This window comes from Hippopotamus amphibius, chromosome X, assembly GCF_030028045.1.
Source record: "Hippopotamus amphibius kiboko isolate mHipAmp2 chromosome X, mHipAmp2.hap2, whole genome shotgun sequence".
In the NCBI taxonomy this organism is placed as follows: domain Eukaryota; kingdom Metazoa; phylum Chordata; class Mammalia; order Artiodactyla; family Hippopotamidae; genus Hippopotamus; species Hippopotamus amphibius.
In genome coordinates this window covers 83,942,439-84,230,796 of record NC_080203.1, presented here as the reverse complement: position 1 = coordinate 84,230,796, position 288,358 = coordinate 83,942,439, and the positions used below count along the sequence as shown (strand labels likewise).

The 288,358-nt window shown below is 38.9% G+C and overlaps 4 protein-coding genes across 4 annotated transcripts; 1 reads left to right on the top strand and 3 right to left on the bottom strand.

Moving 5' to 3' along the window:
- The first annotated feature begins 785 nt into the window (after positions 1-785).
- On the top strand, positions 786-1,535 carry SPIN4 (spindlin family member 4). The gene has a single exon (XM_057718897.1). The coding sequence runs from the start codon at positions 786-788 to the stop codon at positions 1,533-1,535; it is 750 nt and encodes a 249-aa protein (XP_057574880.1).
- An 88,166-nt stretch (positions 1,536-89,701) lies between these two features.
- On the bottom strand, positions 89,702-273,579 carry ARHGEF9 (Cdc42 guanine nucleotide exchange factor 9). The gene is made up of 10 exons (XM_057718669.1): positions 273,500-273,579; positions 244,920-245,099; positions 162,680-162,871; positions 155,388-155,567; positions 136,433-136,665; positions 129,871-130,000; positions 122,862-122,993; positions 112,803-113,046; positions 106,263-106,331; positions 89,702-89,943 (listed from the first exon to the last, which is right to left on the bottom strand). Exons 1-10 carry the CDS (start codon positions 273,506-273,508, stop codon positions 89,762-89,764), a joined length of 1,551 nt encoding a protein of 516 aa, XP_057574652.1. The 5' UTR covers positions 273,509-273,579; the 3' UTR covers positions 89,702-89,761.
- LOC130842027 (60S ribosomal protein L21-like) lies at positions 130,653-131,185 on the bottom strand. The gene has a single exon (XM_057718670.1). It carries the CDS (start codon positions 131,161-131,163, stop codon positions 130,681-130,683), a length of 483 nt encoding a protein of 160 aa, XP_057574653.1. The 5' UTR covers positions 131,164-131,185; the 3' UTR covers positions 130,653-130,680.
- Positions 273,580-273,616: 37 nt separating the features above from the next.
- Positions 273,617-273,880, bottom strand: LOC130842028 (uncharacterized). Its single transcript, XM_057718671.1, has one exon. It carries the CDS (start codon positions 273,865-273,867, stop codon positions 273,688-273,690), a length of 180 nt encoding a protein of 59 aa, XP_057574654.1. The 5' UTR covers positions 273,868-273,880; the 3' UTR covers positions 273,617-273,687.
- Positions 273,881-288,358: the final 14,478 nt, after the last annotated feature.

Genomic DNA, 288,358 nt, shown 5'->3' with positions numbered 1-288,358 from the left:
GAGGAGGCTGGCGGGTGACAGGCCGCCAGAGAAGAGTAGGGGAGCCGGCCAGTCTGGCTTGGGTTTGAGGGAAGCAGTCGCGGGGCGCGTGAGGAAATGAAAGAGTGAGCGCCTGTGACTGTGTAGACAGAACGCATTGCGCGCACTAACCCGCCCTGCTGCTGCTGGCGGAAAGGAAGGCGGAATGGCGGGGGCGGGGCTGAGGCTCAGGCGGGCTCTGTGGGGTCGGATTCCCGAAGCGGCAAAAACCCTGGCGCCAGAGCTAGGCCGAGCAGAGCAACATTGCTAAGCCGAGGCCGCGCGGACTTCTCAGAGACCCGCCGCAGCCCGCGACTTTGGCTCTGCAGCCATCGCTCTTATTCCATTCCTGTCCTCTCCTTCTCTGTCGCCGTTCCGCAGCCGCAGCACCATCGATAACAGCTAAGTGGTCAATTCGGGGGACCTAGAGGGTTGGGAGTCTGGGCGGGCGCAAGGCGCGGGCAGCACACACAAGCCCGCCATCTCCTGCAGCAACTGCCACTGCTGCAGATACCTCTCCCGGGCGAGAGAGAAGAATACTGTCCAGAGGCCCCCGCTGTCCTAGTGCCCACGGTCAGAGTTAGAGCGTTTCTGCCAAGCCTTGTTGAGAGCCTTGCCTTTGGGGAAGGGAGAAGGAGAACGGAAAAGACAGGATCTCTCTTTTTTCGGAGATCACGAAAAAAAGATATCATACTGGATAGTGCTGACTTTTTGTCAGCTTAATCTAGCAAGTGGCAACGTTGCCGAGCCTCCTTAAACCCAGAGCCATGTCGCCCCCAACAGTGCCTCCGATGGGGGTAGATGGCGTGTCCGCATATCTGATGAAGAAAAGGCACACCCACAGGAAGCAGCGGCGCAAGCCCACTTTTCTCACGCGTAGGAACATCGTGGGCTGCCGCATTCAACACGGCTGGAAGGAAGGCAACGAGCCCGTGGAGCAGTGGAAGGGCACCGTGCTTGAGCAGATTTCCGTGAAGCCCACTCTCTACATTATCAAATATGATGGCAAAGATAGTGTGTATGGATTAGAACTGCACCGAGATAAGAGAGTTTTGGCGCTAGAGATCCTTCCTGAGAGAGTGCCAACTCCTCGCATTGATTCGCGCCTGGCAGATTTCCTAATTGGCAAGGCAGTGGGTCATGTGTTTGAGGGTGAGCACGGTACAAAAGATGAATGGAAGGGCATGGTTCTGGCGCGAGCTCCCGTGATGGACACTTGGTTTTACATCACCTACGAGAAAGATCCAGTCCTTTATATGTACACGCTGCTGGATGACTACAAAGATGGTGACCTGCGCATCATTCCAGATTCCAACTACTATTTACCTACAGCAGAACGGGAGCCTGGAGAGGTTGTCGACAGCCTCGTGGGCAAGCAGGTGGAGCACGCCAAAGATGATGGGTCCAAGAGAACCGGCATTTTCATCCATCAAGTGGTGGCCAAGCCATCTGTCTACTTCATTAAGTTTGATGATGATATTCACATTTATGTCTATGGTTTGGTGAAAACCCCCTAAATTCATTGTGCTATTGCAAAGTTGTGGAACTATTAAATGTAAAATATGTCGTGTGAACGTTTGAGAACAGTTTTGCTGTCAGAGATTAAAGAATTTATTACTTACAGTGCCTCCAAATCTTACATTGACTAGTTCCACAGATTTGCCCCAAGTATACTTTGGTACTTTTGATATTGCCTTGTTCTGTAATCAAAAATTTAAATTGGGTACTAATAGAAAATTGAAAACGGTTTGTAAAATTTGAAACAATGGAAAACTAGATAAAGAAAAATAAATGGTGTACACACACTATATCCTTCCCTGCCCCAATTTCTTTGCCATACCAATTTTATTCTCCCCAGGTAACAAGTGTTAAGAACATAATGTATCCTCTTAAAGTTTGTTTCAGTCCTTTGTACAGAAACAGCAAGCCCCATTATTTCTTTGTAATTGCTTTTCTCCCTTGACATGTCCTTCTGATCAGTAGCTACAGATATCTTTCCCTCTCCTCCATGCCTCCCTCTTCCCTCTGTCTCCCTCTGGAATTTATTTTTGTATATAGTATAAGATAGATATCCAACTATACATTTTGTTCACATTGGATACCTGATTGTACCATCACATTTATTAAGTAAATCACCCATTTCCCCTCTCCCTCTATTTCTCCTTGTCTTCCTCCCTTTTCCTAACAGCTGGATACACAGTACATATTTATGTACCAAAATGGTACCATTTATGTACCATTCTATTACTGATGGTCTTTTAAGTTATTTTCTTTTTTTTTTCCACCATAGCACTGCTATAATACATACTGGTGCTTTTATTTCTATAAGGTAGTTTCCCAGAAATGGGACTGCTATGTAGGTAGATATTTAATTTTAAGAGATATTACAAAATTACCATCCAAAATGAAAGTGCTCATTTTCCAGCATCCTCTCCAGCACTCTTTAATGTTTGCAAACCTGAATGGCAAAAAATTACATAGTATTTTTTCTTTAATTGACAAAGTCAATGAGTTTTTTTATTTTTTTGTTATTTTTTTACTGTTTGGACTATTTTGTGATTTGCTGGTGTTTATCCTTTGCTCATCTATCTATTGAATCTTTGATCTTTTCCTTATAAATCTGTAAGAATTCTAACTATGCTTACTATGTGGTGCATAATAATCAGTTGTAGCCCATATGTTATGATTTTCTCCATTTTATCATTAATCTTGACTTTATTGATATCTTCTTTTTTTCCTTTACAGTTTTTTTTTTTTAATTTAGATAGATTCCTATCTCCTTTTTAGCTTTTTGGTTTCTTGATTTTTTCAGCTCAGTGTTCCCACCCCTAGTCACACAAAAATGTACCTACATTTTTTTCTAAAAATGTTTATTAATTTTAAGCTTTAACAGTTTGATCCATCAGAATTTATTTTTATATATGGTATAAGATAGAGGCCCAAATACACATTTTGTTCATATTGGATACCTGACTATGCTATTACATTTATTAAATAAATCACCCATTTTCACATTGTTTGAATTGTACTGGCTTGACCATAAGCTTCAGACTCTGGTAAAGCAAGTCCCCTCTCATTAGTCTTTTTTTTTTTTTTTTTTTTTGTCTTCTTTTGTGTAATTTGTCCTAGATATTCATTCTTTCATGTAAAAATTGGAAGCATTCTTTTCATGTTTAAAAAAATTGTGATGTCTTAGAATTGTATTACCTTTCTGCATTTCTATATAGGGGATTATTTTAATAATAATATGAATCATTAACACTCAAGGATTTGGGTACATCATTAAAATCTTGGTGTTGTTTTTGTAGCGTTCTTCATATAGGTCCATCACATCTGATTAAATTTATCCCTAAATATTTTTACAGTTTTTGTCATATTTTGACAGTTGGAATTGGATATTTTCCCTCATTTGTATTTTTGGCAATATAAACAAACAAGATTTTTTTTCCTTCTATTTTCAGCTTACTAAATCCTCTGAATTACACTGGGTTTTTAAAATAGAATGTTTTGGACTTTCTCTAGATATATTGTCATCTCACCTGCAAATAGAGATAATTTTATTTCTTATAATGTTTGTATTATTATTAGATGATCTAGATTCTCCAAAACAATGTTGAATAATGATTACGATGGACATGCCTGTCTGGTTCTTAATTTTCGTTGAAAGTGTCTTTGGTATTCCCTATTTATATGACATTTGCTGTTGGTTATTAGTAAATAGTCATTAACCATAAACATGTTTAGGGAGTTTCTTCTACTCCTGTTTTATATAGTGTTATTACTAAAAGTGGCTCCTGAATTTTATCAAATGTCGTTTCAGCATCTACTGATAAAATAGTATGATTTTTTTTTTCCTTTAATTTGTTGACATGATGAATTAGAGTGGTGGTATTTGATGTTGAACCAAATTTGTGTTTCTGGAATAAATCCTACTTGGTCATGGTGTAATAATCATTTGATACATTACTGGATATTATTTACCAATATTTTGTTTAGTATTATTGCATTTACATTCCACATTGAAATTGTATTTTCAAGTTTTGTTATTAAAATTGTGCTAGCTTTAAAAAATGAAATTGTGAGTTTCCAGTCATTTTTCTGTGTTCTGGAATAATTTAAATAGCATTAAAATTATTTGTTCTTTAAAAATTAGCTAGTAAAGAGCTGTAAAAACAGTCTAATCCTGGTGACAATTTTGATGGTAGATCTTTAATCATGTTTCTTATCTCTTCAATGGTAATTGGTTTATTCAAGCTTTCTATTAAAAAGGAATATGTATTCTCTGTGAAATATAAAATTTAAAATTTTTCTATTACCAAGCTTCTCGATTGTATTATTCAGATGCTTTATGTCCTTGTAAAACATTGTAATAAAATCATCATCTATAATTGTTTTAAATTCTCTTTGTATTTTATTTATTTTGAAAAATTAAAACATAATATGGAAAGCATGATAGATATAATAAACATATGTTTACCTTCACCCAAAATTAACAAATTTCAACATTTTGGCATATTTGCAAAATATATATTTCCTTCCTCTGTAGAGGCAGACACTATCTTGAATTTAGTGTGAATCTTGCCTATGCTTTACATATTTACTGAAACTATAACCATAGTTGATAATAGTATTGACTTTTGTGTTTTAAAAAAAAATTCAGCATGAGGAGTAAGCTCAAAATCATGTGAAATTTCTTTTAGTTTTTGTTTAAGGGATCTTCTTTTATTTTCAGTTGGGAAACGGATTGCAACAACAAAAATAACCAATAACGTTGACCTTAGAGTGAAAGTTGCTGTTCTACGTACTTTTACCACTCCTGACACTCAGGGGGCCTTGGCCCTAGCCACAGCACCGGTGATTGACTGAAAAAGACAAAATTTCAGCTCTCAAGGAGGTTTTATCCTGGCTGTAGTGAGGCTGATATCCACCACCCACCCCTGACCTCAAGACCAGAGATAGACCTTATATTTTCCCATGATAATATTGAAGTTATCCCACTTTCTGACACTCGGCATTAGGGCTGGCCCCAATCCCGACACTGTTTTAAGAGTTTGGGACATAGCAGTGGACAAAACAAAAAGCTTCCTTTAATGATGGTCTTTTATCTTTCAAATAAGCTTCAGGCCAATAACAAAGATATAAGGTGGGTATAAAACACTACAAATGAACATTAAAATGGTGTGATAAATATTAAAGGGTTGAAGGGTGAATATGTGCTATGTGACAAACTATATAGTTTGTCTTCAGACAACAACAAAAAATAAAACTGTACATTTTAGATATCTATTAATGCTTCCTAGTCCCTGCTCTCTTACTAGGCCCCAAGTCCTGAACCAAGCATTAATTTATTCTGTGATGACATTGAGCTTTTAACATACAGTAAGAGAGTGAGGCTCAGCCCTGGCCTAAAATCTGGAGATAGAACAGGGAACAATCTAAACAAATCCCTACTCTCTTAGAGCATATATCCTAATGGGAAGAGGAAGATAGTCACCACCACCTTTATACCCCTGGCCCTTAGGTCTTATATTATCTCATTGTGATTTAAAAATATCCCACAACTTTTTAGTCAGACAGAGCAAAGTTTCACTCTAGTTCTAATTCTGTTCTAGAGGTTAAGTATACAGCAGTGAGCAAAATATGGAACCATGTCTTAGAGGAAGATAGAAAAAAAAAATCAATCTAGAGTTCTGTGTTCACCAACTATGCCTTTACCCCCTAACTTTCTGGATTCCTCGACTAGAACCAAGTTTCAGACTATTCCATGATAATATTGATATCACACTTGCTTCCTTTGAGTCAGAGAGAGGCTCAACCTTAATCAGGCAGTGAACCAAACTGTCAAAGTCTCTATTCTATTGAAATGTACATTTATTCTATTGAGAAGAGGCAGACAGTCATCCCCTTCTTGGACTACCAGTCTAGGATCAGATCTTATATTGTTCCATGGTGACATCAGAGTTCTCTCATTTTCTGACACCAAATCAGAGGCAGGACCGCACAATGGTTATGACACTGCTTTAAGAGAAGGAAATAGCTAGAAACAAAATCTTTGCTCCCATAGTGCTTATAGGTTACATCATGCTTAAGTGAAGACAGAGTCCCATCTTCTTTCTCCCAACACACTTTATACATACATCAGGATGTGATGATTGCTTTGAAAAAATTAAAGCAAGGTAAGTAAAGTGACAGAGTGGGGTCCTGGGCATGCTATTATATATATACAAATAGAGAAGTCCTCTCAGAACAGATGACATTTGAGTACACAGCAGAAAAAAGTGGGGGTGCAAACCATGTTGCTGATGCCTTGAGATATAATGTACCTGGAGTTTTGTGGTAGCAGCCTAGTGTCGCCAGATTGGCAGTGAGCAAGGAGGAGAATGGAAGGAGACAAGATCAGAGTTTGTCAGGGACCAGATCCATGTACAATCTATGGGCCACTGTAAAGAATTTGGATTTTAATCTGAGAAAGATAGGAAGTCATGTTTTGAGCAAAAATATGACAGTTGTCCTGGTTTCACTCATTTACTAATCTGATTTAAAATACCTCCTTCATCAGCAAACAAGATCTCATTTGTGCTTGGTCTCCTTTGCCCCATTGGACCATGCATCTTTTTTTCTCTTTGACATCCCTGAAGAACCCACCACCTCGAATGTATCCATGCCCTGGCTCTGCCAGCTTGCTAACTTTGACTCCTGGCTTTCTTCAGATAAGGAGATTGAAGAGAGATGAAGTCAAAATGTGTATTCAAGCTTGCATACCTCCAGAATTCCACCAGATATTCTTGAATGATGTGGTGAAAACATCAGAGACTGGGACAAAGGATTCTGGCTGAGTGGTTGCAACAGCAATTCAGACAGAAATTTGTAAGCTAATAATTTTTAGAAATGAATGTTAAGGAGCATTGTGAATAGGAATTAATATTGTGGCTGATTAACCATGTAAGGAAAAACCTCCAGCATTACGATTTATCTGTGGAGATCAGAGTTAAGGTGTGGGGGTGGGCAAGATTTTGAGAGCATGTATTTAAAAGGAAAGAATACAGAATTAAAGGCTAAACTAGTAAATATGGGTGTGAAAAGGTCTTCATTTTTTTCTCTTTTAGACTGTATCTGAACTGGCTCAAAAGGCATGAATGAGATGTAAAAGGTCTATATTGTCCATTGTTTGGACAAAATGTTTTTTGTAAAGATAGAAAAAAATTACCAATAAATTGGCTATTTTACTGAACTAATTAATTCTGTTTCTAGATTTACTCATGACTGCTTAATCTATATTCAAGGTTTTTGAAAATGAAAAAAATTCATGTTTTCTTTCCTTCCCATATTTTCCACATCCATCCATCATTCCTTCATTAAGCATTCATATCATAAAGAATATAGGTTTGTTTTTAAAGACGTCTAAATAATTCCCGAAGAAAGCTACATACTTACATGTTTCTCACAAATCTGGCTTTCTGCTTCAGTTACTTTGATTAGTACTTGTTTACTTTATCTTTCATTTATTCATAGAATGAAAAAAAATGTGCAAGACATTTTTCTAGAGGCCATGTATGAATAACACAGTCTTTTATCCTTCAAGTAGCCCTCAGACCAATAAGGTGGGTATAAAACTCTAAAAAAATGTAAAAGGAATGTGATAAATATCATTAAATGGTTAGAGGGGTGCATATGTACCATGTGAATACAGATGTATTAGTGTATAGTCAGGGCTTTCCAGAGAAACAAAACCAATAAGATTTACTCATTCATTCATTCACTCATTCATTGTAGGAATTATCTTATGTGATTATAGAGGCCAAGAAGTCCCATGGATTCTTTCTTGGTTGTAGAAAGTTCAGATACAACAACTTATCCTTCATGTTAGAAGGAATATCTTCACTTGATACCTAGAAATTTCACTGAGGTAGAAGGCCCTTGAATTTTAGTTGGATTTGTTTCTCATCCTCTAACACACAAATGTCTTACTAATGAGTTTAGAGAAGTTGCTACTTCCTGATCACCAGGTCCAATCAGCATAATGTCACCAATGTAATGTGTGATATTTTGTGGAAGGAAAGGTGAACAAGATCCCTGTGAACAAAATTATGACATAGGGATGGAGAGTTGTTATGCCCGCTCAGGTAGGACAATGAAGGTGTATTGCTGGTCTTCTGAGCTGAAAGCAAACTACTTCTGGAGGACCATATAGAAAAGAACGGAGAAAAAATTAATTTATTAGATCGATAGCTGCATACCATGGTCAAGAATTATGTTAACTTGCTCAAACAATAAAACCTAGTGCACCAGCTTCAATTGGAGTCATCACCTGCCTAATCTTATGATAATCCACTAACATTCTTCAAGATCTGTCTTCTGCACAGAAGGATATCCAAATAGGATAATTGAATGGGCATATGTTGAGAATCACTCTCCTGCACATATCAAGCCCTTAATAAAGACACTAATCTTTGCAATCATTCTAGGAATGCATTATCCCTTTTAATTTACTAGTTTCTCAGGTAGAGGCAATTCTAATGGCCTCCACTTAGCCTTTCCCACCTTTATATACCTCACTCCACAGATCAGGAAACCTATGTGGGGACTCTGCCAATTGCTAAATATGTCTATTCTAATAATGCATTCTGGAACTGAAGTAGTAATCATGGGATGATTTCAGGAACGCACTAGACCCATTGTGATCTGAACTAAAACTCCATTGCTCACTTGAGCTCCATTAGCCCCTACTCTGATTGGGGGACCACAGTTATGTTTTGGGTCTTCTGGAATCACTGGCAGTTCATAGCTAGTGTCCAGTAGTCCCCAAAACATCTGATTATTTCCTTTATCTCAGTGTACAATTTCCCTTCTAAAGATCATAGGTCCCTTTTGGGAAGTCCCTTTAGGAAAGATTAACAATATAAATTTTCAGCAGTGTATTGGTATCCTTCTTTAAGGTGCCCCAGTCTCCCTTTAATTCAAGAGGACCTGGGTATATTAATTGGCTCATTCTGAGAACTGATTGAGGGCCTGTGACTCTGCTATTTTTGTTGTTGTCATTTTGTTTGTTTGTTTTAAAGCTCTTTATTAGAATATAATTGCTTTACACAGTTGTGCCAGTTTTTGAGGTACATCAAACTCAATCAGCTGCATTTATACATATATCCCCATATCCCCTCCCTCCTGAGACACCTTCCCAGCCTCCCTATCCTGGTCCTCTAAGTCTTCGCCCATCATCGAATTTATCTCCCTATGTTATGCAGCAACTTCCCACTAGCTATCTATTTTACAGTTGGTAGTGTATATATGTCAATGCTACTCTCTCACTTCGTCTCAGCTTCCACTATGCCCTGCCAACCCCGTGACCTCAAGTCTGTTCTTTACAACTGCATCTTTATACTTGCCCTGTCACTGGGTTCATCAGTACCTTTTTTTTAGATTCCATATGTATGAGTTAGCATACATATTTGTTTTTCCCTTTCTGGCTTACTTCGCTCTGTATGACAGACTCTAGATCTATCTACTTCATTACATATAGCTCCATTTCATTCCTTTTTATGGCTGAGTAATATTCCATTGTATATATGTGCCACATCTTCTTTATCCTTTCATCTGTCGATAGGCATTTAGGTTGCTTCCATGTCCTGGCTATTGTAAATAGTGTTGCAATGAACATTATGGTACATGTTTCATGTTAGATTATGGCTTTCTCTGGGTATATGCCGAGTAGTGGGATTGCTGCATCATATGGTAGCTCTATTTATATTTTTTTAAGGAAACTCCATACTGTTTTCCATAGTGGCTGTACCAGTTTACATTCTCACCAACAGTGCAAGAGGGTTCCCTTTTCTCCACACCCTCTCCAGCATTTACTGTTTGTAGATTTTCTGGTGATGCCCATCCTAACTGGTGTGAAGTTAAACCTCGTAGTTTTGACTTGCATTTCTCTAATGATTAATGATGTTGAGCAATTTTCATGTGTTTGTTGGCCATCTGTATGTCTTCTTTGGAGAAATGTCTATTTAGGTCTCCTGCCCATTTGTGGATTGGTTTATGTGATTTTTTTGGTATTAAGCTGCATGAGCTGCTTGTATATTTTGGAGATTAGTCCTTTGTCCATTGCTTTATTGGCAAGTAGTTTCTCCCATTCTGAGGGTTCTCTTCTTGTCTTGTGTATGGTTTCTTTTGCTCTGCGAAAGCTTTTAAGTTTCATTAGGTCCCATTTGTTTATTCTTGATTTTATTTCCATTATTCTAGGAGGTGGGTCAAAAATAATTTTGCTTTGATATATGTCATAGAGTGTTACTGCCTATGTTTTCCTCTAGGAGTTTTATACTGGCTGGCCTTAGATCTTTAAACCATCTTCAGTTTATTTTTGTGTATTAAGTTAGGAAGTATTCTAATTTCATTCTTTTACATGTTGCTGTCAAATTTTTCCAACACCACTTATTGAAGAGGCTGCCTTTTTTTCCATTGTATATCCTTGCCTCCTTTGTGAAAGATAATGTGCCCATATGTTCTTGGGTTTACCTCCGGGTTCTCTATTCTGTTCCATTGATCTTCCTTTCTGTTTTTGTGCCTGTACCATACTGTCTTGGTCACTGTGGCCTTGTAGTATAGTTTGAAATCAGGAAGCCAAATTGCACCAACTCCATCTTTCCTTCTCAAGATTGCTTTGGTTATTTGGGTTCTTTTGCGTTTCCATACAGACCATAAGATATCTTGTTCTAGTTCTGTGAAAAATGCCATTGGTAATTTGATAAGGATTGCGTTGAATGTGCAGATTGCTTTGGATAGTATCATCATTTTCACAATGTTGATTCTTCCAATCCAAGAAAATGGTATGTCTCTCCATCTGTTTGTATTGTCATTGATTTTTTTCATCACTATCTTATAGTTTTCTGCATACAGGTCTTTTGGCTTCTTAGGCAGGTTTATTCCTAGCTATTTTATTCTTTTTGTTGCAGTGGTAAATGGGAGAGTTTCTCTAATTTCTCTTTCTGCTTTTTCGTTGTTAGTGTATAGGCATGCAAGAGATTGCTGTGCATTAATTTTGAATCCTGCAACTTTACTATATTCATCAATTCGTGCAAGCAGTATTCTGAGAGAATCTTTAGGGTTTTCTATATATAATATCAGGTCATCTGCAAAGAGTGATAATTTTACATCTTCTTTTCCAATTTGGATTCCTTCTCTTTCATTTTCTTCTCTGATTGCTGTGGCTAAAACCTCCAAAACTATGTTGAATAATAATGATGAGAGTGGACACCCTTGTCTTGTTCCTGTTCTTAGAGGGAATTCTTTCAGTTTTTCACTATTCAGAATGATATTGGCTTTTGGTTTCTCATATATGGCTTTTATTATGTTGAAGTAATTTCCTTCTGTGCCCATTTTCTGGAGAGTTTTTATCATAAATGGATGTTGAATGTTGTCAAAAGCTCTTTCTGCATCTATTGAGATGATCATATGTTTTTTATCCTTCAAGTTGTTGATATGATGTATCACATTGATTGATTTGTGTGTACTGAAGAATCCTTGCATCCCAGGGATAAACCCCACTTGATCATGGTGTATGATCTTTTTTAATGTGCTATTGTATTCTGTTAGCTAGTATTTTGTTGAGCATTTTTGCATCTATATTTATCAGTGACTTTGGCCTGTGATTTTCTTTTTTTATGACATCTTTGCCTGGTTTTGGTATCAGGGTGATGGTGCCTTCATAGAATGAGTTTGGGAATATTCTTCCTTCTGCTATATTTTGGAAGAATTTGAGAATGATAGGTGTTAGCTCTTCTCTAAATGTTTGATAGAATTTGCCTGTGAAGCCATATCTGGCCCTGGGCTTTTCTTTGCTGGGAGATTTTTAATCACAGCCTCATTTTCTGTACTTGTGATTGGTCTGTTCCTATTTTCTATTTCTTCCTTGTTTAGCATTGGAAGATTGCATTTTTCTAAGAATTTATCCATTTCTTCTAGGTTATCCAATTTATTGGCATATAGTTGCTTGTGGTAGTCTCTCATGATCTTTTGTATTTCTGCAGTGCCAGTTATTACTTCTCCTTTTTCATTTCTAATTCTGTTGATGTGCATCTTCACCCTCTTCTTTCCTGGTGAGTCTGGTAATGGTGTATCAATTTTGTTTATCTTTCCAAAGAACCAGATTTTAGTTTCATTGATCTTTGCTATTGTTTCCTTCATTTCTTTTTCATTTATTTTTCATCTGGTCTTTATGATTTCTTTCCTTCTGCTCACTTTCGGGTTTCTTTGTCCTTCTTTCTCTAAATATTTTAGGTGTATGGTTAGGTTGTTTATTTGATATTTTTCTTGTTTCTTGAGGTAGGATTGTATTGCTATAAACTTCCCTCTTAGAACTGCTTTTGCTGCATCCCATAGGTTTTGGGTTATTGTGTTTTCATTGTTATTTGTTTCTAGATATTTTTTGATTTCCTCTTTGATTTCTTTAATGATTTCTTGGTTGTTTAATAGCATATTGTTTAGCCTCCATGTGGTTGTATTTTTTACAGTTTTTTTTTCTGTAATTGATATCTAGTCTCATGGTGTTGTGGTCAGAGAAGACACGTGATAGGATTTTAATTTTCTTGAATTTACTGAGGCTTGATTTGTGACCCAAGATGTGATCTATCCTGGAAAATGTTCCATGTGCACTTGAGAAGAAAGTGTATTTTGTAGTTTTTGGTTGGAATATCCTATAAATATCAATTAAGTTGAGATGGTCTAATGTGTCATTTAACGCTTGTGTGTCCTTTTTTATTTTCTGTTTGGATGATCTGTCCATTGATGTAAGTTGTGTGTTAAAGTCTCCTACTATTATTGTGTTAATGTCGATTTCCCCTTTTATGGCTGTTAGCATTTGCCTTATGTATTGAGGTGCTCCTATGTTGAGTGCATAGATATTTGCAATTGTTCTATGTGGTTCTTAGATGGATCCCTTGATCCTTATGTAGTGTCCTTCCTTGTTCCTTGTAATAGACTTTGCTTTAAGGTCAATTTTTCTCATATGAGTATTGCTACTCCAGATTTCTTTTTACTTCCATTTGCATGGAATATCTTTTTTCCATCCCTTTACTTTCAGTCTATATATGTCCCTTGGTCTGAGGTGGGTTTCTTGTAGGCAGCATATAGAAGGGTCTTGTTTTTGTATCCATTCAGCCAGTCTGTGTTTTTTGGTTGCAGCAATTAATCCATTTTCATTTAAGTTGATTATTGACATCTGTATTCCTATTACCATTTTCTTAATTTTTTTGTGTGTTTGTTTTTGTAGGTCTTTTCCTTCTCTTGTGTCTCCTGCTTAGAAAAGTTCCTTTAGCAATTGTTGTAAGCTTGGTTTGGTGGTGCTGAATTCCCTTAATTTTTCTTAGTCTGTAAAGCTTTTAATTCCTCTATTGAATCTGAATGAGATTATTGCTGGGTGTAATATTCTTGGCTTTAGGTTTTTCCCTTTCAGGACTTTCAGTATAACCTGCCATTCCCTCCTGGCCTGCAGAGTTCCTGCAGAAAGATCAGCTGTTATCCTTATGGGTTTTCCCTTATAAGTTGTTTATTGCTTTTATTTTGCTGCTTTTAATATTTTTTCTTTGTGTGTAATTTTCGTTAGTATATTTTCATGTATTTCTTCTTGAGTTTATTCTGTATGGGACCCTCTGGGCTTCTTGGACTTGATTAATAATTTCCATTCCCATGGTGGTGAAGTTTTCCACTATAACCTTTTCAAATATTTTCTCAGACCCTTTAGCATTTTCTTTTTCTTCTGGGACGCCTATGGTTTGAATGTTGGTGTGCTTAATGTTGTCACCAAGGTCTCTGAGACTGTCTTCCATTCTTTTTTTTTTTTTTTTTTTTTCCGGTGCTGGTTCTTTTTTTTTTTTTTTAAGAACTTTTATTGAGATACAGTTAATAGACAATAAACAGCATATATTTAGAGTGTACAATTTGGTGTCCCAATCTCCCAATTCATTCCCCCCAAACCCTCCCCACTTTCCCCACTTGGTGTGCATGTGTTTGTTCTCTACATCTGTGTCTCTATTTCTGCCTTCGATTTCCTCTTTTACAGTTGTTAGCATTTGCCTTATGTATTGAGGTGCTCCTATATTGGGTGCATATATATTTATAATTGTTATCTCCTCTTCTTGGATTGATCCCTTGATCTTTATGTAATGTCCTTTCTTGTCTCTTGTAACATTTTTTATTTTAAAGTCTATTTTATCTGATATGAGTATTTCTACTCCAGCTTTGTTTTGATTTTCATTTGCATGGAATATCTTTTTCCACCCCCTCACTTTCCATCTGTATGTGTGCCTAGGTCTGAAGTGGGTCTCTTGTAGACAGCATATATGTGGGTCTTCTTTTTGCATCGATTCAGCCAGTCTGTGTCTTTTGGTTGGTGCATTTAGTCCACTTACATTCAAGGCAATTGTTGATATGTATGTTCCTATTACCATTTTCTTAATTGTTTTGTTGTTGTTTTTGTAGGTCCTTTTCTTCTTTTATGTTTCCCACTTAGAGAAGTTCCTTTAGCATTTGTCGTAGGGCTGGTTTCATGCTGCTGAATTCTCTTAGCTGTTGCTTGTCTGTAAAGCTTTTGATTTCTCCGTCAAATCTGAATGAGACCCTTGCTGGCTAGAGTGTTCTTGGTTGTAGGTTCTTCCCGTACATCACTTTAAATATATCATGCCACTCCCTTCTGGCTTGCAGAGTTTCTGCTGAGAAATCAGCTGTTACCCTTATGGGAGTTCCCTTGTATGTTATTTGTTGTTTTTCCCTTGTGGCTTTTAATAACTTTTCTCTGTCTTTAATTTTTGTCAATTTGACTACTCTATGTCTTGGCATGTTTCTCCTTGGGTTTATCCTGCCTGGGACTCTCTGTGACTCCTGGACTTGGGTAGCTATTTCCTTCCCCATGGTAGGGAAGTTTTCAACTATAATCTCTTCCAATATTTTCTCGGGTCCTTTCTCTCTCTCATCTCCTTCTGGGATCCCTATAATGCGAATGTTGGTGCATTTAACATTGTCCCAGAGGTCTCTTAGGCTGTCTTCAGTTCTTTTCATTCTTTTTTCTTTATTCTTTTCTGCATCAGTGATTATCACCATTCTGTCTTCCAGCTCACTTATTCACCCTTCTGCCTCAGTTTATCTGCTATTGGTTCCTTCTAGTGTATTTTTCATTTCCGTTATTGTGTTGCATATCTCTGTTTATTTGCTCTTTGATTCTTCTAGGTCTTTGGTAAACATTTCGATCTTTGCATCCAGTTTTTTTTCAAAGTCCTGGATCATCTTCACTATCGTTATTCTGAATTCTTTTTCTGGAAGGGTGCCTATATCCTCTTCATTTAGTTGTTTTTCTGGGGCTTTTTCCTGTCCCTTCATCTGGTACAAAGTCCTCTGCTTTTTCATTTTCTCTATCTTTCTGTGGCTGTGGTTTTCAGTTCCACAAGACAAAATACTGCTGATACTGCTTGGTACTGCTGTCTGTCCTCTTGTGTCTTCCATTCTTTTTATTCTTTTTTCTCTTTCTTGCTCTGTGGCAGTTATTTCCCCCATTCTATCTTCCATCTCACTTATTCATTCTTCTGCCTCAGTTATTCTGCTTTTTCTACCCTCTGCCCCCTGTGGTGGGATTTGTCCATTGTCTTGAATAGGCTTCCTGGTGGGGGTTCTTGTGTCTGCTTTCCAGTGTGTGGCTCTGTGTCTTTTCTCTCTGATGAGCAGGGCCGTGTCAGGTGGTGTGTTTTAGGGTATCTGTGGGGTTAACATGGCTTTAGGTAGTCTGTGTGCTGGTGGGTGGGTTTGTGTTCCTGTCTTGTTTGTAATTTACTGTGAGGTGTCCAACACTGGTACTTGCAGCCATTTGCGCAAAGCTGAGTTTTAGACTCTGATACAGGGTTCTATGAGAGTTCTCTGCAGTTAATCTGCCCTGTGTCTGGGGACTCTCTAGTAGTCCAATATCCTGGATTCAGTGCTGCTTCTGCAGAGCCTCCTACTTGACTTCTGAGGGAGTAGTCCAGACTTCAGTGGTTGCTTTTCCCAGTAATATAGAGGTTTAAAGAAGACTGTCCAAGCCCCAGACTAATGGCAGTGTGTTGAGTCAAACAAATACTAAGTCAAGGAAACACAGACATATACAAGACACACAAGTACTGAATCCAATACATCATAAGGCACTAGAAAGACCTGACAGAAGAACCCCAGTATACCATCACACAATCAAAGTGAAAACCAACAGAAATTCGGAACCAAAAAAACCAATAAACAAACAAACAAACAAACAAAAGAAAACAAAACAAACAAACAAACAAAAAAGCAAACACATGCAAACACATATACAGGGAGATTTTGAAAGCTAGTATCAAATATAATAAAGAGCAAGAGTACCACCAGACAGACTGAAGATTCTCAGAATGAAATCAGACAATTATACTTAGAACTAAGGTAAAGACAAAAGCTAATAATAAAAACCAAAGCAGTGTGTCATCTGGAGAATAATGCAAGGAAACAGAGCAAACCAATAATATTGGTTATAAGTATATTAAGATAAAAGACACTAAAAAAGGATAGAAGACAGGGCAACAAAGAGTGTAGTGTGACTGGAAATATGAAAAGAAAAATAAAGAAATAGAAATGTATAAAAGATAGAGATGAAAAGAATGTAGGAGAGTTACAGTTACTACAAAAAGCTTAGCTAGAAATAGAAATATATAAAAAGGCTAAACATAAAAATAGAATTAAAAATATGTTATAAAACATGTAGATCCCTTAGGACTAAGATTGTAATTAATAAAAAAAAAATTAGAATAGACCCCAGAATGGACCAGATCAATAGAATTTATAATAATATTTCTGTTTCCTTGGGGTCTCAGGTGTAAGTGTCCTTCTACCCGCCTTGGGTTTTTTGTATTACTCTGCAACAAGTAGAGCTTCCTTTATTGTTCATCTGTAAGCACCGGTGTGTGGGGAGAGAGAGGGTACAATAGTGGCTCCTTCCCTTGGGAGTGAGCGAGCAGTGGTGCCCTGCCTGGGTCATGGTGACACCAGCGGCTCAGGCCGAGAGAGTGACTACAACTGCAGCTCCTCCACCCTGCTATGACTCCACAGGGGTGCCCTGCCTGGATCAAGGTGGCTCAGTCAGCCATGGTGGTGCCTGTTGCAGAGGGACACTGGTGGCTCAGGTGATAACAGAATATCTCCAGAGCTGGGCCACTCTGAGGACTCTTGGCTCTTGGCTGCAGGCACTCTAGGCCCGCCCCACCCAGAAGCCTTTGTTATCCCTGAGTGCATTAGCCAGACACAGAGGGGTCCTTCCTTTGTCCGTTGCAGGCACTGAGAGAGAGAGGCTACCCCCGTGGTTCCTCCCCCTTGCTTGTGAGTTATCAGTATTAAGCCACTGCCATGGCCGCCCAGTTTTTCGTGGTAGGCACTCTCCTCTGAGGTTTTATTCCCTCCTGTCCTTTCAGTTTGTCTCCCCACTTCCAACAATGTTTCTCACCCTGAACCAGTTCTTCACTTCCCATGTTCCAGCTCCCAGACCCCCTGTTCAGCTTTGAACCTATGTCTCAGTCTGGACACACTGAGCCATGGTGTGCAGCCTCTGTGTGTTTCCCGCTCTTTCCTGCCTGCCACAGATCAGCCACTTCACCCTCTTTGAACAGTCCCAAATGTCTTCCTTCTGACCCAGGGAAATTCCCCATTGGAGAAGGAGTTTCCTTGTCAGATAAGGGACATTTCCCCAAATTCGGCAATCTCCCCTCTGTTTCAGATCCCCCTGCCAAAGGGTATGGGACCTGTCCCTTTTCTTTCTTCTCCTCCTCTTTCTCCTTTATTTTTTTTCCCCTATGTCCTACCCAGTTATGTCAGGATCTGTCCTACCCAGTCCTTTCTGGTGTCCAAGGTCATTTGCTGATATTCAGCTGGTTCTCTGTGGGAATTATTGCATCTTTTGGTGTATTCCTGATGCATTTGTGGAGAGGAATATAGTCCATGTCCTTCTGCTTTGCCACCATCTTTCTTCTGCAGGGAAATTATTTTTAATGAGTATAGATTTTCAGTTGTACGAGATGAAAACTGTTATGGAGAGAATGATGGCAATAGTTTCACAGAGTTATGAATGTATTGAATACCACTGAACTGTATACCTAAAAGTAGTTAAGAAGATAAGCTTCATATTATGTATATTTTACCATAATAAAATAATGGAAAAATATATGAACCCTTCTTCACACACATAATCTGATTGTTATTCAGACATTTCTTAGTTTTTGGTAGATTATAAGGGTAGAAATCACTAACTACTTTTTAGTCACTGTTCATGTCCACAGTCTGGAAATAACAACACACATTTAGCCAGACCTGTAGTTTTCTTATAAACCCTTCCTAAACACTGAAAGTAACATTAAGGATATAACCCTTGAAAAAAAATTTGTTTTTCTATGACTTTTATGGCTGAGTAGTTAAACAAAATGTGTGTTTGGATAACACACATTTTCTTTCTTTAATTATATTTTATTGTTCTACCTTATAAGTGCTTTCATTTGTCATTTCCTATGAATTTTTTTTCAGTATAATTTAGTGCTAATTTTACTAAAAGTTTTCAGCAATGCATTTATTGCAAGAAAAGATCTCCCAAAGATCCAATGCCCGGCAGGTCTCCTGTGTTAGAGAAGACTAACAAAAAATTCAGGCACTGATTAACAACTTAGCTCTTGCTTTCTGTGTTACCATGTTGGACCTAGGTTTTTCCAGCAGAAACCCAGGTGTACCATGTCATCAAATCTTCAGAGTAGGCAGATCACGTTATGATCTCAAGGGTCATGAAAATGAAGAATAAGAGTAACAAATACAAGTCAGTAATTTGAAAAGAGATAAGGATTTTAAGCAAAATGTGTTTTAAAATACAAATTCCAGGGTGGGGGGGACTCGAGGGAGGGTGGGGGGGAGTTGAGGGAGGGAGGGAATATGGGGATATGTGTATAAAAATAGATGATTGAACTTGGTGTACCCCCCAAAAAATAATAAATTTTTAAAAAAAGAAAGAAAGAAAAAAAAAGAAAGAAAGAAAGTTGGATGGAAAAAAAAAAGCAAAAAGATCTTGAATAAACAAGTGAATGAATAAACACTTACATGTTAATTGACTACTTTACGTATGTATTAGTCATAATGATGAGGTTGTGCTGTGATAACAACCTATAAAACACTGTATCTCAAAACCACAATAGCTTATTTTCTGTTGGCACTGTGTTCCTTGTGATTTAGGTGAGAGCTCTGCTCCATGTCACCATCATGATCCAGACTGACAAACAGCAACCATCAGGAACAATTGTCAGTCTCCTTGGCAGAGTAAAATCAAAGAATGTGTTGAACTCTGCACTAGCTCTTAAAATGTCTGTCCTCTTGTAACACATATCACTTCTGTTCACATTTAATTGATCAGAACAAGTCTCATGACTACATCTAACTTCAAGTGGTCAAGAAATTCCCCACAAAGAGAATACCTTGACAGCTTTATTAAGTACTACTTTATATGGCAGTATTGTTCTAAGCAATTTGCATGTGTTACCTCACCTAGATGACACAGCAGTACAGGGAGGTAGATATTTTTTATGCCAATTATACAGATGAGGAAACTGAGGCAAAAACATTAAGTAACCAGTCTAAATTCACACAGATAGTATGTGGCGAAGCCAGGTTTGGGACCCAGGAATTATTGGGAAAAGTTTAGGTTCCAGAGCCAGGTATGAAATATAATATGTGAAGTAAAACAATTCGGCATTCGTGCCTTCCCTAATGGAATTCTTACTTTGGTTAAAGGATTCTATGAAATAATACCTCATTTTAATGTTGTGGTAAAAAACCCTTTTCAACTGCATTTGAAGTATATATAAACTATGGGAAAACAAAAAAAAATGGAGACAGAGAAATAAAAGTGTGCAACTTAGGAAAACAAAACTTTGAATGAGATCAGATATATCCCAATCTTTAGGGTTTTCAAAAACAATGTTCTAAAGGAGGTTTGATCCACTTGCTCCACTTTTCTACTCTACCATAAAAAGAAGACATTCCATTAACTTCTTCTGTACTTTCCCATTTTAACTACTTCCAATTTTTAGTGACAGCATACTACTATTAGAATGAAGATGGGTAGGTAGCACACATAGGGATGAGCTATACAGTTTTTCTGTTAAAACGATTTTTATTATGATGAATTTCTTAAATTTTCAAAGATTAAAAACCCATGAAAATATCAGGTTCACTCAGAAGTCATTTTTAGAACTCTATATTAAAACAGCACTACAAAATTAGTTCAAAAGGCATAAGATTATCCAGATATTTATCAAAATAATTATGATCCTATACCAACATCTTGATTAATGAATATAGTCAGGAAATGCTATACATAATAGCAACATTTTATGATTAATTGAAGGGTAAGCATAAACCCTTCTCCAGGAAAAAAAAAAACAACTTTTGATCGCAATGAAGAACACAATCATGTTTTGTTAATTTCTGAGCTTATCATATAAAGAGGATAACTGTATGTTCTAGTAGCATAATTTTGACGTCTCTGTTGAAAACATAATACTGAGCTGAGGCTAAGAGTTCTGGTATTTTATGATAGTTACAATGAATCTCTTCACTACCAGAACTTTGTAGATCAACAAATGTCTACCTTGTTCAGAAGACATCAACTTTTGGATGAAGAGAAACTAAAGAAAGTCTTTTTTATAATCTTTTGCAAAACTGGCTGTAAATTTGGGTCCAGAAACAATTTCAGATTATTCAAACATCTGGTTAGTTTGGTTATTGATATAAAAAAAATTACTACACAACGTGAATTATTTTTCAATGGTCTCATACCTAATTTTATTCAACAGATATTTTCCAAGTTTATACTTTGTACCTGGTACTGAGATTAGACACAAAATAGGTCCATGAATAGGCCTGTGGTACAGATATAGAGAACAAACTAGCAGTTGCCAGTGGGAAGAGGGGAGGGGGTGGTGTGGGGAAATACAGGAGTAGGGTATTAAGCTGTACAAACTGCTACGTATAAAATAAATAAGCTACAAGCATATATAGTATAACAGGGAATATAGCCAGTATTTTTATAATAACTATAAATTAAATACAACCTTTAAAAATTGCAAATCACTATGTTGTATATCTAAAGCTTATATCATATTGCACATCAACTATACCTCATAAAAATAATAATCAAAAATTATATAAAAAATAGACCTGTGGAAAATATGTGCTAGAACATACTAAGATGAGAACATCCTAAGATGAGAACATCATAAAATGTTACTCCTGACTTCAATGACCTTTAAATATAGTTTAGAAGACAAGCTGTATATGCATGAAATTAGGGGAAAATACAAGGGGGAGATTTAGTTCTCCCTCTATGGTGCTCAGTGTTAAGATTTTTATCCTGGTTGCATATTGTAAAAAATCAGATCATATTCCCATGTCATACTGAAGCAAAAATAAATCCTGGGGGAAAGAGGGCTCAATAATGAGGGTTCAGGCTTTTGATCTTTTTATAAAAAGAAAGTCAACATAATTCTGTGATTAAAATTAACATATTGATCCAATTAAAACAAGGCATGGCGTGGCAGAGAGTGCTAATTTCCTCCATTATTTTTTTAAGTTCTTTATTGGAATAAAATTGCTTTACACTGTTGTGCCATTTTTGCTGTACACCAAAGTGAATCAGCTCTATTTATACATATATACCCATATCCCCTCCCTCCCACAATTCCATCCCACCTCCCAATCTCAGGCCTCTAAGTCATCACCCATCATCGAGTTTATCTCCCTATGTTATGCAGCAGCTTCCCACTAGCTATCTATTTTAAATTTGGTAGTGTATATATGTCAATGTTACTCTCTCACTTCATCCAAGCTTTCCCTTCGCACACACCCCACTCTGTGTCCTCAAGTCATTTCTCTGCATCTGCATCTTTATTCTTGCCCTGTCACTGGGTTCATCAGTACCAGGTTTTTAGATTCCATATACATGTCTTAGCATGCAGTATTTGTTTTCCTCTTTCTTGCTTACTTCACTCTGCATGACAGTCTCTAGGTCCATTCACCTCACTACAAATAACTCAGTTTCATTCTTTTTTATGGCAGAGTAATATTCCATTGTATACATGTGCCTTCAACTGTCTAGGGGCATTTAGGTTGCTCCATGTGCTGGCTATTGTTAATAGTGCTGCAATGGATATTATAGCACATGTTTCTTTTTGCATTATGGTTTTCTCTGGGTATATGCCCAGGAGTGGGATTGTTGGGTTATATGGTAGTTCTATTTTTAGCTTTTTGAGGAACATCCATACTGTTTTCCATAGTGATTGTACCAATTTGCATTTCCACCAACAGTGCAGGAGGCTTCCTTTTTCTCAGCATCCTTTATAGCATTTATCCTTTTTAGGTTTTTTGATGATGCCGTTCTGACCAGAGTGAGGTGACACCTCATTGCGGCTTTGACTTGAGTTTTCTCATTATTAGTGATGTTGAGAATCTTTTCATGTGTTTGTTAGCCATCTGCATGTCTTCTTTGGAGAAATGTCTATTTAGGTCTTCTGCCCATTTGTGGATTGGATTACTTATTTTTTTGGCATTAAGCTACATAAGCTGCTTGTATACTTTAGAAATTAATCCTTTCTCTGTTGCTTCATCGCAAATATTTTCTCCCATTCTGAGGGTTGTCTTCTCTTGTTTATGATTTCTTTTGCTGTGCAAAAGCTTTGAAGTTTCATTAGGTCCCATGTGTTTATTCTTAATTTTACTTCCATTATTCTAGGAGGTGGGTCAAAAAGGATCTTGCTTTGATATATGTCATAGAGTGTTCTGCCTATGTTTTCCTCTAAGAGCTTTATTGTGTCTGACCTTACATTTAGGTCTTTAATCCATTTTGAGTTTATTTTTCTGTATGGTGTTAGGAAATGTTCTAATTTCATTCTTTTACATGGAGCTGTTCATTTTCCCAGCACCACTTATTGAAGAGGCTGTCTCTTTTCCATTGTACATTCTTGCCTCCTTTTTCAAAGATAAGTTGACCATATGTGCGTGGATTTACCTCTGGGTTCTCTATTCTGTTCCATTGATCTATATTTCTGTTTTTGTGCCAGTAGAATAGTCTTGATCTCTGCAGCATTGTAGTATAGTTTGAAGTCAGGGAGACTGATTCCTCTAGCTCTGTATTTCCTTCTCAGGATTGCTTTGGCTATTTGGTGTTTTTTTGTGTTTCTATACAAATCATAAAATTTCTTGTTCTAGTTCTGTGAAAAATGCCATTGGTAATTTGACAGGGATTGCATTGAATCTGAAAATTGCTATGGGTAATAGAGTCATTTTAACAATGTGATTATTCCAATCCAAGGACATGGTATGTCCCTCCATCTGTTTGTAAGGTCTTTGATTTCTTTCATCAATGTCTTATACTTTTCTGCATACTGGCCTTTTGCCTCCTTAGGCAGGTTTATTCCTAGGTATTTTATTCTTTGTGTTGCAATGGTCAATGGGAGAGTTTCCTTAATTTCTCTTTCTACTCTTTCATTGTTAGTATATAGGAATGCAAGAGATTTCTGTGCATTAATTTTGTATCCTTCTACATTGCTAAATTCATTGATTAGTGCTAGCAGTTTTCTGGTAGCTTCTTTAGGGTTTTCTATGTATAATATCAAGTCATCTGCAAAGAGTGACAATTTTACTTCTTATTTTCCAATTTGGATTCCATATATTTTGTTTACTTCTCTGATTGCTGCAGCTAAAACTTCCAAAACTATGTTGAATAATAGTGGTGAGAGTGGGCCCACTTGTCTTGTTCCTGTTCTTAGCAGAGGGAATGTTTTCAGTTTTTCACCATTTAGAATGATGTTGGCTCCTGGTTTGTCATATATGGCTTTTATTATGTTGAGGCAATTTCCTTCCATGCCCATTTTCCAGAGTCTTTTCATCATAAATTGATGCTGAATTTTGTCAAAAGCTTTATCTGCATCCATTGAGATTATCATATGGCTTTTAGCCTTCAATTTTTTAATATGATACATCACATTGATTGATTTGTTTATATTGAAGAATCCTTGTATTCCAGGGATAAACCCCAGTTGATCATGGTGTATGATCTTTTGAATGTGCTGTTGGATTCTGTTAGCTAGTATTTTGTTGAGGATTTTTGCATCTATATTCATTAATGATAGTAGCCTGTAATTGTCTTTTTTTGTGTGACATTTTTGCCTGGCCATGGGCTTTTGTTTTTTGGGGGATTTTTAATCACAGTTTCAATTTCAGAACTTGGGATTGCTCTGTTCATATATTCTATTTCTTCCTAGTTCAGTCTCAGAAGATTGTACTTTTCTAAGACTTTAAACATTTCTTCCAGGTCTTCCAATTTATTGGCATATAGTTGCTTGTGGCACTCTCTCATGATCTTTTCTCTTTCTGCGGTGTCAGTTGTCACTTCTCCTTTTTCATTTCTAATTCTGTTGATTTACATCTTCTCCCTGTTTTTTTCCTGGTGATTCTGGCTAATGGCTTATCAATGTTGTTTATCTTAAAGAACCAGATTTTGGTTTTATTAATCTTTACCATTATTTCCTTCATTTCTTTTCCATTTATTTCTGATCTGATCTTTATGATGTCTTTCCGTCTGCTCACATTGGGTTTCTTTTTGTTCTTCTTTCTCTTATTATTTTAGCTGTAAGGTTAGGTTGTTTATTGGAGACTTTTCTTGTTTCTTGAGGTAGGACTGTATTGCTATCAGATTCCCTCTTGGAACTGCTTTTGCTGCATGCCATCTGTTTTGGGTTGTTGTGTTTTCATTGTCATTTGTTTCTAGGTATTTTTTGATTTCCCCATTTGATTTCTTTGGGAATTTCTTGGTTGTTTAATCACCTATTGTTTAGTCTCCATATGTTTGTAATTTTTACAGTTTTTTTCTCATGTAATTGATATCTAGTCTCATGGTGTTGTGGTTGGAGAAGATGCTTGACATCATTTCAATTTATTTGAATTTACCGAGGCTTTACATGTGACCCAAGATTTAATCTATCCTGGAGAATTGTCTGTGTGCACTTGAGAAGAAAGTGTATTGTGTCGTTTTTGAATAAAATGTCCTATAAACAGCAATTAAGTCAAGTGGGTCTAATGTGTCATTTAAAGCTTATGTTTCCTTATTTATTTTCTGTTTTAATGGTCTGTCCATTGGTGTAAGTGGCATATTAAATTCTCCTACTACTTTTGTGTTACTGTCAATTTCCCATTTTATGGCTGTTAGCATTTGCCTTGTGTTTTGAGGTGCTCTTATGTTGGGTGCATAGTTTTTTACAATTGTTATATCTTCTTCTTGGATTGATCCTTTGATCATTATGTAATGTCCTTCCTTGTCTCTTGTGATAGTCTTTACTTGAAAGTTTAATTTGTCTGATATGAGTGTTGCTACTCCAGCTTTCTTTTGACTTCCATTTGCATGGAATATCTTTTGATACCCTTACGTTCCCTGTGTATGTGTCCCTAGGTCTGAAGTGGGTTTCTTGTAGACAGCATATATAAGGGTGTTGTTTTTGTATCCATTCATCCAGTCCCTGTATTTTTGTTGGAGTATTTACTCCATTTACATTTAAGGTGTTTATTGACATGTATGTTCCTATTATCATTTTCTTAAACGTTTTGGGTTTGTTTTTGTAGGTCCTTTCTTTCTCTTGTGTTTTTTGCCTAGATAACTTCCTTCAGCAGTTATTGTAAGGCTGGTTTCGTGGTGCTGAATTGTCTTAACTTTTGCTTGTCTGTAAAGCTTTTGATTTCTCCATCGAATCTGAATGAGATTCTTGCTGGGTAGAGTATTCTTGGCTGAAAATTTTTCTCTTTCAAGACTTTCAGTATATCCTGCCCCTCCCTTCTGGCCTGCAGAGTTTCTGCAGAAAGATCAGCTGTTATCCTTATGGGTTTTCCCTTATATGTTATTTATTGCTTTTCTCTTGCTGCTTTTAATATATTTTCTTTGTGTTTAATTTTCATCAGTTTGATTAATATGTGCCTCAGTGTATTTCTCCTTGGATTTATTCTGTATGGGACTCTCTGTGCTTCTTGGACTTGATTAACTATTTCCTTTGCCATGTTGGGGAAGTTTTCCACTATAACCTCTTCAAATATTTTCTCAGACCCATTCTTTTTTTCTTCTTCTTCTGGGATGCCTATGATTCAAATGTTTGTGTGCTTAATGTTGTCACCAAGTCTCTGAGACTGTCTTCCATTTTTTTTTAATTCTTTTTTTCTTTTTCCTGCTCTGTGGCAGTTATTTCCACTATTCTATCTTCCAGCTCACTTACTCATTTTTCTGCCTCAGTTATTCTGCCTTTTATACCATCTATAATATTTTTTATTTCAGTTATTGTGTTATTCATTACTTTTTGTTTGCTCTTTGATTTTTCTAGGTCCTTATTCAAAGTTTCTTTTGCTTTCTATATTTTTTTGAGATTTTGGGATCATATTTACTATCATTACTTTGAATTCTTTTTCAGGCAATTTGCCTTTTTCTTCTTCATTTATTTGGTCTTGTGGGTTTTTATGCTGCTTTGCCTGCAATGTTTTTCTTTGTTTTCTCATTTTGTCTAATTTATTGTATTTGCTCTCTCCTTTCCCAATTCTGCGTAGTAGTGATTCCTCTTGTTTTTGCTCTCTGCCCACTGTGCTGGGGTTGGTCCAGTTTCTTGAGTAGGCTTTCTGGTGGGAGGGTCTGGTGCCTCATTTCTGGTGTGTGGATCTGAGTCCTTTCCCTCTTATGAGCAAGGCCGTGGCAGGGGGTGTGTTTTAGGGTATCTGTGAGCTTAACATGGCTTTAGGTCTTCTGTGTGCTGATGCATGGTTTTGTGTTTCTGTCTTGTTTGTAGTTTAGTGTGAGGTATCCATCACTGACAGTTGCAGGCAGCTGGGCAAAGCCAGGTCTTTTGCTCTGCTAGAGTCCTCTCTGAGAAGTCTCTGTGGTTAATCTTCCCTGTGGTTGAGGCCTCTCTAGTGGTCTCACGTCCTGGACTTGGTTCTCCCTCCCCAGAGCCTCTGACTTGACTTTTGGTGGAGGAATCCAGACTCCTGAGGTCACTTGTACCAGCAATAAAGGGGATTAAAAAAGACTATCCACGCCCCAGACTAATGGCAAAAGGTTAAGCCAAACAAATACTAAATCAGGGAAAAGGTTAAGTCAAACAAATACTAAATCAGGGAAACTTACATCCACAAAAACACAAAATCCAAATGCAAAAGAACTTAAAGCACTAGAACAACCTGACAGAAGAACCCCAGAATGCATCAGGCAATCAAAGAGAAAACCAATAAAAATTCAAAACTAAACACACACACACACACACACAAACACCAAACCAGGGAAATTGTGAAAATGAGGATCAAATATAATGAAGAGCAAGAGAACAACCAGACAGACTAAAGATCCCCAAAAAGAAATTAAACAATTATAATTAGAACTAAGATAAAGACAAAACCTATTAACAAAAACAAAAGCAGTGTGTCATCTGAAGAACTAAGCAAGGAAAAGGAGCAGACCAATAGTATTGATTAAAAGCACAATAAGATAAAATAAACTAAAAAAGGGTAGAACACAGAACAACAGAAGAGTATAGTATGACTGGAAATATAAAAAGAAAAAATAAAAATGTATAAAAGATAAAGAATTGAAGAAGATAGGGGAGATAAACTCAGCATTACAAAAAAGCTGGCTAGAAATTGAAATATATAAAAAGGCTAAAAATAAAAATAGAAGTAAAAAATAGAATAAATGTATTATAAAATGTGAAGATCCCTTAGCACTAAGATCTTAATTAAAAAAAAAACAGGTGGAACTGAACACAGAATGAATCAGATCAATAGAATTAACAATAATAATTCTATCTCCTTGGGGTCTCAGACATAAATGTTCTTGTACCCGCCTTGGGCCTCAGGCCACCTTCACCTCCCCAAGAGGCCCTCTTCTGCCTCTGGGATGGAGCCTGGACTTGCTGTGGGTCCTATTGCATCCACTTAGGCTCTGATCTGACCCAATTCCTGTGTATGCTTGCTCCCACAATCCATGGCTGCCTAAGTTAGACCTTTTTCATTTGTGGGAATATTCATTGTTTACTCAGATATTCCAAAGACATAGGATCTAACTAGCTGATCACAGGGATCTAGTCTGCCGCATGTATATTTTATGGAAAGATTTTAGAAACTCTTCCTTAGTCCCCCTGTCCCTGGTGTTCCACTTTGGTTTTGTCCCTGCTTCTGTGTGTGGTCCTACTGCCAGAGTGAGATCCTGAGGCTGCCTTGGAGCTCTTTGGCTTTGCCTCAGTGAGGGTTTCCTTTACTGTTCATCGCAGATGAAGGTGTATGTGGAGAGAGGGGTTTTGATAGTGGCTATTCTCCCTGTATGTGACTCAACAGTAGTGCCCTGCTTGGATAATGGGAGCCCCAGGGGTGACACCAAATGTGCAGGTATTCTGGTGGCACAGGTATAGGAAATCTGGTCTTAGCGTGGTTCTTTACTTGTGCTCAGTTCAAGGTGCCTGATGGGCAGCACTTGGGGGCTTTTTGAGTTACTCTGTGACCAGCAAAGTTTCCTTTGTTTGTCTGTAGGTACTGGTGTGTGGGGAGAGAGAGGATACAATAGTTGCTCCTTCCCCTGGGTGTGAGTGAGCAGTAGCACCCTGCCAGGGTTGTGGGAGCCCTGGCAGTGTTGGTGGTGCCTATTGCAGAGGGAAGCCAGTAGCTAGGGTGTAAGCAGATTGTCTCCAGAGCTGGGCCACTCTGTGGACTTCTTCTGGCTCTCAGCCTCAGGCACACCAGGCCAGCCCCATCAGGGGGCTTTTTCTATCCTTTGTCGACTGCAAAAGACAGGCCCAGAGGGGACCTTCCTTTGTTCATTGCAGGTGTGGAGAGAGAGGCTACAACCATGACTCCTCCCCACTGCTTGTGAGTCAGCAGTAGTGAGCTGCCACCATGGCTGCCCAGCTTTCTGTGGCAGGCATTCTCTGCTGTGAATTTTTTCCCTCCTGTCCCCTCAGTCTATCTCCCCACAGCCAACAATGGTTCTCACCCTGAACCAGTTCTCCAGCCCCCAAGTTCCAGGTCCCAGACCCCTGTACAGCTGTAAACCCACATCTGAGTCCAGGACATGCAGGGCTGTGATACGGACCCTCTGTGTGTTTCTCACACTGTCCCATCTGCCACAGGTCTGCTGCTTCACCCTCTTTGGACAGTCCCAAATGCCTCCCTTCTGACCCAGTGAAATTCCTTGTTGGATATGGGGTTTCCCTGTCAGATAAGGGAGGTTTCCTCAAATTTGGCAATCTTTCCTCTGTTTCAGCTCCCTTTGCCCCAGGGTGTAGGACCCGTCCCTTTCCTTTCTTCTCCTTCGCTTTCTCCTTTTTCCCCCCTCGGTCCTTCCCAGTTATGTCAGAATTTTTGCAGTCCTTTCTGGTGTACAATGTCTTCTGCTGGTGTTCAGCCAACTTTCTATGGGAATTATTGCATCTTTTTATATATTCCTGTTGCATCTATGGAGAAGGATGCATTCGATGTCCTTCTACAACACTGCGATCTTTTTCCCTTCCTCCTCCACTACTTTCTATCTTCTCCTTTAACATAACCACAGTTCTCAGCAGAATACATTGTAGCATGATTAGAATACTACATTGTTCAAGCTTATTTGTTTGTTGTGGTTTCAGGACTAAGTTATAATTTTTTAAAAAGAAGGGTTTTATTATTTCTCCCCTATGTTAAATCACTCTGCCTAGAACACAGATGTGATGAATACAGACTAAGCAGCCATTTTTGACAATGAAAACAGGCTACACCTAAAGGATTATGGAGCAGGAAGCTGAATGGAAACTGGATGCCTACTCATTTTTTGGAAGAATGTGGACTGCCAATTGCCAGACCTTATTTTACATAAAAGGATAAAATTCTCTCTGTTTAAGCCACTATTAAATTGTGTTTTCTCTCCCACAACCTTGAATCTAATACTGACAGATACAGGCTTTCTTCACCTCATTAATACACATTGAATGGAACAGAAAAAGATTCATATTATGTTTAACATCTTGAAATAATTGCTTTATTTGTTTTCATTTTTATAGAACCAAAATTTTCACACACAAAAATGCATATAAATATCTTCTGTAATAATTAATTTATCTCATGATACAATGTATCACAAAAGAGTTTTTATAAATGCTACCCAGTTATAATTTTATTATTTGCAGTGAAGAATTACTAGCGAATTCCTTCTTCACAGTGAAATTCCTTAGGACCATATTAAATTTTGAGCACTGAGAATAAACGTTTTGTTTATACTATAGTTTTTAGTCAGCAACAGAGTGTCAGAAAATGTTACATTCTGACAATGTGCAGAGAAATAAGAAAGATATTGGAAGCGTACATACCAAAGGTTATGGAATGCAGCAAAAGCAGTACTAATATGGATGTTTATACTGCTAAACATCCATCCTATAAAAGAAAAAAGATCTTTAAAAAAATTAATTTTACACAAGATTTTAGAAAAAATAAATTAAACCTAAGAGTAGCAAGAGGAAGCAAATAACAAAGACTAGGGAAGACATAATTCAAAAAGGGGATAGAAAAAAAAAACTGAGTTGTTTTTCTTTGAAAAAGTAAACAAAATAAAACAACAACAACAACCTTATCTGGGCTAATTAGGAAGAGAAAGGACTCAAACAAAATCAGAAATTAAAGGGGACACATCACAACTATTAGCATATAACTAAAATATATCATAAGACATTAAACAATTATACACCAACAAATTAGATAACAAAAAATTGATAAATTTCTAGAAATATCCAACCTACCAAGACTGAATCATAAAGAAATAGAAAATCTGAACTGACCAATAATGACTAAGGAGATTTCATCAATAACAATAATAAAAAATCTTCCAATAAGTGAAAACCCAAGAACAGATGGCTTCATTGGTGAATTCTACCAAACATGTCAAGAACAAGATCACTAAAATGTTCTTTGACAGCACATCTTAGAATTAGGAAAACATTAATTGGGGAAGATACAGGAGCAATAATTTTTCTTCCACGAAGTTTGGTCATACAAGCAAAGATAGAAATAAATGTAGTAACTGAGTTTAGCAGTGTTCGAGTAATGTTTTAATAAATTAGAGGACCTGAACAAAATTTCCCCTTATGGGGTCAGTTCTCTCTCGGTGTTATATTTAAATCTCTTGAATCTGTGTTCTGAGAGAGTGGAGCATTTCTTTCATAATCATTAAGTCCAATACAACTCCTTCCAGGGGAAAAAGAAAATAAGTGTTAGCTGATATTATATTATAATAAAGAGATGATATTACTTCTATAAGGCAGTCTGTAATGTTCAGTTCATTAATTTTTGTTTTTTTTTTTTTACCTCCAAAAGCTTTATTGGAAATTTGTCCAGCTCTGGAATGGATAACTGGAGAAAAATTAAATTACAAAAGTGAGGATGTTCTATTAGCCTTCTGTACTCTCCTAAGGTAAGTGAAAGCTCTATGGGTGCTTTAAAGGCTGCAAACTCTGGAGAAACAGAGCTGCAGATCCATTTCAGCAAAATAAATTTCATATTACAACAGAAGAAGAAGAAGAGGGAAAGGGGAGGGAAGAGGGGAAGAGGAAACTACCTCAACAATCTATCTCAAACTTTTTCAAAAATTGAACAAAATGGAACATTTCCAAACTGATTTTATGAGGCCAGCATTAATCTGATAAAATGCCAGAAAAAATACACTATCACAAGCAAATTAAAAGAAAAAAAAGATGCCAACCATTTGCAACAACACAGATGGACTTGGCGGGTAATATGTTAAACGAAAAAAGTCAGACAGAGAAAGACAAATACTGTATGGTATCACATATGTGGAATATTAAAAAAAACCTAGTGAATATAACAAGAAATAAACAGATTCACAGATATAATGAACAAACAGGTGGTTCCCAGTGGGGAGAGGAAATAGATAGGTGTAGGTGCTTAAGAGGTACAAAATAGTGTGTATAAAAATAATCTACAGAATGTATTGTACAACATGGTGAATATAGCCACTATTTTGTAGTAACTATAAATGGAAAATAACCTTTAAAAATTGTGAATCACTATGTTGGACACCTGTAACTTAATGAACTATTGCGCATCAATATACCTCAATAAAAAATGGGGGAAAAAAACCTAGTTGTGAAAATCCCTAAGAAACATAGATAAAAATCGCTCAAAAATAAACTATCAAAACTAATTCAACAGCATATAAAAAGGCTTATACATCATGCCCAAGGCTTTTCTACCCCTGGAATGCAAGATTGCTTCAACATATGCAAATCAATTAATGTTATACAACAGTAACAGAAAAAAAAAAAGATTCAAAAAATCACATCATTATGTCATTTGATGCACAAAAAAACTTTTGGAAAATTGAATACCCTTTCATGATAAAACTTTCAACAAACTAGGTATAGAAGGGATGAATCTCAACACGTTAGAGGCCACATCCCAGAGTTATTATTATAATCAATGGCAAAAATCTAATCTTTTCTTTTAAGGTCAGGAAAAAGACATGTATGTTTATTCTCATCACTTCTATTCAACATAGTAGTGGGAGTCTTAGCTACAACAATTAAAGAAGGAAAAGAAATACATGACATACAAATTGGAAAGGGGGTAAAGCTATCTTTGTTTTTAGATGCCATGATATTATATGCAGAAAACCCTAAATACACCATGAAAAAGCTGTTACAACTAATAAATAGTGTAAAGTTGTCATATACAGAATCAACATACAAAAAATCAATTGTGTTTCTATACAATGCTTGAAAAGCAAGTCAAGGAAAAAACTCATTTGCAATAGCATCAAAAATATTTAGGAAGAGGTTGGGATCAAGATAGCAGAGCAATAGGAAACAGAGGTCACCACCCTCTACAGAAACATGGAAAATACATCTACAAGTGGAACAATTCACACAGAACAGCTACTGAGTTCCAACAGAAGACTTCAGATGCCTGAAAAGACAAGAAAAACTCCATGTAAACAGGTAGAAAAAAAGGTAAAAGAAAAAAAAAAGAAGTAGGATGGGGACTACCTCCTGGAGAGGGAGCTATAAAGAAGGAAAGGTTCTTGCACTTTGGGAAGGCTCCTCACCAGTGGAGAAATTAGACTGGATGGTGCAGAGTTTCAGAGTGTAAGAGGGGAGAGGAGAAATAGGTTTGTGGAAGGAAAAATGAAGAATAACCTGCACAAAGCGTCAGCACTGCAAACCTGCACTCTCCAACCTGAGACACTCCACTGTCAGCGAGGGTGGGGGTTGGGTGCTGAAACTCAGACTCCAAAGCTCAGTCCCAGGGAGACGACCAGGATTAGGTGCAGAAACAGCCTAAAGAGGTCAGTCTGTGGCAGCTGAGGGTGTACTAGGAAGAAGCCTGGGCCCTCCAGAGAGGCAAGGCACCATTATTGGAAGGCAGAGAAGGAGGGGTTGAGACCACCATAGGAATTTCTATCCCTGTAAGTGCTCCAAGGCAACAGGATACAGCCTACAGGGCACAAGTCTCCACCACCATCTTGGACTCCAGAGGCATGCACTGGTTGCCTCTTCCAGACCCATGGGCAGATACCAGCCTCTATCCCCACTGACCCGGAAGGGTGCAGACATCTTTCCCCACTAGGAATTCCAGCAGCAGGCTATAGGACTTGCCCCCACTGACCTGCAAGAGTGAGGACAGATCCAGACACTAGGATTTCCACCAGCAGGCTCCAGATCTACCCATGCTATCCCAGCACTACACAGATAATCCCCACCACTAGGAAATCAGTCAGCAGGTGTCAGGACCAGCACCTCCTAACCCAGGAGTGTACAGAAACCTCTTGCTACTATGAAATCTGCCAGTAGCTGCCAGAACCTGCACTGCTGTCCCAGGAGCATGCAGATAGCACTCCCTACCAGAAAATCTGCCAGTGGGTGCTGGGACCTACCCCAGTGTCCTGGGAGTGAAAGGAAACCTCTCACTACTAGAAATCCACCAGTGGGTGCTGGGACCTGTCCTGCTGTCCTGCAAAGGTGCAGAGAGCTACCACCAGTAGGAAATCTTCCCAGAGGAGGGGCTGAAACCACAGCTGTACACCAGGGGATGTGTGACTAAGGAATAAGAGCTGGAATCTCTCCTCACAGATGGACAAATTGTAGAATTGCACCTCTGCTGACAGCTTCCTAAATTTAGCACCTGCAAAACATCCAAAAGGACAAAAAGTGCACTTACAGCTGGGATAGCCTGGCTTTAGCAGCTGTGGGCTCTGTGGACATGTACACATGGGGGTTGGGCCAGATCAGAGTTCGAGTTGCCTCTATAGCTCCCACAGGTGCACAACTATTGCATGACTACTGCAGTCCTGGGACCTGACCTCAGTTGACCTGAGCCAGTGGCCTGGTGAAAACAGTTCAAAAGAGTCATCAGGCCCAATAACCTGCATAGCCACACTTAAGAGCAGTGCTAACAATAGTATACATTGTGAGCTCACATGAAGGGAGATAGGGGATACAAGAAAGCATGATCATAGGTGAATAGCTCCAGAAGAGAAATCAGTGGCTTCTCTCCCAGTGGGAGTGCTCCAGTCCCACCTATCTGATACCACAGATCAGAATCACAGCTAAGAAACAGATCTGGGTGCCTTGCTCCAGCAATTAGGGAGAAGATACTGCCTTTGGCAGGGCAGCGACAGCCACAGAGCAAAGGGGAGACCTGCTCAATATCTAGGGCAGGATCTGATCACCACAACACCAATCAAATCACCTATCAAGGGATAATGGCACAAGCCTCTAGATCAACCTCACCCACCAAGGGGAAGACACAAGAAGCAAGAGGAACTATAATCCTGCAACCTGTGGAAAGGAGACCATAAACTCAGTAAGTGTGACAATATAAGATGGCAAAGAAATATGATGCAGACCAAGGAGAAAGATAAAAGAATACAAGAACTACTAAATGAAGAGGAGATAAGCAATATATGTGAAAAAAAATAATTCAGAGTAATGATAGTAAAGATGATCCAAGATTTTGGAAAAAGAATGGAGGCATGGATGGAGAAGATACAAGAAAGTTTAACAAACACCTAGAGGAACTGAAGAACAAACAGAGATGAACAACACAATAGCTGAAATGAAAAATACACTAGAAAGAATTGATGGTAGAATAACTGAGGCAGAAGAATTGCTAAGTGAGCTGGAAGACAGAATGGTGGAAACCTTTGCTAAGAACAGAATAAAGAAAAAAAAGAAAAATAAATGAGGACAGTCTCAGAGACAGCTGGGACCACATGAAATGCACCAACATTCGAATTATAGGGGTCCCAAAAGAAGAAAGAAAAGAGAAAGGGCCTGAGAAAATATTTGAAGAGGTTACAGTCGAAAGCTTCCCTAACATGGGAAAGGAAAGAGTCACTCAAGTACAGAAAGCACAGAGAGTCCCATACAGGATAAACAGAAGGAGAAAGACACCAAGACACATGTTAATCAATGTAAGAAAAATTAAAGACAAAGAAAAAACTATGTAAAAACAACATGGGAGAGGAGACAGATTAAGATGACAGAGTAGAGAGAAGTGTGCTCACTCCCTCTTGCAAGAGCACCAAAATTACAATTAACTGCTGAACAATTATTGACAGAAAGACACTGGAACTTACCAAAGAAGGCACCCCACATTCAGAGACAAAGGAGAAGTTGCAATGAGATGGTGGGGGGGGCACAATCACGATAAAATCAAATCCCATAACTGCTGGGTGGGCAGCCTACAAACTGGACAACAGTTATACCACAGAAGTCCACCCGCTAAAGTGAGGGTTCTGAGCTCCACATCAGGCTTTCCAACCTGGGAGTCCAGCAACGGTAGGAGGAATCTCCAGAGAATCAGATTTTGAAAACCAGTGGGATTTGATTGCAGGACCTCCACAGGACTGGGGGAAACAGAGACTCCACTCTTGGGAGGCACACAAAAAGTGTGTGCACCAGGACCCAGGGAAAAGAAGCAGTGACCCCATAGGATACTGAACGAGACCTACCTGCTGGAATTGGAGGGGTGCTGCAGAGGTGGGAGGCAGCTGTGGGTCACCATGGGGACAGGGACACCAGTGGCAGGGGTTCTGGGAAGTGCTCATTGGTGTGAGCCCTCCCAGAGTCCACCATTAGAACCAGCAAAGAGCCTGTAAGCTCCAATGCTGGGTAGCCTCAGGCCAAAGAGGCAATAGGGTGGGAATGTAGCCCCACCCATTGATAGACAATCAGAAGGTTAAACTTTCACTGAGCTCTGCCCACCAAAGTGGATTAAAGTTTTACTGAGCTCCACCCACCCAGTCCAACCCAACACCAGTCCCTCCCATTAGAAAGTACAGTACAAGCCGCTTAGATAGCTTCCTCCACAAGAGAGAGGATAGCAGTGTCAGCAGTATTTTGTTCTGTGGAACTGAAAACCACAGCCAAAAAAAAAAAGAAAAGATAGAAAAAATGAAAAAGCAGAGGACTTTGTACCAGATGAAGGGACAAGATAAAACCCCAGAAAAACAACAAATGAAGAGGAGATAGGCACCCTTCCAGAAAAAGAATAATGATGGTGAAGATGATCCTGGATTTTGAAAAAAGACTGGATGCAAAGGTCAAAAAGATGCAAGAAAAGTTTATCAAAGACCTAGAAGAATTAAAGAACAAACAAACAGAGACAAGCAACACAATAACTGAAATGAACAATACACTAGAGGGAACCAATAGCAGATTAACTGAGGCAGAAGGGCGAATAAGTGACCTGGAAGACAGAATGGTGAAAATCATTGATGCAGAAAAGAATAAAGAAAAAAGAATGAAAAGAAATGAAGAGAGCATAAGAGACCTCTGGGACAATGTTAAATGTCCAACTTCACCTTATAGGCATCCCAGAAGGAGAAGAGAGAGAGAAAGGACCCAAGAAATATTGGAAGAGATTATAGTTGAAAATTTCCCTAACATGGGAAAAGAAATATCACAGGCAGGATAAACCCAAGGAGAAACAGGCCAAGACACCGTAGTCAAATTGACGAAAATTAAAGACAAAGAAAAAATATTAGAAGAAACAAGGGAAAAATGACAAATAACACACAATGGAACTCCCATAAGGTTAACAGCTGATTTCTCAGCAGCAACTCTGCAAGCCAGAAGGGAGTGGCATGATATATTTAAAGTGATGCTCGGGAAGAACCTACAACCAAGAACGCTCAACCCAGCAAGGATCTCATTCACATCTGATGGAGAAATCAAAGGCTTTACAAACAAGCAACAGATAAGAGAATTCAGCACCACCAAGCCAGCCTTACAACAAATGTTAGAGGTACTTCTCTAAGTGGGAAACCTAAGAGAAGAAAAGGAGCTACAAAAATAAAAACAAAAAAATTAATAAAATGGTTATAGGAACATCCATATTTATAACTATCTTGAATGTAAATGGACTAAATGCACCAACCAAAAGACACAGACTGGGTGAATGGAAACAAAAAAGAAAACCATATATGTGTGGTCTACAAGAGACCCACTTCAGCCCTAGGGATACAAACAGACTGAAAGTGAGGGGATGGAATCAGATATTCCATGCAAATTGAAATCAAAACAAAGCTGGAGTAGAAATACTCATATCAGATAAAATAGACTTCAAAATAACAAATGTTACAAGAGATGAGAGGATACTACGTAATGATCAAGGGATCAATCCAAGAAGAGGAGATAACAATTATAAATATATATGCACCCAATATAGGAGCACCTCAATACATAAGACAAATGCTAATAACTGTAAAAGAGGAAATCGACATTAATACAATAATACTGGGTGACTTCAACACTCCACTTACACCAATGGACAGATCATCCACACAGAAAATTAATAAGGAAACACAAGCTTTAAATGACACAATAAGCCAGCTAGATTTTATAGATATCTACAGGACAATATATGAAAAGCAGCAGATTACACATTCTTCTCAAGTGCACATGGAACATTCTCCAGGATAGATTGCATTTTATCACAAATCAAGCCTTGGTAAATGTAAGAAAATGGAAATCATATCAGGCATCTTTTCTGATCACAATGCTATGAATTAGAAATCAATTATAGGAAAAATACTGTAAAAAACACAAACACATGGAGGCTAAACAATATGCTACTAAATAACCAAGAGATCACTGAAGAAATCAAAGAGGAAATCAAAAATTACCTAGAGACAAATGACAATGAAAACACAATGATCCAAAACCTATGGGATGCAGCAAAAGGAGTTCTAAGAGGGAAGTTTATAGCAATAAAATCCTACCTCAAGAAACAAGAAAAATCCCAAATAAACAATCTAACATTACACTTAAAGAAACTAGAGAAAGAAGAGCAAGGAAAACCCAAAGTTAGTAGAAGGAGAGAAGTCATAAAGATCAGAGCAGAAAGAAATGAAATAGAAACAAAGAAAACAATAGCAAAAATCAATACAACTAAAAGCTGCTTCTTTGAGAAGATAAACAAAATTGATAAACCTCTAGCAAGACTCATCAAAAGGAGGGAGAGGACTCAATTTAGTAAAATCAGAAATGAAACAGGAGACATTACAATGGACAACACAAATAAAAAGCATCATAAGCGACTACTAAAAGCAACTATATGCCAATAAAATGGACAACTTGGAAGAAATGTACAAATTCTTAGAAAGGTATAACCTTCCAAAACTGAATCAGGAAGACATAGAAAATATGAACAGACCAACCACAAGTAATGAAATTGAAACTGTGATTAAAAATCTTCAAACCAACAAAAGTCCAGGACCAGATGGATTCAAAAGTGAATTTCATTGAACATTTAGAGAAGAGCTAACACCCATCCTTCTCAACTCTTCCAAAAAATTTCAGAACAAAGAACACTCCAAAACTCATTCTATGAGGCTACCATCACCCTGATACCAAAACCAGACAAAGATATTACAAAAAAAAGAAAATTACAGACGAACATCACTGATGAATTTAGGTGAAAAATCCTCAACAAAATACTAGCAAACAGAATCCAACAACACATTAAAGGGATTATACACCATGATCAAGTGGGGTTTATCCCTGGAATGGAAGGATTCTTCAATATATACAAATCAAACAATGTGATACACCATATTAATAAACTGAAGGAAAAAAACCACATGATCATCTCAATAGATACAGAAAAAGCTTTTGACAAAATTCAACACCCATTTATGATAAAAACTTTCTAGAAGGTGGGCATAGAGGGAAACTACCTCAACATGATAAAGGCCATATATGACAAACCCACAGCAAACATCATTCTCAATGGTGAAAACTTGAAAGCATTCCCTTTAAGATCAGGAACAAAACAAGGATGTCGACTCTCACCACTACTATTCAACATAGTTTTGGAAGTCCTTGCCACAGCAATCAGAGAAGAAAAAGAAACAAAAGAAATCCAAATTGGAAAAGAAGAAGTAAAACTGTCACTGTTCACAGATGACATGATACTATACATAGAAAATTCTAAACATGCCACCAGAAAACTACTTGAGCTAATCAATGAATTTGGTAATGTTTCAGGATTCAAAATCAGCACACAGAAATCTCTTGTACTTCTATACACTAACAATGATAGATCAGAAAGAGAAATTAGGGAAGGAATCCCATTCACCATTGCAGCAAAAGTAATAAAATACCTAGGAATAAACCTAACTAAGGAGGTAAAATACCTGTACTCAGAAAACTACAAGACACTAATGAAAGAAATCAAAGATGACACAAACAGATGGAGAGATATACCATGTTTTTGGATTGGAAGAATCAACATTGTGAAAATGTCTATACTACCCAAAGCAATCCACAGATTAAATGCAATTCCTATCAAATTACCAATGGCATTTTTTAGAGAACTAGAATTAAAAAAACCCTAAAATTGATATGGAGCCACAAAAGACCTCAAATAGCCAAAGCAGTCTTGAGGGAACAAAATGGAGCTGGAGGAATCAGACTCCCTGAATTCAGACTATATTACAAAGCTACATTAACCAAGACAGTGTGGTACTGGCACAAAAACAGAAATACAGATCAATGGAATAGGATAGAAAGCCCAGAGATAAACTACGGTCAGCTAATCTATGACAAAGAAGGCAAGGATATACAGTGTATAAAAGACAACCTCTTCAATAAATGGTGCTGGGAAAACTGGACAGCTACATGGAAAAGAAAGACATTAGAACACTCCCTAACATCATACACAAAAATAAACTCAAAATGGATAAAAGACCTAAATGTAAGGCCAGACACTATAAAACTTCTAGAGGAAAACATAGGAAGAGCACCCTTTGACATAAATCACAGCAGGATCTTTTTTGACCCACCTCCTAGAGTAATGGAAATAAAAACAAAAATAAATAAGTGGGACCTAATGAAGTTTGAAAGCATCTGCACAACAAAGGAAACTATAAGCAAGATGAAAGGCAACCCTCAGAATGGGAGAAAATATTTGCAAATGAATCAACTGACAAAGGATTAATCTCCAAAATATATAAACAGTTCATGCAGCTCAATTTCAAAATAACAACTGATCCAATCAAAAAAAGGGCAGACGACCTAAACAGGCAATTCACCAAAGAAAACATATGGATGGCCAAGAGCCACATGAAAAGCTACTCAACATCACTAATTATTAGAGAAATACAAATCAAAACTACAATGAGGTATCACCTCACACCGGTTAGATTGGGCATCATCAGAAAATCTACAAACAGTAAATGCTGGGGAGGGTGTAGCAGTAAGGGAATTCTCTTGCACTGTTGATGGGAATGTAAATTGTTACAGCCGCTATGGGGAACAGTATGGAGGTTCTTTGAAAAACTAAAAATAGAGTTAGCAAATGACCCAGCAATCCCACTACTGAGCATATACCCAGAGAATACCATAATGCAAAAAGACCCATGCACTCCAATGTTCATTGCAACACTGTGTACAATAGCCAGCACATGGAAGCAACCTAAACGTGCATCAACAGATGAATGGATAAGGAAGATATGGTACATATATACAATGGAATATTACTCAGCTGTAAAAAGAACGAAATTGGGACATTTGTAGAGACTTGGGTGGACTGTCATACAGAGAGAAGTGACTCAGAAAGAGAAAAACTAATATCCTATATTAACACATATATGCAGAATGTAGAAAAATTGTATGAATCAACCAGTTTGCAAGGCAGGAATAGAGATACAGATGTAGAGAACAAACATATGGGCACCAAATGGGGAAAACAGGGAGCACTGGGGTGGGATGAATTGGGAGATTGGGATTTCCATATACACATTACTAATAAGAAAAATATATCAAATTGTCCACTTTAAATATATGCAGCTTATTGTATGTCAATTGTGTCTCAATAAAAGTTCTTTTAAAAAATGGGAAAAGCAATAAAAAACATACAAGAAAATCCCCATAAGGTTATTAGCTGATTTTTCAGCAGAAACTCTGCAGGCCAGAAGGTAGTGGCAGGATATATTTAAAGTAATTAAAGGGTAAAACCTACAACCAGGAATACTCTATCCAGCAAGAATCTCATTCAGATTCAATGCAATCCGTATCAAATTACCAATGGCATTTTTTTACAGAACTAGAACAAAAAAAAATTAAATTTACATGGAAACACAAAAGACCCTGAATAGCCAGACCAATCCTGAGGAAGAAAAATGGAGCTGGAGGAATTAGACTGCCTGACTTCAAGCTATACTACAAAGCTGCAGTCATCAAAACAGTATGCTACTGGAACAAAAACAGAAATATATATCAATGGAACAGGATAGAAAAATGAAAAATAATCTCTCACACCTATGGTCAATTAATCTATGACAAAGGTGGAAAGAATATACAATGGAGAAAAGACAGTTGCTTCAATAAGTAGTGGGAATTAATCTATGACAAAGTGGAAACTAGACAGCTGCATATAAAATAATGAAATTAGAACCCTCTCTAACATCATATACAAAGTTAAACTTGGAATGGATCAAAGAGCTAAATGTAAGACTGGACACTATAAAACTCTTAGAGAAGAACATAGGCAGAACACTCTCTTACATAAATCACAAGAATATTTTTTGATCCACGTCCTAAAGTAATGAAAATAAAAACAAAATTAAACCAATGGGACCTAATTAAACTTAAAATCTTTTGCACAGCAAAGGAAACCATAAACAAAATAAAAAGACAGCCCACATAATGGGAGAAAACATTTGCAAATGTAATAACCACAAGGGATTAATATCCAAAATATACAAAAAGTACATGTAGCTCAATAGCACAAAATTTAATAACTCTATCCAAAAATGGGTGGAAAACCTAAATAGACATTTCTCCAAAGATGACTTACAGATGACCAAAAAGCACACGAAAAGATGTTCAACATCACTAATTATTAGAGAAATCAAAACAACAATGAGGTATCACCTCACACCAGTCAGAAAGGCCATCATCAAAAAGTCTACAAATAATATGTGCTGAGAGGGTTTGGAGAAAAGGGAATCCTCCTACACTGTTGGTGGAAATGTAAATTGGTACAGCCACTATGTAGAACACTATGGATGTTCCTTTAAAATCTAAATATAGAGTTACCATATGATCCTATAACCCCACTCTTGGGCAAATACCTAGAGAAAACCATAATTCAAAAAGATACATGCTCCCCAATGTTCATTACAGAACTATTTACGATAGTCAGGACTGGAAGCAACCTAAATGTCCATCAACAGAGGAAGTGATAAAGAAGATGTGGTACATATATACAATGGAATATTACTCAGCCACAGAAAAGAACAAAATAATGATATTTGCATGAATATAGATTGTCATACTTAGTGAAGTAAGTCAGATCCAGAGAAAGATCATATTATATCACTTATATGTGGAATAAAAAAAAAGGACACAAAAGAACTGATTTACAAAACAGAAGTAGAGTTGTGGATGTAGAAAACAAACTTATGCTTATGAGGGGTAAATGCCGGAGGGATAAATTGGACATTGGCAGTGACATATACACACTACTATATGTAAAATTGATAACTGATAAGAGCCTGCTGTATAGCACAAGGAACTCTACTCAATACTCTGTAATGTAGTATATGGGAAAAGAATTTTAAAAATGGAGATATATATAATATATGTATAACTGATTCACAGTGTTGTACACATGAAACTAATACAACATTGTAAATCAACTATACTCTGATTAAAATTTTTAAAAAATAAAAATAATATTTATGAATTAACTTCACCAAATAAATAAAAGACTTTTACATTGAAAACTACAACACATTGATTTAAAAAATTAATGAAGACATGGAAAGATAGAAAGATAATTTGGGTTTATAGATCGGGATACTTAATATTATTAAAAATGTCTATAATACCAAATGCAATTTATAGATGCAAAGCAATACCTACCAAAATTCCAAAGCCATTTTTCACAGAAATATAAAAAACAATCTTAACATTATAGGAACCACAAAAGAACTTAAATAGCCAAAGAAACCTTTAAAAATTAGAACAATAAAGCTGGAGACATCACACTTTTGATTTTAAAATATATTACAATTAATTAAAACTGTATGTTACTGGCCTAATATTGGACATATAGACCAATGGAACCAATAAAAAGCTCAGAAAGAAACCCACATAAATAAAATTATCTTTTTTTTTTTTTTTTTGGCCAAAGCTCCAAGAATACACAATGGGGAAAAATAGAATCTTCAACAAATTGTACTAGGAAAACTAAATATCTACATGCAAAAGAATGCAATTAGACTATTATTTTACACCATTACACAAAAAATAGCTCAAAATGGATTAAAGACTTAAATATAAGCAAGTCCTGAAACTAGAAAAAATCCCAGAAGAAAATAGAGGAAAAATATTTCATGACATTGGTGTAGGCAATAATAATTTTGCATATGATGCTAGAAGCACAGACAGCAAAATATGTATAACAAAGGGAGATCAATTCGATGATGGGTGGTGCTTTAGAGGGCCAGGACAGGGAGGGTGAGAGGGAGTCATGGGAGGGAGGGGATATGGGGATATATGTATAAATACAGCTGATTCACTTTGGTGTACCTCAAAAACTGGTACAAGAGTGTAAAGCAATTATATTCCAATAAAGAGCTTAAAAAAATAGACAAGTGGAATTACGTTGACTTGAAAAGCTTCAGCACTTCTCTGGTGGTCCAGTGGGTAAGACTCCACACTCACAATGCAGGGGGCCTGGGTTCAATTCCTGGTCAGGGAACTAGATCCCATACGCATAGTGCAACTAAGAAACCCACAGCTGCAACTATTAAGCTCACACAATGCAAACCAATATGCTGTGTGTGGCAACTAAAAGTGTCCTTACATGCAGCAACTAAACATGCCACAATGAAGATCCTTCATGCCACACCAACACCCAGTGCAGCAAAAATAAACAAATAAATAATTTAAAAAACTTCTGCACAGCAAGAGAAACAATAAACAGAGTTAAAAAGGCAGCCAATGAATTCGGAGAGAGTATTTGCAAACCATATATCTTACAATGATGAATATCCCAAATATATAAGGAATATCTAGAACTCAATAGCCAAAAAGAAATAACCTTTTAAAAAATGGGCAAAATGCTTGAATAGATATTTCTCCAAAGAAAACTTACAAATGGCCAACAGGTACATGAAAAGATGCACAATGCTAATAAACAAAGAAGTTAAAATCAAAAGCAGAGTTAGTTACTACCTCACACCAGTTAGTATGACAAACACTTTAAAATTACTATTATAAGAGAAAAAATAAATTTATACCCCCAATAATTAAAATTAGTATCATAACCATGTTCATTGCAGGATTATTCATATATCCACAGTATCCAAGATATGGAAACAAAGTAAATGTGCATTCACAGAAGAATGGATGAAGAAAATGTGGTATATACATACAATGGAATATTATCCACCCTTAAAAATGGATAAAATCCTGCCATATATGAAAACTTATATGAATCTGCAAGACATCATGCTAAGTGAAATAAATGAGTCACATAAGGAAAAGTACTGGATGATTCTAATTAGGTGAGTTAGCTAAAATAGTCAAATAGAGACAGAGAGTAGGATTCTGGTTTCCAGTGTCTGCAGGGACATGTAAATGAGTAATTAATCATCAATGTGTATAAAGTTTCCGTTACACTAGGTGAATAATGTCTAGAGATTTCTGTACAACATTGTCCCTATAGATAGTAATACTGTATTGTACACTTAAACTTTTTAAGAGGGCATGTCTCAAGTTGTGTTCTTACCACAATAAAATAAAGTTTTAAATCAGCAATAGGAAAGTAATATATGTGAATACATGGATTAGAATGCATACATAGAGTTTTGTCCTCTGAGGGAGCCTAAAGGTAATAAAACACCAGTAGAAACAAGCACATCTAGCACCCAGTTGTGAGTCTCTAAATACCATTTAACAATAAAAGGCAGAGCACCACTTGGAGAAATGGTTGATGCTGCAGATAAGGCAAGGAAAATAGATGATCCTGAAGCATCTTGTAATGTGAGATATTAAGCAATTTTCTCTAGAAAGTAAGAAAGGAAAGTAGGAAGGAAGAAAGGAATTTTAAAAGATACAGGAGCCAACACTTTAAAAGAACTTCCAATGGTCAAGCCAAAAACAATCCGAACAATAAAAGAAATGAAAATAATATTGAATTATAATTTAAATTATAAAATCAGTATCCATGAGTTCATACCGATATTAAAAACACTACTGAAAAAAATAAATCAGAGAAGAGGAACAGCTATTTCTTATTGAAGAATTCCAACTAATAAAGGAAGAGAAAATGAGAAAAAAATTAATCATCGTTTCAATACCCTAGTAAAAATTGCTGCAGGCAAGTTCCACAGATACTTCTAAATTTAGTGAGTAACTTTAAATCAACTATTATAAACATTTTCAAAGAGCTAGAGGAAACCACATCTCCAAAATTAAAGTGTTAGAATGATGTCTTACCAAATAGATAATATCAATAAAAAGATAAATATAAAAAAGAAAACAAAATATAAATTCTTCAGTTGAAAAGTACGGTAACTGAAGTGAAAAATTCACTAGAGGGGCTCGACAGCAGGTATGAGCAGGAAGAAAAAGGAATCAGTGAACACAAACTGTCACTTGAGATTATGTGTTCTCAGGAAGAGAAACAAAGTAGTATGAAGAAAAATGAATAGAGCCCCAGAGAGTTGCGAATACAATCAAGCACACTAAAGAATGCATAGTGGGAACCTGAATAAGATAGGAGAGTGTGAAAGAGGCAGAAAGAAGATTTGAAAAATATTGGCCAAAAGCTTGCCAACTATGATGAATAACATTAATCTATGCATCCATGAAGCTTAACAAATGGCAAGTAGGATAGTAGAGTCACACTTAGACCTATCATAATCAAATTACAAAAACACAAAGATAAGGAGTCATCTTGCATGCAGAAAAGAGAAAACTGACTTATACAGAGAATCTTCAATAAGATTAACAAATAATTATCAGCCCAAATAATGGAGCTCTGGAAGGTAGTATTCAAAGTGGTGAAAGAAAAAAAATGCCAATAAAGAAGTCTATAGTGTTGATTTTTGACAGTTTCTTTACAATGTGTTTTGGAGAAGGTCTTTTTGCATTGAGATGATAAAGTGTTCCATTAACTATGTTAAAGTCTATGAAGCTAACATGGACTCATATGTTAAAACCCTTCCCCAAGATTGGGTATTTCTCAGTTGATATTTCTTTGAAAAAGCTCTCTGACCCCTACTCTCTCTCTTCTCCTTCTGGTATAGCAATTATTCTTATACCTGTTTTTCTGAACAAAGATGATAGCTCTTGTATGTTTTCCTTACTTTTAAAAAATATTGTTTTCCCTCCCCTTTTAACTGAATAAATTTTTGTATTCCTATCCTTCAAGTCACACATTCGTTCTTCTATCTGGTCTACCCTGTAACCGATTCTCTCTATTGCATTTTTTAAAATCTCATACATTGAATTATTCAGCTCCAGAATTTTTTTTATATAATTTCAATCTCTTTGGTAAAGCACTCATTCTGTTCATTAATTTTATTCCTGAGCTTATTGAATTGTCTTTCTGAATTTTCTTGGAACTTGTTAAATTTCTACATGACTGTTATTTTGAAGTTTTTATTAATTAGATCACAATATTCTGATCTGTCAGTTTCATTGCTGGAGAAATATCAGTTTCTTTTTGTGATATCATGTTTCCTTGACTTTTCATACTTTGTAGGTATTCACTTCAGCTTTTGTATTTGAGAGAGCAGTAACCCCTTTAACTAAGGTTTTATGTCTTGTTTGGATTTTACAATTTTTTTTTATTTATTCATTTTTTATTTTTTGGGGGTACACCAGGTTCAATCATCTGTTTTTTGGTTTTTTTTATTTTATTTTTTTGGGGGGTACATCAGGTTCAATCATCTGTTTTTATACACATATCCCCGTATTCCCTCCCTTCCTTGACTCCCCACCCTCGAGTCCCCGCCACCCTCCCTGCCCCAGTCCTCTAAGGCATCTTCCATCCTCGAGTTGGACTCCCTTTGTTATACAACAACTTCCCACTGACTATTTTACAGTTGGTAGTATATATATGTCTATGCTACTCTCTCGCTTCATCTCAGTTTCCCTTTAACCCCCGCCCCCTCCCATACCTCGAGTTCTCCAGTCCATTCTCTGTATCTGCATCCTTGTTCTTGTCACTGAGTTCATCAGTACCATTTCTGGATTCCGTATATGTGAGTTAGCATACAATATTTGTCCTTCTCTTTCTGACTTACTTCACTCTGTATGACAGATTGTAGTTCTATCCACCACATTACATATAGCTCCATCTCATCCCTTTTTATAGCTGAGTAATATTCCATTGTATATATATGCCACATCTTCTGTATCCATTCATTTGTTGATGGGCATTTAGGTTGCTTCCATGTCCTGGCTATTGGAAATAGTGCTGCAATCAACATTATGGTACATGTTTCTTTTGGGATTATGGTTTTCTTTGGGTATATGCCCAGGAGAGGGATTACTGGATCATATGGAAGTTCTATTTGTAGTTTTTTAAGGAACCTCCAAATTGTTTTCCATAGTGGCTGTACCAACTTACAGTCCCACCAACACTGCAGGAGAGTTCCCTTTTCTCCACACCCTCTCCAACATTTGTGGTTTCCAGACTTTGTGATGATGGCCATTCTGATCAGTGTGAGGTGATACCTCATTGTGGCTTTGACTTGCATTTCTCTGATGATGAGTGATGTTGAGCATCTTTTCATGTGTTTGTTGGCCGTCTGTATGTCTTCTTTGGAGAAATGTCTATTTAGGTCTTCTACCCATTTGTGGATTAGGTTATTTGCTTTTTTGGTATGAAGCTTCATGAGCTGCTTGTATATTTTGGAGGTTAATCCTTTGTCCATTGTTTCATAGGCAATTATTTTTTCCCATTCTGAGGGTTGCCTTTTAGTCTTGTTTATGGTTTCTTTGGCTGTGCAAAAGCTTTTAAGTTTCATGAGGTCCCATTTGTTTATTCTTGATTTTATTTCCATGATTCTAGGAGGTGGGTCCAAAAGGATCTTGCTTTGATGGATGTCATAGAGTGTTCTGCCTATGATTTCCTCTAGGAGTTTTATAGTGTCTGGCCTTACATGTAGGTCTTTAATCCATTTTGAGCTTATTTTTGTGTATGGTGTTAGGAAGTGTTCTAATTTGATTCTTTGACATGTTGCTGTCCAGTTTTCCCAGCACCACTTACTGAAGAGGATGTCTTTTTTCCATTGTATACTCGTGCCTCCTTTGTCAAAGATAAGGTGCCCATATGTGCTTGGGCTTACTTCTGAGTTCTCTATTTTCTTCCATTGATCTTCCTTTCTATTTTTGTGCCAGTACCATACTGTCTTGATCACTATGGCCTTGTAGTATAATTTGAAGTCAGGAAGCCTGATTCCACCAACTCCATTTTTCCTTCTCAAGATTGCTTTGGCTATTCGGGGTCTTTTGTGTTTCCATACAAATCGTAAGATTTCTTGCTCTAGTTCTGTGAAAAATGCCATTGGTAACTTGATCGGGATTCCATTGAATCTGCTTTGGGTAGTACAGACATTTTCACGATGTTGATTCTTCCAATCCAGGAACATGGTATGTCTCTCCATCTGTTTGTGTCATCTTTGATTTCTTTCATCAATGTCTTAAAGTTTTCTGCATAGAGATCTTTTGCCTCCTTAGGCAGGTTTATTCCTAGGTATTTTATTCTTTTTGTTGCAATGGTGAATGGGAGAGTTTCCTTAATTTCTCTTTCTGCTCTTCCATTGTTAGTGTATAGGAATGCAAGAGATTTCTGTGCATTAATTTTGTATCCTGCTACTTTACTAAACTCATCAATTAGTGCTAGCAGTTTTCTGGTAGAGTCTTTAGGGTTTTCTATATATAATATCATGTCATCTGCAAAGAGTGACAATTTTACTTCTTTTCCAATTTGGATTCCTTTTATTTCTTTTTCTTCTCTGATTGCTGTGGCTAAAACTTCCAAAACTATGTTGAATAATAGTGGTGAGAGTGGACACCCTTGTCTTGTTCCTGTTCTTAGAGGGAATTCTTCCAGTTTTTCCCCATTGAGAACAATGTTGGCTTTTGGTTTCTCATATATGGCTTTTATTATGTTGAGGTAATTTCCTTCTATGCCCATTTTCTGGAGAGCTTTGATCATAAATGGATGTTGAACTTTGTCAAAAGCTTTTTCTGCATCTATTGAAATGATCATATGGTTTTTATCCTTCAAGTTGTTGATATGATGTATCATGTTGATTGATTTGCGTATATTGAAGAATCCTTGCATCCCAGGGATAAACCCCACCTGATCATGGTGCATGATTTTTTTAATGTGCTGTTGGAGTCTGTTAGCTAGTATTTTCTTGAGGATTTTTGCATCTCTATTCATCAGTGATATTGGTCTGTAGTTTTCTTTTTTTGTGCCATCTTTGCCTGGTTTTGGTATCAGGGTGATGGTGGCCTCGTAGAATGAGTTTAGGAGTGCTCCACCTTCTGCAATATTTTGGAAGAGTTTGAGAAGGATAGGTGTTAACTCTTCTCGAAATGTTTGATAGAATTCACCCGTGAACCCATCTGGTCCTGGGCTTTTGTGTGTTGGGAGATTTTTAATCACTGCCTCAATTTCCATACTTGTGATTGGTCTGTTCATGGTTTCTATTTCTTCCTGGTTCAGTCTTGGAAGATTGTATTTTTCTAAGAAGTTATCCATTTCTTCTTGGTTATCCAATTGATTGGCATATAGTTGCTTGTAGTAGTCTCTCATGATGTTTTGTATTTCTGAGGTGTCCTTTGTTCCTTCTCCTTTTTCATTTCTAATTCTGTTGATTTGCATCTTCTCCCTTTTCTTCTTCATGAGTCTGGCTAATGGTTTATCAATTTTGTTAATCTTCTCAAAGAACCAACTTTTAGTTTTATTTATTTTTCTTATGGTTTCTTTCCTTTCTTTTTCATTTATTTCTGCTCTGATCTTTATGATTTCTTTCCTTCTGCTCACTTTGGAGTTTCTTTGTTCTTCTTTCTCTAGTTGTTTTAGGTGTAAGGTTAGGTTGTTTATTCGATCATTTTCTTGTTTCTTAAGGTAGGACTGTATTGCTATAAACTTCCCTCTTAGAACTGCTTTTGCTGTGTCCCATAGGTTTTGGGTTGTTGTGTTTTCATTTTCATTTGTTTCTAGATATTTTTTGATTTCCTCTTTGATTTCTTTATTGATTCCTTGGTTGTTTAAGAGTGAATTGTTTAGCCTCCATGTGTTTGTATGTTTTGCAGTTTTTTTCCTGTAATTGATGTCTAGTCTCATGGCGTTGTGGTCTGAGAAGATGCTTGATATGATTTCAATTTTCTTGGATTTGCTGAGCTTTGATTTGTGACCCAAGATGTGATCTATCCTGGAAAATGTTCTGTGTGCACTTGAGAAGAAAGTGTAGTCTGTCGTTTATGGATGGAATGTCGTATAAATATCAATTAAGTTGAGATGGTCTAATGTGTCATTTAAAGCTTGTGTGTCTTTATTTATTTTCTGTTTGGATGATCTGTCCATTGATGTAAGTGGGGTGTTCAAGTCTCCCACTATTATTGTGTTACTGTCGATGTCCCCTTTTATAGCTGTTAGCATTTGCCTTATGTATTGAGGTGCTCCTATATTGGGGGCATAGATATTTACCATTGTGATATGTTCTTCTTGGATGGATCCCTTGATCATTATGTAGTGTCCCTCCTTGTCTCTTTTAATAGTCTTTACTTTAAAATCTAATTTGTCTGATATGAGTATTGCTCCTCCAGCTTTCTTTTGACTTCCATTTGCATGGAATATGTTTTTCCATCCCTTTACTTTCAGTCTATATGTATCCCTTGGTCTGAAGTGGGTTTCTTGTAGGCAGCATATAGAAGGGTCTTGTTTTTGTATCCATTCAGCCAGTCTGTGTCTTTTAGTTGGGGCATTTAATCCATTTACATTTAAAGTGATTATTGACATGTGTGTTCCAATTACCATTTTCTGAATTGTTTTGGGTTTGTGTTTGTAGGTGTTTTCCTTTTCTTGTGTGTCCTACTTAGAGAAGTTCCTTTAGCACTTGTTGTAAGGCTGGTTTGGTGGTGCTGAATTCTCTTAACTTTTGCTTGTCTGGAAAGCTTTTGATTTCTCCCTCAAATCTGAATGAGATTCTTGCTGGGTAGAGTATTCTTGGCTGTAGGTTTCTCTCTTTCAGGACTTTCAGTATATCCTGCCATTCCCTTCTGGCCTGCAGAGTTTCTGTAGGAAGGTCAGCTGTTATCCTTATGGGTTTTCCCTTATATGTTATCTGTTGCTTTTCTCTTGCTGCTTTTAATATTTTTTCTTTGTGTTTAGTTGTTGTTGGTTTGATTAATATGTGTCTTGGTGTATTTCTCCTTGGGTTTGCTCTGTATGGGACTCTCTGTGTTTCTTGGACTTGGTTAATTATTTCCTTTCCCATGTTGGGGAAGTTTTCCACTATAACCTCTTCAAATATTTTCTCAGACCCTTTCTTGTTTTCTTTTTCTTCTGGGATGCCTATAATTCGAATGTTGTTGTGCTTAATGTTATTACTGAGGTCTCTGAGACTGTCTTCTATTCTTTTTATTCTTTTTTCTTTTTCCTGCTCTGTGGCGTTTATTTCCCCCATTCTATCTCCCAACTCACTTATTCGTTCTTCTGCCTCAGTCATTCTGCTGGTTATAGCATCTAGAATATTTTTAATTTCAGTTATTTTGTTATCCATTGCTGTTTGTTTTTCTGAGTTCTTATGAACTGTTTCTTGTACTTTCTCTATTTTGTTATTGAGATTTTGTATCATTTTTACTATCATTACTCTAAATTCTTTTTCAGGCATTTTTCCTATAACCTCCTCATTTACTTAGTCTTGTGGGTTTTTTTCCTGCTCCTTTGCCTGCATGGTTTTTCTTTGTTTCCTCATGGTTGTCCAAACTTTTGGGGTTGCTTGTCCTGGCGATAGAGGTGTTTAGAGAAGACTGTGCAAGCCTCAGACTAATGTCCAAGTATTGGATTAAATGAAGATTAAGTCTAGGAAACACATACATGTATAAGACACACAATTACTGAATCCATTAGGACATCAGGCTCTAGAAAGACCTGACAGAACCCCAGTGTGCTTTCAGATATTCAAAGAGAAACCCAACAGAAATTGACAACTGAAACAGAACAAATCAGAGACAAAAGCAAAAGCAAACAAACAAACAAATAACACCTTACACATGCAAACATTAATCCAGGGAGATTTTGTAAGCTAGGATCAAATATAGAAAAGAGCCAGAGTACCACCAGAGAGAATGGAGATTCTCAGAATGTAATTAGACAACTGTACTAAGAACTAAGATAAAGACAAAAGCCTAATATTAAATACCAAGGTGGTGCATCATCTGGAGAATAGAGCAAGGAGTCTGAGGAGACGAATAGTGTTGCTTATAATTATGTTAAGATAAAATAAACTTATAAAGGCTGGAAGAAAGGGAACAGAAGAGCATAATGTGGTTGGAAATATGCAAATAAAAAGAAAGGAATAGAAATGTATAAAAGATAGGGATGAAAGGAAAGTATGAGAGATATATTGTCCATGCTACCAAAAACTTAGCTAGATATAGAAGTATATAAAAAGGCAAAAAAAATAAATAAAAAATATCATTAAATAATTATGTTATAAAACTTGTAGATCCCTTAGGACCAGGATCGTTTTTAATAAAGAAAAAAAAAAGAGAGAGAGAGAGAGAAAAGGAAAAAGAAAAAAAAATCCAGAACTGATCCCAGAATGGACCAGTTCAATAGGTATTGATACTACTATTTCTGTTTCCTTAGCGTCTCAGCTGTAAGTGTTCTCCTTGCCTTGGGTTTTTTTGCATTATTCTGTGACCAGCAGAAGTTCCTTTATTGTTCGTCTGTAAGCGTCGGTGTGTGGGGAGGGAGAGGGTACAATAGTGGCTCCTTCCCCTGGGAGTGAGTGAGCAGTGGCGCACTGTTGTTTCAGTCGGGCTTGGAGGTGCCTGTTGCAGGGGGACGCTGGTGGCTCAGGCGTAAACAGAAAGTCTTAGAGTTGGGCCTCTCTCCGGTTTTTTGTTGTTTTTGCTGTTGTTGTTGTTTTTTTTTTCCTCTCGGCAGCCTCCCTGCTGCTGGCATTGCAAGGGGTTTTAATCCAGCCCCACCCGAGTGCCTGAGGGTACTTGTTATCCCTGAGCACTTTAGGTGGCCCACAGGCATCTCTCCACTGCCTTTTGCCTAGGCGGCGAAAAAGAGAGAGGCTACGCGCATGAGCCTGCAGCCTCCAGCTGCCATCATGTCCGGGCAGCTCTCAGGGACGGGCACTCCTCTCCGGGGACCTCCTCCCTCCTGTCCTCTCGGTCCGTCACCCTACCAGCAACAATGTTTCTCACCCTGAACCAGCTCTCTGGTTCCCACGCTCCCGCTCCCGGACCCTCCGTTCAGCCGCGCGGATCGATGTCTTGGTCCGGGAATGCTGAGCTGCGCTGCGGACCCTCCGTATGTTTCTCACTCCCTCCCGTCTGCCACAGCTCCGCCGCTTCACCCTCTTTGAGCCCTTGTAGATGCCTCCCTACCGGCTATGTTGGGCTCCCCATGGTCCTTTCTGGTGTCCGAGGCCGTCTGCTGGTGTTCAGCTGGTTCTCTGTGGGAATTACTGCGTCCTTCCGTGCATTCCCAATGCATCTGTGGAGAGGGATGCACTCCACCTCCCTCTACTTTGCCGCCATCTTTTCTCCCCTGATGTGTTTTACATTGCATATTACCCAATTTCTTTCTGCAGCCTGATTTAGAGAAGCAAGAGCATTTGCTAAACAAAATCTTATGGGAACCTCCTGGTTCCTGGCCCTTTATTCAGATGAGTAACCATTGTCTGCATTTACTGCCTATCATCTCCCCCCACTTCTGGCTGTAAGCAGGAAGCATGTTAGGAGTCCGTGCCTCTGAGTACGGCCTGGGTGTTCTCCAGGTTTCTCGGCTCAGTTTCTAACCTGTTTAGGAAGATGCCAGGGTCTGCCTTCACTTCCCTTCCAGGGCAGAGTCAGTGCACTTTTTCTCCTGTGTGAGCCAACCTCCCAGCCAAGAAGCTGTCTTTCTCCTTGTCCTTGACAGTCCTCAGACCTTTCAGATCTGACTAAACTCCAGACTCTGACCTTGCTTGGTGCCAATTTCTCAAAATACAAATATATAAAGCAACTTGAAAATGTCACCCAACAGTGTTTTGAACAAGTCAAATTATATAACAGAACCAACTAAGAGATATAGTGTAATGGGGGAAAAATGTGTGATTTGCAGTCGGATAGCTTACCATTTACGAAATTGTATTTACCATACAGGTACCAATGTGCTAGTTACTGTGCTGGGTGTCTTACACATATCACCACCACAGCCTGTCAGAGAGATTTTCACACAGAAACTGGACCTTTGAGGACTGATGAACATGTCCAAGATACACAAGCGATTAAAGGGAAGCTGTGGGATTCAATTCCAGATACATCTTTCTGCTTGTGCTCCTTTGACCATACAACACTGCTTTTCAACAGTGAGTCTATATAAAAAGTGAATGTTTTGTTAAATAATACATTACCCTGGTATAGTGCTTTGAGGTTTATGAAGTGCTTTCATTTATATATAATTTGATTTATACAACAACTCTGTGAGGTAAGTATAACTAGCACTGTTTTACAATAAAGAAAACAGGCTCTGCAAGTTTGACATGATACAATTTGTAAATCTCATAAACAATATTCATAAACTTTAAAAAAGCCACAAGAACCCTGTAAGTGAAATATACTTGTATTGTTCACCCTACTAAGAGTAGGCACTGGGTACTGTTGGTTGCTGTGGCCAAAGTTTTATTTTATTTATTTATTTATTTATTTATTTATTTATTTATTTATTTTTATTGGAATATAATTGCTTTACACTCTTGTACCAGTTTTTGAGGTAAAACAAGGTCAGTCATGTGTATTTATACACATATCCCCGTATCCCCTCCCTCCTTCGACTCCCCCCCACCCTCCCCGTCCCAGTCCTCTGAGGCATCATCCATCATCTAGCGGAACTCCCTTTGTTATACAGCAAATTCCCACTGGCTATCTATTCTACTGTTGGTAGTATATATATATGTCTATGCTACTCTCTCACTTTGTCCCAGGTTCCCCTTCACTCCCCGACCCCCCAAACCTCAGATCACCAGTCCATTCTCTGCATCTGTGTCCTTATTCTTGTCTTGTCACTGGGTTCATCAGTACCATTTTTAGATTCCATATATATGAGTTAGCATACAATATTTGTCTTTCTCTTTCTGACTTACTTCACTCTGTATGACAGACTCTAGGTCTTTCTTCCTCATTACATATACCTCCATCTCATTCCTTTTAATAGCTGAGTAATATTCCATTGTATATATATATGCCATATCTTCTTTATCCATTCATTGTTGTTGGGCATTTAGGTTGCTTCCATGTCCTGCCTATTGTAAATAGTGCTGCAATAAACATTATGGTACATGTTTCTTTTTGGATTATGGTTTTCTCTGGGTATATGCCCAGGAGTGCGATTACTGGATCACATAAAAGTTCCATTTTTAGTTATTAAGGAATCTCCAAACTGTTTTCCATAGTGGCTATACCAACTTACATTCCCACCAACAGTGCAGGAGAGTTCCCTTTTCTCCACACCCTCTCCAACATTTGTTGTTTCCAGATTTTGTGATGATGGCCATTCTGATTGGTGTGAGGTGATACCTCATTGTGGCTTTGACTTGCATTTCTCTGCTAATTAGTGATGTTGAGCATATTTTCATATGTTTGTTGGCCATCTGTAGGTCTTTGGAGAAATGTTTATTGAGGTCTTCCACCCATTTGTGGATTGGGTTATTTACTTTTTTGGTATTAAGCTGCATGAGCTGCTTGTATATTTTGGAGATTAATCCTTTGTCCATTGTTTCACAGGCAACTATTTTTTTCCCATTTAGAGGGTTGCCTTCTTGTCTTGTTTATGGTTTCTTTCACTGTGCAAAAGCTTTTAAGTTTCATTAGGTCTCATCTGTTTATTCTTGATTTTATTTCCATGATTCTAGGAGGGGGTCAAAAAGGATCTTGCTTTGATGGATGTCCTAGAGTGTTCTGCCTTTGTTTTCCTCTAGGAGTTTTATAGTGTCAGGCCTTACATGTAGGTCTTTAATCCATTTGGAGTTTATTTTTGTGTATGGTGTTAGGAAGTGTTCTAATTTCATTCCCTTACACGTAGCTGTCCTATTTTCCCTACACCACTTATTGAAGAGGCTGTCTTTTTTCCACTCTATATTCTTGCCTCCTTTGTCAAAGATAAGATGCCCATATGTGTTTAGGTTTACCTCTGACTCCTCTGTTGTATTCCACTGATCTTCCTTTCCATTTCTGTGTCAGTACCATACTGTCTTGATCACTATGGCCTTGTAGTATAGTTTGAAGTCAGGAAGCCTGATTCCACCAAATCTGTTTTTCCTTCTGAAGATTGCTGTTGCTATTTGGGGTCTTTTGTGTTTCCATACAAATCGTAAGAATTCTTGCTCTAGTTCTGTGAAAAATGCCATTGGTAATTTGATTGGGATTGCATTGAATCTGTAAATTGCTTTGGGTAGTATAGTCATTTTCACGATGTTGATTCTTCCAATCCAGGAACATGGCATTTCCCTCCATCTGTTTGTGTCATCTTTGATTTCTTTCATCGGTGTCTTAACGTTTTCTGCATACAGATCTTTTGCCTCCGTAGGCACATTTATTCCTAGGTATTTTATTCTTTTCGTTGCAATGGTTCCTTAATTTCTCTTTCTGCTCTTCCGTTGTTAGTGTATAGGAATGCAAGAGATTTCTCTGCATTCATTTTGTATCCTGCTACTTTACTAAATTCATCAATTAGTGGCAGCAGTTTTCTGGTAGAATCTTTAGGGTTTTCTATGCATAATATCATGTTATCTGCAAAGAGTGACAATTTTACTTCTTCTTTTCCAGTTTGGATTCCTTTTATTTCTTTATCTTCTCTGATTGCTGTGGCTAACACTTTCAAAACTATGTTAAATAACAATGGTGTGAGTGGACACCCTTGTCTTGTTCCTGTTCTAAGAGGGAATTCTTTCAGTTTTTCCCCATTTAGAATGATGTTGGCTTTTGGTTTCTCATATACGGCTTTTATTATGTTGAGGTAATTTCCTTCTATACCCATTTTCTGGAGAGCTTTTATCATAAATGGATGTTGAATTTTGTCAAAAGCTTTTTCTGCATCTATTGAAATGATCATATGGTTTTTATCCTTCAATTTGTTGATATGATGTATCACGTTGATTGATTTGTGTTTATTGAAGAATCCTTGCATCCCAGGGATAAACACAACTTGATCATGGTCTATGATTGTTTTAATGTGTTGTTGGATTCTGTTAGCTAGTATTGTGTTGAGGATTTTTGCATCTATATTCATCAGTGATATTGGTCTGCAATTTTCTTTTTTTTTGTGACATCTTTGCCTGGTTTTGGTATCAGGGTGACGGTGGCCTCATAGAATGAATTTGGGAGTGTTCCTCCTTCTGCTATATTTTGGAAGAGCTTGAGAAGGATAGGTGTTAGTCTCCTCTAAATGTTTGATAGAATTTGTCCATGAATCCTTCTGGCCCTGGGCTTTTGATTGTTGGGAGATTTTTAATCACTCCTTCAATTTCCATATTTGTGATTGGTCTGTTCATCATTTCTATTTCTTCCTGGTTCAGTTTTGGAAGATCATAATTTTCTAAGAATTTATCCATTTCTACCAGGATATCCAATTTATTGACGTATACTTGCTTGTCATAGTCTCTCATATTCTTTTGTATTTCTGTGGTGTCTGTTGTTACTTCTCCCTTTTCATTTCTAATTCTGTTGATTTTCATCCTCCCCCTTTTTTTCTTGTGAGTCTGGCTAATGGTTTATCAATTTTGTTAATCTTCTCAAAGAACCAGCTTTTAGTTTTATTTATTTTTCTTATGGTTTCTTTCCTTTCTTTTTCATTTATTTCTGCTCTGATCTTTATGATTTCTTTCCTTCTGCTCACTTTGGGGTTTCTTTGTTCTTCTTTCTCTAATTGTTTTAGGGGTAAGGTTAGGTTGTTTATTTGATAATTTTCTTGTTTCTTAAGGTAGGACTGTATTGCTATAATCTTCCCTCTTAGAAATGCTTTTGCTGTGTCCCATAGGTTTTGGGTTGTTGTGTTTTCATTGTCATTTGTTTCTAGATATTTTTTGATTTCCTTTTTGATTTCTTTAATGATTTCTTGGTTGTTTAAGAGTGAATTGTTTAGCCTCCATGTGATTGTATTTTTTGCAGTTTTTTTCCTATAATTGATATCTAGTCCTATGGCATTGTGGTCTGAGAAAATGCTTGATATTATTTCAATTTTCTTGAATTTGCTGAGCTTTAAGTTGTGACCCATGATGTGATCTATCCTGGAAAATGTTCCGTGTGCACTTGAGAAGAAAGTGTATTCTGTCATTTTTGGATGCAATGTCCTATAAATATCAGTTCAGTCGAGATGGTCTAATATGTCATTTAAAGCTTGTGTGTCTTTATTTATTTTCTTTTAGCATGATCTGTCCATTGATGTAAGTGGAGTGTTCAAGTCTCCTACTATTATTGTGTTACTGTGGATGTCCCCTTTTATAGTTGTTAGCATTTGCCTTCTGTATCGAGGTGCTCCTATATTGGGGGCATAGATATTTACCATTGTGATATGTTCTTCTTGGATGGATCCCTTGATCATTATGTAGTGTCCTTCCTTGTCTCTTGTAATAGTCTTTACTTTAAAGTCTAATTTGTCTGATATGAGTATTGCTACTCCAGCTTTCTTTTGACTTCCATTTGCATGGAATATCTTTTTCCATCCCTTTCCTTTCAGTCTATATGTATCCCTTGGTCTGAAGTGGGTTTCTTGTAGGCAGCATATAGAAGGGTCTTGTTTTTGCCTCCATTCAGCCAGTCTGTGTCTTTTGCTTGGAGCATTTAATCCATTTACATTTAAGGTGATTATTGACATGTCTGTTCCAATTACCATTTTCTTCATTGTTTTGGGTTTGTATTTGTAGGTGTTTTCCTTTTCTTGTGTGTCCTACTTAGAGAAGTTCCTTTAGCACTTGTTGTAAGGCTGGTTTGGTGGTGCTGAATTCTCTTAACTTTTGCTTGTCTGGAAAGCTTTGGATTTCTCCCTCGAATCTGAATGAGATTCTTGCTGGGTAGAGTATTTTTGGCTGTAGGTTTTTCTCTTTCAGGACTTTCAATATATCCTGCCATTCCCTTCTGGCCTGCAGAGTTTCTGTAGGAAGGCCAGCTGTTATCCTTATGGGTTTTCCCTTATATGTTGTTTGTTGCTTTTCTCTTGCTGCTTTTAATATTTTTTCTTTGTGTTTAGTTGTTGTTTGTTTGATTAATATGTGCCTTGAAGTATTTCTCTTTGGTTTTATTCTGTATGGGACTCTCTGTGCTTCTTGGACTTGGTTATTTATTTCCTTTCCCATGTTGGGGAAGTTTTCCACTATAACCTCCTCAAATATTTTCTCAGACCTTTTCTTTTTTTCTCCTTCTTCTGGGGTGCCTATGATTCCAATGTTGGTATGCTTAATGTTATCACTGAGGTCTCTGAGACTGTCTTCCATTCTTTTTATTCTTTTTTTCCCTCTGCTGCTCTGTGGCAATTATTTTCCCCATTCTATCTTCCAACTCTCTTATTCGTCCTTCTGCCTCATTAATTTTGCTGGTTATAGCATCTAGAGTATTTTTAATTTTGTTTATTTTATTATCCATTGCTGTTTGTTCTTTAGTTCTTCTGAGTTCTTATTAACTGTTTCTTTTACTTTATTTTGTTATCGAGATTTTGTATCATTTTTACTATCATTACTCAATTCTTTTTCAGGCATTTTTCCTATTTTCTCTTCATTTATTTTGTCTTGTGGGGTTTTTCCTGCTCCTTTGCCTGCATGGTGTTTCTTTGTTTCCTCATGGTAGTCCAAACTTCTGGTGTTGCTTGCCCCAGTGATAAAGGGGTTTGTAGAAGACTGTCCAAGCCCCAGACTAATGTCCAAATGTTGGGTTAAGCAAATACTAAGTCTAGGAAACACATACATGTATAAGACACACAATTACTGAATCCATTAGGACATAAGGCTCTGAAAAGTCCTGACATAAGAACCACAGTCGGCTTTCAGATAGTCAAAGAGAAACCCAACAGAAATTGAAAACCAAAACAGAACAAAACAGAAACAAAAGCAAAAACAAACAAATAACACCTTACACTTACAAACACAAATCCTGGGAGATATGGAAAGCTAGGATCAAATATAAAAAAGAGCTAGAGTACCATCAGACAGAATGGAGATTCTCAGAATGAAATTAAACAATTGTACTAAAAACTAATATATAGACAGAAACCTAATATTAAATACCAAGGCAGTGTGTCATCTGGAGAATAGAGCAATGAGTCTGAGCAGATCGATAGTGTTGCTTATATGTTAAGATAAAATAAACTGAAAATGGATGGAAGACAAGGGAACAGAAGAGCATAGTTTGCCTGGAAATATTAAATAAGTGAAGGGAATAGAAATGTATAAAGGATAGAGATGAAAGGAAGGTAGGAGAGTTATATAGTCCATACTACCAAAAACTTAGCTAGAAATAGAAGTGTACAAAAAGGCTAAAAATAAAAATAGAATAAAAAATAGAGAAAAAATATGTTATAAAACTTGTAGATCTCTTAGGACTAAGTTCGTAATTAATAATAAAAAAACAAAACTAGAACTGATCCCAGAATGGACCAGTTCAATAGAATTGATACAATATTTCTGTTTCCTTAGAGTCTCAGCTGTAAGTGTCCTTCTACTCACCTTGGGTTTTTTGTATTATTCTGTGACCAGCAGAGCTTGCTTTATTGTTCATCTGTAAGTGTTGGTGTGTGGGGAGGGAGAGGGTACAATAGTGTCTCCTTCCCCTGGGAGCAAGTGAGCAGTGGCACACTGTCGTTTCAGTTGGGCTTGGAGGTGCCTGTTGCCAAGGGACACTGGTGGCTCAGATGTAAATAGAATGTCTCAGAGTTGGGCCTTTCTCCAGGCTTCTTTGTTCTTGGCAGCCTCCCTGCTTCTAGCATTCCAAGGGGTTTTAATCTAGCCCCGCCTGAGGGCCTGAGGGTCCCTGTTTTCCCTGAGTGCCTTATGTGGCCCACAAGAGTCCATCCACTGCCCACTGCAGGCACCAAAAGAGAGAGAGAGGCTATACCCATGGCTCCTTCCCCCTGCCCGTGAGCCTGCAGCATCCAGCTGCCATCATGGCCAGGCAGCTCTCAGGGGCAGTCACTCCTCACCGTGGACCTCTTCCCTCCTGTCCTCTCAGTCCATCACCTTACTGGCAACAATTTTTCTCACCCTGCATCAGCTCTCCAGTTCCCAAGCTCCCACTCCCGGACCCTCTGTTCAGCTGTGAATCAACCTTTCAATCCAGGAATGCTGAGCTGTGGTGTGGACCCTCCTTGTGTTTCTCACTCCCTCCCATCTGCCACAGCTCCGCCGCTTCACCCTCTTTGAGTCATTGTAGATGCCTCCCTACCAGTTATGCCAGGATCCTTGTGGTCCTTTCTGGTGTCCAAGGTCATCTGCTGGTGTTCAGTTGGTTCTCTGTGGGATTTATTGCATCTTTTGTTGTGTGCCCAATGCATCCATGGAGAGGGATGCATTCCACGTCCCTCTACTTTGCTGCCATCTTTTCCGATCCAAAATTTTATTAATACCACTGATTCCCCAAATGGAAACGCATATGACATTTAGTACACTTCCCAATTTGCACTGTATTAGCTTGGATAATATACTCTTTGTGTAATGTTTACTTTTCTACCTGATTACATACAGTACATTCCAAGGATGGACATATCAAATTATAAACTGTATATCTACCTCACAGGATTGTTTCACATTGGGCAACTAACAAACAAATCTCCATTTATATGTACTTTTTCCACAAATAAAATTGTTCTTTGCTCCAGTCTTCATTAAAATCTTAACGTTGATATGATTATAATGATAGCATATTGATGTACTTTAACTTGTTTTCAAATATCTCCCAAGCAAAAAGATGTATGCATTTTAATAATTGAATGTTCACTGATAGCTACTTTTTTTTTTTTCAGGTTTTGTGATGAAGGAACCTGTACAGATAAAGCCAATATACCATATGCCTGGGCAAGAAATTCTCCCCCAACCAGATTCCCCAAAGTTATAGCTGAGACATCTTGGATAGTCTTATATTAAGTGGCTTAGTTTTTGATTCAAAGTACTTTGTATTATGTGTTTTCTCAAAGACAGCTGTTGACAATATTCTATGCTACAATTTCATGCTAAAAACTACCCTTATTGAAGCTGTTTTTTAAGCCTTTATTGGAATATAATTGCTTTACTCAGTTATGCCAGTTTCTGCTGGACAGCAAAGTGAATCAGCTGTATTTATACAAATATCTCCATATTCCCTCCCTCCTGCAACTCCCTCCCACATTCCCTATCCCACCCCGCTAAGTCATCACCCATAATTGAGTTGATCTCCCTGTGTTATGCAGCAACTTCCCAGTATCTATCTATTTTACATTCGGTACTGTATATATGTCTATGCTACTCTCTCACTTTGTCCCAGCTTCCCCTTCCCCCCCGGCCGACGTCCTCAAGTCTGTTCCCTACATGTGCATCTTTATTCTTGCCTTGTCTCTGGGATCTTCAGTACCATTCTCTTAGTTTCCATATATATGAGTTAGCATATGGTATTTGTTTTTCTCTTTCTGGCTTACTTTCTTCTGTATGACAGATTCTAGGTCCATCCACCTCACCACAAATAACTCTATTTCATTCCTTTTTATGGCACCCTGATATTCCGTTGTATGTATGAGCCAAATTTTCTTTATTCATTCATCTGTTGATGGGCATTTAGGTTGCTTCCATGTCCTGACTTTTGTAAATAGTGCTTCAATGAACATTGTGGTACATGTTTCTTTTTGGGTTATGGTTTTCTTAGGGTATATGCCTAGGAGTGGGTTTGCTGGGTCATATGGTATTTCTATTTTTAGATTTATTAGGAACCTCCACACTGTTTTCCATAGTGGCTGTACCAATTTATATTCCCACCAATATTGCAGGAGCATTCCTTATTCTGAGCACCCTTTCTAGCATTTACTATGTCTAGATATTTTGATGATGGCCATTCTGACTAGTGTGAGGTGATACCTCACTGTGGTTTTGACTTGTGTTTCTCTAATGATTAGTGATGTTGAGTATCTTTTCATGTGTTTGTTGGCCATCTGTATGTCTTCTTTGGAGAAATGTCTATTTAGGTCTTCTGCCCATTTGTGGATTGGGTTATTTGCTTTTTTTGTATTAAGCTGCATGAGCTGCTTGTATATTTTGGAGATTAATCCTTTGACTGTTGCTTCGTTGGCAAGTAGTTTCTCCCATTCTGAGGATTTTCTTGTCTTGTGTATGGTTTATTTCGCTGTGCAAAATCTTTTAAGTTTCATTAGGTCCCATGTGGTTTTTTTTTTAAATTTTATTTCCATGATTCTAGGAGGTGGGTCAAAAAGGATCTTGCTTTGATGTATGTCATAGAATGTTCTGCCTATGTTTTCTGCTAAGAGTTTTACAGTGTGTGACCTTACATTTAGGTCTTTAATCCATTTTGAGTTGATTTTTGTGCATGGTTTTAGGAAGTATTCTAATTTCATTATGTTACATGTTGCTGTCAAATTTTCTCAGCATGACTTATTGAAGAGGCTGTCTTTTTTCCATTTGTATTCTTGTCTCCTTTGTCAAAGATAAGATGCCCATATGTGCATGGGTTTATCTCTGGGTTCTCTATTCTGTTCCTTAGATCTTCCTTTCTGTTTTTGTGCCAGTACCATACTGTCATGATCACTGTAGGCTTTAGTATAAGTTGAAGTCAGGAAGCCTGATTTCACCAACTCTGTCTTTCCTTCTCAAGATTGCTTTGGCTATTCAGCGTCTTTTGCATTTCCACACAAATCATAAAATTTCTTGTTCTAGTTCTGTGAAAAATGTCATTGGTAATTTGATAGGGATTGCATTAAATCTGTAAGCTGCTTTAGGTAGTATAGTCATTTTCACAACATTGATTCTTCCAATCCAAGAACATGTTATATCCCTCCATCTGCTTGTATCATCTTTGATTTCTTTCGTCAGTGTCTTATGTTTTTCTGTATACAGGCCTTTTGCCTTCTTAGGCAGGTTTATTTTCAGGTATTTTATTCTTCTTGTTGCAATGGCAAATGGGAGTGTTTCCTTAATTTCATTTTCTGCTCCTTTATTGTTAGTGTATAGGAATGCAAGAGATTTCTGTGCATTAATTTTGTATCCTGCTATGTTACTAAATTCATTGATTAGAGCTAGAAGTTTTCTGGTATGATCTTTACGGTTTTTATGTATAATATCATGTCATCTGTAAACAATGAAAATTTTAGTTTGTCTTTCCCAATTTGGATTACTTTTATTTCTTTTTCTTCTCTCATTTCTATGGCTAACACTTCTAAAACTATGAGGAATAATAGTGGTGAGAGTGGGCATCCTTGTCTTGTTCCTGTTCCTACAGGGAATGCTTTCAGTTTTACACAATTGAGAATGATGTTAGCTGTTGGCTTTTATTATGTTGAAATAATTTCCATCTATGCCCATTTTCTGGAGAGTTTTTATCAGAAATAGATGTTGAATTTTTCAAAAGTTTTTCTGCGTCTATTGAGAGGATCGTATGATTTTTATCCTTCAATATGTTAATATGTTGTATCACATTGATTGTTTTGCATATGTTGAAGAATCCTTTCATCCCAGCGATAAACCCCACTTGATCATGGTGTATGACCTTTTGACTGTGTTGTTGAATTCTGATCTCTAGTATTTTGTTGAGGATTTTTGCATCTATATTAATCAGTGATATTGGCCTGTAATTATCTTTTTTTTTTTTGACACATTTGCCTGGTTTTGTATTAGGGATATGGTGGCCTCATAGAATGAGTTAGGGAGTGTTCCCCCTTCTGCTCTATTTTGGAAGAGTTTGAGAAGGATAGGTGTTAGCTCTTTCCTAGATGTTTGATAGAATTTGCCTGTGAAGCCATCTGGCTCTAGGCTTTTTTTGGGGGGCAGATTTTGAATCACAGTCTCAATTTCTGTGCTTGTGATTTGTCTGTTCATATTTTCTATTTCTTCCTTGTTCAGTCTTGGAATATTGTACTTTTCTAAGAATTTATCCATTTCTTCCAGGTTATCCAGTTTATTGGCATATAGTTGCTTGTAGTAGTCTCTCATGCTCTTTTGTATTTCTGAGGTGTTTGTTGTTACTTCTCCTTTTTTATTACTAATTCTGTTGATTTGCATCATCTCCCTTCTTTTCTAGATGAGTCTGGCGAATGGTTTATCAATTTTGTTTATTTCTTGAAGAACGAGCTTTTAGCTTTATCGATCTTTGCTATTGTTTCCTTCATTTCTTTTTCATTTATTTCTGATCTGAACTTTATGATTCACCTTCCTTCTGCTCAATTTGGGGCCTTTTTGTTCTTCTTTCTCTAATTGTTTTAGATGTAAGGTTAGATTATTTGTGATATTCTTGTCTCTTGAGTTAGGATTTTATTGCTATAAACTTCCCTCTTAGAACTGCTTTTGCTGCATCCCATAGGTGTTGGGTTGTTGTGTTTTCATTGTCCTTTGCTTCTAAGTATTTTTTTTATTTCCTCTTTGATTTCTTCAGTGATTTCCTGGTTGTTTAATAATGTACTCTTTAGACTCCATGTGTTTGTATTTTTTACAGTTTTTGTTCTTTTAATTGATATCTAGTCTCATGGAGCTGTGGTCAGAGAAGATGCTTGATACAATTTCAATTCTCTGGAATATACTGATGCTTGATTTGTGACTCAAGATATGTTCTATCCTGGAGAATGTTCCGTGTGCACTTGCGAAGAAAGTGTATTCTGTCATTTTTGGATGCAATGTCCTATAAATATCAATTAAGTTGAGATGGTCTAATGTGTCATTTAAAGCTTGTGGGTCCTTATTTATTTGGTGTTTGGATGATCTGTCCATTTGTGTAAGTGGGGTCATAAAGTCTCCTATTATTATTGTGTTACTGTTGGTTTCTCCATTTATGGCTGTTAGCATTTGCCTTATGTATGGAGGTGCTCCTATGTTGGGTGCATAGATATTTACAATCATACTATCTCCTTCTTGGATTGATCCCTTCGTCACTATATAGTTCCTTCCTTGTCTCTTGTAATAGTCTTTAAGCAAAGACTATTAAAAGAGACAAGGAAGTTGCAGTATTCATATCATTGTGTTTGATATGAGTATTGCAACTCCAGCTTTCTTTTGACTTCCTTTTCCATGAAATACCTTTTCCATCCCCTTACTTTCATTCTATATGTGTCCCTAGGTCAGAACTGGGTTTCTTGTAGACAGTATATATAAGAGTCTTGTTTTTGTATCCATTCAGTCAGTCGGTATTTTTTGATTTGAACATTTAATCCATTTACATTTAAGGTAATTATTGATGTGTATGTTCCTATTAGCATTTTCTTGATTGTTTTGTGTGTGTCTGTGTGTGTGTGTGTGCACGCGTGTGTTTTGTTTGTTTGTTTTAACGTCTTTTCCTTCTCTTTTGTTTCCTGCCTAGAGAAGTTCTTTTAGCAATTGTGTTAAGGTTGGTTTGGTGATGCTGAAGTCTCTTAAATTTTGCTTGTCTGTAAAGCTTTTGTTTTCTCCGTCGAATCTGAATGAGATTTTTCCTAGGTTACTCTAGACTTGGTTGTAGTTTTTTCTCTTTCAAGAGTTAAAGTATATCCTGCCACTCCCTTCTGGCCTGCAATTTCTGCAGAAAGTTCAGCTGTTATCCTTATGTGTCTTCCCTTATGTGTTATTTGTTGCTTTTCTCTTGCTGCTTTTAATATTTTTCCTTTGTGTTTTATTTTCATTAGTTTTATTAATATGTGCCTCCGTGTGTTTCTCCTTGAGTTTATTCTGCATGGGTCTCTCTGTACTTCTTTGACTTGATTATTTCCTTTCCAATGTTGGGGAAGTTTTCCACTATAACCTCTTCAAATATTTTCTCAGACCCTTTTTTTTTTTCTTCTTCTATTGGGACACCTATTATTCAAATGTTGGTGCATGTAATGTTATCACCGAGGTCTCTGAGTCTGTCTTCCAATCTTTTTATTCTTTTTTTTCCTGCTTTGTGGCAGTTATTTCCACCATTCTATCTTCCAACTCAATTACTCATTCTTCTGCCTCAGTTATTCTGCTGGTTGTACCATCTAGAGTATTTTTAATTTCAGTTATTATGTTGTTCATTACTCTTTGTTTGCTGTTTAGTTTTTCTAGGCCCTTATTAAATGTTTCTTGTATTTTCTCTATTTTGTTTTTTGAGATTTTGGCTCATCTTTACTATCATTACTCTGAATTCTTTTTCAGGCAATTTGCCTATTTCCTCTTCATTTATTTGGTCTTGTGGGGTTTTATCTTGGTCCTTTACCTGCAAGGCTTTTCTTTGTTTTCTCATTTTGTCTAATTTAGAGTATTTGCTGTCTCCTTTCCCTATGCTTCCTAGCAGTAATTCCTCTTGTTTCTGTTGTCTGCCCCTGTGGTGGGGTTGGTCCAGTGTGTTGAGTAGGCTTCCTTATGGGAGGGTCTGGTGCCTGTTTTCTGGTGTGTGGATCTGAATCTTTTCCCTATGATGAGCAGGGCTGTGTTGGGTGGTGTGTTTTAGGGTATCTGTGAGGTTAATATGGCTTCAGGTAGTCTGTGTGCTGATGGGTGGGTTTGTGTTCCTGTCTTGTTTGTAGTTTGATGTGAGGTATCCAGCACTGACTGTTGCAGGCAGCTGGGCAAAGCTGGGTCTTAGACTCTGATAGAAGCCTCCATGAGAAATCTCTGTGGTTAATCTTCCCTGTGTCTGAGGACTCTCTAGTGGTCTAGTGGCCTGGACTCAGACCTCCCTCCTCAGAGCCTCTGACTTGACTTCTGGTCATGGAATCCAGACCCTGGATGTTGCTTGTCCTGGCAATAAAGGGGATTAAGAAAGACTGTCCAAGACCCAGACTAATGGTAAAAGGTTAAGTCAAGCAAATTAATACTGAATCAATGAAACATGTAATGTACATGCATGAAAAACACAAAAACAGAACTCTATGGCACATAAAGAACTAGAACAACTGGTCAGAAGAATCCCAGAATGCAATCAGACAATTAAAGAGACAACCAACAAAAATTCAAAGCAAAAGAAACAAAACAAACAACAACAACAACAACAACAACAAAAAAAAAACAGGGCAATTGTGGAAACGAGGACCAAATATAACAGGGACCAAATAGTAAGAGGGAGCAAATATAACAATATGAAGAGAACACCCAGATAGACTGAAGACCCCCAGAATGAAATCAAATAAGCATAATTAGAACTAAGGTAAAGACAAAACATAATAACAAAAACCAAAGCAGTGTGTCATCTGAAGAATAAAGCAAGGAAACAGGGCAGAGAAATATCATTAATTAAGATAAAATAAAATAAGAAGCGATAGAACACAGAGCAACAGAAGAGCATAGTGTGACTGGAAATATAATAAGGAAAAGAAAAACAAAATAGAAATCTATTAAAGATAACAAAGAAAAGAAGATAGGGGAGATAAACTCAACATTACAAAAAATCTAGCTAGAAATAGAAATAGAAATTTATAAAAAGCCTAAAAATAAAAATAAAATTAAAAATAGAAATAAAAATATTTTATAATATGTGAAGATCCCTTAGGACTAAGAGGTAGTAATAAAAAAGAAAAACTAGAACTGACCACAGAATGGATCAGATCAATAGAAATAATAATAATAATGCTATTTCCTTGGGGTCTCAGGTATAAGTGTCCTTGTACACACATCTCCCCAGGAGGCCCTCTTCTGTCTCTGGGTTGGGCTCTGTGTGTCCTATGGGGCCCACTTAGGCTCTGATCTGGCCCAGTTCCTGTGTGTGCTTGCTCCCTCAGTCCACAGCTGCCAGAGCTAGACCTTTTTCATTTGTGGGAACATTCATTGTCCTCTTAGATATTCCAAAGACATGGAATTTACCTTGCTGATCATGGGGATGTAGTCTGCAGCATATATATCTGACAGAAAGATTTTAGATCCTCTTCCTTAGCCCCCTGTCCCTGGTGTTCAGCTTTGGTTTTGTCCCTGCTTCTATGTATGGTCTAACCACCTGAGTCTGGGCCTGAGTCTGCCTTGGAGCACTCTGAGTCTGCCTCAGTGAGGGTTTCCTTTATTGTTCATCTGCAGATGCAGGTGTGTGGGGAGAGAGACGCTCTGACAGTGGCTCTTCTCCCTGTGTGTGACTCAACAGTAGCATCCTGTTTGGATTGCAGGAGCCCCAAGGATGCCCCTGAATGCACAGGTATGCTGGCGGTGGCGGGTATAAGAAATCCGTCCTTAGCGTGATTCTTTACTGGTGCCTGGCACAAGGCACCTGATGGGCAGCCCTTGGGGGCTTTTTATATTACTCTGGGATCAGCAATGCTTCCTTTATTGTTCATTTGTAGGCACCAGTGTGTGGGGAGAGAGAGAATACAATAGTGGCTCCTTCCCCTGCGTGTGAATCAGCAGTAGTGCCCTGCTTGGTTTGCGGGAGCCCTGGCAGCAGTGGTGCCAATTGCAGAGGGATGCCAGTGGACTCGGGTATAAGCAAAATGTCTCCAGAGATGTTCTTCTCTGTGGACTTCTTCTGGCACTCAGCAGCAGGCACACCAGGCCAGCCCTGCCAGGGGGCTTTTTCTATCCCTTTCCAACTGTGAAAGCCAGGCCCACACGGGGCCTCCCTTTGTTCCTTGCACGCACCAAAAGAGAGGCACCACCAGTGGCTCCTCCCTGCTGCTTGTGAGTCAACAGTAGTAAGCCACCACCATGGCTGCCCAGCTTTCTCTGCTAGGCATTCTCCACTGTGGATTCTTTCCTCCTGTCCCCTCAGTGCGTCTCCCCACAAGCAACAATGTTTCTCACCCTGAACCAGTTCTCCAGTTCCCACATTCCAGCTCCCAGAGGCCCTGTACAGCTGTGAACTCATGTCTCAGTCTGGGACATGCAGAGCTGTGGTACGGACACTCTGTGCTTCTCACTATTTCCCATCTACCACAGATTGGCCGCTTCATCCTCTTTGGAGAGTCCCAATTGTCTCCCTTATGACCCAATCAAATTCCCCATTGGAGTGGGGTTTCCCCATCAGATAAGGGGGGTTTCCTCAAATTTGGCAATCTCTCCTCTGTTTCAGCTCCCCCCACCTCAGGGTGTAGGACCCGTCCCTTTCCTTTCTTCTCCTCCTTTTTCTCCTCCCCCCTCCACCCGTTCTACCCAGTTATGTCAGGATCTTCGCAGTCCTTTCTGGTGTCCAAGGTCTTTTGCTGGTGTTCCACCGGTTTTCTGTGGGAATTATTGCATCTTTTGATGTATTCCTGATGCATCTGTGGAGAGAGGCACTCCACGTCCTTCTACTTTTCCACCATCTTTTTCCCATCCTGGATGTTTTTGTAGTTTTTTTTTTTTTTTTTTCCTCAATTTTGTCTATTCCTTTGTCGTTTAACTATTTTCTTTAGTGTTATGTTTTTGTTCCTTTCTCTCTAGTTTTTGTATATTTGTTGTAGGTTTTTTATTTGTGCTTACCATAAAGTTCATATATGTTGTTTTAAAGCTATATTTACTCTTTTGAACTTATAGTCATTTAAGTTCAAACACATTCTAAAAGCTGTATTTTTTTACTCCTCCCTAACTTTTGTGGTTTGCATATTTTACATCATTATATCTATCCCTTAACTGTTTATTTTAGTTACAGTTGCTTATACAATTTTGTCTTTTAACCTTCATACAATCTTATTTAAGTGGTTGATCCACAGCCTTTGTATGTATTTATTTTTTCCTGTGGAATTTTTGCTACAATTTTACCTGTAATTTCATATTGCTTATTATAGTATTTTTCACTTAAAGAGGACTCATTAACATTTCAGGTAAGGTTGCTTTAGCATTGATGAACACTTAGGTTTTGCTGGTATGAGAAGTTTTTTTATCTCTCCTTCAATTCTGAATGATAATCTTGCTGGGTAGAGTATCCTAGGTTTTAGGTTTTTCCCTTTCAGTGCTTTTAATGTAACACGACTGTCCCTTCTGGCTCGCAAAGTTTCTGCTGAAAAATCAGCTGATAGCCTTATGGAGGTTTTCTCATACATGCCTTTTCTTTTTTTCTCTTGCTGTCTTTAAAATATTCTCTATCTTTAATTTTGCCATTTTTATGATATATCTTTATTGGATCTCTTTGGGTTAAGCGTGTTTGGAACTTTCTGTACTTCCTGTATCTGGATAACTGTTTCCTTTTTCAGGTTCAGAAAGTTTTCAGCCATAATTTCTTCAAACACACTTTCTACACTTTTCTCCTTCTCTTCTCCTTCTGGGACCCCTATAGTGCAAATGTTAGTATGCTTGATATTGTCTCAGAGTTTCCTTAAACTATTCTAATTTAAAAAAAATTCTTTTTTGGTGTTCAGATTGTCTGATTCACTTCATTGTATCTTCCACATCGGTTATGCTTTCTTGTTTATCACCTCATCTGCTGCTATCCCTCTGGTGTATATTTTTCTTTTCAGTTATTGTATTGTTTAGCTCTGACTGGTTCTTTTTTTATATTTTCTAGATCTTTGTTAAAATTCTCACTGAGCTTATCTATTCTTTTCCCTAGTTTAGTTGGCATTCTTATTCCTATTGCTCTTTATCAGTCAACTTATTTATTTCTGCTTCATTAGGGTTTTTTTTTTTCCATTTTTTTTCTTGTTCCTTCACTTGAAACACATTCCTTTGTCTTCTCATTTTGTTTAATTTTCTCTATCTCATGAAATTAGGTAAAATCATTATTTATCCCACTCTTGAATATGTATTCTTGTGTAGAAGCATCCCTATGCAGTATGCACGTGCCCAGTGGCTTTGGTGAAAGGCTGGATCTGAAGTTGCCATGGCCCATGTTTTCCTCCAGGGTGTGCTGGCAGCCACTGCCTTAATAGGAGGTAGGGCTGGATTTGGAACGGCTAGTGCCAGAGCCAGATGCAAGGCAGACTTTCTTCTGTGCTAATTAGCCATCACCCCCCATCAGGGTTGTGATCTTGGTCCAAAGGGCTGGAGCAGGATCCCTGAGGAATTTGGGTTTCTTCTGGTTGAATGGCAGTCTCCTCCTTGTTTTGTGATATTGTTGGGGCCATAGGGCTTGGGGCTGCACCTGTACAGGTTTCACTTTTTCCCAGGTGTGCATGCCTTGGTTAGAGGCTGGATCAGGGCCAGAGAGATTGATGCTACTACACAGAACTGTCCCCACCCTCTTTGAAATGTACACAGGGATGCATGCTCTGAATATGGCAGTCTCCAATCTGGATCTAGTCTCGCACCCTTCAGAGACTGTGCAAGGATGTGTCCTCTGGCAATTGTGATCTAAACCCTTTAGCTAGTCTCACTCCCTTCCAAGTGTGTGCAGCAATGTGAGTGCTGGCAACGGCTGCCTCCACCCTAGTCACTGTCCAAGCCAGCTACATTCCATCTGTATGTGTACTGTCTCATTGGCAATGGAAGCCTCTGCCTTAGTGGGAGCACCACCAGGGCAAGAGGGCCTGGAGCAAGAGGCTGGTGCAGGCTGGGTGGTGGTGTGTGCTGGGGCGGTCCTGGAAGGCTAGCCAGAGCCCCAGGCAGTTTTCAATCTGCTGTCTCCATGCTATGACTGAGAATAAGCAAGTCTGTGTGTTAATTCTTTCAGGGTGGAGGGTCACTTTCTTACAGCTCTCTGATAAGCCCCACTTAAAACCAATCCCTTATACATGGCTTGAACATCTTCGTCTCCAGGGAGGATCCCCAAGCCTGTGATATCCTCCTCTTTGTGTCTCATGCTAAGAGGGCAAGTCCTGACCAGATTGCTTCTTCTCCCTTCCTATTAGACTCTGTGAGGATCTTTCTTTATAACCTTGGTTGTAGAAGAGCTATTATGCTAGTCCCCAGGTTGACTTCAGTGAGAGTTGTTCTACATGTAGTTGCAGTTTTGATGTGTTCATGGGGGGAGGTGAGCCCAGGATCCTCCTACTCTGCCATCTTGATCTCTTCATTGGTGTACTTAAACAATTGATATTTAAAAAAGGTTATTGATATAGTTGGATTAATTCTACATTCTTTATTGTTTTCTAATTGTTGCCTTTATACTTTGAACCTATGTATGTTTTCCCCTTGTTTTCTTCATCTTATGGTTTTAAACTGATCATTTTATATGATTCTATTTTTCTACTTTTTTAGCATATGTTATACTTATTTATTAAAAACTTTTCTTGGTGATTGCCATAGAGTTTGCATTGTATATTACACCTAATCCAAGTTCACTTTCAAATAACACTTTTACCACTTCATGTGTGTGTACCTTACAACACCAAATAATTCTAATTCCTCCCTCCTTTCCCTTTATCATTGCTGTCATTTGTTTCACTTATTACAAACATGCACAAGAACACATAAATATATTGTTGATATTATTTTTTTCAACAAACTGCTTCTGTTAGATCAATTAAGAATAAGAAAAATAAAAGTTTTTATTTTACCTTCACTTATTCTTTCTTTGGTTCCCTTTATGTATATGCAAGTTTCTGACATATTTTTTTTTCTTCTCTCTAAAGAATTTCTTTTAACATTATTTTGCAAGTCAGCTCTACTGGTAACAAATTATCTCAATTTTTTGTATGTCTGAAAAAGTATTTAATTTTCCTTCACTTTTGAAGACTAATTTCTCAGGGTAGAGAATTCTAGGTTGACAGTTTCTTTTTTCTCTCAACAATAAATAGTTACCTGCATTCTCTTTTTGCTTATATAGCCTCTGAGAATTTGGATGTGATTCTGATCTTTTTCATTTATACTTGAAGTGTTTTTTTTCTCCTGTAACTTCTTTCAGAATTTTTCTTTATCTTTGATTTTCTGTAACTTCAAACTGGTATGCCTCAGTGAAGTTTTTTGGTATTTATCCTAATTGATGTCCTCTGAGCTTCCTGAATTTGTGATTTGGTGTCTGGCATTAATTTCAGGGATTTTCAGTCATTATTATTTAAAATATTTCCTGTTTCTTTCTTTCTTCTCTTTCTGGTATTCCCATTGCAGGAATGTTGAATATTTCTTTCTTTCTTTTTTTTTTTTTAGTTTTCCAATAGTCCTTAAATGTTCTGTTTTCTTTTCTTTTCAGTCAGTGTTTTCTTTGCTTTTCAATTTTTGAGGATTCTATTGAATTATCTTCTATCTCAGAGATTCTTTCTTCAGTTGTATCCAGTCTACTAGCGAACCCATCAAGGCATTCTTCATTTTTGTTGCAGTTTTACTTATTTATTTTTAATCTCTAGCATGTCTTTTTTTGGTTTTTAGTATTTTCATCTCTCTGTTTACATTTACTATCTATTATTACACATAGTATACTTTACCACTAGAGCACTGAGCATATTTATCATTGTTGTTTTAAATTCCCAGACTGATAATTCCAACTTTCCTGCTATGCCCTGTCTTGATGCTTGCTCTCTTAAAATTGTGTATGTGTTTGGGGCAGGGTGAGGGGCAGGGGGAGTTGCCTTCATACATCTTATAATTTTTTCCTTAATAGCCAGACTTCTTGTACTGGGTAAAATGTAAAGAGGCCTTTGGTAAAGTGGTCTGAGATGTGAGGGTAGGGAAAATATTCTGTCATCCTAAAAGTAGGTGTTAGTTTTTTAGTGAGCCTACACCTATGCTTTTATACTGTTAAATTCACAAATATTTCTCAGGTTTTTTATTTCCCCTTAGTTGGGTCAGAATGGCTTAGAAGGGGCTGGAATTGGGTGTTTTCCTTCTTTCATGTGGAAAGCTACATTCAGCTATAGTTGGATACTTCCTTTCTCCCAGGTCAGTTAGGTTCTGATAGTACCTCAGCACATTAGGTTCTCATTAACTAATTTCCTCTGGTGGCAGGTTTTTTTTTTTTTTTTAAGAAGAACAGATTGTTCTGACATATTTCAAAATGGTTCCTTTTCCCTGTCCCCTACCATAAGCAAGATTGTATTTTTCTCCAATATTTACTGTTAGAAACTTTTTGAGTTCCTGGAGTTAAATCTCACTATTTTAAAGGACCCCCTATGATTTTTGTCCCAATCTAGTTTTCAGCTCTTAGAGTTGTCCACACTGGGCTTCCAGCAATTCATCAATTATAGTTCAGGTAATTGGTTTCCAAGTAGATTCTGCTCATGAGTCTCTGCTCAAGCAAATCGTGACTCCCTGTATTTTCCTCCAGTCTTGGGTACAGCAGTTTGGCCTGTGCTCTCCCCATTCTAATGGATCCAAGAAGTGTTGTTGATTTTTCAGTCTGTTCAGCTTTTTACTTGTTAGAATAGAGTGGTGACCTCTAAGCTACTTATATGAGGAACTGGAACCAGAAGTTTGATATATTTCCAGCCCCCCCCCACCAGGTTTCTTGAGGTATAATTGACAAATAAAATTTGTACAAATCAAGATAGTGACATAGTCTTCCTCACAAGAAGACCAACTAGCAACTATCCATAGAAAGGCACCAGAGTGAAAATCCTGGAACCCAAGGGTGAGGATGAAGCACACAGAGACTGAGAAGCACCACAGAGACTGAGAAAGACTGCTTTGGAAAGGTAAGAGGGGTGGCTACGCTCTGACCACATCACCTCCCCACCCCCAGGCCAGCGCAAAGTCATACCAAGAGGGTCCTCTTGAGCATATGGTTACTCCAGTGGGAAAAAAAGAGCCTAAAGTGGACATAGAGCTTTCCCAGCATTGTGGGTCACTTTTTAAGAGGCCCACTCATGTCTAACCTCACAGGGATGGAAGTAAAATTTTCAGGGCTTAACCACTGTAGATCAGATTGTGACAGAGATGTGGGTGGAGCTTACAGCAACCACCCCTCGCATGTTGGCAACCATGTCCCATGGATGCTGCTGGTTCCAGTCAGGTCTGTAGTTGGTAGGTCTGTTACCAAGGGTGTTTATGGGTTTGGCTTTCACTGTGTCCCTGATTGTGCTCCTGTTGGGTCTCCAGGTGGGCAGGACTTCCTTAGGACTACAGTAGAACAGGCCTAGAGGTGGGTCACAGGACTACTTCAGGAACTACAGTCAGTCCAAGGCCAGAGGGACGTGTTACCAGGCGCACAGAAGGGCATCTATTCTCATGGGTACCATGGCAGAAGTGGCTGACAGCAGGTCCATGGAAAAGTAGACTGGAGCCAAGTCTACAGCAGACAGATAATTTCACATTTGTAATGAGCCATTGTTTTTCCACCTCTGCACTTGTTGAGGGGATCAAAAGTTACCTAGAGCAGTGCTCAACTTTAACATTCACATAAATCTCCTGACTTGTTAATATGCATGTTTTGATTCAGTAGGTCTTGAGATGAGCCTTGAGATTCTGCATTTCTAACCATCTTCCAGATGATATTGATGCTGTTGGTCCACAGATCAACTTTTTATTAGCAATATTCTAGGACAATGGCCTTGAGCCCTGACCCTGATATTTAGAGGCTTCTCTATTAAATGCCCCAAAGTGGTCCTCAGTAGCTACAACATGAAGGTGGCTGCAGCAATCACTCATTATTCACCCAATAGATAATTGGCACACCAACAGCCTTACAGTCCCTTATTGTGCCTAGATCCTGTTGGAATTTGAGGGAATGGTAAGGTCTATAGGGCAGATTAGTCTAACCATTTTCCAGGAAGGTCCCACTTCACCTGCATTGGTTTGCCCATATCTCAGCTTTGTATGTTTTGTCCATCAATCCAACCCCATATGCCTACTATCTTTAAACAAATTCTCAAACTTCCTGGTTTGTTCTTTGTACCCTTCCTGGTTGTCCAGAACTGCTATAGACTATTTTAAATTTTACATTGTTTTTGTCATTTCAGTGAGATTTGTGAAGGATAGGAGAGAAAAATATATGGGGTCAGTTTGTCACCTTGGAGCAGAAGTCCTACTTTTGATTTCATTGTAATTGAAGTCTCCTCTCCCACCTGCTATTTGAGGCCTGATTTCTTCCAATATAATTTCATTTCTTTGTTAAAATGTAGCTAGCTCCTGTTCTGAGCCATTTTTAGGGGAAAAAACTTGAAAGCAGATAAAAATGAGGAAGGTTATAGGAGAAAGCCACTTCTCTTCATAAAAATCAATTCAGAATCTAATTTAATTACAGGTCTTGGCAAGGAAGTGGCTGCTTATCAAGTGGCTCAAGTGGCCCAAATCTATACCCCTGTTTTACTTTCCTTCCAGGGCATGTTTATTTCAATTCCCATTGTCATCACCATACCTGACCCCAGGGGGACATTGATACTCCTTGGATGTTCTGATCCAAGCATAGACAAAATCCTGTGCCTTGGTTTCCTCAATAAGTAGTAGTATCAATAGCAATAACAGTAAAGATAACAACAGTTGCTCTTTTTTACCCCTCTTATATAACAGGCACTGTGCTAGGAACTTGGGATGAATTATCTAATTAATTCTTAGTTATCTTGGAAGGTGGCTAATATTATTATCCCCATTTTGATGAAACTAAGGTACCAAGAGATTAAGTAACCTACTCAGGTAGCAATTGGCACTGCCAGAGTTAGAACCCAGGTCCCTGTGACTCCAGGGTCACAAACTTAATCATTTTGCTAAACTGAATATTAATATATCCCAGTTCAACTGTATGTAAATGTATTATTCACTCCTGAATTCCAGTTTGGGAGCTGACATCCTCCTCAGTGACTGAGGCCAGCCAAGGCCTCTACCTCCAGGAATAGAGGTTCTGTGACTCTAAGAGAAACAGTGGAAGGATCCCATTTGCCAAATGGTTTCAACTCAAATACTAGACATACCGGATAAAAATGTATCACCCTAAAAATATATACATGATATGGGACTTTGTGGGTGGCAGTCCTCCATTTTACATTCAAATCAACAGTTTTGTATACTTTGTTATTCTTAAAAGTCCATTTACTTCCAAAGAAGTAAAAACCATATTAAAGAACACCAAAATTCACACCAAACTCAGCTCTCAGTCTGTTGTATTCACTGGTTTGTAAGTTAACCATGACACTAAAATCTCTTTATGCACTGGTTGAATCATTTTTAATTAATATGAGAGCAGTAGGTTCTTTGCAGAAAAAAAATACCTCCATGTATCAAAATGTGGCATTCTTTCAAAGGAAGTGAATATCATGTTCAAGGCATCCGTTTTCTTTACAAAAAAAATAAAAATAAAAAAATATTTTGAGGGAGCTCTATTTTGAGGGAGCTCTTTTTCCCATAGTGACAACATGAAGATTTGAATAACTTCATCAAAGCAGGACTTCTCCTGATCAGCTAACCTCAAACCACTCAGAGAAGGCCATGATAAGTTTTCAAAATGGACCCATTTTTCCAGATATTTGAGTTTGCTTTGCATGAACAATCAGAGCCTCTGAGGTGATTTTATAGATCACATGAACCAGTAAACAGACTTTGCAGTGTGAATGTTATTCCCACACTGAAAAAGTTATCAATTTTTTTTTCTTGAGGAGTTTTGGAAGGAAATAAAATGAAGTAAATGTAACAGGAAAAAATTCATGATATATGGGTGATATATTTCTTGACACAAAGCTCCCAAACATTCTTTACCTTAAAAGGACACTGTAAAAATGCCATAATCATTTTTTAAATTGACTTAATTAGAAAAGACCAAATGTATATATAAAGGATAATGCATGGATCCATCAATTTGTTTTCCAAACAGAAAGCTTAGGCAGCCCTTTCTCCACCCTCCCATCTCTTCAGGGGACAAAATTAGTGGGGTGGTACCATGGACCCCTGCTGGCAGGGAAGACAACAGAGGGTTGATGGAGAGAAGGCTGGAAGCCAGGCAGAGGAAAGAGGAAGGCCATTGTCATTTATCTGAGAAAATTCTTTCATATAGGCATGGGGGTGGGGGCAGTGAAACAGGGGTTTCTCCTTAAGGCAAATTTAGAGAGCTGTGTTGGAGAATTCTTCAGTAGCGTAGGAGAAGGAAAGTATTGCATTAAGGTCCTCTTCCTTTTATTTATAACAGCTTTATTGTGATATAATTCACATAACATAAATTCAACCCTTGAAAAGTATACAATTCAGTGCTTTTTAGTCTGCTCACAGAATTGTGTAACCATTAACACAATCAATTTTAGATAATTTTTATTACCACAAAAGAAACTCTCTATCCATTAGCAGTCACTTCCCCCTACTTCCCAGCCCCTGGCAACCAGTAATTTATTTCCTGAATCTATGGATTTCCTTATTTTTGATATTTCACATAAATGGAGCCATACAAAAGCCTGGTATCTTTCACATATTTCACAATGTTTCATCCATTGTAGCATATATCAGAATTTCATTTCTTTTTATGGTCGAATAATATTCCATTATAGAGATATAACATATTTTGTTTATCCATTCATCAGTTGATGGACTTTTGGGTTGTTTCCACTTTTGGCAATTATGAATAAAGTTGCTATGAACATTTATGTACAAGTTTTTGTTTAGATATGTTTTCATTTCTTTTGGGTATATCGCTAGGAGTGGAACCGATGTTGGTATAGTAACTGCATGTCAAACTTTTTGGCAAACTGTGAGGCTCCACTTTTAACAATTTGAGTGTTTACTGTGTCTTAGGCATTGTGGTAAGTATTTTCCATGTTAGCTGTAAACTAATTTACTCCTTACACCAATTTTGCAAAGTAATTACTAACTACTCTTATTCCCATATGACAGGTGAGGAAACCGAGGCTCAGAGAGGGGATGTCATCTGCTTATGGTCCCACAGCTAGAAAGTGGATGATAGAGCTAGGATTTGATCCCAGGCAGTTTGGCTCCAGAGTTGTTGGAGGAGGAGATGGCCAGAGAGAAATAAAATTATTCTTGCTCTGAAAAAAATTATGATTCCAGATTTGCATATTTTATAGCAGAGATTTTGAATTAGGCTTTCATTGACTAATCTTTTTAGTTTAACCATGTGGTTAAAAGTGCAAACCCTATGACCAGAAGGCTTGGGCTTGAGTCCAAACTCTGTCACTCACTACTTACATGACTTTAGACAATTTACTTAACCAATATGTTCTTCAGTTACCTCATATGCAAAATGGTTAAATAATGGCATTTTTCTTATAGGGCTATTGTGAGGATTAAATTGATTTAATATATGTAATCACCTAGAATAAGGATTATATGTGTGATGAGTGCTGAATAAATCTTAATAAAATATGAACCAGTTACTCTCCAAACATTTTTGATCCTGTACTCCAACAGTAAAACATTTCTGAACACAACTTCTCAATATAGGTGTATTTATTATAAGCATGTTCTACTGACAATCCATTTTAATTATTGGAACAGATTAAGTTCCTTCTTATTTTTTAAATAATAGGTTTTCATATTTTCTTTTGTATTGCTCATGGATGATCTTGTGTACTTCACTCTGACCATGTGCCATGTCCCAGATGGGGTACCCAGGCTTGAAGTGAGAGCTGAAGTGACTTATCCCAGGTTTTTTAACATTTCTATGATACAGGGTTTCTGGACCTGGGTCTGTACCTATGTGGGTAGGGGAAGGGATAGGAGCAGGCAAGATGAAGAAGGAACTTCTAGGGGTTACAAGAATGAACTCTTTCTATTAGGGGTTTCCTCAGGGGGAATGGGAGTGTCTGGTTACCTATAAAACAATAAGAGTGGTTTCCATTTTATAGACAAGTACACCCGATCAGGTAAAGGGAATAGCCTCGATCTCTCTCTGAGCAGGTATAAAGTTCAGATGAGTACCTGCTGTGATGGGGTCCTTTTATTCCTCAGAACTGAGGACAGCAGAAGAGGCCGATAAAGACCGCTTGTCTCTGCTATGTTGGGCTTCTGGTCTCAGTGAGCACAGAGGACATGCTGAACCCAAAAAGAACAGAGGAAATTTTCTCCTTTCAGGGAACAGGGAGCTGGATGGGGCTTTAGCAGCATTTGAGTAATCCCCCATCAGTTTAGAGAAGAGGAAACTATGATCCTGGAAAACCTCCTTCCTTCCTGCCCTTCTCTGAACCTCACAGTGATTTAGTGTAATAATAAAAATAACAGCCTTCATTTTATTGAGCTACTACTGTTGTAGGTGCTTTACATATATTAACTTATTTTATCATCATAACAAATCCCTATGAGGATCAGACATGCTTTTGGCCCTAAGTAACATCAAACTTATCTAACTGTAATCTAATTCAATTGGCGTTTCTTTTCTTCACATAATAACAATCCAGAGGTAGGTGGTTGCTGAATATTTCTGTAATTTACTAATGTCACCAGGGACCCAGTCTCTTCTCATCTTTTCTTGATACCATTCTTAGTATGTATAGATCTTTAGCCTCATGCTTGTTACTTCATGGTCACAGATGGCTACCCTATCTCCAAGTATCACATCTGCATTCAAAATAAGGAAAAGAAAAGAGGTGTTGGTGCCAGCTGTATTTAATCCCTTTATCAAGAGACAAAATATTTATCAGAAACCGGTTCCTTACCAGCAGACTTTCTCTAACATTTTCTTAATTAGGTGTTGGTCACATGGCTACATTTTGTTGCAGGAGAAGCTGGAAAAATACATATTTACCTGAGCACATTGTTGTCTCAAAGAAAATTCGGGTTTGAGTTGCAAATAAGAAAGGATACATGGATACTAGAAAGGCAATCAACAATTTTTCAGTAACAGATAAATAGCATTAGAATCCCTATTTTACAGATAGGGAAACTAAGGCATGGAGTAGTTAAGTAACTTACCCAAGGTCACACAGCCAACAAATAGTAGAGCTATGATTTGAACCCAGGCAGTCTGGCTCCATACCAGTGTTTATGGAACATTCTTTGTGACAACCTACAGTAATAAATACCTATACTATTACATCCCAGTACACATACATTTCAATTCAAAACACTACATGCATTTTCTATCTACAATACTCCTATATTCTATTCTATTCTATTCTACTCTACTCTATTCTATTCTATTCTATTCTATTCTCTATTCTACTCTATTCTATATTTATTCTATTCTTTCATTCCATTCTACTATTTTAATTTTTAAAATGCTGGTCATGTTCAATTAAACTGATTTCTTGACCCTGCAATTAGAAAATAATTTTATTGCACTGCTCTTCCTCAACACCACCATTTCCCTAATGGGATTTCTGGAGTACCAAGAAAAACCTCTTGGTGCTATGTCACTCTCTCAACTCCTCCCTGAAATGCCACGATTTCTTTCTTTCCCTAGATATGTGTCTCTTATTGGGTCTGACCCAGGGAGGGGATGCTTTGAGGTTTCCTGTTTTATACAGCCAGACACAATTCATAACTCACAAAATCACCAGTGCTTCAGTGAGAATGTGTAGCACTTCACATGATACACAGTGAGCACTGATCATGTACCTTAGATGAATCCTCCCAAGAAGCATATCCTCAGACATGAGGGGATTAGGGAAGTGATGCAGGGAGATGAGGGCAGGGAAGGCAGTAATTCCCAGGTACTTCTGGCCTGCTATATTCTGGACAAAGTGGGTTCCATCAACCTGAAGGTAGCCTTCCAAGAAAGACACAGGTGGTGGATATTGAAAGTGAGGTTGGTGTGCAAATAAATGGTAAGGGAAATGCATGGAACAGCAATAGTGTCTGCTACAACATGTTAGCTTACAACCTTATCAATATTATCCTCAGCTCTAATATATTCAACAGTTCTTGAGTGTCTGGTCTATTGCCATGTTGCTACAGAAATGGATGACACAGTGTTGTAAGTAAGAAACTCAAGTGGGGCAAGTCTGAGTTTTAAGCCCAGCTCATGTGCTTACTCTGTGACCCTGATCTTCATCTTTCTCAACAGTAAAGTAGGGAAAATATTTATACCTACCCCTTCAGGGTTATAGTGAAAACCAATCACAAAGTTTAGCATATTAGCAAGTGCTACATAAATGCTAGCTAGTATTTATTAATAATAAAAGGGTTTTCAGTTGATCATGTTTAACCTATGAAATGGGGGCAGTACATATACCTATAGATATGGGGCTGGAAATAAGTATGGACAGCCTTAGCTAAGGCTGAACAGGAGACAGAGGGTATGGAATCTGGTGACCAGAAAGCTGGACATCTAGGAGGTGTCTTGCTTAAGTTATACTTGTGGTTGGTTTGCTACCAAATCTTGGAAGCTCCCATCTCTCTTCCCAGGAATAAACACTTAAAAGGAATTTGTACTTGAAGATGATTTACCACTCCATAAGCACCATGCAGATAGGAGCAGTATCTAATTTGTTCGCCTCTGGCATGCAAGTAAATATTTGTTGGATTAATAAACAAATGAATACAAAGTGATATACAGAGCCTTTTACTCAATCTGATCATATCTACCAGGATTTTAGTTGTACTATTCCCTCCACTTGTCATACCTTCTACGCCTCTTCCCACTCTCTGTCCCATGTGATTTCTGCGTGTGTAGTAAAGAATTTATCCTTGCCCAAAGAGAGGTCTGGCCTTTGCCCTCAGCTACTGGGAGGTAATCTCTTAGCCCTTAGAATGTCATGTCTGATAGGAGTATTTTTGTTTTCCTGGAGGCCTTGGGTCACCCAATAGTCTAAAATGTTATTTAGGATGGGGTTACAATGTGATTTAGGGTGGGGGCTCTGAGTAACCTGGTATCAGTTCATCTTCTGAGGAGCCTGGATACAGGGATCAGCCACAGGGGCAGTGATGAAGCCCTAACAAAATGTTTAGAAACGTGGATATTCTTTCCTGGTTGGCAATACTCCATGCATATTGTCACATATTTATGCTGAAAAGTAACACTGTCCTGTGTGAACTGTTCCTCCTAACTTCTCAGTTGCTCTAACCTTCACAACATGGTAGAATTTTCCCTGTCTTCTGAGACTTAGTTCTAGCATTTCCTTCTTTGGTAGATATTCTAGCGCTCATCCATATCTAGTTCTCCTGCCTTTCTGAGTTTGTAGGACTTTTACAATTTTCTGTTCCCTTGAAGATGGATGAGGCCATGTGATCAGTTCTGGCTAGAGAATTTAACTGCAAGTGAGAAACAATCTAGGGCTTTCTCTCCAGCTGTGGTGATTATGAAAGTATGTCTTGAGATGGAGGTGTAGTAAGGCAGAAGCAGCCCAGATTGTATACTATCACATGGGTGATAGCTGCCCCAAGGAGTCACCTGGACCCATAGTAGGATTTGTATGAGCAAGAAATAAACTCTTGTATGTTAAGCCATTAAGATTTGGGGGAATACCTGTTACTGCAGCACAACTAACTTATCCTGACTGATTACAAGTATCTTCCTCAATCAGAATTAACCACTCCATTTTCTGAGTGCTTCCAGGCCCACATCCATCCTTGTTATGGCCCATGCTTATATATTCTCACCAATTGCTGAGTGACCATAGATAGATATTTTATTTTAGTCATCTTGGTATCCCTTGTGTTTCTGGAAGTAATGGAGGCTTCTAAAGAACACAGGGCTACTCTATGGCCATGTACCATTCCTTTTTTACTCTTCCCCAACTATATGAGAAAAGTGTCCATGTGACACACATGGCCTACTGGAGAAGGAAATCACAGTTCAAGAGACAAATGGGAGAGATGGAACCAGAATAGTGCACTTCCAGGGAACATGAATTTTACCTCCAAACATCCCCCTCCAAATGTGTTGCAAACCCAGATGGTCTAATCTACCTATGGCCAGGCTGAACTGTTGCCCTGCAGGTGGCTGGACTTGGGGGAATGCTGAGGTCCAATTTTGTTATCTTGACCCTGGTAGGTAAAGGCCTGGGCAAGCAAGATTTACCTTACCAGCCCTGTACGCTATTCAGGACAGAAGCCTCTGGGAGCCAGAAGTAAGCAGGTCAACATAAATATGGAAATCACAAAGGGTCCAAAAGTTAAGTGGGCTAAGCAGCAGAGTGGTGGCCGCAGTGACTGAAACACTGAAGTTAGCCAAAGCCCAGAGCAGAGACCTTGGGTGTCCTTCCACATGCTCTTGCTACCAGAGACAAAAGGACCCATGGTTGTAGTCACCTGTTGGAAGCCTAGATTAGAAAACTTAAGGGACAGGGCTCTCAAGGGGAGTATAGAGAGTGACACTTATTCATATGCTAGTATCAGCTCATTCCATATTCTTGCTTGCAACCCCCCTCAACCCATGCTGCAACCTGGAACACTCTGAGAGTAAGCAACTCTGAGATCAGTTTGAAGGGGGTTGGGAGATGGGTGAAGAATAAACATTTTATTAGGGATAGTGTTTATTTATTCTGGAGAAAGGCAGGTTAAATATCAATAGTATCAGAACATACAGACTATTGTGTCTCTGATGGACAGCATAAGATACCACATGGGAGCCTTGTGGGCAGCAAGGAGCATGTATATGTGGGAGACACCATGATGAAAGAAACAGTAAGGTCATTCCATCCACTTTGGGGGATGGATAAAGAATATGTCTACCTCTGAGGAGACAGGAAGCATTAGGAAATAACTGGAGGTCGGGGATTCCTAAGTGATATGGATTCTGGTTAGATCCAAAAAGCAGCTTTTAAGCTCATGTGAGAGTACACAGGGCAGGTACTGGACTTGCAGCTGCAAGGAAAAGGAACAAGGTCAGAAATGGGCCTTCAAGTTTTGTCAAAGGCCCAAGTGACATGAAGGACAGTCCCACACATAAAGACATTTGAAGTGCCCCTGGTTACAGGATCAAACTCAGTTCTTGTGTCCCACTCTTCCAGAAAGGACATGGAAGGCCACAGACAGCTGATGGCATGCCTGGCAATAGAATAGCAGGCCTGGCAGGCCAAGACTAGGTTGGGGTAAGCTGCCCCAGTAGGCAAATTCCCTTTATTTCGCAAATGGTAAAACATACACACAAACACTCACACAAAAATGGCACAAAAGATATGCCTGGAGGCGTATTTTTACTTCTTTTTATTGAACTCCATAAATATTTTCATAAGGCTTTGTGTCATTACAACATCATATTTTTGTTAAACATTTTTTTTTAAACACACAACTTTGACACTTGTTTGACAGGGTCAAACAGTCAGATAGAAGAAATGAAATAATAAACTGGCAAGTGCAGAGCAGCAGGGGTCATCAAAATCACTGTTGCCCATCCATCCACCCCAGCCCACCCCATCCCCAAAGCACTAAAATATTACTATTTGGCTTCACACTAGAATTGTTAAAACTCTGTTGTTGCTGTCCTTATAAATCCTTTAGAGATATACACATAGAAGGGGTGAGTGGGAGAGAGAGAAAGAGGAGTTGGATTTCTGGGTTAGGACCATCCCACAGCAGGGCCCATAGAATATACTAGCAAAGCCTTTTGGAGAGCAAATCCAGGCCTCATCGAGTTGAGGAAAGGGGATCCCTGGGCCATGCAGAAACAGAGATTTATAGAGTTCTTGGGGATAGCATTGCTGTGGGGACACAGGATAGGCTTGGATCCTGAGCCCAGGTAATGGAGCTCCCCTTGGGGCTGTTGGCCACTGGTCTGCTTTGCTGCAATAGGCTAGGGGAATATTCCAACCAATGGTGAACTGATTTCTTGTTGTTTTCATAAGTTATTGGCATCTGATGAGGCAGGTGGGTTGGGTGGATGAGAGGTGTGTGGAAAGAGGTGATAATCCCTGATGCTGGAGCTCTGGGCACAGTCCCAGGGGAGCAGGAAGCGGGGGGTGTGAGGGAGCTTGGCCAAAAGAAGTTGTAGGTCCAGGGACCTGTCCATGCATCCCCTCTTGGTGTGCCCCCAGGCCCTGGAGAGAAACATGTCAAGGCCAAGCCTAGTGGGAAGGAATGGAAAGTAGGAAAATAATGTACACTTAAGGGACACCTACACAGCCAGACATTCTGTTTGCCAGGGAGGCCATTTTAGCTTAGGCACTGGATACCAGGTTCCTAGCCAAGGGGACTTAAGTAGCTGTGACATGTGCTGAGCAGTGGTGGCCAGTCCCGAGCCCTGGACCTCCACCCAGCTCAGGCTTATCCTTGGCTTACTCCTCAAGTCTCATTTGGGGGTGGTGGAATGGGAGCTTAAATAGAAGAAAATTTCCCAGGCTGGGCAGGAGGCATAAGAGCAATGATCAAGCCAGCTATGCTGAGTGTCCTATGCAGTCACGCTGCGGCTCATTAAGCTGATGTCCTTTCATGATGAAGTCTTCTCCCACAGGGTCCAGGACAGACTCACAATCTCCAGATTCCTCACTAGAATGGCTCTCCATAGTAGGGCCCATCCTTACTTCTTTGTACTCCATTCTCCTTGCTGTTCAAGGTCTATCTACCCAAGGGGCCATGGGGAGAGGAGGAATAGGGAGTGCCTATAGGAAGTCTGTCTCTTTGTGTGGGAAGTTAGTTTTTCCTAAGTGTAAAGCCTACCAAAAATGAGCCTGAAGGTAGCATCTCTGCCTCTGATTCTTTCTCCACAGGGAAAAGTCCCCTGGGCTACTCGCTTGCTTACTTCAAATGTCATGGGATGGGAGAATGTTGGAAACAGGGCATTCTTGAGCACCAGAAGTGCTTTAACTATGCTCATACCAACAATCCTCCTGTGCAGAGGCAAGCAGGAGAAAGAAAGAAGACAGGGAGGGGGAAGGAAGGAGCCATGGAAGATTATCCATGCAATTTGCTAACAATGGGGGAAGTTTCACATAAGTTAGCAACTGTAAGTACATATCTTGGGCTAATGCTGTCTCTTTCCATGCCTGTCTTCATTCTTTCCTATAAGAGGTTACTATCAGCCTTGGATTTTGTGCAGGTCAATAATTTGAATAGAGTTGATGATCTTTGTCAGGTGGGCTCTGTCTTGACCTCTCACAAACTCCTAGCGATGCTGCCTAAACAAACTGCAAATGGGAAGCAGGTACAACCAGGCCCCTGAACTGATTGCAGTGGGTAGTCCTGCCCTAAATCTACTTGGTACTGGAGGCAGTTGAATCCCTCCTCCAGGAGGCAGAGTTTCAGCTTCTTTGCTTCTAGTTCAGATTTTTTAGGTTAGAGGAGGGACAAGCCTAGAAGAAACACCATAACCAAAGCAGCATAAAGAGGAGAACAACTGATCCAAACTAAACCCCAGACACAAAACTATCATGACCCAGCAGTGGGGCAAATGGGAACCTCCAGTGCTAGCAGAAGAAATAGCCCAAATGCAGAATGTTCCCTGAAAAAAAGTCCTCTCCAGCATTATTACTCTGACATTCCCTTGCTTCTGTTTAGTTTCGATCCCTCTACAACACCTAAAACACAGTGAAAGCAATAGAAATATTGAGCAGTTATGTCACAGGGCACAACAGAGCATGTCCAGACTGGCATGACTGAGGACAGAAGATGCAGGGAAAAGGCTATTTGGGGCAAATGCAGGGCTGCAGAAACATTCGCAGATGATCAGTTGAAGGAGAGGAGAAAGGGGATACTCCCTTTACCCAGTGAAAATTAAAAGGAAAAACAGTAATTCGATACTCCCAAACTCCACCACATCAAATTAAATTCAAAAGTTATCAGCATCGGTATCATCAGGAAAGTAAAAAACAATACAAACATATCTATGTTAATAATGACAAGTCAATGAATCACTCACAGGAGAGCAAAAAGATTATCTCAACAAGAAAAGGAACAAATAGAAATGCCATTTTTCTGAAAGTAAAAGGGAGAGGGACAGGGTAAGAATGGAAAACTTTTTAAGAAGGGATCACGTGTTTGGAAGTCATTAGTACTTCTTCCTACCAACTATAGATGTTACTTCCCCAAAACAACAGATAACATTTTTGGTCCTTCTGCGTGTATGTGTGTATGTGTGTGTGTGTGTGTTTATATATATATATATATATATATATATATATATATATATATATATATATATATAAATTTCAACAGTGCTTCTCCGAAAAAAGGTCCATCTATAAATATAATTTTATTTACTTTATTTTAAAATTATCTGCCTCCCTGTTGGTATTATTTTTTGAAGGGGGTTAACCTGCTGAAGTTTTGCCAGAATGGTGACTGGCTGCGCTTGGGTTCTGTGAACTCAAAGACCTGTGACTGAGCGATGCCATCGGGGACCAGGTACTGGCCCTGGTTTAACGGGTCCTGCGGTGGTGGGTAGGAAGGAGGAACTGAGCGCGCAGAGTTGACACCTAAAGAAGATGGGAGATCAAAGGGAAATGACATAAATTAAGTAGCAAGGGGCTTTTCAAATCACCTAGTGCTTACTTTTAATCATTATCTATATTCAGAACAGAATTGGCTGAGGCACACCGCATATGATTCAGAATGCAAGGACGGATCTCTCTGCTGCTCCCAAATATCCGGTCAGTGTCTGAAATTTCAACATTACAGCTTCTCTGTTTGCCTTTGTTTGATGACTTGATCCCATTACCCTGGAAGTAGTATCATGTTAAGCCATCATATATCATATTAAGCCACTGGCACTTCGGTGGAAAGGAACCACTTCTTTTCCAAAAGCCAGTATTGTGTTATTTTGTTTTTGTTTTTATTGTTTTCCAGTTTTATTGAGATGTAACTGACATATAATATTGTGTAAGTTTAAACTGTGAATGTGATGATTCATTACACGCATATATTGTGAAATAATCACCACAATAAGGTTAGTTAGCACATCCATCACCTCACACTATTACCTTGTTTGTGATAAGAACATTTAAGAACTACTCTTTCAGCAACTCAAGTGTACAATATTGTTAACTATATTAACCATACTCTATATCTCCAGAACAACTTCATTATATAACTAGAAGTTTGTACCCTTCGACTAATGTCTCCCCACTTTCCCTAACCCCTGGCAACCAGCAATCTACTTTCTGTTTCTATAACTTTGCCTTCTTCAAATGGCGTATATGTGACATCATATCATATTTGTATTTTTCTGTCTGACTTATTTTGCACAGCATAACTCCCTAAAGACCATCCATATTTCCATAAATGTCAGGATTTCCTTCTTTTTATGGTTGAATAGTATTCCATGGTGTATGTGTGTGTGTGTGTGTGTGTGTGTGCATGTGTGTGTCTTTATCAGGCATATGGTTCATAAATAGCTTCTCCCATTGCCTAGGTAGCCTTTTCATTTTGTTCATGTTTGTCTTTTGCGGTGCAGAAGCTTTCCAGTTTGATGTAGTCCCATTTGCTTATTTTTGTTTCTCTGGCTTGTGCTTTAGGTGTCATAGTCAAAAACTCATTGCCAAGACCAATGTCAAGGAGTATTTTCCCTATGTTTTCTTCTAGGAGTTTTACAGAGGGAGGTCTTACACTTAAGTCTTTAAACCATTTTGAGTTAATTCTTGTGAGTCGTGTAATATAGGCGTCCAATATAGTCCTTTTCATGTAAATATCCAATTTTCCCAATACCATTAATAGAAGAGACTGTCTCTCTCCCACTGAATATTCTTGGCCTCCTGACAAATATTAGTTGACCACAAGTGTGGGTTTATAATTGGGCTCCCGATTCTGTTCCATTGATCGATATGTTGGTTTTTATGCTAGTACCATACTTTTTTTTATTACTATAGCTTTGTAATATACTTCGATATTGGGATGCATGATTGTCCCCAGCTTTGTTCTTCCTTCTCAGAATTGCTTTGGTAAATTGGGGTCTTTTTTGATTCCATATGAATTTTAGGAGTATTTTTTCTCCTTCTATGAAAAATGCCATGGAATTTGAGGTAGGGGTTACACTGAGTACACAGATGGCTTTGTGTAGTAAGGACAGTTTCACAATATTAATTGTTATGATCCATGAATATGGGATATCTTTCCATTTATTTGTGTCTTCTTCAATTTCTTTCATAAATGTCTAATAGATTTCAATGTACAGATATTTAACCTTCTTGGTTAAACCTATTCCTAAGTATTTTACTATTTTGTGCTATTACAAAGGGATTGTGTCTTTAATTTCTCTTTTGGATGTTTGTTGTTAGTGAAACGCAACTGATTTTTGCACTTTGATTTTGAATCCTGAAACATTACTGAATTCCTTTATTATCCTAATATTATTATTTCTTGGGAGAGTCTTTAGAGTTTTCTATATATGAAATCATATCTCCTGCAAACAGAGACAATTTGACTTCTCCCTTTCTGACTTTACTTGCTTTTTTTGCCTGACTGCTCTGGCTAGGACTTCCAGAGCTATGCTGAATAGGAGTGCTGAGGGTTGGCATCCTTGTCTTATTCCTGATCTTAGATGAAAAGCTTTTGAATTTCACCATTGAATATTATGTTATTCGTGGTGAGCTTATCATAAAAGGCATTGATTATGCTGAGGTATGTTTCTTGTATACCCAAATTATTGAGAGTTTACATCATGAAAGGTGTTGAATTCTGTAAAATACTTTTTATGCATCTATTGAGGTGATCATGTGATTTTTATCTTTCATTCTGTAAATGTGGTGTATCACATTTATTGATTTGCATATGTAGAACATGCATGCATCCTAGAGATGAATCCCACTTGATGATGATGGTGCATGATCCTTTTATGTGCTGTTGAATTTGGTTTGCTAGTATTTTGTTGAGAAGTTTTGCATCTATATTCATCAAGGATATCTGTAGTATCTTTATCCAGCTTTCATATCAGGGTAATGCTGGCCTCATAAAATGATTTTGAGAGTGTTCCTTTCAAGTTTTTGGATTAGTTTGAGACGGACTGGTGTTAATTCTTTTTTAAATGCTTCATGGAATTCACCAGTGAAACTGTCTGTTCCTGGACTTTTCTTTGTTGGGAGGTTTGACTACTGATTAAAATTTCTCACTTATTTGCTCAGATTTTGTACTTTTACCCAATTTAATTGAGACATAATAGACATATTATGTTGTATAAGATCGTGTACAACATAATGATTTGATATATGTATATACTGCAAAAAGATAAGCACATTAAGGCTACTTAACATCCATCACTTCACATAGTTACACATTTGTTCTTTTGATGAGAACTTTTAAGATCTACTCTCTTAGCAACTTTCAAATATACAATACAGTTTTGCTAACTTTAGGCTTCATGCTGTACATTACTTCCTGACCTCATTTACTTCATAACTGAAAGTTTGTACCTTTTGACCATATTCACCTATTTCCCCCTACCCAACACCCCTCGCATGTGGTAAATACCAATTTCTTCTCTGTTTCTGTGAGTTCAGTTTTATAAGATTCCCCATATAAGTGAGATCACACAGTATTTGTCTTTCATGTCGGAATTATTTCATTTAGCATAATGCCTTCCAGGTTAGTCCATGATGTGGAAAAAAGATTTTCTTCTTTTTATGGCTGGATAATATACTATTGTGTGTGTGTGTGTGTGTGTGTGTGTGTGTGTTTATACACATTTATTTTATCCATTCATCTGTGAAAGGACACGTAGGTTGTTTCTATGTCTTGGCTATTATGAATAATGTAATAAATATGGGGTACAGATATATCTCTTCAAGATAGTTATTACATTTCTTTAGGTATATACCCAGAACTAGAATTGAACTATATGGTAGTTCTATTTTTAACTTTTTGAGGAACCTCCATACTGTTTTCCATAGCAGCTGTACCAACTTACATTCCCACCAACAGTACACAAGGTTCTCTTTAAATCTTTTCCAGCACTTGTCTTTTGATAACAGTTATTTTGAAAGGTGTGAGGTAATATCTCGTTGTGGTTTTGACTTGTATTTCCTGATGATTAATGATGCTGAGGAACTTTTCGTGTACTTGTTGGCTGTTGGAATATTTTCTTTGGAAAATGTCTATTTAGGTCTTTTGCTCATTTTTTAATTAAATTTTATTGGAGTATAGTTGATTTATAATGTTGTGTCAGTTTCTGCTGTATAGCAGAGTGAATCAGTTAAACATATACATATATCCACTCTTTTTAAGATTCTTTTCCCATAAAGGTCATTACAGAATATTGAGGAGAGTTCCCTGCGCTATACAGTAGGTTCTTATTAGTTATTTACTTTATATATAGTAGTGTATATATGTCAATCTCAATCTCCCAATTTATCCCTCCCCGCCTTTGGCCTTTGGTAACCATAAGTTTTTCTACATCTGTGACTCTATTTCTGTTTTGTAAATAAGTTCATTTGCACCATTTTTTAGATTCCACATATAAGCAGTATCATATGATATATGACTTTGTTTGACGTACTTCACTCAGTATGACAATCTCTAGGTCCATCCATGTCACTGCAAATGGCATTATTTCATTCTTTTCTATGGCTGAGTAATAATAACCCCCTGTACATATGTACCACATCTTCTTTATCCATTCATCCATCGATGGGCATTTAGGTTGCTTCCATGTCCTGTCTATTGTAAACAGGGTTGCAATGAATATGGGGTGTGTGTATCTTTCCAAATTATGGTTTTCTCTGGATATATGCCCAGGAGTGGGGTTGCTGGATCATATGGTAGCTCTATTTTTAGTTTTATAAAGAACCTCCATACTGTTCTCCATAATGGTTGCACCAGTTTACATTCTCACCAACAGTGTTGGAGGGTTGCCTTTTCTCCACACTCTCTTCAGCATTTGTTTGCAGACTTTTTGATGATGGCCATTCTGACAGGTCTTAGCTGATACCTCATTGTAGTTTTGATTTGCATTTCTCTAATAATTAGCAATGGTGAGCATATTTTCATGTGATTTTTGGCCATCTGTATATCTTCTTTGGAAAAATGTCTATTAGATCTTCTGCCGACTTTTTGATTTTTTTTTTTTTTTTGCTTTTTTGTTTGTTTTTTGATATTGAGCTGCACGAGCTGTTTGTATATTTGGAGATTAATCCTCTGTCAATTGCTTCATTTGCAAATATTTTCTCCCATTCTGGGTTGTCTTTTCATTTATTTTTATGGTTTCCCTTGCTGTGCAAAAGCTTTTGTTTAATTAGGTCCCATTTGTTTATTTTTGTTCTTATTTTCATTATTCTAGGTGTTGGATCCAAAAAAAGATAGTGCTGCAATTTATGTCAAAGAATGTTCTGCCTATGTTTTCCTCTAAGAGTGTTATAGTATCCGGTCTTACATTTAGGTCATTAATCCATTTTGAGTTTATTTTTGTGTACGATGTTAGAGAATTCTCTAGTTTCATTCTTTTACATGTAGCTGTCCAGTTTTCTCAGCATCATTTATTGAAGAGACTGTCTTTTCTCCATTGTACATTCTTGCCTCCTCTGCCATAGATTAATTCACCATAGGTGCGTGGGTTTATTTCTGGGCTTTCTATACTGTTCCATTTCCCTGTGCTATATGCATTTCTCTGTGCCACTTACTGCAAGGACATAACCTTTGACAACTAACTGTAGCTTTGTAGTACAGTCTGAAGTCAGGGAGCCTGATTCCGTCAACTCCGTTTTTCTTTCTCAGGATTACTTTGGCTATACGGAGTCTTTTGTGTTTCCATATAAATTAAAAAAAATGTTCTATTTCTGTGAAAAATGCCATTGGTAATTTAATAGGGATTGCATTGAATCCATAGAATGCCTTGGGTAGTATAGTCATTTTGACAATATTGATTCTTCCAAGCCAAGAACATGGTATATCTTTCCATCTGTGTCACCTTCAAATTCTTTCATCAGTGCCTTATAATTTTCAGAATACATGTCTTTTGTCTCCTTAGGTAAGTTTATTACTAGGTATGTTATTCTTTTTTGATGCAATGGTAAATTGGATTGTTTCCTTAGTTTCTCTTTCTGATTTTTGTTGTTAGTGTATAGAAATATAAGTGATTTCTGAGCATTACTTTTGTATCCTGCAACTTTACCAAATTCATCGATAAGCTCTAGTAGTTTCCTGGTAGCATCTTTAGGATCATCAATGTATAGTATCATGTCATCGGCAAACAGTGGCAGTTATGCTTCTTTTCCAATTTGGATCCTGTTCATTTCTTTTTCTTCTCTGGTTGCTGTGGCTAGGACTCCCAGAATTTGAAAAAAAGTGGCAAGAGTGGACATCCTTGGCTTATCGCTAATCTTAGAGGAAATGCTTTCAGCTTTTCACCATTGAGTATGATGTTAGCTGTGGGTTTGTTGTATATGACCTTTACTATGTTGAGGTAGGTTTGATCTATGCCCACTTTCTGGACAGTTTTCTGTCATAAATGGGTGTTAGATTGCGTAAAAGGCTTTTTCTGTATCTATTGAGATAATCATATGTTTTTTATACTTAAGTTTCTTAATGTGGTGTATCACTGTGATTAATTTGGTAATAATGAAAAATCCTTGCATCACTGGGATAAATCCCACTTGATCATTGTATTTGATCCTTTTAATGTATTGTTGGATTTGGTTTGCTAGTCATATTTTGAGGATTTTTGTATCTATGTTCATCAGTGATATTGGCTTGTAATTTTCTTTTTTTTTTTTTTTTTGTGGTATCTGTGTCTGGTTTTGGTATCACAGTGATACCATTCTATTGTGGCCTCATAGAGTGAGTTTGGGAGTTTTCTTTCAGCGATTTTTGGGAAAAGTTTCAGAATGATATGTGTTAACTTTTCTCTAAATGTTTGAAAGAATTCACCTGTGAAGCCATCTGATCCTAAACTTTTGTTTGTGGGATTCTTTTTTTTTTTTAATAACAGTTTTAATTTCATTAGTTGTGATTGTTCTATTCATATTTTCTATTTCTTCCTGGTTCAGGCTTGAGAGATTTTAGCTTTCTAAGAATTTGTCCATTTCTTCTAGGTTGTCCATTTTATTGGCATATAGTTGCTTGTAGTAGTCTCTCATGATCTTTTGTATTTCTGTGGTGTCCATTTGTAATTTCTTCTTTCTCATTTCTAATTTTAGTGATTTGAGCCCTCTTTTTCTTGATAAGTCTGGCTAAAGATTTTTTTTTTTTAGCCAGAATCTCTTTTTTTTTAAGAACTTTTATTGAGATACAGTTAACAGACAATAAACTGCATATATTTAGAGTGTACAATTTGGTATCCCAATCTCCCAATTCATTCCCCCCAACCCTCCCCGCTTTCCCCACTTGGTGTCCATATGTTTGTTCTCTACATCTGTGTCTCTATTTCTGCCTTGCAAACCAGTTGATTTGTACCATTTTTCTATAGTCCGCATATATGTGTTAATATACGATATTTGTTTTTCTCTTTCTGACTCACTTCACTCTGTATGACAGCCTCTAGGTCCATCCATGTCTCTATAAATGTCCCAGTTTCATTGCTTTTTGCAGCTGAGTAATATTCCATTGTATATATGTACCACATCTTTTTTATCCATTCATCTGTTGATGGACATCTAGGTTGCTTCCATGTCCTGGCTATTGTAAATAGTGCTGCAGTGAACATTGGAGTGCATGTGTCTTTTTGAATTATGGTTTCCTCTGGGTATATGCCCAGTAGTAGGATTGCTGGGTCATATGGTAACTCTATTTTTAGTTTTGTAAGGAACCTCCATACTGTTTTCCATAGTGGCTGTATCAATTTACATTCCCACCAACCGTGTAAGAGCGTTCCCTTTTCTCCACACCCTCTCCAGCATTTACTGTTTGTAGATTTTCTGATGATGCCCATTCTAACCGGTGTGAGGTGATACCTCATTGTAGTTTTGATTTGCATTTCTCTAATAATTAGTGATGTTGAACAAGGTCTGGCTAAAGATTTATCAATTTTGTTTATCTTTTCAAAAACCAGCTTTTATTTTTATTGATCTTTTCTATTGTTTTCTTCATCTCTTTCATTTATTTCTGCTCTGATATTTATGATTTCTTCCCTTCTATTACCTGTGTTTTGCTTGTTCCTATTTCTCTAGTTGCTTTAGGTGTAAGTTTTGGTTGTTTATTTGTGATTGTTCTTGTTTCCTGATGTAAGATTGTATTGCTACAAACTTCACTCTTAGAAGTGCTTTTGCTGTGTCCCATAAGTTTTGGATCATAGCGTTTTCATTTTCACCTGTCCAGGTATTTTTTAACTTCCTCTTTGATTTCTTCAGTGATCCATTGGTTGTTTAGTAACATTGTAGAGCTTCCCTGTGTTTGTGTTTTTTCCAGTTCTTTCCATGTAGTTGATTTCTAATCTTATAGCATTGTAGTTGGATTGCTGGCTTGATATAATTTCCATTTTCTTAAATACAATGAGGCTTGCTTTATAGCACAGCATGTTATCTATCCTGAAGATTGTTCTCTGTGCACTTGAGAAGAATGTATATTCTTCTGCTTTTGAATGGAAAGTACTATAAATATCAATTAAGTACATGTTGTCTAATGTGTTATTTAAGCCTGTGTTTCCTTATTGATTTTCTGTCTGGATGATCTGTCCATTGATGAAAATGCGGTATTAAAGTGCCCCAATATTACTGTGTTACTGTCAGTTTCTCATTCTACGGCTGTTAGAATCTGCCTTACATATTAAGGTGCTCCTATGTTGGGTGCATATATACAATTGTTATATTTTCTTTTTGGATTTATCCCTTGCTCATTACATAGTTTCCTTTTTTGTCTCTTGTAACAGTCTTTATTTTAAACTCTATTTTATCTGGTATGAGTATTGCTACTCCAGCTTTCTTTTGATTTCCACTTGCATGGAATACCTTTTTCCACCCCCTCATTTTCAGTCTGTATGTGTCTCTAGGTTTGAAGTGGGTCTCTTGTAGACAGCACATACACGGGTCCTGTGTTTTGTTTTGTTTTTCCCATCTTTACTGGAGTATAATAGCTTCACACTGTGGTGCCAGTTTCCGTTGTACAACAAAGCAAATCAGCTGTATTTATACATATATCCCTATATCCCCCCCTCTTGAGCTTCCCTCCCCACCCTCCCTATCCCACCCCTCTGGGTTGTTAGCAATCATTGAGTTGATCTCCCTGTGTTAGGTAGTTGCTTCCCACTAGCTATTCAATTCAGCCAGTCTGTGTCTTTTTGTTTGAGCATTTAATCCATTTACATTTAAGGTAATCACCAATACATATGTACTTATTGCCATTTTGTTAATTGTTTTGGATTAGTTTCCATAGTTTTCTTTTTCTTCCCTTCCTCTTTTGTTCTCTTCTCTTTGATTTGATGACTATCTTTCGTGTTGTGTTTGGATTGCTTTTTCTTTTTTGTGTGTGTTTGTATCTATTATAGATTTTTGGTTTATACTTACCATGAGGTTTTGATATAGCAGTCTACAAATTTATAAGATTGTTTAAAGTTGCTGGTCTCTTAATTTCAAATGCATTTCCAATATCCTGCATTTGTATGCTCCTCTTCTCGCTATTGCTGGTTTTGTTATCATATTTTGTGTGAATTCTTGCCTACCTTTACTGTATGTTTGCCTTTACTATTGAGCTTTCCTATTCATAATTTTCTTGTTTCTAGTTGTGGCCTTTCCCATCTAGAAAATTCCCTTAGCATATGTTGCATAGCTGGTTTGGTGGTGCTGAATTCTCTTAGCTTTAGTTTGTCTGTAATGTATTTGCTTTCTCCATGGAATCTGAATGAGAGCCTTGCTGGGTTGTAGTTTTTTCCCTTTCATCACTTTAAATATATCATGCCACTCCCTTCTGGAATGCAGAGCTACTGCTGAACAATCAGCTGAAAATCTTGTGGAAATTCCCCTGTATGTTTTTTGTTGCTTTTCCCTTGTTGCTTTTAATGTTTTCTCTGTCTTTAATTTTTCTCAATTTGATTAATATGTGTCTCGGTGTGTTCCTCCTTGGATTTATCCTGTATGGGACTCTCTGCAGAGGTCTTGAGTGAGTATTTCCTTTCCCACATTAGGGAAATTTTCAGCTATTATCTCTTTAAATATTTTCTCAGGCCCCTTCTCTTTCTCTTTTCCTCCTGGGACCCTTATAATGTGAATGTTAATGAGTTTAACATTGTCCCAGAAGTCCTTGAGATTGTCCTCATTTCTTTTCATTCGTTTTTCTTTATTCTGTTCTGCAGCAGTGATTTCCACCAATCTGTCTTCCAGCTCTTTTATTCATTCTTCTGCCTCATTTATTCTATTGATTCCTTCTAGTGTATTCTTCATTGCAGTTATTGTATTGTTTATCTTTGTTTGTTCTTTAAAGCTTCTAGTTCTTTATTAAACATTTCCCGTATCCTATTGGTCTGTGCTCCATTCTTTTTCTGACATCTTGAATCATCTTTACTGTCATTACTCTGGATTCATTTTAGGTAGATTGCCTATCTTCACCTCACTCAGTTGTTCTTCTGGGGTCTCATCTGGTTCTTTCATCTGGAACGTATTTCTCTGCCATTGTATTTTGTCTACCTTTCTGTCTTTGCAATCTCCCTTCCTCGGGCTGCAGGATTGTAATTTTTCTTGCTTCTGGCATCTGCACCTTGTTGGCTGAGGTGGGTCCAGGGGCTTGTGCAGGCTTCCTTGTGGGAGGGCTTGGCGCCTGACCACTGGTAGATGGAGCTAGATCTTGTTCCTTTGGGGGCAAGGCCATGACAAGGGGATGTTTATAGGTGGTTGTTGACTCAGGATGACTTTAGGCAGCTTGTCTGCTGATGGGTTGGGATGTGTTCCCACCCTATTGGTTGTTTGGTCTGAGGCATCCCAGCACTGGATCCTACAGGCTGCTGGGTGGGTCCAGGTCTTGGTGCCAATATGATGACCTCTGTGAGAGCTCACACCAATCAATATTCCTTACAGCCCCCACCTCCAGTCTCCTTGTTCCCACAGTGACCCATAGCTGACCCCTGCCTCCATAGGATACTCTCCAAAACCCACAGGTAGGTCTGGCCCAAGTTCCTATGGAGTCACTGCTTTGTCCTGGGTCCCAGTGCACATGAAAACTTGTGTGCTCCCTCCACTGGCCTTCAAAGCCAAATGCTCTGTGGGCTCCTCCTCCCATTGCCACACCCCCAGGCTGGGGAGCCTGACATGGGACTCAGAACTGTCACCTGTGTGGGAGAACCTCTGAGATAAAATAATTTTCCAGTTTGTCGGTTGCCCACCTTGTTGCAAAAGCAACCCTCCTACCTTCTCGTTGTGGCTTCTTCTTTGTCTTTGGGTGTAGAGTACTTTTTTTCGTAAGTTGGAGTCTTTTTTGTTGATGGTTGTTCAGCAGTTAGTTTTGATTTTGTTATTTTCATAAGAGGAGGTAAGCTCAAGTCCTTCTACTCTGCCATCTTGTCTCCCACCCCTATCATACTTTCTTCTTTGTGATTTCACATTACTAATTAGCATCTTTTCATTTCAATAAGTCCTTTCAGCATTTATTGTAAGACAAGTCTAGTCTAGTGCTGATTAGCTTTCAGCTTTTTGTTTGTTTGTTTGTTTTTTTTTGATCTGGGAAAGTCTTTTTCTCCACTTTATTTCTGAAGACTTTTCTGGGTACAGCATTCTTGGGTGGGTGTTATTTTCTTTCAGTACTTTGAATATATCATTCCACTCTCTTCTTGCCTGCTAGGTTTCTGTTGAGAAATCTGCTAATAGCCTTATGCAGGTTCCCATGCATATGAGATTATTTTTTCTTTTGCTGCTGTTTTTAACCTTCTTTTTGTCTTTGATTTTAGACAGCTTTATTATAATGTGTCTTAGAGAAGACCATTTTGGGTTGAATTGTTTGGAGACCAGTGAGCCATATGACCTTGGATATCCAAATATCTATCCAAAAATTGAAAGTTCTAGCTATTATTTATTTAAATAATATTTCTTTCCCTTTCTCCATCTCTTCTCCTTCTGGTACTCCAATATTTTGCAGACTGTTAATCTTAATTTTATCCTATAAGTCACATGGGCATACTTCACTCTTTTTTGTTCTTTTTTTTTTTTTTCCTACTCTGACTAGCCAATTTCAAATGACCTTTCTTTGATTTCACAGATACTTTCTTCTGGCTGATCAAGTCTGCTATTGATGCTCTTTATTGCATTTTTCATTTCATACATTGTAGTCTTCAGTTCTATAATTTGGTTCTTTTCATAATTTCTACTCTGTTAAATTTCTTATTGTTTATGATGTTTTCCTGATTTTGTTGAATTGTTTCTCTTGTAGCTCATTGAGCTTCCTTAAAACAACTATTGGGTTGGCCAATACGTTTGTTGGGTTTTTCTGTAACATCTTCTGGCAAAATCTGAATGAACGTTTTGGCCAATCCGATATTTCGAATTGTTTGTCAGACAAATCACAGATCTCCCTATCTTTGTGTGTCAGTTTCTGGAAACTATTGCATTCCATTGATGATGTCTTGTTTCCTTGATTTTTCACATTCCTTCTAGTCTTGTGTTGCTGTCTTTGCATTTAAAGGGGCAGTCACCTCCTTCAGTTCTTATTGACTGGCTTCTTCTATATGTCCAATCATAGATTATTTGGTCTAGAACTTCTCCACCGGACTCCCTGACTTTCATAAAAACACTCTCATCTGTTGGTGATTGCCAAAATCTGTGTTCTTTAGGGAGACACAGTAGAAAACTATTCCGCCATTTTGATGATGTTGTCAGTTTTCAAAGGTGCAAAGTTTCAAAAAATATGAGGGTACCAGAGGCCAACGAATTATAGGTAGATATTAAGGAGGAAGTTTGGGGAGTGCTCATTTTATTTTTTAATTAATCTTTTTATCTTGAGATCATTGTAGATTCATATGCAGTTGTAAGAGAAAATACAGAGATATGCCTTGTGCCCTTTACTCAATTTCTCCAGTGATAGCATTTTGCAAAACTATATTACAATATTACAGCTAGGATATTAACATTGTTACAGGATACAGTCAAGAGACAGGACATTTCTATCATTACAAGGATTACTCTTGTTACTCTTTTATAACCACACTCACTTCTTTCCTTTCCCTGCCACCTCCTTAACCCCTGACAACCACTAATATGTTCCCTATTTCCAACTTATATCATCTGAAGAATGTTATATAACTGGAGTCATACCATATGTAACCTTTGGGTATTGACTTTTCGCAATCAGCATGATTCCTTAGAAATTCACCAGTGGGGGTGGGGGGAAGGAATTCACCCAGGTTGTTGCATGTACCAATAGTTGGCTCCTTTTTATTGATGTGTAATATTCCATGGTATAGATGTACTAGAATCTGCTTAATTATTGACTGAAAGGCATTTAAGTTGTTTCCAGTTTTGGCTATTACGAAAAAGCTGCTATGAGCATTTGCTTAGAAGTATTTAAGTAAAAATAAGTTTTCATTTCTCTGGGATAAATGCCCAGATGTGTAATTGCTGGGTCATCTGGTAATTGTATGTTTTATGTCTTAAGAAACTGCCAAACTATTATATAAAACAGTGGCTTTACCGTTTTACATTCTCACCAGCAAAGTATGAATGATTCTGTTTCCATGCACCCTTGCCAATATTTGGTGTTTTCACTATATTTTTCTATTTTAGCCTTTGTAATAGATATGTAGTGATATCTCATTGTGGTTTTAATTTGCATATCCAATGATTAATGATGTTGAACATCTTTTCATGTGATTAACTGATATCCATATATCCTCTCCAGTGAATTATCTGTCTTTTGCCCATTTTCTAATTGGAGTGTGTAGTTTTGTTTTTTTGTTTGTTTCGTTTTAACTGTTGAGTTTTGAGAGTTCTTTATATATTCTAGATAAAAATGTTTTCTCAGATACATGTCAAATATTCTCCCTAGCCTGTAGCTTGTCTTTTCATCTTCTTTGCATGGTCTTCCACAGGGCAAATTTTTCTATTTTGATGAGGTCCATTTTATCAAATTTTTATTTTATAGTTCAAGCTTTTGGTGTCAGTTCTAAGAACTTCTTTGCCTAGACTTAAATACTGAAGATTTTCTCCTACTGTTTTCTAAAAGTTTTGTAGTTTTAAATTTAAGTTCATTATCCATTTTGGGTTAATTTTTATAGGGTGTGAATTTAGGTTGAGATTATTTTTATTTTTGGCCTATGGAAGCTCAATTGCTTCAGTGTCATCTGTTTAAAAGGCTATCCTTCCTCCACTGAATTGCTTCTGTACCTTTGTCAAAAATAAATTGGGCATATTTGTGTAGGTCTGTTTTTAGATTCTCTATTCTGTTCCATTAATCTAACATATCTATCCCCCTACCAACACCAAACTGTGTTGGTTATCTTAGCTATATAATTAGTTTTGGAATCAGGGTAGAATTATTATTCAAATTTTATTCTATTTCAAGTTTACTTTAGTTACTCTAGGGTACTCATTTGATTTTGAGCTGGCCTAAAACGTCTGGAGATGGGGACTGTACTCATGGCCCTAGGGAGCTCCATGATGACAAACCGAAATGGGCTGATGGACCAGGAATTAGCAACTAACTCCCAAGAAGTTATATATCAATTCTTAAAACCAGTGCAGTGTAAAAAGACAAAATTAAAGTGAAAAGGCTTCCCTTGGAACTAGGCTCTGTCCTCTTTGCTTTTCTTCTAGCCAGGCTTCCCCTCCCCCAGAACAGTAGACTGAGTTGATAAGGTCCCATGGCATTACAGATTGTGTTGGAATCTATATTAAATCTGAATTAGAGAAATCCTAACAACAATGTTCCCTATCACTTTCAGGAATGTGTCATTGGAAGGATTAAGAAAGCTGGCTTTCTCATGTATCTGAGAGAATTCCCTTCTTGCTCTTCCCAGGTATATAATAAAACTATTGAACTACTAAGATGGACAATCATTTCTACATGTATAGCACCCTTGAATCTAAAAGTATATCAGTCACCACAGCTTGTGGACTAGGAGAGCCTTGAAAACTAGAAATAGAAATAAGGGAGGAAATTTTTAGGAATTCTATGAAGTTTAAAATTAGATAATTTTCTCTGAAGATTTCAGTGTTGCTTTAAAGGTAGATATCTGTTTAGGTGAACCATTGTTTACATACTGAGAGATAAGAGAGGACCTGCAAGGGATAGCCTTGAGATAAGGTGGGAAGGTACCTGACACAAAGGTTTGGTATGAGTGAGTAGGACTGTTTCTAATTGGTTGCTTTGTGCATGTTCCTCTGCTTTAAGGTTTTTCAGTGAAAACATAAGCCAGTCTCAGACAGACTTGAGGGAACTTGGGCTGAGGTAAAGGAACACCATGCCATCATGAAAGTCAGTGTGCTAGGGACAGTGGAGGAATTCAGAGTGAGAGAAGCTCAGAAGGTGGGAGCCTGCAGGAGACAGAGATGGGCCATTAGGACAGTAACCCCTTTGTAGCCTGAGAAATGTCCAGGTGGCTGGGGCTCATATCTCTATGGAAGAAGCACATTCTCTCAAAGGATTCTCCTCTCCATACAGATCAAAGACTTACTGTTGCCTTTAATTCCCTATATAAAGTCAATCATATTTCCATGATGAGATGGAAAGTGCCAATCAGGGCCTCCCAAGAATAAGAAGCAATAGGCAGTTAAAAGGAAGGCCATGTCTAGCCAGAGGCTCAAGCTAGGTGCACTCCTTAATTGGAAATCAGATATTCACAGGCACTCAGCTTCCTCAATGAAAAGGAACTTCATTAGGAATAGTTAAGAGGGCTTTATGTGGCTGCTAGAATTTTAGGCAACTTGAATCTGATCATTTTATATGGTGACTCATTCTGAACCAGAGAGATTTTTAAGGGAGCACAAGGAAGGGCCTAGGGAAAGTGAAGTCTCATTAAGACTGCCTACCCTGGGGACAATGATAGTGGCTGTCAGTAATAAAAACAGCTGTCAATAATTGAGGCAAGACAAAAAAGTGAGCTGTTCTTTCCCAGCATGGAGGATCAGCAGAACCTTGAGGTGAAAAGGAGAGAACAGAGGACTTGGAGTCAAGCTGACGTAAGTTCTGAATCACTTTACCCCAAAGATTCTCAGTTTCTTCACCTGGAAAATGGGGCTAATAATGCTTACCTTTTCAGGGGTACCATAAAAACGAAATGAAGGAACTTATATAAAATGACTGTACTGAATAGGTTTTCAAATAAACAGAGGGTAGTTCCTTCCCTTTGTTCAATTAAGCATTTTAATTTTTTCTAGTTCATGAAAACGAGAAAATAATGCTTCATTTCATATTCAAATTGATTCCCAAGGTATTTTTCTTTTTTAAATACTTTAGTTTATGATTCAAAAAGAGAGTAAATATCTGAATCTTCTGTCTAGGTTCAGTTTGAAGTCCTCCATTGTGATTTGGGGTTCCTGATTTGGCAAATGCCCCCAAACCAATGAAAGACGGTTATGCACACATCCCTAATATATTTATATGTATTAATAAATTCAGCACATTTACTATTGTCCAACTGTTTCTAAATTGTTAATAAAGTTTATTTTCTCTTTTTTATTTAAGTGAAAATAACAGAAAGAGGGGTTTTATTTTTTTTTCCTGTACCCAATGAGCTATCTTTGGACATGACTACCTTAAATTATTTACTCCTAAGCCTTAAGTCTTTTAAGACCATTTGCCACCTGTCATCAGAGACATCTGGGTATCTGGACATTCTCCACCCAAGTGAACTTTAGCATGGAAACAAGTCTAGGAATATGCAAGCACATACCCTATAGCTTCTCGGTCTCACAACAAGAGTGAGTGAAGTCAGGGAGGTTGCAGTTAAAGGCAGTTTTACCTTTTTGTTTAGGGACTTTTCTGACAGTCATTGCAGCCTGCCTCTTCTGGTTTTCAGAAATTTCAAAGCCTATAACATAAAAATACATGATCTTGTTATGAGAGACACAGACCTTTCTTAAATGTACAAATTAATACAGCTTTTCTGGAAGAGTAATTTTGGCAAGATGTACCAAAAGTCTTGAAAAGCAGAAAAAAAGTAAAGTGGTCAGAAATTTACACAAAGACTTAACCTATAACAATGCATTTCAATGTACAGAGGGGCAAAAGAGTGAGAACATGAATTAAGCGGCTGTTAAATGGAGAATGGTTGAATAAAATATGGTGTAAAGTGGATAATATTTCACAACCAAAAGTAAAAATAGAAAGAAAAAGGAAAGAAAATGAGTCAAAAGATAAGTGATTATAATAGAAAATGTATATAGACTGGGAAACTTTCAGAAGGAGAAAAAAATTGAATGGCAAAAGTAATTAATAAAATAACCAAAATGTGCAAATTCTTTGCCAATTTTTTAATTGAGTTATTTGTTTTTTGGGTAATTGAATTATAGGAGTTCCTTATATATTTTGGAAATTATCAGATTATGTGGTTTGCAAATATTGTCTGCCATTTAATAGGTTGCCTTTTTGTTCTGTTGTTTCTTTCCTTTGCAGTGCAGAAGCTTTTTGGTTTGATGTTGTCCCATTTGTTTATTTTTGCTTTGCTGTCAATGTTTTTGGTGTCATATCCCAGAAATCATTGCCAAGATCAATGTCAAGAAGTATTTCCCCAATGTTTTCTTCTAGGAGTTTAACAGTCTCCAGTCATATGTTTAAGTCTTCAGCCCATTTTGAACTGATATCCATGTATGGTATGAGGGAGGAGTTCAATTTCATTCTTTTGCATGTGGATATCCAGTTTTCACAACATCCTTCATTGAAGAAACTATCCTTTCCCAATTGTGTATTCCTGGGACCCTTGTCGAAAATATGTTGAATATATACGTGTGCGTTTATTTCTGAGCACCCTATCCCATTCCATTGGTCTATATGTTTGTCTTTATGCCAGCACCATACTGTTTTAATTACTGTAGCTTTGTAATAATATATTTTGAATTATGAATTGTGATGCCTCTAGCTTTGTTCTTCTCTCTCATGGGTGTATTGTGGAGCCCCACGAATTTTTGGATTGTCCTTTTTTTCTGTTTCTGAAAAAAATACCATTGAAGTTTTAATAGGATCACATTGAATCTACAGATGGCTTTCAGTAAAATGGATATTTTATCAACATTGTCTTCCATTCCATGAACACAGAATATCTTTCTATTTATTTGTGTCTTCTTTAATTTCTTTCAGCAATATTTTTTTAGTTTCCAGTGTACTAGTCTTTTTACTTACTTGGTTAAATTTATTCCTAATTGTTGTATTATTTTTGATGCAACTGTAAATGGGACTATTTGCTTAATTTCTTTTTCAGATAGTTTGTTGTTAGTGTATAGAAACACAACTTACTTTTGTGTGTTAATTCTGTATCCTACAAATTTACTGAATTCCTTTATTAGATGTAAAAGCTTTCTGTGGAGTCTTTAGGGTTTTCTATACATAAGATGATGTCATCTGCAAACAGGAATAATTTTACTTTCTCCTTCCTGATTTGGAGGCATTAATTAATTAATTAAGGCTAACTGCTCTGGCTAGGACTTCCACGACTATGTTGACTAGAAGTGGTGAAAGTGGGCATCCTTGTCTTGTTCCTGATCTTAGAGAAAAAGCTTTCAGCTTTCCCCCCTTAAATATGATGTTATCTGTGAGCCTTCTACATATGGCCTTTATTATGTTGAGGTAAATTCCTTCTATAACTTGTTGATAGTTTTTTTATAGAAGGGAACACCTTTTATAATGTTGTCAAATTTTTCTGCATCTATAGATGATCATGTGATTTTTTTTCCTTCATTTTGTTAGTGTGATGTATCACAGTAATTGATTTATATATGTTGAATGATCCTTGAATCCCAGGGATAAATCCCGCTTGGTCATGGTGTATGATCCTTTTATTGTACTGTTGAATTTTGCTTGCGAGTGTTTCAATGAGAGGAATTTTCCATGTATTTCGTTAGGGATATTGGCCCGTGGTTTACTTTTCTTGTGGTGGAAGGCTTAATATTTTTAAATGTCCATTCTGACCCAAAGCCATCTACATATTCAATGCAATCCTATCAAAACTCCAATGGTTTTACAGAAGCAGAAAAATCAACCCTAAAATTCATGTGGAAACACAAAAGATCCGTAAAGCTAAAGCAATCTTGAGGGAGATGAACAAAGCTGGAGACATCACAATTCCTGTTTCAAAATATATTATGAAGCTACAGTAATTAAAACAGTATGGTACTGGCATAAAGACATACATATAGACCAATGTAATAGGATAGAGAGTCCAGAATAAACCCACACATATACAGTCAACATATCTTTGACAAGGCTGCCAAGAATATACAACGGGGAAAGGATAGTTTCCTCAACAAATGGTTCTATGAAAATTGGATATCCACATGCAAAAGAATGAAATTAAACTTCTACCTTACACTATACATGAAAACCAATGCAAAGTGGACTGAAGACTTAAATGTATGACTTGAAACTGTAAAACTCCTAGAAGAAAAGAGGGAAAAATCTTGACATTTGTCTTGAAAATGATTTCTTGGATATGATACTAAAAGCATAGGCAACACAGCAAAAGTAGACAAACTGGACTACATCAAACTAAAATGCTTCAGCACAGCAAAGGAAAGAAATAACAGATTAAAAAGGCAATCTATGGAATGGGAGAAAATATTTGCTAACCATATATCCAATAAGGGGTTAATTTCCAAAATATATAAGAAACTTCTGCACTCAATAGCAAAAAAACAAATAACTTGATTAAAAAGAATAGGCAAAGGAATTGTATAGATATGTCCCCAAAGAAGTCATATAAATGAGCAACAGGTATATAAAAGGATGTGCAACATCACTAATCATCAGGGAAATGCAAATATAAACCATAATAAGATATCATCTCACTCCTGTTTAGAAAGCTATTATCAAAGAAACAAAAGATAGTTAAGTATTGGCAAGAATGTGGAGAAACTGGAACCATAGTAAACTGTTGGGAATTAAAATGATTTAGTCACTATGGAAAACATTATGGAGGTTCCACATAAAATTAAAAATTTGATCCAGCAACCCCTCTTCTTGTATATATCCAAAATAATAGAAATCAGGGTCTTTAAGGGATATCAGTACTCTTATGTTCAATGCAGCATTATTCCCAGTAGCTATGATATGGAAAATACCTAAATGTCTGAGGATGGATAAAGGGATAGAGAAAATGTGGCATGTATTTTTGTACACACACACACACACACACACACACTGCAATATCATTCAGCCCTCAAAAGGAAGGGAATTCTGCCATATTTGACAACATAGATGAATCTGGAAGACATTTGCTAATGAAAATAATGCAGTCACAGAAGGACAAATCCTACATTTGTATGAATATGAGGTATCTAAACTAGTCAAACTAATCAAACTCATAGATACATAGAGCAGAATGGTGATTCTAGGAAGGAGGGGAAAACTGGGAGCTGCTGTTCTATAACTAAAAAGTTTCATTTACACAAGATATGAATAAGTTCTAGAGACTTGTTGTACAACAATGAGCCTACAGCTAACATTACTATACTGTGCCCTTAGAAATTTGTTAAAAGTATAGAGCTCATGGTAAGTGTTTTTGCCACTTAAAAAGAAAGCAAGGCTGAGGTCTTCCCTAAGAGAAAAAATTTTGCCTCACAGCTTCAGACCTACAAGCCCTATAGATGACAGCTTTGGCCTATGCGCATGAGTTCAAGCCTGCCCATGATCCTTGATTCCTGACTACCTGGAGTTGCTTAGCCAGGCTTCACAATCACATAAGGCAATTCCTTATAAATAATCTCTTAATAATAATACTTCTCCTATTGGTTATGCTTCTCTTGTTGAACCCTGACTGATACAAGGAATTATAGTTAGATTCTATATTCTTCAACTGGGGAGTTACTTATGATAAATTATGTTTAAAAAAGCAAGCTACAGAGTAATATGTATAGTATAATTTTTCTAAATAAAAATAACATTTTATGTTATATATGTTTATATGAGCTTAAGATTAGTATGGAAAGAGGCACACCAAATTAGTACTGAATATATCACACAGCATAGGAGCAACGGAGAAGGGAAAAGAATGCTAAACTTTATTACATTTCCATATGTGTTTAAATGGTTATTATGACCATGTATTAATTTTATACTTAAAAAGTGAAAATAAAATACATAGAAATGATGGTAAATCCATATGAATCCATAAAAATGATAATTAAAATAGTAAATGATTTATAGAAATGCTAATTATATCATTTTAAGTGAAAAATAAGGATATAAAATTATATCTATCAGTCATGAAGTGGCAGAGGTTGGAGGAGACAGATATAAAGGATCGGCCACCCTAGTTTTTTTTTTCTAGACACTTAGGAAAAAAAATGGGAAGAAAATATATCAAAATGTTAACAAAAGTTATCTCTGGGCAGTATGTTCATGTGTGATTTTTAGTTTTTTTCTTGTATTTTTCCCCCAAATTGCTTACAATGAAAATGATTTACTGTTATAATCAGACCAAAAAACTTAATATTTTTAAAAAGATGAACATAAGCCTGTCAGGAAGTAATTTCTGGAAGCTTTCCTATTGTGTGGGAGACATCATGTTGGAACCAGAGGGAATGGTGTGAATCTTTGAGTTGATCTACAAAAAGCACAGTAAGGCAATTCCTCTAATAGTGCTAACACCCCAGGCAGTGTCAGAGGTTGCTAGTGCCTGCCATTGGGAGAAGCAGCCAGTAGCATTTCTGTAAGGATTCTACATCATGTCCCAAAGCAGTGCGCATATGCTAAAAGCAAATTGACTCCAATGAAACTTAAAGTGAATTATCAATATGCACTCTGTCTAAAACCTGAGAAGACTAGGATAAGACTAAGCATTGTCTTTCTGATTATCCTTTCTTGTCTCTGGACCATTTCAGTCGCCAACACTTCATATAGGAGAATGCATTTGCACCAGGACTCAAATGGTAGGCCCATTTTTCTAGACGCAGTTTCTATGAACCTGAATATGCAGATGTTTTAAGGTATAATTCTCCTCCCTTAGGAGTGAGGCAAAAATAAACTCTTGTGTATTCTCATGGAATTTCAAAGCTTGGCTGTTTGGTATTTTTATGCCAGAAAGGCAGGACCATGAGCAAGAGACCAGACAGTACTTCGTAAACCACAAAGCTAAAGCCTAAATCCCACAGTTGGAAAGCAGCATAAAAAATATCTCTACCAGCTATATTCCCTTTGGAAAGGAAAACAACTTATTTCAAGCCAAAGGGTATAGTTTAGTATGATTCTAAGTCATGCAAGTGGTCATGGTTTTAGGTCCTATTATATTTTCTATAATTTACTTTAAAATACTTTCATACAGACAGCATGATATATACATGCACATTATGTTAACATCTAAAATGCCCTAATCAGGAATATACACTCAAGAGGAGCAGTTCAGTCACCTTAATACAGGAGGTCTAATTAGCCTAATGCACGCTAAAAATGAATTTTCACTGATAGAAAAGAATGCTGTGCAAGATGTACCCTGGCCACAAATGTCTTACAGGCACTTCAGCCCTCACAAGAACTGGGTATAAGAATCCAGTGAACCCTACAGTCTATACATACACTTTAGAAGGAAGCCTGAATTTTTTTTTAATTGTATTTATTTATTTATTATTTTTTGGGGGTACACCAAGTTCAATCATCTGTTTTTATACACATATCCCCATATTCCCTCCCTCCCTCGACTCCCCCCCCCCCACCCTCCCCGTCCCAGTCCTCTAAGGCATCTTCCATCCTCGAGTTGAACTCCCTTTGTTATAGAGCAACTTCCCACTGGCTGAGACGAAGTGAGAGAGTAGCATAGACATATATATACTACCAACTGTAAAACAGATAGGAAGCCTGAATTTTAAGATTGAAAATGGGTACCATATTTTGGTCCTTGTCAGAGGATTTTGTCACTAGACTCTGACTAGGAAGTTAGCTGAATCCTATACATTACCAAATCTGCTTCAACTAACCTAACCTTTTCACAGAAGATGCTGTCATGTATCTAAAGACAGAGTTGGGACTTCATTGAAATTACATAACAGGCTCTAGGACTGCTTTTGTATTTGCTAATAAATTTTTAAATATTTGGGACAATCAAGCTTGAGGTTTGATTTCAGTGTAATAATCTTATCTAGTAATGAGAATGTAGGGGAGACCAACCTCTATCACTTAACCCTGACTCATAGAAACTATTGGTATCTACCAAAAAGAACCTAATAATAGGGAACCACCAAAGTGGATTAGGTCAGTTTGCAACATCAATCTCTCTGCCTCTAGAAAAATGAAAACTAATTTAACTCTTCTATGTTCTTCATAGCCATATTCTTTATTCTCCTCTCAGGTCACTTACCGATTTTTTCATCTTCCTGTACCATTTTCCTCTCTTCTCTGAAAGCCCTGAGCCAGCGTATCTTCTCCTCCAACTTCTTGGCAAAGAATAGATGTATCTCCTCAGTCTCTTTGTTATGAAGCTTGAAGGCATTTTTCATGCTGACATTAAAGTCATCATCTCTGCCATCTTCAATGTCAACTACCTCATATTTATCCATATCAATACGGCCTTTGTAGTACAGGATGTCTCTTCGGATCAGGTCCTAGGTAGGAAGAAAGAGAAGGCTTTTTGTTGGAGGTGTGTGGAAAGTGGGTACCAGGAGAGTTGGCACATGGGCACAGCAGGATGCTAACGTTGCCACTGTTATGGAGTATCAATGAGGGATGGTTTGGTCTAAACTTGGGTTAGCTTAGAATATGACACTAAGAGTTGGTTAACTAGATGTTCTTAGAGAAAGCCTCTGGCCTACATGCATAGACTTTGTCTCAGAGCCTCAATCCATGTATGTGTTTGCAAGACTGCTGATGGGAAGTAGGAAGCAGCAAGGCACACAAGCACTGATAGCAAGGGCTTTTCCTCTTCCAAAATATTTGCAAGCCTTCCAGAAGTATGAAATGAACTAGCTAGTTGCCTGAAGTATACTCAGGAATCCAAGCAAGCCAGTGAGACTTTCATATCAGAGGGGAGATTAGTGATAAGAGTAGCTCGGTGGCCATAGGCTGCTAGCCAAAAAGGATTACCTAGGGACGGTTGAACATTTAGCACTCTCGGGGATTTTTGGAGGAGGCCTAGTAGAGCAGGAGAAATGGGGGGGAAGTGAATAAAGAGCTTCATATATTGACATGGATGAATGTCATAAATCTAATTGTGTGAGAAAAAAATTGTAGTTGGATACACATAGTATATTGCCTATCTGTTATGATTGTTTTGTTCTTGGGTACACATAATTGAATTAGTCACAATTCTCAGTCCATGAAATACTCATCATTACTCAATGCATAGTGCTCTTATTTCTCTATTTCTTTACTTACTTATTTACTTTTAATGATGTATTAAGTTTTGGTGAACCCACTGTCCATTCCAAAAGTTACAACACCAAGGCAACCTCTATATTAAATCACCTGCTCATCATTCCCCTGGCTTCTTTTCCATATAGTTTTATCTCATCTATATCTATTCTGTTTATATAAGGTTTAAAAACATACAAAACAATGCCATATAATGTTTAGGGATACATACATATGTACAAAAATTATGTAAAAATATACAATGATACATGCCAAATTCAAGAGAGTACAGAGAGAAGAATGGGGAAAAGTGAGAAAGAAGGGAAAGGAAGGGAAGAGCAAGAGGAAGAAGATTGTATTTGTAATGATTTATTTCTTAAGTTGGATAGTAAGTGCTCTTTATATTATTTTTATATCTTTTTGAATATCAAGTATTTCATAAGTTAAAAAAAGAAAAACAGAGGGGTGGATGAAATGATCTGTGGGTCTGTGGGATGTAAGGTCTGATAAGTAACTGTCTTATAATTGTCTTTCAGCCCCTCCTCCTCTCAGCACCGCCCTCAGCTTCCCTTGAAAGCACACCTACTGCTGCGTGTGGTGTGACTGAGTCTGTCCAAGGAGGGACCCAGTGAACCCTGCCCTAACAGATGTCATCTATTAGTAGCAGGGGCCCTTTCTGGCCAACTCTCCCTCCCCTTTGCTTATATTTGGCCTTCTAGACAATCTGACAGTGTCAGAAATGCTCATAAATTTTTATCACCATTATACAGTCTGGTTAAACTATGCCCATTTTATTAAATTGCCTGACATGCCTCACACTTTGCAGCTGCAGGCTACCTGCAAAGGATTTGCCTTTGGCCACTCACATTCCCAATCTTAACTCTTCACACTGCATGGTAAACTGGGCTTTTCTGTAGGGCTGGGGAAGGCTGTCTTTAAGGATTCCCAGCATAGCTCTGTCAATCTCAAAGCCCCAGGCTGGGAAATACTAGTGTTGATAAATTGCTTTGCAAAAAATAATCATCATGGTATTCTTTTTCCTTCTATAATGATTATGCATATAAATAGGCTTCTGAGTACAAACGGGTTCTTGTCTGTTGGCATCTTATCCCTGGCATCAAGTTTACAAGAGAGAGATAGGTCTGCTGTACAGAGTGGGACAATGCAGCCCCAAGCCTGTTTCAGAGCCTGGATTCCTTTTACCATGCTCAAAGTGGACAAGCTCAGTCCCGCCAAAAGGATGTGATGGATCCCATGCACTGACTGCCATAATCCCCAGGAACACTTTGTGAAACATATGCATAAAAAGTAGGCCCTGCCAGGCCAATCTAACTATAAAAGCAGGAAAAGCTGAGGAGAATGGACCAATGTAATCTACTTTGATCTTGTAAAGGCTTGAAACCTGACTTACAATACATAAAACGAATACACATAGACCTGGACCACACAGTAAATAGGTAGGTGCCCACCTGGCTAGAACATGGGTAGATTCAACCTCCCTCTATTCCTAACTTAAGGCTGCAGCTTCCTTTGCCTCTGAGTTGCTGTGTCATAATCATTGTTAGGTTTCAAAGTCTTTACTAGTTTCCAAAAAATGGAAAAGATGTACATGATCTTGGAGCTAAATTAAAAGCATCAACTGAAACTTCTATTGTTTCTTTAAGTATTTAAGGATAATAAGGAAAGAGAGAGAATTCTGTCACTGTGGCAGGGGAACAGAGCTAGAGGGATGTGTCATTAAAATTCTCCCCTTGCCTGCTCTTTATGGCTCCCCAGAGGGTGGACTGTGAGTTTTCAGGCATCAGATTAATCATAAAGCCAAGTGCAGAGATGTGATAGGAATGATTAAGAATGGCCCGCTGTTCAGAAAATCCAACCAGAATGGGTAGCTAAGGCCATCAAGCAGCATGGAATGGTGGAAAGAACATGAGTTAGAGTCTAAAGTTCTGAGTTTGAATCCTAGCTGCTTAACCTACTAGTGATGTGATACTGGGAAAATGAATTAAATCCTGCTGAGCCCAATTTCCTCAACTATAAAATTAGCAGAGTCATTCTTACCTTGTAAAATTGTTGTAAATCTCAAATCTAAACATGCAGTTTCCAGGTTATGAGGCCAACCTTGTCTGATAAACATGGTGCTGAGCTTTCTTGCTTCTAGACCAGTGTTTCATAGCTCTTCAAAGCTCCTTTTGATAAATCTAAAAATCCCACTACTTCATTTAGTTCACTTAAATTTTCAAAATAAGTTAAATACTGTGACTGAAAAGAAATCAAAGCAAAAGTAACTCTGAATATTTTAAAATTTACATAGCTACCCCACTGTCCCTAGAAATTCCACATACCCTTTCAGCACAAGGGTAGTGGTATTGGTGGGTGGCAAATATCGTCACTCACTCACCAAAATCACAGATCTATATTTGGGCTCACATTAATATCCCCTCCCTGCCCCCAAAGAAGCCTCCTATTCCAATCCTTCCAACCTTCAAGGTCAAAGTGACACATTCTTGATTGTACCGTCCAGCACAAGTCACTATGGTTTTCCTTTTCTGAATGCTAGCACTGACTATGAAGACTCTTACACAATTGGAACTCAGTTACCACACTAGTGAATTTGCATTAGTTCTGTTTTACAGGATTTAATTTTGTCTGTCCATTCAGGCTGTGCCCAGCACTGAGCCTTCCCTGGTCTTGCCTCACTTAGGAGTTATCCAGGGAAGGACAGCTGATAAAGCCTCAGAAGTTTTTCTGCTCAGCTTCTACACACAGCAAAGGGACAAAGCCCTCCTGAGCCCTAGTTGCCTGTGGTACTATTGGGAACAGGATGCCCACAGGCCAATTGTTAATGGTGGTCTGAGTGCTTTCAAAGGGACATGGTGAATAGGTGTTCACCACAGGTGCTTATTTGGGTCATCACAAGTTCTCTGCCTAAATGGGGTTGTTAATAATAGGATGGCAGCCTTTCTCCTTTTTCTTTCCACTCATCCAATTTGGAGGAGATTAAGGGAGCTAGTGCTTCTCTAGTAGGGTCCTGGCAGTCTGCATCCAAGCACTCTGGCCCTGGCCCTAGCCGTGGCTCCAGCAAGGAGCGTACCCCCGTCCCTGATATTACATAAATGACAGCTGGGAGCTGTTTGAATTTGGCCTTACTGGGTATTCATGGTGTTTAGTAAAACACTGCAGGACATTTTGTACAAATGACAGATGTTGCAATCTGGGCAATGCAACTGTTTAGGAATGCAGCCTGCCTCACTTGCTTGTCAGTAAGGTAACCCCTGCCTCATTAGAAGGGGCCCTGGCTACTCATCCCTAGCCTGACAACCCTGGTTTTCTCTTCAGATCCTGGGGAAGGCACATGATGCTGGGACTGGATTTGTCTTTATCATTATTGTATTCCAGCATCTAGAGTACATGCTTAATAATAACAAAATAATAACAACAACAATAATAGCAACAGTGAACACTTAAACAACATACATTATGCACCAGACACTATTCTAAATGCTTTGCATTCCTCCCCAGCTTTACTGAGGTATAATTGACAAAATTGTATATATTTAAGGTATACAATGTGATATTTTGATATATGCATGCATTATGAAATGACCACCACAAGCAAGCTAATTAACATATCCATCATCTCACATAGTTACCTTTTTTTTGATGAGAACATTTCAGATCTATTTTCTTAGCAAACTTCAATTATACAGTACAGTGTTGCTAACTAGAGTCATCATTTGTACATTAGCTATAGTCATCATTTGTACATTAGCTCTCCAGAACTTATTTATCCTACATAGCTGAAAGTTTTTACCCTTTGACCAACATTTCCCCATTTCTCCAACCCCCATGAGCTCCTGGCAACCACCATTCTACTCTCTACCTTTATGAGCTGGACTGTTTTAGGTTCCATATATAAGTAAGATAATATGGTATTTGTCTTTCTCTGTCTTTATTTAGCATAATGTCCTCCAGGTTCACCCATGTTGCTGGACGCGGCAGGGTTTCCTTCTTTTTTAATGCTGAATAATATTACATCATGTGTGTGTGCGTGTGTGTGTGTGTGTGTGTGTGACATTTCCTTTATGTGTTCATTCCTTGGCAGCTACGCTTTGCATTTATTAACTTAAATCATGCTCACAACAATCCTACAAGTTAGGTACTGTTATAACCCCATTTTATGAGGAACTGTGGACATAGAGCAGTTAAGAAATTTGCTCAGAAATAAAAGCTATCATTTATGGCATAGCTGGGCTTTGACTCTAGGCTATCTGGCTCTAAAAATCTGTGCTTGTTTTAACCACTGTGTATACTGCCTCCCAATAAAAATTTGCTGAATGACTGATAGGTAACACTGCATATACAGAAATAGTATCAATGGCTAACATTTACTACGTACTCATTGTGTGCCAGGCACTGCAAATGTATTGTCTCATTTAACCCTCACAACCTCCCTTCCATGTAGATAGTATTATGATTCCCATTTTGCAAATAAGGAGATAATATAAGGTACAGAGAATTTGTCCAAGGTCACACAACTGATGGGAAAAAGGAAATTTGTGGCCTTTTACAACTGCAGGATTATAGGAATATTGGTGGATGATTGAAGGGAGGGAAAAGGGGGTCTCCTCTCTTCTGCAGTAATAAGTGAAAGGGAAGAAATGAAAAACGGGAATAATTCTCCAAAGCAACAAAATAATTTCCAGTATAATCATCTCATGAAGAAAATAACAAAATACATAATTAACCAAAACAGCAGGGTGATAAGATGCAGAGGAGAAGAGACATTAAGGACATCATAAAGGACAAGAGTCTTATCTAGATTTTTCAAAAGAAAAGTGACAAAGAGCAAAAGTTAAAGAAGGGATTGCATAATTAGAAGCCACTGGTGTCATTTCCCACCTACTATAATGGTCACTTAAAAAGTATCTTCATATATATATTCACACACATACATGCACACTCTGAAACAAGCTACAAGTTGTTCAAGCTGTTCTAAGTGGCACACGCAATCCCAACTTCCAACGTACAAAAATGGGGAAGTTTTTGCTTAACTTACTGGGAATTAAGAGAATCTTAAGAACTGGATGAGAACTTAGTAACTGGGCCAAATGATGTCAGGGATCAGATAGGTCTTTCAATCTCTCTTATACTATCTCTGGCAGGAAATCATCTAGCCCATTTGGGGGTACATCTAGTGATGGAGACCTCACTATCTTACAAGGCCACTTATTTTTTTATTGGGGGTAGGAGAAAACTAAGATTAACAAGTACCTACTAGGTGTTAGGCCCTCTATCAGGTGTTTTATATGCATTTATTTCATTTGATCTTCACAATAATCCTTAGTTATTATCTTCATTTTATAGACGATAAAGTGAAGCTGGAGAAAGTGAAAAGTCATTTGCTTGAAGTCATGTAGTTAGTGAGTGCTGGAACTAATGAGCCCAAATTGTGTGGCCATAAATTTTATGCTTTCTCTACCATTCCACATTGCTTCTATCTGCAAGGAAACTGTGGGGAAATCTGAAGTGCCAGGCTGAAATCCTGATATTCTCTGTCTAGTGCAATCCTCTCATCAACTATTATTGTTACTTGCAACAGAGAAACTGGATTTTATGTGACAGGACCTGCTCTTAGGAAACCAATGGTGAGTCCCTGTCACTGTACCTCCTTTTAAATGTTCACAACTGTTTAATAATCTATTATAGAATTCTGACAAGCTCAATGGCAATAATGACATTGAGGTTAACTAATGAAGAATTTTGAGCGAGCTTGCCTGGATTCAATTCCTGGCTTCATTGCTCACTAGTTATGGTATCACCTTGGGCAAATTATATAACTTCTCTGTACCTCACTTTACATATATTTAAAATGGGAAAAATAATAGTACCTATCCCATAGGTTTGTTGTGAGGATTAAATCGAGTTAATGAATGTAGAGGCCTTAGAACAGAGTCATAGAGGTGCACCCTAAATGTTAATTCATTATTATTTTATTGTCAATCTGTATTTTCTAGAATCTTTTATATTTTGAAAACTGGTACATTTTCCCATCTATAGTGTTTTCATAGATCTCCTGGAACTCATGATTCTGTTGAGTTTACCTACAACAATTCTGCTGGGGACATCTGAGAATTATTTCAGTGCCCAGTAATGTGTATATTTTTAAATTACATTACACCTAAATTCCATTAGACTACAAGCCCTAAGAAGGCAGAGCTGGCTGGCACAGAGCAGGGGCTCAATAGTTACAGCATGAAAGAATAAATTCAGAGCACCGAAGCACTTTCTTACAACCTCAGATGCTTTGAGTTTAAATTCCCCCTCAACAGGTTTATGTTCTTTTTCCCTTGACAGAGAAGTTTCATGTTCCTCTGTTAATAGTAAATTATTTGTCCCTAGCAGGGAGTTGTCAGACTATCACTTCTTTTTTATTCTTTCTTTGAATAGATCTTTTTAAATCACTGATATCGTCTTAGAGTCTTTAAAAACTAACTTTGACTCATTCTAAGATTCATGAAACCAATCTTTGTGACTCCTATTAAATATTCTATCACATATAAAATGTTACATATTATCTATTCACTTGCTAAGGGCCCATGTTTCCTCCTCCTTTTAAAATATGAACTCATCAGAAAGCTTAATGTAGCCACATTTGATTACTTAGCTTTCTTGTCCCCTTTCTTCCCTGTAAAAAGGATTACTGTGGGCATCCTTTCAACTCTGTGCCTGAGGTGAGCACCCTACTCGCCCAGCTCTAGTCCTGGCCCTTCTCATTCTTTTCCTTTGTAGATTTCCTTTGCCAAAGGAATCTTCACCCCCAGGAAGCTCTATCCATTTCTTCCAGCTCGACCTCAAGAGGAAAGGCTTTTACAGAAATGGCAAGAGATCCCTCAACCACCCAGCAGACAAAACACCTTGTCGCTTTCTATACCTTATCTTGGCTCCATGATCATCTCTCAAAAGTTTACTCCCTATTTGCTGAATAGAAAGGCCTATTGTAGGTACCAAATAGAAATCCTCAACCATAGCTTCAACACAAACATCAGATATAGTTTTAATAGTCTTTGAAAAAAATCAAGCTGTAGCTGCTCATACTCTGAGAAACCAGAGTCAAGAAAGCCCAGGTATGTGGAGTTAGTGGCCTTTATACTCCAGAATCTGGGCTAGCTTTGTTCTAGAAGGTGAGTCCATGGTTCTCACCAGAACAAGAAGAAAGAAAGCTATGCTGGCTTCAAGGTTTCTCTTGTTTTTGTCATCCTTGTTGCCTGCTACCCCCATCCTACAAGCTTGGCTGGCTTGAACCCCCAGCCCTGCCTTGACTTCAGGTTTCTCCTTAATCACTGGTTCCTACTAGCTGGCTTGGAACTGACTCTCATTCCATTTTAGTCTTCCGCTGTCCCGTGGCTCCTGAACTAAGCTCACTGCCCATCTTGTTTCTTCCCTTTATTCCTAGCCTTTGCCTCACTATTTTGTGTCTTGGCTCCTGGCTCTGTCTCCTATAGCTACTGCTTTGCAGAGCTGAGTTTCACATTTTACTTAATCTCAGCCTTGGGTGACAGATGCCCAAATTAACAGGGTCTGAGTGGTGGGTAACCCTAAAATAAACCAGCAGCCTAATTGTTTTCCTGTGTCTCTCTACGACTGGTTGTTCTGAGTGTAAACATGCTTCAGTGGGAAGAATGGGCACATGCCTATTGGTGACATGGCTGATATGTTGAGAATTTCCTTGGCTACCTAAATTAACCCTCAAAAATCCTGCCTCCTGATTTGATGGAAGTCTAAGGAAGAGTTGGGGGTAGATAATAAGAGGGCTGGCTGTTTGGCCAAGTTCCAGATTCATAAAAGTTCTCTCTTTGATGGCCAGGTCCAGACCAAAGCAGTAATTAACTCCATTAAGTAGCCAGCTATCAGTTCCAGAGCTGGCACTTAAAGCGTATCCCCAAACATTGAGGCACTATGACTCAGAACTCAATTTGTTCCCTCAATCCACTGTCAAAGGCAAATAGAGATTTAATACAAGATGTGGCATACACAGAGAACAGGGGGCTTAAAAACAAATGTGTGGTTCCTGTTCCAGGCTGGAAAACATTACAGTGTTTAACCTGGTGCATCATGACTTAGTATTCCCTTTCAGAGGTATTTGCTACTGGGTAAGGAAGAGGACAAAGGGAATAGATTATGGAGAAAGAACCAAGGGTAGGATGGTGAATTTAAAAAGTCACTCTAAGCATTCTTTGGTCTTCCCCTCCTCTTTTACTTTTCCTGGTCCCAAATTCTTCCCAGCCAGTCCCTGGAGCCAAAAGTGATCTGAACTCCATATCCTAAGGGAGGAAGTGGAGGAAACAGTATCCCATCAGGAGGCATCAGGCTGAGAACATATGCCACCCTCCTACCTGCCAAGAAGATACCAAGAAACAAACACTCATGCTGAGTTAATCACAAGAGCAAGACCTTTTCTCAAACAGATTGCAGAGAAGGGAAGGTAAAGAAGAACACAGTTGAGAGTTATAGGGATGTAATGCAACTTATATAGGAAATGGGTAGGGGAACAGGGAAAATTTCTGTATCACAAAGGTAAGATACCTTACCTGTAAGGTACCCTACCTGTAAGGGTAAGGTAGGAGGTCCCTTGTTGGTTCCTAGGGCAGTAAGGGGCCAGATGGTCAAAGCCATTAGAGTAGAAATGGGGGCAGGTGCTCAGGTAAGCCACTTTTTACCAACTGGTATAGAAATATTTGAATATTTTTAGCAACTGGTGCAAACGAGCAGGCTATGAGCTCTGGGTGGGAGAGAGTGAGAAAGATCACCATGAAGGGCAGAAGGGAAAAGTATAAAAAATATACCAACAGAATCTTTACCAATTTCAGAGTTTCATTGCCCATAAGCCAGCCCTGCCTGTGATATCCGTGCCATACCAGTGATCCTGATATGGAATTGTTGCCAATCTCCTGTCTTGTTTTTGCCCATCAGGGTTAGTCCACTTGGTTGGGAGCTGCAGATGATGGGGAGGAAGGGTCTGGTGCCCCCCTGTGGTGCCCATCTCCCTCAGGGAAGACAGGGGTGGGGTTACCTTCTTGCAGAGGACCATCTGGTGGTCAAACAGGAAGAAGACCCGCTGCTGGTTGCGGCCGTAGGGCTGGTAGATCCAGGCCATTTCCCCAGTGTAGATCAGCTCCGAGCTCCTGTCTAGGATGTCCTCGCCCTGGGAAGGACATGTTATAGTGAGAGGCAGCCAGGCAGGAGGGATGGTCCCTTCACCTGCTTGGAGGCCCCTAGAGCTGGGCATAGGCTGGGACAGGAAGAGGATAGAAAGGGCCTGGTGAGGAAGAAGGGATGGAGGGAGGGACCCCTGGGAATCCGTTAAAGCCCCCATGAGCTAGAAAGACCCATACCCTTGTTTACCCTGAGGCCAAATGAGCCCCACTACCCAGGACTGCTATAGTCCTTCTTTGCCAGTTGCTCTCTGGCCCTAGAGGCACCAGCTGCCATGAGGTGTCTGTATATGTCTGTCTCTCTTATTCCCCCTCTCTCTTTTTCTCTACAAATCTCTCTTTCTGCCCCAATCTTTCATCTCAGTTCTAGACTTTTAGTCTCTTTCTTGTACCTGATGAATAAAGCCTGAACAGGTGCAAGAAGTCTCTCTGCTTCCCATACAAGTAAAACAAGATGGGGAAGGACAAACAGGAGATGATGTTTGAGGGAGAGAAAGAGAATCCATTCACCGTCTTAAAATTGTTTTTCCTTCTTTTCTCAGTTCATTAGAATCTATTGATTAAATAGGAAATTTCATCACCACATGCTTTCATCACCACCAACATCACCACTTTGGTCTGTTGTCCAGAAAGCCTGAATAACTTACTTATCTTTCTTCCTATGTAGAATCAGACACACACCAAAAACTCCACCAAGACACCTAACTCCTTACTAATTCTATTCTACAGAGTTTCCAAAGGCCTCTTCTTTATGGGAACTTTGATATGTGGGGGTGTATGTCAGACGCCAAGCCAGACTTGGCCCTGTTCTCGAGGAGCTTACATCTCAGCAGAGGAGTCCAATATAGCTATGCTCAGAACTCAAGGAATGCAAGGCAAACCATGGGGACAAAGAGCAGTGGCCCCCTGACTCAGGAGAATTAATAATTACTGAGCACCTACGGGGGTCAGACATCGTGCTACATACTTTCATTCTGTCTCTTCTGAGCATCACAATAGCCCTGGGAGGTAGGCAGTCTTTCTGTTATCTTTATAGTTTGGGGTCAAGTGATCAGCCACAGTCACCCAGCTAGTTAGCCAAAGATCTACAATCCAACCCTAAGTCTGCAGCTCCAGAAAGTGTGCTCACTCTTGCCACTACATTATACTCTCTCTAGACCAAAAAGTCACTGGAGGGTCAGTCCCTTCCTCTCCCTGGGTCTCAGTTTTTCCAGCTGTTAAATGAGGTATGTAAGCATTATCTCTAAGGTCCTAGCCCTGATACTCTAATGCTAAGACCTCAGCTTTGCACCAAAAGCTTCAAGTCAAGGTAAGAGATGGGGGCTCCCGCATCCCCCCCAGAAACAATCAGAGGTAAACAGTGGAAGCAGGGCAGTGGCCCAAAGAGAGGGGTAGCTGGAAATAATATTCTTGAGCACACCACTTTTTTTTTTCAGTCTAAGGGATGGGAAGGAAAAGGGGAGCTCAGTGGAAATATTTTCTAATAATACAACCTCAAAAAGAAAGCTCAGAGATACTAGTGTGACTCCAGACTACACCTCAGGGGTTCCCTGGAACTTTGGTAAACACTCCTCCTTGAGGGGCCCACATACTAGCACAGAACCTCTAGAGGCCTAGAGCTAGGAGAAGAATCCCTCAGAGTGTGAGAGCCATGCAAGGTTTTCCTGTTGGAGGTATAGGAAGCTGAAAGTGGTACCAGTCTGCCATGCCCCACCTTGAGGCAGGCCAGGAAGATGTACCACAGTCCATTTTGTATATGCATGAAATGAAAGAAAGCTATAAAAGGGGCCAAAGCTACGCAAAGATGGCCAGGATGACTTTTAAAGGCATGACCTGCTAAGCTGAGGATGATCAGGCCAGGAGAACTACTCATTGCTATCTGGTCCACCCACTATACCAGCTAGGAGCACCCCAATGCTATCAATTCTAAGTACTTGCCATAAGTGCCACTTGGTGCCATTGTACAAAAAAAAAAAAAAAACCAACTTGCAAAAATACACCTCTATGTTCACCAAGCTCATTGTTGTCAGGTAACTCACTTATCCTCTCTGTTCATCAGTTTCCTCATCTTTTAACACTCTTTTTTTTTTTTTTTTTTGGCACACGGGCTTAGTTGCTCCGCGGCATGTGGGATCTTCCTGGAGCTGGGATCGAACTCGTGACCTCTGCATTGGCAGGCGGATTCTTAACCACTGCGCCACCTAGGAAGCCCTTCCTCATCTTTAAAATGATAATAACATTACCAACCTCATTTGGCTGTTGTAAGGATTGTGTAAGTTAACATATATAAAGTGTTTAGAAAAGTACACATCATACTGTAAGCTCCACATAGTGATATTTATACTTTGACTATTACCGTGTACCCTAAATCCTGGGCTACATATTCCTATTAATACTCACAACCCAATAAGGGATGTACTGAATGTACTGTTATTTGCCCCCAAATCAATGTCAGAGAAATTGGAGGTAATATGCCCAAAGTGGCAGAATACAGAACAGAGTCCCTCCAAAGTCCATGCTCTAAACCATCAAACCACAGCAAAATAATGATCCTTTAATGGAACAACCAGCTGCCTTGGAAGATTTCTAAGGTGAGAATCTCAAAGACTTGGGTTCTGAGCCCAGTGCTGCCACCAAGTCACTTTCTTGGGAAGTAGCTTAATCACTATCAATCTGTTCCCTCATTTAGACAATGGGGCTAATGCAAAGATTCCTGTTTGGCTCACTTCATATGGCTGCTTGAGAGCACCAAATCAGTTCAAGTATGGGCGAAGGACTTCTCAGAGTTTAGCGCTCTCACCCTTTGCCGCCTCTGCCCCACTTGCACCACCCAGTTCTTTGCCTTGACCCCTTAAGTGCAATCCCTTCCCACCTCCCCCCACCTACATGCCTTCTGTTCTCTTCCATTCTTCCAGGATTTTGCTCACACTGTTTCCTCTGCCTGGAACATACTTGCCCTCACTGGATAGCCAAGACCACATCTCATTCATCACAATATTCCAATGCCCAGCACCTCCTTCTAATTACAGACCAATTATCTGATGTGGGGTAGTGCCCTGAGCACATCAAGGGAGAGAAGGACAAGGGAAATGCTCTCCTTCTCATAGTTTATTTTCAATTCTACCTGCTGGCAGGAGGGCAGGGAAATATCACATCCATCCAGCTCCACATTTGCTCTCCTGGTCCCAGGAGTATGCCTCATCAAGCCATTTAGCTTTTAAATAGATGTTTTTGCTGCCTCCATCATGTTAGACTTTTGTGTTTCCTCCAACTTCTTTGGATTCAAACGTCCAATGGTAAACTGGAATATGCTCTTGAGTGTTATACAAAAAGGCTGTGAGGGGAGGGGTGCTCTGAGGAGAAAATCACAACCACATACAATCAAGATCCCAAACACAAGCTGCAAACTTGGAATTCTGGTAAAAATCTCCAGAAAAAAAATTAAAAAGACACTGTCAGGAATATGTTCCTTCTCCCTTCCCTTCAAGTAGATCTAATGCATGTGAAGGGTAGCAAAGTGACAGGTTAACCAAACATCATCATCAGAGAAATTAGAAATAGAAATTTCATAGAAACTATAATTCTTGGGAATATTCCTGCTGTTCCCCTAAGTGGTTCTAAGGTACTTATTATTATTCAGAGGTATAGGTGATGATTTTATTCATCTACTGATTTTTGAGGAGCCCTAGAGGGTGGGGCAGAGCAGGGGATACTCCATGAAGTCTAGTCCCCATAGGCTGGCAGGAAGCAAGGATGGTAACTGGATGTGGGCAAATAGACCCAGAATATTTACTGAATAGGTTGAGGGAGGGTCAGGTGTGGATATGATACAAGACTTCCTGCTCTCTAGCCAAATGCTCTGATCTACTGAGCAGGCACCAATTGCCGGTATGTTATTAACTCTCCACCCTCTTTCCTAATTCCTCTTCAAGAGAGCTTAAGCTCTGAAGGTTTCTCCTATGACTCTTCTTTTTCACTTGACAAATTAAACTGAAATTATCACATAGATGCTTTTGACAGCCACTCTGTTCAAACATCTGGAGGAGACAAGGGAGTGGCAGAGAGAGCAAAGCACTGCTTCATTTCCTTGATTTGTAAGGCTTGTCCACAGCAGCCTCCACCAAGCTGGCAGAACTTCTCTCTGCCTGTTCAACTGCTTGGGTAGGTGGAATATACAAAGAACCTACACCAGGGAACCAGTGAGGTTGGGCCACCTAAGCCAAGAGCCAACCAGCCATGGAATGGACATATTCTATTGTTTTCTGGGGGAGGTCCCCCAGCACTCATCCACCTTTAGCCTCACTGGAATTTGGATTGCTCCCCCAAGGCAGTCTTACTGCCTTGCTTAGATATAGACCCTTTACTGCAGAAACAAGTCCCTGCAATATCATAAAGGAAAGCAACTAAGCTGCAGGAAGCTGAAGGCTGAAAGAGTATGTGGTGCAGCAGTGAAAGGAACACCCCGCAGGGAAGCTGGAGACTAGATTTAAGTTTTAGTTTTGTTATTGACTTGCTGTTTGGCCTTGGTCAGGAATAGGCTTCTCAGACTTCCACCACCATTACAAGGTGTACATGTGTGCACGTATGTGTGTAAGCATACATGCGCATAAGCATGGCCAGAGTTGCTGTTCGGGGAGTTCCTAAAAGCCCTAGTGATACTGACATTCTAAAAGTATTTACAACTAGATATGATCGCAACTTTGGGCCTGGCCTCTGAAATGTACCCATCAGGCTTTGCTAAAGAAAACTTCCTAGAGGGCAACCCCTCTGGAGCTGGTAAGTTTCACAGTGACCAAAGAGTCTGAAAAGTTAACCATAAGGTATTTTTCTTCTTATCAGCTTAGATAAAGAAGGGCTTTGTCAAGCAGGGTTGTGTGGGCTTAGATGAGATTAGGGGACCAATCAATCATGCTAACAAAGGAGGCAGAGAATAACTGTCTCCTATCAAACAGACTTGCCTTTTTGTTTCCCACCGCCCACCTATAGACAAAAATATATAAAATTCCTTCCGAGATCTTGAGTCTTTAAATCATAGTTCAGTGCTTTCAAGGCTGGTATTAGTGAAGTTCCCTGAACAGGCCAAAGAATTTCAAGCTATTCTTGGTCTCCCATGGCTCCAGCTGCAGGGACTAGAGGTCCAGAGCACATGGAGGAATCAAGTCTTCCAGGTATTGGGAAGGGGAAAAAATTTCCAGGGAATAGCAAGGCAATTGCTGCCGGGAACCTCCTATTACAGAGAATCCTGGCAGGGGTAGAAAAAAGAGGCCTGCTAACCAGCCACAGTTTCAGAGTGCCTGGGAGTTGATAGGCTTGCTGGAGGTCATTTGATCCAGCCCTTTGATCAGGCAACCAGCCAAAGCAAACCAGACACAAGGGAAGGAGAATCCATGATTTCCTAATAACTCTGAGCCAGTGCTGGCTTCCTTTTTTCCTCTCTCTCTCTCTCTCTCTTTTTTTTTTTTTTTAACTGGGGAGAGCTATGCATTTCTTTAAAGCTCTTTATTGGAATATAATTGCTTTACACTGTTGTGCCAGTTTTTGCTGTACAATAAAGTGAATGAGCAAGGTCTCTTTATACAGATTCCTTCCTTTCCCTGCCTGTCAAAGAATCATTGCTGTTTTATACTCTGTTTGGGGACACTATCCTTCAAATGAGACTCAAAAATATGCCACCTGCTCAGAACTGTGGACATTTCCAGCCATGTACACTAAAGAGGAACAGAGGTAGCAGAATAAAGGAAATATGATTTTTTCTGGACCTTGGTTAAGTAACCGTAAGGCTGTTTAATCCTCTTGGAATGTGCTAAACTGTATGAGAAGTTAGAGAGATGCTACCTCTCAAATTACAGGAAATTATACCTGTGTGGAGGCCAGTGGAATGGGGAACTGACTCAACTTCTACACTATGACCAAGAGGCCTAAGATTGCTGCCTCCTCCTTGGTAGCATGTCCAGCCTCTCCCATCTTAGTAATATTAGCTGTGGACTGTCAGTTTTCATAACTTGGGCCTGAGATATAAATGTGAAATGTCATTACTCCTGGTTCTCTTGATGGGCATAAGAGGCAAACAATAAATAGTGTACTTAACACACAGGTACCTGTGAGGCCTTAAAATTCCCAGCTCTGTTTCTATTTAACAGACACCTCAAGGACTTCAAGAATGCAGTGACATTAGAGGCAAAAGCTCCATATATTTATTAGGCTGTGTATATCCTCTGCAAGTGAGCATCTCAGAAGACAAGGCTTTAGTGACTTCACTAAAGGCTTTCTGAGTTAAGAGAAGTCATAGTTGTTTCCAATAGAATGGAAGGCTCAGGGATTATTTTTATGAGCAGATGAGTAAAAAACAGAATTTGGCCTGTCAATTGGGCAGGGATCATGGTTGTGGCCTCAAATGTGCAGGTTTGCATAGAACTACTAGATATGTCAGGGTGAGGTGATCCCACCAAGAGGAAAAGAAGTACTTTGGCTGACCTGCATCAGAGAACCAACCCTGCACTCTGTGTCTGGGAGTGAATTAGTACATACTACTCCTTATCCAAGTGTTCATTTGGTGGTGATAAAATTCCAGGACTTTAAACAGCTTTGAAAGGCTACTGAGTCAAACCAATTGTTTCTTAGCAACACCCAAAGAGATGAATCTTTCCTTTCCTAATGAAGTATTGCCACAGAGATTTTGCCAACCTTTTTAGAAAGCTATTCAAGTACACAACACCTCTCATTAGCAGGAAGTTTTGCCTTGGCTCTAATCCAAATCCTTTTTGCTGCTCTTCAAATATAATTACTCTTTGCTCATTTTCTGCTAAGATATGAGGTTCTGGCTAAGGTAATCAGACTCTCCAAAGTCCCTGTTGGTAAGAGTCCTACCTCCCAGTCTAGGACAGAGGCCTGCCACTGGGCAATCTTGTCAATGTTCTCCAAGCGCCGCTTGCGTTCATTGATCTGCTGAGTCACATTTCTCATGACAGCCAGGGCAGCTGCCACATACCTGTAGTCACTGTGAAGACATAAAATTACAGTTGGATGAGTCTATGTGCCATAGAACCAATGTGCTGGGTGCCAACCCTAACATACATTCTACTTAGCAACAGAGCCCTGATTTTCAGATGGAATCCACGCTACATGGAGCAAAAGACTACATTTCCTATCCTTTTTTTTAAGCTCTTTATTGGAATATAATTGCTTTACACTCTTGTACCAGCTTCTTTTTTAAGATTTTTTTTGGAATATAATTGCTTTACACTCTTGTATGAGCTTTTGTTTTTTAAGCTCTTTATTGGAATATAATTGCTTTATACTCTCGTACCAGCTTTTGAGGTACACCAAAGTGAATCAGCTGTATTTATACATATATCCCCATCCTATCCTTCTTTACAGTAAGAGGTGACTTAAATGATCATGTTTTGTCCAGTGATATGTAAATAGAAATGTTGGGTAGAACTTTTTTTTTTTTCATAAATAACACCTGGCAGTTTATTAACCAATGGCATACACTGCACAACAAACTACCTCACATCTTTCAGAAAGAAAAATTGCTAAATTTGAAAAGACACCATCCACTGAATTTGGACACAATTAAAATGCGATTTAAATACGTCTTTGGGGAGGGGACACACACTTCTACTCAATGAAGAGAAACATTTGCAGAGTCCAGGCCTTTTATTTTCTTTACACCCATCATGCCATGAACTCGTAGGGAATGGGCTCCAGCAGCTCAGGCTCCTTTCCATTAGCTCTCATGAAGTGTGCTTCTCTGGGTGGAGCAGGCTGGCGCTTCAGCTGAACCCAAGTACCCTTCCCTTTGGCTTCTTTCTCTTTCTGATCATTTTCCTTCACCCGTTTCAGGAAGCTATCTCGGCTCTTAGAGTGCTTAATATGCTCGATACGCACATTAATTCTCTTGGCAAGAATCTTGCCCTTACCTTGTTTGTTTACAATGATGCCAACAGCATGCTGGGTAACATTGTAGACTCTTCCAGTTTTGCCATGGTAACATTTGTGGGGCATTCCTTTTTGTACAGTGCCCATTCCCTTGATATCTACAATATCACCTTTCTTGTAGATTCGCATGTATGTGGCCAAAGGAACAACTCCATGTTTTCTAAAAGGCTTAGAGAACACGTAGCGGGTGCCCCTCCTCTTCCCTTTTGTGTTGGTCATTTTGGCGAATTACTGGAAGATGGTGGTTCCGGCCGAAAAAAAGCTGGGTAGAACTTTTGAGAAACCTCCTTTAAGGAAGGCAGCATACCCTTCTTTGGTCCTTACTTAATCCTGATGCTTAGAATATTTAGATATGATGGCTGAAGTTCTAGCAACCATCTTAGACCATAAGAACAAAGTCCATACTGCTAAGGATAGGATAAGAGAAAACTGGAAGGAGTCTCTGATAATCATGGAGCCAGCAAGGCAGCCATAGACTGCCTACCTGCAGGCTTTTTTTTTTTTACATGAAAGAGAAATAGACTCTTTTTTTTATGCCATTATATTTGTACCTTATCTGACAAAACCAGCCAAGGCCCAAGAAGGGAGCTTCACACATGGCATGGTCCAGACAACTTTACCATCTGTTCTAGCACCTATTTCTAGGGAACTCTGCCCAAAGTTTCTGTAAAATAACATCCAAACCTTTCCTCCTATATAATATAGAGATAGGATATAGCATAGAGATTAAGAACAGAGACTGGAGCCAGACTCCTTGGACACAAACCCTAGTTTAGTCACAGACTAGTGGTGTGGCCTTTGACAAGTCTCATTCACCCTCTCAGTAACTCAGTTTCTTCATCTGTAAAGTGAGGAGAATTACAGTAGAACTTGCTGAAGTTTTACTAATCCAGGAAAACTGTTTTACTCTTTTTTTTTAAGATTTACTTTATTATTTATTTGTTTGTTTTTGGCTGCGTTGGGTCTTTGTTGCTGAGCATGGGCTTTCTCTAGTTGTGGTGAGCAGGGGCTTCTCTTGTTGTGGAGCACCGGCTCTAGGCATGTGGGCTTCAGTAGTTGTGGTGCATGGGCTCAGTAGTTGTGGCTCACGGGCTCCAGAGCACAGGCTGAGTAGTTGTGGCACACTGGCTTAGCTGCTCTGCGGCATGTGGGATCTTCCCAGCCCAGGGATCGAACCCGTGTCCCCTGCATTGGTAGGCAGATTCTTAACCACTGTGCCACCAGGGAAGCCCAAAACTGTTTTACTCTTGGCTCATAGCAAATGTTATCAGTATTATCAATACAAATCAAACATTTCTCTAGTATAGACATTATATGGGTTTTCTCTCTAAACCTCTAACTCCAGAAGTACAATCCTAGGCCCCATTTTTCTGGGCCTTTGGATGGCCCACTTGTTGAAGGTTATACCACCCTGCTAGTTTTCTCTGCTTGTCTGATCTAATTTCCAATAAAATGGCTCCTGTGAAAAGCAGACTGAAAGTGAGATCCCAGACATTTGGTGGAATTACAATAAATTGAGAAGGCAGGAGGGTGGGTATGGTTCAGTCTTAACAAACTTTTCCTTAGAGAAGCTGAACATGCTTTGTGGTCACTAACCTGCTCATTGTCCCAGCACCAATTAGAAAGAAGAGAAGAGAAAAAGAGGAGCACGGCAACTGTCTTTTTCTTCCCTAATACATTGAAGTGTGGTGTGGTGGACCAAACATAGGCACAAGAGAAAGGGAGTTCTAACTGTCAGGGCAGATGCCATATAGCACCTGCTCTTAGCTGGCCTCCCTGGCTCCAGTCTGTTCTCTTCACATCTGCCAGGCCATAGTCTTCAAACGTTACTACATTTTATCACCTCCAGTGATAGGATACTCACTACACACCCCAACCAGTCTATTCTGTCTCAAGACAACACTGTTAACACACACACACACAAACCCACCAAAAACTCTCTATTCTGAGCCTTGATGAATGTTAGCTATTATCAGTTTTTTTATACTGAACTTATGATCAACCATGCTGAACTTATGACCAACCAACTCTTCTTAAATTTATTTAAAATATGCTGTCTAGAAGCTGTATCTCTCTCATTCTGTCCTTGAATTGTTGATTTTTTTGTAGACTGAACTACAAAATATTACATTTGTTCCTGTTAAATTTCATCCTTTTACAGTTACCTCCTCCAACCTATGGGGAACTACTGTGCTCTGTAACACTGTCAAAGTTTTGCCCTGGCAAGACTGTCTGAGCCTGCCATTTAGAAACAGGGTAGGGTAATGACAGAAGGGGTGGCTGCAGTGCAGAAGTTGCTGACATAAATAAGCACCCCTGTACTTTAGGCCCTTTTTCTGTCTCCCATACTATTCCTCTCTCTGATTTGAAAGCACCAGGAAAATGCTTTAAGCCACTTTCTAGGAGGTAAAACATAGAGTTACACTGCCCAATATGGTAGCCACTAGCCACATTTAACTAAAATTAAATAAAATTTAGTTCTTTAGTTGCACCAGCTACATTTCTCGGTACTCATTAGCCATATATGGCCAGTGTCTGCTATATTAAGCTGCACAGATACAGAACATTTATGTCACTGTACAAAGTCCTATTGGACAGTGCTGGCATGAGAATGTTTATTACCTCTGTCTGACCCCATATGCTACTCAGCCATGAATTTATCACTGCCACTGTGCCATACTGTCAGTCGAACTTTGCCATTTTTAGCTGGCTGCCTTTCTCACAATGTTTAGAGGGGAGTATGTCACCATCTCTAACCTTCCCCACTAGCTTTAGGAGTGGTGAGAGAAAGAAGTAAATAGCTGTGGTCCGGCCTGAATCCTGCTCAGAGCTCTCAGTTTCCAGATAAGATCTGAGCCCAGCACCCTAGTGAGGAGACTGACAACCAAGACTGTCTTTTTCCAGACAGGTCAGCTAACTTCCCTCTTGTACAGAGTCTTTCTTCTTGTCAGCTTAAGTAAGGTTGGGTGGGGGGGTGGGGACATGTCACCCTTCTGTAAACAAAGGTAGTATTATTCTCCATTTATCACTCTCTCTCCATCTAATCTTCTTCCTCAGAAACTACTATGCCTGCCTGCATTTCAGACCTACCTATCTGAATACCTATCTCACTAAGCCTTCAAGCTGGTGGTAGCCTCTAATTGCCTTCAGATAGAAGCTACTTTGACATGCATTGCAGGAGCTATCAGCTTCTTGACGCCTGCAAGGAGTGGCCCATGGCCTGGAGATAGTGCTAGGCCCAATGGGTCACTCCAAATGAGGACAGGGATTTATGTAGCCTGCCACCACCTGAGCCATTCTCTCACCACTCTGGAGCCTGAGGGTGGAAGGAGAAGGGACCAGAGACCCAGAAAGTAAGAAGGCCTTGAGGCAGGGGTTCCACTCACAAGGTAAAGAGCACAGGAATGGCAAATCCCAGGGAAATATGCTATCTTATTGGCTCCCACTAAACCCAAAAAGGCCCTGGGGTTGCTTTGGCCTAAAAGACTAACATAGTTTTTGGCTGTGCTTTAAAAATGGTCTTTTGGGGGCTCTTAAAAGCATTTACACAAATACATAATTTACTTAGTTAATATCATCAGTCCACAAGTATGATTTTTAGAGCCTCTGCTAGGTTCCATGGAACAGATACTCAGGAGTGGGTGGGAGATGAGCTGTGATATAAAAATATTTGAGAATCACTCTCTAAATATACTGGTTTTAAAACCACTGGTCTGAAAGCTGTTCCACTGAGATTTAGATACAATAGTGGCTGCTTCTGGTCACTTGGCACCTTGAAGAATACCTGTGGAAGTCATTTAGATTCATTACATCATTGGCTGGCAGAACTAGAAGAGGCCTTCCAGACTGGCTAGTACAATGGCTTATAAATATTCCTGAGCATGAAAATCACCTGGAGGGCTCTTTAAAATGCTAGGTTCCCAGACCACTGTCCATACTCTGTGTCCCTGCTTTGCCACAGACTTGCTCTTTGTCATTTTCCCTTTCTGGGACTCAGTCTTTCTAGCCATAGAATGAGGAAGTCTGATTAGACCTTCCTTTAAGGCCTTTTCCATTTTAGGTGCCATAAATGTTTTCCATTTTCATTTTTAAAAAATTAAGATATTTTAGTGGATGTTCTTTAGTATCCTATTAGCTCTCACAAGTTTTCTCCTTAGAAAACTTGGGACTCAGTTTTGGCAATGGGCTTTATTAAATCTTTTAAGTGAGATTTAGTCACCTCCAAATTCCATGTATAATGAGTACTCCCACTATCCTCCAGCTAGTAAACAGACTCAGGGAGAAAGGAAGAGAGTCCTCCTTTGCAAGATCCTTCTGCACCTGCCTCCCTCACAGCCAACAGAGCAAGGAAGGCAGAGCTATTACTGGTGGTATTACTCACACAAAGAGAGAGTCCACTGCTACCACATTTGGTTTCAAATATAAACTCTGTCCAGGGCTTCAGACCACTGAAGCATATGACCCATGATTTGCTAAAGAAACAACATCAACTTAAAAATGAACCTAGGGATTGGCCTAGAAACTTGACATAAACAAAATCAACTGACATACCCATGGCCTTATGCAGCTAGGTCTAGAAGTCAGCTCCAAGGAAACCAGACAACAGAGCCAATGAAAGTAGGAAGCGGGCCTGATGAGAATCAGGCAGAAACTAAGGGAAACTGGGCAAAGGCCCTCTTTATTCTTGGAGTGCTCAATCAGAAAGAGAGCTGAGAGCTGGGCCAACAAAACTAAGGTCAGGGATTTAATACTAATTTAAAGCAGGCTATAAATAGGCTGGGGGCTCTAGGTCATGAAGTAAAGCATGTGAAAAAGTAGGGAATGGTTCACCGTAGACCATTCACATTGTTGGAGATGACTCCCAGCATATACCTTACTAATAGAGGGTTAGGAGTATAATTTCCATTCAGAGAGAGATAAGCTCCTTGGTCCTTTTGGGGTTGGTTTTCTTAAAAATACTGAAAAACTTTGAAAAAACTTCAGGGGAATTCTCAAGTTTGTTTTCCCCGAGTCATGATCTGGGTCCAAGGGGAAGGTACAGTTGGGATGAGGCAGAAGAGGGTGGAAAAGACTAAAGAAGACCAGGGATGTAGCCTTTCAGAAGAAATCTAATGTCAGTACAAGTTGGGTGGTCTATTACCAGTATATTTGACTCTATCAAGCAGAGCAAAACAAACAGTTGATTCATTTGGCTGAGCTCAGTACTAAGGACCAGGCTATAAGCTCCCTGAAGGCAATGTCTAAGTTGTACAATAATGATGCATACTGATTTTGTGTATATATTGATTTACAAATTTATAAGCAACTCATAAGCATTACCTCACTTTATACACACAACAGTCTTGAGAGGTAAACAAGAATATATCATCATTCCATTGCACATATAAGCTAACAGAAGTCACAAAAAGCAAAAGTACATACATTCTCAATAAGGACTAACATGTAGAGGAGGCTCTCTCCTTCACTCCTACCTCCCTTAATCCCTTACCTATGGTCCTGGGCGGTATACTTGAGGAGCTCAGCCAACTGTAAGGGATACTTGCAGATCTTCTGCACTGGCGTCAAAAGGAAACCATCAATAGCGATGTCGATCATCTGCTGCAAAAGGCGACAGGCCTCAAAAAAGTGCTGGTAGCGGCTGTCCTTCATCAGTTTGGAGAGCTCCATACAGGCGTCCAGGTGGTTGTTACAGTACTCAGAGTATATCCAGAATCCATCTTGCTGTGAGCAGAAGAAAGATAGAGAGAAAGCGAAAGGCTACTGAGGATTCCAAAAGAAGTTCTGGAGAAATGGAAAAACCCTTTTCTTCTGCAGAAATATAAAAATGATAATGTCAATCTTTCCTAAATTAATTCATATTTAATAATAAAGAAATTATTTGGGAATTAGAAAAACTGGAAAAAATCATATATAAAAGTAAATAGGTAGGAATAGCAAGTAAATTCTATAAAAGAAGGGTAATGCGAGGAGACTGGCCCTGAAAATAGTAAAATATACTATTCCAATAAAATTCTGCCACTAGATAATAAAAAGAGAAAGGTCAGAGGTTCTATTTATGGTAGTGGCAGACTAAATAGTTTTCGATAAGTCTTACCACTGAGAAAAGCTAGAAAAGCTGGAAAAATATAATAAATTTCTATTTGAAAGAATCACATCTTCCAGAGCCTCAAATTGTCCCCATAGAATATTCCTTAGGAAATACACCTTGGACTATAAAGGGGTAAAGAGAAGTGATGTATGCAAGTTAAACACAAATGGCTGAAGAAAAAATATGTAAGTGTGTGTGTACGTGTGTGTGTGTGTTTGCGTACATGTAGAGAGAGGGGAGGAGGAGAGAGTAAGGAAAGGGTGAGCATGCTCAAATGATACATCAAAATCGGTGAATGTTAATATTAGGTGAATCTGGGTAAATGGTATACAGGCATCCTTCATTTTATTGTACTTCACTTTACTGCACTTCACAGACATTGTGTTTTTCACAAATTAAATGAAGGTGTGGGATAATCCTGGTTGAGTAAGTCTATTGGTGCCATTCTTCCAACTTCACGTCTCTGTGCCACATTTTGGTAATTCTTGCAATGTTTCAAACTTTTTCACTATTACTATATTTGTTATGATGATCTGTGATCAGTGATCTTTGATGTTAATATTGTAATTGTTTGGGGGTGCTAAAAAACCACACCTATGTAAGAAGGTGAATGCAATATATAAATGTTGTGTGTTCTGACTGCTCCACTGTTCCCCCATCTCTATCCCTTTCCTTGGGCCTCACTATTCCCTGAGACATAACAATATTGAAGTTAAGCCAATTAATAATCCTACGATGGACTCTATTGTTCAAGTCAGAGGAAGCGTTACATGTCTCACACTTTAAATCAAAAGCTAGAAATAATTAAAATTAGTAAGGAAGGCATGTCAAAAGCTGAGATAGGCTGGAGTATAGGCCTCTTGTGCCAAACAGTTAGCCAAGTTGTGAATGCAAGGGAAAAGTTTTTGAAGGAAATTAAAAGTGCTACTCCAGTGAACACATGAATGATAAGAAAGTGAAACAGCCTTATTGCTGATATGGAGAAAGTTTTAGTGGTCTGATAGAAGATCAAACCAGCCACAACATTTCCCTAAGTCAAAGCCCAATCCAGAGCAAGACTCTAACTCTCTTTGATTCTACAAAGGCTGAGAGAAGTGAGGAAGCTGCAGAAGAAATGAGTGAAGCTAGCAGAGGTTGGTTCGTGAGGTCTAAGGAAAGAAGCCATCTCCATAACATCAAAGTGCAGGGTGAAGCAGAAAGTGCTAATGTAGAAGCTGTAGTAAGTTATCTAGAAGATCTAGCTAAGATAGTAAAGCAAGGTCACTACACTAAACAGAGTTTTCAATGTAGACAAAACAGCCTTCTATAGAAAGAAGATGCCCTCTAGGACTTTCACAGCTAGAGAGGAAAAGTCAATGCCTGGCTTCAAAGCTTTGAAGGGCAGGCTGACTCTTTTGTTAGGAGCTAATGCAGCTGGTTGACTTTAAGTTGAAGCCAATGCTCATTTACCATTCCAAAAATCCTGAGGCCTTTAAGAATTATGTTAAGTATACTCTGCCTGTGCTCTATAAATGGAACAATAAAACCTGGATGACAGCAAGTCTGTTTATAACAATGTGATTTACTGAATATTTTATGGCCCCTGTGGAGATTTACTGCTCAGAAAAAGAATTCCTTTCAAAATATTACCACTCATTGACAATTCACCTGGTCACACAAGAGCTCTGATGGAGATGTACAATGCGATTAATGTTGTTTTCATGCCTGCTAAAACAACACGTGGATCAAGGAGTAATTTTGACTTTTAAGTCTTATGATTAAGACATACATTTTGTAAGGCTATAGTTGCCATAGATAGTGATTCCACTGATGGATCCACACAAAACAAATTGCAAGCCTTCTGGAAAGGATTCACCATTCTAGATGTCATTAAGAACATTTGTGGTTCATGGGGAGAGGTCAAAATATCAATGTTAGCAGGAGTTTGGAAGAAGTTGATTCCAACCCTCATGGATGACTTTGAAAGACTTCAGTGGAGGAAGTAATTTCAGATGTGATGGAAATAGCAAGAGAACTAGAATTAGGAGTGGAGGCTGAAGATGTGACTGACTTACTGCAATCTCATGATAAAACTTTAATACATGAGAAGTTGCTTCTTATGGATGAGCAAAGAAAGTGGTTTTTGAAGGTGGAATCTACTCCTGGTGAAGATGCTGTGAAGACAGTTGAAATGACAAAAAAAAAGATTTAGAATATTACAATAAACTCAGTTGCTAAAACAGTGGCAGTGTTTGAAGTTTTGAAAATTTTGAAATTTTGAAATTTTGAAAATTTTTCAAAATTTCCATTTTGAAAGAAATTCTACTGTGGGTAAGGTACAGCAGTGCATGCTACAGAGAAATCTTTCATGAAAGGAAGAATCAATTGATGCAGCAAACTTCATTAATTTATTTTAAGAAATTGCCACAGCTACCCTAACCTTCAGCAACCAAAACCTTGATCACCATCTATCAACATCAAGGGAAGACACTGAACCAGCAAAAAATTATGATTTGCTGAAGCCTCAGATGGTAGTTAGCCTTTTTTAGCAATAAAGTATTTTTAAGGTATATATATATTGTTTTTAGACATAATACTCTTGAACACTTAATAGACAACAGTATAATGTAAACATAACTTTTATATGCACTGGGAAACCAAAAAAATTGCGTGGCTCACTTTATTGTGGTGGTCTGGAACCAAACCCACATCTCTTAGTTATGTGTACTCTTTACACTGTTCTTATTTTTTTAACTTTTCTATAAGTTTGCAATTATTTCCAAGTTTTACAAAAATCTACATTTTTTTGTATATTTTGTTCAGTACTCATTCAAAAATAACCTGGCACATGAGTATATGAAGTGAGCAAAACCTAAGAGAAATACCAGAAAATAGAAACTGATAGACAGAAAAAAAAAATCAAGATGGAGTTACTACACATGGACTTAAAAAACTATTATTGGAGGGGGACAGGAAGATGGCAGAGGAGTAAGACGTGGATATCACCTTCCTCCCCACAAATACATCAAAAATCCATCTATTTGTGGAAAAGCTCCTACAGAACACCTTCTGAATGCTGGCAGGGGACCTCAGACCTCCAAAAAAGGCAAGAAAATCCCCCATGTAACTGGGTAGCGCAAAAGAAAAAAAGGGAAAAAAGGAGAAAAAGGAATCCCGAGGAGATGTGTCCCTCTGGGAGGGAGCTGTGAAGGTGGGAAAGCTTCCACACACTAGGAAACCACCTCACTGGTGGGGCAGACGGTGGGAGCTTTGGAGTCTGCAGAGGAGAGAACAACAATAGGTATGCAGAGGGCAGAGCAGAAAGATTCCCACAAGGAGGATTCCAGCAGTACTCCCCAGCTGGAGATGCTAGTCTGCTCACCCGCAGCAGCAGGTGGGGGTTGGGTGCCTAGGCTTGGGCTTTGGAGAACAGATACCAGGGAGAGAACTGGGGCTGGCTACGTGAAAACAGCCTGGGGGGCAAGTGCACCACAGCTAGCTGGAAGGGAGTCTGGTGAAAGCCCTGAGCCTGACAGAGAGGCAGGAGACCTTTGTTTCGGGGTGCTCCAGAGGACCTTGCTGCTCCAAGAACTCACAGGCTGAAGAGTAGCACCTGCATGAGCACCACCAGTGACCTGCGGCTGCTAAATGGAAACACAGAGCTTGCTGCTGCTGCCACCACCACCGCTGCCAAGGGTCCTGTGTGTGAGGCAGGGCATTGACCCCAAGCAGTAGGTGCAACCCTCCAATGCCAAGGATCCCACGTTCAGGACCAACTTCCCTGGAAAAATGCACGGCACACCTCAGGCTCATGCTGATCTCTGCTGCTGCAAGCACATCCACAAATTTCAATTAGACTGCCATATCCCTCCTTCCCACTCCCCCCTGCCCCCCGACCTGAAACTGCAAGTGAGATCCAATCACACACTTTTGCCCCCTCTTGCCTAGGCAGGGAAACGATTTCTGAGAGCAGCCCACATGCAAAGAAGGGACCAAAACCAAAACAGATGGCCAAGGACTGCAGGACCAAAGAAGAGAAAGGGAAACAGCTGCAGGAGGAGCAGGTTTAATACCCACAACAGGCTTGATAGACCCTGAATCTGTGGATCACCTGAATAGACTAGTGTTTCTACAACAGAGGCTGTAGATTTAGGGGGCAACTGTGGACTGTGGGGGCAAATACTTGCAGGACTAATACCAGATCACACTCTGAGCTCTCCACAGTCCTCCCCATAGCAGGTGCAGAGACCTGCCTAGAAGTATTGGAGTACTTCCTGGTATGTTTGACTTGTTTGCGGTTGTATGTGTTTGTTAGTTTAATCTTTACTGTATATATTTGTAAGTGGATTTCTTTGCTTATTGGTATGATTACGCCCTTCACTCAAACAGTAATGGACAACAAAATAACTGAAATTATAAATACTCTAGATGGTATAAACAGCAGAAAAACTGAGGCAGAAGAACGAGTAAGTGAGGTGGAAGATAGAATGGGGGAAATAACTGCCACAGAGCAGGAAAAAGAAAGAATGGAAGACAGTCTCAGAGACCTTGGGAATAAAACTAAGCATGCCAACATTCAAAACATAGGCGTCCCAGGAGAAGAAGACAAAACGAAACAATTTGAGAAAATATTTGAAGAGATTATAGTGGAAAACTTCCCACATGGGAAAGGAAATAGGCAATCAATTCCAAGAGGCGCAGTCAGTCCCATACAGAATAAGCCCAAGGAGAAACACACTGAGGCACCTATTAATTAAACTAATGAAAATTAAAAACAAAGAAAAAATATTAAAAGCAGCAAGAGAAAAGCAACAAATAACATCTAACAGAAAACCCATGAGGATAACAGCTTATCTCTCTGCAGAAACTCTGCAGGACAGAAAGGAGTGGCAGGATATACTGAAAGTCTTGAAAGAAAAAAACCTACAGCCAAGAATACTGTACCCAGCAAGAATCTCATTCAGATTTGACGGAGAAATCAAAAACTTTACAGGCAAGCAAAAGATAAGAGAACTCAGCACCACCAAACCAGCCTTACAAATGATAAAAGAACTTCTCTGGGCAGGAAACACAAGAGAAAGAAAGACCTAAAAAAAAAAAAAAAAACTGAAAACAATTAAGAATATGGTAATAGGAACATACATGTCAATGATTACCTTAAATGTAAATGGATTAAATGCTCCAACCAAAAGACAAAGATTGGATGAATGGATACAAAAACAAGACCCTTATATATACTGTCTACAAGAAACCCACTTCAGACCTAGGGACACATACAGACTGAAAGTAAGGGGAAGAAAAAAGGTATTCCATACAAATGGAAGTCAAAGGAAAGCTGGAGTAGCAATACTTATATTGGACAAATTACATGTTAAAGTAAAGACTATTACAAGAGACAAAGAAGGATACTACATAATGCTTAAGGGATCAATCCAAGGAAAGATATAACAATTGTAAATATCTATGCATCTAACATAGGAGCCCCTCAATACATAAGGCAAATGCTAACAGCCATAAAAGGGGAAATCTATAGTAGCATAATAATAATAGGAAACTTTGACACCCCACTTATATGAATGGACAGATCATCCAAACAGAAAATAAATAAGGAAACATAAGCTTTAAATGACACATTAGAATATCTTGACTTAATTGATATTTATAGGACATTCCATCTAAAAACTACAGAATACAATTTCTTCTCATGTGCACATGGAACATTCTCCAGGATAGATCACATCTTGGGTCACAAATCAAGCCTTGGTAAATTCAAGGAAATTGAAATTGTATCAAGCATCTTCTCTGACCACAACACCATGAGACTACATATCAATTACAGGAAAAATACTATAAAAAATACAAACACATGGAAGCTAAACCATACGCTATTAAACAAACAAGAAATCTCTGAAGAAATCAAAAAGAAAATCAAATTACCTAGAAACAAATGACAGTGAAAACATGACTGCCCAAAACCTATGGGACACAGCAAAAGCAGTTCTAAGAGGGAAGTTTATAGCAATACAATCCTATCTCAAGAAACAAGAAAAATCTCAAATAAAAAACCTAACCATATACCTAAAACCATTAGAGAAAGAAGAACAAAAAATCACCAAAGTGAGCAGAAGGAAAGAAATCGAAAAGATCAGATCAGAAATAAACAAAAAAGAAATGAAGGAAACAATAGCAAAGCTCAATAGAACTAAAAGCTGGTTCTTTGAGAAGATAAAGTTGATAAATCATTAGCTAGACTCATCAGGAAGAAAAGGGAGAAGACGCAAATCAACAGAATTAGAAATGAAAAAGGAGAAGTAACAACTGACACCGCAGAAATACAAAAAGATCATGAGAGGCTACCCAAGCAACTATATGCCAATAAAATGGAAAATCTTGAAGAAATGGACAAATTTTTAGAAAATTACAACCTTCCAAGACTGAACCAGGAAGAAATAGAAAATATGAACATACCAATCACAAGCACTGAAACTGAAACTGTGATTAAAACTCTTCCAACAAACAAAAGCAAAGGGCCAGATGGCTTCCCAGGTGAATTCTTTCAAACATTTAGAGAAGAGATAACACATATCCTTCTCAAACTCTTCCAAATTATAGTAGAGGGAGGAACACTCCCAAACATATTCTAGGAGGCCATCATTACCCTAATAGCACAACCAAAGATGTCACATAAAAAGAAAATTACCAGCCAATATCAGTGATGAACTTAGATGCAAAAATCCTCAACAAAATACTAGCAAACAGAATCCAACAGTACATTAAAAGGATCATACACCATGATCAAGTGGGATTTACCCCAGGAATGCAAGGATAATTCAAAATATGCAATTCAATGTAATACACTATGATAAAAATAAAAATTGAAGGATAAAAGCCATATGATAATCTAATAGATGCAGAAAAAGCTTTTGAAAAATTCATCCCTCATTATGATAAAAACTCACCAGGAACTGGGAAAAGAGGGGAACTACCTTAACATAATAAAGTCCATATATGACATATATGACAAGCCCATAGCCAACATCATTCTCAGTGGTGAAAAACTGAAAGCAGTTTCTCTAAGATCAGGAACAAGACAAGGTTGCACACTCTCCCCACTATTATTCAACATAGTTTTGGAAGTTTTAGCCACAACAATCAGAGAAGGAACAGAACTAAAAGGAATCCAAATTGGAAAAGAAATAAAACTGTCACTCCAGTTGACGTGATACTATATACAGAAAATCCTAAAGATACTACCAGAAAACTACTGCTGCTAATCAATGAATTTGGTCAAGTAGCAGGGTGAAAAATTAATGCCCAGAAATCTCTTGCATTCCTATACACTAACAACAAAAAATAAGACAGAGAAATTAAGGAAACACTCCCATTTACCATTGCAACAAAAAGAATAAAATACCTAGCAATAAATCTACTTAAGGAGGCAAAAGACCAGCATGCAGAAAACTGTAAAACACTGATGTAAGAAATCAAAGATGATACAAACAGATGGAAAGATATACCGTATTGTTGGATTGGAAGAATCAACATTGTGAAAATGACTATACTACCTAAAACAATCTACAGATTCAATGCAATCCCTATCAAATTACCAATGGCATTTTTCACAGAACTAGAACAAAAAATTATATAATTTATATGATAACACAAAAGACCCTGAATAGTGAAAGCAATTTTGGAAGGAAAAACAGAGCTAGAGGAATCAGACTCCCTGACTTCAGACTATACTACAAAGCTACAGTAATCAAGACAATATGGTACTCTCACAAAAACAGAAATATAGATAAATGAAAAAGGATAGAAAGACCGGAGAGAAACCCACATACATATGTTCACCTTATCTTTGTCAAAGGAGGCAAGACTACACAATGAAGAAAAGACAGCCTCTTCAATAAATGGTGCTGGGAAAACTGGACAAGCTCCACATAAAAGAATGTAATTAGAACACTTCATAACACCATACACAAAAATAAACTCAAAATAGATTAAAGACCTAAATGTGAGGCCAACCACTATGAAACTCTTAGAGGAAAACATAGGCAGAACACTCTATGACATAAATTAAAGCAAGATCCTTTTTGACCCACTTCCCAGAGTAAGGAAATTAAAACAAAAATAAACAAATGGGATCTAACGAAACTTAAAAGTTTTGCACAGGAAAGGAAATCATAAACAAGAGGAAAAGACAACCCTCAGAGTGGGAGAAAATATTTGCAAATGAAGGAACTAACAAAGGATTAGTCTCCAAAACATACAAGCAGCTCATGCAGCTCAATATCAAAAAACAAACAATACCTATCCAAAAATGGGTGGAAGATTAAATAGACATTTTTTTCAGAGAAGACATACAGAAGGCCAAAAAACACATAAAAAGATGCTTAACATCACTAATCATTAGAGAAATGAAAATGAAAACCACAATGAGGTATCATTTCACACCATCAGAATGGTCATCATCAAATAATCTAGGAAAAATAAATGCTGGAGAGGCTGTGGAAAATAGGCAATCCTCCTGCACTGTTGCTGGGAATGTAACTTGATACAGCCACTAAGGAGAAGAGTAGGGAGGTTCCCTGAAAAAGTAAAAATAGAGTTACCATATGACCCAGCACTCCCACTATGGGCATATACCCTGAGAAAACCATAATTCAAAAAGATATATGGAGTATTTAATTCTGTGGAATGAAAACAACAGCCACAGAAAGACAGAGAAAATGAAAAGGCAGAGGACTTTGTACCAATTATGGAACAAGAAAAAAACCCAGAAAAACAACTAAATGAAGTGGCAACCTTCCAGAAAAATAATTCAAAATCGTGATAGTGAAGATGATCCAGGACTTCGAAAAAAGACTGGATGAAAAGATCAAAAAGATGCAAGAGAAGTTTAATAAAGACCTAGAAGAATTAAAGAACAAGTAGAGATAAGCAATATAATAACTGAATGGAAAATACACTAGAAGGAGCCACTAGAAGGATAACAGATAAGTGACCTGGAAGACAGAATGGTGGAAATCACTGATGCAGAAAAGAATAAAAAAATAAAAATGAAAAGAAATGAAGACAGCCTAAGAGACCTCTGGGACAACATTAAACACACAAACATTCACATTATAGGGGTCCCAGAAGGAGAAGAGAGAGAGAAAAGACCCAAGAAAATATTGGAAGAGATTATAGTTGAAAACTTCCCTAACATGGGAAAGGAAATAGCCACCCAAGTCCAGGAAGCTTGGAGAGGCCCAGGCAGGATAAACCCAAGGAGGAACATGCCAAGACACATAGTAATCAAATTGACAAAAATTAAAAACAAAGAAAAATTATTAACAGTAACAAGGGAAAATGACAAATAACATACAAAGGAACTGCCAAAAGGTTAACAGCTGATTTCTCAGCAGAAACTCTGCAAGCCAGAAGGCAGTGGCATGATATACTTAAAGTGATGAAAGGTAAGAACCTGCAAACAAGAATACTCCACCCAGCAAGCATCTCATTCAGATTCGGCAGAGAAATCAAAAGCTAAAAGAATTCAGCACCACCAAACAAGCCCTCCAACAAATGCAAAAGGAACTTCTCTATGTGAGAAACAAAAGAGAAGAAAAGGACCTACAAAAACAAATCCAAAACAATGAAGAAAATAGTAATAGGAACATATATATTGATACTTACCTTGAATGTAAATAGATTAAATGTTCCAACCAAAAGACACAGACTAGTTGAATGCATATAAAAACAAGACTCATATATATATGCTGTCTGCAAGAAACCCACTTTAGACCTAGGGACACATACAGACTGAAAGTGAGGGGATGGAAAAGGATACTCCATGCAAATGGAAATCAAAAGAAAGATGGAATAACAATACTCACATCAGATAAAATAGACTTTAAAATAAAAAAAATGTTGCAAGAGACAAGAAATGACACTACATAATGATCAAGGGATTAATCCAAGAAAAGGACATAACAATTATAAATATATATGCACCCAATATAGGCGCACTCAATACATAAGGTAAATGCTAACAACTAAAAGAGGAAATCAACAGTAACACAATAAGAGTGAGTGACTTTAACACCACAATTACACCAATGGACAAATCATCCAGACAGAAAATTAATAAGGAAATACAAGCTTTAAATGACACACTGGAACAGCTAAATTTAATTGATGTTTATAGGACATTTCATCCAAAAACTGCAGATTATACTTTCTTCTCAATGCACACAGTATATTCTCCAGGATAGATCACATCTTGGGTCACAAATCAAGCCTTGGTAAATTTAAGAAAATGTAAATCATATCAAGCATCTTTCCCGACCACAACACTAAAAGATTAGAAATCAATTACAGGGAAAAAAAACTGCAAAAAAACACAAACACGTGGAGGCTAAACAATATTCTACTAAATAACAAAGATATCATTGAAGAAATCAAAGAGGAAATCAAAAAATAGCTAGAGACAAATGACAATGAAAACACGATGACCCAAAACCTATAAAATGCAGCAAAAGCAGTTCTAACAGGGAAGATTATAGCAATACAATCCTACCTCCAGAAACAAGAATAACCCCAAATAAACAATCTAATCTTACATGTAAAGAAACTAGAGAAAGAAGAAAAAACAAAACCCAAAGTTAGTAGGAGAGAAATCATAAACATCAGAGCAGAAATGAATGAAATAGAAACAAAGAAAACAATAGCAAAATCAATAAAACTAAAAGCTGGTTCTTTGAGAGGATAAACAAAATTGATAAACCTTTAGCAAGACTTATCAAGAAAATGAGGGGGGGGGACTCAATCAATAAAATTAGAAATGAAAAAAGTTACAACAGACACCACAGAAATAAAAAGCATAAAAAGAGACTACCACAAACAATTATATGCCAATAAAATGCACAACGTAGAAGAAATGAACAAGTTCTTAGAAAGGTATAACCATCCAAGACTGAATTAGGAAGAAAGAGAGAACATGAACAGACCAATCACAAATAATGAAATTGAAACTATGATTAAAAATCTTCCAGCAAACAAAAGTACGAGACCAGATGGCTTCACAGGTGAATTCTATCAATCATTTAGAGAAGAGCTACCACATATCCTTCTCAAACTCTTCCAAAAAATTTCAGAGGAAGGAATACTCCCAAACTCATTCTATGAGGCCACCATCACCCTGATACCATAACCAGAAAAAGATATTACAAAAAAAGAAAATTACAGACCAGTATCACTTATGAATTTAGGTGCAAAAATCCTCAAGAAAATACTAGCAAACAGACTCCAACAACACATTTAAAAGGATCATAAACCATGATCAAGTGGGATTCATCCCTGGAATGCAAGCATTCTTCAATATATTCAAATCAATCAATGTGATACACCACATTAACAAACTGAAGGATAAAAAGCATGATAATCTCAATGGATGCAGAAAAAGCTTTTGACAAAATTCAACACCCATTATGATAAAAACTCTCCAGAAGGTGGGCATAGAGGGAACCTACCTCAACATAATAAAGGCCATATATAACAAACCCACAGCAAACATCATTCTCAATGGTGAAAAACTGCAAGCATTCCCTCTAAGATCAGGAAGAAGACAAGGATAGCCACTCTCACCAATACTATTCAACATAGTCTTGGAAGTCCTTGCCACAGCAAGCAGAAAATAAAAAGAAATAAAAGGAATCCAAGTTAGAAAAGAAGTAAAACTGTCACTCTTTGCAGATGACATGATACTATACATAGAAAATCCTAAAGATGCCACCAGAAAACTAGGAGCTAATCAATGAATTTGGTAAACTTGCAGAATACACAATTAACACAGAAATCTCTTGCATTTCTATACACTAACAACAATAGGTCAGAAAGAGAAATTAAAGAAACAATTGCATTCACCATTACAACAAAAAGAATAAAATACCTATGAATAAACCTAACTAAGGAGGTAAAAGATCTGTATGCAGATAACTATAAGGCACTAATGAAAGAAACCAAAGATGACACAAACAGATGGAGAGATATACCATGTTCTTGGATTGGAAGAATCAACATTGTGAAAGTGACTATACTACCCAAAGCAATCTACAGATTCAATGCAATCCCTATCAAATTACCAATGGCACTTTTTACAGAACTATAACAAAAAAATCCTAAAATTTGTATGGCACCAGAAAAGACCCCAAATAGCCAAAGCAATGTTTAGGGAAAAATCAGAGCTGGAGGAATCAGACTCTTTGTCTTCAGACTATACTACAAAGCTACAGTGATCAAGACAATATGGTACTGGCACAAAAATAGAAATATAGATCAATGGAACAGGATAGAAAGCCCAGAGATAAGCTATGATCAACTAATCTATGACAAAGGTGGCAGGGATATACAGTGGAGAAAAGACAGCCTCTTCAATAAGTGGTGCTGGGAAAACCGGACAGCTACATGTAAAAGAATGAAATTAGGACACTCCTTAACACTATACACAAAAATAAACTCAAAATGGATTAAAGACCTAAATGTAAGGCAAGCACTAAAAAACTCTTAGAGGAAAACATAGGGAGAACACTCTTTGACGTAAATCACAGCAAAATCTTTTTTGACCCACCTCCTAGAGTAATGGAAAAACAAACAAAAATAAACAAGTGGGGCCTAATGATACTGAAAAGCTTTTGCCCTGCAAAGGAAACTATAAGCAAGAGGAAAAGGCAACTCTCAGAATGGGAGAAAATATTTGCAAATGAATCAATAGACAAAGGATTAATCTCTAAAATATATAAACAGTTTATGCAGCTCAATATCAAAAAAACATACAACCCAATCAAGAAATGGGCAGAAGACCTAAATTTCTCCAAAGAAGACATACAGATGACCAAGAGGCACATGAAAAGCTGCTCTACATCATTATTTAACAGAGAAATGCAAATCAAAACTACAATGAGGTATCACCTCACAGCAGTTAGCATGGGCATCATCAGAAAATCTACAAACAGTTAATGCTGGAGAGGATGTGGAGAAAAGGGAACCCTCTTGCACTGTTGGTGGGAATGTAAATTGATACAGCCACTATGGAGAACAGTGTGGAGGTTCTTTGCAAAACTAAAAACAGAGTTACCATATGACCCAGCAATCCCACTACTGGGCATATACCCAGAGGAAACCATAATTCAAAAAGACACATGCACTCCAATGTTCACTGCAGCACTATTTACAATAGCCAGGACATGGAAGCAACCTAGATGTCCATCAAAAGATGAATGGATAAAAAAGATGTGGTACATATATACAATGGAATATTACTAGCTATAAAAAGCAGTGAACCTCGGACATTCGTAGAGACATGGATGAAGCTAGAGACTGTCATACAGAGTGAAGTGAGTCAGAAAGAGAAAAACAAATATTGTATATTAACACATACATGCGGACTATAGAAAAGTGGTACAAATCAACTGGTTTGCAAGGCAGAAATAGAGACACAGATGTAGAGAACAAACATATGGACACCAAGTGGGGAAAGTGGGGAGGGTTGGTGGGGAATGAATTGGGAGATTGGGATACCAAATTGTACACTCTAAATATATGCAGTTTATTGTCTGTTAACTGTATCTCAGTAAAAATTCTTAAAAAAAAAAAACAGTAAATGTTGGAGAGGGTGTAGAGAAAAGGGAACCCTTTTGCACTGTTGGTGGGAAGGTAAATTGTTACAGCCACTATGGAAAACAGTATGGAGGTTCTTTGAAAAACTGAAAACAGAATTACCATATGACCCAGCAATCCCGCGACTGGGCATATACCTAGAGAAAACCATAATTCAAAAAGACACATGCACCCCAATGTTCACTGCAGCACTATCTACAATAGCCAGGTCATGTAAGCAACCTAAATGTCCATTGACAGATGAATGGATAAAGAAGGTGTGGCTTATATATACAATGGAATATTATCTAGCCATGAAAAGGAAAGAAATTGAGTTATTTGTAGTGAGGGGATGAACCTAGAGTCTGTCATACAGTGTGAAGTCAGAAAGAGAAACAAATACTGTATGCTAACACATATATACATAGAATAAAAAAAAATGGTACTCATGAATACTGCGGCAAGGCAAGAATATAGACGCAGATGTAGAGAACGGACTTGAGGACCCTAGGTTGGGTGGTGGGGTAAGGGAAACTGGGATGAAGTGAGAGAGTAGCATTGACATATGTACACAACCAAATGTAAAGTTGATGGCTAGTGGGAAGCTGCTATATAACACAGGGAGATCAACTCGATGACTGTTGATGACCTAGAGGGGTGGGATAGGGAGGGTGGGAGGGTTAGGGTTAGGGAGGGGATATGGGGATATGTGTATAAATACAGCTGATTGACTTTGTTGTACAGTGGAAACTGGCACAACAGTGTAAAGCAATTATACTCCAATAAAGATCTGAAAAAAGAATTCTTGAAGAGTTCTTTTTTGTTGTTTTTGTTCTTGATTTTTGGTAGAACTAAGGAAGCTGATTCTCCCCTCCCCCATACTGTTTTATCTAGAAATAATTGACAAACATCACTGTATAAGTTTATGTTGTACAGCAAGATGGCTTGCTTTACATATATTGTGAAATGATTACCACAATGTTTATTTAACTTCCATGATCTCATATATGAGAGTGAGTCAAAAATTATCCGCACTCTGGTTATAGTAAAACTTTTAAAAATTCTGCTTCGAGTGTGGATAATTTTTGATTCACCTTTGTAGATACAATTAAGAAAGCAAAATTCTCCTTGTGATAAGATAAATTTATATAGAAATACAAATCACCTAAAATAGCCAAAATTGTTTTGAAAAAGAATGTATTGGAAGGACTTTACCTGTTTTCAGCACTTGCTATGAAGCTACATTATTCAAGACAGTGAGATAAAATTCTAACTATGTATGGTTATGGATATTAACTAGATTTATTGTGGCAATCATTTACATTTACATTTACAAATATTAAATTATTATGTTGTACACCTGAAACTGATATAATGTTATACGACAAATTATATCTCAATTAAAACAACACGAAAACATATGTTTATATGTTACTATATAAATAGTCACATAGATCACTGGAACAGAATAGTCTTCCTAAAAATAGAACTACACATATATGATCAATTGATTTTTGACAAAGGTGCCCAGGTAATTCAATGGGGAAATTAATAGATTTTTTCAACAAAAGTACTGGAATAACTGAATATCCATATGGAAATAAATTAACCTTGACCCTTATTTTGCACTATATAAAAACTACCTCAAAAATGATCACAGACCTAAATATAAGAAATAAAACTATGTAATTTTTATAAGAAAACAGGAGAAAATCTTTGTGACTTTGGGTTAGGCAAAGATTTGTTAAATAAGAAACAAAAAACACATAAACTATGGAAAAATTATAAATTGAATTTCAACAAAATTAAAAGTTTATGTTTTTTAGAAACAATCTTAAGAAAATGAAAGACTAAGCCACAGACTGAGAAAACATTTGAAAATCACATATATGACCAAGGATTTGCTACGGAGAATACAGAAAACAACTCTTGAAAGTAGATAATGAGAAAACAGACAACCCATTTAATAAACATGGGCAAAAGACAATAACACATCACCAAAGATTTTATACAGAGGACAAATAAGCACATGAAAAATGCTCAATATCATTAGCCATTAGGGAAATGCAAATTAAAACCACAATGAAATGCCGCTATGCACATATTAGAATGACCAAAATTAAAAATAGTGATAATACTAAGTGTGGACAACCAAATGGAACAACTGCAACTCTTATATATTAAAAGTGAAAATGCAAAATGATACAGCAACTTTGGAAAACAGTTTGGCAGTATCTTATAAAATTGAACAGACACCCACAATGCAACTCAGCAATCCCACACATGGAAACAACTTAGTAACAACCCAGATGTCCTAGAATGTACTGGTGAATGAGTGGTATATCCACACAATGGAATTATCACTAAGCAATAAAAAAAAAAATCAACTACTAATACATGCAAAAATATGGATGGATATCAAAAAATTAAGTGAAAGAAGCTAAACACAAAATATCACTATTGTATGATTCCATTTATTTGACATTCTAGAAAGAGCAAAATTATGATGACAGAATGCAGATTAGTGTTTGCCAAGGGCCAGGGTGGGAGCAAAGACTGACAACAAAAGGAGAACATTAGAACTTGAAGTGATAGGAATATTCCACATCTTGATTATGGTGGTAGTTACACAACTATATGCATTTGTTAAAACCCATAGAATTAGACATTTGGTGATTCTTATTGTTTGTAAATTATACCTAAATGAAGATGATAAAAAATGAAATCCTAAAAAAAAACAAAAAAGAAAGAAGTCCTAGAACTGAATTAAAAAAAGGATAAACAATCTAATATTTTTTAAAAGGCAAACTAATACATAAAGAAGGATAATACAGCACGATTAGGCAGGGTTTATCCCAGCAATACAATGTTCATTTAACATATGGAAATGATTCAATAGATTAGTGGTTCTTTTTGTCCCTCAGGTGACATTTGACAACATCCGGAGACATTTTTGGTTGTCACAACTAGGGGGTGCTACTGACCTCTAGTAGATAGAAACCAAGAATGCTGTTAAGCACCTTACAATGCACAGGGTAGATTCCAACTGAGAATCACTATTCCATATTCTACTTTCCCAATTCAACACTATACCTATGATATTTACACACATTGCTATCGGGTACATACATCTAGTCTCTTGCTTCTTGCTATATAATACCCCATAGTAAGCATACTCCATATGTTTTTCATCCATGTTCTGGTGATAAATACCTAAGTTGCTTCTAACTGCACTCCACCACACACAACAGTGTCATGCAATCAACAGCCTTGTAAATGTTCCCTCATGGACCTCTATGAGAATTTCTCTGGGATATATATTCATGAATGGAACCAGTAGGTCATACACATGCTTAACTTTGATAAATACTACCCAGGTGCTTTCTGGAATGACTGAACCAGTTTAATACGGTGCGAAAATGAGTTAACATATCAGGCCTGAGACTGCTATCCCTAAAAAGTCTCGCTTGAGAGGTTGGCCCTTGGCTGGCATCTTGGAACTTGGATCTCAAGAGGGTTTCCATCATTCCCTGACAAGAGTGGCTCACTGTGCCTAAATTATTTGTATGAACAACATGGTTTATGCTGAATATCTGCTTTCCTTCTGGGAGTCTGCAATCTTGGTACATGCTAGGCAGAGGGTGCCTACATGACCAGCCGCCCATAGAAATCTTGGGCACTGAGTCCCTAATAATTTTCCCTGGTAGACAACATCTCACATGTGTTGTACAACTCATTGCAAGGGGAATTAAGTGCCTCTTGTGTGACTCTGCTGGGAGAGGACTCTTGGAAACTTACACCTGGTTTCCTTCAGACTTTTCCCCATGAGCCTTCTCCTTTTGCTTTGCATCCTTTACTTGTATTAAGCCATAACCATGAGTATGACTATATGCTGAGTCCTGGGACTTATAGCAAATCACTGAACATAGATGCAGCCTTAGCGCTATGCCCCCAACACACATTCCCATAGTCAAAGTAGGAGAATTTGCAAGAAGACTTACTCTTAGCTGCATAGTTTTATGTGTCATTTGAATTTTATACCATATACTGTGTGCATGTATTATTTCTTTAAAAATAAATACTTATAAAAATGGGGAGAAGAGTTGTCAAAACAACTAGGTCACCTGTGAATAAGACCCAAAAGATACTAGAGAACCACAGAGGTCCACATGAGGAAGCCCAAAGAAGGTAAGGAACTTACTCAAAGTTACCCAGACAGTCATTACAGACAGGACCTACATCCTCACTTCCCTGTTTCCTAGTGCTCCTTCCTCTAAATCACTTGGCCCCTTTTCCTACACTTGTCACTTCCCCTACCTTAGTGTTCTCCCATAAATGCCTTGCAGGGGCCCAGTTTCATGCTGACTATGGTCTCTTTTCTTTCTCAGATTCCTGGAATATATGAATATGTTCAGAGTCCCTTCCAAAACACTGAGTCCCATGGAAACTGAGCCCAACAGGAACAGAAAAGAGAAGTTGAAGAAAAATCCTGCTGGTAATTATCTGGAAGGAAGAAAAAAAAAAGGAGCAGGAGAACAGTAAAGAAATAAAGTCCTTGACCAAATTACAGTACCTTCCTAAGTCTTCATACTCTAGCAAGGGGGTGAACATTAGGGTCAGAGAGGAATCCATCCCCTACCATGGGTCAAAGCAGCTGAGCAGAACCAGATAGCTCAGAGACTCCTTCCACAGCTTCCAAACTTCTCTCAAAACCCTCCCCAAAGAGAAAGATGCTTACGTGCTCCAGGAAGCAGGGTCCTATCTCGCTGAGGTGGGGGTCATCATTGTTGTACTGTTTCTCCAGGTCTCTTACGAAGCCCATCTGAAACCTGTAGATGTCTTCAATGTTCCCAAAGATCACCTTCAGTTGCTCATCACTGAACATGTCCCTTCTCTTCCGGCATTGCTTCAGGTAGCCCTGCAGATAAAGTAAAAGCCCAGGGTGAGGATGCCCTTCACTTTTTGAGGGCTTTATCACTTTCTAAGTACTTTGGACTTTATTTCAGTTCCATGACATACACAGGGAATAATCATTTCCATTTTTCATACAAGAAAATTGGGGTTTAGAGATGGAAGTCACTCCATCAGTGAGTAATTAGGAAAGATGGATCTCAAGCAATGGTCTTCAGAATTCAAAGACTCCAGAGCATAGAGCTTTGCCCACCATTCTCTATGAAAAGGACCCCCAAAAGTCGTAAGACCCATTCTCAGAATCTGGACAAGCACAAATATTTTCACTTGCTATAGTAGTTACTAGTTTAATTGGATTGATTCACAACTCTAATGTTCTATTTCTTGTAGGACCAATCCAAATGTCTGGTAGGAAAACTTCCCAAAATGGAACAGGAATTGACAAAACCAAACCATTCTTTAAAGTGGATGTCTTAGCCATCTAAGGTAGCTGGCCAGGAGAGAGTTTGGATGAGCTAAGCCAGCAAGCCCACAAGGGCCCAGGCATGTTATTTTTAACAGGGTAAGTGTTTAGGACACATTTGTGAATAAATGGATGAATTAATACAGATAGCCACTGATGAAGGAAGAATCAATGAAAGAGATTCTTGGTCTGATAAGAGAGCACTGAGATACCACAATCAGACTCAGGATACATTGTAAGTCAGGGCAGAAGGAAACAAACACAGTTTTTCATTCTGAACCTACCTGTGCAGATTTTTAACTAATGGCCACTGTCCTCATTAGAAATCATTAGCATGTGAAAATGTTCCTGGTGAGAATGAATTATGGTCACTTGCTTTCATCTAAAAGATAAATGTGACTTTTATGACACCTATTGAGCTCCTAATGAGGAGCATTATGGTGAATGACTTATCACCTCTGGCCCTATCTAACTCCATTTTGTCTCCCCTAACACAGCTTGCAATAAAGTCATCTAGGCAAACTCTAGGAAGATCCTCATCCTTGGCTTCAATGCCCTTTACCAACCCCTTCCAAAATCTCACTTACCTTATCTCTTCTTACCCTCCAATTCAGCCATTAATGAATAAGTGTCTTTTAACAGTTTGCAAATTAATAGTTTGTGCCTGTGTTGACATGTATTTAATTAATGACTGATGCCCTCATTGACTGCCATGCTAAGATGTCCTGCATTTATTCATATCCAATTCCTGACCAAGAGGAAGAAATTCTCTCATACTGTGGGAGTTATCAAATCAATCACAATCGACATGAATTAGCCCTGATATTGCCTTGGTAATAAGCAAGGAAGGTTGACTATTTCATTCTGTTTCTAAACCCATAAGGGTTGATCTAAAAGTCTAGATCTAATGCATTGAGCTAGTGCCTTGATGTGTGATACAAATCAAAGCCATGACCTCCGGGAACGATTCCAAAGACTGGAAGGAAATAAGATGGATCAATGAACCTCTGGATCACCTAAGGTGTGAAAAACCCTTTAGGGAAAGGCCCTTGCAAGTCTGGACCTCAGTGTCTCCATCTCTAAAATGCATATATCAGAAAGGATTTCCAGGGCCCCATTCAGCTCTGACTCTCTACAGATATCATATATTGTTTTTCCTGGAAGCCTAAGACCTGTCAGGAGACCTGATAAGTGTCTTGAAAATAATTTTAATAAAATTAGGGAATGATGACTATCATTGTCCTGTTCACAGCTGTATCTCTAGAGTTTAACATGGTACCTGGCATATAGATGCTGCTCAATAAATAACTGCAACATGGCTAGCTCTTCTCATGCTAATGACAAAAGGTAAGTTAGAAGCATAATGTTTAAATTGTTGGTTTCCTTTTCTCCTTGTTCTCTTTTGTCTAGGATGTTTATTTCTCAAATAAAATAAAACCATTAAAAAATGAGAGGATGACAGGAAGAAGATATTTGCAACTTGGAAAACTGACAAGGGATTGATATCTGGAATAGACAAGGAACGCCTATAAGTCAGCAAGAAAAATATGAGAAACTATAGGAGAATGGGCAAAGGATAGGAACAGGGCCTTGCATGTCCAGGTGGTATGGATAGGCAGAGCTTAGAGCAGCCTGAAATCCCCGTGCTGGTCACTTCAGGCCAATAAGCTGCCCCATCCTTTTACTTTAGTATGCTATACAAATATTACTGTTTTATACAATGTGTTATTTTCTATGTATATACCAAGATGTAAAGACAATTGGGAATCATCAGGATAGGCAATTCACAGAAAGGAAAAATCAGTAAGTTTGAAAACTCCAGGCTTAAATATATCAAATGGAAATGTCTTGAAAGTATAGCATGATAAACTCTATTAGACCTAGGAAGAATTTCCTGATGGTGAAGGGTATGAGACACTAATACAAGTGACTGAAGAAAGCTAGTTCCAGCTTTTCTGGAGGCATTTGAGGATGGAATTTATTTCACAGTTATCAGATGACTGAGATTATCTTCCTCAGAGAGGCAGGTGTGACAACTTTATAAGGCATATTTAACTTTGCTTGCCCTGTGTCTCAGTTTTCCTGATCATAATATGATTTCTAAGATTACAAGAGGTAGTACCACCAATCATTGGTCAAGGTGACCTACAACTAAGCCAATACTCTTTTATCCCACTGTCTGGATTTAGAAAGAAGAAAGTCATCTTTTCAGAGAACTCATTAAAAATATACTTTCTTTTATTGGTTTCACTGAATAACTTTGAAAAAAATAACTCTATTTCCTATTTCCTCATTTGTAAAATGAGGGTATTGCAACTTAAATGTCTGTGAGGGACTTTCTGTTCCCGGGAGTAATTAACAAATGAATGAATGAATTAATAAATATATAAATAAATATTTTCTAATAGATAGTGACTTTTTTCTATACTGAATGCAGTATTTAGATATATTACTTAATCTACAAAAAGAGTAGATTATGTGCCATGTTAACATATTCAGTCCTGAGTAAGACATGCCTCCATGGGTATCAAGGAGGAAATGGCAAAACATGCAGAAGTAATGTGGATCACTACCACAGCATTCTCTAGTGAGAGCACACCTAGATCTCACAGAAAAGAGAAAGTAAAATCCAAGCAGCACTTAAAGTACAACTCTACAATCTGATAATTTTAGAGTTGGGGAACAAGGTCCAGGATGGAAAAGATTCACCTGAGGTTCCTCAGTCAGTTTGTGACTAAGGTGTGACCTGAACCTGGGACTCCCAATTCTGGTATTGGTGTTCCTTCTTATAAATCATATCATTCCTCATAGCTTTTGGTTTAGAGGTGACACAACCTGAGCTAAAATACTGCCTTCTGATCCAGCTAGACACAGCTTTCTCTACCCTTCTTTGCTCTAGCTAAACGTTCCTTTGACATCTCTGCTTTCAGGATGGGACAAAAAGATATTTCCCATTTAAACACTTAGCTTCAGCATCAAGAATCATAAAGAGATACAGAACTCACAGATCACCAACAAAAGCTTTGCTTAGGTTGGGTGGATTAGGCAATTCCTCAAAGCAGGGACATAGCACTACCTCTTTTGGAAAGATAAATACTTGCATTGCTGTCCTGAGCACATACCCTGTAGGAAGAGGCCAAGATGTTTGTGAGTTGGGAACAAAATCCTTCTGAAACTAAAAGACTCCCACTGGGCCAGTGCCTGAGAACTCTGGGAAAGTAATTTTGCCCCTTAGAGACACAGTCTGTTGATCTAGAAAATAGGAATAACAATAATAACATATTTCCTGTCTGAAAATCAAATGGCATAAGATGTGAATGTACTTTGCCAGAGTAGTACATGCACATGAGCACTTATATTTAATTCCAACTTTCAAAAATACTTATTGAGCATCTACCACCTGCCAAACACTGTGCTAGATGTTGAGGATGTATCAGTAAATCAATAAAAACCCATATCCCTCATGGAATGTACTTTCTAGTAGGGGAGAAGGACAATAAACAAAACAAAAAAGCAAAATATGTAATATGTCAGAAAGCAGTAAGTGCAATGGAGAAAAATAAAACAAGATAGTACAAGTTACAATTTTAAATAGAATAGTCAGGGAAGATCTCAAGGAGAAGATGATATTTGAGTAAAGACTTGAAGGAGGTGAGAAAGGGAGCCATGCAGACATCTGAGGGAGGAGTGTTTAGGCCGAAGGGAAAGCCAGTGGAAAGGCTTTGAGGAGGGAGTGTGCCAGGCCTTTTTAGGAACAGCAATTAGGCCACTGTGGCTAAAGTAATGAGAGTATGTGTGAAAGGAACAAGAGATGAAGTCACAGAGATAAGGAGGGGTTGATCACACAGGGCTTTGTAAGTAATAATGAGAACTTTGGCTTTTACTCAGGAAGGAAAGGTGAGCAGAGGAGTGATGTGAACTGACTTAGGCATTGACAGCATCCCTTGGCTGCTGGGTGAAGAGCAGACTGTACTAACTTGTATTACAGAGCCTATGACATTATAAGATAGCTATAATTTTAAAATTTTTTTATTGAGGTATAGTTGATTTACAATGTTGTGTTAGTTTCAGGTGTACAGCAAAGTAAATCTGTTATACATATACATATATCCATTCTTTTTTAGATATTTTTCCCATATAGGCCATTATAGAGTATTGAGTAGAGTTCCCTGTGCTGTACAGTAGGTCCTTATTAGTTATCTATTTTGTTTATAGTAGTATGCATGTGTCTATCCCAATCTTCCAGTTTATCCCTCCTCCCCCTTACCCCCTGGAAACCATAAGTTTATTTTCCATACCTGTAACTCTATTTCTGTTTTGTAGATAAGTTCATTTGTAGGCTTTCCTAAGATTCCACATATAAGCAGTATCATATATTTGTCTTTCTCTGTCTGACTTACTTCACTCATTATGACAGTCTTTAGGTCCATCTATGTTGCTGCAAATGACATTCTTCCATTCTTTTTTATGGCTGAGTAATACTCCATTTATATATGTACCACATATGCTGTATCCATCCCTCTGTTGATGGACATTTAGGTTGCTTCCATGTGCTGGCTGTTGTAAATAGTGTAAGACAGCTATCATTTTACAGCAGTGTTCCTCAAACTTTAATATGTATTGTAAGTCAAATGTGAATGTTTTTAAAATGTAGATTTGATCTCAAGTCTGGAGTGGAGTTAAAGATTCTGCATTTTTAACAAGCTCCCAGGTGATTCAGATGCTGTTGGACTAAGGCAGAACGGTTTGAGGGTAGTAGCTATGTCCAAGGCCTGGCATGGAGCAGAACGCCACTAAATTTTTGCTGAATGAATGACACATCAGTGGTTTGATGCCCAATGCCACATAACACATTCAAGAGGGTAATTTTAAAAAATATCAACCATTTGTATGGAGGTAGGAGGAAGAAAAAAAGATAAAAGAGAGACATTGATGGATTGGTGAATAGACGAAAAGGGAAGGAAGGAAACAAAAACTACATTTTCTCAAATACTTACAATATTAGGTTTACTTAATTTCCTCAATAAACTTAAGAGGTTGATAAAATGAAGCCCATTGGACAAATCATAAAATCAAAGGTTAGAGGAGTTAAGGGGCACCTTCAAGGTCACAGGGTTAATTAATGACTAAGTTAAGATGTAAAAGCCAGCACTAGAGCCCTTGTTCTTTCTACCCTACCTTACTGCCTTGGGGAATGGGGAGGAGATAATCTTTAACCTTCCTGGAAGAGGTGAGAAAATGAGTTTAGATGAAGAAAGTTAAGGCCCAAAGTCCTTGGCCTTGATCTTTTCAGAACTGCACTGTCCGATGTGGTTGGTATTAGTCACATGTGACTATTTAAATTAAAATGAAATAAAATTTAAAATTCCATTTCTCAGTCATACTAGCCACATCTCAAGTGCTCAGCATCCACAGATGGCTGGCCACTGGCTACTGTAATGAAAACTGCAGATATAGAATATTTTCATCACTGCAGGAAGTCCTATTAGGCAGCACTGCTCTAAAGAAACAAGAACTTTGAAAAACATTAGAGCTATGCTATTGATTCCAGAGTGGGTCCTGGCCCTACTCAGCAGGGCTGGAGGATAGAAAGTAGGACCCGATCCCTTATCTGGAAGAAAGGGGATAAAAATATTCAAAGTAGAATTTTTCCCGGGGTCAAGCAGAACGCTATAGTGTGTGTGTGTGTGTGTGTGTGTGTGTGTGTGTGTGTATGAGTGTGTGTGTGAGGGTGGTGGGGGAGACAGAGAGAGAGAGAGGGAAGGGCGGGGGAGAAATCCTTCAAAAACATTTTTTTCTCTTTCTCTCATTGGTTTTCCCATTCTGTTTAGTAACACGTCCTTTGAAAATTCCAACTTGTCTCTGCTGAGCTCAAGGCAGTGTGAGAAAAAGGGTTCTCATCCTCACTCAGGTCAGAGAGATGGAAGGGATGGAGTGAGACAATGTGGAGCCATAGTCCCTGGAGGGTAGAGTGGCATAGTGGAAGACAAGTGGAGACTTGTCCTCCCAGCCTTTACATCCTGTAGATTTCTCTCCCTAAGGTCTTTTCTGTTCAAACACAAAACCAGTGTTCTTCAAGAGAGGGAAGAGGACCAGCAGCATCAGTATTACCAGGGATACTTGCAAAATATAGAGATTCCTATGCTTTATCCCAGGCTGCGAATTCACAACTTTGCAAGGGGGTGTCAAAGAGGGCTGGAATCTACATGTTTAACAAGTTTTCCCAGGGACTTTGGTGCACATTCAAGTTGGTAAACCACTGGCTTGGAGGGAGATGTGTTTTGCTGTAATGAAGTCAGGCCCTTACATGGGGTGGCAACAACTGGATCAGAAGCTAAGAGCATAGGGATACAGATTCTGGGGGAGGGGACGGGGGTGGGGGAGAGAGAGATGGAGGGAGGGAGAGAGGGAGAGGGAATGTGAATATGAAAATGAGACAGGTAGATAGCAAAAAGGGGAGAAACAAACAGAAAGACTGAGAAATCCCAAGGCAGCAGTTTCACCCACTGAACAGAATCTAGGAGGCCAGTCCAGCTGCTTTTTCTAATATCTTGAGACTGTCACAGGTACAGGTCAAGAAGGTTGTCATTTCTTCATGGAAGTGCACTCTACCCCACCCTGAGTGCTCCCACATGCACCATCATAGCTGGGCTTACCTCACAAATGTCCTTTAGGTGCTTGATGTAATGACGCTCGGTGCTCATGATCTCATTGATGACGTTGGCCCGCATCTGGTCCCGGTTCTGGAGTGGCCGGCCCAGACAGAGGCAGTCTGAGTTAGGGTCCAGGTGCCCATTCTGAACGTCACCGGGCCCTTCCTCCACCCCATCCTCCTGGTTCACCCAGAGCTGTAGAGGCAGGCAGAAGAAGAATAATGGGTTAGCTTCCTTCTTGGAGAAGTTTTCAGCCAAGTAGCAAAAGGATAAACTAAATTCTTCAGGTATTCAGAGAGCCTTCAACCAGAGCCCTCTTAAACTGAATGCCAGACCTAGCCTCTAGGGTGACTTGCTGGTCCTAGGTATGAGTCTATTCCTCTCTAGGCCTATGGTGACCTGTCCATAAAATGGAGAATGGAGAAGAGTACGACTAAATCCTTTCTAAGATACTTCTTGGCTAGGAAGGTTTCAGAGGAGAAAAGAGTTATGGCAAGGAGAACTCATTCATGCTGGAGCATATCTAGGTATCACAGCTGGATCAAAAAATATGGATTAAATTATACATTTTGGGATGAGAGGGGTCCAAGACGGTGACATGGGAAGACCCTGAGCTCACCTTCTCCTATTGACACACCAAGTCTACGCCCATATAGAGAGCAATTCTTGAGGGCTGATTGACTAGCTGCTGCACATAAAAGGACCAGATAGAAATGGCAGTAAAGATGGAGACATGGTATACATGGGAACCACACCTTTGAAGTAGCAATTTGCAGTAGGGAGGGATATTGCTAAGGGGCCTACACGCAGACTCACCTACCTTGGGAAAAAGAAAAAGAAAAAGAAAAGCCCAGCAGTTTAAAGAGCAGACTCATAGACTTAGAGAACAAACTTATGGTTACCAGGGGGAAGGGTGGGGGGAAGCGATAGACAAGGAGTTTGGGATTGACAGGTACACAATGCTATATAAAAAATAGATAACAACAAGGACTTACGTATAGCACAGGGAACTCTCCTCAATATTCTGTAATAACTTAAATAGGAAAAGAATTTGAAAAAGAATAGAAACATGTATATGCATAACTGAATGACTTTGCTGTACACTTGTAACTAACACAACATTAATTAAATATACTCCAATATAAAATAAAAAATTTAAAAATAAAAATAAAATAAAGAGCACCTAGACTGTATAGTGAAGAAATCCATTTAATAACCCTAGAGCTTCTGCCAAATGGGTTCCAAATAACTGCTGGAACTGTCTCCAGGGTCTGAAGGACAGGTGAGCACCACTGTTTGTGTACCCCTCCTCTACCCAGACTGAACCTGCTCAAGCTTGTCTCCCTGCCAAGGCAACCTAGGCTAACAGACTGCCCATGGCTAGGGCCCTGTCAAGCTGCTCCACCAGGGTGGCCTTGGATGCAGCATTTCTCAGGGACTACTCATAGCCTGGGCTCACACTAGCCCCAGACACCCCACCAAGGTGGCCTCAGGCATGGTGCTTCACAGGGACTATACCCAGCACATGCCCACTCCAGCCATCCTGACAAAGCAGCCAGAAGCAAGCAGTCTATACAGGGAAGTCTCCCACACAAGGGCACCTATCAAGATCAGGAAGAGGTAGCTGTTGCACCTAATTCATAGAAACAAAAGCCAAAAGTCAAACAAAATGGGGAGACAAAATAGCAAATTGTACACTCTAAATATATGCAGTTTATTGTATCTTAACTGTATCTCCATTAAAGTTCTTAAAAAAAGAATATTACTAATTTTGTAATTTTTAGCATGAAAAATTGATATGGTGTAATTGACCTGGAGTAAAATTGTCAATGCAAAAAAAAAAAAAAATGAGGAGACAGAGGAATATGTACCAAAGAAAAGAACAAACTAAAACCCCAGGAAAAGACCCTAATGAAACTGAAGTAAGGAATTTATCTGATAAAAAATTCGAGAAACAGTCATAAGGATGCTCACTGAACTCAGAAGAAGAATGGAGGAATTCAGGAGAAGAATAGAGAAACTTAGAACTTCAACAAAGACTTAGAATAAGAAAGAACTGATCAGAACTGAAGAATACAGTGAGTGAATTAAAAATTCACTGGAGGGAATCAACAGCAGACTAGGTGATACAGAAGAACAGATGAGTGACCTGGAAGAATACTGGAAATTACCCATTTGGAACAGTAAGATGAATAACTAACACAACATTGTAGAGCAATTATACTGCAATAAAGATGTAAAAAAATGAAGTGAGGAGAGTTTAAGGGAGCACTGATTCAACATCAAGCATATTAACATTCACATTATAGGGGACCCAAGGTGAAAGAAGGTGAAAGAGGCAAAGGGACAGAAAATTTATTTGAAGAAATAATTGCTGAAAACTCCCCTAACCTGGGGAAGGAAACTGACATCCAGGTACAGGAAGCACAGAGTCCCCCATAAGATGAACCCAAAGACATTCATACCAAGACACATCATACTTAAAATGTCAAAAGTTAAAGGTAAAGAGAGCATCTTAAAGACACCAAGAGAAATACAATCACACACAAGAGAAATCCCATAAGATTATCAGCTGATTTCTTAGCAGAAACTTTACAAGTCAGAAGGAAGTGATGGGATATATTTAAAGTACTGAAAAAAAAATTATAACCTATAATATTCTATCGAGTAACATTATCATTTCACTCAGAATTGAAGAACAGATAGAGTTTCTCAGACAAGCAAAAACTAAAGGACTTCATTCCCACTAAACCATTCCTTTAATAAATGTTATAGGGTCTTCTTTAAGTGGAAAAGAAAAGGCCATAACTATAAATAAGAAAATGTATGAAAGAAAAAAAATCTCAACCAAAAAAGATGGCGGAGGAGTAGGACATGGAGATCACTTCCTTCCCCACAAATACATCAAAAATACATCTACTTGGGGAGTGGCTCCTGGAAAACACCTTCCGCATGCTGGCAGGAGACCTCAGACCAGCAAAAAGGCAAGAGAATTCCCACTTAATTGGGTAGCTCAAAGGAAAGAAGGGAAAAAGAGAGACAAAGAATCCTGAGGAGACCAGCCCCTCTGGGAGGGAGCTGTGAGGGGTAGAAGGCTCCCACACACTGGGGAGTGCCCTCACTGGTGGGGAAGAACAAGGGGAGCCTTGGAGCCCCCAGAAGAGAGAGCAACAACAGGTGTGCACAGGGCAGAGCAGAGAGATCCCCACACTGAGGAGTCAGGCAGCACTCCCCAGCCAGAGAAGCTAATTTGCTCCCCCATGGTGGTGGTAGGGGCTGGATGCTGAGGCTTGGGCTTCAGAGAACAGACACCAGGGAGAGAACCGGGAACGGCTGCATGAGAACAGCCTGGGGGGCAGCTGTGCCAAGAAGGTAGGAGGGAGTTTGGAGAAAATTCTGGGCCAGACGGAGAGGCAGGGGACTTTTGTTTCGGAGTGCTTGGGAGGAACTTCCCTCTCTTCAAACTCACAGCCTGCAAAGCTGAGCGAGCCATGGCTACTGGATTGAAAAGCCTTCCTGCTGCCCCATGCCCCTGCCTATCCCACAACCCCGATTGGTGGCTGCTGGATCAAAAGCACATCTGCCTCGCCACACCCCCACCTGCCCTGTACCCCTGACCAGCAGCTGCTGCATCAAAAAGCTTGCCTGCCACCCCAAACCCCCGCCTGACCCGCACCCCTGACCAGTGGCTGCTGGATCAAAAAGCCCACCCACTGCCCTGCGCCCACGCCTGCTGCTGGGTCACACCAAATGTCTGCCAAACTGCCTGCTACCCTGCTATTCTGCCCTGCTGCTGCTGTGCTGCCAGGCCAGTGGCCTGTGCAACTGCAGCCACCAAGGATCCTATGTGTAAGGCAAGACACTAGCCACACACTCCCGGCAGTAGGTGAAGCCCACCAACACCAAGGGTCCCATGATCAGGGCCAACTTCCTTGGGAGAACTCACAGCACACTTCAGGCTCATGCTGACCTCTGCTGCTATAAGCACTCTTTCAGATTTAAGTTAGACTGCCATATCCCTCCTTTCCCCCCAAACTGAAATTGCAGGTGGGCTCCAATTATTCTCTTTCACCCCCTCTTGCCTGGGTGGGGAATCGACTCCTGAGAATAACCAACATGCAAAGTAGGGATCAAAACAAAAACTGATCACCAAGAACTGCAGGATCTAGAAGAGAGAAAGAGAAAGAGCCACAGGAGGAGCAGATTTAATGCTCACAATAGGCTTGATAGACCCTGCATCTGTGGATCACCTGAACAGACGAGTGTTTCTACAATAGAGACTGTAGAAATAGGGAGAAACTGAAGACTGTGGGGACAAATACACATAGGACTAATACAAGTTCAGTCTGAGCTCTCCACAGTCCTCTCCACAGCAGGTGCAGAGCCCTACCTAGAAGTACTGGAGGACTTCTTCATATGGGTGTCTTGTTTCTGGTTTTAGGTATTTGTTAGTTAAATCGTTCCTGTGTATATTTGTCTATGGATTTGCTTGTAATTGGTATGAACACTCTCTTCTTTTTTTCTTTTTTTTGCTCTCTCTCTTTCTCTTCTGTTTGGTTTCTTTTCCTCTTCTTTTTTTGTAAGTACAAGTGTGATTTTGACTGATTAGAGTTGCTTTTACCACCAGTCAGGGGATTTGTCTGTTCTTTCTTCTTCTTCTTCTTTTTCTTCCTTTCTTTCCTTGCTCTCCTTCTACCTCCTTTTTCTCCATGCCGTGCAGCTTCCAGGGTCTTGGTGCCCTGGCCAGGGGTTAAACCTAGACCTCTGAGACAGCAGCGTGGAGCCCAGGACATTGGATCACAAGAGAACTCCTGACTCCACAGAATATTAATCAGCAAGTGCTCCCCCAGAGTTCTCATTCTCAGCACCAAGCTCCAAAACTAACCAAAGGCCAGAAAGCTCCAGTGCTTGACACCTCAAGCCATACAGAACAGATATAAGAGGAATTACTCCTAGGCAGTATAGGGAAAGGAGACAGAAAATACTATGAATAAGACAAAATGAGAAAACAAAGAAACACTTTGCAGGCAAAGGAGCAAGATAAAAATCCACAGTACCAAATAAATTAAGAAATTGGCAAACTGCCTGAAAAAGAATTCAGAGTAACGATAGTAAAGATGATCCAAAATCTCAAAAACAAAATAGAGAAAATAGAAGAAGCATTTAACAAGGATCTAGAAGAACTAAAGAGCAAACAGTAATGAACAACACAATAACTGAAATTAAAAATACTCTAGATGGTATAAACAGCAGAATAACGGAGGCGGAAGAATGAGTACGTGGGTTGGAACATAGAATGGGGGAAATAACTTCCATAGAGCAGGGAAAAGAGAAAAGAATAAAAACAAGGAAGACAGTCTCAGAGACCTCAGGGATAACATTAAGCATACCAATATTTGAATCACAGGCATCCCAGAAGGAAAAAAAAAAAGGGCCTGAGAAAACACTTGAGGAGACTATGGTGGAAAACTTCCCCCACATGGGAAAAGAAATAGTAAACCAATTCCAAGAAGTGCAGAGAGACCCATACAGAATAAACCTAAGGAGAAACACAGTGAGGCATATATTAACCAAATTAATGAAAATTAAACACAAAGAAAAATATTAAAAGCAGCAAGAGTAAAGCAACAAATGACATATAAGGGAAAACCCATAAGGATAACAGGTGATCTCTCTGAAGAAACTCTGCAGGCCACAGGGAGTGGCAAAAGGTCATTAAAGTCTTGAAAGAGAAAAACCTACAGCCAAGAATACTGTACCCAGCAAGAATCTCATTCAGATTTGACAGAGAAATCAAAAGCTCTACCAACAAGCAAAAGTGAAGAAAATTCAGCACCAAAAAACCACCCAGCCTTACAACAATGGCTAAAGGAACTCCTCTAGGCAGTAAACACAAGAAAAGGAAAAGACCTAAAAAAAACAGCCAAAGCAATTAAGAAAATGTTATTAAGCACTTACATGTCAATAATTACCTTAAATGTAAATGGATTAAATGCTCCAACCAAAAGACACAGACTGGCTGAATAGATACAAAAACAAGACCCTTGTTTACGCTGTCTACAAGAAACGCACTTCAGTCCTAGGGACACATACAGACTGAAAGTAAGGGGATGGAAAATGATACTCCATACAAATTGAAGTCAAAAGAATGCTGGAGTAGCAATACTCATATCAGACATATTATACCTTAAAATAACAATTATTACAAGAGACAAGGAAGTACACTACATAATGATGAAGGGATCACTCCCAGAAGAAGATATAACAATTGTAAATATCTATGCACCCAACATAGGACCACCTCAGTACATAAGGCGAATGCTAATAGCCATAAAGGGGGAAATCAACAGTAACAGAATAATACTTGCACGTTTTAACAACCCACTTACACCAATGGACAGATCATCCAAACAGAAAATAAATAAGGAAACACAAGCTTTAAATGACACACTAGAACATCTCGACTTAATTGATATTTATAGGATATTGTATCCAAAAACTACAGAATACACTTTCTTCTCAAGTGCACAAGGAACATTCTCCATGATAGATCATACCTTGGGGCACAAATCAAGCCTCTGTAAACTCAAGAAAATTGAAATCATATCAAGCAACTTCTCCAACCAGAATGTCATGAGACTAGATGTCAATCACAGGAAAAATACTGTAAAAAATACAAACACATGGAGGCTAAACATTATGCTATTAAACAACCAATAAATCATTGCAGAAATCAAAGAAGAAATTAAAAAAAATACCTAGAAAGAAATGACAATGAAAACACGACGGACCAAAAACCTATGGGATGCAGCAAAAGCAGTTCTAAGAGGGAAGTTTATAGCAATACAATCCTACCTCAAACACAAGAAACATTTTGAAAAAATAACCTAACTTTACACCTAAAACAAATAGAGAAAGAAGAACAATAACAACAACAATGACAAAAAAAAAAAAAAAACCCAAAGTGAGCAGAAAGAAAGAAATCATAAAGATCAGATCAGGAATGAATGAAAAAGAAATGAAAAAAACCATAGCAAAGATCAATAAAACTAAAAGCTGGTTCTTTGAGAAGATAAACAAAGTTGATAAACCATAAGCCAAACTTATCAGGAAAAAAAGGGGGAAGACACAAATCCACAGAATCAGAAATGGAAAAGGAGAAGTAACAACCTACACTGCATAAATACAAAAGCTCATGAGAGACTACTACAAGCAACTATGTGCCAATAAATTGGATAATCTGGAAGAAGTGGATAAGTTCTTAGAAAACTAAAATCTTCCAAGACTGAACCAGGAAAAAATAGAAAATATGAACAGACCAAGCACAAGCACTGAAATTGAGACTGTGATGAAAAATCTCCCAACAAACAAAAGCCCAGGGTCAGATGGCTTCACAAGTGAATTCTAACAAACATTTAGAGAAAAGCTAACACCTATCCTTCTCAAACTCTTCCAATACATAGCAGAAGGAAGAACACTCCCAAATTCATTATACAAGGCCACCATCACCCTGATATCAAAAGCAGTGAAAGTTGACACAAAAAAAGAAAATTACAAGCCAACATCACTGATGAATATGGATGCAAAAATCCTCAACAAAATACTAGAAAACAGAATCCAACAGCACATTAAAAAGATCACACACCCTGATCAAGTATGGTTTATCCCTGGAATGCAAGGATTCTTCAATATACACAAATCAATCAATGTGATACATCATATTAACAAATTCAAGGATAAAAACCATATGACCATCTCAACAGATGCAGAAAAACCTTTTGAAAATATTCAACATCCATTTATGATAAAAACTCCCCAGAAAGTGGGCATAGAAGGAAGTTATGTCAACATGATAAAAGCCATATATGACAATCCAACAACCAACATCATTCTAAATGGTGAAAAAATGAATGCATTCCCTCTAAGGACAGGAACAAGACAAGAGTGCCCACTCTCACCAATACTATTCAACATAGTTTGGAAGTTTTAGTCACAGCAATCAGAGAAGAAAATGAAATAAAAGGAATCTAAATTGGAAAAGAAAAAGGAAAACTGTCACTGTTTGTAGATGACATGATATTATAAAAAGAAAAGCCTAAAGATTCTACCAGAAAACTGCTAGCACTAATTGATGAATTTAGTACAGTAGCAGGATACAGAATTAATGCACAGAAATCTCTTGCATTCCTATACACCAACAACGAGAGCACAGAAAGAGATATTAAGGAAATACTCCTATTTACCATTGCAACAAAAATAATAAAATACCTAGGAATCAAACTGCCTAAGGAGGCAAGAGACCTGTACACAAAAAAGTATAAGACACAGATGCAAGAAATCAAAGATGATACAAACAGATGGAGGGACATACCATGTCCCTGGATTGGAAGAATCAACATTGTGAAAATGACTATTCTACCCAAAGCAATTTACAGATTCAATGCAATCCCTTTCAAATTACCAATGGCATTTTTTGCAGAACTAGAACAAGAAATTTTACAATTTGTATGGAAATGCAAAAGAGCCTGAATAGCCACAGCAATCTTCAGAAGGAAAGACGGTGCAGGAGGAATCGGACTCTCTTACTTCAAACTATACTACAAGGCTACAGTGATCAAGACAGTATAGTACTGGCACAAAAATAGAAATACAGATCAATGGAACACAATAGAGAGCCCAGAGATAAATCCATGCACATATGGGCACCTTATCTTTGATAAAGGAGGCAAGAATATACAATGGAAAAAAGACAGCCTCTTCAATGAGTGCTGCTGGGAAAATTGGACAGTTACATGTAAAAGAATGAAATTAGAACACTTCTGAACACCATACACAAAAATAAAATAAAAATGGATTAAAGACCTCAATGTAAGGACAGACACAATAAAATTCTTAGAGGAAAACATAGGCAGAACATTCTATGACATAAATCAAAGCAGGATTCTTTTTGACCCACCTCTGGGAATAATGGAAATAAAATCAAGAATAAACAAATGGGACCTAATGAAACTTAAAAGTTTTTGTGCAGTGAAAGAAACCATAAACAAAACAAGAAGGCAACCCTCAGAATGGGAGAAAATATTTGCCAAAGAAGCAAAAGACAAAGGATTAATCTCCAAAATTTACAAGCAGCCCATGTAGCTTAATACCAAAGAAGCAAATAACCCAATCCACAAATGGGCACATTACCTAAATACACATTTCTCCAAAGAAGACATGTAGATGGGTAATGAACACATGAAAAGATGCTCAATATCACTAATCATCAGAGAAATGCTAGTCAAAGCCACAATGAGGTATTACCTCACCCCAGTCAGAATGGCCACCATCAAAAAATATAGAAACCATAAATGCTGGAGAGGGTGTGGAGAAAAGTGAACCCTCCTGCAGTGTTGGTGTGAATGTAAGGTGATACAGCCACTAGGGAAAACAGTGTGGAGGTTCCTTAAAAAAATAAAAATGGAACTACCATATGACCAATCAATTCCACTACTGGGCATATACCCAAAGAAAACCATAATTCCAAAAGAAACATGTTCCAAAATGTTCATTGTAGCACTGTTTACAATAGTGAGGATGTGGAAGCAACCTAAATGCCCATCAACAGATGAATGGATAAAGAAGATGTAGCATATATATATATATACAATGAAATATTACTCAGCCATAAAAAAGGATGAAATTGAGTTATTTGTAGTGATGTGGATGGGCCTACAGTCTGTCATACACAGCAAAGTATGCCAGAAAGAGGAAAACAAATACTGTATGCTAGGTCATATATATAGAATCTAAAAAAAAAAAAATGCTAGTGATGATCCCAGTGACAGGACAATAATAAAGATGCAGATGTAAAGAATGGATTTACGGACATGGGGGAGGTGCAAAGGGGAAACTGGGATGAAGTAAGAAAGTATCATTGACACATATATACTACCAAATGTAATGTAGACAGTTCGTGGGAAGTTCCCGCATAAAATAGGGAGATAAACTGGATGATAGGTGATGACTTAAAGGGCCAGGATACGGAGGGTGTGAGGGAGTCATGGAGGGGTGGGGATATGGGGATATATGTATAAATAGAGCTGATTCACTTTGGTGTGCCTCAAAAATTGGCACAACAGTGTAAAGCAATTATATTCTAATAAAGAGCTTTAAAAACTAAAATAAAATAAAGAAATGGGACTGAATGAAACTTAAAAGCTTTTGCACAGCAAAACATACCATAAACCAGACAAAAAGACAACCATCAGAATGGGAGAAAATATTTCCCAACAAAGCAATGGACAAAGGATTAATCTCCAAAATATACAAGCAGCTCATGCAGCTTAATACCAAAACGGGTAGAAGACCTAAATAGACATTTCTCCAAAGACATACAGATGGCCAACAAACACATGAATAGATGCTCAACGTAACTAATCATTACAGAAATGCAAGTCAAAGCCAAAGTGACATATCACCTCACACCAGTCAGTATGGCCGCCATAAAAAATATAGAAACAATAAATGTTGGAGAGGGTGTGGAGAAAAGGGAACCCTCCTGCAGTGTTGGTGGGAATGTAAGGTGGTACAGCCACTATGGAAAACAGTGTGAAGGTTCCTTAAAAAAATAAAAATGGAATTACCATATGACCAATCAATCCCACTACTGGGCATATACCCAGAGAAAATCATAATCCTTAAACAAACATGTACCATAATGTTCATTGTAGCACTGTTTACAATAGCCAGGATGTGGAAGCAACCTAAATGCCCATCAGCAAATGAATGGATAAAGAAGATGTGGCACATATATACAATGAAATATTACTCAGCCATAAAAAAGAATGAAATTGAGTTATTTGTAATGAGGTGGATAGACCTATAGTCTGTCATACAGAGTGGAGAAATCCAGAAAAAGAAAAACAAATATCATATACTCACTCATATATATGGAATCTCAAATAATGGTACTGATGAACCCAGTGACAGGGCAATAATAAAGATGCAGATGTAGAGAACGGACTTGAGGACACAGGGTGGGGGGGGGGAAGGGGAAGCTGGGACGAAGTGAAAGAATAGTATTGACATATATACACCACCAAATGAAAAATAGATAGCTTGTGGGAAGTTGCTCCATAACATAGGGAGATAAACTCAATGATGGTTGATGACTTAGAGGGCCAGGATAGGGACGGTGGACGGGAGTCATGGGAGGGAAGGGATTTGGGGAGATATGTATAAATACAGCTGATTCACTTTGGTGTCCCTCAAAAACTGGTAGAAGAGTGTAAAGCAATTATATTCCAATAAAGAGCTTAAAAAAAAAAGAAAAAAATCTCAATGTTAAAGACAAGTATATAGTAAAGGCAGTGGATAAGCCACTTAAAAAGCTATGAAGGGGGGAGAAAAAGATGGTGGTGAAGTAGAGGGACGTGGAATGCATCCCTCTCCACAGATGCATTGGGAATGCACCGAAGGATGCAATAATTCCCACAGAGAACCAGCTGACCACCAGCAGACGACCTTGGACGCCAGAAAGGACCTCAAGGATCCCGACATAACCGGTAGGGAGGCATCTACGATGGCCCAAAGAGGGTGAAGCGGCAGAGCTGTGGCAGACGGGAGGGAGTGAGAAACATATGGAGGGTCCACACCGCAGCTCAGCGTTCCCAGACCAAGACGGCGATTCACAGTTGAACAGAGGGTCCAGGAGCAGGAGCGTGGGAGAGCTGGTTCAGGGTGAGGAAAATTGTGGCCAGTAAGGTGAAAGACCCAGAGGACAAGAGGGAAGAGATCTGCGGTGAGGAGTGCCTGTCCCTGAGAGCTGCCCGGCCATGATGGCGGATGGATGCTGCAGGCTCACGGGCGGCAGGGAGGAGCCGTGGGCATAGCCTCTCTCTCTCTCTTTTGGTGCCTCTGAAACAGGCAGTGGAGACACGCCCTGTGGGCAACCTAAGGCACTCAGGGATAACAAGCACCCTCAGGCACTCGGGTGGGGCGGGGCTAGATTAAAACCCCTTGGAACTCCAGCAACAGGGAGGATACCAAGAAGAAAAAAAAAAAAAAAAACCCGAGAGAGGCCTAACTCTGAGACATTCTGTTTACACCTGAGTCACCTGCGTCCTGCTGCAACAGGCACCTACCTACAAGCCCCACTGAAACAACAGTGTGCCCCTGCTCACTCACTCCCAGAGGAAGGAGCCGCTATTGTACCCTCTCCCTCCCCACACACCAACGCTTACAGACCAAAAATAAAGGAAGATCTGCTAGTCACAGAATAATGCAAAAAAAAAAACCAAGGCAAGGAGAAGGACACTTACAGCTGAGACTCTAAGGAAACAGAAATATTAGTATCAATCCTATTGAACTGGTCCATTCTGGGATCAGTTCTGGATTTTTTTTTTTCATTAATAATTATGATCTTAGTCCTAAGAGATCTACAAGTTTTATAACCTAATTTTTTTAATGCTATTTTTGATTCTATTTTTATTTTTTTGCCTTTTTATATACTGCTATTTCTAGCTAAGTTTTTGGTAGTACAGACAATATATCCCTCATACTTTCCTTTCATCCCTATCTTTTATACATTTCTATTCCTTTCTTTTTATTTGCATATTTCCAATCACACTATGCTCTTCTGTTCCCCTTTCTTCCATCCATTTTTAGTTTATTTTATCTTAACATACTTATAAGCAACACTATCGATCTGCTCAGAATCCTTGCTCTATTCTCCAGATGACCCACCACATTGGTATTTAATATTAGGTTTTTGTCTTTACCTTAGTTCTTAGTATAATTGTCTAATTACATTCTGAGAATTGCCATTCTGTCTGGTGGTACTCTAGCTCTTTTCTATATTTGATTCTAGCTTATAAAATCTCCCTGGATTAGTGTTTGTATGTGTAAGGTGTTATTTGTTTGTTTGTTTGCTTTTGCTATTGCCTCTGATTTGTTCTGTTTCAGCTGTCAATTTCTGTTGGGTTTCTCTTTGAATATCTGATAGCATACTGGGGTTCTGTCAGGTCTTTCCAGAGCCTTATGTCCTAATGGATTCAGTAATTGTGTGTTTTATACATGTATGTGTTTCCTAGACTTAATATTTGTTTAACCCAACACTTGGACATTAGTCTGAGGCTTGGACAGTCTTCTATAAACACCTCTATCACCAGGGCAAGCAACCCCAAAAGATTGGACAACCATGAGGAAACAAAGAAACACCATGCAGGCAAAGGAGCAGGAAAAAAACCTATAAGACCAAATAAATGAGGAGGAAATAGGAAAAAGGCCGGAAAAAGAATTCAGAGTAATGATAGTAAAAATGATACAAAATCTTGATAACAAAATGTAGAAAGTACAAGAAACAGTTCATAAGAACTCAGAAAAACAAACAGCAATGGATAACAAAATAACCGAAACTAAAAATACTCTAGATACTATAACCAGCAGAGTAACGGAGGCAGAAAACGAATAAGTGAGTTGGAAGATAGAATGGGGGAAATAAACGCCACAGAGCAGGAAAAAGAAAAAAGAATAAAAAGAATAGAAGTCAGTCTCAGAGACCTCAGTGAAAACATTAAATGAACCAACATTCGAATTATAGGCAACCCAGAAGAAGAAGAAAAAAAGAAAGGGTCTGAGAAAATATTTGAAGAGGTTGTAGTGGAAAAATTCCCCAACATGGGAAAGGAAATAATTCACCAAGTCCAAGAAGCACAGAGAGTCCCATACAGAATAAACCCAAAGAGAAAAACACCAAGGCACATATTAATCAAACTAATGAAAATTAAACACAAATAAAAAATATTAAAGGCAGCAAGAGAAAAGCAACAAATAACATATAAGGGAAAACCCATAAGGATAACAGCTGACCTTCCTACAGAAACTCTGCAGGCCAGAAGGGAATGGCAGGATATACTGAAAGTGCTGAAAGAGAGAAACCTACAGCCAAGAATACTCTACTCAGCAAGAATCTCATTCAGATTTGATGGAGAAATCAAACGCTTTCCAGACAAGCAAAAGTTAAGAGAATTCAGCACCACCAAACCAGCCTTACAACAAGTGCTAAAGGAACTTCTCTAAGTAGGACACACAAGAAAAGGAAAACACCTACAAATACAAACCCAAAACAATGAAGAAAATGGTAATTGGAACACACATGTCAATAATCACCTTAAATGTAAATGGATTAAATGCTCCAAGCAAAAGACACAGACTGGCTGAATGGAGGCAAAAACAAGACCCTTCTATATGCTGCCTACAAGAAACCCACTTCAGACCAAGGGATACATATAGACTGAAAGGAAAGGGATGGAAAAAGATATTCCATGCAAATGGAAGTCAAAAGAAAGCTGGAGGAGCAATACTCATATCAGACAAATTAGACTTTAAAGTAAAGACTATTACAAGAGACAAGGAAGGACACTACATAATGATCAAGGGATCCATTCAAGAAGAACATATCACAATGGTAAATATCTATGCCCCCAACATAGGAGCACCTCAATACATAAGGCAAATGCTAACAGCTATAAAAGGGGACATCCACAGTAACACAATAATAGTGGGAGACTTGAACACCCCATTTACATCAATGGACAGATCATCCAAACAGAAAATAAATAAAGACACACAAGCTTTAAATGACACATTAGACCATCTCGACTTAATTGATATTTATAGGACATTCCATCCAAAAACGACAGACTACACTTTCTTCTCAAGTGCACATGGAACATTTTCCAGGATAGATCACATCTTGGGTCACAAATCAAACCTCAGCAAATTCAAGAAAATTGAAATCATATCAAGCATTTTCTCAGACCACAACGCCATGAGACTAGACATCAATTACAGGAAAAAAACTGCAAAAAATACAAACACATGGAGGCTAAACAATTCACTCTTAAACAACCAAGAAATCACTAAGGAAATCAAAAAGGAATTCAAAAAATATCTAGAAACAAACGACAATGAAAACACAACAACCCAAAACCTCTGGGATGCAGCAAAAGCAGTTCTAAGGGGGAAGTTTATAGCAATACAATCCTACCTTAAGAAACAAGAAAATGATCGAATAAACAAGCTAAGCTTACACCTAAAACAATTAGAAAAAGAAGAACAAAGAAACCCCAAAGTGAGCAGAAGGAAAGAAATCATAAAGATCAGAGCAGAAATAAATGAAAAAGAAAGGAAGGAAGCAATAGCAAAAATTACTGAATCTAAATGCTGGTTCCTTGAGAAGATTAACAAAATTGATAAACCATTAGCGAGACTCATCAAGAAAAAAAGGGAGAAGATGCAAATCAACAGAATTAGAAATGAAAAAGAAGTAACAATGGACACCTCAGAAATACAAAAGATCATGAGAGACTCTACGAGCAACTATATGCCAATAAATTGGATAACCTGGAAGAAATGGATAACTTCTTAGAAAAATACAATCTTCCAAGACTGAACCCCGAAGAAATAGAAACTATGAACAGACCAATCACAAGTATGGAAATTGAGGCAGTGATTAAACATCTCCCGACACACAAAAGCCCAGGACCAGATGGATTCACAGGTGAATTCTCTCAAACATTTAGAGAAGAGCTAACACCTATCCTTCTCAAACTCTTCCAAAATATCGCAGAAGGCGGGACACTCCCAAACTCATTCTATGAGGCCACCATCATCCTGATACCAAAACCAGGCAAAGATGTCACAAGAAAAGAACACTACAGACCAATATCACTGATGAATATAGATCCAAAAATCCTCAACAAAATACTAGCTAACAGAATCCAACAGCACATTAAAAAGATCATACACCATGATCAAGTGGGGGTTATCACTGGGATGCAAGGATTCTTCAATATACACAAATCAATCAACATGATACATCATATCAACAAATTGAAGGATAAAAACCATATGATCATCTCAATAGATGCAGAAAAAGCTTTTGACAAAGTTCAACATGCATTTATGATAAAAGCTCTCCAGAAAATGGGCATAGAAGGAAATTACCTCAACATAATAAAAGCCATATATGAGAAACCAAAAGCCAACATCATTCTAAATGGGAACAAACTGAAAGAATTCCCTCTAAGAACAGGAACAAGACAAGGGTGTCCACTCTCACCATTAATATTCAACAGTGTTTTGGAAGATTTAGCCACAGCAATCAGAGAAAAAAAAGAAATCAAAGGAATCCAAATTGGAAAAGAAGAAGTAAAATTGTCACTCTTTGCAGATGACATGATATTATATATAGAAAACCCTAAAGACTCTATCAGAAAACTGCTAGCACTAATTGATGAGTTTAGTAAAGTAGCAGGATACAAAATTAATGCACAGAAATCTCTTGCATTCCTATACACCAACAACGGAAGAGCAGAAAGAGAAATTAAGGAACCTCTCCCATTCACCATTGCAAACAAAAGAATAAAATACCTAGGAATAAACCTGCCTAAGGAGGCTAAAGATCTGTATGCAGAAAAGTATAAGACACTGATAAAAGAAGTCAAAGATGACACAAACAGATGGAGGGACATACCATGTTCCTGGATTGGAAGAATCAACATCGTCCAAATGACTGTACTACCCAAAGCAATTTACAGATTCAATGCAATCCCGATCAAATTACCAACGGCATTTTTCACAGAACTAGAGCAAGAAATCTTACGATTTGTATGGAAACGCAAAAGACCCCGAATAGCCAAAGCAATCTTGAGAAGGAAAAATGGAGTTGGTGGAATCAGGCTTCCTGACTTCAAACTATACTACAAGGCCATAGTGATCAAGACAGTATGGTACTGGCACAAAAATAGAAAGGAAGATCAATGGAATAGAGTAGAGAACTCAGAGGTAAGCCCAAACACATATGGGCACCTTATCTTTGACAAAGGAGGCACGAATATACAATGGAAAAAAGACAGCCTCTTCAGTAAGTGGTGCTGGGAAAATTGGACAGCAACATGTAAAAGAATGAAATGAGAACACTTCCTAACGCCATACACAAAAATAAACTCAAAATGGATTAAAGACCTACATGTAAGGCCAGACACTATAAAACTCCTAGAGGAAAACATAGGCAGAACATTCTATGACATCCATCAAAGCAAGATCCTTTTTGACCCACCTCCTAGAATCATGGAAATAAAATCAAGAATAAACAAATGGGACCTCATGAAACGTAAAAGCTTTTGCACAGCAAAAGAACCCATAAACAAGACTAGAAGGCAACCCTCAGAATGGAAAAAATAGTTGCCTATGAAACAACGGACAAAGGATTAACCTCCAAAATATACAAGCAGCTCATGCGGCTTAACATCTAAAAAGCAAATAACCCAATCCACAAATGGGGGGAAGACCTAAATAGACATTTCTCCAAAGAAGACATACAGATGGCCAACAACCACATGAAAAGATGCTCAACATCACTAATCATCAGAGAAATGCAACTCAAAGCCACAATGAGGTATCACCTCACACCGATCAGAATGGCCTTCATCACAAAATCTGGAAACAACAAATGTTGGAGAGGGTGTGGAGAAAAGGGAACTCTCCTGCACTGTTGGTGGGAATGTAAGTTGGTACAGCCACTATGGAAAACGATTTGGAGGTTCCTTAAAAAACTACAAATAGAACCATCATATGATCCAGTAATCCCACTACTGGGCATATACCCAAAGAAAACCATAATCCCAAGAGAAACATGTACCATAATGTTTATTGCAGCACTATTTATAACAGCCAGGACATGGAAGCAACCGAAATGTTCATCAACAAATGAATGGATAAAGAAGATGTGGCATATATATATACAATGGAATATTACTCAGCTATAAAAAGGGATGAGATGGAGCTATATGTCATGAGGTGGATAGACCTAGAGTCTGTCATACAGAGTGAAGTAAGTCAGAAAGAGAAAGACAAATATTGTATGCTAACTCACATATACGGAATCTAAAAATGGTACTGGTGAACTCAGTGACAAGAACAAGGACGCAGATGCAGACAATGGACGGGAGAACTCGAAGTTTGGGAGCGGGCGAGGGGTGAAGGGGAAGATGAGACGAAGCGAGAGAGTTGCACAGACATATATATACTACCAACTGTAAAATAGATAGCCAGTGGGAAGTTGTTATATAACAAAGGGAGTTCAACTTGAGGATGGAAGATGCCTTAGAGGACTGGGAGGGGGAGGATGGGGTGGACTCAAGGGAGGGTGGGGGGGGAGTCAAGGGAGGGAGGGAATACGGGGATATGTGTATAAAAACAGATGATTGAACTTGGTGTACCCCTCAAAAAAAAAAAGCTATGAAGGCTAAAAGACAAAAACAGAACAATCACTTATAACTACAATAAGTTGTTAAGTGATACACAAAATTAAAATATGTAAAATATAACATCAAAAACATAAAATTTTCAATTAGGGAGTAAAATGTAGTGCTTTTACAATGTCTTGAAACTGTCAGCTTAATGGACAGCAATATACATGTGTACATATATGAACCTCATGGCAACTATAAACAAAAACCTACAAGGGATACACAAAAAATAGTGAGAAAGCAATCCTAACAAAATATTAAAGGAATCCATCAAACTACAAGGGAAGAAATCAATAGAAGAAGACATGAATAGAGAAGACCAAAAAAAAAAAAATCAACAAGATGGCAATAAGTGCATATCTATGAACAATTATTTTATTTTAATATAAATGTACTAAACACTCTATATCAAAAGATATAGGACAGCTGAATGAATTAAAAAAAAAAAAACAAGACCTATGTATATGCTGCCTACAGGAGACTGACTGCAGGTCTATAGGCACATGTAGACTAAAAGTAAAGTAATGGAAAGAGATATTCCATGCAGATAAAAAGAAGAAAGAAAGCTGGGGTAGCAATATTCATATTATACAAAATAGGCTTTAAAACAAAGACTGTAACAAAAGACAAGGAAGTGTATTACATAATGATAAAGGGATTTAACATTTATAAACATTTATGCATGCAACATTAGAGTACCTAAATATTTAAAAGAAATATTAAATGAAATAAAATAAATTGACAGTAATACAATAATAGTAGGGGACTTTAATATCCAACTTACATCATCTAGACAGACAGAAAATCAATAAGAAAACACTGGCCTTAAAGAACACAGTATACCATATTGACTTAACAGATATACATACAAAACATTCCATCCAAAAGCAACAGAATAAACATTCATTTTAAGTGCACAGGAACATTCTTCAGTATAGATGACATGTTAGGGAGCAAAATAAATTTCAATGAATTTAAGAAGACTGAAATTATATCAAGCATTTTTTCCATAAACAAGGGTGCAAAACTACAAATTGAATACAAGAAGAACACTGGAAAAACCCAAACACATGGACACTAAATAACATGCTATTAAAGAACCAATGGGTCAACTAAGGAGGAGTCAAGATGGCAGAATAGGAGGATGCAGAATTTGTCTCTCCTCAAAAGTACATCTAGAATACATCTAAAAATGGAACAATTCTCATAGAACACCTGCTGAACATTGGTGGAAGACTTCAGACACCTAAAAGAACAAGAAAAATCCCCATCACAACTGGGTAGGACAAGAAAGAAGAGAAAAAGAAAAGAGGAATCACAAAGGGATCAGCAACCCTGCTGGGAAGCTGAAAGAGAGGGGAGGTCCCCCCACTTAGAAAAACTCCCTCATGGTGGGGAAATCAGCTGGAAAAGAAAAATCAGCTGGATATCAAAGGAGAACTCAGTGGATTATCTATGGAAGGCATGACAAAGTAAGAAGTGCACACATGTTCTGCACTGCAGCTCTGTGCGTTCCAGCCTGAGTTATGAGTTGCCTGTTGCAAAGTGGGGCTGGGTGCTGGAAGGTGAGCTCTGGACCACAGATCCAGGGACAGGAGAGCTGTTGGCTGTGAAAAGGCAGCCTGAAGGGGCAGGAGAAAGGAGCTCTGCAACCAGGAAAGTCTGTAGAAAAAGCCTGGGGCACCACAGAAGCAAGTCATCATTGTTGAGTGGCATGCAATGGGAAGAGCCACCATTACAACACTTTTCCCCTTTAGCCTCTGTAGGCACTGGGAGTACCTCCCATCTGAATGGCCCCACCCATCCGCCCCTTGGGCTAGGGTCTTCTTCACCCGCATAGGCTCAGGGGGGCCTGAGCACCACTCAGCCCAAAGCCTCCTTGGGAATCAGCCCTGGGCACCCTGGCCTGGGACAAGAGTCCACCAATCCTGGGAGAGGCTGAGTGCTAAAGCCTGGGGTTGGAAGAACAGATCCAGGGAAAGGAGCACTGTTGGCTGTGCAGATACAGCAGATGGGATGAGAGTGAGGGGATGCATGGCTAGGAATGCCCCTACAGAAAGTGTTGTCTGCCTGGAAAGTGAGGCACTATTGCTGAAAGGTGCATGGGGGATCAGGTTACAGCCACCCCCACACACCAGCTGCTGCCTCTGTGGGTACTGGGAGGGACTCCCAACAGAGGAAGTCCACCACAGTCTTTTGAAACTGCCTGCTGGTCCTGCTGCCACAGGAGGCTCTCACACACCCCAGTTGTGGCCACTGTGCCCCTCCCTGGCCTGAGGGAGTAAGTGTACCCCAAGCAGCCACTGCTTTCACTTCCTCTCACCTAGGCAAGGAACAGCTGCCTGAGAGTGATGCACATGTAGAGTTGGGGTCAAAACCAAAGCTGAGCCCCAGGGGTGGTGCAACTAAGCAAGAGGAATAGAGATCTTTCCATGCAGCCACACAAGCTTTGGATTAAATCCCCGAGATCAGCTTGGTAAATCCTGTATCTGTAGAATACCTGAATAGACAACAACTGTTCCCACAATTGAGATGAGTCTAGCTTTTGCATCAGTGAACTTCGGGGGCAAGAACACACAGGAGTTGAGCCAAGTCAGAGTCTGAGCTGGCCCCACAGTGCCCACAGCAGATCCAGAGACCTACCTAGAAATACTGGAAGGCCTCCAGGGGAGGTAGGCATTGGCTCTGGCTCACTATGGGAGCAAGAACACTGACAGAGGAGGCTCCAGAAAAAAACTTATTACTATTAGTCTTTTTTTGTTTGTTTCATATTGTTCAGTTGTTGGTATTGTTGCTTTTATTATTTTTTTATCTTTTATTTTTAATTATAATAAAAAATTTTAACATATATTTTTATTTTTCTATTTTTACTTTTTTGTTTTGTGTTTTTCTCTTGTTTTTTTCCTCTATTTTTCTTTATTTTTTGATTGTTTTTATGTGTATATTTTGTTTTCTTCACTTTTTTGTTTGCTGTTTGTTTTATTTTTCATTTTTGGTTTTATTAGTCTAGTCCTTATTGACTTCTCATTCTTAAATTATTTGTTCTCTTGTTTTTTTTTCCTTATTTCTGTGTGTGTGTGTGTTGTGTTGATGTTGCTCAGCTGTTTGTTTGCTATTGTTTTGCTATTTGTCTTGGGTTGTTTGTTTTCATTTCATTTCTTTTCTTTTCTTTTTATTTTTCTTTCTTTTTTTCTCTGGCCACACTGTGCAGCCTGCAGGCTCTTGGTTCCACAGCCAGGGTTTAGGCCTGTGTCTCCAGGGTGGGAGCACCAAGTCCAAGACACTGGACCACCTGGGCTCAGGGAATATTAATCAACATGCATGCTACTGTAAGTGTCCATATCAAGATCAAGACCTGGACCCACACAGCTGCTTTCAGGCTCCAGTACTGCACACATAATGCAAAACAATGAGCAAGACATGAACACAGCCCCACTCATTAACAGAGAGGTTGCCTAAAGTCATACTAAGCTCAAAGACATCCCAAAACACACCACCTAATGTGGCTCTGCCCTTCAGAAGGAAAAGACTCAGCTCCACCCACCAGAGTGCAGGCACCTGTCCCTCCCACCAGGAAGCCTACACAAGCCCCTGGACCAACTTCACTCACCAGAGGGCAGACAACAGAAGCAAAGGAAATATAATCTTGCAGCCTGCAGAAAGGAGACCATAAACACAGTAGCTTAAGCAAAATGAGACAACACAGAAATATGTTGCACATGAAGGAGCAAGGTGAAAAAGTAAAAGATGAAATAAATGAAGGGTAAATAGGTAATTTTCCTGAAAAAGAATTCAGAATAATAATAGTAAAGATGATCCAGAATATCAGTAATAGGATGGAGAAAATACAAGAAACATTTAACAGGGACTTAGAAGAACTAAAGAACAAACAATCAGTGATGCATAACACAATAACTGAAATAAAAAATACACGAGAAGGAATCAATAGCAGAATAACTGAGGCAGAAGAATGGATAAGTGAACTAGAAGATATAATGGTGGAAATCACTGCCGAGGAGCAGAATAAAGAAAAAAGAATGAAAAGAAATGAGGACAATCTCAAGATTTTTGGGACAATATTAAACACAACAATATTCAAAATAAAGGGGCCCCAGAAGAAGAAGAGAAAGGGAAGGAGCCAGAGAAAATATTTGAAGAGATTATAGTCGAAAACTTCCCTAACATGGAAAAGGAAATAATCAAGTTCAGGATGCACAGAGACTCCCCTACAGGATAAACCCAAGGAGAAACATGACAAGACACACATTAATCAAAGTAACAAAAACAAAATACAAAGAAAAAATATTAAAAGCAGCATGGGAAAATCAAGAAACAACCTACAAGGGAATCCCCATAAGGTTATCAGCAGATTTTTCAGCAGAAACTCTGCAGGAAGGAAAGGAGTGGCAGGACATTTTTAAACTGATGAAAGGGAAAAACCTAAACCAAGAGTAATCTACCCAGTGAGCATCTCATTCATATTTTATGGAAAAATCAAAAGCTTTACAGACAAGCAAAAGCTAAGGGAATTCAGCACCACCAAATAAGCTTTACAACAAATGCTAAAGGAACTTATCTAGACAGGCAACACAAGAGAAGAAAAAGACCTACAAAAAAAAGCCCAAAACAATTAAGAAAATGGTAATAGGGACATACATATCTATAATTACCTTAAATGTAAATGGATTAAATGCTCCAACCAAAAGACACAGACAAACTGAATGGATACAAAAACAAGACTTGTATATATGCTGTCTACAAGAGACGCACTTGAGACCTAGGGACATATACAGGCTGAAAGTGAGGAGATGGAAAAAGATATTCCATGAAAATGGGAATCAAAAGAAAGCTGGAGTAGTAATACTCATACCAGACAAGATAGACTTTAAAATAAAGATAATTACAAGAGACAACAAATGATCTACATCTACTACATAATGATCAAGGGATCAATCTAAGAAGAAGATACAACAATTGTAGATATTTATGCATGCAACATAGGAGCACCTCAGTACATGAGGCAAATGCTAGCAACCATAAAAGGGGAAATTGACAGTAAGAAAATATTGGTGGACTTTAACACCCCACTTACATCAATGGACAGGTCATCAGGACAGAAAATAAATAAGGAAACATAAACTTCAAATGAAACATAAGTTCAAATAGATTTAATGGATATTCATAGGACATTCCACATGAAAGCAGCAGAATACACTTTCTTCTCAAGTGTTCATGGAATATTTTCCAGGATAGAGCACATCTTGGGTCACAAATCAAGCCTTGGTAAATTTAAGAAAATTTAAATCATATCAAGTATCTTTCACTACCAAAGTGCTATGAAATTAGAAATTAACTACAGGGAAAAAAATTCTAAAAAGTACAAAACTGTGGAGGCTAAACAATATGCTATTAAACAACCAAGAGATCACTGAAGAAATCAAACAGGAAATCAAAACATACATAGAGACAAATGAAAATTAAAACATGATGACCCAAAACCTATAGGATACAGCAAAAGTAGTTCTAAGAGGGAAGTTTATAGCAACAAAATACTACCTCATGAAACAAAGAAAAATCTCAAATAAGCAACCTAACCTTACACCTAAAGCAAATAGAGAAAGAAGAACAAACAAAACCCAAAGTCAGTAGCAGGAAACAAATCATAAATATCACAGCAAAAATAAATCAAATAGAAATGAAGAAAGTAACAGCAAAGATCCATGAAACTAAAAGCTGGTTTTCCGAGAAGATACACAAATTTGATAAAACTTTAGCCAGATTCATTGAGAAAAAAAAAGGAGAGAATTCAATTCAATAAAATTATAAATGAAAAAGAAGTTACAATGGACACCATAGAAATACAAAGGATAATAAGAAATTAATACAGGCAAATGTGCCAATAAAATGGACAGTCTGGAAGAAATGGACAAATTGTTAGAAAAGTACAACCATCCAAGACTGAACCAGGAAGAAATAGAAAATACAAAGAGACCAATCACAAGTAATGAAATTGAAACTCTGATTTAAAATTTTCCAACAAACAAAAGTCCAGGACCAGATGGTTTCATGGGAGAATTCAATCAAACATTTAGAGATGAGCTAACACCCATTCTTCTAAAATTTTTCCAAAAAATTTCAGAGAAAGGAACACGCCCAAACTCATTCTACGAGGCCACCATCACCCTGATACAAAAACAGACAAAAAGAGAAAATTACAGGTCAATAACACTGATGAACACAGATGCAAAAATACTCAACAAAAGACTAGCAAACCAAATCCAACAACACACTGAGCAGATCATACACCCTGATCAAGTGGGATTTATCTCAGGCATGCAAGGATTCTTCAATATACACAAATCAATCAATGTGATACGCCACATTAACAAATTGAAGAATAAAACCCATATGATCATCTCAATAGATGCATAGAAAGCTTTCAACAAAATTCAGCACCCATTTATGATAAAAACTCACTAGAAAGTGGGCATAGAGGGAACCTACCTCAACATAATAAAGGCCATATCTGACAAACCCACAGCTAACATCATTCTTAATGGTGAAAAACTGAATGCATTTCCTCTAAGATCAGGAAGAAGACAAAGGTGTCCCCTCTCGCCACTATTACACAACATAATTTTTTAAGTCCTATCCATGGTAATCAGAGAAGAAGAAAAAAAAAAATAAAAGGAATCCAAATTGGAAAAGAAGAAGTAAAACTGTCACTTTTTGCAGATGACATGTTACTATAAATAGAAAATCTTAAAGATGCAACAAAACTACTAGAGCTAATCAAAGAATTTACTAAAGTCACATGGTACAACTTAATACAGAGAAATCTCTTGCATTCCTATACACTAATAACAAATGACCAGAAAGAGAAATCAAGGAAACAATCCCATTTATCATTACAACAAAAAGAATATAATACCTAGGAATAAGCCTACCGAAGGAGGCAAAAGACCTGCATGCAGAAAACTGTAAGATACTGGTGAAAAAAGTCAAACACAACACAAACAGATGGAGAGATATACTGTGTTCTTGAATTGGAAGTATTGATATTGTTAAAATGATTATACTACCCAAAGCAATCTATGGATTCAATGCAACCCCTATCAAATTATCAATGACATTTTTCACAGAACTATAACAAAGAATTTTACCATTTGTATGGTAACACAAAAGACCCCCAATAGTGAAAGCAATCTTGAGAAATAAAAATGGAGCTGGAGGAACCAGGCTCCCTGACTTCAGACTATACTACAAAGCTACAGTAATCAAGACAATATGGTACTGGCACATAAACAGAAATAGAGATCAATGGAACAGGATAGAAAGCAAAGAGATAAACCCACACACCTATGGTCACCTAATCTTTGACAAAGGTGGCAGGAATATACAAAGGAGAAAAGACAGTCTCTTTAATAAGTGGTGCTGGGAAAACTGGACAGTTACATATAAAAGAAAGAAATTAGAACAGCCCCTAACATCATAGACAAAAAATAAACCCAAAATTGATTAAATACCTAAATGTAAGGCCAGACACTATAAAACTCTTAGAGGAAAACATTGGCTGGTCACTGTTTTACATAAATTGCAGTAAGATCTTTTTTGTGTGCCACCTCCTAGAGTAATGAAAGTAAAAACAAAGGGGACCTAGACTTAAAAGCTCTTGCACAGTAAAGGAAACCATAAACAAGACAAAAAGATTACCCTCACAAAGGGAGAGAATATTTGCAAATCAAGCAAATGACAAAGGATTAATGTCTAAAATATAGAAGCAGCTCATGCAGTTCAATATCAAACAAACAAACAAACAACCCAATCAAAAATGGGCAGAAGTCCAAACAGACATTTCTTCAAAGGAGACATACCAATGGCCATCAGGCACATGAAAAGATGCTCAACATCACTAATTATTAGAGAAATGCAAACCAAAACTATAATCAGGTATCAGCTCACACCAGTCAGAACGGCCATTATCAAACATCTACAAACAATCAATGCTGGAGAGGATGTGGAGAAAAGGGAACCCTCTTACACTGTTGGTGGGAATGAAAATTTATACAGCCACTATGGAGAACAGTATGGAGGTTCCTTAAAAAACTAAAAATACAATTACCATATGACCCCGCAATCCTAATACTGGGCATATACACAGAGAAAATAATAATTCAAAAAACACATGATCCCAATGTTCATTGCAGCATATTTACAACAGCTAGGACATGGAAACAAACTAAATGTACATCAACAGAGGAATGAATAAAGATGATGTGGTACATATATACAATGGAATATTAGCCATAAAAAGGAACAAAATTGGGTTACTTGTAGAGATGTGGATGGACCTGGAGACTGTCATACAGAGTGAAGTAAGTCAGAAAGAGCTAAACAAATGTATATTAATGCATATATATGGAATTGAGAAAAGTGGTATAGATGATCCTATTTGCAAAGCAGAAATAGAAACACAGATGTAGAGAACAAATGTATGGATACCAAGGAGGAAAGGGGGGAGGTGGGAGGAATTGAGAGATAGGGATAGACACATATACACTATTGATACTATGTATAGAATAGATAACTAATGAGAACATACTGTATAGCACAGGGAACTCTACTTAATGCACTGTGGTGACCTAAATTGGGAAGGAAATCCAAAAAAGAGGGGGATATTTTTATGTGTATTATTGACTAATTTTGCTGTATAGTAGAAGCTAACACAACATTGTAATGCAACTATACTCCAATAAAAATTAATTGAAAGAAAGAACCAATGGGTCAATGAAAAAATCAAAGAGGAAATTAAAAATGTACCTTGAGACAAACGAAAATGGAAATACAACTGTCCAAAATCTATGAGATGCACCAAAAAAATTCTAAGACGCAAGTTCATACTGATATAAGCAAGAAAAATCTCAAATAAACAACCTAACCTACCATCTAAAGGAATTAGAAAAATAAGAACAAAGCCCAAAGTCAGCAGAAGAAAAAAAATAAGATCAAAGCATAAATAAATGAAATAGAGATTATAAAATAGGAAAGACCAATGAAACTGAGTTTTTTTTTTCAAAAGATAAACAAATAGACAAACTTTTAGCCACAGTGATCAAGGAAAAAGGAGAAGGCCCAAATAAATAAAATCGTAAATAAAAGAGAAATTACAACCAACACCACTGAAATAGAAAAAATTGTATGAGAATACTATGAACAATTATATGCCAACAAATTAGACAACCTAAAGGAAACAGATAAATTCCTAGAAACATACAATCTTCCAAGACAGAATCATAAAGAAATAGAAAATCTGAATAGATGGATTACTAGTAACAAAATTGAATTAGTAATTTTAAAACTCCCCCTAAACAACTCCAAGTACAGTTGGCGTCACAGGTGAATTCTACCAAACACTTATGAAGAGTTAATTATTTTCAAATTATTCCAAAAAATTAAAGAGGAAGGATCACATCCAAACTCATTTTATGAGGCCAGCATCACCCTGATAGCAAACCAGTCAAAGATACCACACACACACACACACACACACAAATTACAGGCACAGATCTCTGATGAACACAGATGTAAAAATACTCTACAAAATATTACAAAATTAATTCAACATTACATTAGAAGGACCATACACCATGATTAAGTGGAATTCATTCCAGGAATGCAAGAATGTTTTGAAATTTGTAAATCAATGTGATACACCATATAAGCAAAAAGAAAAATAAAAATCATATGATCATCTCAATGGATGAAGAAAAAACATTTTGAGTACACCTGAAACTAATAGAACACTGTTAATCATCTATGTTTCAATATAAAATAAAAATTTTAAAAAAATATTGGTTCTGATGTTGAAAAAATTCACTAGCAATTTAACATAAAAACTCTTAACAAAGTGGGTATAGAGGGAACATACCTCAACATAATAAAGGCAATATATGACAAACCTACAGCTCACATCATAGTCAATGTTTTAAAGCCAAAAAGTTTTCCTCTGAAATCAGGAACATGATAAAAATAACAACTCTTGCCCCTTTATACAACATAGTATTGGAAGTCCTAGCTACAGCAATTAAGCAAGAAAAAGGAATGAAAAGCATCCACACTGGAAAGAAAAAAGTAAAAATATCATTATTTGCTGATGACATGATACTATATGTAGAAAATCCCAAAGACATCACCAAAAAACTCTTAGAACTAATAAATGAATTCAGTCAAGTTGCAGGATATAAACTTAATAAACAGAAATCTGCGGTGTTTCTGTAAACTAATAACAAATGATCAGAAAGAAGATGAAGAAAACAATCTCATTTACAATTCCATCTAAAAGAATAAAATACCTAGTAATACATTTATCAAAGGCGATGAAAGCCCTCCTATACTCTGAAAACTATAAGACTTTGAGGAATTTGAAGACAACACAAATAAATGGAAAGATATACTATGCTCACACATGAAAGAATCACTATCATTAAAATGCCATACTACTCTAAGCAATCTACATTCAATGCAATCCTTATCAGATACCAATGACATTTTTCACAGAACTAGAACAAATAATCCTAAATATTGTATGTAACCACAAAAGACCTTGTATAGTTAACAAGCAATCTTGAGAAAGAAGAACCAGGCTCAAGGTATCAAGCCCCCAGACTGGAAACTATACTACAAAGCTGTAGTAAGCAAAACAGTATGATACAGGCATGAAAACAGACACAAAGATCAATAGAACAGAAGAGAGAGTTCAGAAATAAACCCATGCTCATATGGTCAACTAATCTAAGACACAGAAGTCAAGAATATACAATAAGGAACCTCCATATAGTTCTCCATAGTGGCTGTATCAATTTACAGGCTCAAGAGGGAAGGATATAGGGATATATGTATAAATACAGCTGATTCGCTTTTTTGTACAGTGGAAACTGGAACAACATTGTAAAGTAATTATCCTCCAATAAAGATCTGAAGGAAAAAATATGCTTTGTTATATTGGGTTAAAAAAAACTCTATCATTATTAAAATTAAAAAAAGAGTATACGATAAGCAAAAGACAGTCTTTTCAATAAATGGTGTTTGGAAAACTGGGTGGCTTCATGCAAAAGAATATAACCGGACCACTTTTTATAGCATATACAAAAATAAACTCAAAATGGATTAAAGACAAATGTAAGACCTAAAACCATAAAACTTCTAGAAGAAAACAGGCAGTACATTCTTTGCATTGGTCTTAGAAATGTTTTGGGGTATATGTCACCTTAGGCAAGGGAAACAAAAACAAAAATAAACAAATCAGACTACATCAAACTATAAAGTTTTTGCACAGCAAAGGTAACTACCAACAAAATGAAAGAAAGGAACCTACTGAATGGGAGAAGATATTTGCAAACAATGTATCTGATAAGGGGCTGATTTTCAAAATATATAAAGAACATATAAATAAGCAGAATTCAAAGATGGCTGCCAATATTTCCCACCTCCATGGTATACATGCTCTGAATGCTTGTGAGTCTGAATAGGATAGATTTTATCCCTATGATTAGGTTATGTTATATTACATGGTTGGCTCTAAGAAAGTAAGATTATCCAGTTAGGCCTGACCTAATCAAATGAGCCTTTAATGGAAGACAGTTTTCTGGTATGAAGTTTTCTCAAAGAATTAAAACTAGAACTACCATAGTATTCAGCAATTGTACTTCTGGGCATTTACTGAAAGAAAACAAAAACACTAATTTGAAAAGATATATGCATCCCTATGTTCATTGCAGCATTATTTACAATAGCCATAATGTGGAAGCAACCTAAGTTACCATTAAAGCATGAATGGATACAGATGAAGTGGCACACACACACTGGAATATGACTATGTTATAAAAAAGAATGAAGGAGGAGGGTCAAGACGACAGAAAAGGAGGACCTGGGGTTCACCTCTCCCCAAAAGTACACCAAGAATACAACTATAAGTGGAGCAATTTGCACAGAGCACCTGCTGAACACTAGCAGAGGACCTTGGACATTTAAAAGGACAAGAAAAGATTCCCTGCATAACTAGGGAGGACAAAGGAGAGGAAAGGAAGAAAAAGAAAAGAGGAAATGGGATGGGATATGCACCCCTGGGGTAGAGCTGAATGAGAGTAGAGGTTACCACACCTGGGGAGGCCCCCTCACTGGTGGTGAGATATGCTGAAATAGATGGGGGACTTTGGGGGCTATCAGAAGAAAGGGCAGTGGCCAGTCTGTGGCAGGCAGGACAGAGCAAGATTTGCATGCACAGTCTGTGCCGGTGCCCTGCACACTCCAGCCAGAGATGGTGTCTGCTAATGTGGGAAAGGGCTGGGTACTGAAGTGTCAGGTTAGGAGAGCAGACCCAGGGAGAGGACTGCTGTTGGCTCCACAGAGATGGCCTGAAGGGATGAGAGTGAGGAGCTCAGCTGTGTGGAGACAGCCTGAGGGGACAGGAGTGAGGAACTCCACAGCTGGGAATGCTCCTGCAGAAAATGCTGACTGCCCTGGAAGAGAGGTGCCATTGTTGAGTGTCAGGCAAAGGGTGAGGCCACCATCATGGCCTCTCTTCCCACATACCAGCCCCAGCCTCTGCAGGCACTGAGAGGGACTCCCACCAGAGAGAGTGTACCCGTCTTTTGCCTCCTCCTGACAGCCCCTGCCTCCACAGACACTAGAGAGGCATCCCATCTAATCAAGTCCATGTGCCCCAGTCAGGCAACCTTATCCCTCTCGCACCCAAGCACCCAGTCTGTTGTTGCCTCTGCCAGCCCCTGTCTCCATGAGCACTGGAGGTGGATCCCATTGAAGCAAGAGTGCATGCCCCAGTCGTGGTCACTTTATCCCTCTCTAAACTGAGCAAGCACACACACCCCTGTCTGTCTCCACCTCTTGCAAGTCCCTGCTTCTGTGGGCACTAGAGGGGGATTCCACTAGAGTGAGCACATGTGCCCCAGTTGTGGCTTCCTTATCCCTCTCCCACCTGAGCAAGCACATGTGCACCAGTTGATAGCCACCTCTTTCCCCTCCCACCTAAGCAAGCAAGCATGCTAAAGTCCATCACTGCCTTTGCCCTCCTCTTGCCTAGGTGGGGAGCAGATGCGTAAGGGTGGCTTACATGCATAAGTGGTGCCAAAAACAAAGCTGAGTCCCAGGGGCTGTATGACTAAGGAAAAAGAACTGAAATCCCTCTGTGCAGCTGCACAAGCCATGGATTAAAACCCCACAATTGGCTGTGTAAACCTAGTCTCTGTGGAATATCTGAATGGACAAGTGTTCTCACAACTGAGGTCACTCTAGTTTTAGCAACTACGGATTTTTGTGGGCACATACATGAGGGAGTTGGGCCAGGTCAGAGTCTCAGCTGCCCTTACAGTACACACGGCAGGTCCAGAGACCTAACTACAGGTCTTGAGGGCTTCCCGGGGAGGTGGGTGTTAGCTGTGGCTCAACACAGGGAAAAAGACCCTGATAGCGGAGGCCCCAGGGAATTTTTCTTTTGTTTTGTTTTGTTTTATTTTATAATTTAATTAAAAAAAATTTAAATATATTTTTCTATTTTTATTTTTGTCAGTTTTTCCTTTTCTTTTTTCTTTTTTTTTTGTTGTTTTGTTTTGCTTTGCTTTTTTCTGTTTCTTTTTTATCATTTTTGGGTATTTGATTTTCATTTTTTCTGCCTTTTTTAGCTAGTTTTTTGGGTTTTGTTTTCTTTTTTGCTTTCTGCTTCTGATAGTTTTGTTTTTATTGTTTGTTTTGGGTGTTTTTGTTTTGTTTTCATTTTTTTCTGTGTTTGCTTTTGTTTATTTTTGTTTTTACCATTTGTCTTGGTTTTTGTTTGTTAGCTTGTTTATTCTGTTTTCTTTTCCTTTTTTTTTAAGCTGTGTAGCACAACTTGCAGGGTCTTGGTTCCCCAGGCCAGGAAATGAGCATGGGCCCCATAGTGTGAGTGCAAATTCCAGGCTACTGGAGCACCAGAGAATTCCCACCCCAGGGAATATTAATCAGCATGAGCTCTCCCAGAGGTACCCATCTTGGCACCAAGACCATGCTCCACCCAAAGCCTGCAAGCTCCAGTGCTGGATGCCTCAACCCAAACAACTAGCAAGACAGGCTTAGTTGAACTAAGCTCACAGTCACCCCAAAACACACCCACGATACAGCCCTGCCTTCCAGAGAGACAAGACCCAGCTCCACCCGTCAGAGGGCAGGCACCAGCCCCTCCCACCAGGAAACTGACACAAGCCTCTGGACCAACGTCACCCACCAGGAGGTACACACCAGAAGCAAGAGTAACTATGACCCTGCAGCTTGTGGAATGAGACCATAAACACAGTAAGTTAGACAAAATGAGACAACAGAGAAATATGTTGCAGATGAAGGAGCAAGATAAAAACCTACAAGACCAAATAAATGAAGAGGGAATAGGCAATCTATCTGGAAAAAAATTCAGAGTAATGATATTAAAGATGATCCAAGATCTCGGAAACAGAATCAAGAAGATAAAAGAAATGCTTAATAAGGACATAGAAGAACTAAAGAACAAACAAACAGTGATGAACAATACAACTGAAATGAAAAATACACTACACGGAATAAATAGCAGAATAACTGAGGCAGAAGAACAGATAAGTGAGCTGGAAGATAGAATGGTGGAAATCACTGCACCAGAACAGAATTAAAAAAAAAAGATTGAAAAGAAATGAGGACAGTCTCAAAGACCTCTGGGACAACATCAAATGCACCAACATTGAAATTATAGGGGTCTCTGAAGATGTAAAGAAAAAGAAAGTGTCTGAGAAAATATTTGAAGAGATTATATTTGAAAATTTCCCTAACATGGGAAAGGCAATAGTAAATCAAGTCCAGGAAGTGCAGAGAGTCCCATACAGGATAAACCCAAGGAGAAACATGCTGACACACATATTAATCAAACTAACAAAAGTTAAATACAAAGAAAAAATATTAAAAGCAGCAAGAGAAAATCAACAAATAATATACAAGGGAATCTCCATAAGGTTATCATCTTATTTTTCAGCAGAAATTCTGCAGGCCAGAATGGAGTGGCATGATATATTTAGTGATGAAAGGGAAAGACCTACAACCAAGAATATTCTCTTCAGCAAAAATCTCATTCAGATTCAATGGAGAAATCAAAAGCTTTACAGACAAGCAAAAGCTAAGAGAATTCAGCACCACCAAACCAGCTTCACAACAAATTCTAAAGGTACTTCTCTAGGTGGAAACACAAGAGAAAACCTACAAAAACAAACCCAAAGCAATTAAGGAAATGGCAATAGGAACACACACATCAATAATTACCTTCAATGTAAATGGATTAAATGTTCCATCCAAAATACACAGACTGGCTGAATGGATACAAAAACAACAATCATACATACACTTCAACAAGAGACCCCTTAAGATCTAGGGAAACATGCAGACTGTAAGTGAAGGGAAGTAAAAATTTATTCCATGGAAATGGAAATCAAAAGAAGCTGGAGTAGCAATACTCATGTCAGATAAAATAGACATTAAAATAAAGACTGTTACAAGAGACAAGGAAGGACACTACATAATGTTCAAGGGGTCAATTCAAGAAGAAGACATAACATTTGTAAATATATATGCACCCAATATAAGTGCACCTTAACATATAAAGCAAATGCTAATAGCCATAAAAAAGGAAATTGACTGTAACACAATAATAGTGGGGAACTTTAACACCTTACTTATACCAATGGATAGATCATCCAGAGAGAAAACTAATAAGGAAATGCAAGCCTTAAATGACACATTAGACCAGATAGACTTAATCAATATTTATAAGACATTCCATCTGAAAGCAGCAGAATATACTTTCTTCTCAAGTGCACACAAAACATTCTCCAGGATAGATCACATTTTGGGTCACAAATCAACCTTGGTAAATTTCAGGAAAATTGAAATCATATCAAACATCTTTTCGGACCATTTAATCTTTTCTGACCATTTAATCTCTTTTAATTTTATGAGATTAAAAATCAAATACAGGAAAAAAAAACTGTAAAACACACAAACACATGGAGGCTACACAATATGTTACTAAATAATCAATGGATCACTTAAGAAATCAAAGAGGAAATCAAAAAATACCTAGAGACAAATGACAATGAAAACATGACAACCCCAAACCTATGAAATGCAGCAAAAGCAGTTCTAACATGGAAGATTATAGCAATACAATCCTACCTCCAGAAACAAGAATATCCCCAAATAAACAATCTAATCTTACACGTAAAGAAACTACAGAAAGAAGAACAAGCAGAAACCAAAGTTAGTAGAAGGAAAGAAATCATAAAGATCAGACCAGAAGTGAATGAAATAGAAATGAGGAAAACAATAGCAAAGATCAATGAAACTAAAAGCTGGTTCTTTGAGAAGATAAATAAAATTGATAAATATTTAGCCATACTCATCAAGATAAAAAGGGAGAGGATTCAAATCAATAAAATTAGAAATGAGAAAGAAATTACTGTGGACACCACAGAAATACAAAGGATCATAAGAGATTAATACAAGTAACTATACACCAATAAAATGGACATCCTGGAAGAAATGGACAAATTCTTAGAAAGGTACAATCTTCCAAAATTGAACCAGGAAGAAATAGAAAATATGTACTGACCAATCACAAGTACTGAAATTGAAATTGTGATTTAAAAACTCCCAACAAACAAAAGTCCAGGACGCGATGGCTCCACAGGTGAATTCTATCAAACATTTTAGAGAAGAGTTAAAACTTACCCTTCTGAAACTCTTCCAAAAAACTGTATAAGAAGGAACGCTCCCAAGCTCATTCTATGAGGCCATCACCCCAATACCAAAACTAGACAGAGATATCACTCAAAAAAAAGAAAATTACAAGCCAATATCACTGATGAACTAGATGGAAAAATCCTCAACAAAATACTAGCAAACCAAATCCAACAACACATTGAAAGGATCATACACCCTGATCAAGTAGGATGCAAGGATTCTTCAATATTCACATGTAAATCAATGTGATACACCACATTAACAAACTGAAGAATAAAACCCATATGATCATCTCAATAGATGCAGAAAAAGCCTTTGACAAAGTTCAACACCCAGTTATGATAAAAACTCTCTAGAAAGCGGACATAGAGGGAACATATCTCTGTGTAATAGAGGCCATATATGACAAACACACAGCTAACATTATACTCAGTGCTGAAAAGCTGAAAGCATTCCCTCTAAGACTGGGAACAAGACAAGGATGTCCACTCTCACCACTTTTATTCATGGTAGTTTTGGAAGTCCTAGCCATGGCAATCAGAGAAGAAAAGAAATAAAATCTATTAAAATTGGAAAAGAAGTAAAACTGTCACTTTTTTCAAACAACATATTACTATACAAAGAAAATCCTAAAGGTGTCACCAGAAATCTACTAGAGTACATCAATGAATTCAGTAAAGTTGCAGTATACAAAATTAATACACAGAAATCTCTTGCATTCCTATACACTAAAAATAAAAGATCAGAAAGAGAAATTAAGGAAACAATCCCACTTACAATCCCATAAAAAAGAATAATATACCTAGGAATAAACCTACCTAAGGAAGCAAAAACCTGTACTCTGAAAACTGTAACAACCTGGTAAAAGAAATCAAAGATGACACAAACAGGTGGAAAGCTATACCATATTCTTGGATTCAAAGAATCAATATTGTCAAAATTAACCTATTACCCAAGGCAATCTACAGATTAAATGCCATCACTATCAAATTACCAAAGACATTTTTCACACAACTGTAACAAAATATTTTAAAATTTGTATGGAATCACAGAAGACCTTGGATAGCCAAAGCAATCTTGAGAAAGAAGAACAAAATAGGATTAATTAGGCTTCCTTAGTTTGGACTATAGTAGAAAACTATAGTCACCAAAACAGTCTGGTATTAGCACAAAGACAGGCTTATAGATCAATGGAACAGGCGAGAAATAAACCCATGCACTTATTGCCAGTTAATTTATGGCAAAGGAGGCAAATATATACAATGGAGAAAAGACAATATCTTCAATAAGTGGTGATGGGAAAACTGTACAGCTACCTGTAAAATAATGAAATTAGCACATTCTCTAACACTATACACAAAAATAAACTCAAAATATATTAAAGACCTAAACATAAGCCTGGATACTATAAAGCTCCTAGAGGAAAACCTAAGCAGAACAGTCTATGACACAAATCACAGCAAGATCTTTTTTGATCCACCTAGAGTAATGAAAATAAAAAAAAATAAACAAATGTGTTCTAATTAAACTTAAAAGCTTTTGGACAGCAAAGGAAACCATAAACAAAATGAAAAGACAGCCCTCAGAATGGGAGAAAATATTTGCAAATGAAGCAACTGACAAGAGAATAATCTCCAAATATACAAACAACTCATACAACTCAATGTGAAAAACAAACAAACAACCTGATCAAAAAATGGGCAGAAGATCTAAATAGACATTTTCTAAAGACATACAGATTGTTAAAAAGCACATGAAAAGATGTTCAACATCACTAATTATTAGAGAAATGGAAATCAAATTACAACCAAGTATCACCTCCCACTGGTCAGAATGGCCATCATCCAAAAACTGACAAACAATAAATGCCGGAGAGGGTGTGGAGAAAATGGAACCCCTCCTACACTGTTGGTGAGAATGCAAACTGGTGTAGCCATTATGGAGAACAGTATGAAGGTTCCTTAAAAACCTGAAAGATACATGCACCCCAATGTTCACTGCAGTGCTATTTACAGCAGCCAGGACATGGAAGCAACCCAAATGTTCATTGACAGAGGAATGGCTAAAGAAGATGTGGTACATATATATATAATGGGATATTACTCAACCATAAAAAAGAACAAAATAATTCCATTTGTAGCAATATGGATCAACCCAGAGATTCTCATACTGAGTGAAGTAAGTCAAACAAAGAAAGACAAATATCATATAATATCACATATGTGGAATCTAAAATAGGGCTACAAATGAAGTTATCTACAAAACAGAAATAGACTTACAGATGTAAAAAATAAACTTATGGTTACCAGGGGGTAAGTGAGGGGAGGGATAAGTTGGAAGATTGGGGTTGACACATACATACTACTATATATAGAATAGATAACTAATAAGAACCTACTGTATAGCACAGGGGACTGTAGTCAATACTCTCTATTGGCCTATATGGGAAAACAAACTGAAAAAGAGTGGAGATTATATATATATATATATATATATACACACACACTGGATTCACTTCGCTGATTTGGAATCAATAGTCTCTCTCTCTCGCTCTCTCTCTCTCTCTCTCTCCCCCTCTATATATATATATATATACTGGATTCACTTCGCTGTACATCTGAAACTAACACAACATTGTAAATCAATTCTACCCCAATAAAAATTTAAAAAAATAAAGTCTTGCCATTTGCAACAACATTGATGAACTTAGAGGCTATTATACTAAGTGAAATAAATCAGACAAAGACAAATACTATACGATTTTACTTATATGTGGAATCTAAAATACAAAACAAATGTACAGACAAAACAAAATAGAAACTAACTCATAAATACAGAGAACATACTGGTGGTTGCTAGAGAGGGGAGAGGTGGGGGACAGACAAAATTAGTGAATGGTATTAAGAGGTACAAATTTCCAGTTATAAAATAAATAAGTCATGGGGATATAATGTACACATAGGGATTATAGTCAACAATAGTGTAACAACTTTGTATGGTGACAGACTGTAACTGGTCTTAATGTAGGGATCATGTCATAATGTATAAAAATACAGAATCACTATACTGTACACCTGAAATATAATATTGTATATTAATTATAACTCAATTTTTAAAAGCCTATATATCTTGGGTTCCTCATCTGGATTACTGTCAAACATACCTACATGCTTGGAGACCAAAGTTAGATATGAGAGTGAGTCTTTCGATACAGGGTCTTCAGTGTAGATTTCCATCAAAGGATGTAAAAATAATCTTTTCATTTTGACCATAAAACTCCTTGGTTATGCAAAGATCATAAACTTCATCAAAGTTGGAGTGGAAATGGATAAATGTTCCCACACTACATAATAGCAACAGCTTTTGACTGAGCACTTTCAATGAACTATATTATTTAGTCCTGCAGGCAGGTATGTTAGTACCACCATTTCACAGAAGAGGAGACTGAGGCTCAGAAAAGTTGAGGAATTTGTCCCAAGGCACACAGTTAGGAAGCAGAGGAGCTGGGATAGGAGCCAGGCAGTCTGACTCCAGAGCCTATGTCCTTAACCACTGTGCTAGCACATTTGTTCTTCTGGTTCTAAGGGACACAGAACTTGGCCCCAAAGTGAGCTGAAAATTGTTAGAATTACCAGAAATGGGTATAGTTGATAGAGAATGAGACTATTGATTCCAAATCATGACACTAAAGGAATGCAGGAAAAACCTCCTCTGGGTAGGCTGGTTGAGATTTCTCTGGATCTAGGATGATGACTTAGCTTAAATCAGGGACATGGCTCATTTCATCTCAGTCCTAGGAAGGAGGAAATCCAGGTACAGGCAGAAAAGGAAGGGTGGAACCCTAGGAAGAGTGGTTAAAATCTGCCAGGGGAATTAGCTCATGAGCTTGTCAATTGTGTCAGCAGCCTTAATCAACAATCCCTCTTTCCTCTCCATACCACCCCAGCTTTTCCCACACTCCTGACTTAAGAAACTGAGATTAAGCAATTTAGATACATCACTATTTCTGCCATTAGAAAAGCCTGTTGGTGGGTGGCCTTAGGGGACAGAGGCATTGGGATGAAGCTAGAGGGACAGTAGTTACTTCCCAACTCTGTGTATTCTCCCCCTCTCCCTAGGGAGGTCACTAGCATACATATATATATATTCTACTTATTTGCCACAGGGCACAGCAAGCAGGGCTCACTCAATTTTAATACATTTTGCATACACAGCTAAGTGTGCAAGAATGTATCTATACCCAGAACCTACCAACTTCTGCAAATGCTCTATTGAAAAATCTTTTTCCAGCTTCCAAAGGTCAGCTTTATATCTTTGATATGCTAATAGCTTCCATTTAGTTCAATCAGTAGTCAATAATGTGGGAGGATTACTCAAGGAACAGGTCTGTTCAAAACCGATTCTTTTTTGGCATTGAAGCAAACGGATCATATACATCATGCTGTCTATTTATAACATAAAAACCTCATCCTCTAATAATCTGTTAGCTTTTCCCAGCTTCTCACAAAGCAAGTTAAGTCCTGCTATGAAAAGGGTACTATAGGCAGACCTTTAAGAGATAAGAATCATTTCCTCTCAGAAGTTTAAGACAAGTCACGTCAAAATGTTGGCTGGCTTTTGGATGGCTTGAATGAGATGACTTTTTGAAACAGTTCAAATGGGAAAGAGCACAGGATATTGGCAGGGGAGAGCATGGGGGGAAGTCAGGGCAAGACAAAAGTCATATTTAGGTTCAAGCCATACTCCAAATAACAATGAGAGGGCAGGAAGGCAACTGCAACCCGGTAGATGCAAATTCCTTACACAGAATTTGGTGGAGGAACCCCTTCTGGCTAGGCCACTCATAACAAGCTTCTCAGAAGACAAAACCTTTATTTACTATACTGCAACAACTCCAGAAGCCCACTACCCGGGTTAAGATGCTGCCTTACTCCAAAAGAACAACTGGCAGATTCATTCATTCATTAAATCTCTTAAGTGCTTACTGTGTACCAGATACTGCAGATACAGTAGCAAGAGAAAAAAATCTCTGCCTTTTGTGGAGCTGAATTCGAGGGAAGATGTTTCTTAGCTTGGAAAAAGGTGTCACATAAGACCCAATTATTGTGCCCCGCACCAGGCCCAGGGTCTCATAAAAGACCCCCTGAGTGGGAGGCTATGACTTTCTGGTCTAACCTCTAAGTCTCATACTCTTGAGAGCATCCTTCTTCTGCTTGCACATCAAAGTGCATTGTCACAGGTCAGCCTATGAGCTCATCTTCTCTGGGTGTGATGAGTACCCAGAGTACACTATCAATTTGCTGCCCGACAACTTGTGCAAGCTGTTCACAAGTGTGACATCAAGACACTATTCATCAACACTGCAATGAGCACACATGGGCTCCTGGGTGACAAATAAGAAGATAGTAAGAAGATAGACAATGCCCTGAATCTGGCAAATTGGAAGGCTTTCTTGGAAGCACTTCCAGAGTACTTGAAGACTGTTTCCTTCAGCCTTCATGGAACTCTAAGCAAGCCTGTGTTAATGTAATTAAATTTAACAAATACATATTTTGGACCTATCCTGTGCCTAACCACTATGAGTGACATGGGGTAAGTAAGACAACTGACTCTTCCATCTTCCCTCAGTTTTAGGGAGTGCTTTCCAAATCAGAGATCTCTGGTCCTCATCTCTTCCTGGAAACACTGTTGTGGCCCCCACTTCCTGGGTGATTTTCCTGGGTGATCTCCTAGCTCTAATCTCTCCCCACCCACTACTCTCAGGCCAGTTTCCTTGACCAACACTTTGACTGGCTACTCTTACACCCCCAAATTCTCAATAGCTTCCCATTGCCAAGACCAAATCTCACCCTGGAATTGAAATATTACAATAACATGGCTCAGTCTACATTTCCACCCTTATCTTCTACTATGTCCCTTCAGAAATACTGGGCTCTTCCCAAACTGTTCTTTCTGTCCAGAAATAGTCCCAACTATGATCTTTAATCCCATACTTGAACATGGAAATAATATAGTCCAGAGGCATTCAACTGCTTCAGCAACTATATACCAATATCACAACTTCCTAATAAGGAAACTGAGGCCCATAGAGAAGAAATGAACACCAGGGAGTTAGCAACATACCCAAACCACCATTTTGATATGTCTTTTTATTTTGTATGTATCTTCCATTTTTTCTTGTTTTCTAAGCTACACAGTTGGTACAGGAATACATTTGCTTTGTAAAAAGTTAAAATAGAAAAAAGAAGATTCCAATTATTAAAATCAGGAATAAAAGAGGAAATATTAATACTAATCTAACAGAAATAAAAAGGACTCAAGGAAACAATATGAACATACCAACAAATTAGATAACCTGATTAAACAGACAAATTCCTAGAAAGACACAAACTACGCAAACTACACAAACTGACTCAAGAAGAAATATAAAATCTGAATAGACCTATGACAAGTAAAGAGATTGCATAAATAATCAAAAACTTCCCACATGGGAAAAACCCAGGACCAGATGGCATCACTAGTGAATTCTATCAAACATTTCCAGAAGAATTAACATGAAAGTTTCACAAACCTTTCCAAAAAAACAGAAATGTAGAAATAGTCAACAAAATACTTTGCAAATCAAATCCATAAACACTTAAAAAAAAACACCTTACCAGGTGAGATTGATCCCAGAAATGCAAGGTTGGTTCAACATAAAAATCAGTCAATATAATATAACATGTTAATAAAATATTTAAAAAAACACATGATCATCTCAGTAGACACAGAAAAAGCATTTGACAAAATCCAAAACGCTTTCATGATAAAAATAATCAAGTTAGGAATAGAAAGGAACTTAAACTGATGATGGAAATTTATATAAAAAATACCATAGTTAATATCACACTTAATGGTGAAAGACTGAATGTTTTCATCCTACAATCAAGAATGAACATCACTTCAATGCAACATTTGTACTGAAGATTCTGACTACAGCAATTGGGAAAAAAAAAGAAACAAAAAGGCATTCAGATTAGAAAGAGTAAAGCTATTCAAATATGACATGTTTATATATTAAAAATCTTAAGGAATACACACACAAAACAATTCTTTTTATAACTAATAAATGAGTTCAGCAATGTTGCAGGATACAAGATAAATATACAAAAGTCAATTGTTTTTCTATACACTGGTAATAAACCATCTGAAAATCAAATGAAGTAAACAATCACATTTAAGTAGCATCAGAAAGGATCAAATACTTAGGAATACATTTAACAAAAGAAGTGCAAGACTTGTATACTGAAAACTGCAAAACATTGTTGAAAGAAAGTAAAGAAGACCTAACTAAATAGAAAGATACCTCATGTTCATGGATTGAAAGATTTAACATTGTTAAGGTGGTAATACTCTACAAAATGATTTAGATTCAACACCATTCCTATCAAAAGTCTCAGCTTGCGTCTGCAGAAATTGACAAGAAATTGATTCTAAATTTCATACGGAAATAGGAGACCTAGAGTTACCAAAACATTTTGAAAAAGAAGAATAAAGTTGGAAGACACAATTCCTGATTTCAAAATTTACTGTAAACTTTTAATAACCAAAGAGTATGGTACTGTCACAAGGATAGACATAAATACTAATAGAATAGATGAAAGTTCAGAAATATACCCTACATTTATACTGAATTAAAATTTTTCAAAGTTGTCAAGACAATTTAAGGGGGAGAGTATAATCTTTTCAACAAATGGTGCTGGGAAAATGGGATATCCACATGCAAAAGAGTAAATTTGTACACATACCTCACACTACACATAAAAATTAAGGCAAAATGGATCAAAGACCTAAATATAAAAGGTAAAAGTATAAAACACTTCAAAGAAAACACAGACCTTGGATTAAACTAGTTTCTTTTTTTTTTTCAGGTCTTTACTGGAGTATAATTGCTTTACGCTGTTGTGCCAGTTTCTGCTGTACAACGAAGTGAATCAGCTGTATTTATAAATATATCCCCAAATCCCCTGCATCTTGAGCCTCCCTCCCACTGTCCCTATCCCACTCCTCTAGGTCATCACCAATTGAGTTGATCTCTGTGAGTTATGCAGCCACTTACCATCTAGCCATCTATTTTACATTTGTTAGTGCATATATGCCAATGCTACTCTCTCACTTTGTCCTACCTGCCCCTTCCACCCCCCCCACCACGTGTCCTCAACTCCGTTCTCTACATCTGCATCTTTATTCTTGCCCTGCCACTGGGTTCGTCAGTTCCTGATTTTTAGATTCCATATATACCATTAACATACGGTATTTGTTTTCTCTTTCTGACTTACTTCACTATGTATGAGAGACTCTAGGTCCATCCACCTCACTACAAATAATTCAACTTAGTTCCTTTTTATGGCTGAGTAATATTCCATTGTATATATGTGCCACATCTTCTTCATCCATTCATCTGTCAATGGACATTTAGGTTGCTTCCATGTGCTGGCTATTTTAAATAGTGCTGCAATGAACATTGTGGTACGCGTATCTTTTTTTTTAAGCTCTTTATTGGAATATAATTGCTTTACACTGTTGTGCCAGGTTTTGCTGTACAACAAAGTGAATGAGCTATATTTATACATATATCCCCATATCCCCTCCCTCCTGCAACTCCCACCCACTGTCCCTATCACAGCCCTCTAAGTCATTATCCATCATCGAGTTGATCTCCCTGTGTTATGCAGCAGCTTACCACTAGCTATCTATTTTACAGTTGGTAGTGTATATATGTCAATGATACTCTCTCAATTTGTCCCACCTTCCCCTGTGCCCCCTACCCCATGTCCTAAAGTTAGTTCCCTACATCTGCATCTTTATTCTTGCCCTGTCACTGGATTCATCAGTACCATTTTTTTTCTTTAGATTCCGTATACATGAGTTAGCATACAGTATTTGTTTTTCTCTTTCTGGCTTACTTTGCCCTGTTTGACAGACTATAGGTCCATCTACCTCACTACAAATAACTCAGTTTCATTCCTTTTTATGTCTGAGTAATATTCCATTGTATACACTGCCACCTATTCTTTATCCATTCATCTGTTGATGGGCATTTAGGTTGCTTCCATGTCCTGGCTATTGTAAATAGTGCTGCAATGAACATTATGGTACATGTTTCTTTTTGGATTATGGTTTTTTCTGGGTATAGGCCCAGTAGTGGGATTGATGGGTCACATGGTAGTTTTATTTTTAGTTTTTTCAGGAACCTCCATATTGTTTTCCATAGGGTCTGTACCAATTTACATTCCCATCAACAGTGCAGGAGGGCTCCCTTTTCTCTGCACCCTCTCCAGCATTTATTGTTTCTAGATTTTTTGGTGATGGCCATTCTGACCGGTATGAGGTAATACCTCATTGTGGCTTTGCATTGCTTTTCTCTAATGATTAGTGATGTTGAGCATCTTTTCATGTGTTTGTTAGCCATCTGCATGCCTTCTTTGGAGAACTGGCTATTAAAGTCTTCCATCCATTTTTGGATTGGGTTATTTGCTTTTTTGCTATTAAGCTGCATGAGCTGCTTGTATATTTTGGAGATTAATCCTTTGTCCATTGCTTTGTTGGCAAATATCTTCTCCCATTCTGAGGGTTGTCTTCTTGTCTTGTTCATGGTTTCTTTTGCTGTGCAAAAGCGTTTAAGTTTCATTCAGTCCCATTTGCTTATTTTTGATTTTATTTCCATTATTCTACGAAGTGGTTCAAAAAGGATCTTGCTTTGATTTATGTCGTAGAGTGTTCTGCCTATGTTTTCCTCTTAGAGTTTTATAATATCTGGCCTTACATTTAGGTCTTTAGTCCATTTTGAGTTTATTTTTGTGTATGGTGTTAGGAACTGTTCTAATTTCATTCTTTTACATGTAGCTGTCCAATTTTCCCAGCACCACTTATTGAAGAGGCTGTCTTTATTCCATTGTACATTCTTGCTTGCTTTGTCAAAGATAAGGTGTCCATATGTGTGTGGGTTTATCTCTGGGCTCTCTATTCTGTTCTGTTGATCTATACTTCTGTTTCTGTGCCAGTACCATACTTTCTTGATCACTGCAGGCTTGTAGTATAGTTTGAAGTCAGGGAGCCTGATTCCACCATCTCCGTGTTTCCTTCTCAAGATTGCTTTGGCTATTCGGGGTCTTTGCATTTCCATACAAATGGTAAAGTTTCTTGTTCTAGTTCTGTGAAAAATGCCACTGGTAATTTGATAGGGATTGCGTTGTATCTGTAAATTACTTTGAGTAGTATAGTCATTTTCACAATGTTCATTTTTCCAATCCAAGAACATGGTATGTCCCTCTATCTGTTTGTATTGTCTTTGATTTCTCTCATCAGTGTCTTATAGTTTTCTGCATACTGGTCTTTTGCCTCCTTAAACAGGTTTATACCAAGGTATTTTGTTCTTTTTGTTGCAGTGGTAAATGGGAGTGTTTCCTTAATTTCTCTTTCTGCTCTTTCATTGTTAGTGTATAGGAATGCAAGAGATTTCTGTTCATTAATTTTGTATCCTGCTACTTTACTAAATTCAGCATTTACTGCCAGCACTTTCCTGGTAGCATCATTAGGGTTTTCTATGTATAATATCTTGTCATCTGCAAAGAGTGACAATTTTACTTCTTCTTTTCCAATCTGGATTCCCTTTATTTCATTTCCTTCTCTGATTTCTGTGGCTAAAACTTCCAAAACTATGTTGAGTAATAGTGGTGAGAGTGGGTACCCTTGTCTTGTTACTATTCTTAGAGGGAATGCTTCCTTTTTGAATTATGGTTTTCTTGGTTTATATACCCAGCAGTGGGATTGTTGGGTCATATGGTAGTTCTATTTTTAGTTTTTTCAGGAATCTCCATACTGTTTTCCATAGTGGCTATATTAAGTTACATTCCCACCAACAGCACAGGAAGGTTCCCTTTTCTCCAGTATCTCCAGCATTTATTGTTCCTAGATTTTTTGATGATGGCCATTGTGACCAGTGTGAGGTGATACCTCATTGAGTTTTTTATCTGCATTTCTCTAATGATTAGTGATGTTGAGCATCTTTTCATGTGCTTCATGGCCATCTGAAAGTCTTCTCTGGAGAAATGTCTATTTAGGCTTTCTGCCCATTTTTGGATGGGGTCGTTTGGTTTTTTGATATTGAGCTGCTTGTATATTTTGGAGATTAATCCTTTGTCAGTTGCTTTGTTGGCAAATATTTTCTCCCAACCTGAGGGTTGTCTTTTCATCTTGTTAATGGTTCCCTTTGCTATGCAAAAGCTTTTCAGTTTTATTAGGTCTCATTTGTTTATTTTTGTTTTAATTTCCATTACTGTAGGAGGTGGGTCAAAAAGCACCTTACTGTCATTTATGTCATAGTGTTTTGCCTATGTTTTCTTCTAAGAGTTTTATAGTGCCTGGCCTTGCATTTAGGTCTTTAATCCATTTAGAGCTTTTTTTTGTGTATGGTGTTAGGGAGTGTTCTACTTTCATTCTTTTACATGGAACTGTCCAGTTTTCCCAGCACCACTTACTGAGGAGGCTTAGAATAGTTTCTTATACATGACAGTTAAAGTGCAAGTAACCAAAGGGAAAAAATATAAATTAGGTTTCATCAAAATAAAAAAAAAAAAACTTCTTCATTGTAAATGATAGCATCACAAAAGTGATACAACCCACAGAATGGGAGAAAATATTTGTATATCTTATATCTAATAACGATCTAATATCCGGAATATATAGAACTCAACAATACAATGGCAAATAACCCACTTAAAAATGGGCGACGCATCTGGATAGACATTTTTCCAAAGAAGATAATATAAATGTTAATAAACACATAAAAAGATGCTCAACACCATTAGCCATCAGGGAAATAGAAATCAAAATCACAATGAGATACCTATTCAGACCCACTAGGATGACTGTAACAAAAAAAGAGGACAATAATATGTATTGATGAGAATATGGAGAAATTGGAACCTTCATATACTGCTGGTAGGAATATAAAATGGTGCAGCCACTGTGGAAAACATTTGGGCAGTTCCTCAAAAAGTTAGTCACAGTTACCATATAATCCAGCAATTCTATTTTTAGGTATATATTCATAGAACTACAGGCTTATGTTCACACAAAAACTTATATGAAAATGTTCATAGCAGCATTATTCATAATAGCCAAAATGTGAAAGCAATCCAAATGTTCATTAACAGATAAATGGATAGATCAAAATATGGTGTGTATACACACACACACAGACACATGTATATGTGTATTTATTAAATTGTACACTTTAAAATGCCAAATTTTTTGCATGTGCATTACATCTTTATAAAAAATAAATAAAAAGTTAAAGCAGTCTAGAAAAGGTGAAATTTCCCCTTTGACTACTCCCCATCCTAGTTATTTTCCACCTTTCCCAAGGAAATCATGGTTATGGATTTTGTGTGTAATCCTTGCTGATATTTTTTGATGCCTTTATATAAATATGTACACACTACAGTGGATTAGTCATTGTTCCATATATTAAACTGATGTTCACTCATCCCTTTGTACACACTCTTCAGCATCTTTAGTAGCCCTTCCCTCAAAATGGATTAGGAGTTCTTAAAGAAAAGGTGCTATCACATCCATTTTGTAGCTCTCCTGAAGTCCTGGCATGATGTTTTAGCATCTGTGAAGAGTTCAATAAAGGCTCGAGTAGTGTCATAGGAAGCCAGCCTACCCCTGACTCTAGCAGTGTGATGTTTCTGAGAAGAGAATGGGCAAGCAATATTGTCTAAATGTCACTTCAAGATTTCCAAAGTTCAAGTCTAGGCAGCCAGAGAGGAATGAAAAGTGAGCCATCCTCTAAGAAAGTGAAGAGTTACTACCAGTCACTGAGCCATCCTCTGAGCAAGTGAAGGGTTACTGCCAGTCACATTAAATAATAGAATCTCAGAGCTATCAAATCAGAGGAGATATAAAGGAAATGGAAGGTTGGCCAGTCCACACCACCCCCGACCCTTAATTGATACATAAACTGCCTTGACAACACCTGCTGCCAGCAATTTCCCAGCCCATCTGATTAAGCACAACCAGTGATGAGGAGATCACTATTTCCCAAGGCAGCCCTTTCCTTTTTCAGATAACTCTAATCATGAGCAGAACCCTCTAATCTGCCTCAATTTTACGAAGGCACCAGTCAAAAAGCCCAGCAAACACTGAAAAAGGGCAAAACATAGACAAGGGAATTATCTTGGAGGAAGTAAGTTATCCTATAATAACAAAGGTCCCTGATAATAACAAAACATCCTTCTCTACCACTATAGTTAAGCAATGGCAAAGTGTGGTTACAAATGTGGATGTGGAGAACTAAAAGAAACCTGGTATGCTGCAGGCACAGCTCCCACTTTTTGCACACACACTCCCACTTCTGTTTTGAATTCTCAGTCCTAGCTTCCAGGAAACTCATATATGGTTAGATATTCCTGAGCATGCATACCAAGAAGCATTTAGCACTCCTACCTGGCACAAAGCCAATCAGCATGGCGTGTATAATCAAGCACAGAAACCAATTCTTTGCCTCTCAAGGGAAAGAGATTTAATAACTGTCACTAATTACATGAAAGATCATTATAAGAAGGCTGCTAGCAAATTGTTTTCCTTTTCACATAGACACATATGTGAAAAGCATATAACACATTGAGCATAGCATAGCATAAACACATTGAGCAATAATGAGCTTCAACCAGAGCAATGAAGATTTTGGTTACACATCAGACAAAAAGAAAGGAAGGAGGAGGGGGAGGAGAAAGGAAAGGATAGGAAAAGATAAAAGACAAGACCTGTGTAGCTATCCTGTATCAGCATTCAAGGCCATCTATCAACATGTTAGAATGGGCCTGGCCCTCTGACTTCCATTCCTCCCCAACACGGAACCATGATATGTCAGGCCACTTTTTCCAATCATTCCAACATATCTTACTTATTCCCACCTCTACCTCTATATCCTTCTAATGGCTGCCCTCTACCATCTGTTCAAGAAGGTCTTCGCTACTCTTTTCTATCATTCCTCTATTGTCCCTGGCTTCCCTGAAAGAACAGTGCCTTCCCACAAACTCTCTTATTGAGGCTTCAAAACAGCCCTGCAAAGCAGACAAAGCAAACTTTATTATTACCACATTATACATGAGAAATCCAAGGCCATACTGTATAGCACAGGGAACTCTACTCAATATTCTGTAAAAAATGTTATGGAAAAATAATCTGAAAAAAAAATAACCAATATGGGAAAAGAATCTGAAAGATGTATATATATATATACGTCTGATTGACTTTGCTGTACACTTGAAATTAATACCACATTGTAAATCAACTATACTCCAATAAAAATTAAAAAAAAAAAGAAATCTAAGGCCAGAGAGAGTGAGGCCTCATAATGAACAGGTGGCAGTCAGGACTAAAGCAAGGTCTCAAGACTCTCAGCAAAAATTAGGAGAGACAATCTATGACAGTGCTGAAGGGTACAGACATGGGAATCTGAGCTGAAATTCTTGCTGTACAACTGCCTTGATGAGTAATGTAGAATAAGTTACTTAACCTCTCTGATTCTCTGTTTTCTCATCTATAAAATATAGAGAATAATATCAATCTAGCTCATGGGGCTGTTGTGAAGATTAAATAAGGTAATGCATGTAAAATCCTTAGAACAACTCCTGGCACAGTGTTAAGTATTAGCTGTTATTATTATTATCCTCTAAATTGACACCATTTTCTCCAGAAACATGAGGAAACATAGCATCTGAGAAAAACTGTTCTCTCTAGCGAGGAAAGGGATTTCAAAGGTGCTTTGTAATTGCCCTCATAATTTCCAAAAATCTCTCACATTCCAAATGCCAGTTTCTTGACAGCCAGACTCTAAACAGTCCTCAACAAAGGGAGATTTAATCTGGGATGAAAATGTTGATGTCCTTTGCTTCCTAAGGTGAGAGCTCAAGCCACAATGGGGATGGGGTGGGGTGCCTTTTATAGATGACATAGTTTCCTTGCCAGTTGAGAAAACCAGATGCCTTTGGCAAAGTTGGTAGATGCCAAATCAATACATAAAAGTCAACTTCATTTCTGTAAATTAGCAAATATCATATAGGAAAAAATGATTTTACAAAGATACCATTTATAATCTTAAACAATATATAATTCCTAAAAGTAAATCTAAGAAAATATATATAAGCCCTTTATGAAGAATACAATTAAGCTTTTTTGAAAGATATTAAAACTGAAATAATAGAGAGTAAAACTATATTTTTATATAGTATCAATATTGTAAAACTGTCAGTTCTGCTCAACTTGACCTAGTGATTAAATTTATCCCAACAAACATCTCAACAGGGATTTTGGAACATTAAGAAGCTCATTATAAAATGTATATAAATAAATAGAGGAACGAGAATAGCTAATACATGCCTGAAAAAAATCAAGGTGAGGTTAATTACAAAGATATAATAAAACTATAGTAATATAGCTAAGCCAATGGAACCAACTAGAAAGTACCAGAAACTCAAATATATATGAGAACATGACTCACGAAAGATCTAGCTTTTCAAGTTATTGAGCAAATAAAGATGTGTTCAACAAATGGAATAAAATAAAATCAGATCTTTACACCATATATAATAAATTCCCATGATTAAATATTTCTAATTAGAAACAAAACATAAAAACTTTCAGAAAACAATTTAGAGGAATGGTTTTATGGACTCAGGGTAGAAAAAAATTCTTAAATCTAAGAACAAAAAAAAAGCATACACAAGAAATAAATTAATAAATTTGACAACTTTAAGTAGGAACTTCTCTCCAAAAGGTTATCATAAATAAAGTGAAATGACAAGCCATAAACTGGGAGGATATGTTTGCACAAATGATTAGTCTCCAGCATGTGCAAAGAAGGAATTTAAATTAAAGAGAGACTAACAACCCAAGAGAAAAAAGTTGAAAAAACTTGACACACATTTCACTGATGAGGAACTATGAATGGCTCACAAACATGAAAATATGCTCAATCTGTCTAGAAATATGAAAAATGAGATATGACATGATATTTCACAGGTATCAGATTTGCATTTATTAAAAATTTGACAATAACAGTGTGAAAGGTGTGGGGGAAAAAAGAAAACTATATGGCTCTGGCAGAAATCTTATTTAAAAAAATAGCTGAAAACTCTCCAAATCTGGCGAAAGATATGGACATCCAGGTACATGAAAGCTCAAAGGTCCCCAAAGAGGGTAAACCCAAAGAAGATTTCACTGAGCCACATTATAATAAAAACATCAAAAATCAAAGACAAAGAAATAATCTTGAAAGCAGTGACAAAAAAGAAGCTCATCACATACAAAAACAAAAAAAAAAAAAAAACAAATAAACATAAGGCTGAGGATAAGTGGATTTCTCAGCAGAAACTTTGCAGACCAGGAAAGTGAGATGATATACTCAAAACACTGAAAATACTTCCAACCAAGAATACTTTACCTGCCAAACATACCAAAAACAGCTGAAGGAGAGATAAAGACATTCTCAGACAAACAGAAGTAGAAGGAGACATCAACACCTGTCTTATAAGAAATGCTAAAGGGAGTTATTCAAGTCGAAAAGAAAGGATGCTGACTAGTAACATGAAATCATGTGAAAGTATAAAACTCACAGGTAAAGGTAAATATACAGTTAAAATATTCAAATACTGTAATATGGTGCTATGTAAATCATTCAACTCCAGTATAAAGGCTAAACAACAAAATAATTATAAGTAACTATAGCTACAATATTTTGTTAATGGACTCACAGTATAAGAAGATGTAAAGCATGGCATCAAAAACACAGAAGGTATATGTTAAGCTATTGTATGTGGACAAACTTAAGTTGATATGAGCTCGAAATAGACTGTTATAACTATGTTTTGTGTAAGTCTCATAATAACCACAAAGCAATACCTATAGAAGATATACAAAATATAAAGAGAAAGGAATCTAAGCATACCATCATAGAAAATCATCAAATCATTAAGGAAGGCAGCAAGGGAGGAAGAAAGGGAAAAAAAAGATCTATAAAACTTACAGAAAACAATTAACAAGTTGCCAGTAATAAGTAATAACTTCTTTAAATGAAAATGAACTAAAATCTCAAATCAAAAGGCATAGAGGGACTTCCTAGGTGGTGCAGTGTTTAAGAATCTGCCTGCCAATGCAGGATACACAGGTTCGAGCCCTGCCCCAGGAAGATCCCGCATGCTGCAGAGCAACTAAGCCCGTGCACCACAACTACTGAGCCTATGCTCTAGAGCCTGTGAGCCACAACTATTGAGCCCATGTGCTGCAACTACTGAAGCCCACGCGCCTAGAGCCCATGCTTCACAACAAGAGAAGTCACCACGAGAAGCCCATGCACCACAGTGAAGAGTAGCCCCCGCTCTCAGCAACTAGAGAAAGCCCGTGTGCAGCAACGAAGACCCAACACAGCCAATAGAAAAATAACAAATCCAATAAATAAATAAATAAATAAATAAATAAGGCATAGAGAGGATGGACAGAAGATGGCAGAGGAATAAGACATGGAGATCAATTCCCCCCCCACAAACACATCAAGAATACATCTGAATGTAGAACAGCTCCGACAGAACACCTTCCAAATGCAGGCAGGAGACTTTAGACTTCCAAAAAGGCAAGAAAATCCCCACGTAACTGGGTAGCACAAAAGAAAAAAGGGAAAAAAAGAGACAAAGGAATCCCAATGAGAGTTGCCTCTCTGGGAGGGAGCTGTGAAGGGGGAAAGCTTCCACAAACTAGGAAGTGCCCTCACTGGCAGGGACGGATGGGGGGATCTTTGAATACCCTGGACAAGAGAGCAACAACAGGTGCATGGAGGCAGAGCAGAAAGATTCCCACACAGAGGATCAGTGCCAAGCAGCACTTCCCAGCCTGAGACGCTTGTCTGCTCACCTGCAGTGGCAGGTGGGGGCTGGGTGCCAAGGCTTGGGCTTCAGAGAACAGATAACATGGAGAGAACTCGGGTTGGCTGCATGAAAACAGCCTGGGGAGCTAGTGTGCCACAGCTAGCTGGGAGGAAGTCTGGGGAAAAGCCTGGGCCTGACAGACAGGCAGATGACCTTTGTTTTGGGTGCTCAAGAGGAGCCATAAGAGCTTCCTGCTCTGCATGCTCACAGCCTGCAGGACAGTGCCTGCACAAGTGCCACCACAAGCCACAACAGCTATATTGGAACACAGACCTGCCACTGCAGCCACCAAGGGTCCTGTGTGCAAGGAAGGTCACTGGCCACATCCTTCTGGCAGCAGGTGCAGCCCACCACCACCAAGGACCCCACATTCAGAACCAACTTCCCTGGGAGAACGCACGGCGCACCTCAGGCTCACGCTGACCTCTCCTGCTGCAAGCACTCACGCAAATTTCAATTAGACTGCCATATCCCTCCCTCCCCCTGGCCTGAATTTGCAAGTGACCCCCAATTACCGTCTTTCACTCTCTCTTGCCTGGGTGGGGAAGCGATGCCTGAGAGCAGCCCACATGCAGAGACAAAACCAAAACCAAAAATGATCCTTGGGGACTGTAGGACCAAGGAAGAGAAAGGGAAACAGCCAGAAGAGAAAGGGAAAAAGCCTCAAGAGGAGCAGATTTAATACCCACAATAGGGTTGATAGACTCTGCATCTATGGATCACCTTAATAGACGAGTATTTCTACAATAGTGGCTATAGACTTAGGAGGCAACTGTGGACTCTGGGGGTAAATACACATGGGGCTAAGACCGGATCACAATCTGAGCTGACCACAGTGCTCACAGCAGGTGCAGAGACCTTCTAGAAGTATTGAAGGACTTCCTGGATTGTTTGACTTGTTCCTGGTTTTATGTATTTGTTAGTTTAATCTTTACTGTATATATTTGCATGTGGGCTTCTTTATTGGTTTGATTGCTCTCTTCTTTGTTTCTCTCTTTTTCTTTTCTTTTTTTTCCTCTCCTTCTCTTTTCTTCTCTTTTTGCGAGTGCAAGTGTGTACATCTCTTTCTGTGATTTTGAGTGCTTAGTATTGCTTTTACCACCTGTCTTGGGATTTTGTCTATTATTTTCCCTTCTCGTTTTTTTTTTTTTTTCTTTTCTCTTCTTCTTCCTCATTTTTCTCCATGCTGTGCAGTTTCCAGGGTCTGGGTGCCCCAGTCAGGGGTTGCACCTGGGCCTCCAAGGCAGGAGAGCTGAGTTCAGGATATTGGACCACCAGATAATTCCTGACCCCATGGAATTTTAATCAGCAAGAGCTCTCCTAGAGGTCTCATTCTCAACACTAAGATCCAACTCCATGCAAAGGCCACCAAGCTCCAGTGCTGGATGCCTCAAGCCAAACAACTTGCAAGACAGGAACATAAGCCCACCCATTAGCAGACAGACTGCCTATAGTCATACTAAGCTCACAGACACACCAAAACACACCACCTGATGTGGCCCTGCACATCAGAAGGACAAGATCTAGCTCCACGCACAAGAACACAGGCACCAGTTCCCCCCACAAGGAAGCCAACACAAGCCACTGGAGCAACCTCCCCACTGGGGACAGAAAATAGAATTAAGAAGAACTACAACCCTACAGCCTGAGGAAAAGAGGCCCCCAAAACACTCAGTTAAACAAAACGAGAAAACAGAGAAACATGCAGCAGATGAAGGAACAAGGTAAAAACCCACATTACCAAACAAATGAAGAAGAGAAAGGCAGTCTACCTGAAAAAAGAATTCAGAATGATGATAGTAAAGTTGATCCAAGATCTCAGAAATAGTATGGAGGCACAGGTGGAGCAAATGAAAGAAATGTTTAACAAGGAGCTAGAAGAACTAAAGAGCAAACGAACAGTGATAAACAAAACAATAACTGAAATTAAAAATATTCTAGAAGGAATGCAAAGCAGAATAAAAGAAGAATGGATAAATTACCTGGAAGATAGAATGGTGGAAATAACTGACAAGGAGAAGAATAAAGAAAACAGGATGAAAAAAAAATGAGGACAGCCTCAGAGACCTCTGGGACAACATTGAACACACAAACATTCAAATTAAATGGGTCCCAGAAGAGGAAGAGAAAAAATAAAGGGTCTGAGAAAATATTTGAAGAGATTATAGTGGAAAACTCCCCTAACATGGGAAAAGAAATAGTTAATCAAGTCCTGGAAGCACAGAGAGTCCCATATAGGATAAACCCAAGGACAAATACATCAAGGCACATATTAATCAACCTATCAAAATACACAGAAAAATATTAAAAGCAGCAAGTGAAAAGCAACAAATACATACAAGAGATCCCCATAAGGCTAACAGCTTATCTTTCAGCAGAAACTCTACAGGCCAGAAGGGAGTGGCAGGATATACTTAAAGTCATGAAAGGCAAAAACTTACAACCAAGATTACTCTACCCAGAAAGCATCATATTCAGGTTTGAAGGACAAATTAAAAACTTTACAGACAAGCAAAAATTAAGAGAATTCAGCACCACCAGAGCAGCTTTACAACAAATGCTAAAGCAACTTCAATAGGCAGTAAACACAAGACAAGGAAAAGACCTACAAAAACAAACCCAAAACAATTAAGAAAATGGTAACAGGAACATACATATCAATAATTACCTTAAATGTGAATGAATTAAATGTTCCAACCAAGAGACACAGACTGGCTGAATGGATACAAAAGCAAGACCAACATATATGCTGTCTACAAGAGACATATTTCAGAACTAGGGATACATACAGACTGAGAGTGAGGGGATAGAAAAAAATATTCCATGCAAATGGAAATCAAAAGAAAGCTGGGGTAGCAATACTCATATCAGACAAACTAGACTTTAAAACAAAGACTATTACAAGAGGCCAGGAAGGACCCTACATAATGATAAAGTGCTTAATCCAAGAAGAAAATATAACAATTGTAAATATTTATGCACCCAACATAGGAGCACACCAATAAATAAGGCAAAATCTAACAGCCATAAAAGAGGAAATTGATAGTAACACAATAATAGTAGGGGATTTTAACACCACACTAACACCAATGGAGAGATCATCCAAGCAGAAATTAAATAAAGAACACAAGCTCTAGATGACACATAAGACCAGATGGAGTTAATGGATATTTATAGGACTTTTCATCCAAAAACAACAGAAAACCCTTTCTTATCTAGTGCACATGGAACATTCTCCAGGATAGATCACATCTTGGGTCACAAATCAAGCCTTGAGAAATTTAAGAAAATTGAAATCATATCAAGCATCTTTTCTGAACAGAACACTATGAGACTAGATATCAATTAGAGCAAAAAAAAAACTGTAAAAAATACAAACACATGGAGGCTAAACAACACACTATTAAATAACCAAAAGATCACTGAAGAAATCAAAGAGGATATAAAAAATACCTAGAAACAAATGACAATGAAAACACAATGACCCAAAACCTATGGGATGCAGCAAAAGCAGCTCTAAGAGAGAAGTTCATTGCCATGCAATCTTACCTCAAGAAACAAGAAAAATCTCGAATAAACAACCTAGCCCTACATCTAAAACAATTAGAGAAAGAAGAACAAAAAATTGCAAAGTTAGCAGAAGGAAAGAAATCAGAGTCATAAGATCAGAAATAAATGAAAAATAAATGAAGGAAACAATAGCAAATATCAATAAAACTAAAAGCAGGTTCTTTGAGAAGATAAACAAAATTGCTAAACCATTAGCCAGACTCATCAGGAAAAAAGGGGAAGACTCAAATCAACAGAATCAGAAATGAAAAAGAAGAAACAACTGACACCGCAGAAATACAAAGCATCATGAGAGTCTACAACAAACAACTATATGCCAATAAAATGGACAACATGGAAGAAATGGACAAATTCTTAGAAAAATACAAACTTCCAAGACTGAACTAGGAAGAAATAGAAAACATGAAGAGACCAATCACAAGCACTGAAATCGAAACTGTGATTAAAAATCTTCCAACAACAGCAACAAAAAATAGCCCATGGCCAGATGACTTCACAGTCGAATTCTACCAAACATTTAAAGAAGAGTTAACACCTATCCTTCTAAAACTCTTCCAAAATATAGTAGAGGGAGGAACAAGGCCAAACACATTCTATGAGGCCACCAGCACCCTGATACTAAAACCAGACAAAGATGTCACAAAAAAAAGAAAATTACAGGCCCAAATCACTGATGAACATATATGCAAAAATTCTCAACAAAATACTAGCAAACAGAAACCAACAGCACATTAAAGAATCATACATCATGATCAAGTGGGGTTTATCCCTGGAATGCAAGGATTTTTCAGTATATGCCAATTAATCAATATGATACACCATATTAACAAATTGAAGGATAAAAACCATATGATAATCTCAATAGATGCAGAAAAAGATTTCAACAAATTCAACACCCATTTATGATAAAAACTCAGCAGAAAGTGGGCATAGAGGGAAACTACCTCAACATAATAAAGGCCATATATGACAAACCCACAGCCAACCTCATTCTCAACTGTGGAAAACTGAAAGCATTTCCTTCAAGATGAGGAACAAGACAAGGATGAACACTCTCATCCTATTATTGAACATAGTTTTGGAAGTTTTAGCCAAAGCAATCAGAGAAGAAAAAGAAATAAAAGGAATCCAAATTGGAAAAGAAGATTCCATGTCACTGTTTGCAGATATACAGAAAAGTCTAAAGTTGCTACCAGAAAACTACTAGAGCTAATCAAAGAATTTGGTAAAGTAGCAGGATGCAAAATTAACTCACAGAAATCTCTTGCATTCCTATACACCAACAATGAAAAATCAGAAAGAGAAATTAAGGAAACACTCCCATTTACCATTGCTACAAAAAGAATAAAGTACCCAGGAATAAATCTATCTAAGGATGTAAAAGAACTGTATGCAGAAAATTATAAGACAGTGATGAAAGAAATCAAAGATGACACAAACAGATGGAGAGATATACCATGTTCTTGGATTGGAAGAATCAACATTGTGAAAATGACTATACTACCCAAAACAATCTACAGATTCAATGTAATCTCTATCAAATTACCAATGGCATTTTTCACAGAGCTAGAACAAAAATTTATACAATTTATGTAGAAACACAGAAGAACCCAAATAGTCAAAGCAATCTTGAGAAGAAAAAACTGAGCTGGAGGACTCAGGCGCCCTGACTTCAGACTATACTACAAAGCTACAATAATCAAGACAGTATGGTACCAGCACAAAAACTGAAATATAGATCAATGGAGCAGAATAGAAAGCCCAGAGATAAAACCATGTACATAGGGTCACCTCATATTTGACAAAGGAAGGAAGAATATACAATGAAGAAAAGACAGTTGTGCTGGGAAAACTGGACAGCTACTTGCAAAAGAATGAACTTAGAACATACCCTAACACCATACATAAAAATAAACTCAAAATGGATCAAAGACCTAAATGTAAGTCCTGACACTATAAAACTCTTAGAGGAAAACAAAGGCAGAACACTATGACATAAATGACAACAAGATCTTCTTTGACCTACCTCCTAGAGTAAAGGAAATAAAAACAAAAATAAAGAAAGGTGACCTAATGAAACTTATAAGTTTTTGCACAGCAAGGAAACCACAAATATGATGAAAAGACAGCCCTCAGGTTGGGAGAAAAATATTTGCCAATGAAGAAACTGACAAGGGAGTAATCTCCAAAATATATAAGCAGATCATCCAGCTCAATATCAATAATACAGACAACCCCATCCAAAAATGGACAGAAGACTTAGACATTTCTTGAAAAAAGACATACAGATGGCCAACAAACTCATGAAAAGATGCTCAACATCACTCATCAATAGAGAAATAGAAATGAAAACCACAATGAGGTATCACCTCACACCAGTCAGACTGGCCATCATCAAAAAATCTAGGAATAATAAATGCTGGAGAGGCTGTGGAGAAAAGGGAATCCTCTTGCACTGTGTGGGAATGTAACTTGATACAGCCGCTATGGAAAACTGTATGGAGGTTCCTGAAAAAACTAAAAATAGAACTACCATATGACCCAACAATCCTACTACTGGGCGTATACCCAGAGAAAAGCATAATCCAAAAAGATACCTGTACCACAATGTTCATTTCAGCATTACTTACAATAGCCAGGACATGGAAGCAACCTAAATATCTATCGACAGATGACTGGATAAAGAAGATGTGGCACATATATACAATGGAACATTACTCACCCATAAAAAATGAATTTGAGTTATTTGTAGTGAGATAGATGGACCTACAGTCTGTCATACAGAGCAAAGTAAGCCAGAAAAAGAAAAACAAACACTGTATGCTAACACATGTATATGGAATCTAAATAAATGGTACTGATGAACTCAGTGGCAGAGGATGAATAAAGACTGAGATGTAGAGAACAGACTTGAAGCATAGGGAGGGAGGGGAGGAGAAGCTGGGACAAAGTGAAAGAGTAGCATTGACATTTATACACTACCAAATGTAAAATAGATAGTGGGAAGCAACTGCATAACACAGGTAGATCAACTCGATAATTGGTCATGACCTAGAAGGGTGGGATAGGGAGGCTGGGAGGGAAGCTCAAGAGGGAGGGGATATAGGATTATATGTATAAATACAGTTGACTCACTTTGTTGTACAGAGGAAACTGGCACAACAGTGTAAAGCTATTATACTCCAATAAAGATCAAAAGTAAAAAGAAAAGACATAGAGTGACTGCTTGAATACAATACAAAACCCGACTATATGCTGCTTACAAGAGGTTCACTTCAGCTTTAAGGATATGCAAAAGCCGAAAATGAAGATATGGGAGAAGATATTCCATGCAAATGGAAATTAAAGAGAGCAGGAATAGATATACCTATATCAAATGAATTGATATTGTCAAACTGTAATAAGAGACAAAGAAGGCCTTCATATAATCATAAAGGGGTCAATTTATGAAGAGGAATATCAATAGTAAATACATATATATGCACCCAAACCTCAGAGCCCCTGATGCTGTGTATTGCTGATATGAAGGAAAAATTATCAAATCTGAAGGAAGCAACAGCAATACAATAATAGTTAGGGATTTTAATATCCCACTTTCAGCAATGTATAGATCATCTGGACAGAAATTCAGTAAGAAAACATTGGAACTGAATGACACTTTGAACCAAATGTATCTAACAGACATATACAGAACATTCTATCCACAGCAGCAGAAAACACATACTTCTCAAGTGCTCATGGAACATTCTCCAGGAGAGACAGTATGCTAGGCCACAAAAGAAGGCTTCACCAAGTTAAGTAGGTTGAAGTCATATAAAGTATCTTTTCCAACCAAGATGGTATGAAACTAGAAATCAGTAATACAGAAACCTGAAAATTTACAAATATGTGGACACTGAACATCATCTACTGAATGATCAATGGGGCAAAGAAATCAAAAGAGTAATTAAAATATCTTGAAACAAAGAGAAATTGACATACAACACACCAATATATATGGCATGCAGCACAAGCAGTTTCAAGAAGGAAGTTTATAGAAATAAATTTCCACATTAAGAAAAAAGAAAGATCTCAAAAAAATAATCTAACTTACACCACAAGGAACTAGGAAAAGAACAATCTCAGCCCAAAGTTAGTAGAAGGAAGGAAATAACAACTATCAGAGTAGAAATAAGTGAAACAGAAACTAGAAAGAAAATAGAAAAGATCAATAAAAATAAGAATTGGTTTTCTAAAAGATAAATAAAATTGGCAAACCTTTAGCTCTAGCTAAATAAAAAAAAAGAGAAAACACACATAAATAAAATCAGAAATGAAACAGCAGACATTACAATAGATACCACAGAAACACAAAGAATCTTTGAGTACACTGTGGACAATTATAAACCAACAAACTGGGCAACCTAGAGAAAATGGATAAATTCCTAGAAACACAAAATCTACCAAGACTGAATCATGTAGAAACAGAATATGTGAACAAACCAGTAGTGAGTAAGGAAACTGAATCAATAATCAAAAATCTCCCAACAAAGAAAAGTCAAGGACTGGATGGCTTCTCTGGTGAACTCTACCAAAGATTTAAAGGATAAATACCAATCCTTCTGAAAACCCTGCAAAAAACTGAAGAACAGGAAACACTTTCAAACACATTTTACAAAGCCAGCATTACTCTTGCTACCAAAATCAGACAAGGGCACTATAACAAATGAAACTTACAGGCCAATATCCATAATGAACACAGATGGAAAAATCCTTAACAAAATACTAAAAAAAAAAAATTTCAACAGTACATTCAAAGGATTATACACCTTGAAAGAGTTATATTTATCCCTGGAATGCAGGAATGATTTGATATAACCAAATCAGTACATGTGATACACTACATTAACAAAATGAAGGATAAAAAATTTGATCATTTCAATAGATGCAGAAACAAGCATTTGATAAATAAAAGCTATACAATGCAAATCCACAGTTAACATAATACTCAGTGGTGAAAATCTAAAAGCTTTTATTCTGTGATCAGGATGAAGATAAAGCTGTCCATTCTAACCATTTTTATTCAATGTAGTATTGGAGGCTCTAGCCAGAGCAATTAGGCAAGAAAACGAAATTAAAGGCATCCAAATTGGAAAGGAAGAAATAAACCTGTCTCTGTTTGTAGATGACATGATCTTATATATAGAAAACCCTAAAGACACTATCAAAAACACTGTTAAAACGAATAAAGGAATTCAGTAACAATGCAGGATACAAAATCAACAAACAAAAATTAGATGCATTTCTATACACTTACAGCAACCTAGCTAAAAAATACATTATGCAAACAATTCTATTTACAATAGCATCAGTAAAAATAAAATACACAGGCAAAAATGTAACTGAAGTTAAAGTTCCGTACACTGAAAACTATAAAACATGGATAAAAGAAATCAAGAAGAAACAATAAATGGTAAAATACTTCATGCTCCCTCTTGGATTACGTGAATTAATATTGTTAAAATGTCCAGTTTACCCAAAGCAATCAACAGATTCAATGCAATTCCTATAAAAATTCCAATGACTTTTTTTACAGAAATAGAAAAACAATCCTAAAATTTGCATATAACCACAAAAGACACCAAATAGCTAAAGTAATCTGGAGTAGGAAAAGAATGCTGGAGGCATCACACTCCCTGACTTTAAACTGTAATACAAAGCTATATTAATCAATACAGTATAGTGTTGGCCAAAAAGAACAGATATGTGGGTTAATGGAACAGAACAGACAGTTCAGAGATCAACCCATGCATATACATAGTCAACTAATTTTCAACAAGGCATTAAGAATATGCAACAGGGAAAGGATAGTCTCTTAAATAAATGGTGCTGGGAAAACTGAACATGCAATGTGAAAGAAAGAAACTGGACTCTTTCTTACATCATATACAGAAATCAACTCAAAATAGATTAAAGACTTAAAGGTAAGACCTGAACCATAAAACTCCTAGATGAAAACAGGGAAAAATCTCCTTGACACGTCTTGGTGATGATATTTTGGAATTAACACTAAAAACAGGTAACAAAAGCAAAAATAAACAAGTTGGACTACATCAAACTAAAAAGTTTCTGTAGAGCAAAGGAAACAATCAATAAAATAAAAGGTAACCTATGTAATGGGAGAAAATGTATCTCATAAGGAGTTAATATCTAACATATATAAGTAACTCAATACAGCTCAATAGCAAAACCATAAGTAATCTGATATTATAATGGGCACAGAACCTGAATACATATTTTTCCAAAGAAAACATACAAATGTTCAACAGGTATAAGAAAAGATGCTCAACATCATTAATCATCAGGGAAATGAAAACCAATACCACAATGAGATATCACCTCACACATGTTAGGAAAGCTATTATCAAAAAGTCAAAAGATAACAAGTGTTGGTAAGGATGTGGAGGGAAAGGAGCCCTTTTGGTGGGAATGTAAACTGACATAGTCATTATGGAAAACAGATTGGCTGTAACTCAAAAAATTAAGACTAGAACTACTGTATGATCAGCAATCCCACCTCTGGGTATATGTCCAAGGGATACAAAATCACTATCTCAAAAACAAATTTGCAGTCCCATGTTCATTACAGCTTTAGTCAAAGTAACCAAGATTTGGAAACAATATAAATGTCAGTCGACAGACGAAGAGATAAAGAAAATGTTAGAGATATATATACTCTCACAGATTTGCTGAGAGTAGATCTCAAGTGTTCTTGCCATAAAAAAAGAGTTAACTATAGATAACAATCACTTCACAATGTGTGTGTGTGTGTGTGTGTGTGTGTGTATCAGTACATCGTGTTGTACCCCTTAAATATATACAATTTTTATTTGTCAAAATAATTTTTTGTGTTTAAGATTTTTCAAGTCAAATCAAGTAGATACTCTTAAATGTTTCAAATACTTTAAATAGCATACATATTCAATATGTATATATTCAAATACGTATTTAATAGTACAACTGTTACCAAAAAAAACCTAGATGCCTCTGAGACCAACTACACCCCCATTCTACCCCTAAGTCTTCTCTTTTTGTTTGTTTTCAATGGGCCCATCACCTGCTTAGACCTTGAAAGAATTTAGGTCTGTATTAGTCAAATAGCCACAAAAGGAATACGTGGATCAAGTTAAATCAAATCACATAGGATTTACTTCTAAACTACTGTGTGCAGGGTCCTGTGCCCTGGAGGTGGGGAGGGGGGTGGATGGGTAACAAACAAGTAATGTGTGTAGATGTATAGATATTAATAGACTCTGCCAGAACCTTTAGAAGTTCCCTTTTCTGTGAAATCTACTCATCTCCCAGAAAGGTCACAATATTTGACAGACACTCAGAAAAACTACTTCACGGTGGTGACCTGGCAAAATACTGGCTTTGGAATCAGATCTGTTATGTTGTTTACACTATACCACTTGCTAACGATATCGGTAGGGTTTCACTATCTGATCCTGTAGAACTGTACCAGTTCCCCAAATCTGACCTGTTGCTTATTTAGGGTTCTCCGGTAACATCTGCCTTGTATTTCTAACCCCTTTTAGTTCCTATCCAGGCTGAAGTACTCTCCTGTGGCTACTCATATGCCTCTTCCTTCCTACTACTGAACTACTGAACCACATCCCTTCCCTAACAATCCTCTGCTTTTCACCTGCTGACCTGTGTACAAATGTTATGGAGTTCAGGGGCTGTGGCGAGGGAGGAATGAGGAATGACTGCTAATGGGTATGGGTTTCTTTTGGGAGTGATAAAAAAATTCTGGAACTAGAGAGTGGTGATGGTTTTACAGCATCATAAATGCACTGAGCTGTACACTTTAAAATGGCTGAAATGGTAAAATTTATGTTATGTGTATTTTACATCAATGTTAAAAAATGTATAGAGTATGGATTAGAAGGGTTCTTGGAGTTTATCTAGTCTAACCCCTTCATCTTCTAGGGGAGAAAACTGAGACCCAGGAAAGAGAAAGGATTTGACTAAAGTCACAGAACTTAAGCAAGTCATTTCCCTCCTGTATAAATTTTCATATCTACTATAACATTCTTGTAGGATGGGCTCCAGGTCTAAAGTACTTCTGTATCTCCTCAGTAGCTACTTGATGATCATGTGTTAGAGGAATGAATTTATCACTAAGCACTTCATTCTACAGATAAGAAAACCATTCTTAGTTCACTGCACACTACCTGCCTCTGCTTTCCCAGTCACCTGCTTATTGGAGCATAGCCAACAACTTGATTCTGGACCTACTAATACCAACCACTTGCCATGGCAAAAAAGCCACCCTCTGTCTGCAGCCTACTGACACTGTGCTCTCCCTACTGGGCTGTATCTTTCCCCAATGTGTACAGTTGGAAGGGTCCTAACTCATCTCACACCCTCAGCCAATCCCAACCCCATGGGAAGGTGAACTTCTAGGACGTAGCCTCAATTCAAGTTTATCTGATTGTACTGCAATTTCAGGGATACTGCTGGCCTTGTCTTGTATGTAATGCCAGTATTAAATGTGCTGATAACAGTAAGCTATGTTTACCTAATATGTAACTGAACATGGGTATGATTCTACCCCACACATGGCCCTCAGGCCCAAGCCCCACTACCTTAACAAGTTTATCAAAAGAACAAAAGAGGTAGATTAAGGGGCAGAATTTACAGGTCTAATATTATGGCTCTTTTCTGTAATATATCTTACAAAAGATGTATAGCAAAGTGTTCATTTATTCTCTCATAAATGAGGGCTAACTGCTGATGTGCAGCCCCAGTAACATTATTATGCCTATTGGCAGAATACAGAGCAGGCAAGAAAGTACAGTTACATATTTGGCAGGCTCATTAGTTACCTTTCAGAACCTGGCAGTATCAGCATATCCAGGCTTCCATGTAGCCCATGTCCACACACAAGTGGCTGAATTGGGTGGAACAGAAGCCTTGAGTGCCCAAATGGTCTCAGTCTAGCTAGGTACACTTAGGAGTAGCAGGAAGCTGATGCAGGTGACAGGATGAAGGCCCAGAGACTTGGAGAAGAAGAGAGGCTTAGCAGATCTCATCTCATGCTTCAGAACTCTTAAAGGCTGCAGATAGAGTCAGTGTATTCCCAGGGGGTGGGGGGTGGAACAAGGATACTACTTCTACTATTAACACTGAAAGTTTGCTACTAGTATCATTAGTATTATTATTGACTGTTTCCTAGTGTGTCAGAACCTACTATCAGTACTTTTCTTGCATAATTCTGTTTAGTTCTCACAGCAACTTAATGAGGTAGGTACTATTATATCATCAAATTACAGATGAGGTCACTGAAACACAGAAAAGTACATGTGACTTACCCATAGCTACATTATTGTTAATAAATGGGAAGGATATGATTCTAATCCAGAAAGATTATTTGCAGAGCTAGTACTCTTAGCCACTTATACCTTCTCATGAATAGGAGTTCTATAAAGACAGATTTCAGTTCAACCTAAGGAACAACTCTCTCAGAACTGTCCTGAACTACAACCAGTGGTTTGAAGATATAGGGAGCCACCTAACAGTGGAGGTGTAAGAGCAGAGACTGAATGACCACTTGGGAGGTGGGGATATTTTGGGCGTGTTCAAACATCAGCAAGGAGGCTAACCTAGATGACTTTTAAAATCTCCCTAATACCCAAAATTTCCTGGCTATGTGAGTCAACAACCATTGCTCACAGGCCATTTTAAGAAGAATCAACAAATCCAGGCCTTTGGGCTGGATCCAATTCGACAAAGTCCAATCAAGCACAAACTTAGGCCAGAATGACCTTCCTTATGCAGGGCCCAGAGTCCATGGACAAAGAGTCACAGAAAATGACTCTTAGAGCTTTAATAAGAACAATACACTGATAACATTCTGATGTGGAAGGCTTCTCACTGATGATCCCTGTGGGCAAATAAATAAAAGGCTTATAAGACATATTATTAGTACAAGTGAGATTCAGGGAGAAGATTTATGCTATTAAAAAAAAAAAACGCTGTTTATAAGCATCTTCAAACACAGCAAAAAGTAGGTAATGTAGTGTCACAGAAACAACACTCAGCTAGCAACCTGAAGGGCTAATTTAGAGATCTGGTTCTGCTCTGCAACTCTAACTTGCTACAGAACCTTAGGTAGGTCAAGTCCCACCTTAAAGTCTCAGTTCCCTCATCTCCTATCTGCAATGGGGATGAGAAGGGCTAATGATGAGAGACTTTTGTGAGATAGGATATGTCAAATGATTTCATAAAGTTTTAAAGAAAGTCCTTAACTGATGAAAGGAATTACCATAAAAACCAAGTTTCTTCATTAGGACATCTGTTTAGCTAGTAAAATAATGAGAATATTCTTTTTTAATTGAGCTTTGCTAGAACTGCGGAGAGTCTGGTAGTAAGGAGGGGCTCCATAAACACTTGATGTAATAACAGTAATGCTGAGAGTAATGAAAATACTTCCAGGCTTTCTTTCCCTCTTTCCCTTTCCATCCCGGCCCTACCCTTCCTCCCACTTGAGCTCATTCTTCTCCTCCATCCCCCACCCTCTGTCCCTGTCATTTTTTAGTTCCTATATTGTATTTAGCAAGGCCAAGAAAGCTGATGAAGATATTTTATTGTTTAGGGCAAATTCATCTTCTAGGTCTTCTGCTGCTGGGCAGGGGACAGTGGGTGAGTGGTGGGGTGGGTGGTTGTGAAGTGGTGGTGGTGGAAGGGAACGAGAGGTAGGAAAGTTAGATACCCCAAATGTCTTCTTCAATTATTGTTTAACAAAAACTCCAGGCCCCCACTACCTCAAATGGATTTCTCCTTGTATAAATGCACCTTCTCCCAGCAAAGAGGGAGGGAAAAGCAAAGTGAAACAAGAAAAATGGCCATTTATGAGGTAGAAAAGTCCTCCCTTTCACATTTAAGGACGTCATCGAAATTGTGAGAAGGCTTTGGTTTTGCCTTCTCCAGCACCATTCCCATAAAAGGATCAAGGGGAAAGCACCTTAGATGTGCCCCTTTAGATGTTCTGTTACATAAAAAAAATCCTATCTTCAACTTTCCTCTCAATGCCTTAATACCTCATCCAAAGACAGCCATGTCAGTCCAATGTCTTATGTGAGGAAACAGAAATTAATCTAAGTGAATCTGTCTGTCAGCTCTAGAGTTGTTCTGTTCCAAAGCTGGAGGGTTGTATTTGTGGATGTGGTAGGGGGAGGAGGCAGAGAATAGTTTCCAATCTACCCCAATCAACAAAGAGAAATAGAGGCTAGAAGCAGAGCTCTTGGAAAAGTAACAAAGTCTAAAGGGAAGAGAATGCTTTGATCAGTTGTCCCCATGCTATATAACTCCATTGGATGGCATCTCATGACTACTGAGTGTTCTGAGTTCAGTCAGTCAATGCAAGAACCTAAGGGAAGCAGCTTCATCTTGAACCAGTAAGTACTTCCCAGGGGTCAGAATTCTAGCTCTGTGAGACTGGCAGAGATTCAGTGCTCACCCTACTTCTGGCACATTGTGGCCTCAACCCAGTCTGCACCTGAGTTTGGTACTTACTTGGGACAGTAGCTCACCCAACCAGATGCACTGCTCTAGGGAACAAGTTGTTTCAATGACTGAAGATTGGTAAGACCAAGCAAGAGAAGGGAAAATAAGAGATAAATTGATACAATTTAAAGCCAAACTTGGTATACTTGGAGAATTCATAGCTACTCTAAGATGTTTACAGATCCCTCTGAGGGGGTCAAGTAAGGGAGAGCCTGGCTGTTGAAGAGTCATAAAGAGGCCTAGAGAGTAGTGGCCTAGGTAATATTGCCAATAAATCTGGTTCTTAGCTAGGGGTACTGTGGCCCTAGGCCAGTCCAGAAACTTGCCATCAGTAAGTGGGACCTAAGAATCCTGCCATCTTGGAACTGGAACTGGAGGATAAATAAGAGCCAAAAGAGAACTGCCAGGGCCAAGCTATCATGAGCAGGTGGCCCTGACAATACCAGGGGCATCCCTTTGCTGGGTAGCTTCCTACTTCACTGATCTGATCCTCTGCTTTACCACTGGTCTCTCCCCTTCAAGAAAGCCAATCCAACAGAGAATGGACTGGAGAACTCGAGGTATGGGAGGGGGCGGGGGGTGAAGGGGAAACTGAGACGAAGCGAGAGAGTAGCACAGACATATATATACTACCAACTGTAAAATAGTCAGTGGGAAGTTGTTGTATAACAAAGGGAGTCCAACTCGAGGATGGAAGATGCCTTAGAGGACCGGGGCAGGGAGGGTGGGGGGGACTCAGGGTGGGGGAGTCAAGGAAGGGAGGGAATACGGGGATATGTGTATAAAAACAGATGCTTGAACCTGGTGTACCCCCCCCCCCAAAAAAATAAAAAAATAAAAAAAAAAAAAAGAAAGCCAATCCCATCTTCAAGCTTCCCTCAGGGTAAAAGCAAGTCTAATTTCTCATGGGGGCAAAGACTTCAGAGTTACTAACCTCCTTCCATATGAACTAATTCTTCTGAGCCCCTAATTCACAGGGAATGCAGAAGGCACTGGATTGTACGCCCCAAGAAAACTCCATGGCCTGGGTCTCTAGAGAAGATAGCTTATCTTTGCTCTGGTTTTCAGCTATAAACTCTCTGCCCTGCTCTACTAGCCTTAGAACTTTCTATATGAGAGATGGCAAATCATGCCATACCAAACTGTAGCGTGCTATTCAAATATCAGGATCTGGTATTTAAGGAAATCAGGGCTCACTGCCCCCATTCTACAGGTGAGAAAAATAAAATGTTTGGAGATATGAAGAAATCATTTTAAAGATCACACTGCTCACAAGTACTTGGATATAAGATGTGAAGTCAGTTCTATCTGATTCTCAGGCCAGTTTCCTACAATTTGAAATACTTCCTAAGGGGCATGAAGTCCCTGTGGAGGACCAGCTGGCTGTAAGCAAATGGAGGAGCTAAGTAAGTGTGTTTGCAGCTCTCTCTTTCCATGGTGTTTTGTGTTACTTTCTACCTTTTTCCTGCATCTACCTTTGTTTTTTTTTTTTTTTTTTTTTTTTTCGCTTACTTCACTGCCCTGCTTCCCTCTCTCCTCCAAATCATTCTTAGGCAGAAGTTTGATATGAATCATTCACACTTCAGTATAAACAGGCTAAAGCCTTCTTGTCTCTTCTCTGGAGTCTGGATCCCAAAGCAAAGTTGTAATTATAAAATGAAAGGTGATTAATCAGGTTATTTGGTTTTTTGATATTGGATTCATCTCCAAAATATGTAAACAACTCATGCCATTCAATATAAAAAAAAAGAAAAGAAAACAACCCAATAAAAAATGGGCAGAAGATCTAAATAGACATTTCTCTGAAGATATACAGATGGCCAAAAAGCACATGCAAAGATGTTCAACATCATTAATTATCAGATAAATGCAAATCAAAACTACACTGAGGTACTACCTCATACCAGTCAGGATGGCCATCACCAAAAAATCTAGAAACAATAAATGTTGGAGAGGGTGCAGAGAAAAGGGAACCCGCCTACACTGTTGGTGGGAATGAAAATTGGTACAGCCACTATGGAGAACAGGATGGAGGTTCCTTAAAAAACTAAAAATAAAACTATCATATGACCCAGCAATCCCACTGCTGGGCATATACACAGAGAAAACCGTAATTCAAAAAGATTCATGCATCCAATTGCTCTCTGCAGCAGTATTTACAATAGCCAGGACATGAAAGCAATCTAAATGTTCATCAACAGAAGGATGGATAAAGAAGTAAAATTGTCACTCTTCGCAGATGACATGATATTATACATAGAAAACTCAAAAGACTCTACCAGAAAACTGCTACCACTCATTGATGAATTTAGTAAAGTAGCAGGATACAAAATGAATGCACAGAAATCTCTTGCATTCCTATACACTAACAATGGAAGAGCAGAAAGTGAAATTAAGGAAACTCTCCCATTCACCACTGCAACAAAAAGAATAAAATATCTAGGAATAAACCTGCCTAAGGAGGCAAAAGATCTGTATGCAGACACTGTTGAAAGAAATCAAAGACGACACAGACTGATGGAGGGACATACCATTTTCTTGTATTGGAAGAATCAACATTGTGAAAATGACTGTACCACCCAAAGCAATTTACAGATTTAACGCAATCCCGATCAAATTACCAATGGCATTTTTCACAGAACTGGAAAAAGAAATCTTACGATTTGTATGGAAACACAAAAGACCCCAAAGAGCCAAAGCAATCTTGAGAAGGAAAAATGGAGTTGGTGGAATTAGGCTTCCTGACTTCAAACTATACTACAAGGCCATAGTGATCAAGACAGTATGGAACTGGCACAAAAATAGAAAGGAAGATCAATGGAACAGAATAGAGAACTCAGAGGTAAACCCAAGCACATATGGGCACCTTATCTTTGACAAAGGAGGCACGAATATACAATAGAAAAAAGACAGCCTCTTCAATAAGTGGGGCTGGGAAAATTGGACAGCAACATGTAAAAGAATGAAATTAGAACACTTCCTAACGCCATACACAAAAATAAACTCAAAATGGATTAAAGACCTACATGTAAGGCCAGACACTATAAAACTCCTAGAGGAAAACCTAAGCAGAACACTCTACGACATCCATCAAAGCAAGATCCTTTTTGACCCACCTCCTAGAATCATGGAAATAAAATCAAGAATAAACAAATGGGACCTAAGGAAACGTAAAAGCTTTTGCATAGTGAAAGAAACCATAAACAAGACTAAAAGGCAACCATCAGAATGGGAAAAAATAGTTGCCTATGAAACAACGGACAAAGGATTAATCTCCAAAGTATACAAGCAGCTCATGCAGCTTAATACCAAAAACGCAAATAACCCAATCCACAAATGGGTGGAAGACCGAAATAGACATTTCTCCAAAGAAGACATACAGATGGCCAACAAACACATGAAAAGATGTTCAACATCACTAATCATCAGAGAAATGCAACTCAAAGCCACAATGAGGTATCACCTCACACCAGTCAGATGGCCATCATCAAAAAATCTAGAAGCAATAAATGTTGGAGAGGGTGTGGAGAAAAGGGAACTCTCCTGCACTGTTGGTGGGAATGTAAGTTGGTACAGCCACTATGGAAAACAGTTTGGAGGTTCCTTAAAAAACTAAAAACAGAACTACCATATGATCCAGTAATCCCACTACTGGGCATATACCCAGAGAAAACCATAAACCAAGGAAACATGTACCATAATGTTTACTGCAGCACTATTTCCAATAGCCAGGACACGGAAGCAACCTAAATGCCCATCAACAAATGAATGGATAAAGAAGATGTGGCACATATATACAATGGAATGTTACTTGGCTATAAAAAGGAATGAGATGGAGCTATATGTAATGAGGTGGACAGACCTAGAGTCTGTCATACAGAGTGAAGAAAGCCAGAAAGAGAAAGACAAATATTGTATGCTAACTCATATATACGGAATCCAAAAAAAAAAAATGGTGCTGATGAACCCAGTGACTGGGCAAGAATAATGATGCAGATGCAGAGAATGGACTGGAGGACAAGGGGTTGGGGGGGTTGCGGGGGTGAAGGGGAAGCTAGGACGAAGTGAGAGAGTAGCATAGACATATATATACTACCAACTGTAAAATAGATAGCCAGTGGGAAGTTGCTGTATAACAAAGGGAGATCAACCCGATGATGGATGATGCCTTAGAGGGCCGGGACGGGGAGGGTGGGAGGCAGTCGAGGGAGGGAGGGAATATGGGGATATGTGTATAAATATAGCTGATTCACTTTGGTGTACCTCAAAAACTGGTACAAGCATGTAAAGCAATTATATTCCAATAAAAAGAAAAAAAAAGATGTGATATATATATATATATATATATATATATATATATATATACACAGTGGAATATTACTCAGCCATAAAAAAAAAAAAAAACAAAAGAATGTTATTTATAGCAAGCAACATGGATGGACCTAGAGATTGTTATACTGAGTGAAGTAAGGCAGACACAGGACAACTATCCTATGATATTGCTTATATGTGGGATCTAAAAAAAAAAGAGTACAAATGAACTTATTTACAAAACAGAAGTAGATCATGACGTAGAATACAAACTTATGGTTTGCAGGGGTTAAGGGGAGGGGAGGGATAAACTGGAAGATTGGGATTGACATATACACAGTACTACATATAAAATAGATAACTAATAAGGACCTACTGTATAGCACCGGGAACTCTACTCAATATTTTGTAATGGCCTATATGTGAAAATAATCTAAAGAACAAAGGGTATATATGTATATGTATAGATGATTCACTTTGCTCTACAGCAGAAACTAATACAACATCGTAAATCAACTATATTCCAATAAAAATTTTAAAATTTTTAAAAAATAAAATGAAAGGCTCTGATTCATAATAAAGAGCATCCTGGCTTCAGAGAAATACTGGGAGAGACATATTTAAGGAGAAGAACCTGGGGCCTGGATATTTACACCTCAGGAATCTCCCTACTCAATGGATATAGGTAGCTTTGTAGAGATGAAAAGCAAACTGTCTCAATTTAGAGTCTGGCTGCTCAAAGGACAGAAGGACACAGCTTCTGAGTTGAATTGCTTCTTCACACAATCTTGTGTCATCTTCCTGGTGGTACCCACTGGCTGGTGCCTCACAGGAACAGCCGTACCACCTGGGGAGGGAGTGTTACCTATTAATGTGTCAGTGGTTCCTCCAGCCTCTACTCAATAGCTGTAGTGCAAAGCCAAATCCTTCCTTCTCCACTGGAAAGCTCCATCAAACCAATTTGATATACTATTCTGACTGGATGCAGGCAGGTAAACACAGATGATCTTGGTTACAGAATCATGAAAGAAGCTCAAAGTGGTGCAGATAGGGCCTTTAGAAAGCACCTGGTCCAACTCCCTTAATTGTCAGTTGAGACACTGAAGCTTAGAAAAGAAAAGGTCCCTGCCTGACATCCCCCAGAGAGTCAATAGCAGAACTGGCCCTTAAACTCAGATCTCTGAATTCCCAGCCCAATGCTCCTGCTACCTTCACGGTGTTCTTCTTGCATGGCAATCTGTCAAGTGTTTCATCTCTCTGTTGCCAAAGAGCCCTATCATTCCCTATTCCTCCACAGAGAATGCCCCCTCTTCAATACACACATACTGATCTTTGATACACTTACCTAGCACGTTTCCAATAGAGAAAGGCCAACCAAACTTAAAAGGCTAGAAAAATTTCTGCCCAAAACTCCCTATTCATATGCCTCTCCTGCCCTCTTAGCATCATCCACCTACTCCTTGACTCCTCTAAGGCAAAAGACTCAATAAAAGTCAGCTTGCAACTCAGATCTCACTGGATCTGAGTTCTAATCCCAGTCAAGGAAAGGCGAGGATAGTTTCAGGTCCCCTAACCTAAGTACTGACATGCTCAACTGATCAGTCAGTCCACCACACTCAGAGAGTACCATTCTCAGTGGGAAAGTCTGGTTTCTTGCTTAAGGCCCTGGCCTACTTTGCTTTGTTCCTGTCCTATTGTAGAAGAGAAAATGGCTCTGAAAGGCGATGGTACCTATTTGTATTTAGGCTAGGAGGTATCACACTCCCTCGCTGGCTGGATCTGTAACAGGAATGATACACAGAAGGGAACAATTCAGAGTGTCTTCTACTGGTGCCAGCTCTTAAATATCATCAGCCTAGTGCAAAAAGCAACATGTTTCAAGAAATTGGCTTAGACTACAGCATAAGGGCTAACAGTTTTAAACAAGGAAGTAGTTTAGGCTTTGCTGACAGATGCCAGCCAGGTTCTCAGAAGTCCAGGATGGTTTAGTTATAATCTTGCCTGGAGGCTGGGGGATAGACTATATGACCCTCATGGTTGTTTTCAATTTGGGGATTCTAAAAGAGACCTACAGGGTGACCTACTTGAATATGGAGGAAATCGCCGGGGTCAGGCACCAGCCAGATTTAAGGTTATCTCTGAGCTGGATGACTCCATACTAAAAAAAATTCCCCTCCAGTTAGCCAAAGGAAATACTGGATAATGTCATCCAAAGTGTGTACATAGTGAGAAGCCATTAAGATGGATCATGTGAATGCAAATTAGTGCTAAAAATTCCATTTGAAACTCTAGTATGAAAGAGAGAAATTTCTGTGTATCCTGGGAGAAAGATCCTCCCTGCTAATGTCATCCTCAATTCACAGATCCTGTAATGAGTAACCTCTAGCATCACAAATAAGACTCTACATAGATGGTTAAGGCTAGAGGTCTTTGCCACCTGAAGTCTGAATGGATAAACAAGAGCTGGCATGTCTGAACTCATCTCAAGAAATCAAAATACAGTTGTCATTAGCCTGAAATTGGAGGTAGGTCCTCAAGTGTTAAGAGTCTTGTTAGCAGCTCATGCATAGCCTTTCCGGACTGTTCTGTAGCCAAGAAAGCACAGGATTAAGATTTAGGAGGTGGTAACATCACTACAAGTGGCAGATTAGGATGCACAAAGAATCAGTCCCTCTACTAAAACAACCTTTAGCTGGCAAAGACTGACAGAACCAACATTTTCAGAATTCTGGAATCTAATTCAAAACTTACAGCAACCAGGGAACTTTTTTTTAATTTTTATTGGAATATACTTGATTTAGTGTTGTATTAGTTTCAGGTGTACAGCAAAATTAATCAGTTATACATATACATGTATCCACTCTTTTTTAGATTATTTTCCCATTCAGGCTATTACAGAGAACTGAGTAGAGTTCCCTGTGCTATATACTAGGTCCTTATTAGTTATCTATTTTATATATAGTACTGTGTATATGTCAATCCAATCTTCCAATTTATCCCTCTTGATACAGAAAAGGGTGGCTAAATTTGGTAAGAGAATTCTGAAGCGTTTTTGCTAATTTGTCTACCATTCCTGATTCCCCAGCAGCTGAGAGAAATGTGGCCCGCATTCCTCCTGCAGCTTGCTGGTGCCAGGGGGCTAATGACCTTGTTCTTAAACCAGGCTGTTTGTTTTGACCTGTTTGGCCCTGAGGGCTAGGCACAGAGAGTGGCCTTTGTCTTGTACCCCTACTCCCTAAGGCTAAAGTGGCTTTAGAGGCTGTGACTGCCTCTGTTGAAAGACTTAAAGACATACACTGCCCATGTTCACCCAGGGCAAGGGATGGCAGAAGGGGCAAGCAGCAAACAAATCCAATTCCACAAGAAGTAAGAGACTGAGGAAAAAAATTTCTTGGGAGAATAAAGACTCAGAAGGGACACTGTGCATACCGAGGAAGTTAGAGTACAATACACATGCCCTGGACCAGATTCATGCTCAGGAAAAGCCTGAGTGGATTGTAGGCTTGCACTTCTGGAGGATCTGCAGGTTCCATGCAATCAGGAGAGTAGGAGAAGAAGACTAAGGCAGAGTTGTGGGCAGCCTGTTTTAGTGTTGAAGAAATGCCTCAGCTCTGAGCCAAGTTGCAAAGACCAGGATAGTAGTTTGTTTTGGCTCCAAGTATTTAAAAGCAATCTCTGTTAGGTCACTGGCTGACCAATGACATAATGGAACAGAGACTTCCATGACCACACATGACAAGGAATGCAGTCTTTGCAAAAAAAAAAAAAAAAACTGGAAAAGTCACTAAACAAATGGACAACTGTATCCCTTAATAAACAACAGTAACAAATTCTGGGGAGTTATCACACTATAATATTTAAAATGCCCAGTTTTCAACAAAAAAATTACAAGGCATACAAAGACACAGGAAATTACAGCCCATTCATAGGAAAACAATAAATTGACAGAAACATACCTGAGGAAGTCCAGACATTGTACTTACTAGACGAAGACTTTAAATCACGGGTCCCCAGCCACTAGGCCATGGACCGGTACTGGTCTGTGGCCTGTTAGGAACCAGGCTGCACAGCAGGAGGTGAGCAGTGGGCAAGCGAGTGAAGCTTCATGTGCTGCTCCCCATGACTCCCCATTGCTCCCATTGCCACCTGAACCATTCCCCCCATGCCCCTGACCATGGAAAAACTGTCTTCCATGAAACCAGTCCCTGGTACCAAAAAGGTTGGGGACCACTGCTTTAAATCAGCTGTCTTAAGTAAGATTCAGGAAGCCTGGGTTCAAGTCCTGGCTTTGTCACTAATTCCTTACATGAGTAAGAAAGTCACTTCCATTCTCTGAGCCTATGTTTCCTCAGGATTTATAAAATGAGGAAACTAGGATGACCAGTGGTCACAGCTGTGATTTGGGGTTACAATTTAGCCTACTGATATGTTCAGTTTATTCTTCACAGCATTTCCTTTAAAAATGTAAGTTATTGGTCAACATTTTAAAAACATGAATAAAATCCAATTCCTGGCTTTTCTTGAAAAATCTGGAAGATCTGAGCTCATTTGACTTCCCTATTTCCTATACCCTATTCCACCAATGAGAACCATCCAAGTCACTTTTGCTCCCTTTATATAGGACATAGATTTCTCAATTGGACACAGGCTCTCACTTACCCTAGTACCAGACTGCTTTACCCATGCATGTTACCTGCCTGGCCCTGTACACATCTGAGTCAGCTATCCCAGGCCAAGATGTGTCTTTCCAGCTCTAAATTTACTGTGAGTCTAGGGTTTGATACAGGTGAAAAGCTTTCCCCAAGTGCAACCAAAAAGAGACACTATATGATTAAAAGCCAAGTAACACTCTGGAGCAGTGGGCTTCTCTATGAACAAGAGAGGCTTAGTTTTTGTGACATCTAATCTGTACGACTGTAAGGAATTATGGTAATGACCTCATTAGCTCATCCTTTCATCTCCTGCATCCAGGTAAGCCAGATACCAGGGAAATGCAGAATTTGAGGAAACAAGGAAAATATATGCTGATGGCATCTGAATAGGCTCTTTAATTTCTGACCAAACCCATGGCTTGTCACTCAGGCCTCACCTACCACCAACAATAGCAGGTTGTCAAGTATTCTGTACAGAGCCTCCCCTCAAGTGGGCAGTAAGCTGTCCCCAGGCCATGTCCCAAAGTCAGAACAAAGGCCAATTTTTACATGGTGATAAAAGAAATGGACCTGAATGATTTTGAGTTAGGGCCCAGCATGTGAAAGGAGGGCCACCGCAGGGGTAGAATTTTCTACTTAGAGACTCAATCATATCCAAGCAGTCTGCTCTCAGCTCCCAGAGGGGAAACCAGCCCAAGAAAGCAGCTGAAGATGTCAACAGTTAGATGTGAGGGCTGTAATTCCCTTAACTGTAATTGCTGGGAAGGTAAATCAACTCCTGCATTGCTCTTATGAAGTCATATCCCCAGTACAGAAGAGAGAGACTCTGAGAACACAGACCCATACATATATATTCAGACAGAATGAAATTCTGAACAACAGGCGAGGCAAATATTTGACTGTATCGAAAACACATAAACCCAGCAATTTGTTGTACAGCAGCCAAAACTGTATCACACTTCCTATTTACAGGTATCCAGTATAACAAAGGGAGATCAACTCAATGATGGGTGATGCCTTAGAGGGCCAGGACAGGGAGAGCAGGAGGGAGCCGCGGGAGGGATTCGCGGGAGGGAGGGGATATGGGGGTATATGTATACATACAGCTGATTCACTTTGGTGTACCTCAAAGGCTGGTACAAGAGTGTAAAGCAATTATTTCCCAAGAAAGAGCTTGAAAAAAAAAGGATTTTTACAAGACAATTATCCCCATTTTACTATGAGGAAAACTGGGCTTCAAAGATGTACAGGAAGCTGCTCAAGCTGCATACTCAGCAGAACTGAGGCAAAAATCTGGGTTTCTCAGATTCTGCATTGGATTTAAACCTGATTAACAACAGGTAGGGCTAGCTTGGATAGAACAGCACTAAGAACCCTGAATTATCCATCCAAGGGCTGGGATATTCAGACAGCAATGAGACTTCCAGGTAGGAAATGGAGATCTCCACTATGTCAGTGACCAGTTTGGTCCAGTGATCCACAAAGGTGTCTGGTTGGTATAGAGTTAGTAGGAAAATCTTTTCTCCGCCATTATACTTTGATGCCGTATGCCGAATAACCTAAGGATGATATTCTCAAGGAGCTACTGAATCTCAGCTCAGGATGAGTCTGGATAAATGAGGCAACTATACTACAACATAGAAGTACAGCATCTCAGAAAATCACCCATCTACCTACCAGTAACATCAGTACTAATGAAGATTCAACAGTTCAGTGTGACTCATCTCTCTGCCTACCTAGACCTGTCAGAGCTTAAACAGATTCTAGAGAATGCTCAAGAGATGAAAGGAGAAACTAAAAGCCCATGATCACATGTCAAATATTTGGGAGAGCCAAATTAGAACTCAGGCCTCTCATTTTCTAATATAGCTAGCACTGCTTGCACAATAACATTCTACCCTCAACCAAAATTAACGTAGAAGAATGGAGATAGCAATTCTACTTTTAAATACCTACTAGAAAAGAGCCTACATAAGCTCCATCATTCAATTCCTTGAGGAACACACAACCTTGCCAGAAATGTAAACCTACATATAAATGCTCATTCATGAGAATTGAAAGGTCTAAACTGGAGTCAATTTTCACATCATTCATGCAACAGGCTAACCCCATTTCTTTTTACTGGTGACACCATAACAGCTTGCCACTAAGTTTCCATGGTATTTCCTTTAGAGATCTGAAGACCATTCAACTATTACTTAAACAAAAAGGTTTGGAATAACCAAATGCTCATTCTGAATACAATCTGAGGCAACATGGAATGCTATCTTAGTTTCTCAAAGAATAAACACTGATATAATAGAATATTGGAGCTCTAACTTATGATTTAGGCTCTGTCATTAATGCTCCTGGTTTACTGTCACAGTCCTCAGTCTAGATTCCTGCTATCTGATACAGTAGCAACTAGCCACATATGGCTAATGAACACTTGAAATCTGACCAGTGTGAATTGAGATGTGTATAGAATGCACATCAGATTTCAAAGACAGTAAAATATATCATTAAAAATTTTATAGTGATAATATATGATATTGTATCATATTATTTTAGATATATTGGGTTAAATAAAATAAATTAAATTAATTTCACCTGTATCTTAAAGTCGTTTAAGTGCGGCTACTAGAAAATTTTAAATTATATTTGTGGCTTGCATTTGTGGCTAACATTATATTTCTTTTTTTTAAATTATTTATTTATTTATCTATTTATTTATTTATTTATTTAATTTATTTGGCTGTGTGGGTCTTAGTTGTGGCATGTGGGATCTAGCTCCCCAACCAGGGATCGACCCTGGGCCCCCTGCATTGGGAACATGGAGTCAACCACTGGACCACCAGGGAAGTCCCTCAGATTATATTCTATTGGAGTGTACTGGCCTAGGCCAAATTGTTCTCAACATCAAAGATTCTAACTAGCCTAGAGCCTGGGTTTTAGTGTTTCAGTTTTTTTTTTAAGCTACCCAACTGAATTATTTCATTGCACAGCCAGGATTGAAAACCACTAGGCTAGACTCTATACCATGTATGCCTGACCCAGCCAATTGTCTTCTCAAAGGTCAGCTTAAGCCCATCCAAGAGGCTGCTGGGGCTGTGTGCTTGGAGAAACACTGCTCCTGGATTGGATGTAGGAGAATCCATGCCAATTCATTGATATTCTAAAGCTGAGTTCTGTCAGTTGCCTCCTGGAGGCATTGCTCAATATTTTGTCCCACCCCTTGAATACAGTTTATTATAAAAATGACATTTCACTGAAGGTGAAACACATGCAGATTTGGGTGATTTTATCACTGGGTGCAGTTTAATCCTTCTTTTAAAGCGGGGGCTGTCAGTCCAAGACGCACTGTGTCTGTGTACAGGGCCTCACGCTAGTTGCAAAGGCCCATGGTTATTGATGTGCTCTTTCTAACTACCCCTGGGACAAATTCATCAATGAACAAAGCTGAGCTGGGACACATAGCATGTGGAGACTCTGATGGAAGGCTCCATATATGCAGAGGAGAAATGACTGGATATTTCACTAAGAAATTCTCAGGATAGAGGGAATGAGAGGCTATTTTGTCTACCTCCTTGCTTCTGAGCAGTGTCCTCACCTAAGCAGTTCTAACTGGATAGCAGTGCTTCCTACATTTGCAGACCTCCAGGGAAGGAGGGCTTTTTCAACCACTATGGCCAACGTTGATACACAGACCTTACTGGAGCTAATAAGTTGGTGGTGGTGATGATGAGGATAATGATGATGATAAAGCAAGTTAGCATTTGCTAAGTACCCACTATGTGCCAAGCACTATGCCAGATACTTTACTCACATAGTGATCTCACTTAATCCTCAAAGAGTCTGCTATTCCTATTTTTCAGATGAGGAAATGAGGCTCAGGAAAGATAAAAGTCTTGCCAAAAGCCATAGAGCTAGGAGGTAGTAAAGCTGAGACTGCTTCTGCATCTTGGATTATCTGATTCCAAATGGCCTGCTCCTTCCCTCATATCACACTTCTCTCCTTCTTATCCTGAGGCCCTTCATTCTTCAAGGGCCCATGTCACTCTGATCTTTTGTTTGGGGTCAGGACTTCAGCCTTTTCTTACAAAAGAAACCAACAAAAGATTATAGGCTGTGGTAAGGATGGTCATAAGACACCCTGATGTGGCTTTGGTACTTGTATTGCCACAAATCTGTTTTAACGTACATTATTTAATTCACCGTGATGTCCCCTGGCATGAAATAATTGCCAACACCATTTTGCATATGGCAAAAATCAGAGCTCACAATTACCAAACAGCTGATTCTAGCTCATATCTCCAAGGACAGCCAAGAGCTGGAACACCAGGCCAGTGTTCTTCCCCCATTAGCACCCTGCTAATGGGTGACCCAGAGGAAGCAGAAACTGCTAAGGAGCCACTTCCCAAGAACCCCTTCTTTTAATGGCCAGGTTCTTAATGGTACAATGTCAAAGGGGCCAAGGACTTGCCAGCCCTATTAAGCTGCCTTCTTCCCACCCTTGACACATCTTAGTTCCCAGCCACCTTGCAAAAAGTAAGATTTGCAATCAGTAAACTCTAGCCCCTGAGAGGGTAGGGAGCCCAGACTCTTACATTAACAGCTGTAGGCAATCATGAGACAACACGCAGGGGTGTTCACACTTCCCTAAATGAGAAAAAGGAGGCAAAGGAAGCAGAGAGGAGTAGGGAGGGTAGAGAGAGGGTTGGAGGAGATCTATAAAAAGAAAGGATAAAAAAAGAAGAGGCAAGGAAAAGAAAGAAAGCAGAAAAGAGAGATAAGAAAGGTAAAATTTCACAGCAAGAGTTAAAAGCATCTTCAAAACCATCAAGGCCAAAAGGGAAGTGATTTGTGCAAAGTCACAGTGGGTAGAAGGTGGGATGCAGGAGGTGGGGATTGTTAAATAAGAGAAAAAGGAAAAGTCTCAAAATTAGAAGGGCGAAGATTAAAAGAAGCCTGGGTAGGAGACCAAAAACATGGGGGGAAAATGTGAGGAGCCACAAGAAGGGGAATGAGAAGGGGAAAAGGAGCTGGTGAGGGGGAAGCCAGGGGCAAGTAGCCAAGGAGACAGGAGAGGAGAGTGAAGGCTGACACTCACCCTCACAAAGCTGGCAGGAAACCATCCCTCCTCATCGTCGATCTGGCCCCACCACCAATCCTTGTTGGAAGCATCCAAGACTTTGATGACGTCGCCAGCCTTAAATGCCAACTCCCGGTTGGCCATGGTGACGTGATCCCATACTGCCTCAGCACTAACGATGGAATCTCCAGTGATCAGCTTAGGAGACAAAATAAGAATGTGTTCAGTCCACACATCTAGCTACCTTACTTGCCCCCCTCCCCAAAGCTCTACTACTTATGGAAAAACTCACATATTAGTGGTGAAGGGTGGGGTGATGGAGATGACACTGGGAGAGCAAGCTCCACTGGACCACAAGACAAATAATACTATCAACTCTCCATTAGCCAGTGGGTAGAATGACCCAGAATGTGTATATGGACTACATAAGCCTCGTGCTTTTATCCCTACTCAAGAACTCCTCCTAGAGAAGAAAAAGCCCCAGTCCAACTCTCCTTGGTGCTTCAAAGCAGCCCTGGATCTGGAATGGGTGGAGAGTATAAAACCAATGGCTAAAATGAGGCTCGAGCAAATTTGCTCTAAATTCTCTGTGCTCCTTCCTCTTTCCTCTTCCTCCTTGGAACTGTCCAACTGAGAGTTGGTGATACATTTTTCAATCGTACTGTACCCCACCCTCAGAAGTTACAGACCACAGCATTCCTCATATATAATGGACCCCAGTCCTGTAGCCTCTTGTTCTCACCAACACATGATGCTATCCAGAGAGGTCATATGTTCATGGGTATGAAAGAATATGGCATTCTCTGATGCTTTGCTCCCAAGAAACTCGACCTTGTCACAGATTCACTCAGTGATTTATATAACCCACCCTATGAGATACATAGGGAATCTAGGTTAACTTCTGCATTTGATAGATGGCAAAACTGAGCCATAAGGAAGTTAAGGGGTAAGCTCAGGATCACTCAACAAGGAAGTGTCTATGCATAGAGCCTAACCTTGGTCATTAGACTTTGTGGCCAGCAGGACTTGGCTCCACATAGCAGCACGCAGACATCTATGCCACTGCCACATAAACACACACACACATATGTTCATGACACTTGTCTAAGCACAGTGGTGAGGATGGGTGTTGGAGAAGAGTCTGTTTCTCTCTCTGGCTACCATCCTGACCACTGTGTTATTTGTTCTCCTTTTTCCCCCAACTGGTTCCAGCCTGTATGGGTCATCAATCTTCCCGGCATTTGAGGGAACAATTTCCAGAATAGAGAACATATGGCCTGTCAGGCAAAGGACTCAAACATTCCCTCCCCAGAACTGAATTGCTGAACATGTCCTCCCGAAGCCATCTTTTCCATTAGCCTACTTTGAGGAAGGACCCCAAGGCAATTACGGCTCCATAAGACCAAAGTCAAAACAATTCAGAGACAACAGAGGAGAATATGGAGCATGCATCCTCTCACACAGGTCTGCCTTCCAACATACCAGCCAGAGAATAACCCTACATTCATGACATTAATGCATAACACATTACACACATAGGAAAACACACACACACACACACACACACACACACACACACACACACACACACTGATCTTTTGACTTAGTTAAGGCATTCTGTTGGTTAGCTCCTGCCTGAGATTTCCTTCATTGCTAAGGGTTCTAGCCATTGTGCCTTCTATAGAAGGCATAGAGGGAGCACCTCAGCTTGGATGCAAAAGAGATTTCAAATAGGATCTTTTATAATACCACCTTTCAAGTACTTCACGCTTTACTGTTTACAAAGTGTTTTCACACTTACTACATCGCTTGATCCTTACTGAATGAGCTAGATTTCACTATTACCCATATCTTAAAGATGAGGAAACAGGCTCAGAGTGGTGACCTTGTCCTTTGGCCAATCACACATGTAATAAATTATGGACCTCAGTCTTATGACTGCATATGCACTAATACCTATCATGCCATACTACCAATGTCTACTAAGTAGCTACAATGAACTCATAGAACTCCATTCATAATATCATAAACCAGATGGCTCTTATTCTTCAAGCACCTGAAAGAAGGAGATCTGGACAGCTACCTTCAGTCACTGGTGACCCTGACTGAGAGGAGATTCATTTTTATGTTGAACTTGTTTTCTTCCAATTACACTAAAAGTCAATTTCTTCTTGTTCTGGCCTCAGTGGAGAAGAATTGCTGGTCACTGGCCTCATTAAAATATTTACAGAGAAGTCTCCCCTCTATTGCCAAAGATGGGTACCAACAAGGTGTTACTAGATTTCAATAAGCACATACAGCCCCAACTCAGAGCACCATGGGGGCTTATAATCTAAAGCTATATCAAGGGTCTTTCTAACAAGGGTCAAAAGAATATCTTGGCATCAATTACCAATGTTCTGCTCAGGACTCTATCTGTGATAATGTTTGAATTCCCCTAGGCCCAGGTCTGGCTGATTCCAATGTCTGTACTCTTTCCAAAGTGCAGTCTTCTTTTTAGGGACTCCATGCTTGGCTTCTCCCAGCAGCAGTTGGCTCACTCTTGTCCCCATTTAGTCCAGTTGAACTGCCTGGGCCCTCAGGTCACAAAGTCCAGCAATACCCTGGACAAGGCCAATCCCTGGATAGGACCCAGTGGCCACAAACCAACTGGCAAGCCTGTTGTCAGGGCCTACTTGGAATCAATGACAGACTGTACAGCACTTCAAAGATCATCACTCATAATCTCTCAATTTATAGGTCAGGTATAATATAGCAGGAGTGACTTGCCTAAGGTCACCAGATGGCAAGCCTCCTGAGCCATTTTTTCCCCAACATAGATAGAGAAGGTAGAAAAAGAACACCTGGATATAAGACCTTGCTGAAGAAGAAATGATAAAGATGACAATATTAGCTAATATGAGAGCACTAACTATATGTCAGGCACTATTCTAAGCACTTTACACACATCAACTCATTTAATCTTCACAGCAGCCCTTTCAGGAAATACTATTATTATTCCTATCCTACAGACAAGGAAACTGAAGCTCAAAGATATTAAATAACTTGCCCAAATTCACACAGCCAATAAGTACTGAAGCCATAACTCAAATGCAGGCACGGTCTGGCTCTTATAGAGTCTCTGCTCTTATAAACCATGCTGCCTCTGAGTCTCACTTTCTTCATCTGTTAAGTGAGGATAACTCTACATCCCCACCTGATTCATGAGCTGTAAAACACTGAACCAAGAGTTGACAGATGCATGTGCAGACAATGAGAGGAGGGCAATCCAGAAGAGGCTGGTAGCTGTATAGGATTCTATGTTCTCTAGTCACAAACACAAGCAGGAATGAGGGGATGTTCTTCCCCTATTCTCTGAGATGTTTTAAAAGTAAACTAAATTTGGGCTGGAAATTGGTTTCAAATCTCCCATTTGTATACAGGATTGACTTTTAACTTGCTACAATTTTTCATAAATATGACTTTCCCCTGCTTATCCATTTTCCACCCAACACTCATTGGGTGAGTTCCCACTGTGTGCAGGGATCTGCTTACTGTGATTCAACCACAGTCCTCACTTGAAGATCAAAGGCCCTTTGGGTACCAACAGTGAATGAATGCCCTTCAAGCAGTATACAAAGGTGGTTAAGGGCAAACAAACCTAACTTTAATTCTGGACTTTGCCACTTTAGAAAGTAGCAGTGACAATGTGAGGTGAGCAATACAAGAGGAGCCACATAAATAAACCAAAATGGAACTGTCAGCATATAATTAGGATACCAAATAGTACAATATCACAAAAGCCATGGACAAGAGTTTCAAGCTATACAATCTTCAGTTTCAGTTTCTTCATATGCAAAATGGGGATGACAATACGTGCCTTACAGGCAGAACTGTAGAGAAGGTGAACTGAGTGCTGGATGTATAGTGTCTCCTACAGTGCCTGGTATACTCTAGCTTAGTACAAGACTTCAGAGGAAGGAAGGATCATGTGTGGCTATTGGGCTCTAAAACAGTTTTGTGGGGCACTGAGGTAGGCCTTAAAGAATGGGAAGGATTGTAACAGATAGCATAAGGAACAGGAAAGGCATGTGAGGCAAAGTCAAGCCTCAAAGGTGAAGGCTATGGGAAATTTGATAGTAAACAGGTAGTGGAGTTTGGAAAGGGCTGGGAAGAGTGGGATGGAAGGATAGCTAGAAAGGAGAACTGGAGTCCTGTTTGAAGGTTTTTAAATCTAACTTCAGGAAAAGGAGGAGGTCAAAGTTGATTTTTTGGAGGGAGTTCAATCCTAAGTGTGATCATTAAAGCATGGGGGTAAGTTATGAGGAAATGCTGGTTTTGGAAGGGGAAAAGAGATGACAAGTTTTCTCTTTAATGTGCTGAATGTTGGGGGCCAGTGGGACATGCAGGTAGATTTGAAATTCAAGAGATATCAGGGGAGATAGTTATACAAGTTTAGGAGTCAAAGGCCCAGAAGAAACTGTAGAAATCAAGGAAGTTTGCTCAGAAAGAAAGTGCTAAGGAAGAAGGCCAGAAACATAGGAAAACAGCAATAATGGGAGGTGAGGAAGAGAAGAGGAGCCCGAGAAACAAACCAAAACGGAGCTGCCAGCACATAGGATACCAAGGATTGCAATCTAACAAAAATCAAGGACAAGAGTTTCGAGCAGCAAGAGCTGGTCAAATTATCAAATAGTACAGAGCTACCTATAAGAGGAAGAAAGCCGAGAAAAGTCCATTTGGGAATGGCTATATCAAGGCTTAAGTTCTTTATTTCTTGTTTATAACTGCTTTATGCTCCAGCCCCCAAATCCCTAATTTCCCAACTCTCCCAACTTCTTCATCTTGCAAGCCCAACATAAAGCTTAGTAGGACTGGGTTACTCCAGGAAGGTACCCAAATAGCTCTTGGCCTTGGGACAGTGCTGATGTGACTTCTAAAATAATTCCCAATCCCTAGGGCATTTCAAGTACAAGACCAAATATAGATTGGTTCTTGCTCAGATTTACCAGTGAGTAAGACACACAGTGGTCTGCATCCCCAAACCAAAGTCACTTTTTGGACATGAATAAGAAGATGAAGAGGGGGAAGAGTCATAATATTGACATTATTCTTAAAGAAGCCATGATATCCAATTCCTTTTTATCTAGATTTACCAGCAATTCTAATTTCAAAAATTCTATCCCATTGTCCTACAAATACACACATTTGTTACCAGACCCATGTGCCCTGACTTTTATCCTGGAAATACAATCACTATACCCTGTAGGCATTGGGAGTTTGATCTCTCAGGCTGGTCTCTGATCAACAATGAGGCAAGTGCCTACAGCTAACTTGGAGTGGCCAGTGGGCCCTTTCAGGAAGAAGGAAAGAAGACAAGGAAGAAGAGAAGAAGAAAGTAAAATAGGGAAGAAAGGGTAGGAGGGAGGAAGAGAAACTTACATTTGTTGAAAACATATGCCAGGAATTGGGTAAGGGGCTTTCTTTTGTGATCTTAGTCTCTATGGCTCTCCAAGGTAAGCACTAACATCCCCATTTTTACTGAAAATAACCTGTGAGGTTACCAAGTAGCCCACAGTCATCCAGTTAGTAGATGGTAGAGCAGATTTGAGTCTCTAGCTGACCTTATTGTATAGCTTTGCTTTTGCCAATCCCCAACACAACTTGTCAAGATAGCAGGGAGAGAGGTCTCCCAGCTAGTTTTTCTCTCCAGGGAGACGAGCCCACCCTGTGAACGATCTAAAGTGGTAGTTCTCAATCCCCTGGAAGGCTTGTTAAAACACAGACTGCTAGGCCTCATGAGTCTCTTATTCAGTGTGTCTGAAGTGGGACTTGAGCATTTCAAACAAGTTCCCAGAGGATGCCTATGCTGCTGGTTCAGGGATCACACTTGGTGAACCACTGCCCCAGAGCAGTGGTCCCCAACCTTATTGGCACCGGGGAACAGTTTCATGTAAGACTTTCACAGATGGGGGTGGGGGTGGTTCAGGTGGTAATGCGAGTGATGGGGGAGAGATGGTTCAGGCGGTAATGCAAGCGATGGGGAGCTACAGATGAAGCTTCGCTTGGTTGCCTGCTGCTCACCTCCTGCTGTGCGGCCCGGTTCCTAACAGGCTGTGGACCAGTACTGGTCTGTGGCCCCGGGGTTGGAGACCCCTGCCCTAGAGGATCTTTCTGGTCTAGGCTTTACCCTTGCGTCTCCCGATGCCTCATTCTCCCAAGGATCTCCATGCCACCCCACAGGTCAGTCTCCCTGCCTGTCTACAAGGCATTCCTCAGTGATTGGTATGTCTTAGAATGGGTATTTCGGGTCATGTAAGGAGCATTCCCAATGTCAGGCCTTGCCAACACAGAAATAAAGCCCTCACCCAATTCTTCAGAGCTGTACCACTGCCTTCCTCTTCATATTCTTGCCCTCTAGCTGAACAGTACCACGCCCAAAATAGTTTTTAATTAGCCTGGGTGGCTTCCAGAAATACTAGAGTTTTAATGGCAAGAAGCAGAAGAGGGAAAGGTCAAAAAAAAGTGTTGTTCAGAATAGCATATGTGCCAATTGCCAAGAAATTAGCTGAGCCAGGCCTGCCTTCTGAGAAGCTCCACAAGGGGACAAAGAGGGGCATGAAGGAGTTTTGCCTTTCTATAAGGTTTTCTCATTTGGTACCTGCCCCCATCCTCTCAGAATGTCCCTTCCTTTAACAGCTAGACATGGACAAGAGCAAAATCCTTTCCTTTGTTCCCTTTAAGTACATCTAAAATAGGCTGAGATTTTATTCTCTCTCCTGAATAAACCAGATGTCTTTTTCATACAGCCTTGTAAACAGACTCTGTTATCTTGCCCAAAGTGTTCAAGGCAAACAATCTTACCCATTTCTGGAAAGGTGTAAACCACACTGTTCCAACAACAGTGGGGAGGTACCAAAAGACTGGCTATTGGAAGAAGCTCTGCCAATAACTCACTGAATCATCTTGGATAGGTCCATTTACCTGCCTCAGTTTCTTTATTCATCAAGTTACAGACTTGAATCAAACAGATGACCTCTCAAGTCCCTTCCAGATCTGGCTTTCTATTGAGGGTAACACTTGAGCTGTGCAAAGGACAGCAATTTTATTATTGCAGCTTATTTCTTCTAACCCATCTTTGTGCTTGACAGAATGTTTTTATTGCTCTCTACTTAGGAAAATGAGAATTTGGCACTGACTAGCCCCTTCCTGAATATAACTCACTCAGGCATTGTTAGTGACACAGTAAATCACAGGCCAGTCAGACTGACTGGGAAAATTGAGGAATGTGTTTCCCACTTTAGCCCTTGACTGCGCTATTCAAAACTCAATGGCAAGTCCTTGTTCTCTCCATGTAGCTCCTCAGATAAATCATCTTCATGACATCAGTTCTTACTACCTCCAGTCCCCTATTTCCAACTACCTGTTCCCCATTTCCCTGGGGGCCTGTTACTGCCTCCAATAAAACATATGTAAAACTCATAATAAGCCCCCATTCCCCCCTTCCTCATTTTTCCCATTTCTGATAACTTTTCTGGGCCTGCTGTTTCTTTCTTTTACATGTATCTCTCTCAGATATGACCCTTTATCTTCTTTCTCAATGCCTTATCCTAGGTACGGCCCTTATCACTTCAAGTTGCCTCCCAACTGGCCTTCCTGCTACCCACAGGTCTCTTTCCTCCTCAAGCTACTTCTTAATAATTGCACTTCTCAAAACTTCTTTGTTGGTGCTGCTACCCATGCTCAAGAAGCCTCAATAACTCCCCACTGCCAATCTCTCAAAGCTCTCCTTAATCTAGCCCCATCTATGGATCCAATCCTTGTCTTGAATCTGTCAGAGACCTTCCACTTTGGTCAAACTGAGTCTCTTGCAGGCAGATGACTCCTACCCCTCCGATTCAGCCATTCCCTCGGCCATGGTTAAGTGCAGGGACACTGGAGCTATGCTGCCTCTACCTTGTCGTAGGATCTTGGCCCACCTGCTCCTTAATCCTGTTCCTGATGGCTCCAGCTTGTATCTTCTCTCCCTTGCCTCTTTCACTAATTTCCGCCTAGGATAAGAAGAAGATATTAGACAACATGGAGTTATTCAAGTTGTCAACCAGGTTGTTATTCTCCAAAAAGAGTGTACACTTGTAAATAGTAAATCTAAAACATGTGCTTAATCTATAATGAACAACATTGTTTTTAGCCTCTAAAATTCTATGGCCAGAAACCTAAAGCCAGGAAAGCTCTGAGGAAGATCATAGCAACAGAGTTAGCATCTCTGTCAGCTTGCAGAATATTCTATGGGGCCAAAGAAATTGTTTGCATAATATGTACCAGATGGCCTATAGGCCAATCCATTGCTGGTAGGATTTATAGCCAGGTGGCTTCTGGGGTGGGCTGGTTTTTGCTGAAGATTTTCACAGATGCTCAATGGTCATTAGGGAAAGAAGAAGAGATGTGAGCTTAAAAAAAAAAAGCGATTTTTTTTAAATCATAAAGATTGCTTTTTCTTTTCTCTCTGACTTAATAGTTCACACCTAGCTAGCTTCAGCTTTAATCTGGATGTTGCTATCACCCATAACTAAATAATTTCATTTCTGAGCAGAATAATTAATACACTCAAGTGATGATGGCTCTAAATGTACTGAAAGGAAGTGTGCAAATATTATCACTTTTCATGATATGATCATCTTTTTCCTAGTTTGAGCATATGATTGGTGAGTCATTAGGCATTGGCTTCCTTCAATATCCCATTGTACCATCCATTTTTCACTTTAACAAAATGAAGGTTGGCTTCAGCCACACCTGGCAGACATGAACCCCAGGTAGGCTGGCTTAATTTGAAAGGTGAACGTAGATGCAGGTCAACTCAACAAGAGCAAGACAGACCACCTGATCCAGAGGCCAATATCTCACAAGCCAACTCACACCAGCCAGCCCCTAAAAGCTTGGGAAACCCAGACAAGCATCTTCATATATGAAGCCATCCAGGACATTTTCTCATTCATTACAGACTAATAACAAAGGATAACATCTCTTTCTAGACCTCTTCCAAAATAAGTTACAAAGTGACCTCAGCTATAACAGTGACCAAACATACGAGGTAAAGGAAGTTACTTGTTTGGTCTAGACCTTAGCAATGGACTCTTCTGATATGAAACTTCAGCCACCAGCTCAACCTAATGGGCCCAGGAGTTTCTGAACTGAGACCCAGCTTCTGCCCCAAAGTTTGTGATGTTAAGAGTTTGATCTTGTTGAAGGAATAAGTCCTTTAGAGAAAATGCAGCCAACTGGGCCAAGGATTGCACAGATCAGAGAGAAGAAATGTTTCCAGACCACCAACCATGATACTGTTGGCTAGAGAAGTCTCACACACCAGAATAACTCCCAACCTAATAAGCAGCTTGCACCTTCAAAGCATCTTGGAAATAAAAGTTACTGTCAAGTTGTTTTGAGATTTTGGGGCATCAGTCAGATGCCTCTGATTCATTACACCAGTTTCTCAATTTGTGGTCCCCAGACCCTCTGCTCAGAATCACCACAGCATTTTTCAACAAGCAGCCCAAGTGATTCTAAATCATATATCATACTGAGAACAAGTATCTTTTAAACTTTCTAGAGCCAGAGTTTGAAATACAAGAATTTCCTCTTACTGCACTGGACCATTCAGAAGAAATCAGAATCTCTGAAACCCTGTCTCCTGGCTTCTCCTTATTGTGTCAGCTTCCAGGCGGGCTAAGGAATTATAATAGTTTGTCTAGGAGAATTTTCCCAGTCTGCCTCAAGAGACTATCTGCACCTGCACCTGCACCCCAACTCCCACCCTCACCCTGACCTTCAACACTGAGGCCCCCAATGGCCCTATTGGAAAATCCTTGCAGCATCTCTCTACACTACAATCTAGAAACAATTTCCTAGAGCTGTGTTCAATCTACCCAAGTCAGCTCCCAATATTTTAAGACAAATTATTAGTAAAAAACAATTGACTCAGCAATGCTCTCTCCGTGAGTTGTCAGAAGCAATTCATCCCAAGCTAGTTACTCTGACCCCTACCTGTCTCTTCAGCCAGACAGACTGGGCCCTATCTCCAAAATTATCCTGCCCTGGGGATCATGCCCTTCTTGGACTTGCTGTGAGTACTAAGTTCCAGCCAACCATTTGGGTCTTTTTGCCTTCATACCTTGAAATATAGCCAGGGCAAGCCTAGGGGATAGGCAGAGGGCTCAAAAAGCCCCAAATGCCTGAGGCGACCTAGACCCATCTTGGGCCCTGCACCTGGGTTCTTGAATTTCTTTATGTGGTTCCACAAGGATCAGCTCTGGGAGCCTTAACTTTTTCTGGACTGTGACTTGAAGGCCAGCCTTGGAGTTCCTCCAAGGGGTGGGGGTAGGGCTCCTTTAGGTTTACAGAAGGGTAGGAGGAGGGGGCTAGAACTACATGAAGAATCTGTCCTCCGTGCCTCCCACGTGTATAGTTCTATACTCATCAACACCACAGCCAGAGGGTGGGTGGGCAAGGCAGAGAAGAAGGGAAAGTCATTTTTTATCCATTTGACAGATGTCGTGTTAAAATCTTGTAGGGGAAGGAGGACTGTAGGTGGAGGGAGGAGCAGAGGAGGAGATAGGTTGGAATTAATGGCTCTAATGTTGTCTTAAATGTGGCCATCTGGTCTAAGGTGGTGAGAACAGGAACAGCATTTAGTAAGGTGCACTGTGACCTGCTCCTATATCTGGAGAAGAGACGGGAAAAACAAATATATTTCAATCAGCTTAAACCACCTTGAAGTCTACTGAGCATGCCCATCCAGGACACAGGCTTGCAAAGGCTCTAGCCTTGGTAGGCATTTCCAAAGAGAATGTAATTGTCTCCTGGGGAGTCCTTACAGCTCAAAAGAGAAATCTGCATTTAAACAGCCCATCAGAAAGTGAAAGATGGTTTCCAGTGGCTTATTGATCTCCCTCTTCTTTGCTCCCTGCAAGAGAAAAGATATTGGCCAAGACATTTAGCAGTGTTTCTGGTCCTTGTCAGCAGCGTTTCCTGTTCAAGGGCGGGTCTTGTTACTCCTGACAAAGTCTAGCACAGTCCTGGGTTCCCAGCGGACATGATAAATGGTGGATGAGCAGGAGTGGTCAGTGAGCATTCACTATATCAGGCCCCAAGGGACTCAAACTGGCTGAGCTGGCTCCCCTTCAGACTGTGTCCTTAAACACTACAGAAAGAGGGGTGCAACATCTAAACCTAGGCTGCCAAAGAGAACACAAGAAAAGCACAATCAGACCCACCCTCAGGGCCCAGGAAGGATAGAATCCAGTCTGTGTCTGCAGGAAAAGTGATTGTGCTTGTAACAAAAGAACTTCAAGTAGGTCAGCTAGGCTTATATAAGAGATCCTCTGCTTGTCTGAGCTACGTGGAAGAGGTGGGAGTGGAGAAGGAAAGGGACCCAGAGAAGCTGAATGAGGGACAAAGCATCCAGTAAGATGCTAGGGCTTAAACCTACTCTTCTTGATTCTGTCTTGGGCTCAAAAGCCTGAAAGAGTAGATTATTCTACTCCAAGAAGGCCAGTATTGGAGACTCCCAAGAGCTATCACACCTAGTTCAGTCCAACATTTTACAGATAAGGAAACTGAGGCTCTAGTAAGAAGTTACCTAATGTGTCAAGTTAGTCAGCAGCAGAGCCAAGATTAGAAACCAAGCCTACAGTCTTTTAGAAGGATAGCTGTCAATTGTTTTGGTTAAAAATTGTCAATTGGTAAAAAAATAAACACTTACCCAGTATCTAAATACTACTAATGTAGTATGTGTTTTACAAAAAATCTCCACAAAAAATAGAATTTAAATGAGATTAATAATCTAATATATAAAGAACTTCTAATATTTTCTCCCTTAGCTTTATTTTGCAGATCAGTTTTAGACATTTTCTGGTGCTCTTTCCTCCCTCTGCTCCCCAGATGTCACCCCCTGAATACTACAACCAGCACCTGCCTCACCCTCCTCTCAGGGCCCCAAACAAATCTGACCCTTCCTGGAAGTGAAGGGGTAAGAACACCTCAGTATGCAGGCTAGGTGGAGACACTTCCAGTATATCCTTCACCACCAAATGTCTTTGCTAAGGAATCTGACATTCAAATTTATGCTAAAATGAAAACCCAAGTGAAAAAGCAGTGGGATGGGAAGAATGGACTCAGGCTTGGCTTGATTACTAACTTGCAGTATTGAACTTAAGCAGATTAGTTCCTCCCTGAGCTAGTTAGACTAGGTTATCTCAAATGGAAAGTTGGGGTTGTCTTTAACAAGATGCTTCTGCCTTACTTCTAAAAGTAGGTTTTGTGAAGAGACAGAGGGGAGTTGAAGAAGACATGGAAACAAGGAAGTCAGAAAAGGGATAGGGTCGGATAAGAAAGGTCAGAATACAAAACTTGACTGCTTCAAATTTTTGCCATGGTCTACCTCTACCCAGAATAGAGCTCTAGTACAGGGATGGCCTTTGGGTTCCACTGCCAAAAGTAAGAGTACTGCTTTCTCCACCCAGTTCAGGACATTGGGTTCAAGCCACCTAAAGTAGCTTCAAGAAAAGAGTAAGCAGCACCTGTACCATGTGCTTAACACATTACAGTTTCTAGGTTGCTTTCATATTCATTTAACATTCATAAGCTCACCTAGATCCTCCCAGCAACTCTGTGAAGTAAGGAGAGTAGGGATGAGACCTCATTTTAAAGATGAGGAAACAGGCTTCCACAAAGGAACTTCCTCAGGTAACCCAGGAGAAGAGATCTGAAGAGAAGCCAAATCTTCTTAACAGTCCAGTATTTTTCTGATAATAAAAAATGGCTAACATTTGCTGAGTACTTAGTATGTGTCAGAGACAAATCTAAGTTTTCACATATACTAACTTATTTGATTGCCATTTTAAAAAGGAGAAAACCATAGTTCAGAAAGATGAAGTGATTGCTGAAGGTCACATAGGGCCAGAACCAAAACCCAGGTAGTTTTACTCTAGAACCAGTGCTCTTAACCTCTGCTCTCCACAGCATATCCTCATGCTCCTACAGAACCTCCAAGGTATAGCAAGGTACAGAACAGTGTGTATATTACCATAAAAAAGAGAAAAAAAGAATATATTCATATATGTTTATATATCCATAGAATATTTCTCTGAAAGGACTCACTGATAGCCTCTGCAGAGGAAGACAAGTGGCTGGAGGACAGGGCTAGAGTGAGACTTTTCACTGTGGATCCTCCTGTACCTTTTGAACCATGTGAATGTGTTTCCTTTTCAAAAATAAAATAATTTTTTAAATGAGATATCTAGGGTCAAGAGAGCTGAAGAAACTGTGTGGCTGCTTCTTGGCAGGGCTTTGGCGGCTAACCCTTCCCTATTCACCTCTCTGGGTTCTCAAACTTGAAGAACAGAAGGTGTCTCTCTCCTTTTTTCTTCCAGTTTCCTCACCCCTAACATTGCTTGTCCAATTCCCCAGAAGGGCCAATGCTGTAGTCATTCTACAGGTTTTAGCAGCACAAGTGAAAACAGCAACAATTTGGGTTAGGCTTCCACAGCCAATCTGTGAGTTATAGGAAAATTATGTATTTTAAGCAGCAGGACATATGATAAAAGACACAAAAGGCCTTCTTTCCCAAGGCCTGAGCTCCACAGACTCTTCCATCTCCTTTCTCTCACCACTCTGTCTCAATGTGCCTACCCACCGTTCTTCTGGGCTGAGAAAGCAAAAATAAATAAGCTAAAAAGGCTCTAGGGAATCTGGACTCGCTTGCAAGTCTGTGGTGTACAAGGAAGAGCACATTAAGGGAGAAAAAGTCAGCCTAGCTGGACTTTTTTTTTAAGAGTGTACAATTTGGTTTTTTTTTTTTTCTTATTAGTAATGTATCTATGGCAATCCCAATCTCCCCATTCAATCCCCCCCACCCCTCCCCGCTTTCCCCATTTGGTGTCCTTATGTTTGTTCTCTACATCTGTGTCTCTATTTCTGCCTTGCAAACCGGTTAATTTGTACCATTTTTCTATATTCCGCATAACGTGTTAATATACGATATTTGTTTTTCTCTTTCTGACTAACTTCACTCTGTATCAGCCTAGCTGGATTTTAATGTCCACATCAAAGCCAGGTGAGAGTCAGCCCAGATTGTCTCAAGGGACTCTCCCAGCTTTGGTTTTTGGATTTCCAATATCATCTCTCAAGAGTTGGCAAAATACTCCACAGATCAAGGCCCTTAAACATTTCTTCAGATACTTTTAGGCCCAACCCCTTAGGCAGGTCAATCACACATGGCTTCTGTACCCAGGAAGCTGTGAGGAGGTAGGGGTGGCCAAAGTAGATCAAGCGCCCTCAGGGATCCTCCTGAAGTGAATTAAATGGGCAGCACAATTCCCTTTCACAACAGCTTAGCATGTTCTCCAATGCTTCACTGCTTCAATACGCAAGAGACGAGTAGGACATGTGCTGCTATGGAAGGGATGACAGATCAGTCAGCGTGCCTCTTCTGGGCAAGCAGGGCACTTATGGAGAAGGCTTGGCCCCAGAGAGCCCCCTTTCCTTGCTACGTGTCAGAGACAAACCTAAATTTTAACATATATTAAGTTGTAACCTGCAGCTTCCTTTTAGCACTGGAATTCATTGGGTGGTAGCTTGGGGCCATAGAAAGAACACTGAATATAATCTGAAGGCATGGCTTCTAGACCTGAATCCACCACTGCCTAATCCTGTATCCTCAGACTGGTCCCTCCTTTCTCTAAGAATCAGTATTCCCATCTGCAAAATGGAAAAAATACTTTAAAAAGCGTACGGGGAAGGAGTTGAGAAAGTGAAGATAAGCTCCTATATTATCTCCAAAGTACCTGTAATCACAACTTGGATGAACTCTTAACAATGGTAAAACATGTTCAACATTTTACAAGGCACTTTTCACATACTCTGTCACCATGAATGCTTACACCCCACAATCTTGAAACTTAACAATTAAGCCCATTTTACAGACCAGAAAACAGACTCAGAAGAAATTTGCCCACAAATTATGGGATGAGGTGCAATCTGAACTTATGCTACATAGTCTAGTTCCTGACCCACCCCCTTCAACAAAGCAGGTGAAATGGTCCTGAGCACGAAACTCAGAATAAGGCACTTTCTCAAAGTCAGTACTGGCACTCCAGGCTACTTCTTCTGGCAGGTGGCAGGTACAGGCTATCTGAGCTTGCTTTTTCTAGTTTAGGAAGGAGAACCTATTTCTGATGCTCTCCACATTCCCTACCTAGAGGTCCTAAAGAGCCAAAGCTATATGACCACCTAGATGTTGCAAACCTGTGTTCTGGGAAAGGATTGACCTGGCATTGAAAAGCATCTGTATGAGCGAGTGTGACCCCAGCATGACTCTGACCAACCTGACCCCATGAGGTTGCCTCTCCCTGGCCCCCTTTTTAGCCTTTCTTTCTACACTACTTTATAAGTCAGGTTCAGTAGTTGGCAGGCATCAAGACCAGCTTAGGGATAGGGGAGGTACAGCTTTGTGGGTAAAGAACAAGTACATCTGCAAAGCATTTTCTCAACTCTGAGCCCTGCCAGCGTCTGAGGGTCAATACTGACGATTTTACCTATAGACCAAATGAGACTCAGGCAGAGGAAGGGAACCGGACTGAGAAACACCCTAAGTGGAAGAATAGCAACTGAAATTTGTGTTTCTTGATCTCAAGTCCAAAGCTCAGAAACGGGCATGAGGTTGTCACAGTCAATAGTAATCCACTGGGGTTCTGAGGCTGCTGCTCCAGGGCAGACCTGGCACACTCTGGCCACCTATCTCACTGCTTCCCACTCTTTACCCAGACCCAACCTAGGGCCCCCTGCTTCCAGCTCCAGCCTTTGGTACTAAGGGCCGGAAAGGCCTCCCCAGGACACCCCGACCTGATTTCTAGCTTAAGAAACTCTAAAAATAGCAGGCCCTCATTAGTGGGGCCAGATGGCCCAAGCTATTGTACTTAGGGGCAGGGTTGTGGTCATTAAGGTTGTAGCTGTTCTCTCCTACCACACTGACCCCCTTTATGCATTCTACTACTTACCCTCACACCCTCCCACCCACAATTGAGATATACCTACTCTGTTCCAAGTTGTTACTCCATCTCTAAGAAAAACACACTTTAATATTCAGTTTCTTTAGGTTTTCTAGGATATTATCTCACAATCATATCATTCCTTAATGGTTTGTAAGTAGATTGGGGGATAGAGGAGTAGGCTCAAGCTTTCTGCACTGATCAGTGTCAATTTTTTTTCTCCATCTGCCTGTTAACATCTCTAAGTTTTCTTTGACTGGTGGAGCCTGCTATAAAACATGTCACCTTGAGTATCCATTTTATTCCTGAGCTCACTGCCTTCTGAAGCCTGATTTCAGGGGTAAAGGTGCAGAGCAAACTGATAGAGGCCCACAAGATGGGGCTAGTTCCCTGTTTTGCCCGCTTGGAAGACTGAGACAGCTGGCTGGCCTTAGGGGGAGAATGTGTTCTGCATCAGAGGGACGCGTGGAGCATGTGAGTATGTCCCATAGTTGTGTTCAAATGTGTCTCAAGGTGGGAAAGTTGTTTATCCAAGTAAGTCCTTAGGAGTGTGTGCCTGGGAGTAGGAATATATCTGAATATGCATCTCTGTGTGCCCTACATGTATGTGAATGTGCAGTTATGTTCTGTATACATCCATGTGTGTACACACAAACAAATTTGCATAAGTATGCCTCACGTGTGTCTGCATATACGTACCCTGCCTGTGCCAAGTGTGCGCAAGTGAGTGTGCCCCATAGTTAAATGAATGTGTGTGTTCCAAGTGTGTCAGTGTGAAAGCTTACCCCACATGGGTGTCCTGTGTATATCCCAAGTATACTCCACATATATCTGAGTGTGTGCATCACATGTGACCTATAGTGTGTTTGTACATGTGGGTATGGGTAGAGGACATGGATAAACAGCAAGGCTGAACTAATTTTCCTCCTGAACAATTTGTTTCTAACAGCTTTCCTCTAAGACACCTGGGTTAATCTGCTCCTAAGCAGGTTAGAGGACATGGGTTCAAATTTCATCTGTCACTTTCTGAATATGGTATTCATAGGTGCTTTTCCAAAGAGGATTAGCCACCACTCCATTTATCCAAGAGGCCTCAAAAACACGAGGTCTAGCAGCCAAGAACTGAACAGAGAGACAAAACAAGGATCAAGGACCAGCTATGAGACTTTGGGCAAGTCCTTGCCTCTCCCCAGACAGCAGTTTCCTGAACAGTACTGTGAGGGAGTGGGCTTATGGGTTCATCCTCATTCTCATCTAGTGACTTTCTCAGTTTAAGTACCAGGGACTAACTCTGGTCCCTCCCACCACCACTACCACCACTACAAAAAGACAGTGCACAGATATGTGCATATGGATTAGCACCTACAGATGTCTCATTGTAGCTAGGCCCCCTCTAGCCCTGGACAAGCTAGTGGTTGCCTCCCTACATTTGTCATCCCATGCTTATTTTCCAGTGTCCTGAGCCACTTGGAGTAAAAGGGATAAAATCCTAAAGGCATACAATCTTCACTAAAGCTCATGCAAAATGAGATGGGGTTCATCCAAAGCATTCCTTCCCCATCCTTTGGGATGACTGTGGGAACTAGTGATGGTACTAAGCCAGCTTTTAGGCTCAGGGCACAACCAGATAAATCTACAAAGAGAAAACCTCCAAGCAGGGCATGAGAGGCCACAGGATCTAGGGCCACTCTTCTGCATTTGGCAAAGCCTCTCATGCATCCCTCGATGATATGTTGGTGGACTTATCATAGGTATCTGAGCTGCCAATTAGTGGTTCAGTGCCAGCCTAGCCAGAGTTATATAGTGACATCTGCCTAGTTTTCTCTGCTATCTTGACTAACTTTTATAACAAGACATAGATAAAAGCAAAGTGCAGAAGGCATCTTTAGAATGAATTCCTTGCCCAAGGCCATTTGGTATGGGTGGGTTGATAATAGATAACTATATATGCTATGCTCTTCCTATCACACCACTACTTTTAAGAGGAAACACTGATAGTTTCAATTTACTTAGCCATAAAGTGGGGAGAATAATCCTGGCCTTGTTCCCTTCATAGAGTTGTGAGAAAAGACAAATGTGTCAGGAACAGAAGACTATACAATAGTCCTTATCTTCCTGGTCTGTCTCAGAGGCAATGAGAATTTTCCAAACAAAATGATACAGCTAAAGGTGAAAAGTGCATATTTGTTCTAATCAGGTCATTTGCCCAGAGCCTGCGATGTCTAACATATCTCAATCATATCATGAAACCCAGTAATGTCCATTACAAATTCTAGCCAAGGACCTGAGAGCAAAGAATTGTTTTTTAATTGCCAAGTGCCTAGGTGATATTGACTTGATGGACTTGAGAAGGCACTAAATAAAAACACAATTAACTTTGGCTTTCTTCCAAGCTCCTCTTTTATCATTGCAGGAGATAAGGAGAGAGAAAGCTAGTCTGCTATTCATAGCACCATGTGTGGCCAGGTGGTGGGGTGGGTGGAGCTGGGGGTAAATAAAAGAAAACTTCTTATAAAGAAAAAAAAAAAATCCCAGCTTCCCACCAATGACCCAAGACATGGGCCAGGACATAGGGATTCTATCCTTAGGCCTCCATGTTGTAACGGAGAGAAATGAGACACAAAGACAATGGGATTTGTTCAAGGTCACCCAGCAACTAAGTTCATATTTGCAGCCCCTCTTTATTCATGTGTAAGTCTTTCACTAAAATCCTTTACAGAGAGCCTACCGAGTGTCAGGTCCCTCCACTACAGCAGTCACCCAGAGATTTCAGCCTCAGAAGGTTCTCAGGGATTATCAGCCCCAATTAACAGAAAATAAAACCAACTCAGAGAGGCTAAGTGACTTGTCCAAGGTCACAGAGCTAAAAAATGACAAACAACTACTAGTTCAGTGATCCTTTGCTTTCAATCACACCATACAGATTTCTCTTAACATCCCTGAAAGACAACAGCAGCTTGTAAGTCTCATAGGTCCAGGAACTCACATCCTTGCAAGGCAATGCTCTAGCTCCAGTACTGCTTCAAACATTCTGTGTGTTTCCTTGGGTGAGTCCTTTCTCATTCTGAGCCTAGTTCCTCAGCTTCCAAAATGAGGGAACTGGACTCAAGACAGCTGTAACATCCCTTTTCTAGAAGATACAGCTGTCTGGAATGACTTTAAATGGCACTAAAACTTCCAGAGCTTGAGCCCCGATGAGGCACTGTATCACAATACATTCTTGAGCCTTATTTTTCTCATTTGTAAAATGCAGGTAATCCCTGTTCTACTTACTTCACAGGGGCACAGAGAAGATCAAGTGAGACAATGTGCAAAACCCACTGAAAAGTTTAAGACAATGTTCAAGACAGAGAGTCAAGAATCAAGGCCCAGTTGCCTTTCTCTAAATCTAGAGAAAGTGTCTATTCATGTTCTATCCAATAAATCTTCCTGAGCCCTCCTATGCAGTTCAGTCTGGATTCTCAAGACAAGCACCTCAGCTGGTTGCAAAGTCCAAAGGAAATTAATAAATCCCTCCACTCCCTTCAGGCCCTAAACACAAAGCAGTCTCACCATTTTGCCTGTTCGGAGCCTTCCCACCATGCCAGCTCTATTAAAGCCTCTCCTAGGGATGTCTGGCTCCACCATGCCTTTCTCAATGCCAAAGCACCCACTGCCCAGCCCTCCTGCCAACCAACAGGGTTCACAGAGGGAGGAGAAAGGAAGAGAGTGGGCAGAGGAGAGGCTGTGGGAAGTACAGCTAAAACTAGATACTGCCTTTAGGCACCACACTCTGAGGGGGTGGGGGTGGACTCTTAGCACATACTTCCTGCATCCTTTCCCTCCTCTAATGAAGGCAGGCAGATAGAGAGATCAGAGCTGCCAGAACCATTCCCAGAGCTGGCTATGGATGTGCAGTGCTAGCCTCCTCTGGACCCCGAGGGTAGATAGCTGAGCAGCACAGTGTTGCACCCAGGGCTCCCTGCCTCAGAAGAACTGATGCAGTCTGCAGGAGATTCTGTGCTCCCCCCACCCCCATCTGACTGCCTGGCACCCTAAGGGCTCTGACAGGCCTGTTCCCCTTTAGAAGGTTACATAAGACTCTTGTTCTCCCAGCCTCTCTGTCAGCTGTATCTCTCCAACCAAACCTGAGAGAGCATTCAGGTCTCTGATATAGCCAAGGGAGCACAGAGCCAGAACCCTATAGCAGAGGTAGCACGTTATAGGGGGCAAGGGCCTGACTTGACGACTTAAGACACCAGACCCATCACTGCAACCTTGGATAAGTCCCTTTCCCCTTCAGTGCCTTAATTTTCTCACTTGTAAAACAGGAAGGGGAGAGGCATGCAGATCTACAAGGTACTCTAATCTCTGCCCCTATGTAATTCTCTATGTGAATTCTGGCCACCTAAATGAAAGAACCCCCTCCCCTCCAGCCTCCTACATCCAAGGTTGCCCTATCTTCCAAGCAATCTGGCTGAGCTGGGCAGATCCATCCCCACTCTTTTAATTCTAATTTCCCTAATGAATAAGGTCTGCACTGGCAATTCTGGAACTCTAGACTGTCCTCCACTTCTGTCCCAGGCCCATTTCAACCAGATTAGTTTTGCTTTTTTCATGTTTTATAGAGACATTTCTGGCTCAAATTTCATTTGAGAACACGATTCTTCTACGAAATCTACTCCTCATTTTAGTGACATGAAAACAGAGGCCTAGTGGGGAGGGGTTTTCGATCAAGTTCTGGGAGCAAGGTAGGTACAAAGCCACCGCTTGTTCGTAGGGGGCCCAAGGCCATTTCTAGATTTCTTTTCCTACTAAAGATCTGCCTTCCATGCACTGTCTCTCTGTCATGCATGCACAACTTCCCCTCTTCTCTGCTACCAGCTCTCAACCTTGATGCTCAAAGACCAAATGCCCAGTTCTTGTCAGGGGCCTGAAATTAGCACAGAAGAGTGATAACAACAAGAAAGAACTGGCCACAGACACATCCCTCCCTTAACCTTTCCTTTTCCTCCAGGTTGTCCCTTTGTTCCTTCAAAGTTTCCTCTTGAGTTCTGCTCTATGTCAGTGGCAGCTTTTCAATTATCAAAGAGTTATGATCACATTCTGACCACACAGTCCACTACGCAGGCTACACTGGAAGAATTGCAAAGATCTGTTGTCAAGAGGCCTGGGTTCTAGGACAGGAATTACCACTTCCTGAATGTGTCACCTTGAGTAAATTGCTTAATCTCCCTGTGCCTCCATTTTCTCAACTAATTCCAGATTTGGGGGGAAAAGCCAATGAAATAACTAGGAAACTTTATTCATTTAAATTCTTATTAACAGTAGTAGTAGTATTAAATAAATGAATGGCTACTTAAAATACTTCAGGAAGAGGATTCTAGGGTGTCAAAGCAGCCAGCCCCTTGCCTCCTAGGCTTTCCCAGACCTATAAGGCTGTTATTTTATCTATAAGAGGCAATTCTTAATTATCCATGCAACATGTCTCTTTAACAAATACTAAATCCCAAACTAGCATCCCTCTGCCACTCAGTTCACTGTAGGACTCCCTTCCCAGCAGGCAACCAGTGTGTGCTCAATGAATACAACCTATAGTTCAGTTGTTCTAGAAGAAATCTAAGCTAAATATAATTAGGAAGGCAAGTCTAGTACCCCCCAAAATCACCCTGCTAATTCCAAACCTGCTAAAAGACATCTTTTGGATTACCTACTAATTTTGAGTAATAATATTCTTAATCATTTTGATCATTAGTATTAACCACAAAGTAAGCAAGATCATTAAAGCTGGAAGAAATCTTTGAAGCTATCTAAACCACCTGACCCTATTTTGCAGATGAGGAAACTTAATTTCAGAGCGGAGAGGTAATTTGACCAAGGTCACTCAGCAAACAAACAAAATCTTCTGCACTATTATAGAAAGTGCATAGCAACTAACTTTTTTCCTGAAAGGTTCAAACCATCTCACAGCTGATAATTTAAAATCCAAATAGGTCCTCAGAATACTCACTCTCTAGGGTTGAGTCCTCCTTTTTAGAATGGGCACAAGCCCCTAGAATTCATCAAGGCCCCCACAATCCTAGAATAAAATCTTGCCATCTGTGAAGCCTGCCTATTCACGTGTGCGATAAGCCAGATTCAGGCTGAACTGACATTTCCTTTGAACATAGCAGTCATTCTCATCCCTGGCTGAACATTCCTGTCACCTCAGGGAGCTTTTTAAAAAATATTGATGCCAGTGCCTCGCCATGACCAACTCAATCAGACCTCCCCCAGAGATTCTAGGAATTGTTGTTAGTCTTGTTAACTCCCTAGGTAATTCCAATGTGCAGCCAGGGCTGAAAACCACTGTGTTAATGGAAACAATTCGGACAACCAAGAGAAATACACAAAGAGTTTCCTGAACTGTTTGAAAACCAAATATATTCTTTTAAAGCTAAATCTATGATGTCCTGCTTTTCCAAAGAGGGGGAAAGAAGGTGGTACACAAAACATACAGTTGTAGCACTGACCCTCAGCCAAATTCTGGACTCAGGAAACATGTGGTGTGTGGGTACTGAAAGAAAATAGGGAACCCTGGAGCCTGCAACAGGATTTACCAGGAGCAAGATGCCAAGTGACTCATATTCCTTTTTTTGAAGGGGTCATTGGCTTGGTAGATAATTGCTATGAAACTAGCATATATCTTCATGTACACAAAGCATACAACAAATTCATCATGCCACATTATCCTCATTAGCATGTTGACAGGATAGATGATGGTAGCACCCAGTGGATTCTGCACTGGCTGACCGGATATACAGAAAAGTTAACCGGCTCCAACTCCAAGAGGTGGCTCTGATGAGTTGCCAGAGTAGCTAGCATTAACCCCATTATGTTGAACATTTCTTTGAATCAACAACTTGGATGATACTTATTCAGTTTTCAAATGATGTAATCCTAGAAGAGAGTGCTAATCTGTTTCACGGCATTAAGGAATCAAAGTTAAAAACCCCAAAAGCTAGAATAGACCAACCAAAGAAAATAAAGTTTAACTGATGCAATGCTAGAATGAACTGCTAAATTTTGGCACAATGAAGCAAAATTTTAAAAACCCACAAAAAGCCAGAGTAAATTCAACTAGTTTGGTTCAAAAAAGCCTTAAGTTTGGTTCAAAAAGCCAATTTCACAAGAACACAGAGGACTGGACTAGACAGCAAAAGCTTTGCGCCTACAGCCCCAAAGGCTCTTAACCCTGGCGGCATGTTTGAATCACCTCAGGAGCCTTAAATTTAATTTAAAATAAAAAAGCTGACCTGTCCTGTTATAATTAAATCAGAATCTCCCAGAATGGAGACTTGGTGTGGGTATTTAAAAACTCCCCAACTGATCTGTATGTTCACTGAGGATTGAGAACCAGTAGAAGACTGCAATATTAGATATTTCACAGACAGATCAAAGTCGCTTTGTACTTGATCCTGATCAGGTGGCACCTGGAGTAGCATGATCAGTTCTAGGCAGCACATTTAATATATATATATATATTTTAAATATTATATATATTTAAAAAAATACATATATATAAATTAGAGTGCTTTAAAAGGAAGGACAATTATGTGAAAACTGCAGTTCCTTCAAAACATTCTGTATTTTAGGCTTCACCAATTTACACTGCCTTCTTGAAGATCCCAAACAATGAGTTTTCATAAGATTAAAGGGAACTCTTTGATGTATATGCAAGATTAAAAGGCAACATTTTATTGAATAAAGAATTCTGTGCAAAATTGCTATATAAATGAAAGCTATGAAGAAGCACTAAAAATGAAAGCAAGTAGCTGAGAAAGCTAGTATGACTTCAAGGGTGACTCACACTCCTCCCCCTCCACCTGACTCCATTCAGCTTCACACTAGCTGGGAATAATCAACTCTGACTCTCTCCCCCTCTCTATTTGAAAGGCAGACCCACTCCCATCCCACCAATCTCCCTGACCTTTACTTCCCTCATCTGTAAAACCAGGAATAACACTCATCCTTATCCAATTCACAAGGCCACTGTGATTCTCAAAATTAGAAAAGATATGGAATTGTTATGTAAACCCTATAGGCCCATGCACTGACAAGGGATTATTAGTATTGTCATTACTGGACTGTTTCCTGAGTCTCTTCTCTCCACTAAGCCCGTCCCCCTTCTAGTTTTTCCACTTAATACTTTGGTGTCAGGGCAAAGCACCATACCATGTACTCTTTTTTTTTTTTTTTTTGGAGCCATATACTCTTGAGAGCTATACCCACCTAATGACAGGAAATACTAGGGGTAGACATTAGAAGAGCTAAGCTTTGATCAAGGATTCCTGGAAAGCCAGAGACTCAGTTGGCCTAAACAAGTTGCAGAGCTAGAAATAAGAGCTAGAGAGTCTAAGATTCCCCATCTCCATCCCATTTCTTGGGGCAAAGCCACTGGGACTGAATCCAGATGCTCTGTGGGAGGTCTTCTGAGGAGGCAGTTATTTTTGGAGAATAGGCTCAATTCCTAATCATGTCTCTGTCCAGAGCAAGTATTCCACAGTCCAAGGAGAGTAGAGGCCAAGATGGCAAACAGAGGCTAGAAGGAGGACATGCTTTGGCAGCATCCCTGCAACTGCCGGAGTATGATCATAGCCAAGCACTCTCAGTCTGGGCCTCACCACAGGGCAGAAGAGCACTTTACCCACAGGCTCACTGGGATCCCTCAGGTCCCTAGCAACTTAAACACACACACAAACACACAAGTGGATGAGAAAATCTGAATCAGGGCTCAAGCTCTGTTCACCAAATCATCAATCAAACTGGCCTCTCCAATTTGCCCAGCCATCTCAGTTGGAAACCATTCAGAGACCAACAACATAGAAACAAACAAACAAACAAAAGAAACAAATTCCACACTGCAGCTGGGCTGGGCAGGGCTCCCTAGCCACAGACAAAACTGGGGCACACTGCACAAGCAGATGTTAGACAGGTTCTGACAGATAGAGGCTGTCTCAATGAGGGGGAAAGCACTGCTCAGTTTGTTCCCACCAAGCTATCACTTCATCTCCTCCCTGCATCAGCCAAAAGTCACAGTGGACAAAAATATTTTTCAAGGCCTGTAGACCTCCTTGCACTAAAGCTAGGCTGTGAAATGGCTCACTTAATCTTAAGAAGGCAGTGACTATAGAGGGATTTGAACCCAGAGGAGCCTTCCAATATAAAGTCCCATGGCTGGGATTCAGCTAGGCTCTGTATGCCTTCTGTGGATATGTTTTTTAGGCATTTACAGGCAATGAGGATCTTGCTCTTTCTCTGTCCTCTCCCCAAAAGCATCTCTCCAAGTCATGCTTGCCAGCTCCCCCCTTTCTCCAGAGGCTTTGGTGCCTGGACCTTTAAAGTGTGGGCTCTGGAGCTCAGCAGGAGCTGAGTGATGCAAGAGTTGCTAGGATACTGGTTGAGGACATTTTCTTGAATCCCCTAGTGGAGAGCTGGGAGCCAAAATTCCTGAGCTGGTAGCAAAAAGTTATCCTCTACAAAGGAGTCTGAGAGGAGGAAAAGGAACAAGAAACTTTGTCAGGAAAAGCTGGGACAAATCAGAGAGGAAAAACCCTCTTCCTTCTAACCCACTTACAGCAGGGATTGTGGGGGAGAGGGAGGAGGCTGTATTAGGGGAGGGAGGAAAGGCTTAGAAGGGGGAAGATGAAGAGGCAGGAAAGGAAAAAAAAGTCAAAATGCAGAGGGTTCTACTCTTTTCCGCTGCATTCTTCATTTTTTCCCCACTCTTTTCTCTTTTTTCTTACCCTCAAAGTCTGAAGGAGAAATGCCAAACCTTTAGGATGCACACAAGTAAAAAGTCACCCTGCTCTCTACTCTAAAAACTCCCTTTTAGCTGCTCTAAGGTGACCTGCCATCTGGCTAGCAACATCCCCTTATTTGCCTAGAGATAAGTTAATTGGAAAAATATTTACCCATTTCACAAACTAAATTACAGATGAAAGGGCTCTTTCAAGATACCCTTTAGTCTGAAGCTGTGTGGGGTAGTGGGGAAACCAGTAGGGGGGACATTCATCCATCCTAGCACCAGTCAAATCCTTATAGTTCTGAAAGGAGGCCTTACAGAACTGTGTAACTCAATACATGTCCTGCTGTTTTTCCTCATTCCTAGCACAACCAAATCCCATCCACATTTAGGAGTGTGCACCCCTCCCCGCTATACACACACACACACACACACACACACACACACACACACACACACACAGAGTAGGGTGTGCACACACACCCAGGTACATACTGTCACACACCCTACACACATACATTTCCAAAGGCTCTCTGCCAAGGGTCTGTCAGGCAACCAGAGGTGAAGGCTGTGGCATTTCATGACACATCTGTTGTCATAAACCTGGCTTAAAGACTAGCCTTGGAGAACCCTTTTCCCCTTGGGGGAAAAAAAACAAAAAACATAAGATTGTTGTAGTCCAGTTTTCTTCCCACATAACTAGGTAAAAAATCTCTTAGGTAAAACTTAAGTTTCTCCAGATACCAGCAAACAGATAGTTCCTCCCTTTCCACTCCCATCACCCGTTGATTAACATTTCATTTGCCTTTTCACTTGTGTTTCCAGTTCATCAGCCTCTGATTTCAAGTGTCTATGGACACCCAAAATCACAGAATGCAAGAACGTAGTCCAACCATTCCCAAATGCCAATATTATAGGGAATCCCAAACTTACTGAAAAGGAAAAAAAAAATTGCTCAAACAGTCACTGAATAGAGAGGACCCAGTTCTGCAGCTGGCCATCTTAGAGCCTTTCCTAACTCTTCAACACTGTCTTAAATGAAGTGCCCAGCTAAAATATCAGCTTACTTTAGACAATACTGTTGGTGCAAATGCAGGGAGGGAGACGGAAGGGGACTCACTATATTCTCTTTGCAAAAAAACAAGTTCTTAGTTCAACCCAGGGATTCCCACAAAGGGACTAAAGAGTAAATAATAAGAATCAATGCCAGCAAACCTCCCAGATCATGCTTACACCATGGTACCAACCGAATTAAAAAATCAGTTTCTCACCCACACAGAGCCATCAAGAGCACACCTTGAGGCTCAAAACCTCTGCTAATGCCATAAAAGAATACTCTTTGGGTCCTGAGGTCAGGACAATTTCAAGAGCCCCCTTCACAGCCCCTCTCCCTTCAAAATCATTTCCAAAGGGTCTGAACAACAGTGCATGGAACTTGAGAGCACAATGCCAGCAGATTTGCACATCACTCATGAACAGCCACCCACATGGGTTTAGGGGGAACATATGTGTGGATGTGGATGTGCCCTGATTCATTGCTACATGAGACAGAAATGGCACTCTTTCAAGTCAGGTAAGCAACAGAATGAAGAAGACCTGCCTATATCAGCAGGTGGGGGGTGGGGGGTATTATGCACACCGACTTCAGAGACAATTTTTTTCCTGGCTTTGCCAAGAGCTTTCTTAGTGGAAACAGAAATATAAAAATAATAACAATAGCAATAATAACAGCAACCACCACCACTACCATCTGATACAGACATGCAAATAAATGTCAAATTGGAATGTTGCTTCCAGAGCTTTAATCCCATCCCATCCAGGCTTTTTTAGGGGGGGAGGTTCTCAAAACTCTCATTTTAGCATGATACACACTTTCAATTTGTCATGGAAACTTTCCAATTAGAGATACTTCTGATTTTAAAGAACAAACAAGGAAGCAAACAAAACTACCACTTTCTCATCAGCACTGGCAAGTTCTATTTAAAATGTAGTTCAAGAACATCTTTGCAAATGAGATTACCCCAAAGAGGCATATATCTAAATACATTATTCCCAAAGTAGGTAGAGAGCTAGCTTTTGTTTTTTGGAGGACATACAGAGAAAATCCCCAAACTCAAATTCACAGGTACAATCTTTGGGAAAAAGAATCCAGTTATTGTCAATGTCTTCTCTTGCTAATTCATAAAAATCAGAGAACGCTTTTATGCTCCATTCCATGATTCCAAAGAAATTGACATTTAATGACTTTTAAAATTTTTTAAAGGTGGCTTCTTTCCAAATTGGAAACTGTAAACCCTGGATAGCAAATTAAGATTCAGAGGACACAGTCACCAACTGCCAGCACAACACACCCCACCATATCACTTCCCAAATTCTCGCTTCTCATTAGAGACTGAAGAATCATTTTCCCTAAATTCATTCCTTGTATCAATTTTTTCTCTCTAAGCATCTAGTGCAACACTGTTTTTCCTAAGATGCCAGAAATTCATCATGCTCTTCCCACAAACCCCCATTGCCCCAAACAAACCCAAATGCCCAAGAGAGAAATTTTGATTAAAATTCTCTGATGGAATTTAAAGGTAGTTTTCAAGGAAAGGAATTGACAAGACACCACAATCAGCAAAGCCATTGTATAAGGACGCAGAGCTTGCTCCATGAACGTCACATAGATGGAAAATGCACACACACACACATTCACACTTAAATAGAAAGCATTTCTTTATCAACAATTTTACTCAAGCAATAATCAACTACACTCACAGGCATACTTAAAAGACAAGACATAACAAAAGATTTAGGGAGAGATAATATACCAACGTCATACATATCACAGCGAGGCCATGTTGAAGCTCAAAACGTTTTCCCCCCTGAGTAAGAAAGCTTGCTCTTTCTCTCCCTCGTTTTCCCTGTCTCTGTCTGTCTGTCTCTTTTTCTTTTGTTGGAGGTTCTCGAGATGAAATCAAAGCGAGAGTTCGAAACAGCTCAGGTGGCTGGACTCCATTCAGCGCGTTCCCAGGAAAAACATGAGTATGACATTTACAAGCAGGAGGACTACAATCACGGCAAAAACGACTACAGTTTGCACATCCAGGGTCATGGTGCAATGCAGAACACTGTAGTGTTCCAGATGGGGGGCCGGCAGATTGGGAGATGTCAGTCTCTGTTCCGTCAGACTGTCCATACAGCCACCATGCTAGAAAGGAGAGGAGGAAGTCGGGTAGTTGGGGAAGGGATGGGTTTGGCGCCCGAGTCTGATATGGGAGGGGGGGAAGGGGGGATGGGGACAGGGGTGCTTGCTTCCCCCCTTCTCAGAACTGAGCTGATCTTTCTTCCCTAGCTGAGAAATCTTAGCTTGCGCTTAAGTCGGCAGAGTCCAGCATTCTCTCTCGGGCGCCACTGAAAAGGCAAAATCCTGGCTTTCAAAGGGAAAGGCGGGAGGAACCAGCGCGAGGTTCTCCGGCGCCTGCTCAGTCTGTCCGGGAATGCGTCCGTCCACCTGCCTGGCTGGCTACCGGTCAGTCTCGGTCTCCCCTACTCCCTTTAATTCTCTCGCTTTTCTACGCTCTCTCTGTTCGCGGGCCTCCCGGCTGCCTGCCACTCTTTCGACCCCTGCCTCGCTGGCTCTCTTCCTCGCCTCTCCCCACCCCCTAGCCTGAAGACTACGTTTTTATTCACCGAGCGACTGTTGGCGCCTGCGTGAGGCGCAGCCCAGGCTGCTGACAGGCCCGCCGGCCAATAGCAGGTGCATCAGAAGCGCGTTTACTCGCAGGGGCGGGGCGGGGGGGCGGTACTTGAGCTGGCGTGCTATCCCTGGCAGCCAATCGGAGAACCCATGGTTCCCCCAGCAGGCCCGCTCCATCCTGCCCAGCGGGAGCCCCTGGCTGCCAGTTCTAGCATGGGGGGGGGGAGCTTGTTGTGGGCGGGTTGATGGAGATGGGGGGAGAGAGGAGGGAAAGGACTGCGAAAGAGGGGGGGAACGGACAGAAGGGGCCAGAGGGGAGGGGGCATGGCAGGGAGGGAGGAGGGAATGAGGGGAAGACCATGAGAAGCAGGAGGGAAAGAAAAGAGAAGATGGGAAAGAGAAAGAATACGATGAAGAACGGTGGGGGAAAGGAAGGAAAAAGGATGGGGAGGAGGGAAAAGGAACGGGGCGGGGGGTGGGGGCGGAGAAGGAATCCTTTGCAGCCACTTCTTTGGAGCCTGGGCCAAGGAGGAAACAAAGATGCATTAGGCCACTGCCTAAGTATGTATAGGCTATTCACAATTAGCTATACAAGTTCAACAAATCAGTGCTTTGTACGGAAACACAAGGACACTCAACACAAGTCCAGTTCTATTTGTCTTTCTCTGATATCTATGCACTTGCAGGTCAGATTTCCTTTCCTGCTTATGGTTTCTTTAGACTATGACAACTTGCACTCTTCCAGAATACTGGGTACCAGGAAGAGAAGACATCTTTGCTGTGGAAAAGCCTTTACAAAACTTGCAATCTGTTTGAAATCGCTGCCCTGTTCTGTGTTGGTGACCTGGTGTCTGAAACTTGGGAAAAGCCCTGGACTAGAGATAGGAAGTTTTCAGGTTTACTCCTAGCCCTGCCTCAAGCTTGCTGTATGACTTTTGGGCAACTCCTTTCCCCTCTATGGGCCTCCATCTCCCTTCTGCCACTTGAGGACTTAGACCTATCTGAGAATTCAGTGAAACCTCTGAGCCCTCACCTCAGAATAATACATACAGCAGGTTCCTCGGCCCTCAAAAACCCAGGACTAACTTATACAGAAGATCTCTAAGGGCACTTCTTACTCTTACATTCTAGGACTCTGAACATGAACAGATAGATATTGGTGGAGAGGGACAAGAAACTAGATTATCCAGGGATAGAACAAATTAATGTCTGGAATTTCTAGCATACTGTAGACTCTAAGAGGAATGAGAATTGGTCATGATTCTCTAGAAATCTTTGAGTCTAGGACAGTCACCCATTTTAACTAGGTGACTGGAAATTCTGAATGAATGCAGGTCATAAACAAAATGGCCCCTAGCCTTACAAGATTGAATAAAACCCAAAGAAATGCTCACTTTAAAAGTTTGCCTCAGGCTTCCCTGATGGCATAGTGGTTAAGAATCTGCCTGTCAATGCAGAGGACACAGGTTGGAACCCTGGGCAGGGAAGATCCCACATGCAGCGGAGCAACTAAGCCCATGTGCCACAACTACTGAGCTTGAGTACTAGAGCCCTCGAGCCGCAACTACTGAAGCCTGTGAGCCTAGAGCCTGTGCTCCGCAACAAGAGAAGCCACCTCAATGAGAAACCCACACACCCCAACGAAGTAGTCCCCGCTCCCCACAACTAGAGAAAGCCTGCGTGCAGCAATGAAGACCCAACGCAGCCAAAAATAAAATAAATAAAAAACCTTAAAAAAGCACACATTCTTTAAAACATACATACAAACATAAATAAATCACATCATCTATGAATGATTCATGCCGAAACAAACAACAAAAAAATCCTCAATTGGATCAACCTTCTAGTTCCAGCTATCAATTTATAGGACACACAGAGCACAGAAAATCATGTTAAACTGCAGTTTGAGGATACAGACTATAAAAAATGACAGGACCAGAAACCTGGTTCTTTAGCAAATAAATAGGGAGAAAAAAGATTCAGGTGGAACTTGTGTACACACACACATTTGTGACATTTATGAGACAAACAGAAATGTGAACAAACTGACAATATTAAGGAACCACTATTAATTGTTTAGATGTGATAATGATATTGTGGCTAAATTTAACAAAATGAGGAGAATAGGCGTATGTCTTTGTGACCTTGGATTTGGTAATGGTTTCTTAGAACATGAAAAGCACAAGCAACAAAAGAAAAAATAGATAAATTGGACTTGATCAACATTAAAAAAAAAATTGTGCTTCCAAGGACACTATCAAGAGCATGAAAAGAGAATCCACAGAATGGAATAAAATATTTGCAAATTATTTATCCAATAAGGGACTTGTATCTAGAATACATAAAGAGCTCTTACAACTCGATTATAAAAATAAAAATAACTCAATTTAAAAATTGGCAAAGGATCTGAATAACATTTCTCCAAAGAAATGGTCAATAAGCACAAGAAAAGATGTTCAATATATTAGTTATCAGGAAAATGCAAATCCATGCAAGAAATGCAAATGAAGGATATTTACTGTAGTATATTTGTAATGAGACCACTTTACACACACTAGGATGGCTATAATCAAAAAGCTAGATAATAAGTGTTGGGGAGGATGTGGAAAAATTGGAACCTTCATAACACTGCTGGTGGGAATGTAAAATGATGAAGCCACTGTGGCAAACAGTCTGGCAGTTCCTCAAAAACTTAAACATGGAGTTACCATTTGACCCAACAATTCCACTCTTAGGTATATACCTAAGAGAAATGAAAACATGCCCACATAAAAACTTGTACATGAACATGAGTAACAGCATTATTCACAGTAGCCAAAAGATGGAAACAATACCATCACCTGGTGAATGGATAAACAAAATATGGTATATGCATACAATGGAATATTATTCAGCCGTAAAAAGGACCGAAGTACTGTTATAAGCTAAAACATGGGTGAACTTTAAAAATACGCTAAGTGAAAGGAGCCAGACACAAAAGGGTTCTTTTCATATAAATGACTTCATTTATAGGAAATATCCATATAGTTAGGATAAATACTGTTTAATGAAGCTTTTGTTTTATTTACATATAAATGTGCAAGGTTGTGATGTAAAATATATTTCCTACAGCAGGCAATAGTCAACATAGTTTGAAAGCCACTCTTCTAGATTATGTTGAGACAGATACTGGCGATCAGGAGAGTACCATAATGTAAACAACTAGAATCTTTCTCCTTGCCTTTGAAAGTGCCATGCTATCCCTTTCTCCACATCACCATCTACTGACCCTTCAACCCACTGCAGCCTGGCTTTCACTCCCATCACACCATAAAAAACTACAACTTGTTGTGAATATAAACAAATGACCAACTTGTTGCTAAATCTCTTGGCAAATTTTCCATCTTTATCTTCCCTGACTTTTCTGCCTCTTGACTCCACTGATGCCTTCCTCCTTCTTGAAATTTTCCGTTTGCCTTGGAGACACCATTTACATGACCTGTCTGGTTATACTGTCTTTATGTCCTGCTTGGGTTCTTTTTATTTAGTCATTAAGGCCATGATTTCTCAAGTTTCTTCTAATCTCAGTCCCCTTTTCTTCTCATTCCACACTTGCATTGAATGATGGACCTATCCATTCACAAGGCTTTAACTACCTACCAACTACGTTACACACTGATGTACCTCCTTTCAACAAAGTTACAGGACACCAGTGGGGGAACAAAACAAACATAGATCCTTGGCTGCAGGGAGCTTACAACTCTTCTGCTGATAACCCCCAGGTAGCTCTCTTAAATTCCATAGACGAATCTCCAACTGCCTTCTGGATTATCTCCTCCTGAATATCTCACAAGAACCTCAATCTTGGTAAGTCCAAAATTGAAGTCATCTTCTCCTACCCCTGCCAGCTTCCTCCTTCCCCTGAGTTCCCTGTCCCTTAGGAATGTCACACACAGAACTAGCCTTAACCAAGGAGATACCCATAACTCTTGCTTCTTCCTCACCTTGCTGATAGCCAACCAGTCTCTAAGTCTTGGTGATTCTCTTCATCCTTAAGGAATGTGTCCTTCCTCTCTCTCCCCACTGTGGTCTCTTGTGCTGCTCTCCCTCCCCAATTCAGCTTCTACTATCCTGACGAAATTATCTCCTTCAAAAGCAGTTCTTAGCTTTTATCAATTTTATGGTGGATAGTATATATTGGTTGCTGAGGATCCATGCCACCCTCCTTTTAGCCTACCCTCCTATGAAGCTGAAAAGCTAAAAACCAAAAATTACAACAACAACTTCTTATTTCTCAGACTCCTTTTGCATCCAGTATTCTGGATGTGATTTATTTCTGTCAATCATATGCATATGCACAAAATTTGGAAGAAAGTGATAATGCAGAAACCATACTTCTGCTGCTTCTGGTGGCAAGTATAGTGGTGGGGTTTTAGGGTTTTCTGCAGCAGTGTTACCTTTCCATAGGTCCCAGTGTCTGGACACTGGCTTTGTATCTTGGTACAAGCAGGGAATGAGACTTTTTTACAAATTTTGCTTTCCTTCCTTCCTTCCTTCCTTCCTTCCTCCCTTCCTCCCTCCCTCCCTCCCTCTCTCTCTCTCTCTCTCTCTCTCTCTCTTTCTTTCTTTCTTTCTTGCTTGCTTGCTTGCTTGCTTGCTTGCTTGCTTGCTACTGAGGATCTGGCAGGCATAATGATCCTCTAGTCAATAGTTAAGGCAGTGTCAGATTCCTAATTCCTAGACTGCAAATCAGGTGGAGTGTTCCCAAAGTTCCTGATACCTCACCTTCCTGCTTGTGGCAGAGAAAACAGCTCCTCTCATGTTGTTCTGGAAGTCATTCCTGGAGGCCCAGTCTAAAGCTTGCCCTTTCAGCCCTTCTACCAATTTTGGAAGCATGCAATTTTCTATATTAAAACTCTGCTGAAAAATAACGAGATCAATTTAATTTCTGCAGCTGAAACTTGAGTTATATAGCTCCTCTGCTCAAAGGCCTTCCATGGCTCCCCACTGCCTTTAAGGCAAGTTCCATAGCATGGCATGCAATGCCGTGCCAATCTGGTGTCCTTTGCCTGACACTTAGCAGGTTCTTCATAAACATCTGTTGAATGCATGAGTGTCTCCTTAATCCACTTGTTTCTACTCAGAGAATTCTATCTTCCAACCAGAGAAGGCAAGACCTGATGACACCTCAGAGAAAATCTACTCTAAACCCTCATGTTCCAGGTTAGGAAACTGAGGCCCAGAGAATGAAAGTAAGCTGCGCAAGATTACACAGCTAATTGCTGGCAAAGCAGAACCAAAACTATTAAATCTCGAAAGTACTTTTCAGAGATTTCAGACTTTGGAACATGACATTCGATCCCAGCCCCATCTATTTGGTGGTTAGCATTCTGTGTAAGGTGACCATTCAATTCTGCTCACAATTTCCAAAGAGTAGATGAGGCCCCCATATTTCAAGAAGCACTGCCCCAACCTCAAAGGCAGCCCTTCTGCTGACAAGTATCAAGGAATCAAAGACTCTCTTGGTATAGCAAAACCCCAATTCCATCATTCCATCTGTTCTGCAACATCCTCATCCAGTTTCAGCTCCAACACCCACAACAATGGGGAGGTTCTTCTCTCCTAAGACAACCTGTTAGCCTTTGGGACAATCTCAGTTGGTGGAAAGTTCTTTCAACACTTTGAGCCAGATGCTATCACTACTTCTATCACAGCCACTGCTGAGGAGCTAATAACTCCATGAGATAGTCTGGAATATAGATGTTCCCAAACTCACACTGAATTACTATAAGCACCCAGTATATTTCTCTGGATCCAAAGGGCGCTCATGAGATAATAATAATAAGTTAAAACTTATAGAGTGCTTACTCTGAGCATTGTTCTAAGCCCTTTACATATAGTAATCATTTTAATCCTCACAACAACACTATGAGGAAGATACTATTATTTTTCTTATTTTACACATGAGGGGACTAAGGCATAGTACTTAAATAACTTGCCCAAGGTCACATGGCTAGTCAGTGACAGCTCAGATAAAAACCCAACTCAGTCTGGCTGCAGAGCCTATGCTTTTCAACACTATGCTGTATAAATGCTACTAGGTGACACATGTTCCACCTTCAAATAGTATCTGACATGATGTCTCCTGGGTAACAGGAATAAACTGTTTCAGTGTCCTGACCTGAGTCCCAGTGGCCTGCCACCCAGGTATAAGATGTCTAGGTCTTAAATATTTGCCTTCTCTCAGGGAAAAGCCAATGCCTAGTTGTCCTTCACCTCTCATGGTTCAAACAGCTCCTAAAGTCCCATTTCTGTCAGGAAGTACACTCAAGGAAAGTTTCACATTTTATCCTAACCCCTACTGCTACTCACTTATTTGCCATCCAACTCCCACCGCAGCCACCTGATAATCCCTGATGTTTGCAACTGGCAGTCTGAAGACACTGAGTCCTGTCTGTTCCTTTTCTTGGTTACCTATATGACTATATGCTCTTGCACATTCATGAATGTCAGCTCTGTTTAGGAAAGTCAGTTCCCTGAGGACAGGAACTCTTGGTTACTTCAATTATTCAGCACAGAGATCACCACTCACCCCAAGTCAGCTAAATTCAATAAGCAGTTATTTTGACAGCTAAGGGGTATAGAGAGCCTCTCAGGAAGCTTACAGTCTAGTGGGGAAAGGGGTCACAAACACACATAATTTCAATGTCATACAGTAAAGCATCCTAAGCACAATCAGAAAATGAATAAAGTTGTTGATGATTATAGAACAAATCATAGAATTTCATACTTGAAGTGGGAAAAAGGTTATTTCCTTTCAACCTCCCTTTGTAGGAATCCTCTCTACAGTATATGTGATGGGGTAGGGGAAGTGGATGGGGAGGAGGAAAGATATACATTGGGCAAGCATGGTGCTACGCCTTTCAACATATTATTTTATTTAGTCCTTCCCAGAAGCCCAAAAAGAATTTATTGTTATTGCTATTTTAAAGACTAGAAAACTAAGGTTAAGAATTTATATCATTTGTTCATAGCCATACGAGTAGAATGTAGCAATAGGAGGATTTAAACTGAGATCTAGTTCCAAAGCCCACCTTTTCTTTCTCCACTGTCCCTGATGAGTTTTGTTCAGCAGCCACTGGAATATTTTCAGTAACAAAAAAACTCACCCTGAAGCTTCCAAAGCCATTATTCATTTTGAGCTAAAATTCACTATACTACGGTTTCTGTCCATTTGTTAGAGTGTTGTCCTCTGGGCTATGCAAAAACAGGTCTATCCTTCTAAGCAATAGTCTTCTTAAGTATTTGAAGACATCTATTATGGGTTCAAACTCGGATTCCTCCTGAACATCCACCTTATACACACACACACGCGCGCGCGCGCACACACACACACACACACACACACACACACACTTGTTTTCCAAGATAAACATGACCATTTCTTTAAGCTCTTCCACTTGTGGCATGGTTTATAGTCCCCTCCCCAGGCTGGTTGCTTGTCAAGTCTGTCCACATGGTTCAGGACACATATCCAAGTGGGAGTGACAATGGGGAGTATGGTGAAACTGTCACCTCCCTTAGATTCTAAACACTGGTCCTCATGTTCACCAAAAATGGCTGATACTTGCATGTGCTGCTGTGCCCCCACATTGCCTTGAGCAGCTCATGACAAAGTGAAAAAAGCAGTGGATGGAAAGCTAAAGCTTTTGGACATAAGTCCAGCCTCTGCTTCTTGGTAGCCATATGACCTCAAATAAATCCTTAAACTTCCTTAAACCTCAAAAGGCCATGACTTGCTTTCAGTTGTAACTTAAAATAAAGCATTGGTTGTTTTAAAATTTCAACCGCCTTGCCAAAGATGTGTCAGGCATGGAGTTGGTCTCAAGTGGGGTACTCTGAGGAAAGGGTGATGAGTGATTAGCTTAAGTTAAAGAATAAGGTTGCATATAATCGTGTGGTTGTAGGGGCGGCATTTTACAGGGAAAATCAGACATAGGAATAAGAATTTGACTCTGCCTGAAGATTTTTCTCCTAGCTATCTACAAGTTTAGTTCTAATTACATCTCTTCAAAAGGAGTCCATCCATGGCCACCCTCTCTAAAACTGAACCACCCCATCACTCTCTATTTCATTATACTGTTTTTCTTTCTAGCCCTGAAATGTTATATAATTATTTGTTTATTTTCTCCTTTATAAAATGTAAGCTCTATGAAGGTAGAGATTGTTTTGTTCACTGCTGTAACTCTAGCACCTAGAACAGTGCTTGGAATTCAATGAAAATTTTTAAATGATTTAATAACTAAATGGTATATGAATGAATGAGTGAATGAAGACCAAAGCATAGTCTTGCTGATTCACAATGTAGGATGTAGAGGAAATGTGTCATGGAATTATTCTCTGCTGCGGCGTGTGAATACCAATCTTTGCACTGCCTCCCCTCCCCCAAGGGCCTTCGGTAGTCAGAACTTCTCCAAAAGGGACCAAAAGTTCGAGATTACAGGCTGAGAATTTCAGGACCTCTTTGGTTTTCTGTTCCCTGTTGGCAGAAGCCATTCTAAACTGCCACTCAGAAGGAAGCCCTTCCCTCAGGAAACACTGCCTAAACCGCCCTCCTGTGGCCAGACTGAATGCATCTCTGAATAAATACCCAGGAAGAGCAATTTCCTCCTGTTCCTTTGTATGGATTTATTTCAGGCCTATTTCTTTCTCTCTTTTATTTGGCCGGGGGGGGGGGGCATGGGGGGAGTTGCTTATTGCAATTCTATTTCAAGCAAGCTAGTGGGTCAGACAATCTGCCTCTACTCAGGGTAGAAAGGACTGGTTAGAAAAGAGTAGCAAGGGTCTAAAAGCCCATTCAGAGGAAGTACAATGCTTTCATATCAGGCTCAGGATCTTTCTGGGGAAGCCAAACCCAATAATGCATCATTTCAAGGTTGAGATGGGCTGTGAACTCTTCCCTGAGGCCCAGTGTTTAGTTTTGGAAATTAATCTCCTGGACAGTTCCATTTTGTGGCCTCATGACTCATTCAACCAGCTACCCCTGTGACTCCTATATCCAACTTTATTTATTTACAGGTTTCATTTAAACTGAAAACTGCTGAACAGTAAGGACACTAAGCATTCATCATCAAATTAAGCATGGAATTTTGCTCATAATAGGTGCCTGACAAGCATTATATAGATAAGCAGGTAGATGATAGGAATAAGTTGAAATTGCAATAGGAGGGGAGGGGGTTAGTTCAGCTAAGGAGTTTGTAAGATGCTGGATTATGTGTCAGAGGAAGACTAAGGAATTGACTTAGGAACTGTATTTTCTATAGAAGTCCAAGGTAGTCTGGCAATGAGGCTCTGAGTAAAGATGTAAAGAGAGTTGGACACTACCAAAGATTGGTAAAGAAAAGATGTGTTCAGGACACATAGGTGGATAGAGGCTTGTAGAGATTTGTGAGGGTCAAGATGAGACTTCTGAAGCTCTCTGTGGACTGATATGGAGATATCTCAAAGATACATTATGTGAAAAGAGAAATATGCATAATTAATATTGTTAATATTATCCAAGGCAATCTATAGATTCAATTCAATTCCTATCAAAATACCAAAGGCATTTTTCACAGAACTAGAACAAATAATTCTAAAATTTGTATGGAAATACAAAAAACTCTAAATAGCCAAAACAATCCTGAGAAAAAAGAACAAAGCTAGAGGCATCATGTTCCCTGATTTCAAACTATACTACAAAGATACAGTCATCAAAACAGTATGATGCTGGCACAAAAACAGACACATATTATCAATGGAACAGATTGAAGAGCCCAGAAATAAACCCACCCTTATATAGTTAATTAATCTACAACAAACGAGGCAAGAATATATAATGGGGGAAAACAGCCTCTTCAATAAATGTCGTTGGGAAAACTAGACATTTAAATGTAAAAGAATCAAACTGGACTACTTTCTCACACCATATACTAAAATAAACTCAAAATGGATTAAAGACTTGAACGTAAGACCTGAAACCATAAAAATCCTAGAAGAAAATATAGATGGTATCCTCTTTGGCATCAGTCTCAGCAATATTTTCCTGGAGATGTCTCCTCAGGCAAGGGAAACAAATGCAAAAATAAACAAATGAGGCTACATGAAACTAAAAAGCTTTTGTGCAGTGAAGGAAACTATCAACAAAGTGAAAAGGCAGCCTACTGAATGGGGGAAGATATTTGTAAGTGATATATCCGATAAGGAGCTAATATAAAAATATACAAAGTACTCACATAATATAAAAAAAAAAACTGATTGAAAAGTGGGCAGGAGACCTACATGGACATTTTTCCAAAGAATACATACAGATGGCTCACAGATACATGAAAAGATGCTCAACATCACTAATCATTAGGGAAATGCAAATCAAAACCACAATGAGATATCACCTCACACCTGTCAGAATGACTATCATTGAAAAGATGACAAGTGACAGTGTCGGCAAGGATATAGAGAAAAGGGAATCCTTGTGCACTATTGGTGGGAATGTAAATTGGTGAAGCCATGATGGAAAACAGTACCTAAAAAAATTAAAAATAGAACTTCTATATGGTTCAGCAATTTTACTTTTGGGTATATACCCAATGAAAATAAAAGCATCAATTTGAAGAGATATATGCACCCCTATGTTCACTGTAGCATTATTTAGAATAGCCAAGATAAGGAAGCAACATAAAGTACTCATCAATAGACAGATGGATAAAGAAGATGTGGGATATTACTCAGCCATAAGAAGAATGGAATCTTGCCATTTGTGACAACATGGATGGACCTAGAGGGTATTATGCTAAGTGAAATGTCAGACAGAGAAAGAAAAATACTGTATGATTTCACTTATATGTGGGATCTAAAAAACAAACAAATGAGCAAACATAACAAAACAGACACAGACTCGTAGATAAAGAGAAAAAAACTTGTCAGAGGGAAGAGGGTGAGGGGATGAGTGAAATAGGTGAGGGAGATTAAGAGGCACAAACTTCCAGTTATAAAATAAATGTCATGGTGATGTAATGTACAGCATATAGTCAATAATATTGTGACATTATTAATATTGTATGGTGGCAGATGGTAGCTAGACTTACTGTTGAGACCATTTTGTAAAATATAAGAATACTGAATCACACCTGAAAGTAATATTACAATATTAATTGTAAGTTAATTATAGTTCAATAAAAGAAGTAAGAAGAAATATTCTGAATAGTACGTAAAATGTGTGGTTTTGGTGGTGAAAAAGATAGAAAATAAGAAAATATTTTTGTATCTGCTTATATCTGCATAAAGAAACTGGTGACCTCTAATGGGTGGATAAGGGTCATCCATTTTATACATTTTAACAGCTTGTTTGATTTTTTAACCATGTGACTATTATATTCATTAACAATTAAATTTTAAAAATGTTAAATATGGTTTGTGATTTTAATAAGCCCCCCTCTTTCTCTTTCTCTCTGCTTCAATTAACCAATTACAAAGAGCCCTACACTTAGAAGCAGTATAGCTTAAAAGTTCAGAACACAGGCATTAGATTCAGCTTACTGAGCTTCAATCTTAGTTCTGCCAATTGCTGGTTGTATGACCTTGAGTAAGTTACTTAATGTTTTTGAGCCTCACTTTTCTCATCTTTAAAATGGGGAGAAGTATAATGCCCTGGCACTCACTCTACCCTTCACTTTAAGCAAGCCCCAGACTCTCAGAACCATAGTTTCCTCACCTGAAAAAAACAGGGAGATTCTTAGGGGTCTTGGTGAGGGTTTAATGAATGAATACATGTAAAGCACTTAGAACAATGCCTGGCACATAGTAATGCTCAGTAAATGCTAACAGTTAATATTATTTGAGGGTTTGAATATTATCTTTGCCCCTAACTTTAGGCAAATTATATACTCTCTGAGCCTCAGTTTCCTCATTTATAAATAGAAGAAACAAATAATACCTACCAAAAAGATGATGAAATAATGAATTTGAAAGTACTCTGTGGATTAAAACATTTGGTTAAGAAAAGAAGAATTGTTATAGTAGAAAAAAGTGAGGAGGATACTAAATGAAGATACTTATTCAATGCTCCCCATCCCACCTCCAGCATTCTGAATGAATTAATATCTAAGTAGCAAGCGGAGGTCTTTAAAGGTCATCTGTCATTTGTGTATTAAATGTCAGAAGATTAGTCCTGGTTCCCACTTCTCTAAAGCAGAATGGTGAAAAGGGGCTGCACACCAGTGGTAGCCACTCCATCATGGGATGCTAAATGTTTCTGTATAACTGTACATTTTTTAAAGCTCTTTATTGGAATATAATTGCTTTACACTGTTGCACCAGTTTTTGCTGTACAACAAAGTGAATGAGCTGTATTTATACATATATCCCCATATTCCCTCCCTCCCAGGACTCCTTCCCACCCTCCCTATCCCAGCCCTCTAAGTCATCACCCATCATGGAGTTAACCTCCCTGTGTTTGTATAACTGTTCTTATTTCTAGGAGGTGCTGAGGCTCATTGATTCCTCCACTATCTTTAGCAGCTTCTGCAAAAGGAAAGTTGCACTCAGTCCCAAAGGCTCACTCTCCCCACTCCACACATATAACCAGTTTATAAAGTACAAAATAAGTCACTTAAGAGTACCAATTCTACAGATCACAGCAAACAGCCCTTACAGGCTTGTTTTATGACATTATCTGGTTTGCACCTCATAATAGCCCAAGAAGGCTGGCAATGGGTAAGGGGTAATCATTCCCACTTTACATAAGGATAACACACTGCTTCTCAGAAGGAAAGTGACTTACCTCAGCTCTCACTGCTTCACAGGAAAATGGAAAGAACAAAGAATTAAAAGCCAGAAAACCCAGTTCTGGGAAAAGTGCTTTAGAGTCTGTAAAGTTCTATACATTTGGGATTTTTAAGGAAAATGTCATGCCAGGGCCAGGACTATAATCCGAGTTCCTTGTTTTCTAGACCAGAACTGTTACTGCACTAATGATGGAAAATAGAACAGCAAATAAGGATCAAGAAAAATTATCCGCCCAAGAATAACTACAGCTTACATTTAAATAGAACTTCACAGCTTCTTAAATAGGCCTTTTATCACATTTCAACCTCATGGCAACCTTGTGAGGGAAGTGTATCCGGAAATAGGAAACTAAAATTTTAACCATCCCTACACATACTTCTTATCCCTCTTCCCTGCTGGATTTTTTCTCCTTAGCACTTAGAACATATTATATGCTTTATGTAATTATTTGCTTAGCACGTGTCTGCTCTACTAGAATATCTGTTCCACGAGGACAGGATTTTTGACAGGATTTTTGTCTGTTTTGTTCACCATTCAGTGCCTAGCGCAGTGCCTGGTACATAGCAGATGCTCAATAAATATTATTGAATAAGTGAATGTAGGAATATGTGTGTGTGTGTGTGTGTGTGTGTGTGGCTGTGTGCATGTGTGCGTGTGTGTGTGTGAGAGAGAGAGAGAGAGAGAGAGAGAGAAGCTCCATTTTGCATATTAGTAAACTGTTATCCAGAGGAGTTAAGCAATTTTCCCAGGAAGGACTTCTAAAGCTTCCCATTTCAGTTTGTTCCCCTCACCTGCCTGGCTGGTTCGGGTGCATCTCACCTGGGCCAAAAGGAACATTTACTGCATATGCTTCTGCCTTTTCTAGAGCCAGCTTTAGGCATGGTTGGCTATAGACAGCCTGAGGTTCACTCATCCATTCCAAAAATATTCACAAGACTGCCTGTTATGTACACAAAAGGCATTCTGCCAGGCCTCACTGACCTTTACACACTCAAACACATTTGTCTCACGTACACAGAAGGCATTCTTCCAGGCTTCATTGACCTTTACACACCCAAACACATTTGCCTCACAAACACTCAAATGGCTTCCCTGAGTTTTCACAATCTCTGGAATTTATAATGATGAGGGAGGAAGGAACAAAAGTTATTTGAGTTCTCAGCATGTGGCCTGAGGGTCTCGCTCTCTT

Excerpts from the sequence above, each read along its gene's own strand:
- SPIN4 (XM_057718897.1), top strand. The coding sequence starts at position 786 with ATGTCGCCCCCAACAGTGCCTCCGATGGGGGTAGATGGCGTGTCCGCA.
- LOC130842027 (XM_057718670.1), bottom strand. The coding sequence starts at position 131,163 with ATGACCAACACAAAAGGGAAGAGGAGGGGCACCCGCTACGTGTTCTCT.
- ARHGEF9 (XM_057718669.1), bottom strand. Across the intron at positions 130,001-136,432 it reads TATACCGCCCAGGACCATAG|TGACTACAGGTATGTGGCAG; the intron begins GTAAGGGATTAA and ends ATGTCTTCACAG. Across the intron at positions 89,944-106,262 it reads AAAAGTCCCTAAACAAAAAG|GTGTCAACTCTGCGCGCTCA; the intron begins GTAAAACTGCCT and ends CATCTTCTTTAG.
- LOC130842028 (XM_057718671.1), bottom strand. The coding sequence starts at position 273,867 with ATGGACAGTCTGACGGAACAGAGACTGACATCTCCCAATCTGCCGGCC.